The sequence below is a fragment of the Ambystoma mexicanum genome, chromosome 6q (genome assembly GCF_040938575.1).
Source record: "Ambystoma mexicanum isolate Mex_15411 chromosome 6q, UKY_AmexF1_1, whole genome shotgun sequence".
NCBI classification, from domain to species: domain Eukaryota; kingdom Metazoa; phylum Chordata; class Amphibia; order Caudata; family Ambystomatidae; genus Ambystoma; species Ambystoma mexicanum.
Genome location: NC_090937.1, coordinates 186,164,549 through 186,452,906, shown reverse-complemented (window position 1 = coordinate 186,452,906; position 288,358 = coordinate 186,164,549). Strand labels below are relative to the sequence as shown.

General features: G+C 45.7%; 1 protein-coding gene and 1 long non-coding RNA gene across 2 annotated transcripts; one reads left to right on the top strand and one right to left on the bottom strand.

Moving 5' to 3' along the window:
• Positions 1–92,207: 92,207 nt before the first annotated feature.
• On the bottom strand, positions 92,208–98,633 carry LOC138515868 (interleukin-8-like). Its single transcript, XM_069630619.1, has 4 exons — positions 98,373–98,633; positions 95,633–95,762; positions 95,444–95,527; positions 92,208–93,796 (listed from the first exon to the last, which is right to left on the bottom strand). Exons 1-4 carry the CDS (start codon positions 98,434–98,436, stop codon positions 93,763–93,765), a joined length of 312 nt encoding a protein of 103 aa, XP_069486720.1. The 5' UTR covers positions 98,437–98,633; the 3' UTR covers positions 92,208–93,762.
• On the top strand, positions 98,524–268,602 carry LOC138515869 (uncharacterized). The gene is made up of 5 exons (XR_011282175.1): positions 98,524–98,599; positions 106,111–106,288; positions 266,194–266,287; positions 266,579–266,694; positions 268,313–268,602. It is a non-coding gene; the product is annotated as an uncharacterized lncRNA (long non-coding RNA).
• The last annotated feature ends 19,756 nt before the right edge of the window (positions 268,603–288,358 follow it).

Genomic DNA, 288,358 nt, shown 5'->3' with positions numbered 1-288,358 from the left:
GGTTGTGAAGCTCAGGAAACACACACTAGGAGGACCAAGTGTGACTATTGCTTAGATTCTGGAGCTGGAACTCAGAGAAGAAAGAGCCACCCACATGAACGCCGCACTGAAGACCATGATAGTGCAAGAGGCGTGTGCAGTCACACAAACATGCACCAACCCATTCAATTATAACTCCAAATCAGAATGCCCGTGTGTGCTGGCTGGAGGCCTGCACTTACTGGGGTTATATGCCCCCTCACAAAACGGTGTGCTCCGCAAAACGACACATGCATGGGAGATGTGGTTGAATCAACCATTTTGCAAACGTGCGTCGGCCCCAATTTCCAAAGACCAAGATTAAGCCACACTAGATGGCAGGGAAAGGTAGCCTGCATTGAGACATCACTGGATCAGCCAGAAAAGCCGAAACAGGAAGAAGAGGGCGAGTTCTTCATATCCAGTGTTCTGGGGACAGGAGGGAAACACAAGGTAGAGATACAATCGTGCTGATAGATAATGGAGCCTTGGTAAACATCATGGCACACATCCCTTCAAGCTACTGTGCAAACTGTGCCCACTTCTGCTGACCAAAGTCCAATTCCTCTGGAAAGATCTGTGTGGCAGATGTACAGCTCAGACCTCAAAATGCCCAGACTAGATTTGATGTATCAAAGATAAGCGAGGACACCCTGCGAGGGTGCAAAGCAGTGGGCGCACTTCAAATCTCCATTTCGCATATGGAGTGTACATGGAAGATGTGAACAGCTTAATACACAGGTATGAATAGCTTCTCTGTGCAGTGAATTGCATGAAGGACACTCCCACATGGCTTCATGTCGACGGCATTGTCCAGTCGGTGGTGCTGAAGCGCCACAGAGTGCAGCTCCATCTTATAAACAAAGTGGAACAGGAACTTGATAAACTAGTGACAAAAGACATCATAGATGCGGGTCGGTCTCTGTATTCTCGAGTCCTCTTAGTACCTTCCATTTGTTTCAGTGAGGCTGCAACTTCCATCTTGATTTACATGGCCACTCATGTTAGTTGCATTCAGCATCAGCAAGCAGTTTATATGTATTCTTGTGCAACTTGCAGTTACAGCGTAGCAAAGGTGTGTCCGTCCTCTATCTAAGTGGGTCATAAGTATGTTCTTCGTGTCTTAGAGTAATTCAGTCTAAGTGTCTGCGTAGCTTCATGCAGGGATGCATATGTGCTTCATGACTAATGCATCTATGTCATAGTCTCAGTCGTGACATTATCCGCTCCTTGCATGGTCACAGTCAGTCTACTTGTTCCATCGGCTGCAAACGTATCTCTTCACCAGCATCATCAGGATAGGGTCTAAATGGCTGTTTGAGTGAGTAACGTTTCTCGCATCTGCGGTTCATTGGCGATGGGGAGGAGGGGGTCAGGAACGATGTACACGTTTCATTTCTGTGACGTTGAGACGAGGGTGGGACCGGTGCAACGAGCGCCACATTCATATTTCCCTCTTCAAAAATGTCCGAGGTTAGACACGCCAGGAAATTCCCGATACGATTCCCTCAAGCTTGGAGTCTGGTCGGTCATCTTCAATGCCATCTAAATCAGCAACTGTATCACGTTACTCAAAACGAGCAGTGCGAAGCAGACCCAAGAAACTTGATGAATATATATTGTATGACTCCTGATAACATACAGGCTGATGGGTGTAAGGTACTATAGTTATCTACCATTGTTAATTGCGATACAAGAGGGAGGTAGTGTTGTCCTGTGCCTTTTAGGCGTGGTGATTCGGTAAGCGTCATCACGCTAGGTAAATGAAGTAGCAGGGGCCGTGCGCTCTCAACTTCAGTGTCTGTGTATTATTCCACCGGGCCACTCAAGTGCAACAGGGGATCACTTTCAGTGCAATCCATATTGGCCTTCAACAGAACCTAAAGAGTACCCAAAGGTAGTGAGGGAGGGGTCATTAGACGGGTCCATTACACCGCTGGTGATTTTATGGCAAGCCGCTTCCCAGACAACCGTGACCGCTGCCTAGAGGTGTGCTCAGCTTATTGGCAGCTTTTAGCAGTATTCTGTGCTTTTGCTTTGGGAGAGGAAGTTATACAATCCCAAGCCTAAACATGTGGAAGACATTCCTTTTTTTTGGAAGTCCAAGTAGTTCCATGGTTAAAAATTGGGAGTAAATGACTTCCATGACAAACAAAATGGAAGGCATTATCGGGTTAAGAAGACAGATGGCATTCGCCCGCATTCTGTTTTTCAAGTTTGAAAAAACAGAAGACAGAACAGCATTTAAATTGGTACATGCACCAGTCTGCCCGCAGGAAGTGATGAGAGGCACTGCCAGAGACCTTCAAGGAGGGCAAGAAAACCAATAGTAGGTTAAAAAATACTTCTGAGGCTCCCCAACTAGAAGTCCGATTACAAATGCTGTGCAATTCTTGGCAGCCTTTGACTTCCTGGCTCCTATTTTTGGGAAGTCATTTGCCTTTTTATGGAGCTAAAAAACAAGTACAGAAATCGATAACTGGAGCACTGACTATCACTGGTGTATTGGAAGAGAACAGTGATAAATGTGCCCCAAGACTAGAAATACTTCTCCCCACAAACTAATGGTACAGGAAGACATTTGGGATTTTTTTCTTGAGCACTTAACAACATTAATACTTTGGTGGTCATTGCTAAGCATCATTTCTGGAATAAAGTTTGACTGGGCACACCACCATGGGTCCACTTAGTTGTATTCAGCCTGGCAAAGCATTGCCCAAAACCCCCTGCTGTTTTAGTTTTGGATATTAGGTGCTTCTGCAAGTGCTGACTATAAGCCAAAACTATTGGCATGGGAAGTGAAGATAGGAGAGAGATGGGATGTGAAGAGGGACACACAGCCTCTGGGGGTTCTTTGGATTTTTACCAACCCGTTGATCACCCACGGGCAGATTTCTTCCTATGGCATTCCCACCAACTACCTGTAACTCCCACTCGAAACACCCCAAGACTCCAATCTCTTAAAATAGATTCTGTCCATTAGGGCCAGCCTTGGCACTGCTAGCGTCCTCGGCGAGTAAACAAAATGTTGCACACCCACTCCCCTCACCCGCACCCTTCGTGGAGGGGAGTCTGGACGCCGAATTAAATAGAGCGCCACTGCAAAACTAGCAGCAGTGCTGTTCTTGATTAATTGTTAACTCCCTGCTCCGTGCTGGAGCAGGGAGTAATCACTTCAATAGAACTGCAGCTGTCAAACAAGCATGGGGCTGCCTTTAACGGTCAGCCCCTTGCTGGTTTGACAGCAGGGCCCTATTGTGATAACATTCACGCTGCACTCTTTGCACAAGGCTTCCATGCCCAAAGGCTGGTCCTGCTGTCCATATATGGGGGCACTATCTGTATTTATAAGCAGTCTACTAAACGGTCATGGCTCAATTGGTGCTGTACATCAGCTCCCAATGTAATACAAATGTCTTAAACAGGTGTGCCTTCAACTGCTTGATTTAATAGGGATATGCGTGTCCTTGCATCTGTTCCTTGCACTGCATTCCTGTTAAAACAAACATCAGCAAAAACAACAGTTTAGGCTCCTGTATAGGCATTAGATAGCCACCGCCATGCCCTGCTACAATATGCCTAGGATCTAACCCCATTTGCCAACTGTTGCCATTTATGGCCAAGATGCACCAGTATGGCAGTGGGTGGAAAATGCTTACCCATGGCTATGCTAAATCCAAGGCTCCTTGCTTTCCCAATTCTTGCTGGTTGCTGGTCCGTGCAATGGGCCAGATGCTTGTATCAGAGGTTTGGCCTGGACATTTAGACATCACTAAACGCATATGGCATCATAAATGCAACCAACGAGTCTAAATATCGTATGCACTTCTGCTTGGCTTACAATATGTGAAAACATAAATGTTGGTACTAAGATGTATGGGAAACATGCAAGGCATGGAATGAAGTAAAGCCACATGTAGTTATCGCCTCACACTTAAATTGAAAACAGCTTCGAGTTTCGTAACTCACTGCAGTGTCTAATTCAATCTATCTGTGGCCAGCAGTCCCCTCTGACAGCCACCGGAAAGGCACTAAAACTCTGTGGTCTGTGGTCATTTACTTTTATGGCTTGCTTAAGTTTTGCTGGTTACTTTGTTTTCACTCCACATACCTCAATCGCCGATTCCCAGCCTAGGACCCTTAATAGCTAGCAGGGCAGGACTGAAGTGTTTAGCCAAGAGAAATGCGCACTTTTTCCTGATTTTGGATTTTAAAAAAAGGGGGAATTTGGTAATGCACAGAGGGACAATTACATAATTGCACAACTTTACATTTAGTTGAACGGTTTTGCATTTCTAGTTATGGATGAATGACATTAGAATACAATTCATTCCAATTTCATGGACTATTGTAGGTAGGTGTGCAGAACGCTATTATGGCATTAGGTCTTAATCTCGGGCAAGAAAAGGAATTGCACACACTTAGAAGATGTTCATTGGAATTGTGGGATTTTTAGTTGTCTCTACGGTAAAAAAAAATATTCTACAATAGGTTTCTTTGTCAACCAGATTATCTTTCAAAAGTAGACTCCAGTTAGGTGACTCAAGGTGCAAGCTTTCCCCTTAGACATGGGGTAACCCGCACATCTACAGTTTGACGCATGGGATGGCCGACTCAGCCCTTTGTCTTTCCGAGGTCGATATATTGAGCAGCATTGAACTGGGTACCAATGACAGCTCTTATTCCAGTGCTTAGAAGCAGGAGGCATCCAGCATGAGGCGCTTTATGAAAAGCTAATATTCGATTACTCTGCCATGTTAAAAGCAATGGGAATTCGACCAAAAACAACACACGTTGTATTCTTGCGTCTACCTACGATTGCAGTTTGCAGGCTACTGTAGCTGCATAGCATCGTAATTTCCATCATGAAGACTCAGCACCTCATAACGCTTGTTCTTCGCCTTTTAAAACGGATCAATATGTGGGGTGAAATATAGCCCCTGGATGCGAGAAATAAAGAGGCTAGAGCCAGTTATGAGGACTCACCAAAATGCAAGACCTGCACAGAAATGAGGTCTGACATAAGGCCTTGTACATTCAAATCAAAAGTAAAGAAAAGGTGCCTAAATGGCAAAATATGGAGGGGTGCGCAACGGCTTTCATGAAGGAAGCAAAAGACACATGGAAAGAACATTTCCACAGATCCATGGAAAGCTGCACTGATATCTCAAGAAAACCGCAGTGCACAGCATTTTAAATGAAATACCAGAATTGTGTTCAGCAGTTGCAGTGAAACGGAATTCATTTCATGTGTAAAATAAACAAAATGTCATTTTGTTTTTCCTCCAAAGTGACAATCTGCAAAGCCAAAGGTTCACCAAAACCATTAAAAGTGTGAATATGATGTTCTTATCTAATATTTTTATGCAAAGGACAACTTAGTAGGGACACTTGTATATATGCTGAACCCGTGCGCCTTCAGAGAGCTTATATAAAAGTAACATGCAAGTTTAAAAGGCAATTTGCGGCTGGGTGCATGAAAGTTCGGTTTCTTCAGTAATGATACTGACCCCAGCATTCTTCCCCTGCTGCCCTGAAGATCTGACCTGGGTGTCATCACCAATCACAGCCATTTCTTAAAAATACAATCCTAAATACAAGGAATAAAATATTATTAGATGGGAACTGCAGTGAAAAACAAGATCTGGGTCTGTTCTGCAGCCCTTGTGAACTGCAGGTCACAAGGCCCAAAAAGAAAACCCATTAGTGTCCTTCAGCCCTTGAAGGGGAAAGTGATTCTAAGCACAGATCCCTGTACTGACATCACGTGCTCCAGGTGGGTGGGGGCCCAGCAGATGAGGAGTGAAGCTGCCCATTGCTTAAAATGGGAGAAATGCATTTTATCGTGTAAAATAGGCAGTATACATCGCACAACAGTCATTCTAGGATATCATTAAAGATTAAATTTAACCCCTTCTAACCATGCTAAAACGATTTTTTTTGTGGGATAAACACAACTAAAGTTATTCATGAAAATGTGATGTGGCCCTCCTTGTGATTTCCAGAGATGCCAAAAGTTGATAAAAGCATGCCAATTATGATTCATATGACACCCGTAAAGTGCCATGTTTTTCACTGATATGGTTCTGGAGTAAAAGAAGAAAAACGGTATCTCTGCACAGGAATGACATGCAGACTCCTGGTTAGTCTCATCTGATTAGCGTTAAAATATAGTTGTCAAAAATATATTCATACATGTGAAGTGTTGGAGGTTAAGGGTACTTGTCATGTAGTGAGATTTCTAAGTGCAAAAACATGACGGAGCCCATCTGTTAAAGTGGTATGAAGTTCTCTCTTCACCTAGCTGCCCCAAAGCACAACCCCGTTCCCTTGTCCTATCAGCACACAGGTGGGAGCGGGGTAGTGACAGTCCACCAATCCCTTTCACGAGAATGATGACAAGTTAGTGATATCATCTACCCTATAACTAAGCCAGCTTGCCTCAGAGCTGGAGTTCTGCCACTAATTCCATGGGCGGGACCTGCTGCCGAAATCTGCATGAATATCCCAGCAGAGAGAGGCCTAACCTTGCAGTGGAGCCAGAAGACATAGGAGCTGATTGGGGCCCTTTGGAGGAAAGAGAGGAGACCCTTGATTGCCCCCCTTTGGCTGTCCCAGCAGTGTGCCCTGATGCTCCCTGAGGCCCAATCCTGACCTCTCCTGTAAGTAAAACTACCCCAAGCCATAGACTGTGTATGCCCTATATTTTTCAGGCATTGTTTTAGTATTGTTCTATTGAAAAATCCCCTGTTTGCCTGTGCATATTTATCAAAGTAAATCAATTAGTTCCCCCATTGAATGCACAGGATGTGTATTGGTGGCATTCAAAACCAACAATCTTTTCCCAGTGTGTTGTGAGCCAGTATAGTCATAGAGATTTGCCAAAAGAATGAATCCCAAAAAACCCTGTTTCTACGTGTGTTCCCATTGTGCAAGGTAAAATACAAAATTGTCCCTGCGGTCCCATTGTGATCTGCAAAACGAAATTGTCCCTGTGTTCCCATTGTGCTCTAAAAAACGAATTTTCCATGTGCATTTCTTTCTCACATTGCATCTGTCATCCCAACCCAAAACCGATTTTCCCGTTCTGTGCTGACCCTAATCCTAAAGCCCTGTGTGGTATTGTCACATGCAGCAAAACAAGTTTTCCCCTTACCTTTCTTACTGTCATATTGTTTCTTTGAATCACAACCCAAAACCGATTTTCCCATTGTGAGCTGACCAATATCCCCCAAAATCCATGGCCTGTCCTTTTAGTTGTAAGAAAAATGAATTCCCCATTTCTTTCTATTCTTTCCCATAGCAGTGGTGCTAAGTAATTAAAACCTGATTTTACCATTGTGCTCTGCAAAACAAATGTTCCCATTACCTTTCTGTTTCCAATATTGTTTCTGGGAGCTACACCACAAATCAGATTTTCCCATTGGGTTCCCACTCCCTGCCACTGCCTTCCATTCAAAGGAATCAAACCTAATTGATGTTTGGGGGGTGAGGGTTGCTGGAGGAAAGCTTAACCAATTTGCTATCACTGTGTGTTGAATTGTTCTTCTTCTGTCTAGTGATTTACAAGGAATGAATTGTGACAGTATATCTCTACATTGTCGCTAAGTCATTGGGCCTCATTCCGAGGTTGGCGGTAAGGCATTAACGGTGCCGGTAATGGTGCCGGAGACATCAACCCCTTACCGCCCCATTACGAGTCTGCTCGCGGGACCCGCAAAGGGCGCCTGGTTTCACCAGGCGCCCTTAGCGGGTCCCGCTAGCAGAACAGGGAGCTAATCCCCTGTGGGGGCTCGAATGGGAATGGGGATGTAACGGGTCCGTGTTCCTTGAATGAGGAATTACCGGGTCCTCCAAGGTTGGAATGGTCCGGTAATTCCTCATTCAAGGAACCCGGACCCGGTACCCAGTAAGGGTATAACTATGCCGCAAATTGCAGCATGGTTACCTCCAAGGTCGTAATGACCCCCATTGTGTTTTTGTGTTGCCACAGCATTGGTGGCTGATGTAATCTGTTTGTTCTAATTTGACTTAAATAAATACATAAATAAATATTCTTAATACACACCGGCTTGGTTCCCAGTCCATTGTGGCACTGGGTATTTGTTGGGGTTGTGTGCAAGACGGGTAGAGGCTTTATCAAAAAGGACCTGAATTATATAAATAAAAGTGTTTTTGTTGTACGCCACATTCATTGTAGGGGAAGGAGCTCCCTGACCTGGGTGTTACAGTATAATAAACTGCGACAAAACAGCCTGCAGCAGTAACACTGTCTAGAAAGCCCATGGCTGTAGCTTCATGATGATAAAATGGGGCGTTTGTTCACATGCATTCTTTTGTCCGCTGTGACCCATCTCCTCATGGGATCCTCTCGCTTATCTTCTTCAGCTGCCTTAAATGTATGCTGTGCAGCTTGTTAGACCTATGGAAAACTGCGTGGGTGTTTTGTAGAAGGGAGTTTGAGACAATCATTACGACCCAGGCGGTAAGTTACCGCCTGGGCCGTGACTTTACCACCATGGCGTAAACGTAGTTTACGCCATGGTGGTTGGCGGACTTACCGCCCCATTCCGAGGTTGGCGGGGGCGGTAAGTCCCCAATCCCCATTTACCCTTCCCCATTCCCATTTTTGCCCCATAGGGCATAATGGGAGTGGGGAAGGCGTTAATTACGCCACCGTAAATTACGGTGGCGTAATTAACTCCATGGTCCCTTAGCGCCATGGATTTTAACACCTGCTAAAAGCAGGTGTTAAAAGCGCCATGGCGCTAAGGGACCTCGTAATTGGCGGTAAGGGGTCGGCGCAGCTAACGCTGGCGTAAACCCCTTACCGCCAGGGTCGTAATGAGGCCCAATGTCGGACTGGGGCATAAAATTGTCTCGGGCAACAATGAAAAAGTGGCCCTCAGTTGTAAATGGCAATGCATTCCTTTCGTGAAAGACTGTCTGAGTAGTACCCAAGGGGGAGGTTTTGATAAAATGAGATGCAAATTGTGCATTCGGTAACACTGGTCAAACTACTAGCCGCATGGTGAAGTAACTTATCAAACTGGCATTTCGCGTGTTTGGTTCATGCTTTGGTCTATTGCCCCATAGGCCAGTCCAAGTCTGCTTCGAGGACTAAGATTTACTAAATTACAAGGAAAGTAATTGATGACTTTTCAACCTTGATCTTGCTCTGTTCTGATGTTTGGGACGGATGCCACAGAACACAGTCACACCTGGAGGAGTTGTGACCCTTTTCAGTTAACACCTGAATATGCTGACACCGCTTCCAGGCCCCTAAGAACACTTGCTTTACGTATGAAGTGGCTGAGATCAGTGCTAAAGTTAAAGCAAGTATTGTGAAGTAATGGGGTAGTGGGAGGTAAAGTGGAATATGTAGTGTGATGGACTTTGTATGAAGAAGCTCTTCATTTAGACGTCATGTTTGTAACTTAAATGTTGACTTTCCCAAGGATTTGGGAAAACCTTGAACCATACAAGGCTTTCCCTTGTACTATACACACCCATGGGCTAGCCAAATTACACACAAACACACACCCAACATAGCTAACACTCGCATTCAACAACAATCCCAGGCACTGGACCATACCCCTATGGACACAACAAGTGAGTATGCAGTACTATAACCTTAAACACCAGCCAATGTACACATACAACACACACAAACACACACTGAACATAACAGACATTCACATACAACAAACAACCCAGGCACTGGGCCTAACTCTTACAGATACACAAGCCAGTGTGCTCAACTACAACCTTAAATACCAGCCAATGTACACATTAAACACAAAAAACACACACCCAACATAACATTCACATACAACAAACAACCCAGGCATTGGGCCTCACCCGTATGGATACAACAAGCCAGTGGGCGCAAACAACCCATCTGAAACCCAACACACAAAGACGCCAGTTTCTCCTGGTTCTGGACCAATCCTATCCCTCTACCCTCAATAATCAACCCAGTCCTCTTTCTTGCAGATTCAGGTGAGCGCCTGGAGGCTGCCACTGGAAGATAACGGTGCGTGGTTCTTACTAGTAACCTTAACAAATGTTCTCTGGGGTGGTACTCACATAGGGGGGTCTCCAATCAGATTTTAGCCCATTGTGCTTTGCCAGAGGAGGAGTAAGTATTTACATAGAAGTCTGGTCATGCCAAGGACAGTGCAGCAATGAAATGCTTAGCAATTCTCATTTTAACAAGGGTACTACCAGAAATCAGAGGCACATGTTTGTGCCTTGTTGGGCTTCGTCTGTAATGTGTGGCTGTGGTGCTGTCTGTCTCCCAAGGGCCCACATCTGGATTACCGGCGACTAACTTAGGGTAGTAGTGGCTAATTTGGACTCGCCATTGGAATAGAACTTTTTCAGAACTCTGGATCGGCGGATGTCATTGAAGGCTGCGGGTCAGTATCCACAAACCAGGCGATGACTTTGAAGCTCATTATTGGCAGTTTTGCTGGGCATATTGGGGTTCATGTAATGCCCCTGGCACAGTTTCCGCTGCTCATGGTTGCATGCAGTTCCCAGTAGGCATAGGTGTCTCTTTTCGATGACCAGGCTATGGCTGAAAGCTATGCAGAGTGGGCCTATTGGGACTCTTTGCAATGAGAGGCATTGGTCTATTGGGCAAGGCTACATGCCATTCCCAGTGGGCACCACAGGGTGTGTTTGCTATGTTTGGATGTGTCCACAGGTCCTGCCTCAGGTACAGGGTCCATGGCCATGCTTGGTGGGCATTTTGGATCTCTTGTGGGTTCCCAGTGTATTAGGCATACGTTCACTCTCTATTAGGCATGGTACTTTGTGTGTGTTTGCTGTGTAGGTCACACCAGGCCCTGGGCACAGCGTCTTCCCAAGTCTAACAGATTTTAAACAATGGGCCTCATTACATGTGTGCCGGTCTGGAAACAACGGTGCCGGTAAGCCTACCAGCACTGTTGTTTCCGGACCGGCACACTACGGGTTTGCCTGCGGGAGCCGCTGTGCCCGACAGGGCAGACCCTGCCGGACACAGCAGCCATGGTAAGCAAGCCGTAATGGAAGCACCAGCACTGTTATTAACGGTGCCGGGGCTTCTGTGTTCCACAATCCCATGGGGAATTACAATTTACCGGCACCTGACTTTCCGGAATGTCGGGGTTGTAATCCCCCGGTGTTACCGGCAAGCCAGGCGCCGGTAAATCTTACAAGTATGGCGGCAACCCACTTGTAGCACCGGCAGGGTTACTGCCGGACTTGTAATGAGGCCCAGTGATGGCTCCTCACTTGATTTTTTGCTAATCATCTCAAAGAGAGGAAATGTATGCCACTAATTTGAGATCAGTCTTGCAGAAATGCATAGGTCGCTTCCACCTCTAGATACAGACACAAACAAAAAAAACTGGAACGTTAACCTCTGATCTGAGAGGGAAATGGATCCACCAAGAGGACCCCACAACTGTTACAGTAGTTGAAATATATGTGTGTTCAACATCCAATCACTGGAATCATGTAGGAAACAAAAATTCCAGTCTACCAAAGCATCTGAGATTCTTGGAAGATATTCTGCACTGAGATGATTATTGTGTTCTGGTCAAAAATGGCACAGTTCTATTGTAAATCCTACCAGCTAGAGATATCCCATTCCTCTCACCCGGGTGATATACTGTACTGCTGAGATATTTTCCCTGGTCGAAAGAAGGAAACACGCTACGTCACTAATCTCCTTGAAAGCATCCTGCTAAAAGGTCCATTCTATTTACATATAAACTTTGACCAATTGTGTCAGGTCTCTATTGAGACCTTTCTGCTTTACAAACCTATCAAACTTGCCACCGACTCCAAATTAAAATTGCGTGAAAGACGAATAGTTCTGTGACCTCAGGGACCCATTGTCTGAAGCCACCATTGAAGCTCCTCTTTGGCTTTCTTGTTCGGCCAAGCTTTGTCTCTATATCAATTGTCCATGTGCAGATGATTGCCTTTAACCTTTGGAGAGCCCAGTAGCGTAAGAACCCTGGGAGACCAGGGAAATAGTTTGTTGGACTTTAAGTCATGCTTATCTTGAATCATGCTTCTCAGTTTGGAAAATAATTGTAACCAGTTAACTGCGGAGCACAAGGCCATCAACATCCTCCTTAGGACCTATTATTTTTTTAAAGCCATCTCCTAGTTTTTTTTTCACCGTTGCTAAGTTATTAAGCAGCATGCTGTTTTAGTGCTCCATAATAAGGGCACCCCTAGCATTTCCTATTAAACAGAAAGCTCTGTTCATCCATTCCATCATCAATTCAGTATCAATGGGATAGCCTTTAGCATAGAAATATTATGTTATGTGATATTTGTATAATGCCGAAGTACATATTGCCGTGGCCTCAAAGTGCTTTAGGTTGTCGGGGAATTTTGCAGACTGTTGTCTAAACATTCATGCACTGCAGGAGAAGAGTGTAGAGGAGCAGTCGAATGCCTCTGCAGGAATGCACAAGGAAGGAACACCATGAGTGCCAAGTTTATTAATTCAAGACAATTAAATGCTATGAAATCACGGTCTCCTGTCATGTGAGCCAAGGATAACAATAGGAGGTGGGCATAGGGACCAGAACTATGATATGCATGTAGCCATACTCCCTTGTATTCTCAGAGAAACGAAACTACTACAAGGCCAAGTTCAAAGACAAGTTTGCAAGGCAGAAGTCATGGCCAATGAGAGATGCAGGGCTAATTGGGTGGGCAGGTGAAGTCACGTTCTTCCCCTGGCACCTGGGTCTGAGCTTACGTGCTGCTAGTGAGCCGGATGTTCCAGACCTGTTAAACCATTATAGAGGGCCATATAGTGAAGGGCCTTATAGTTTAAGAACTAATAGTATCTTGTGTACCTAATAAGTGTTGAAGATGACTTGCACTAGAGGCAAGCTTAAGTTGTCCACCTGATAATAGATATCCTATCACAACCTGTTCCCATAGAGAAAGTATACTTAGATGTTCCCTTTCAACCAACCGCAAGTCTGCATAGGGTTTTCTCATTTGCCACGTAGTATGACTTCATGTGTGATGAGTTTTTTTCTATAAAAGTGTTGTTTTATATTAAATGCTTTGAGAGAACACGAGCGAACGTCCGTTGATGTCCGTTGTAACCCCTTATTTTAGACAATTGATATTAAAACAGTTGGCTGAGATTTTGCCAACTTCCTGAGTCGGTCTTATTATTTGGTGTAACAGTTACTCTGCATACCATTCATTGCATGACGTGTTACTGATAAAGGACCATAGGTTCAAGTGCTTAACATAGTCATTTACATTTACTATTTCATGCACATGACAATTTGGTATTAGGTCAAATGATAGTTTTCTTTTTTCCGAAAAGAACAAATACCGATTTAGAAAGACTGCTCCATGACCGCATCAAGCGGTCTTTCTAAATCGAACTGTCACGCCCGTGACGCATAAGAGTGTGCGCAGGGGCTGCCAGGCTCTCTGAGCCCCAGCGGACTCATCCCAGGAGTGAGAGGGGAGTTTTTTTCTGTATGTGTGTGTCTGTGTGCGTATGTGTGGGGAGGCGTGAAGGGGGTGGTGAATGGGGAAATGGGAGGTTTGGGGGGATTCAACCTCCCTGATTAATGAGAGAATCAGCGGGAGAGGGTGTGGGTGGGGAAAGAGGGGTGCAGTATGCAATATTTCTGCATTTTAAAGCCAACACAAAAATGGCCCCAAAAAATTGGTCTTTTTTGTGTTCGGCCTTTAAAATGCAGAAATATGTTATAGAACTGGCAATTCGTGGCAAAGATGAGTACTGTAACATTATATTTAGCAGTTTTATGTGTGAGGTGCTGAGTGATTTGATACGTCAGTGAATTTATGACTGCTGGCATGAACCACATTTGGCCCATGAATCAGCCACCTAATATGGGACACTGCAATTAAATGTGGACTGAGCAACATATATACACGTGATAATATAACCCAAGAGCATTGACTGCAGCTGAGGGTTCTGCCCTACTTTACATGCACAGTACACACACACACACACACACACACACGCACACAAACACGACTGAACATTTGTAAACATTACATGCAAATTACATGTACATTTGATCGATATTATATGTTCAAACATTCATTTACCACAGCCTGAATACACATTAAAAAAAGTCGATTGCAATGCTGGAGAAGGACAGCGAATGGCACTCTACTGCAGGCAAATGACCATTTTTAGCAGAGATGATGGGTACTGTAACGTTATATTTAGCAATTATATTTAGCAGCTTTATGTGTTAGTGCAGGGTGCTGTGTTATGTTAAGAGCCCCCCACACTGTGCCAGTCTCCATGACAGCGGTCCAACACCACTGTGGAAATTGATGTACTGCGCTCCTGCCAGCGGCATCCAGACCCCAGTGCAGTATGAATGGTAAAGCTGACAGCATTAATATTAGACACGCCGATGAAGGGGGAGCCCTTCTCTTACTCACCACCAGCGACTACTCTTCTGAATGTCAGAGACAACTATCCGATTACACCAGACACGTTAAACGTGACTCAGGCCCTCCCAATGAAGTCACCTACAACCTTAAAGAACTGTCACAGCAGAAATTCTTGACGGGACTAACAACAACACCAGATGTTTCTCTTTAATCAATACTCCAAGATACCAATCGTCTATCTTCTGCCAAAGATACACAAACAAATTATTAGCGCTCTGGGTAGACTGATTGTGGCAGCTACAGACAGCATAGTCCAACCTTTAGGCATATATATTGATTTTTTTCGACAACAGCTCATACAAAAATCCCCCACATACATCAAGGGCACATCACATTTTGTGCAGATTTTACAGACTTACACAATAGAAGATCACCCTATTTTATTTACCATTGATGTGAAAAGCCTCTAGTATCCATCCCACATAACTTGGATTTGGAATCAGTTAAATGGGTCCTAATACAGGAAGAACAAATTGGAGCATCCAAGGAATTTATCAGGACCCTTCTCACTTCCATCTGCTAAATCAAATATTTTAGACATGACATCCAATTCTACCTCCAGACATTAGGAACATCGATTGAAGGTATATTGGCCCGATCATGTACTAATTGCTCTATGCTTACGTTTGAAACTGACCAGGTGCTCTCTCACCCAGATTGGCAACAATATCTAGCCTACTTTGGGGATATATATTGATGATATTTTTGGCATTTGGAAAGGTCTCGGGAATCTTTTTACATACTTGAACTCTATAGACAGTTGCATACAGTACACAGTAGAGATAGGCAATCCTACCATTCATTTTTGGGATGTGGAGATAGGTCTAAATGAGAAAAGGGTGGTAACTGCTATTTTCCGCAAACCTACTGATAGTAACAGCCTGCTTCACCGCCATACTCAGGGTAAAATGTATTGTTAGCGACAACGAGAACTGTTATACAAATGCCCCAGAAATTCAGCACTAGAGGCTATCTCGATGATCAAATCAAGACCGCATTTGAGAAGGAACTTATGTTGCCACAAGGAATAGGTACAAACACCACACCTTCCCGCAAGAAGAACCCCTTATTCTATGTTTCTAAATTCTCCACTAAAAGGTCAGAAAATTAAGTGAAACACTGATTTCGAGGTGTGACAATAAGGTCTCTTCAAAGACACTCCTCTTTTTTTATACATACCGAGGGACTGTCTGGTTAAGACTGATGCTGTAAAGTCAAGAAATATGATCCATAAACAGACAGGAACATGCCCCTGTTTTCACTGTTCAAATTGTAATTTTGTAACAACAGGTAATATGATCTACTTTAAAGGTACTGGAGCCAAGATAACATTGAATGATTATGCTACTTGCAATGCTGCTAATGTTATTTACACCATCAGATGCCCACGTGGCATGTGCTATGTAGGACAATTGAGCAGTCCTGTGAAAAATTGGAGGAACAAGCACAAATCTAACATCCGCATGAACAATCAGAATTCAGCAGTGGCACATCATTTCCAGGAGTTTCAACACTGTATCATGCAAATCCGATTTCAAATACTGGAAGTTGTGTTCACCAAACCGCATGGCAATTTACACAATAATCTTGACCGTAGAGAAGTTTTCTGGATTGATAAGCTTGATTCACTAACCCCACGGGTATGAACGAAGATTGTAATTTTTCTTGCTTTTTTTGATCAGGTAATATCTTTAAAAGACTCTGAATCGTTTAGTTGTACATGTTACATGTAATTAGTTCTGACACTTCATGTGCTGGTTTTTATTTCTAGTGATCCTTGGTATTTCTTGTTGCCACTAAATTTATTGTATGTATAGTATCTGCTTTTTTGAATCAATCTACATATTTCCTGCTACACTGTTTCATTTTAAATTGTATTTGTTATCATGCTTCTCTGAGATATCTAGCCTACTATTAATTGTATTATTATTAATGTTACAATTGTGTATCCTTACAGTTTGTATATCCTTAATTTGTATCTTTATTTTGGTTCCTGTTTATATTTCCTGTATCAAACTTTACTGTTCACACTGTTCACACTTTTCAAGTTATCCTGCTCTCCCATTTTTTTTTTTGTTGCATATTGTTAATTATATTTCCACTGCTGCATTTTTCCTCGTGTGCATTTAGCTTTTTTTTGCCTATTATCTTTACTTTGATTTTTATTTATATTTTTATTTTATTAATATTTAAGAATTCGATTGTTTCTACTTTTTCATGTTTTATTCTTATTATTGTTTTTCATTATTTATTATCATTCTGTCTTTCATTTATTTCTGGGCTCCCTTTGAGGGTTGATGCATGTTCTTATATTCTGACAATTTTCGGTTATTTTGGTTTTGGTACTTTCAGTACCCTTGCACTGGTTTTGTTTGCATTTTACTTTGGGTTTCACATAGCTTGTGTGCCTTTTTTTCACTCTTTTTTCTACATAGAGAGTACGTCGTGAAGACAGAACTTGATGACATCTTATGTGATGACATTGCAACCTGATGTTGCGCTGGTAGATGAGCAATCGCCATTTTGAAACACTATTTAAAACCACCTTTTCTTTTCTAAAATATCCACCACCATCCATTATTGGCATGTGTCATCTAGCTGTTCTGGCTGAATTATTTTACAGGTATTGGAATATAATGTACTTTCTTTTCATTTTTCCTTTCTTTTTACTATTATTTCGAGTGTATTTTTTCATACATGTCATTGCAGAGACCAACATTACTGACTTTTTGTTTGTTTTCTTTTTTCTTTTCTTTTATAAATAGTTTATGAATGGCTTTACTTTTAACTGGGAATACACTAGTAAGCACACTAGTGCTTTTTCAACATGTACACACTATAGGTATGCCCTTGGTATCAGCACACCTATTCCTTATTCCTCATCTTTCCATCCCGCGTAAAGGATTTATGATCTTGGTCATTGGCAGATGACTGATTGATGATTCAATCCAACAGTGGGTGTTGATACCAGTATGTTTGATGAAAAGTGTCTATTTGGTGTCTGAACAACATTTAGCTTTATACAAATGAATGTGAGATTAAGATTTTCATAAATTCTATTTTCTGTGTTCTGTTTTGCGTTTTTTTCTTTTGCTTTTGTGTAAATACAGCCCTGTTGATGGGCTCAGTCCGAAATGCATCGGCTATATACATCTGCTCTACTCTCTTTATTTGGGTTAAATTATTGACTCATCATCTCTGTAAATGAGTTAATACCATTCTGTTTCTTCTAATGAATACTTTCAAAAAATGAACAGTCATTATTGGTTATGTACAATTACTTTAAGGTCATTTAGATATCAGATGTGAACATGCACATCTGAGTGCTTCTCTGGGTAAAACATTGTGGGTTTATAAACCCCCCAGAAATGTGAAAGTAAAGTAAGTCAGTTTAGCCAAGTCACACATGCCGCAGCAAAAGCCACTACAAAACCAAGACGTGATGGCTGTAAGGTCTAGAATTCATCTTAAACCTCTGGCAATTGCTGTGGGCAACCCCCCAGACCATCGTTCTTCACCTAAAAAGCCATTACAGAAAGGGGAAAAACCATATGCGAAACAGGCTTGGTTCCACCCCTGAAGGGGCACTCCAGCCCGAACTGCTTGGTCACATTCCTTCTGCACGAGATCACACGCATCCCCAGACATGTTTCGGCCTCACCCAGTAGCCATCAATGGAAGTTTAACTCCAGTTCATAGCAATATGGGAAATGCATTTTGGGAATGCAAATTGGTGCAAACGCAATCTTTCGTCCTCGGAAATGTGTCTTTGGCTTTTAGTGCTATTTTGCAAATATCATTTTATAATATTGGATAATATTGGATCTGATACTGTGATCATTTAAAAAGAACAAATGATAGCATTACAGGTAGTGTGGAACATCGCATAACAAACGTTTTCAAATTCAGTGAAAAAATACAGTTGGAGTGACGTTAAGGTGATGGCTTAATGCAACAATACCCATGAAATTCGGCGAGAGTGGGAAGCTACGCCACCTTAATCCTAGGCCTCTTTATTGCGTAATCCATGATCAGAATCACTTCACAGATCATATCTCCGATGGCATCACAAATGAAATCTCTTATGAAATAACTCATTACATCATTGATGACCTCATTGGATACGCAAGCACAGCCATGACATCATGGTTTACCTCATGCGAAACTCCCCATCAGAGTAAAAAATGTGCTTTGTCTATTACAAACATATTGTATAGACATATGTTTAGAGTATGCTAATAGAGATGTAATATGCCAGTGGACCCCACTGGAGCTATTAAGGGGGGAAGTGGCAACTGGGACTGGCCTGTTATGGCCCGTGGAATGGCCAAAGGCCATGCCCGAGGCAATGTGGTAATTTGCCACAGGGTATGCCCAATGGCAGCCAGGCCGAGTGGCTATTTTGGATGGCTATGCAGAGCCTGGGGAATGGCTGAAAACCATGCCCCAAGCAATGCGACAAAAGGCCATGCCTGTTATTAGTTTGATATAGTGTCTGTCATAACTTTCTTCATTAACCATGCATCAAACTAGTATGTTTTGCCGAGTTTTATAAACATTATGGGTAACACTCGAATGAGATGGGGTGGCCAGTCTATGGTGGTCCCTGATTTTTGCCTTAACCTACAAATGGCCTCCCAGCTTCCCAGTCCAGGCGTCCTTATCCCCAAATGAGTCCCACTGGAAAATATTACTTTTAGGGAACCCTCTTAGCTACAATTATCCTATTCCTAAAGGGAGGCCTTAAAGCCACAACCTTCTCCACCTTCTCCCCCCAGGACTTCCAAAGACCTCACAATTCCTTATGGATCTAATCCTCTCCTGTTGATGGCCAACTCCAAAACCACGTTCCTCGCTCTTCTCTTCTCCTCTACTCTCTCACACTCCTCACCCTGCTTGCAACATTTCTGCAGCAATTCTGCAGGAATCCTGAGGGATTATTGTCGCATGACGAAAATGTTCTTTTGGAAAATGGGTTCTCCAGCACAATCTAAGCTCTCCAACTGCACATGTGGTTCTATTTCCTCCCCACCTCTACCCTAATGTGAAACAACCACTTTCTCCCCTCCAAAATCGTTTTGCACACTTCTTTTTCAGCTTCCGGTGGCATAGCCGCCGTAATCACTCGTATTATTCAATATGGTGGCTTTACATTTCTGAACAACTTCCCTGCTGCAAAGCAGCAGGGGAAATATAAAAAAGTGTTTTGGGGACAGTGGCACCCACTTCCCCATCAAGTGTTTTTTTTTTAATTTGTTTATTGTTTTGGCTGAATAAACAACCTTTTATTTTATGAAAATTCCATGAATACAATTATAATCAAATATATAAAACAAAAGCAGATATACATAATAATGAGATACAACAATTGATAATTAATACAATAACATTAAAGTTCCAAAGCATTCAAATATCCAATAGTAGCCAATTCAAGAAACATTTGTTTAGCACCAAATACTAGCAGCCAAAATTCTTCATTGTCAATAGATTTTAGTTGTTTGAAATAACGGAAAAAATATTTTCAGCGTTTGGAATGTAGTTCGGGGCAGTATGCAACAATATGCTTCAAGGTTTCTGGGTGGTTAATACATTTACAAAATCTACAAATGTTTTCCTTAGGGCCTAAAATCTTTCGTCTACATTGAATTTCCTTGGTAGGCCAAAGATTGAGGCGAAACTGCATATAATTTCCTCTAAATTTGTGTAATGGGTATTTGATTAAATAAGGCTCAGGAATTCTATACCTTTTATATCCATATTGTGCGAGATTCCAATCTTTACAACTTGAACACAGTTCTATGGTATAAATCCAATCCCTTTGATAAAGTTTTGTTTTAGCGCAATTAGGATTGGTAACTAAGGTGTCGATTGTAATATTGGCATCAATGAGAATATTTGCAACTACATTTCGCCAATTTGATGGGTAGCGATGGTTGGATTGTAGTAGGTATTGCGCTACAACCTCAGAGATATCCACATATTGTAAGGAGATGAGACACTTTCTCAATAATGCAATTGCTTTCCAGGCTATCATACTATACAAAGATAGTAAACCCAATTCAAAGCGTATTAGAGCAATGGGTACACAATTGGGCAAGTTAAAAATCGAACGCCAAAACTTGCCCTTCATTCGATCCCAAAAAAAGACATGCTTTTGAAGCACATGATTAAGCGCTATATGAAAGAATAGGAATCACTTTCAAAGAGTAAAATGAAAGTAGATGACTACACAAGAATTTACCAAATTTGTAGAGGATAGCTTTCGATTGAGAAATTAGAGTCTGGAGTTTCGAGTTTATGTCAGCAACATGAGTAGTATCATTTGCAGAGTTGTTAACCATAACTCCTAGGTATCTGTATGTAGATGTAGTTAAAATGCGTTCTTGCCCCAATGACCAAATAAATTGCTTCCGTTTCTTTAGTTTACAATTATAGCATTGCATAATCTGAGTTTTGGCTAAGTTAATTGTCATGGGGCCTCATTAGGACCCTGGCGGAGAGGGTATTACGCCAGCGTAGTGCATGGCGTACCTCTCCGCCATACTACGAGTTCCCGTAGCGCCATGGAGGTTTTCTCCGCCTGGTTTTACCAGCCGGAGAAAACCATGGCGCTACGGGACCTCGTTGTTAATTACGCCACCGTATTTTACGGTGGCGTAATTAACTCCTTCCCCACTCCCATTATACCCTATGGGGCGAAAATGGGAATGGGGAAGGGCAGAATGGGGATTGGGGATTTACCGCTCCGCCGAGGTCGGAATGGGGCGGTAAATCCGCCAACCCCCATGGCGCTATCGGCGGCTTTCCGCCATGCTTCGCGGTGCATTTAGCACCGCGAAGTCCGCCTGGGTCGTAATGAGGCCCATGGTATTTTCAGCTGCATACAATGTTAAACCATGAATCAATCTTTGTAGACCCACTTGAGTTTTAGATAAAAGAATAAGGTCATCGGCATATAAGACCCATGAAATTTGATGAGGGCCCAACTTCGGGGCGTCAGATTTGATATCTGTAAACCTTGCACCCATATCAAGGATAAAAAGATTGAAATGGTAGCAGCAAGGATACAACCTTGCTTAAGGCCACGAAATGTTGGAATGGGTGCAGTAAGTTGGCCATCTAAAGAAAGCCTGATACGTATTGGAGCTATTCGAATGAAGCATCGATAGTAATTGGACTATAGAGGAGGGTAAGCCCATGGAAACTAATTTGTGCAACATTAAGGAGCGGTCAACAGAATCAAAGGCTTCCTTAAAGTCAACGAAAGCAATAAAAAGAGACTGATCCTGCTGCTGACAGTGGGCCTTAATTGAGGTAAGAGTAGCTATATTAATAGCTGTGCCCTTTCCAGCCACAAAGCCAGTCTGAAACTTGTCTCTCATATTCACAGAGTCAATCCACAGGTGTAAATCTCGCAGTATCAAGGAGGCAAACATTTTCCCAGGAGCATCAAGAAGGGCGATAGGCCTATAATTAGCTGGATCATGCCTATCGCCCTTCTTGAATATTGGGACAATTATCGAGCTACAGCAGGAAGGCGGAATCCGCTGGGTTGACACCACCTGATTAAAAGCCTCAAACAGAATGGTAGACCAGATTTTAGGGAACTGTTTCAACATCAGGTTTGAAAGGCCATCGGGGCCAGGAGCTCTAGACCTAATGGCTTTTTGGATGTAGTGAAAAACATCCTCTTCAGTAAACAACAGAGAGAAGGAGCCCTTTAAGATAGAAGAACGTTGGGGTAAGTGTGGAGGGGGTGCAGCATATAGACTGGAAAAATGAGCGAGCCATTGAGACGGGGGGACATCATTGATTTACATATAACATTGAGAGTATTTATATGTCTTACTAATTAGCATCCATGTGCCCGCAGTGTTTTTAGAAGCCAGTTGTGCTAACATGGATTCCCCGTCTGATTGAAACAGAAAGGCCCGGTATGAGCGCCTCCAATTCCTATAACTAGTTTTAATTGACTTCAAAGTAGACCAACGAAGTTCAGTTGGCAACAATTGTGCTGCTTTCCTCTTACTCTGAAACAATGCTTTTTGTTTCTGCATCAAATGTTTATAAACTGCTGGACGGATTTACGCCAAACCAAAACGGGAATATCTGCAATGCTTTGTGAACTTGGTTCTTATTTGGTAAAACTCTGATCAGCCACTTTTGTGCTACAGGTCTCCAACTTGAAACAACTTTTTTTCTATGGGGAAAATGAATGGGAGCATGCCAGAAACAGGTTGTATGTTGTCTTAATAACGTTTTAATCATTCCAATGAATTTTCCTGAAAAAGACAAGTTTTAAGGGGCTCGTGCCAGACAATGATTTTAGAGAATGCCATCGAAATCTGTCCACTGAGTCAAAAGTTCTTAGCAATAGAATTTTGGGAAAAGTCAATGCAAATCGGTTTTATCTTAACTATAGGGTGGTGACTTCTGCCCAGAAATATATGGGACGGATGACCGCGAAAGGCGTAAACTCCATCTAGGATGCGCCAGTCACCTTGGGAGAACCACAATGTGTGTGGTTTTTGATGATGTTTCGCCATGAGAATGTGCAATGATTTTATGGAACTCAAAATAAAGTGGAATATTTTGTGAATTTGGTTTCCTGATTTTCCTTTTTGGATTGTGTTTTATAAGTACTAATACCACACCTTCTTGAGTGTCCGTCAAAGAGCCTTATTTCTTAAATAAAGGGACATTGTTTTAAAACATCCTGGATAAATCATATTGGGGTCATTCCGACCCTGGCGGTAAGGGGTTAACGGCGCCGGTAATGGTGCCGGAGCCGTCAACCCCTTACCGCTTCATCACGAGTCTGCTCCCGGGAACCTGCTAAGGACGCCTGGTTTTACTAGGCGTCCTTAGCGGGTCCCGCGAACAGCCCAGCATGCTAACAACGGCCACGTTTTTAACAGGCCCGTTCTTAGCACCTTCCCCATTCCCATTGAGCCCTATGGGGCTGGAATGGGAATGGGGATGCCTTCCATGAATGAGGAATTACCGGGCCCTCCAAGGTCGGAATGGCCTGGTAATTCCTCATTCAAGGAATCCGGACCCGGTACACGGTAAGGGGATAGCCATGCCGCTAATAGTGGCATGGTTACCTCCTACCTTGAAATGACCCCCATTGTCTTCATCTGTGAGACTGCATAAATCAGAGGCATAGCCATAACAGTAAGTAAAGAGCACGGTCAACTGTTCCAAAGGAAATCTAGTGACAAGAGTTTCTCAATCGCTGCTTATTACTTACACAGTGAGGATGAAAAGCAGACAATGGGCCTCATTACGAGGAAGGCAGCCACGGAATGAACGGTGCCGGTAAGGGACCGGCACTATTCATTCCGGGCCGGCCTATTACGAGGTCTGCAGCGGGTCCCGCTCTGGAACGCCTGGTCAGACCAGGATGCGAACAACGGGCCTGTCATTAATGGGCCAGTTGTTAGCATCCGCCCCATTCCCATTGAGCCCTACGAGGGCTCAAATAGGAATGGGGATGTACCGGGCCCGGGTCCCGAGAATGGGAATTACGGGGCCCGCCAAAGTCGGCATGGCCCGGTAATTCCCTATTCCTGGAACCCGGTACCCGGTATGGGGGTAGCCATGGCACTAAAAGCGGTATGGTTACTTCCATACTCGTAATGAGGCCCAATTAATCAATTTCCTATGGATTTAACCCTACAATGCAGCTATTTTTGGGTGGGGGTTCATAGTGCAACTGATAAAAACCTATGTAAAAATCCAGCGGTCAGGCAGTTGAAATACAGAAAAAGACAGGCCATGAAATAGCTGATGTACAATTGATGTACACTTGTGGGCCCGAGTATTCCTTTGGAAAAATAAAACTTGACAGGAGCAGCTTTTCTGATTCCTCCCTTCATTACAGTTCTCACTACAGAATGGATCCAAGGCCAGTTTCTGAAACCGTGGCAAATATAACAATAACTCAACCTTAATTATTTTGCCTTTTAAAACATTTTGCTAATATATGTAGTAATGACACTTGGCATGACTCCCTCGAAAGAAGGAGCGGTGTAGTTGATACGATCATTTTTTTAAGATCCACCATGCGTTGAATATCTGAAAGGGCAAAATGATAGGTTTGGGAAAGTTATCATGAATTATTATGACCTGCTGTGCGATTGGGATGCCTTTAAAGACTTCATTAGAGGCTGTATCATATGCTATGCCATGGGAAATACATAAATATTGATTCAAGAATCAGGTGCTAAAACAGCGATCAAAGTAACTAGAAAAAGAACAATGGAAACTCCTCAAATATAGCACTGTTGGTGCTAACACCTGCCCCAGAATAGTCTAATACACCAGCCTACGATTACAAGAGTGTGGCAACATTATTATTTGAACACATAGCCGTGAAGCAAAAGCAAATCATTGTCATCTAAGGAGTCAGCAAACTATCAGCACGTCTTCCCCTAAAAACAAATCCTGCCCACAGCCACGCCCCTCACCAGAATGGCCACAGCACAACATCCGGCTGCCTCTGCCGAATCTTGCTCCTCGCTGCACTTGAGGCTCTATACGAGTGGGTCTTCTCCACTGCACCTAGGATTGCCAGAACCACTTGAGGTCTAAACTGTAGCTCTGCATAGTTAGGAAAATGGTCTCATGCACTGGAGTGGGCTGAGAGAGGCTGTGATGGAAAAGATGGGTTAAGGATGTAGCTCTTAAGAGGCTGCCACTAACCACACTTAGCAAGGGGCACCTTCTTGTGGTAAATTTCAGTGCAACACCCGTAACCCTTATTACCAATCACAGCCTCTCACAGACCACACTAGTGCAGGAGTCAATAGAAAAGGGGTGTTTTGTTGATGCCTGTTCTCATCCTCTAAATCGCCTGCCAGCCCTATTTCTGGGTATCATTACCTTATCTAGGAGGAAACACTAAGAAACATGATGACAATAGAGGGCATGCCCAACCAGGCTTGTGAAAGGATTTATGCCGCCCCGGACAAAAAACCATTTTGCAGCCACTCTCCCTTTTTTTCAAAAACAAATATGGCACCCCAGAGGGCGGCCCTACTAGTAGCCTGATAGCTGTCTCTTAGAAATGCGGTATTGTAGGAGAACCTCTGATTCTATGACCACGGACAGATGGTTGTCAGAGGAGGAGCCATGTTGACACTAACAAAGTGTGAATAATAACATCTACGCACCTTCAAAGTCCCCCAAAATCAGCTGCGTAAAATATTAAAATGGACAAAAGTCAGAGAAACATATAGAAGAATGGGACTAAGAAATGGCGATGTCTTCTTTTTAGGCACCAGGTACCAATAATACCACTGCAGTGACAGTTTCTATAACCAGGTTTATGTGCCAGTGTGACATTCACACTAGCGGTGGGAAAACCGAGTAACAACCCAGGGCAAAGTTGGGGATAAGGGGCACAGCATGGAAAGCCAGTCAAATCTCCCACTGGGAAGAGCACTGAATCTTTGCATTTTAACATCATTAACAGGCACCAGCACTATGAAGATAGAGGCGGGGGACAGGACTTGTCTCTGCCACCGTTTGATAGCTAGTTGTAGTTTAAAGGGTCAACTGCAATTGATTTGAATGCAATAGTTTCGAGTCAAAAGTACCGGGAAAAAAAAGGTTGAATGTTTTTGGGTTTTTTTGGAGGTCCCCCCAACCCCACACTCTTGTTTTTGGTGTAAAAACACTTGTTTTTCCTATATGGAAGCCAAAAAATGAAAATACATTTAAAAAAAGGCATTCAACCTTTTTTTTAGGTCGTTTTCTTTCGAAACTATTGTAATTCGAAACAATGTATTCGATCCTTTGACTGGACACCTTGATAGCCCTGGTGTCTCTTAAGGATCCAGAGTATTAAGCCTTTCGCCACATCATGTGAGTAGATGGATATGGGCAAGGCTAGCCCCAATGATGCGATCCATGGCTTACTACTCTGCTAAGGGTTATTTTAAGAAGGCCCCCATCTCCCAAATTAGCATCTCTTTGCAAAACTAATTATCCTTAAACTGCCTCAGAACCCTGAATAGCGCAATTGCTGCATAGCACTGGCACGGCAGGATGATGGGTTGGGGCTTATGGTTGACTAAAAGGTTTTTGTGTCTTTCTGAATCGTGGACCAGAGACTACCGGAAGGGGTTGCAGCGTGTGGGAACAGCGGTGGAAGACCGAAGTAAACGGCCAAAGGAAGGCTTAAAATATGAGGAGATGAGGAATTGGCATTCACTTATGATATTGTAGCAGCTGACTATGTTTGTTTTCTTGTTTGTGGCATATTGTATGGTGATCATGAGTGACTCCACGTCATCTGGGCGCACTGAGGCTTCTTCTGAAAATCATTGTTTACTGGAATGTTAATCCAATTGAAGAAAAAAAAAGGACTACAATCCCCATAATGGATTGATCTGTAACATGAAGCCTAGGACTGGAGAGCACGTGTTCAGGTGATACGGAGTCACCTTTCCAAACGATGCCATTTTCTAGGAGGCAAGATAAGTCTCAGTACATAGGGAAACAGCAACATTGTTATCCATTATATTTGTTGCTGCCCTAGGAAGGGGGCTAGGAGATGGAAAAAATGAAGGATTGAAGGCGGATGGGATTGCACACAAGGAGATTACTTCCTTTCGTTGGTATTGTGTGTGTCAAGGAGCAATTGTGTGTGTGTGTTTATGTGGTGTGAGAGAGATATTTACTGTGAACGAAATTCATGTGCAGAGGTAGAAAATAAGCATTAGCAAAGCCAACAGTTTTGATTCGTGTGTAGTTCAAATGTTTTTTTTGTTGATACTGTAGGTGTTGAGACCACATGCCCATGTACCTTCACAAACTGCCAAGTGTCACAATCACATGTCCAAGTTACCATCCTTTAATAGGTTTTGCCAGGATAGCTTATCATGCAACCTATTAGAGCTATTGTCAGCAAACAGTAACGTACTCACATCATTGCCAGGTCCCCACACAAATTGCCACGTTTTGCCATCAGACAACAGTAACCATCACCATTTACTAGACATGACAATGTGTTGGCATTGTACTTGCATCAAGTAATTATAATTTGTGATTTTTTTTATAGAGCTTCATGTAGATGGACCACTTCTAAGCTCTGTATTAATCAGTGTTATTATAAGCTACTGATGCTACTCGAGTTGTTGCCCTCACTCAAATGATGAAATGCATACTTGGGCCGACCAGGGTCCAAACCTGTCTCATGACATGGTCGCATTGTGCCATTTTCTAGATATTGTCATGCTATACTCGGGTACCATATGCCAAGATTTCCTATTATATGCTCATGCACTCGCACCCTTTGGCAGGAATTGGGCCTCATTACGACCCAGGCGGTAAGTTACCGCCTGGGTCGTACCTTTGCCACCATGGCGTAAACTACGTTTACGCCATGGTGGTTGGCGGACTTACCGCCCCATTCCGAGGTCGGCGGGGCGGTAAGTCCCCAATCCCCATTTACCCTTCCCCATTCCCATTTTTGCCCCATAGGGCATAATGGGAGTGGGGAAGGCGTTAATTACGCCACCGTAAATTACGGTGGCGTAATTAACAACATGGTCCCTTAGCGCCATGGATTTTAACACCTGCTAAAAGCAGGTGTTAAATCCGCCATGGCGCTAAGGGACCTCGGAATCAGGCGGTAGGGGTCGGCGCTGTTTACGCTGCCGTAAACCCCTTACCGCCTGAGTCGTAATGAGGCCCATTGTTTATTAATTTGTCTAAGCTCTCAGATCATATTGCAAGATGACATCTTCACCTCATAGCCTACCTACTTCTCCGGTCTTCCCCTGTAGCATTTTGAAATTGCTTCCAGGCACACTTTGTAACCTAACCTTATTTAATATAGCTGGTGACTGCCTCGCCTAACTCTTTCCCTTTATTCATCATACGTTCTTCCACCAGAGGATTTTGAATGGGCTCTGTGTACTGCGTTCTCTAACTGAAGCAACCTACTGGCTCCTGCTCCATTTTTAATGGAGAACGAAATTGTTGGGAAAATAGATTAAGCTGCAGTAGAAGTGATGCAGCAGCAACATCTAGGAGAGTGGATTTTATTTACACACTAAAAATAAAAGTGGGACAATGAAAATGAATTCCTGTTTGTAAAATGATTGCATCATTTTGGAGAGGGAGTGCAGTGCGGGGTAGTTGTAGAGAAGCAAGGTGTGTGGGGGGCGTATTCTGGTGTTTCGCTCTGGGTGCAACATTGTTTATAAACAGCCCTTCTTGTGCTGGTACAATAGTATTGCTTCTGTCTCGCTGACTGTTGCTGTACACCTGATGACGACAGGCCGACTAGTGCTGCGGCTGAATCCCTGGTGCAGGTCGCACTGGTTCCGTCATGCTGTCTGCATGTCGTACATGTAGTACTGCTTCTGCAAGACTGTTTCTGTATGTCCAATGTACTGACATTGTATTTGGACGCATGTTGGTTTCAGAATGCGCTTGGAAACACAAACAGCCATTATTTGAAAGATTTCATTAGGCCCTGTGAGTCAGAGGGCTCTATATTTCCTCAGCCAGACCCAAAGATGCAGTTCTTTTGTGTTATGAAATGCCCCATAAGGAGGGTGGTCTCAGTTCTAGGCTTGATACTGAGTGTGGTGGGACTCTTCCACTTTCTTCCTCTAGGAGTGCATGCGCGTGCAGGACTGTGAGCAAGACCACGTGAATATTGACTTTTTCTTTTTTAAATAACGGTTTTGTTGACTTTGCTGAAGCCAGATAAAACTAAGGATTACCCGGCAGGGACTATTTTATCATGCCTTACTGGCATGTTTGAGGAGTGGGATTGTGTGTCCCTGCGCACATTTAATCCCTTGTCCTTAGGATCTGCTATTTAAAGACCATTAAGTAGCACAGTGTGTAGCCTGGAGAATGTTTTCGCAATTTAGGCCGTTCATCCGTTTTTGATTGCATTGTCCATGGAGCCTCGAGGGATCCAGAATGGGCTTTCAGATAAAGAGGTTTGGCCGGGGTCAAACAGTGTTTGTTGGCGATAGAGCTGGAGCCTGACCAAACCTAAGGTTACTTCAACCGGCTTGGGTTGTTGCTGGGCCTGTGATCAAGTAATCAAATCAGCTGTGGAAAGGGACTCTGCTGCCTCAGATTTCTCAGTCATGTGACTGAAGAGTTCCTTTAGGGAAACTTTCATAGGTCTGGGGGAAAGAGTGTGTGGTTTAATGTAGGATCTGAAAATGCTGAAATGCTTTGCCAGGTAAAGAACCCAGTCTCCAAGTCCCTTTTCCAACATCCTGGCTGCATCAAAGACAACATGGGCGCCAGTACCTTGTTTTTCTGTTGCATTCTTTGAGATAGCTTTGTGTAATTGCAACATATGGTGGAAGAAAAGCAACCAGAGGGAGTTTCCATGAACAAGTGGGGCACGCTCTATGTGGATCAGCTGCCGAGAACTGTTGTGAGGAAATGCCATCTCGAGAGTAAAAGCCCTGGTCTTTGATTTGTATGAAATGATACAACGATGCAGATAATTCCATCTCAGAAAGGGGGGGTCTGCTAACCAGAGTCCCATTTCATAAAACTCCATGCCAGAAGCATAGTGTACATCTGTGCCCTGCTCCATCAGCATCCTGATCTGCATCTCCTGCTCTCCAGTGGCACAGAGCAGGTTCAGAGGTTACAGAAGCCCTGCTTGGCATTGACAGCTACCGTGACGGCAAAGTCACTACAGTTCCTATGTGGCATTTAAAGTCAGTTCTGTTTGAAAATGTCCCCAGGAATATGTAGTCATTTGAAAAAATAGTCAGCAAAAGCAGTTACATGCAATACAAAGTGTGAACATGTTGCCAGTAATAAGGTTGCCAACAAATCTATTTTTAAATACACACAACTAAAAGGCTGTAACCCTAACAATGGCACAAACAACAAACAAAAACTCCACAGTCACATTAACTGCATTCCTAACCCTTATTCTAACTCTATTTACAACCCTTATTCACCATGAATCCTTACCTAAAACAGACCTTTCAGTGGTAAAGCTTTTTTTATGTGACTCAAAACAAAACGCCAAATAAATAGAAAATGAACAGTGAACCTAACTCCAACCCCATCACCAGCTTGCCATAAATTCCATTGCCCTTGCCCTAACCCAAACCCTTTCTCATTTCCTACCCATAGCCATACCTTCGCTGCATCTTTAACACTTACCCTAATGCTTGCTGTACTCTAACCCCCTAGGTTTATCCTAAACCCATCCTATATCAACGTCACCAGCCCGCTCCAACCGAATCTTTTCTTGAACTCTTACCTAAACTATTACGCTATTAGCCCTAGCTTTACGGTATTTCCCTACCTAATACTTACCCTGACACTCAATTGAAGAGAGGGTTCCTGGCATGTCCCACTTGACCCCTATAAACATGACAGCCCGAAGAGTCAGAGATGCAAGATGCCAGTCACTGTTTGGACAGCTCCTAGGCCAGTGACAACTACATATGCGAACAAATATTCTCTCAGACAACAATTCAAGCCCTATCCTGCTAACGTCATCATGGATACAGGTGCCCCAAAACTGATCATGGATCCAGCCGCCTCAATGGACATGATCGACTAATGACAAATATCCTGCGGTGCTGACGTCATTGGCGACACCACGACATAGTAACGTTAGACATGCATCCATGCACGAAGTTACACGGACACACACATGCACACATGAAGAACACAGTTCTGTAGATAGAGGAGAGATACATACTGTTGTAAGCTTTTATTATTTTCTCTCTTTAGCCAAACGCAGAAACGCAAGGAAGCAAGAAATGCAGAGCAAGCTTGCAGCAGCCTATTGCAACTAATCATACAGAACTACAGGATCGTATAAGAGACAAGGAAGGACCAAAATGTGGTTGTTTGTTTGTTTGTTTTTATTATTTATAATGCGCAAGCGTACCAGGGGGTATCAGGGCGCAGCCTTTACAAGAATTTTCTAAACTTGGTTACAGTACAAAGAATATACATAATACAAGAATAAAATACACCAATGTTATATACAAATCAGTAGTAGGACTGCAGGCCATTATATACAGGTGAGCAGGAAGGCACACAAGCAGGTAAGCAGGAAGGCACACGCGGTTACAGTTTGTGCGGGTGGCGCTGGGCACTTCATAGTCTTAGTAGGTCTCAAGTTTCAACCATGAGACTACCAGTGAGCGGAAATCTTGGTAGGGCATGTCAATTCTAAGGTTTGGAGGCAAGGAATTCCACAACAAAGCAGCTTTTACTGGGAAGCTGTTGCCCCCTATGGTGGCCCGCTTGTAGTGGGGAACAGATAAACAGTTTTTATATGCTGTTCTGGTGGGTCTTAATGAGGACTGTCGGTGGAATCTGTTGATCAGGTAAGTTGGGGCGGCATTATTCAGAGACTTATGAGTGAGTGATGCCGTTTTTAATAGAATTTTATCTTTAGTGGCTAGCCAATTGTTCTGTTGGCTAAAATGTGTAATGTGTTCCATTCTGGAAATGCCCAGAGCTGCTCTTAGAGCATTGTTCTGAAGGCTTTGCAGTTTACTGGTGGTAGCCTTAGTAGATCCCAGGTATAGGGCATTGCAGTAGTCAAGGCGAGACAGAATAAGAGCTCTGGCGAGGCAACTGGAATCCGACTGGAAGGGTTTAGCTGCGTGGATTAATTTGCATGTATGAGCCGTGGAGGATGCAAGGGAGCTCACTAGTCTTTTGAAGGAAAAATTGGAGTCTAGATAGAATCCCAATGTTTTGACCTCCTGTCCAACTTTGATGTTGTTTCCGTCAATCATGAAGGAATTGTAGGCCGGGCCAAGTTTCTTTATGTTGAGTGTGGTACCTAGGATGATGAGTTCTGTTTTATCATCATTCAGGCATAGTCCATGAGTGGCCCTCCATGCCTGGATGATGATGTACTCCCTATTTAACAAGGCCAAATCCTTTCCATCATCTCCAGAAAGCGGAAGGAGGATCTGAATATCATCTGCATAATTAGTGTAGGTGATACCAAGATGATCCAAATCATCGAAAAGGGGCTTGGTAAATATGTTGTATAGTGTGGGGGAGACACAGGAGCCCTGAGGAACACCGCAGGTGATAGGTATGGCGTCTGCTGCAGCCGTGGGAGAGAAGACCCTCATGGTCCTACCGTTAAGGAAGGATGTGATCCACGTGATGGCCTCTGTTGAGAAGTGAGCTGCAATGTGGAGGTGTGAACATAGGACAGAGTGATCAACCAGATCGAAAGCTGCAGATAGGTCAAGGAGAAGGAGTAAGGCAGCTTTCCCATTGTCTCTGAGCGACTCGATCTGGGCTTTCAAGTCAATGAGAGCGGTTTTGGTCCCGTGTTGGGGCCGGAACCCAGACTGTCTAGATCCTAGGAGGTTGTGTTCTTCCAGGTGCTTATGTATTTGTACATAAGCAACCTTGTCCAGAATTTTTAGGAGAAAGGGAACGGTGGTTATGGGTCGATAGTTTGTGGGTATGGCAGGGTCGAGAGTGGGTTTTTTCAATAATGGGAGTACCCAGGATTGTTTTAAGTTAGTGGGGATGGATCCAGTGGCGAAGGAGGCATTGATCAATTTTGTGATGAAAGGGGAGAGGTCCCGGGCAGCATCTTTGATGAGCTGAGCAGGGCACAAGTCTCCCTGGCAATTGGACGGTTCAGAGATAAGATGATTTTTTCCACTTCCAGAATATTGACTTTGGCAAACTGGAAACGGGCTAGGTCGGTGGGCATGGTTTTGTCATGAATTTTTGAGTTGAGAGTGTTATTCAGGGAAGCTCTTTTGCTGGAGATTTTACTTTGAAGAGTCACAATCTTATTTGCTAGGGCATTTTGAATGTCTGAACACCAAGTGTCAGGGAGTGCTATGGGGGTTTCTATTTCTTTGAGGATTGAAAAAAGTTCTTTCATGTTGGATTTGGCTTGGGATATACGAGAGTCAAATGAAGTACGTTTGGCCAGGTAGATTTCTTTTTTGTACAGTGCAGCTAGTCTGAAGGGGATTTTTTCCAAATGGCCTCGCAGCTTCTTTTTTGTTTCCTTAGGTTTTTGAGGAATGGTGTATACCATTTGTTGAGGTGCGTTTTCGGTTTGCTGGATCTGTGTTTGAGGGGGGCGATGCGGTCCAGCAAGGTGGCCATAATCTTGTTATAATCTTCGACCAGGGATTCGGGTCTAGGTCGTCTGGCCATGTGTTGAGAGTGGGGAGTAGATTAGGGATAAGTCTTTCTGCTGTCATGTTTTTCTTGTTTCTGGTAAGGGTGGGTGGGGCCTTAATAGTAGGCAGGGGTAGCGGTCTATCGGTGGAGAGCATGAATGATATCAAGTGGTGGTCAGTCCAGGCTAAAGGTGAGATATTTGTAATATTCGCTAGGCAGTTGTGGTCGGCCACCCAGTCGAGTGTTCTGCCTTTCGATACTACTAACCTATAAAAAGAATAGCACAATATAGATATATAGCAAGTATAGCTGGCACAAAGCACCAGGCCAGGGCTCGCAGCCAAGGTCAGAGATGAGCAGAACATTCCTACACCTCAGAGACAAGGAGCCACTGGTAAAATAGCAGAATAAATCCTCACTAATTGCAGACCAGAAAGCTCAGTTTTACGGTCTTCACCCACGTGGTGCAGCCAAGCTGAACAATGGCCATTTACCCATGGTGGGAAGAGGAGCAGTTCTCAGCAAAAAAAGTGATACATGTGTTGTTTTACACTGTTACAATCCTGCAGGCACTCTCAAGGGCTAAGTGGTAATACTGATTTTATTTTAAAATGTCTTTATTGGCATTTTTGGAAACATACATGTAACGTATCAGTGGTCGATTATACACTTGGTATACTGCATAGTCGTGCGTGTAACATATCATATAGTGATTGTATTCAACTTATACTATGCCCAACGCTAATGAGATTATAATAATAACAACAAATAAACAACAACTGTCTCCATATTTAGCATTGCAATGTTATTCTGTTCATATGAGGAGCATGTGGCTAGGGCGGAAAGGGGGGGTGGAGGGGACTGGGGATGTCTCAAATTAACGGGGTAGCATCTCATTACAATATGATGCCGTTGAGCTTGTATCCCTTGCTGACATCTCTGATGCAAGGGGGCTTGTCATTAGAAGGATGAAACATGTCCCATGCTAGAGCTTTCCATTCATCGAATGCCTGGCTACTGCCATCGGGAGATCTAAGGACACCCTCTTCCCAAGCCCTGGTTTCCGCCTCCACCCAGCGCTCCAGCTCCCCATGCCATGTAGCGTATTGTGGATCCCTGGTCTGTCTCCACGCCATTGCAATGGTTGTCTTGGTTAATACACATGGCGTGTCCATCAATTTCACAGAATGCTTCGCCTTAGCTAGTCGGGGATAACTACCTAGTAAGCATTCCTGTGGGGTCCACCAAAGTGGCAATACTGATAGCAACAATGGGGACACATAGTCTTTCTCATCACCTTGAGAAGGTGCAAGGAGCGCTAAGCACAGAGCTGGGTCCCAGACCTGGGGAGATCAGCTCCAGTCAATCATGGAACATAAATCCAGGGGTGGATGGCAGAGGGCAAGGGCTAATGGTAATTCTGCGACCATGCAACAATGTAATAGATAGTTTCTAGGGAAGGTCAAGGAAAGCCACCTGACATGTGAGGACCAGTCATAAACATCTATATGTGCCAGCTATCGGGTTTACCACCCCAATCACCCAATCAGGCGGGCTCTTAGGTTTTTGGGGCAGAGCCCTGATTTGTGATGTCAGACCATAACAAAAGCCTCTGACACAGACTCAGGAGCTGTGATTGCTCGAGAATTCTGTTTTCCTGTATGATCCCTGTCTGTTATGAAAAATAAAGGACAGTTCTAACTTGCCCTTGAATGAGTCCTCCGTTTGTATGCCGAGGAGGGTTAGTTAGGCGCTCTGTACAGTGACTGTGTAATGTGAACCCCTGGTCCTCTCTGGCATACATATACAAAGTGGTAGCAGAGGGATGGTTCACTATACCTGTTCGGCATAAAACATGTATAGTGAACCAACCCGCTATCCTGCTCACCTTCGTGACCTCAGGAGCTGGAGAGAGCAGGAGCTCCTCTCTCACAATCGTTAGCTGCAGGACCAGCACCGCATCCTTTTTCTACCAAAAGGTAAACCTATGGGCTTATCTGCTGCAGTGCACAGTGGAGTCAAATTTTCTTCAACAATTATCCTTTGTTTATTAGCCTTATTACTATGAGGCCCGTGCAACAACTTATTGTTGCCTAGTAACCAGGGTATTACCTCGCTTTAAATCGAAGTTTGAATCCAACCATCAAGATGGCCACCGCAGTAACCCATCGGCGAGCAACAATTGACACGGAAATGGCTTTGCAGTGATTGGCTCCCTATTTCCGCATAGAGCCAATCACGTGACCGGCTGGAGTAAGCCGGCCCCCTCGCATCAAGACCCTCCTCGAAGGCTCCTGTCTATGCCAGACTTCTACCATCCCGCTCACCTTCATGACCTGGAGAGAGCAGGAGCTCCTCTCCCGCAATCGTTAGCTGCAGGAGCAGCATAGCATCCTTTTTCTACAAAAGCTAAGCCTATGGGTTTATCTGCTGCAGTGCACAGTGGAGTGCAGGTTTCTTCAACAATTATCCTTTGTTTATTAGCAGAGCATTGTAACACTGTACTCTATGTATGCATGCCTTAGTACTACAAGGCCCCTGCAACAACTTATTGTTGCCTAGTAACCAGTGTGTTACCTCGCTTTGAATCAGAGTTTGAATCCAACCATCAAGATGGCCACTGCAGTAACCCATCGGTGAGCAACCAGAACCGGAAAGCGACACGGAAATGGCTTCACAGTGATTGGCTCCCTATTTCCGCATAGAGCCAAACACGCAACCGGCAGGACTATGCCAACCCCCTCGCACTAAGGCCCCTCATCGAACACTCCTGTCTGAGCCTGTCAGAGCGCGGAAGAGCGCCACCTCCAGCACCACTGTGCGACCTCCATCCGGACATCAGCACAAGAAAAGTGCAAGAAGCACAGATTCACCTCTAAAAATCCAAGTAAGCCTGACCATACCCATCTGCCTGGTCGTCTCCCAGCTCCATCTTTCCTCCACTCCCATATCCCCCCACCATTTGCATGCACGTGATCCACTCCTGAACTAAGGAGCCCACGCCTCATACCTGTACAAGCCACGCAAGCACCAGCAGATCTCTCTCAGCAATCCTTCGGCAAAGCAAGCCATGTCTGCCCCACCAAACCCACGTGTGCTTTCACAATTCCTGCCACCCCACATGCCGCTATCCTGAACCACGCCTGACTTCTCATATCCAGCAGACTCCAGGCCCTCCTCAATTCCTGCTTACTGTCATCAAGCCTAGTGTCTCGCGCTTCAGGCGCCTGCCATCCTGGAGGCTATAGAATACTTGGCGTCTTCACCGCCATTGAATTGTGCCATTACTTACTTTTCGTTTCCTGGTTTCGCGCTCTAGTCTTTCTGTCTGGGTCTGTTTGCTTTCCTTTTTAACCATGCCCATTCTATGGCGCTGCGCATTGCAACCCTACTGCTTTTGCTTCTGGGTTTACGTGCTAGTACTATTGCTATCTTTTCGTGTTCTATTTCGAAACTTTCTTCCTTTTTGCCTTCCTCCCTGGTTCCCTTTCTTTCCCGTGGCTCGTCCCGAGCCATCTTCTATCCGTTTTGTTTTCGTATGGGCTTCCCTCCCGCTCTCTCTCGCTGCCGCCGTTCTCCGGCGGTCCTTGCGCTGCCTTTCTGTTCTTTCTCTGGTCCACCTTTTCTATCTGTTCCCACCTGCAGCTATCATTTCGGCAGTTCCGACTTTCGTTCTTCCTCCATCACTTACCCTTTTCACTGGCTTACCTATGGCTTCCGGACATCCACGGCTTTCTGTTTTCTTCCACCTTGGATTTCCACAAGCTGTATCCAGTTACCTTCCAGTGCTTCCATCCTGTGAAAGATTCTAAAGATCCCTTCAGGATATCTGGACGTTTCACTTCCCTGCCAGCTATTGGAGTCACAGTTCAGCCTCACCATGGGAACAATCCAGCTACAAGACACACCAATCCACAAACTACGAGAGGTTTTTTCTGCCGTTCAGGCTTTTTCCTCTCTAAGACTCTCTTGGAACGAGGTCCTCTGTTGACCTTATTCAGTAAGGCGTTAGAGTGGCTTTGCTCCGTGGGAGACCATGGGCCTCATTCCGAGTAGGGCGGTAAGGGTTAACGGTCACCGGTAACGAGGCCGGTCCTGTTAAATCCTTACCGCCCTACTACGAGTTGGCTTTTAGCAGGCATTAAGGACGGGACCCGCAAAGGGACTTTAGTGCTAATAACGGTACCGTAATTTAGGGTACCATTATTAGCACCTTCCCCATTCCTATTGAGCCCTATGGGGGCTCAAATGGGAATGGGGAAGGGCCCTTGTGAATGGGGAATTACCGGTCCCTCCAACCTTGGAATGGACCGGTAATTACTCCAATCACCAGGGTGGAGCCGGAGCGATTTTGGAGGCAGTCATGCCGCAAATAGCGGCGTGGTTACCTCCAAAGTCGGAATGAGGCCCCATATCTCTTCAGGAAAAAACTGAGAGATCGGAGAAAGAAGGGACACCTACAAGACAGCTCTTCTGAAGAAGCAGGTGAGGAGGAGGGGGTGTTCGTAAACAGTGATATCCTAGGAGTGGAAGACAGACTTGACACCTAGCATGCCCCTCTCAGCATCTATCAACTTAAGAAGTGTTGTATTCCTGATTAGTAGGCCTAAGGCCCTTACTCAAATCAAGATGTGTCTTTAAATCTGTTCAATAGGCCATTTGGCTGTCTTCTAATCAAGGTGTTCCTCTCTATGTTCTGCATATGCACTGTGTAGTATTCGTATTTAGTAGGCCCCAAGGCCGTTATTCAAATCCAGATGTGTCTTTAAATCTGCTCAATATGCCACTCTGCCGCAATCTAATCTAGGAGTATTCTCACCTTGTTTTGCAGGCCTAAGGCCAAAGGTCCTATGATAACTAAAGGTTTTTTATCTTGCCTAGCTGTCCCACGACCCTCTCAATTTAAGTGTACCTCCACTATGCTTAGCAGGGCCCAGGGCCTTCATTCCAATCGAGATGTGTCTTACCCTGTTTAACAGACCCCGCGGCTTTACTCTCATCCAGGTATTAGGCTCAGTAGGCCCTCCAGTTTCAACTCAACTCTAGCCTGATAGGCCGCTCGGCCCTTATCAAAACTTAAATGAGCTACTACACTACCACACCCCTTATCCCTACTATAACCTAGGTGAGCTCCGACTAGCCCTGGAGACACTGCAGGTATCTTAAGCGAACAATGCCTGACATCTGGGCAGTAAGCACCAGTCATATGGCACTAGCAGCCAGCACAGGACTTGCAAACCATCCACAACGACCAACGCTACGCTGGATCAGAGGCTCCAAGTTACTGGCCCCATAGACTTGCCCAACTACTCTCTGACATACCACACCTCTAATTCCAAACCACTCCCCCTGAAAATGGCACGCATACTCCCCAACACATGGGAGATCAAACCAATCTCATTCCTGCTTAATGCATTGTCAATCATCACACCCACAATGCCCTAACCCCTAGACATAAGACTACCTCCAACAATAAAAACCTATGCCCCCTTGAGCATCGGAACAAACACTTAGCATCCTGCCTCCCTGTCAAGCGGCGGCTATGACCAAACACACCACCACTCACCGGCCATCCAAGAGTTTACCTCATACCCCTTCAACTCCTGTTTTCTTGAGACGAAAAACAAACACCTAGCCGCTCGCCTAAGCTGTGCGCATAAAACATCTACCTACCACCACGCCATCTATTACTAGGAGAAATGAGCACCTCAACTCAAGAACTAAACCCCCCCCCAATGATGAGAAAGGAACACTCTCTGAAGAGAACTAGGTCCCCACCCAGCCATCGCGACCACCCATGCATTACTAGGCCCATAGATGCCATCACTAAAGTACTCAATGTCAATACGGGCAACCAACCAGCCTCCCTAGAACCCTCACTGGTAATAGAAACACCTGCATACCCTAAATTAAACCAGCTCACCACCCCAAACCTTTCAAAAACCGATACCACAATCTGCTTTAAGGGAGCCCTCATCAATGCCAGATCCCTCCTAGCTCACGCCCTCAACATCGCAGACCTCATTATCACCAACAACCTTGACTTACTAGCTATTACAGAGACATGGCTACATTCAGCTGCCGGCCCTACCCTCTCCTTAGCCACCCCTGAGGGATTTACTATATTTAGGAAAGACAGGGAGACATCTAAAGGAGGTGGAGTTGCGGTCATCGCAAAAAACAACCTTCCTTTCACAGTCATTCCCAACCAAGTGTTCCCCTCTAGTGAACACATGTCACTCAAAATTTCTCTATCGCTTACATCAACTCTCACCATACACCTTATATACAGACCCCCAGGCCCATTGCGCTCATTCGTGGAAGACATCGCACTACTCCTTTCTTCCAACACTAAGCTCAGCATCCAACTCCACAGGCAAACTCTTCCAAATCCTTAAATCAGTTGACAAACCTGCTACCCTGTCTCCTCCATTCCAACCGTTTCAAGGAGACTGTGAAATGGTACAAATGGTGTTTCTTAACAAAGTCCTCAACGCCCGAAAAACAATACAAGCATGCATAACAACTAATCAATACTCTATTCAACTTAACCCAGTGAACGGGCCCATCCACCTAGAGCTGATTAAATTCCAGTTCTCCCAAACCACTGTAAAAGAAATAACCAAAATCCTTGCATCTACTCCGTGCACCTCCTGTACAGAAAACACCCTTCCCCCCAAACTGATTCTTGACAACACCAAACTCCTTGCGCCCTTTCTTTGCAGAATGGTTAACTTGTCCTTTAGAGACCATAAGGTACCCACATCCATCAAAACTGTAATGGTGACACCACTCATAAAAAAACCCGGCTTAGACCAAAGTGACCCAGCCAATCTTCGACCTATTACGAATTGCAATTTTCTCCTTAAAATTCTGGATAAAGTTCCAACAAGCCAACTGCAAAAATATATCGAGCAGAATAATTTACTACATACCCAACAGTTTGGATTCAGAGAGGCCCATTGTACAGAATCAGTCCTGTTGGAACCTCCAGACCAAAATGTTGAGTATAATGGACAAAGGCAAATCAGGATTACTAATCTTGCTGGACCTCTCGGCAGCTTTTGATTTGCTAGATCATAACAAGCTCCGAGAGGCCCTAGAGAAGTCGGGCAATTGTTCATCAGATGCCATTGAATGGATAGCCTCCTTTCTTGAAAATAGGAGCTCCAGGATCCAATGAGGTGACCATACATCGGCCTCCCAGCAGGTGGACTGTGGTGTGCCTAAAGGAGCCAGTTTTTCACCATTGCTTTTTAACATCTATATTCATTGTCTCTGCACCCTCCTTACCAACATGGGCATATTTTTCACGAACTTCGCAGATGGCACGCAATTGGTGATAGAACTGGCTGGCTGCCACACTACTGACAATTGCAGGCTTGACTCTGTCTATAACTCCATTGAGGCATGGATGAAGACTAACTGTATGTGCCTCAATGGAGGGAAAACTGAGCTCATGGTGTTTGGTTCTCCTCAAGCACGAGCAAAATTAGATCCAGTTTATATGACCTTCAAAATTAAAAACTCACTGGTGAAGGTCTCAGATGAAGTGAAGACTCTCGGTGTGTACCTGCAGGCCTCCCGGGGAGCAGAGGCACAGGTGGCATATCTCAAAAGGACATGCCAATACCACTAAAGACTGTTAAAGAAAATCAAACCTCACTTGAGCCAACAAAACAGCTCAACTATCGCTAGAGCAATCGTATTATCTAGACTGGATTATTGAAACTCCCTAATACTAGGTGCCAGCAGGAAGTGCCTAAAACAATGCCAAGTCATTCAAAATAATGCCATAAGGACAATCACTGGCAAATCTGAAAGAGACCATATCACCGAGGAGAGAAAAGCCCTCCACTGGCTCTCTATCGAAGACTGAATTACTTTCAAGTCCATGTCTCTCGTCCATCACTGTCTAAATGGCTCTGCCCCGGAATACCTCAAAAAACAAATCAGCCCCTATGTACCCAGTTGGACGTTAAGATTGGGAAATAAAGGGCTTGTTAAAGCTGGACAGACAAACAAAACCAACGGCCTGGGTTAAGCTTTCCCCAGTCTATCCACAACCAAATGGAACAGACTCCCACTAGATCTCCAACTCAATCCCAACTACTTGAAATTCTGAAAAACCCTGAAAACTGCACCGTTAAAATAAACATATCACAAACTAGATACCGTCACACTGTCTGACGGTGCCATCCTATTGTCCTGTTCTCCTTATATTGTCTGCGTCTCTTTGTCAGCACCTGGATGCCTGCGGGCTGCGGTGCTCAGTAAATACATTTAAAATCACAAAAATAAGCCCTCCTCCAAAATCATCAACATGGGGGACTTTAACCTAGGGCTCAATGACCCTGCAGACGCCCAAGCGCTTGCAATCGCAAACCCTATGGAAGCGCAAGTCTTTCTTCATCGAATAGTCAACCAGACACACGACAAAGGCAGCATCCTTGACTGGCTGGCAGACTGCAACTGCCACACAAATATTCTAGCCAACAACCTATCCCCTTGGTCAGACCACAATCTCATCCTTTTCTCCTTTAACGATACAACTCAGCTGAATATCCCGCCCCAACTCACCCCAGCAACATTTTCGCGAAACTCATGAAACATTACCCCTGACAACATAATTCCCCTACTTCTACCACTAACTATTTACCCGCATACCCACATCAACCCCACAGACATGGTAGCGTTCTACAACCAAACCTTCCTTGATGCCATCAACAAAATTGCCCAGTGGGCATCCGCAAGCCTAAAACAACTGCCCACCTGAACTACTGGTACACGCCTAGCCTCAAAGTCATACAAACAGCAAAAAGAACTGCGGAAAGTACATGGAAGAAAATGCCTTCTCATGCGAACAAACATCACTTCATCACACTGACTGCAGAATACAACAAGCCATTATCCAATCTAAAGCCAATTCCTACAATGAAAGAATCACACGAGCTAAGTCGGGCACAAGAGACATTGTTATGTTCTTACGGGTACTTGAATCTACGGCCTCTACACCAGATCACTGTAACAAAGACCTACTGTGGTGCAACAACATCCAAAAGGCCTTCCTTGACAAAATCTCATTACGCAAAAAAAATCAAAAAAACAAATCCAAACTAGCCACAGTTGCCAAGCCACACGTCGAGCATCCGGCACCGCTCACTCCCTTGCCCAGGATTGAATTCACCCACAAAACCACAACAGAAACAACAAATATCATCAACGGTCTGAAACCTTCTAGATGCGAAGGAGACACCTATCCAGCCTCCCTCATCAAAGATGGTGCTGACGAGCTTGCTCCTTTCATCACAGCCTTAATTAACAACTCATTCTCATCTAACCATGTACCAGCAAACCTCAAAGATGCATGGGTACTCCCACTACTGAAAAAACCTACACTCGACCCCAACATTCCTACCAACTATTGCCCCATTACCACAGTACCCTTCCTTCTGAAAATGTTGGATAGAGTAGCATATGTTGAAATACAAAAATATTTGGAAACACATAACCTCCTTGGCCTCCACCAATTAGGCTTTCGCCCTGGCCATGGAACCGAAACTGCCGTCCTGGATCTCAAAATCCAAATGGATGAGATCAAAGGCAAAGTTAATAAGTTAATATGGCTATACTACTCCTACTTGACCGGTCAGCAGCCTTTGACTTGGTGAACCATAAAATACTATGCAAACACCTTGCCACAGCTGCCCATTTCTTGGACATCACCATAAAATGGATTGAATCCTTCCTCTCTAGCCACACTATGAGAGTATTCTCAACCACTGCAGCAGCACCGTCTGCCCCAGTTACTGTGGAGTTCCCCAAGCCTCCTGCTTATCGCCAGCATTGTACAACATCTTCATTAAGCCACTGTTTGACCTCTTAGACAAATTGGGTGTCACCTATACCAACTACGCAGATGATACCAAAATACTCCTCCCTATTACGGGCAACTACAGTATAGAATCCAATGCCCTAAACAAAATCTACCTTACTGTCCAAGCATAGATGGCGCAAAACGAGCTCTGTCTGAATGATGAGAAAACATCATCATAGGCAATCAATCACGCCTAAAAAACATTTCAGATTCCTACAAAACATTCACCATAGACGGCAACATTATCACCACAGTAAAAGAAAAGAGGTAAAAGCTTTAGGTGTCTACCTCGACTCATCACTGTCCTTGACACAACAAGTCAATGCAATTGCGTTGGCAGCAGCCTACACTGCACAACTTATCACAGCTAGCAGACCCTTCTTGACCACAGACAACTGCATCACCCTGGCTACGGCACTCATATTGTCTAGGATTGACTACTGCAACTCCCTTTTTGCAGGCTCCAATTCCAGGAACATGAACAAACTTCCAATTATTTAGAATAATGCTGTAAGAGAGGCACTTGACATTCCAAAAAAAGATCACATCTCAACAGCTAGACGTAAGATTCACTGGCTCCCGGTCCGGGAACGTGTTACATTTAAAACACTTTCCCTAACACATAAATGTCTATCAAATAGTGGCCCAGTCTATCTAGCTAATCAAATATCCAAAGTCCAGTCCAATAGACCTACCTGGTCCACTTATTCCTTTCACCTCGATGTCCCCCGTTACAGACGCCAAAAAGCAGGAGGCTGCAGCTTCCCGGTGGGTTCCATGTGATAATGTCCCTCCAAAAATGTCGCCATGCAAGAATGGCGCCTTTTTTTGTGGCAAGATTATCATATGGAACCTGCAGGGAACACTCCTGCAACCCCCATTTTTCCCGGCAACTATATGTATGGCAACATTATATAAGGGGACAATATTACCTGATACCTCCCAGTGATCACAGCCAAACAATGGAATTCCATGCCATTGGCACTAAGATGAAATCCCTCCCTCTGATCCTTCTGCAAAGGCCTCAAAACGTGGCTCTTCAGTCAAGTCATATAGCTATCTGAGGTAACTTAATTGCAACGACAGCAACCTCAGACAATATGTAACTACTGTAACTGTTTTATAAAGCAACCTAATTTAACATGCAACTACTGTACCTTTAAGACAACATGTAACTATTGTAACCTTCAAACAAATGTAACATGTAACCACTGTACCTCATAACAACTTGTAACCAATGTAACCGTCAACCTTATGTAACAAGGGCATAGATGCCTTCGGGTTTGGTGCGCTTTACAATCTCCTTTCTTGTAGACACAGGGGTGACTAGATCCTGCATACACGAAGGGAATCATAAAATGTCAGGCCATGAATGCTCAAGGATTCTCTGGGGCGACAGAATTGATTCCATTTACAGACGATATTGCACTTTCTATAGGAGAACACGACTTGGCTCTACCGTTACTGTATTCCCGACAGACACCAGTAAACATAATGGGGAGGGAATCATGAGCAAACTCAACATGACCATCTCATTCACTGACGAGCGGATAGTGTGTTGCACACCTGGGATACACCTTCTAAATGTGAGGGAAATCATTCAAGCTTACTGTGAACACAGGGTACAGAGGGGATGCCTGCAGATGAGAAGTTATTTCGATATGGGACTGAAATAACAATAGCATGCCTCCCAGGGATTCAGGGAAACATGCGGTGCATTCCAAATGAGTAGTTGGTCAGGTCAGTAATACCATTAGATGAGAAGGAAGGGATGATAGTGCCATTAGAATTAGAGCAAGTAATAGTGGGGGACGACTGGATAGCAGTACATGGGACAGGGCGACCATGGCGATCCTTGATCGCTGTGGCAGACGGGTATAGATGGACTACTGTTACAGACGAAGAACTGTTCAAAGACAACCAATCAGAACATGAGATAGTATTTGAAATTAGCATCTGATACTGGGTGGAAATACATTACAGAGAGTTACAACAGAGAATGGCGATGATGCTACAAGCACCGCTGACATTTCTCAAGGAAGATTTGCCAAAGGTCCCCAGCATTTTATGGACCACAAGTCCCTATGATGTGGGGCTTCTGAAATTGGTAGGAGCAGTAAAAATAAAGCTGAAGCCAGGACCCATTTTAACAAGAGCTAGGCAATATCCCCTGTCGAGGGAGGCAGATGAGGGTATCTATGAGACCATTGCAGCACTAGTGAAACAGTGCATTCTAGTACCATCAGAATCACCCTGCAGCACTGTGGTGTACCCTGTTAAAAAGGCGACAGGGGGGGTCAGGGGTTTTTATACAGGACTTGCGCCCTCTGGACTATATTGTAGAAGCAGAATTTCCTTTAGTTCCGAATCCAGCTACAATTTTGTGTAGCATTCCCACAAAGCTTCCTACTTCATGGTCATAGATTTGAAGAATGAGTTCTTCTCTATACCATTACACCCAGACTCACAAGACTTAACTTCACTTCCTCAAGGGTACTGCAAATCACCTTCTATATTCAATAGAGTGCTTCAAATAGACTTAGGAAATGTCAAATTAGAGAGCACGTTTATCCAGTACGTAGACGACACATTGATTTGCAGCAAGACAGAGACACAGTATAGAGATGACTCTGTGCACATGTTGGCAGTACTAACAGACAAAGGGTACAAGGTAGACAAGGCCAAATTACAATATTGCCAGAATAAAGTGTTGTACATTGGACAAATGATATCCCAAGACAGGCGAAAAGTGACACCAGTAAGAGCAGAAGCAATACGCAGCAAAGCCAAAACCACAACCATAAGACAAATGCAGCAGTTTCTAGCACTATGTAACTACTGCAGGGCATGGGTATTCAACTACAGCACTTACAATAGGCCCTTATTGAGTGCACTGAAGGGAGCACAAAAAGGGGAAGGTGCATTACAATGGACAACAGAGATGACTGAGGCATTTGACGAGCAAAACGAAGCAATATGCACAGCTCCAGTATTAGGGATCCCAGCCTATCAAAGTGAGTTTTTCTTATTCTCGCACTCCAATGGAGTGGTTATGACTGCAGTACTAAAAAAAGGACCTTGGCATAGAAGCCAGCAGTGTGGGCTGCACTTCCAAAGTCCACATAAGTGGTTAATAATTCTTTGCAATATTCAATAATTCACAACTCAATTCTTCCAATAGTGTCTTGGTTTATTCGTTAATTCTATCTATAAAAGATTAGTATTTCATATTTCTACACAGATGCGTGGTAGTGCCAATGTATTTCGGACATATCTTTCCTGCATTAGGGCCTGTTTGATCTTCTTCTTAGGTCAGACAATTATAATTCATTGGGCCTCATCACGAGTTGGGCGGTAACCCTTAAATCCGGCGGTAATGGTATTAGCGGCGCCAATACTGCTCTGCCGGATCACAAGTACAAATACCGTTGGCGCTATTACAGCTGCTGCAAGTACAGCCAGCTGCAATAGCTCCGGCTGTAATAGCGCAAGCACCCATTCACACTATTACAGAGCCATCACAAGTCCAGTGTAGGCACTATTAGCACCAGAAAACCGGTGGTAAATCTGCCAAAAATACCCCTAGCCAAATGCTGGAGGTAAAAGAACACAGGAGACAGCAAAAAGTGGCCAGGTGAAACCAATGCAAATCAGAGGCCTACAAAGGACCCACCCATGCACGACACACACTTCCAAACACCATGCTGCCATTTGGAGCCGGAGCCTTCATGTGGGCATCTACCTGCTGCGCCTGAAGCTACAGAGGGCAGCCAACCAGGCCAGGGCCCTGGGAGCACAGGGGGTTGTTGGGATGAGTAGAAGGAGGAGGAGAGTATCACCAGCAAGGCGGACAGCCATCCCCAGGGTCAGGCCAACACCCTGAGCCCTGACTGATAGGCAGTTGGTGACTGAGAATATGCTGGACATGGCAACCATCACACAGTTGCTGGACACAATCCAGGCTGACATAGGCAGCCGTATGGCTATCAGCACTGCAGTGCCCCTGCTCGTGAAGCTTGTGTCCGTGCCACAATACCTTGGGACTGGCAGCTACCAACACACCGTTGCCTGGATGCATGCCATGGCCCAGTTCACCCTCAGGTGCTGGATGCACTGCTGCTCCATGTCAATGAGCGAATTGCATTGGTAGCCACACATGCACAGGTGAACCAGCTGAAGGGTCAGTGCCATGCCATTGGACAAGTCATGAACGTCATAGCAGCCGTGGACTGCACCACTAGTAGCACCCAGGGTACATGATGCGGCATAAAGAAACCTTAAGAATTACCATTCCATGAATGTGCAGATGACATGTAGACCTGACCTAACCCTCAGCCACTGCTGTGCCCTATCCAGGATACACCCACGACTCCATGAACCTGCGCAATAGTACCCTGACAGCATACATGTAAAGGCACCGAGGCCTCAACACATGGATGCTGGGTGAGTACAAATTAAGTCTGAAATGCATGTCAAATGACATCTGATGGGGGGTGGAGACACACAGTGAAATACATGCATGCCGGCAGAAGACATAGACAGCACTAGCACTGCAACTTTCCCATGCATGTCCCTTGCACGAGAACCCTTGGACATGTGGAACACATCAGAACACAGCCAGTCTGTATGGCAAAGACATGTGGGAGCACAGTCAGATATGGAAGCCCAACTACCACAATTCATCCTGTGTTTGTCGCAGTGTTGCTCCCCACCCTGACACATCATAGACATCCCACCCTGGCCACCCAACAGTCATGGCAATGGTACCCGAAAGTAGGCACATCCACAACAACACAACACACAAGTTGCTCAATCCACGTCAATGTACAGCCCTGAAACAGTGAGTCCTGATTGGCCAATCATATGCCTGGATAAGTGTACATAATAGTGACAATTGGCAAACGCAACACCACCCAAAGGGAATGCCAATGACACACGGACGAACAACATGTTGCATGCACATGCAGACACAAGGGTCCCCTCATCCAGTGACAAGGGACAAGCCTGATAGATCTAGACACAGATGTGGTGCTAGCAGTAAGTAGTCCATCAATCCGATGCTGCCCCTTGCACAGCACACACCACAATGGAAGACACCATATGACAAGTAGTGCACATGTACCACATGAGTGTGATACACATGAAGACTCACACATACATCGAAACACAGCTGCATGTCGACCTCAGACCATGCATGTCCTTCAAGACGCAGTGTGTATGGCAACATAGCAATGAGATAGCAGGACCTCTTCAACACAAACTTGATTCTGCTGCCGATCTCACTTATTACTGAGCCTTGTGCACCCACTGAACCAACCTTGTCCTCATACCTGCATTCCCTCCCCTGCAGTTTATTCATCATGTCCACAGTACACATGGCGCATGACCCCTGTGTGTCATCCACACACTCAAGCTGAGCGGGCATACAACATTGCACATGGACGTACACATATCTGCGTTTAGAGTGCATTTCGACTGCTGAAGGCACGCTATTGGTGCCTATACCGTACGAGAGGGGCATTGACATATGCACCTTGAAAAATCTGCAAACTCGTCCTAACATGTGCCATGCTGCACAACATTTGTTGTTGCAGGAATGTGCCACTGCCCCCCGATGCCGATGTGCCACCTGTGGATGGAAGTCAAGATGATGATGTGTCCGAAGCTGGTGCATGTGTTCATGCTTTGTATGAATTTTGAACGTGATTTATTAAATGTTTGACAATCCCCGCTCTCCCCCAGTGAACTCCCCAGCACACAATCCCCCCTCGCCCCAGTGAACTCCCCAGCACACAATCCCCCCTCCCCCCAGTGAACTCCCCAGCACACAATCCCCCCTCCCTCCAGTGAACTCCCCAGCACACGATTCCCCCTCCCCCAGTGAACTCCCCAGCACACAATCCCCCCTCCCCCCAGTGAACTCCCCAAAACAGTGCTGGCAGGTGCATGTTCTCAGGGCCCACAAAAACAGTGCCATGTCCATCTATGATGGTTGTGGGCGCTTTCCAAGTCTGGGCCCCTCTGGTGAGCGGGATCTCAGGTGGAGCATTGAATGGCGCCTAGGTGAAGGCTCCAGGGACCCCTCCGTGGGTGTAGTAAAGGTCGATGGGATGGCTCCGGTGACCTGCAGCTGCTGGCGGAGAAGATTGTTAGATTCCCTTGTCTGCTCTGCATGCGCATATAGTCCCTCGCACAACTGCTGTACCCTTTGCCCGAAACCTGTCAGGGCCGAGGTGCATCCCTCCACCACTTTCCGGGTCCGCGCGGGTCCGCCCAGACTTGTCTCGAGCCATGGACTTAGTGGCATTCCGTATGGCACCGCTGATGGCCTTGATGTGGCAGCTGTGCACTTTGGCCATGGCCTCAATTTTCGCCTGTTTGACCTCAATAACATCCAGACCCCCATCACGGCAGCTCCCGTGATGACTTGGACTTTGGGTGTGACAGGGACCGGGCTGACAGCTATGCACTGTCTGGGAGGGGGGCTGTAGGGGGACATGATGCCACCTTGGATGGGGCTGCGATCCGAGTGCCTATCTTCTCGGGTACCATAGGATAGTGTATCGATGTCTGGCTCTGGTGTGCGGACACGACGCACATGCACACCTGGGGTGTGTGCATCCTTTGCAACTGGCTCTGGGCTTCCCTGAGGTGTGGCCGTTCCTGGTGTGTCACTGCGGCTGGGTGAGTTCAACAGTTCAGGTTGTCGTGCAACTGTTGCTGTCGGCCCCTCATCAGGATCAGACCCACTGGTGGCTACATCTACATCCAGTGTTTGCATGGTGGCTTGGGGTGAATGAGGGACTGTCCCCGTGTGGCCTTGTGGGTGCTGCACCTGGCTGGTTGGGCTACGGTGTGGTGACGTGGGATGTGTCAGGTGTTGTGTTATTTCTGGCCGGCCCCTTTGCGGGGTGGTGGTACTGGTAGAAGCGCGCTTCCTCAGGCGCCGTGGTGTTGTAGCCTCCTCACCGTCATCGTCGGCCTGTGGTGATCGCCGTGTCCCTGTGGGGTACATGGTGTGTTGTATGAGTTCAGGGCAGCCTAGATAAGTATCATGCATCTCATACCTTCAAGTGGGTTTCTACACAGTATCAATCATGCATTGCAATTTGTTCACTCCCCATGTTGTGATTGGTGGAACGTGTCACTGAAGGGACACTGCACATACATGTTTGCGTGACATCTTCAGATGCCTGCTGGGGATGCACGGTGCCCATGTTGCTGTTTTTCTTTTTTTCATACACACTCACAAATCACGTAGCTGTGCCATGGCCATGGATGTCTGTCCCCTGGCCCTTGTATTGATGCAGTGCACGTACAGGAGAGTCTAGGGGGTGCTACGGTACGGTGGTACAAGGGGTCAGTTATGGGTGTCTGCGGTATTGGTCCTCCCTACTGATAGGTACAGTCCAGTACCCATTGGTCAGGTCAATGGCAATGAATACTTTTGACCTCTGGATCTGGGCCAGCCCTTGGTCAATGTAGGGAAGAGGCCATCGGAAAGTATGGACCCGTTTGTTGAGCTACCTTAGGTCAGAAAGCGAGGTGTAGGGGTGCACTGATCGGTGTAAGAGGTCATTCATTGTTTTTAAAGGAAAATATTATGGGGGGATGTATATCAGCAAGGATTAGAGGGTAATGTAACAATTGTTTCAGGTGCAGGCGGGCTGACATCACAAGGCCACTTGGGACAAGAAAAATCGAGCAGAACCAGAGCTGTGTATTGCTACCCAGCAAGCCCAGATGCACTCCAAGGGGACTATGATCCCTGTTCACAAATAAATGTTTTTCATGAATATTTACGCCGTGTTGGCGAGTATTTAAGTATAAGCGTATCTTAATTTCTTCTTTACTTGACTCAAATAGTTGTTAGCAATACAACATTAAAAATAAGACTTAACACATCAATATCAAATTTATAGATAAACCAGAACATAGATCATAGAACTAACTCTTGGATTTTAATCTTTCAAGTCCAAATGTAATTTGAAGTGAGGAGATCAGATTTACACAGGGTCCTCTATTCACACATAGAGCATGTTTTTGTCAATGTTACATATAGAACACAAAACCTTTTTAACACAGAAAATGCCTTACACCAACAGACATTGTGCAAATCATTTACAGGTCTCAATGTACTTGTCACTTCATAAATCAATAATCAATAGATCCAATCAAAATAGACTTCCAGACAAAGTCCCTTTTGGGTATCAAAAGATAACCGACGCGTTTCGGTTCATAGAACCATCTTCAGGGTATGGACTTCACTGTTCCTATTCACAATAATGTTCATAACATGGACCCTGCAGGGTAATAGAGATAGAAACCTATTTAGTGAAAACTCTCGGTTTCTAAATTCCGAATCCACTAGAAGTGTAGTGTAAGTGAGATACACTAACCTCGCTGATACATAAGAGGGAGGGTCCAGTGAGTAACCTAAAAATTGTACAGGGGAACAGAAATTATTATTTTTAATGTTGTATTGCTAACAACTATTTGAGTCAAGTAAAGAAGAAATTAAGATACGCTTGTACTTAAATACTCGCAAACACGGCGTAAATATTCATGAAAAACATTTATTTGTGAACAGGGATCATAGTCCCCTTGGAGTGCATTTGGGCTTGCTGGGTAGCAATACACAGCTCTGGTTCTGCTCCCTTAGGTCAGCACAGAGTCTCCACTGGCTGTTTGGTTTCAAAATCCCCAGCACCGGATTATTGAAGGTGCTGTGGACTGGACGAATTATCCCACGGGACTCAAGGTTCTTAATTATTTCAGTAAGGGACTCCATGGTGCGAGAGGCAAGCAATATTGCTTCACAAACACTGGAGTTATGCCAGGGTCTGTGGGAATTGTTGTTGTGTGGATGTCGGTGCAACCACAGTCATATGAGTCTACCGCAAAGAGACAAAGAGATCTTGAAAATCTAAGAAAAATGGTTTCAATTTTTGCCTTTGCTCCAGAGTCTCACAGGCATCAGCTAGGTTGACTCTCTCTTCAACCATGAAGCCTGGAAAGACCTCCGGTTTTGCTATCTCAGCAGCCTCCTCTAGCAAGTGCTGATTTGGACTGGTAGCTTCAGGTGGGGAAGGCAGTCCTTGTGGACTTGGAAGATCACCTCATCCCTCCTGAAGTCACAGGTCACATCTTCCTTACCATAAGGGCAGGAAGTGTACCCCAGGAAATTCCCCCCATGCCGGGTGAAGATCCTGTCTGGTGTTGCGTCATCGTCGCTATCACTGTCAACACAGTCCTTGGGGATCGGTCCTAACAGTTCATTACCTAAATCTATCGAAAAATGTTGGTCATCAACCGCCATTCCAATAATGGTGCCTGCGGCCACAGTGATGCTCTTTAGGTCGCTGTTATCCACCTCTATTGAAATGGTGTTGTGTTCTATGTTGGCTAGTGGTGTTGGGTTTACCCCCAACCCTTGCTGATGAAAGTGAGCATTAAGATGAATATAGGTGTCAGGGTTTTTCAATTTCTGTCCTCTTTTAATTTTTACTTCCAGTGAGAATTGTCGGGTCCGTTCTGGGATGGTGACTTCCTCTCCAATCTGAATTTCAAATGCATAAGGCAGCAGTTGAGCTGACCTAAATGCTTTCTCTGGGTCATCAAGGTCCATGGGATTACCAGCTAATCAGGACCAGGCTTTGAAGTTTATTAGGTCCAAACTAATGGCAAAGCGATTGAGAATGTCACTGCCTAAATAGAATGCAGCGGGGACATCTCGCACGACCCAACAATTATGGACTATGCTCTTGTTGCCTATGGAGATTTTGAGCATACACCTGCTAGGCAGGCGATGTTTGGAATTGGGCGTTTCCAGGTCCATTTCCCATTTGTCTATCAGTTTAAATGTGGGAATGGCTGGATGTTTTGGGAGTTTGCGGAACATGGTTTCGCTGATGAAGCTCTTACCGTTGTTCACACTCGGGCGAGAACTGAGTCCTTCCCTTCATTTAACTGAATAGGGATGAACAACTGCTCTCCAATTTTCTGAATATCTGCCAAGCTTTGATCTGATTTCTCATCTTTCTGGACTATGGGAGTGGGATTTTCTGATTGTGAATTTGTGAAGAATTTCAGAGTGTTTCCTTCCAGTGTGGAATGTCACCTTAGACTGGAAGGAAGGTTGATTTTCAGAAATAAAGAGGACTCCCCATCACCAATTTGTTGTTCTACTCCAATTACTGTCACGTCTGGGATTTGATTATTCTGGAAGTGAAATTCTATTTGGTCAGGTTTTTGTTCAACCATGTGGCATGTGCCGTTTAAACTAACATGGTTGACACTCTGTTTCAATTTTATTGGTCGGTTTGCCTGGGTCCAGAGGACCTTGTTTACACAATCTATGAGGGGTGACAATCTACGCAGGATGTCATTCCCTAGTAAACAAGGTGTGCCCTCTGGAGTCACAACTATGAATGGGTGTTTCACCGTGTGTCGCCATATTTTATTATCCTAATCCGCAGTCCCCTTGACAGGAATTTCCTTCCCGTCGAAGTTCTGAAGTTGTCCAGGAAGAGGGGTGAGAGGAATTTGGTATTTCTCCCCCCTTCCCGAATTCAGTTGATCAAAGGCCCTTTTTGACAGAAGGGTAGCTTGGGATCCAGTGTCCACTAGGGCCAAAATTGTACATTGCCCCTGTATTTGGACCGGGGCATAGAATCTTCCCTCCTTTTCCTCAACGGGGCAGAGGCAATGCACATTTTTGGACAACTGGTGGGTTAGTTTCTTTGCTTTGGACACTGACAGAGCGGTGATTTGGCAGGATTCTGTTTGGGGTCTTGGGAATCTGAAAGAAAAAGGTGACAGCTAGATATGGGGGAGGTTTTGGGTTCCCCTGGTTCTGATTCTGTGCTGCCCCCACTTTTTGGAGACAGTCACCAGCATGGGTTTGAACCAGGGGATTTTCGTGCCGGTGATCCTGGGGTTTGATGATGGGCGGTTCTATCTCGGTCCCCACATCTACCCAATCTGGATTTGGATCCTTTGGGACCCATTTTTCTTTGGGAGGAGTTCCCCCATCCCTGAAGGAAAAGATCCTTTTCCCAGAATCCTCTAAGGACCCCTCTCCTTCAAACTGGAAGATTTCTACCTCCTCCACAAAATGGGTCTTTTTGGACTCTTTATTTCTCCTCCCCCCCACCCCCTTCTGTTCCTTGGGTTGCAGATTGTCAAGGGCAGGAGATTTTGGTTCCGGTTCATGGGTTTGCAGGGGCCTTCAACAAGTGGGGAAGGAAGCTTCCTCCAAGGTTTTACTCCCCCCTTCCCCTTGTGCCTCCTCCGGGGGAACCGATGGGTTGTCGGGGTTCTTCCCCCGTCATTGCTCTGGAGCACCAGATCCTGGATTTAAGGCGTTCTGAGCCGCCATGCTCATCTGAGGGTTCTGTTGAGCCCTCAGCATGCGACCCAGATCCTGTGCCATGTTCTGGACCTGGTGCTCTAGTTGGGACACCTGCTCTGGCTGGTACGGGGTCCTCATGTCTCCCCTGGGTTGATCCCGGGAAGGGTAGCTATCCCTTCTCCCAAAATACCCCGACTTAGGGAAGTTTGGGTACCCCTTCACCCTTGGCCTCCCCTCTCCTGGATTGGGCTGTCTGGGCTCAGAAAAGTGGGGAAAGAAGGATGGGTTGTTTTGGGGGTTGAACTTTTGTGGGTACCTGGGAAAGAAATTTGGTCTGGTATTTGGGGGATTACTGCCCTCCTGGGGAAAGTGAGGAGGGAAGTTCCCTGGGTGTCCTGCTGTCTGGTTGGAACCCCCCCCCTTGGGCTCGAGGAGTCCACACATAACCCAGGATGGGTCTATTTCCCTTGTAGCGTTGGCTGATGTAGTCAGGGGAGTTAGGGGTCCCATTTGTGGGGTTACCTCACTGGCTCCCTGTTTGTGATTGGCCCGAGGGCCTTCTGGATTTGGGGTTGTTTGGATTCTGTGCGGGAAGGTTTTTAGGCCCCCCATCTCCAGATCTAAAATGGGGGCAACCTTCACCTCCACCACTTTAGCAGCAGCAGGGGTGTTGGTTGTTTTGGGTTTTTTTACACTATTTTTATTTTCCAATGGCTTCTGCACCTCATAAATGCGCATGGCTTGTTCAATGACCCAGTCTCGTGATCTTTTCTCGTGAAAGTCCCTCATTAGCTGGGTCATGATATACTTAGGGAGAGCATGAAAGAGGGTGTTTACAAATTCTTTACTGTCAGTGCACACCCTTCTAGTGGTCTGCGCAAAGGTGCGTTTTAACTCCTGGACAAATTCTTGCAGGGCCTGATCTTCCACACATTGTAAGTTATAGGCTGCCTTGCGAGCCTCTTGAGGATTCCTGTGAATGGAAAAATGTTTCAGGATGGCCGCCCTATAGGTGGACCATCTGGAATGATTCTGATCCTCCAGCCCCGCAAAGAAGCTGGAGTACTCAGGAGAAAATGGCCACTTTGCATATTGAATACAGCTTTGGCGGTCCTTCAAATGGAAAGTTTCCATCATCTGTTCAAATAACTCAAGGTGCACCCAAACCGAATATTTTGCATTCTTGTGGTAGGGCGTGATGACGCTCCTAATGGCTTTTATTTGTTTCAGGGGATCCTTGAGCAAGGACCTCTTGACTTTGTTGGTTTGTTTAGTTCGGGTCACCCTGATGCACTCATCCTCTGACTCAGAGTCACTGCTACCAGAGGTGGCTGTCTGGTCTTCTAGGATCTCCTGGATTCTGCGAGCTTGGGAATGGCTGGCAGAATGTAGGGGCCTAGTTTCTTGAGTCCTGGGGCGCTCAGAAGAGTCTTCTGACTCTTCCTTGCTCCCAGGATTGGCTGAGTACCCCCCCCCCACTGTCCTAGCTGGGAAGAGGTTTTTAGTATGCCCTTAATGGGCCTACTCTTTTGGAATTCCCCACTAAATTTTACCATCTTATCTCTGGGTAAATTATATTTTTGAGGGGCCATTTCTCTGATCCTCCCCGCAGTGGAGTCTCCCTGATCAGAGAAGATGGCCCTGGCACTTGGGAACCCATACATAGATGCCCCTCATCCATTTCTGGGAGGCGCGGACCTATGAGCCCCATATTTCCTCTTTGGTTGAAGTCTGCCATCCCCGTGGCCTTGGCTCATGTGAGTCAGTGGACATGGGGGTGGCAGAGTCCATGAAATTGAAGAGATGAAAGTCTCTGGTGCCAGGCATCCTGAAGTTATGCTCAGGTGTTTCCCTCTCCCAGCAGACCTCATCTCTATCAGCCCCTACTCCCTGTTGCCATGCAAGAATTTGACCCTTCTGCTCTTCTATTAAGGCCTTACTGGTCTCTATTAATTGTTCCTTCATAGCTACCTGTTTATGGAGCCTGTCAATTTTCTCACAGAGAGCATCATTGTCGCTCTGTGTTTCCTGTCTAATTTTGGAGTATTGGGACAGTTTTTGCTGCAGGAGGGTCACCTCCTGAGTCTGATCCTTCCCAGTCTAATCATTCTTTTCTAGAGCATCTTCCACCCTCCTGGTGTGCTCTAAAATATTTTCGTAGTCCTTTTTGAGTTCACCCAGTCCCTGAAGGGCCAGGTGATTTTCTTCCATCTTGGTTTTTAAATAACTGACTTCCTGAACTAAGGTGTCCCTTTCCTGAATTAGAGTACCCCTCTGTACAGCCAGGTTGTCCATTTGTTTTTTTAATGCACCAGCTTTCTGGCGCTCTTCATCAAATTCTGTTTGAGATTCAAGGTCCTTGATAATTAATTTATTATTTTCTTCTTTTATTTGGTCTATCTGGTCTTGTAAAACGACCACCTGTTCTGCGCACACTCTATTAAACGTTAATTGTTGTGCCAGTTTTTGTTAGCTCTGTTTTAAAGAGTCCAATCTTTCCTGACACTCTTTTTGCAGTGTCAGTAATTTGGCATCCTGCTCTACCATCTCTTGCTGCAGGATATCCAGATCTCCTTTTACTTTCATCAGGTACTGTCTGGTTTCATTCTCTGATTCTTGTCTCTTTTGTAGCCTTTGCTCTGCAGAGTCCAAGTCAATTTGGGTTTTTTCTAGTGATTGTACTTGCCTTTTTGCCAAATCTAGGCTTTCCGCATATTTTTCCTGTATTTATCCAATGTGGAGGTACATTTTATATTTATATTGCTCTTCTTTTGCCCTTAGGGCCATGTACAATTCACTAAGTGCCATGTGTGATGGACCCTGATCCTGCCATATATCTAATTCTGTGGCAGTGGCTTGTTTTTTGATTTCCTGTAGCCAAACATTCTCATCCTGCTCAGTCCATTCACCCCCGACAAATAATGTGTGCAGTAGGTGTTCTTTTGCCATATTAATTTCTACTGGGGGTCGCCATTCCGGAAATATTAATTTCCTTCTGATTTACAGGAGGTATTTTATTTTTGAAAAACAGGCCAAACTCCTTAGAGAGTTTCTATTGAAGGTTGTTTTTACAGTGTAACACAGTGTGGTAGCCCAACAGGGTTTATGTACCCCGTCAGTTAGCACGCTGTATTAGACTGTCACAAGTGCTATGTCTAATTCAGAAATCTCATGACGAGCCCCCAATCTCGAAGTGATTTCAATCCGGCACTTCACCTAAATCAACGCCTAGCGTGTAATGCACAACTGAAATCCTTATTTATTTGTTTGTGTCTAAACGTTCTTTTATTCTGAACGATGTACCACTCAGATCACGCTCCTCTCCTGGAACCCTCTACCCCGGTCACACTGAACCAGGAATCAGGCTGGTTTGCAAAGTTAAAATATTTATTTATGTAGTTACAATATAATCACACTATGTTTAATGGGTATGCAATGATCACCAATGGGGTGATGTAACACTAAACAATCTCTTTAATCACAAGGAGTAATAGTGAGCAAAACAATTCAGCACAGAAATAATACTTTTGTGTGTGTTCAGATCAAATAGCAGTGTGGTTACTATTTCCCCCTGCAAACACCTCAGCCCCCCCAACGGGCAATGTAAAGAGATAGGAGGAGAGAGAGCAGGTATTCAGGAATGCAGAATTCAAACAAAATATCAATCCCAATTCCCCCCCCCCAGCTACACACGAGAGAAACAGAACTGATTGGCAAACTGTCAAAATGGTTTTAAAGTTATCTGAGAATGGATTGGGTAAAACACTAAATCTGGTTTAAATTGTTTGAATTGTTTAAATTCTAATGGGAGTCGCTTTAGATAGTTGCAGACAAACACTAGCAATGATTTGATACTAATAAGCAATGTGAAAACTTAAAATTAAGGTTGGGTGCAATCAAAAGCTCTCCTCACTTTCCTACCTCTAACCTCACTTTCTCCCCCCATGCTCGCAACTTAGGCATTTACTTCGACTCTTGTCTCACTTTTTCCCATATCTCTCTCATCTCTTGTGCCTGTTGCTTCCACCTCTATAACATTCGTAAAGTCAGCCCCTCTCTTACTTTCCATGCTACTAAACTTTTAATCTCCTCCCTAATCTCCTCTCGCCTCTTCTACTGCTCCTCCTTACTCTTTGGTCTACCCACCTCACATCTCTCCCCCCTCATATCTATCTACCATTCGGCAATCCGTACTCTCTGTCTCCTCACCTCCCGCGATTCCATTTCTGCCTCCCTATCCCCCCTTGGCTGGCTTCCCTTTCACTCCCAACTTAAATTTAATTTTCTCTGCTTGGTCTTCAAATCTCTCTATAATCTTGCTCCCCCTTATCTCTCTTCCCTTCTCTATTTGTACACTCCTTCTCGCCCTCTTCGCTCTGCTGACCACTTCCTCCTCACAGTTCCACCTTCCCCATGTGCCTCCTCCCGCCACCGCTCTTTCCAACTCCTAGCTCCCCTTCACTGAAACTCCTTACCTCTCTCAATCTGCTCTATCCCTACCTTTTCCTCATTCCGTTCCTCCCTTAAATCTCTCCTTCTCCATTCCCCGCCATGAATCCCCTCCCCCTCCCCCTATCCTTCACCTCCCCTCCTTTTCCCCCTTATCAGCTCCCTCCTCTCCCCTCCACTCCATCCTCTTCCCTACCCCTCCATCTCGCTCCTCCTCCTCCTCCCATTCTTCCCTCCTCCTCCCAGTTCTACTCCTCTACTCCCTTCCCATCTGTCTAATTGCTCCACATATTGTTTTGTTGATTTGATTCAAAATTGTATCTTGCTTCTATTGTTACTATTTTTTCTGTTATTGTTAAATGTATCCTGTTGTTAAAATGTGCAGCGCTTTGGTGTAAAGCGCTATATAAACCTAATAAAAAACAAATACAAAAGCTGTTTTACACGTGATACAATTTTCCTAAAACAAAATTCACGGCAAACTTTTCCGTGCTTGGATTTGGAATTTGGAATGCGGAATGGCGTTTTTGGTTCTAAGGAAAGCTGCGGATGTTAGCTACAAGCAGACGTTTAAATTTTGTTTCTAGCATAAAGTGAAAGTTATGGACGTTTAGTGGAGGTCATTTTTCTGAGATAGGCGCAAGAATGGGGAACACAGGGATGCACTTTTAAACCGACAAAAAAAGAAGGATTTCTTATGCTAGATTATGACGATAGAAAAAGAGAATGCCACACATGAGTCTCCATCAATCCTGGCCATGGACCCTTCACGTAGTGGATAATCAATTTCTTTCTGGGATTCAATTTATTTATTCACAACACTATTGATTTATGATTTTAGAATACAAATAAGAGAACTCAGCACAAGGAAAGTTCTGACAATTCAAACTACTTCTAACAATATCAGGTTCTAAAGACAAGATAGGATGGATTTAGATAGGGATTGGACTAAGGAAAGTACATACGCTAGTGACACAGTTCTATACTATGGATACTCACTATATATGTTTTGAACTGAACCGTCAGGGATTCTAGTCTGTCAAGATTTCTGGTCAGGACAGGATCGGCACAGCACGGCACAGCATGGCACAGCACAGCACAGGATTGTGTTTAATCTGCCCTTCTTGGTTCTGAAGATAATTATTTAGCAGGCATGCAGTTACAGCACAGCCTGGCTGTTTCTTTGGTTCCCCTTTAGTTCTCTGGGATTCTTTCTGGTTCTGGAAATTCAAGGCCTAGTTGAAAATGGTTCAACTATGCAATGAGCCTATCTGCTTGCCAAGTTTCTGGAGTCTGGAGCAAGGGAAATGGATGGTTCTCTCACAGGGTGCTTTGCCAGGATCAGGATAGTGGGTGAATCTGTGTCCTTCTAAGTCCTCAGCTGTCTCTATTTATGCTTATAATAAAGGGGTGTGTGTGCTGGCTTATCCTAAGCGTGCCCTCTTTCCCAGGGATTGGCCAGAGTCTACTCTCTCTTTTGATTGGAGGAGAAAACAGGGTGTCACCATGATGGTGTGAGTTTATGAGTCAGAGAATCCTCCCCTTGTCCCTTGAACATAAAATCTACTTTTGGTACAATACATATTTACATGTGTGCAATCTTTATAAAAATAACATATATAGATTACATATTTTGTGCAGCAGATACTCCTCCAAGCCTCGTCACTGTGGGATCTTGTGTCTGCTTTTGACAGAAATGTGCCCTTTTTGTCCGGAACACAATGTCCAGTTTATCCGAAAATGTCTACAAATATGCGCGTTGAACATGGGCATAAGAGAATGAAGTTTCATGCTTTTGGCATAAATACATTTGGTGTAAAACCATAATTTCCGCCATTACTTCCCAGAACTTCTCATAGAGTTCAGACACCTCTTAAAGCATGCTGCCAAAAATTAGATTCACAAATCTATTGTCTACATATTTTTCACAATTTTACCCAGTAAATTATCAGTTTTGATAAAAATGGGCTTTTGGACTTTGTTAAGCAGCAAATGGTGGTTTGTCTCCGCCTCCTTCTTAATTCTTGCAGCTCAGAAGCAGGCTCCTCCCAGTTCCTCCTGGCAGGGGCCATTTACGACCCTTCATGATTAGCATCTCCTTGAGCTGGAGGAAGTCCATTTTCCACTTCCCACAGCAGCCCAAATTTTCCTCCCCTAACCTAATCATCACAGAGGTGTGATTTCCTGGTGGAGAGAAGCAGAAGGGGGATGCCTGGCCTGTGTGGGGGGAAGCTGTTGGACTGGTTTAATTCCATTCAGTCAGGCTTAAATTCAATGTCATTTTGTTACATTTTTTTCTTGGTTTAAAACACGCTTGTAATTTCAAAACAAGCAGCTAGGACACTTATTCCAGATTCTAAACCATGAGATTAAACAGTTACAACCTAGGTTACTCTCAATAACGGGTCACTTAGTTTTCAGACATTAGATTTCAGTTGTATAAGTTTACAGTTTTAAAGCAGGCTTCTGACAGCTGTAATTCTGGCAGCCAGGGGTACTGCGCCTAGATTTTGACAGCTTTCACAAGCAGGCACATTTTTGCTGTGAATGTTTTGATGACAAATTCAGCTTTTCAGGACATTGTAATATCACAATGATTTCTTGAACCCAGTGAATTGTAGCATCCAGCAAGAATATTGGATGTTTGATGGTGTTTAGTACCGGCATTCTGCAGTTTCAGCAACCAAGAAAAAAGATTTAAAAACAAGATTTTAGATTTCTTTCAGCAAAGCATCGCTTTTCATGCAGGCTCCATTTTTACTTGTTGTGAAGCCCAGTGACATGTTTCAGGGGTGAGATCTCCGTTCAACCGCTGACAACATGCATGGTAGATTTGGCAGCCATCTTTTCGTGTTGTAAAGCGTGATTTCCATAGGTGTTGGCGCGCACATGGGTTTTGCAGCCATTTTGATAATTCTGGCACCACCGGAACACAGTGATGCCGCAGGGCAGAGCATAAGTGGGTTAATATATCCCACACCTTTACAAAGGAACAAAGAGAAACAATCCTGCAAGGCTACTCCTGTCAGTGGACAGGGGGTGGGCCTTGTCTGGGAGGAGTACACAATCCTTGCACAGCTGAACTGGGCCCACAGAACTGACACATGTGCAAAATCATTTTAATGTGGCTGGGATCATTCTGAGAGATGCTGGCCACCATGGCCTAACTCAGGTGTGCCTTATATTTACAGTTGTGTGTACCACCTGGCCAACCTTTTCAGGGTTATGTCGTTTTTGAAACAGGGGTGCATATTTAAATGCAGCCCCTCCGCTGACGTGGCTGTCACTGCAGCTGTCATGAGTACACCTGTGACCTCTGAACCTGCTCTGTGCCACAGGCGCTGTGAATCAGGATACAGATGCAGCAAGGCACAAGTACACACAATGCTTATCGCATGGAGTTTATGAAAAGGGGAATCAATTAATACATAAAAATAATTAGTACAAATCAAAAAAGCAAGGGGTTTCACACCCATACCAGATGGAAATGTATTACAGTCTGCACGTCTGTTCCAAAATCATAATAACTTTGTTAAACTATCGCCTGATGGCAGGGATAAACTGGAACTATAAGCCATACCTAGATTCTGGTATGGTGGCTTATAGTTAACATAATTATTAAAGCCACATCTGATTTGCCGCTTAGCAGTGCCAACCCTGTGAGCTCAGACCAGCTATGAGAGGCAATCTGGATTCCAGGCACCTGACTGGCTGCATTACAGTGAATGGGACAAAATGCAGGAAGCCTGACTGTTGACACTTTGGGAGGCTGGTTAACTCCTCCCGGCCAGGACCAGTAGCTCTCAACAGGAGACCTCCTCTGAGTCTGGCTTCAAAGAGGCAATTCTCTGTCAAAGGCCAACTCACAATAGGGGGTTGCACACCAGAGAGCCTTTGAAGCTGCAGGCTGAGAAAGGGTGGACTTAGGACAGTGAGGCATCACGTGAGCTTGAGGAAGGATTACTCTTTCTTGTTTCTATGTGAGCTTTTCTCTCCTTCCTGTCCCCTCAACTTCCTGTGGAAGAAGGCACTCTGGGTATGACATTAAGAGGCAATGGCCTTTTGTCACAAAGACAGGGGTTTGACTCCTTAAAGTCGACTTGCTTTTATCCAACCCCTGTAGCCTTTTACAGATAAAAGAGGGGGTCCCACACTTCTTCTTTGGTTCATTTTGGACTTCAAGAAGAATTCAGTTGGACTTCTTTTTTATTGAGAGCAGTCCTTTCCAGAGTCCTCTTCCAGTGAAGTGAAGATACTGATCAATCCTACCAAAACCACTTTGAAGAGATTCGCCCATAATAGTAGGAAGCCTTATGGATATGCCTGGAAGGTCGTTAAGATGATCATAGTACATTCCACGCAGATAACCTATCTGGGCTTCAGGTTGGGTGTGAACAAATCTGAGAAACAGCAATTGGAAAGACTTAAGTGTAAAGCTTGTAAACTCGTAGCCAAGACGAAAAAGATCAATTCTAAATACTGCTGTTTTTCAATTATACCATTGCTCAATTTTTATAAATCTATGGTGATCCCTGCATTACCATATGGCCAAGAAATCGTTAACAGCTCAGGCACCTTTAATTGGGATGTAATTGTGTCTCTAATTTGGAAGAAGGTGCTATGTTTACCCCAGTCATTGCCAATGGTGGCACTGAGATTTGAGTTGGAGCAGACTTCCATGAGAGGCTGGTTAGAGTGGAAAAGCCTACCTTTCTATGAAAACATCCTGATCCCAACAGACAAATCTATCTTTGTAGATATAATGGAAGGAATGTTGACCGCTTCAATACCGGCGATTAACACACTTCGTGAAAAAGCTAAACAGATTATGGCGGAAATTGAACAGCCATAGGAGTTGTTATGCAACAACCCTGAGAGCATCAAGAAATGTCTGTTCAGAACGGATTGGGTTGATACCATCACTGATATGCAGAGATTAAAAATCCACTCTAGCCTGTCAGTACTAGTCAAACCTTTAGGTATATGACCATGCTACTTGGAAAAGTTTCCCAACTCATATCGTAAGGTCTTGTTTCTCAGATATTGGTTACATCTCATTTCTACAGGTCAAATACTTAATATAGGAGACCGATCCAGGTTAAGTCCTCACATTTGCACAGTGAGTCCCTGCAACTGCACACAGACTGTAGAACATCTCTTAACAGAATGTCCCACACTTTCAGTCTCTAAGGGAACATTGTTTTGATATTGACATGATTACTACCAGGGGGTCCTGGCTCAGGTTGTCGGTCGGCAACAAGAATTCAATGTCTATTATGGTGGTAAGGTATTTAGGAATTCTTCATTTGGTCAATCTGAAAACATGATCTCTGCCAAACTTGATATTCCTTTTAAGGGATTTGTGAGCCCTAAAACCTGAACGACTTCTAAACATGATTGTGGTCGTAAAGTCATCTGTATTAGCTTCTGCTAAGTATTGTTGCTATAAAATCATTTGTATCAGCTTCTTTTAAGTATTGTAATTTAAAGTATGCCTTTGTTTCTTAATGGTGATGAACGGTTTTGAATATTAGAACTTTAATTTTGAACGGAAATATTTGTCTTAATTGTGTAAGGTTACTAGTTTAGCCAATTCACACACACACAAAAATAATACTGTATTCGAAGGCAAAGGCAAGCTCTGCTCCCTAACCATCTCCAGGGCACATTGGGTGTGAATTGTTGTTGAGGACTTGCCTCTCTCTGCCAGCTGCTCTGGTACCCAGGCCCCTCACTGGAGGTGAAGGACTCTTGCAGGTGCTAGCTAACCTCCTTTTCCTTTTTTCATTGCTCAACGACTTTGATCCACATTCAAACTATGTTTTCCTTTTAGTACTCACCTTTGAACTTCGCACCACTCTTGTTCATCATCGAACTTGCTCAGCACTGCACCGCCTCAGCAGAGACTCATCACCTGTCTGTCTTCAGCACCAGCACAATGGGCAGTTGACTTTGAACCACCTCATCTAACAAAGCATTGAACCACCAGGACTTTGAATTACAGCTCGATTCGAATTGCTTGTTTGTTGCATCATTCAACCACCAGTAATCATCATTTCGAAACATGCTCGATGATCAAACCACTCTTGGTGGTCTATCGACCAGCATGTCAGGAAATTGTGAAAAACCTGGTTCTTTGATTTGCAAGCCTAAAAAACAAACCATGATCTAAGAGAAGCAGGTGACCTCAATACAGAGAGGTACTCCATCAATTTTAAGGTGGCACTGGTGACTCCAAGGACATGTCAACCAAACTGGGTAGGACCAGTGAAATAAAATGTAATATCACTGACCATCATACAAGGAATTTCAATTTTAACACAAACAATCAACAAAACATTGGCATAGGTTTTTCCCCTTCATACCACTAACCCCACTTCCTCACTTTTTCCGAATGGCAACTTTACTGGATGGTTTTGTACTGAATTTTTTACCTCGTATGGGTAAGGTGTATAAAGGGCTGGTTGGGGGAATATAAGGCGGTTTCAGGGGGTTTCCCCCCACTTTCTGTGCTAAACAAAGAGGTACATCTGTGAAAGATAATCTGAAAAGTTGCCATTTTGCAAAATGAATTAGGCAAAGCCGAATATATCCACTAAAACTCTACATATTAAACACACCACACAATTATACAGCACCCGCACATGATTACCACAACACCAATTCTAAAACCATACAGAAAATTCACACCTCATCCAAATGTCACTCAGTCGCAAAACACACTCAATTTCAAGCCACCACCACAGGCAAACAAAACAACCCACATAGACGTACACACCTGTATGCAAAGCCTAATCGATCCACTAAAACGCTCCACATTCCTGCAAACACACCACTTAACTAACTAACTAAAGAGTTTCTTATATAGCGCAATCACTCACCCAAAGGTTGTTACTTATACAACACCCACACATGATTACCACAACACCAACTCTAAAAGAATCCAGATAATGTACACCTCATCCAAAAGTCACTCAATCACAAAACACACTTAATTTTAAGCTCCCACCACAGGCAAAGAAAACCACCCGCATAGACGTTCACACCTGAATGCAAAGCCTAATAGATCCACTAAAACTCTCCACATCCCTGCAAACCCACTCCTCCCCTTCCTTCTGCTGAGATCCATCAGAGGGTCTGGAGACTATGAAAATGGCAAGGGTGTGAGTAATAAATATCTCAACATTGCTTTCAAACCGCACACAGAGCACTACTTAAACATATTCTTTGCTGACTTGTTGGATGGGATCAACGCAACTCACTTCACCCAAACCCAGTTCAACCCACACATTTTGCTTAGCAGGGCCTGGTTCAATGCATCAAACTGACTCAAAACTGGAATCAGGTAATATTGAAAGCCCCTGACCTGACCCTGTGCCCCATTTTTGGTGATCCAGTGACAGGTTGAGGCCCTTTTTACTACAAGTCTTGCCCTTTTCCTCCTTGCTAGAGTGGCCAGAGTTCCAAACCTTCTGCTGCATTTTCTGTCTTCTTTTATAGTGGTGGCTTTTTATAGTGTTTTTCATGGTTGTATAATTGAATTGTCTGATTAAAGTATAGATATTTTTTATAAATCCGTAATTGGACATTCGTTTAAAATTGGAACTGTTGTATTATTGTTGTTTGGGTTGCTACTATCTCACATTCACACCCCTCGGCCCAAGCTTCCACAAAAGGTAATGGCGGCATACCCCTTGGCAGTTCCAGTTTTGGGTTGGTTTGTACGTGTGGGGGCTGAGTAGGCAGTTTAGACACCATTCGTCTTTATACTCCTGCAGAGCAGAAATTATGTCACCACAACGGTCCATGGCATTTTAAGCCTAGCATGAAGGTGGGGGGGTTCACTTCTTACATTTATTTATTTATGACATTTATGTAACTCCCAAACCCTGAGGTATCACGGCGTTCGTTACATATGCAGAGATTGGTTACAAACAGACATGCTTATTCATATTTATTGAAGAGCCATGTTTTTACCAGTTTTTGAATAAATGATATGATTACTCATTTCTTATGCTCATTGGGAGGGTGTTCCAGAGCGTGGTTGTGGGGACCCCAAAGCTACAGCCACCAGCCATTTTCTTTCTGAAGCGGGGGGTGAACAAGGAGATACTGGCATTAGATCTAAGGACTAACTGCGTGTTTTTGGCTAAGAGTGTCATTGAGGTAAGTGGGTGCTGCTTTATAGATGCATTTGTGCGTGAAGGAGAGAGTTTTGAACTCGATACATGCTTTTATTGGCAGCCAGTGTACCTCTCTTGTGATGACAGCAATGTGGTCAGTACGCTTGAGCCCCAGCGCAGCTTGCAGCGCTTTGTTCTGCAGTAGCTGCAGTTTAGCTAGGTTAGTGGCCGAGGCGCCCATAAGGAGCACGTTGCAGTAGTCCAATTTAGATAGGATTAGAGCATGTGCCGGGTGAGGCAGTTGGCTGGCGTCAGAAATTGTCTACTCAGTGAGATGAGTCGAGATGTGTAGGCCGTGGAAGATGACAGCACATTATGTGTTTCGTCATAGTCATCTCGGCTTCTAGATGTACCCCCAGGGTTTTGACTTGTTTCAGGACAGGGATGGTGGTACCATCTATGCAGACGGTGGAGAAGGAGGGGTTTAGGTTATTTAAGCGGTAGGGAGAGCCGACTATGAGGAGCTCGGTTTTCTTGTCATTCAAGCTCAAGTTGTGTGTGGCCATAAGGTTTTGTTTGGTGCTGCAGACCAGACCGAATTGATGGTATTGGTGTCATGAGAGAAGTTGCCTGTGATGGGAATGAGTATTTGGGTGTCATCTACACAGTTGGTGTAGATGAAACCTAGGGAGTCCAAGAGGTTGAAGAGAGGCTTGGTGTAAGTGTTGTAGAGCGTGGGTGAGAGACAGGATCCCTGCGGCACACCAAGAGGGCCGTGGACAACTATGTCAAAGGCAGCAGATAGGTCTAAGAGAAGGAGTATGCCGAGATGGCCTGAGTCCCTGATGATGTCCATTTGATTTTTGAGATCCAACAAGGCAGTCTCTGTGAAGTGTTTTGGACGGAAGCCTGATTGTCTCTTACTGAGCAGGTGGCTGAGCTCTAGAAAATTCTGCACTTGTAAGTAGGCCATCCGGTCCAGGGTCTTGAGAAGAAAGGGGACTGTGGTGATTGGCTGGTAGTTGTTAGGGATGGTAGAATCGAGAGTGGGTTTTTTGAGGAGTGCAGTGATCCATGCTGATTTAATGTTGGGCGGGACTTCCTTAGTTAGGAACGAGGCATTGACGAAGCTCTTAATGATTGGCGCCAGGGTGGGAGCACAAAGTTTATCTACATGTGCTGAGCAGGAGTCCCCTTTGCAGTAGGATGGTTTTAGGGCAAGGATAGCTGCAAGTTCCTCATCGAGTGAGACTTTGTTGAACTTGAAAGGGGGAATGCTGGCAGGGTTGGCCTTGGTGGTGGATCAGGGGAGATGGCAGCAGTTGCTTTGGTGGACAGGTTGGCTTTCTTGGTGCTGATTTGAACTTGCAGGGTGGTAATTTTGTGAGCTAGCACATCTTGGATGGTGGGACACCATGATTTGTCAGCGAGGGTGGGAGGTGGGGTTGGAATAGGGGTCTATAGCTCTCTTAGGGTGACAAAGAGCTCTTTGGTATTAGAGCCTGCATTGTTCATGCGCTCATTAAATGTGTTGGCTTTGGTGGTGATGACAGCTGCTTTGTAATTGCGTATGGCAGTGGCGAGTGCGGTACTGGTGCTCGAGGAGGGCTTCTTTTTGTGGAGGTGATCTAACGCTCTTTTGTTCCTACGCAGGGAGATGAGGTTGTCATTAAACCAACTATTGGTTGTCTTTCGGGGTTTAGGTGTTTTTGCCTGGCTGGGGGGGGTGTTTGTCCATGGTGGTGAGGAGAAAGCCATGGTATAGGTTAGCGATGTCCGTAGGGTTCAGGTTGGCGCACGGGGGCCTGCTTCCAATGTAGCTGTCAGGGTAGGTTTTAGTGCCTCGTGTGACAGTTTACTAGTGTTTCTGACTGATATGGAATTCAGCTTGGTAGTCTGGGTGGGAGTGGTCTGACCATATGATTTCATTGATGGCGGTGATGTCCACAGTGACATACTATGGGAGGAGCCAATCAAGTATACAGCCTTTAGTATGGGTGGGGGAGTCTATTAATCGGGTGACGTTCATGTCTTCCAAAGCAAGAGTGAGGGCAGTTGCTTTGGTGTCAGCCATGTTCTTAAGTCCCAAATTGGTATCGCCTAGGATAATGCATTTGGTAGCAGGTTTTAGGAGAGTAGTGATCAGTAAGGGTATGTCCAGGTTGGGGTGACTGGTATTGTTCGGTTGACGATGGATAAGAAGTATGCTGATGGTTGTCTTTGGGTTGGTTGACAGTTTAGTTAGGAGTATTTCGTAGCCCGGCATGGTGGGGATGGGGCAAGCTCTAAACTGAAGTGAGGATTTGGTGATGAGAGCCACTCCACCGCCAATGGCATTAAGGCGATCAGCCCCCAGGATGGTGTATTTGGGTGGGATGGCCAGTGAGAGGAGTGGGCCCGAGGCCTCATGGAGCCAAGTTTCTGTGATGGCAAGGAAGTCCAGTTGGTGTTCGACTAGAAGCTTGTGGATGTCTATGGCATGGGCTCCCAGTGATCGAACATTTAGCAGGGCACCTGTGAGACCGTTGAATTGCTCAGGTTGTAGTTATTTGAGGGCTTGTTGCAATTCCTGTGTGGGCAGTGGAGAGAGAGGTTTCATGGGTGGGGGGGTAAGCGCTGGGGCTTTGGTCCCCCATTTGATGGTGAGGAGATGTGGCTGTGGGGTTGTTCTACCTCTAAGTCTTATCAGGCGAGGTTCACCCAAGCAGGGCTGGGTTACACCTTGAAGCTCGGGGGGAGGAGTGAAGACTGGGTGTGAGGCCGAAGGGCTATTCTGCTTCTAAGTCTTGCCAGACAGGAGACACCCAGGCAGGGCTTGGTTACTCCTAGATGTGCGGAAGGCTGATGTGGTGGGTGATTGTGTGCGATGAGCTTAAGAGGTGGCAGGAATGGTGAGGGCGAGGGGAGAAGGGATAGTTGGGGGTAGTAGTTTTGCTGGGAATTTGGGAGTCACCAGGGAAGTTGCCTGCACCGAGGCCTACAGAGCGTAAGTGGGTGCGCAGTCCGTCAGGTTGTCATTGATGGGTGGAGTGGTGTAAGCATAAAGGTAGTTGGCAGAAACAACGCGCAGGACAACAGAGCGTAGGGTTACCAGTTTATCAGTGTTAGTTTATTTAGGGGTTATGCAAGTGGGAATACGGTTTGAGGACTCAAGTCACCATGCTGGTGGGGTGGGAGCAGCTGTTCGTAGTGGCAACCAGATGATCTAGGCATGCAAGAAGGCAAGTATCAGACAGTGCGACAACATGTCTACAACGATCAGTCAAACATATGGTATCAGTGATTACGAAGGGTACTGAGAAGCACGGATGGCAGTTACTGGCAGCAGCATTAGGTGTTAGGGGTGGGAGTTAAAGTCGGGTTCACCAGGGTCAGCATTAGGGACGCTTGAGTATACAGGTAGGAGTTTCACAACATTCGAGTACCTGGGCATAACAGTACTGCTAGGACCAGTGTGCAGCCACTTTACAGCGGTAGCATCTAGTGCCATAATGAATGCAGGTACTAAATCAGTAAAATAAGGGGCTCTAGACGTGGCCACATCAGGTAAGTCACAGTGTAAGAGCAAGCATTTTACAGTATATATATCCATAACATGTGGGTATACAGGCAGGCAATTGTTGGCGTGAGCAAACATTTTATCAGGGCTGGTAGGGCAAATGCCTGTGGCAGTATGTGAAACATTTTGGCAAGCAGGTGTGCATAGGTCAGTGCATTTGTGTTCAGCGGGGGTCATGCTGGCAGATGCGCGCATGTGCGAACAGAATGCAGCCGCATCAAGACGTGGTATGTTGGCTGTTGAGCAGTTGTCATCGGGGGTGTCAGTGACCATGCTTTTAGGCAAAGTGAAGATCATGGGCGCTTGGGAAGCTTGCAAGGAGCTATCAGGGTTTGTGCACTCTGCAATGATGGAGGGTGTCCGTGCGCAATCGATGAGTGGTGTGGCGCTGCCCGATGACGGGCGCGCACGCGGCGGCATGACGTTGCACGCCGTCGCGTGCAGTATAAATAAACGGGGCGTTTCCCGGCCGCGTTAGAGCGACCGGGAAGCCTGAACCAAGACGGACGTGTTGGTCTGCGTTCTTGGGGCCGGGGCTTACGGTGAAGCGCGCGGGGGGCGCCAGTCACCCCCAACAGTGGCGACGAGTGGGGGAAACGATGCCCGGGCCCGGCGGTGATAATCGGAACAATTTTTCACCGGAACGAGGTCGAAGGACAGACTTCGTTTCATGCCGCGGGTAGTGCGTTACCCACGCGGCTGGCGGCCATTTTGTGCAACGGCTGTGGGATTTCAAGGAGCTACGGTTTGGGCCCTGAAATGACCCCAGGCCTAATTTTTGGACATCTCAGTAGCTGACAGCTACATCTACACGAAGGTATGCATATTTAGTGCATTGACTCAATTTTGGGTTTCCTACGTCGAGTGGAAGCTAGGAGAAGGCCTATCTTGACTGGGCCTGCTGAATCCAGTTACTATTTTGCTACCAATTTTTGGAACACTAAAAGGCATTCTGCTTTTTCATCCCTTTCATCATCATCCTGGTGACTCCATCTATCTTCGTCCTCTTCATCATCACAGAGGTGGCAGGAGTCACTGCATCCAGGGGTGGTCCAGGCTGAGAGTCACTGTGGGCTGAATGTTTGAGTTGCGGCCCCAATCAGCATTATGGGGGTGCCTGTGCGCTCAAACTCATGAGTGACACCGAGGACCAGGACGGAGCACACAGTGTGGCGGCGCAGTTTCATCCTTGTGCACCAGTGGCCCCGCAGGGTCTTCTACCTCCAATGCAGCAACCAGCAGCTCCAGTAGATGGTCAGGCAGCGGTTCCCGCCCTTCAACCCCCAGTTCAACCTGCTGCTGCTCCTGGTGTTCAGCAGGCAGCGCCTGCCATGGCGCAGGTACATGCACATGCCGCCCTGCAGCCCATCCCCGAGTTCGATGTGTCGGGCCCGCCATCCAGCCTGGGGCCCCGATGGAGAAGGTGGGTGGACCGCCTGGACATGTATTTCAGGGCTGCGCAAGTGGTTGATGATGACACCAGGCTGGTCACAATGTTGTACTCGGCAGGGCCCTCTGTCCAGGAGATTTTTGAATCTTTGCCACAAGGGAATGGAACCTACGATCACGCAAAGGCCGCCCTCCAGGCATACTTTTTACCCTTAGCCAACGCGGACTATGAGCGGTTCGTGATGCTCTCTGCCAAACAAAAAGATGACGAGACCTTGGACACCTTCTACGGGCGCCTAAGGCGTCTGTCGCTCGCCTGCGCCTGGGGCGATGCAGAGGATATGATCAGGACCATGCTCATCCAGGTGTGCTCATCAGGCAAGCTCAGGCGCCAAGTGCTGAGGGAGCCGGGGATAACGCTCCAGCGCATCCTTGAGCTAGGAAGGAGCCACGAGGTGTCAGAGGCGAGAGCGGCAAGAATGGAGGCCGGATCGCGCCCCATAAAGACTGAAGAGATCTGCGCGATGTGGCGAGGGGGAAGAGGTGCTAGGAGGTATAGCGGCGGCACACGGGACAGAGCTGGGAGGGCAGGAGAGATTTGCCAAAAATGCAGATACGACCTCCCTCACCCAGCGGAGTGCCCTGCAGCCGGAAAGACATGTGGACGGTGCGGGTTGCCAGACCACTTCTCAAGGGTGTGTAAGGCGGCCTTGCCCGTACTGGTGCCAAGTGGTCAGGGCCGAGCGGTCGCCATTCGCCATGGTCAGCCGTCCAATGTCGCCCAGGTGGACCAGGGCGAGGAGGAGGCTCAGGCAGAAGAAGCAGAGGAAGAAGATGAAGAGAATATATTCTTTGTCTCAAGTGTGGAACTCCTAAGAGGCAGGAATCGACGTCAACCAAGGTGCGTGGTCGAAGTGAACCAGTCTCCGATCCCTGTACTCGTGGACACAGGGGCATCGGTGAACGTCATGGCCCGAGAACATTACAACGCCATGGATCGGCCGCCCAGGCTGGTCACGCCAAAGGCCCGCATCTTCGCGTTCGGTGGTGTGGAGCCCATCCCTCTGGACGGGGCCTTTGTGGCAAAAGTGGAACACGATGGCTCCCACATCACAGCCCGCTTCTACGTGACACCAGTGAGTAAGAACAGTTTGCTAGGTTGTGCAGCGGCGGAGGCTCTCGGCATCATAAGCTTTGCGTACTCCGTCTACCTGGAGGACATCAATGACTTGCTGGAGAAGCATCATGCCCTATTCAAGGGGATTGGGCAGATGGTCGGAGAGCCGGTGCGGCTGCACATTGATGAGTCGGTGCAGCCGGTAGCCCTCAAACATCGGAGGGTACCGTTCCACCTCCGTGAGCAGGTAGACAAAGAACTGGACAGCCTTGTTGATTTAGACATTATCGAGAAGGTGTCCCCCATAGTGGTGGCAAGGAAACTCAAACAACCGGACGCAGTCAGGATCTGCGTAGACATGAGGATCCCCAACAAGGCCATCAGGAGAGAGAGGCACCTCACACCGACGCTGGATGACATCATCGCCGAGGTGCAGGGTGCTCGGTTCTTCTCGAAGCTCGACCTCAGAGCAGGATATCATCAGGTCGTCCTCCACCCCGACTCAAGGTACATTACCACCTTCACCAAGCACCGGGGACTATATCGCTACAAGAGGTTGAGTTTTGGGGTATCCTCGGCCACGGAAGTATTCCAGAACATCATTCGGGGTGCCCTAGCCGACCTCGAGGGCGTCCTAAACATAAGCGACGACATTCTGGTCTTCGCGAGGACCGAGGTGGACCACCTGAGGCATCTGGCGAAAACATTCGAGAGGCTGCAGTCGCTGGGACTCACATTACATAAGGAGAAGTGCGAATTTCTGCGCCCCTCCCTGGAGTTCTTCGGGTTTGTGTTCAGGGAAGGGGGGGTGTCTCCTGACCCCAGAAAGGTACTGGACATACAGAAGGCCCAACCACCGGAGTCTGTGTCGGAGGTGCAAAGCTTTTTGGGCATGGTCACGTACTGTGGCCGGTTCATCAAGAACCTGGCATCCAGGTCTGAGCCCCTCCGGGCCCTGACATGAAAGGGCACCGTCTGGAATTGGGGTCCGCTGGAACAGGCGGCTTTTGATGACATTAGGGGCGCCCTCACGGCCGAGGACACAATGTCATTCTTTGATCCCGCCTTGCCATCAGAGATCATCGTTGATGCTAGCTCATTCGGCCTGGGTGCGGTGTATGCCAGTCGCATATGCCAGTAAGGCACTGTCAGACGCCGAACAACGCTACTCGCAGATTGAGCGCGAGGCTCTGGCGGTGCTGTGGGGGTGTCGCCATTTCCGGCTGTATGTACTCGGTCGCCCGGTGACGGTGGTTACTGACCATAAACCTCTGCTGCCAATCCTGGCGGGCTCATCGTCTAAACCGCCGGCACGCATTGAGAGGTGAATGCTGGCTCTCTTAGAGTATGGGGTGACCCTGGTTTACCGGCCAGGGGTAAACAACGCAGCTGACTACCTATACAGACACCCCGGAGCGCCTGGAGAGGGAGATTGTGACACCTGTGAGCAGGAAGCTGAGGAGCATGTCCAGGTCGTGGTAGAGGCTGCCATGCCGAATGCCATGCCTCTCCAGGAGCTGGAGGCTGCGGCGGCACAGGATGAGTGCTTCAAAGTATTGAGGCAGTCCATGCAGCAAGGCTCCTGGAAGTCAGCGCTTGAGGCCCTGGCGGGACGCACTCAGGAGGCCCAGACTGGTCTAGAACAACTATGGAAGGTTCGTGAGGAACTGTCTTTCTCGACGTCGGGCCTGCTACTCAGGGGTGATCGGATTGTGGTTCCCCAGTCAAAGGTGGGTGAGGTGATCGCGCTGGCACACCGGGGCCACCAAGGGGCCGCCAAGACCAAGGCCCGCCTCCGGATGAAGGTGTGGTTCCCCGAGCTGGAACGCAAGGTGGACGAGTTTGTGGCGGCTTGTGTCTGGTGTCAGGCAGCCTCGCACTTACAGCGGGAGCCGGTCATCGAGGCGATGCCGAGGGGCACCCATCCGTGGGAGGTGGTTCATGCCGATTTTGGGTCCACCACCATGGGCACCCACTTCCTGGTCCTGGTGGACGAGTACTCCCGCTACCCCGAGGTGGAGTTCGTGGAGTCCGTGGAGTTTGAACACGTGGTGGTGGCGGTAGAGAAGTTGTTCGCGGCTCACGGATTCCCTCACACGCTGTGTTCGGACAATGGTGAGGGTGACCGATTTGCTGAACTGATGGTGAGCTGCGGGGTGGTTCACCGGAAGATCATGCCCCTGTGGCCTCGAGCGAATGGGGAGGCAGAACGCCTGATGAGGACCCTCAATAAGACATTTAGAATCGCCCAAGGCCAGGGGCAGTCCCTACAGAGAGCCCTGTACCAATTCTTGAGAGTATACCGCACCACACCACATGCGTCCACGGGGTTGGCCCCGGCAGAGGCAATGTTCAGGAGGTGTCCCCGAGGGCTATTGCCTGAGGTCGGAGAGCGGGAACCGGCGGTGATTGACGGCCAACGGGTCGAGATGGCCCGGCAAGCAAGAACTGAGCAAGAAAACGTGCGGAGGGGGCTTCGCCCACAACAGCTGGAGCCGGGCGATGAGGTTCTCATTCGCAATCGACAACCGCATGGAAAACTCTCTTTGCCGTACGAGCCTGAGCCACTGGATGTCGTGGCCGTCCGGGGCTCCATGGTGACGGCGTCGGATGGACGGTCGGTAGTGACGCGCAACGTGAGCTTCTTCAAAAAGATCAGAGACCCTAGAACTGACCCACCTCCTGATCCGGACCTGGGAGGAGTCCTGGAGAACGAGGGAGAACCACCCTGCATGCCGGAGTCCCCAGTGCGGGGTCTGTCGGCGGACAGATCACCCGTGCCGGAGGCGAGCAGGAGGTACCCCCAGAGGACTGGGTGAGGGAAACCAGCTCGCCTCACCGATTACGTGCTGGGACAATTGGCTGAGAATCCAGAGGGTGAGGAAGCCTAGCTAAGGGGACCCGGGTGGATGCCAATAAAGGGGTGCTCATGGGACAGGGGTTGTGTGATTTGTTTTCGTTGTCCCATTGTTCTCATGACTTGTGTTCAATTGCAGTGTTGTGTAGTTTGCAGTGAAGAGTTCAATGATGGTTGTTGGTTCTCCCCGAAAAAGGAGGAGTGTGGCGCTTCCCGATGACGGGCGCGCACGCGGCGGCGTGACGTTGCACGCCGTCGCGTGCATTATAAATAAACGGGGCGTTTCCCGGCCGCATTAGAGCGACCGGGAAGCCCGAACCAAGACGGACGTGTTGGTCTGCGTTCTTGGGGCCGGGGCTTACGGCGAAGCGCGCGGGGGGCGCCAGTCACCCCCAACAAGTGGGGTCCTGGATGGAAGTGCGGCATAGCGTCAGCGGGCACTAGAGGCGTTGGGGGTGCACATGGAGTGGTGTGATCCCAACGTCCTGAGGTCAGAGACAAACGAGATGGGAAGCAGTCGGAGGCTGCTCGTGATGGTATCTCGTGGAGGGTTGGCGGCCTAGCGTGGGGTGCGCCGTGAGTGACCCGTGGTGCGGCAGCAAGCTAGGGGTGCCCGCATTCGCATGCATGCGCTTACCTATGGCAAGCTGTGCACTGGATGGTGAGGCACTAGAAATGGTCATTTGCATGGAACAGTGACGAGTATCATCTAATGCCCTTCGCCTGTGTTGTAATGCATAGAGGCGGGTGAGCCCGGCGGGGCTTGGGCCTGACCCCGCCCCCCTCTCGGGCCAGTGCCTGCTCAGAGCACTGGCCGGCCACGAACCCCACCGGGCGCTCGCCCAGTCCGTCAATTTTTTTTTAAGCGCTTGCCCAAGAGAGCCCGTCCTTCTCCACCACTCTCCTGGCTTCCTGCATCCAACAGCCGTGCATCTCTTCTGGCGTGTCATCTCTCTGCGCAGCTATTTTACCATGCCTGTACTGTGCTGCTGTGATGCCGCGGACCACACGCTGTCCTTGTTCCTAGGTTATTCATGATCTTGAAAAGCTTTAATTAGTAACTTAAAGCAACTTCATTCTTTTGCTTGTCAAGATAGTAGAGACTTCATGGATATAACCAAATCTTTAAATGGGCGCTTTGTTTTGCGCACTTTAACTAGCACAGATTTGAAAGGTAACTGGTGCTTTGCAAACTCTTTGAGTTGGAAACGAACCATCATGCACATGAAAGGCTCCGACTGCCACTGATGAAAGAAATGTGTTTGCAAGCTGAGCCCCTTAACGACCTGCAGAGCCATGGACCCTGTGTGTGTGTCTGCCTGGGAAACTGGCAGTGCTTGAATGTCCGGCCTGATACGATTCTATAAATGGCCCCGAAGAAAGAAAAAGGGTCAAGGACACGTTAAACTATAGGTACGCTCTGTAAAAATGAAAAGAGCCAATGGTACGGCGTACCAGTTAATTATACTACCCTTCCATCTCTGACTGTTGATGAATTGCTGCCCCCTCTCCCACTTTGCACTAAGGCCTCATCAACACTGTCCATGAAAATCCAGTGGAGGGCAGAAAACACATGTCCTGCAAACCTACTTAGTAACAGTTAAGGTCACCATCGCTTTATTTATTAACTCCATACTAAAGAATAACAGCGAGTGTCCTAGATCTTTACCGTAGCTGCTAAGATAGTTCAGTGGGTTGAGCGCTCGTTCCTGCGATCTGTGTGTGATATGCAGGTTGCAGGTCCTCATCCCTGCAAGACTTACTCAGCCTTTCATCCTTCTGAGGTAGATAAATGGGTACCACCTTTGGTATACATTTATCGACACTGCTGGATGTACAGTGCTTGGAAGAAAGTGTTTTGTGCAGCCATTTCCCGGGCTCGGCCCGTGGTGGGCCACTAGAGCCAGGCCTGACCTCCAAGCTCGGCCCTACCCATGAATCCTCTGGCTCCCACACCTCTAGTGACGCACTGTTTATCATGCGTGTTCAGACTATGGTAAAATACAGTTTATACACAAGGGCTCCGATTCATGGAATTTTTTGTACAGTTCAAAGCGACTTTGCACTGCTGAAAAGTGACCTTGCACTGCCGACACAAACCCTGATTCATGAAACTGGGCAAAGTGTATTTTTGTCGTGTAAAGTCATTTTGTACTGCAAAAATTACTTTGCACTCACTTGGCACGGCAAAAATACTCTTTGCACAGTTCCAGGAGTCCTCGTGTTTGTTGGCAGTGCAAAATTACTTTGCACCACTGATAAGTCACTTTTCACCGTGCAAAAAATGCCATGAATCAGGCCCGTAATGCGGAGCAAATGTGAATGTAACGTTTACCAAATGTGCACGTGATGTGTGTGTGTGGCCGGGATTGTGGACTTCACTGTATGGTAAAACCTGCATCCTATGCAGGTCACCGGGGGGGGGCTCTCCCCTGCCATACTTTTCTCCGAGCTCGATCTCCACATTGCCCCCAAAGGCTGCCTGCCCACAATCCCCTCCTCCCCACCCTCCCTGCCATCCAGCCCATCTTACCACCCCACACCAGCTCCCTCCTACTTCCTCAACTGGTGCCTCGGCAGCTCATTGGGCCTCATTACAAGGTCCCGTTACGGATACTGCCAGTACCGTTGTATCCGGACCAGCAAACTCTGAGTTGTGCTCGCGGGTGCTTTTCATTCCGCCAGGTCTGCCCTGGCGGAATGAAAGGCACCCGTGAGCACAGCAAGCCTGTAACACGGGCACGGTAATGAATCGTGTCGGTGCTACAGGCATCCCTATTGAGCCCTATGGGGCTCAATGGGATGGGGATCTACCGGCTCCGGCACCCGCGAAAGGGCAATTACCGGGTCCGGTGGGGCCAGAATACCCCAGTAATTGCCCATTTGCAGGTGCCGGATTTCATGCCGTTTTGGAGTTAGCCTTGGCAGTTTTACCGGAAAGGCTACCTCCACCCTTATAATGAGGCCCATTGTCTTCTCTGCCACTTCTAAGGACAAAGCAAAAGGACATAGTTTCTGTGTGTTTGGCAACAATCTTCCTTTGTAGTTTTGTAACGAACTTGGTATGCACGAGGTGAAAAAAAGACAAGCTCCTTTGAACAAAGCTATTAGCACTCCGGGGCTCATCCCGAGTTGGGCGGTATCCCAGTGGTATTACTGCCGGGATACCGCCAGGGCTAATAGCGTTACCGCCAAACCCCTGGCACCGGATCACGGGTTTGGCAGAATGGTAATTCCCCATTCCCCATTGGGGAATTCCACATTGGACCCAATCGAGAATTTTCGGCGTGATTACTGTCGGTGGTATTACCGTGCGGTAATTACACCAAAAAAATCTGCAAATTCCCAGCACATTTACCCCCAGCTCAAAGCTGGGGGTAAATGCTGCCAAACCCATGATTTGGCGGACCCTTAAATGCAGCGGTAATAGTGTTGTCGCTGCATTTAAGGGTTACCGCCAAACTCGTGATGAGGCTGTCCGTCTTGGGGTACAAATAGTTTATGTACCTCGGTGGGGGTTGGAGGGTCCCTGCCAGGGCTAATGATATCTTGGATCAAAGGCCCTTACTGGCTAGTACAGCCCCCACTAGGGAACATGTGAACCGTGTCTTGACTCATCAAAAGTCTCTGAAGGTGGTGATGCGCAGCTGAAACTATGTGTGAGGAAAGTGCTGAGAAATCCGCTTCCTTGACAACAACAAAAAGCTCCAGAGCAGCTCAGTTCGAAGGTCCTCAGTGGGGAACTAGGAGCACTGGGGCTATGCTGGGGAAACCCAGAAAGACCTGGAGACCGTTTCACCCCCCTCCTGAACTCTTAAAGTCACAGCACCTTATAAACAGCAGTTTCTGATCCAGTCTACTCCAGCAGCAGGCCTCCAAGTCAGTTAGTTGGAAACGTGTGCCTGCTGCTTTCCTGTGATTGTGGCACGTGTCCCTCTCCCGGTCACTCACAGCAAAACGCACGCGTTGCGAGTCCCCTGCATGCAATTAAACATAACTAAAGAGGAGTGGGACAGTGATGAGAAAATGAAGGCGAAGTCTCCTTTACTCTTCATTTTCACTCTCTGCTTTGGGAGAAATAAAAGATGGCCTGTAAATTCGCTTTGCAGGCAGCTTTTTATATGGATTCCAGTGGAATCTACTAGTCTGGAATCCTTTGGATTTACACCTGCGTAAAAATCCCATGCAGGCATAACACCAAATGCTTTCTAAAGCAAAGCGGAGATGCTAGCTCCACTTTGTAGCCACCCTGTGCCTCAGAACGAAAGCAAAACGTAAAAGCTCTAAGCACAACGTGTCGGGGCGTAAAGTAAAGCGTAAAAGCTATCTCAGTGTGTGAGAGTGTGACAAGCCATGCGGCCCTGATCACAGGCAGATGCTGCTTGCTGAAAGTATATCAGAGCTGCTTTGATGGCAGGGGGATCATGAGTGCCTAGTGCGGGGCGGGGCATAAGGCTGTTGGGTGACTTGGCACATTCTACTACTTGCATATCCGATCAGCCGTAGCTTGGGGAAAGGGCATTTTAATCGCCGTGTTGCAGAGTAAAACCTTTCCATCACGGCTCCTGCGCATAAACTGTGCGGGTTTGCAAGTGACTGTAAGCGTGTTTAAAAAATAAGACATTTTAAAGGATAGTTCCGGGACTTTTTTTTTATTGTCCCTACGGGTCGGCCATGTGTTTGTAAGCATAAATCGGTAGATCGTAGGAAACTTTCCTATGGACCTTACCCGACTTTTCGCCCATTATCGCACTCGAAATCAGCCTCCATTTTGTGATAATCCTATCATTCCGCCGCATCGACCTGGCTCACCTGCCTTTGCGGCACTAAATCAAATCCCCCGCCCCTGAGCCTGACATCAGCAGACGCGTACTGCCCATTTCAAGCACGTCTCGTGTCAACAATCGCTGCGCCTCAGCTATTGACGTGTTGCCATGGAAATGGCAGGACGCCTCTTTCCCCAATAAGTATAAACAGACCGTTTCACAACACACAGCAGCAGATTTTCGATTCCATTCCTCTCTCTGTGTTACTTTGAGTATTCTGTGACTCGTTTCAGTGCTCTGGTCAGCTACCTTCGCCGCTTGTAGCCCGTGTGAACACCTGTACCATCTCTGTAAATTATTTTACTATCTTTACCGCACAATGGCCACAATAATGCCGTATATGTACGAGCCCGAGTACACCGAGGAAGAACTACTGGAAAGTCAAGCACGCGAAAACGATGGGGATTCGGACGGCAGTTGGGAGGACCAGTCAACGGATGAAGAGCCTGGACCATGTCGCATGGACGGCGTCTCCACCTGGTGCACGTGCAATCGGTGCGAGCTAATGCCAACTGAGGAGGAGAACTGCTGCTGCCGTGAAAATTCCGGGTGCTTGGCCTACATTTCGGAAAGCGAGCAAAGTCTGCAGGAAGGCGAGCAAAGTCCGCAATGCATCACCGAGCTGCCAGAGTTCAGGGAAGCCTGCCTCTCACGGACCGTGTTGAGGATGATGATGGTGCTTATGCACGAACTTCGCGGCACTGTTCGTCCGCGTAATCCGAGTAACGAGTAAGTATACTCTGTTTGTGATGTCAGTGATGCCACCACTATTTCATGGTCGTCTCCCACATATAAAATTACATTTACATATCATTCGAACGCATGTAAATTTGTTCCATATAGTGCATTTTCTAGATATAATTTTTTTCTAAGAAAAATGACATGTGTTACCTGAATCGACATTGATAAGAAAGTTTGGTCAGTTTAATACAGTTTGCATCTTTTTTTTTCACAGGTGGTACAGGCTGGTGGCCTATCGTTGCTTCACTTGGTGGCTTCACGGGAGGCTCGGACACCGCGTTCGGAGAGTAATACCTGCCTGTGCGGTACTTGCCATTAGACAACATTTCCCCAGTGACAGTGGACAATACCGCGGATTTTCCCTCGATGTGCTGCAACCTCAACTTTACAATGTGTAATGTTTATTATTTATGTTTAATTAAAATCTAAAATAAAGCCCAACATATATTTTAACAATGGTTGTTTTGATTTTTTAAATGAATCTAGTGTATATTCTCCTGGGAGGGTGAGGTATTTATAAACTCACCCCCCTGCATTCCATGTAGTAGATCCTGCAGCCATCCTCTTACATTCAGTTAGATGGCCTCTCCTTGGTGAGGCCCTGCGGCAAACTGGTCTTGTCTGCACGACCACCGCCCCGATCCACCCCCCGCCCTATCAAAGGCAGTTCGCACCGGGGTACTTGTGCTGGCAAGTGGAGCTGTCAGGGAGCGATAAAGGCCAAGAGGTGCCAAAGACCATGTACACTTCAAAGTGGTCTATAGAGCATGGGTTGTTGTTCCCATGTCTACCTACAGACCCCGTGTCTCCTGCCAAGCATCCCCCCTCACGCTGGACGGCCCCCTGCAATCCACATAAGTGTGTCTCCATTCACGAGTCTTCCTGTGTCTTGTCTGCACGACCACCGCCCCGATCCACCCCCCGCCCTATCAAAGGCAGTTCGCACCGGGGTACTTGTGCTGGCAAGTGGAGCTGTCAGGGAGCGATAAAGGCCAAGAGGTGCCAAAGACCATGTACACTTCAAAGTGGTCTATAGAGCATGGGTTGTTGTTCCCATGTCTACCTACAGACCCCGTGTCTCCTGCCAAGCATCCCCCCTCACGCTGGACGGCCCCCTGCAATCCACATAAGTGTGTCTCCATTCACGAGTCTTCCTGTGTCTTGTCTGCACGACCACCGCCCCGATCCACCCCCCGCCCTATCAAAGGCAGTTCGCACCGGGGTACTTGTGCTGGCAAGTGGAGCTGTCAGGGAGCGATAAAGGCCAAGAGGTGCCAAAGACCATGTACACTTCAAAGTGGTCTATAGAGCATGGGTTGTTGTTCCCATGTCTACCTACAGACCCCGTGTCTCCTGCCAAGCATCCCCCCTCACGCTGGACGGCCCCCTGCAATCCACATAAGTGTGTCTCCATTCACGAGTCTTCCTGTGTCTTGTCTGCACGACCACCGCCCCGATCCACCCCCCGCCCTATCAAAGGCAGTTCGCACCGGGGTACTTGTGCTGGCAAGTGGAGCTGTCAGGGAGCGATAAAGGCCAAGAGGTGCCAAAGACCATGTACACTTCAAAGTGGTCTATAGAGCATGGGTTGTTGTTCCCATGTCTACCTACAGACCCCGTGTCTCCTGCCAAGCATCCCCCCTCACGCTGGACGGCCCCCTGCAATCCACATAAGTGTGTCTCCATTCACGAGTCTTCCTGTGTCTTGTCTGCACGACCACCGCCCCGATCCACCCCCCGCCCTATCAAAGGCAGTTCGCACCGGGGTACTTGTGCTGGCAAGTGGAGCTGTCAGGGAGCGATAAAGGCCAAGAGGTGCCAAAGACCATGTACACTTCAAAGTGGTCTATAGAGCATGGGTTGTTGTTCCCATGTCTACCTACAGACCCCGTGTCTCCTGCCAAGCATCCCCCCTCACGCTGGACGGCCCCCTGCAGACCGCATAATGCCACGACATATACACGTCATTCATTCACAAACACACCCCTGTTTCGAATTCTTTATAACCCACTTCATATTTCTAATGAGAACTTCTTTGCGCTTTGCTAGTCAACCCGTGAAGGTGCTGGTTATCTGCTCTTCGTCTCTGTGAACTTCCGTGACCACTTTGAGCAAACTCGTCAGTTTGCAACCTGTGAACTGCTCCCTGTTCTACGACAAGAAACTACTCTGATCCCTGCATCTAACTGTTTGTTCGTCAAGGTAAGTCCATGTACCATAATCATTTTGCGTCCAATTTTTTAATTTATATCTATTTGCTAGTAGTCATCAAATTGCATCCATGTTTTCTTTTCGTTCACGACAGTACATGCAAGGAACTAGTCACATGTTCTGAGTTTAGTCAAATTACTTTTTCTATTTTTTGAAAGTTATTGAAATACTTATCCGCATGTGAATAACGTGTATAGTTCCAAGAACCAAAACGGACCTTGCATTGAACCTTTTATGTGTCATTTAATGTTTTAACACATTGGTATTCATAGAGAATTGTTGATCTTTACTTTTCAGAACTTTCCATAATGCCTGCCTGTTCCATTGGCGGTTGCCCTTCGAAGACCCATAACAAATCTGAAGGTACTATAATGCATGTTTTCCCTAAGACAATAGATCAGATAAGAGAATGGGTCCGATATTGCGGATATCCAGCCTCTGAGATAGAAAGTAGAGTCCTAGAAGTCTTTGCGGACAAGAGGGGTGATCGATACCGCATCTGCAGCAGGCACTTTAGCCCAGACATGTACTCCACATCATTGCTAATAAGGACGAAAACACCGCGAGCGAGGCGAAAATTGCTCTCAACCGCTATTCCCACTCTATTCGTCCACATCCCTCCACTGGTGAGTCAAGTTTACGTATTTATCTCTCGGCATTGCGGTAGTGTGTAGCATTAGCTAACAATAATTTCCCCATTTATGTATCCACTCAATATGAAGGCTGAAGATTCTCCATCCGTGTCGTTATTGCAGTCATCAGCCACTTCAAGCGCCTATCGGGTAATCTTACTTAGCTATTCTGACACTGACTTGTTTTAGGCATGTAAATCAATAGTTTTAATTGATCGTGTAATTATTTTACCTAATGGTACACCACAGTACTCGTCCTCTAGTCTTTGTTTTCAGTTATAATTATTGTTATCCAAAATAATGCAAGTACTGTCTTTCAGGGAGATGCTGAGGAGTCCAACGCATTGACGACAACCGTAGATGTCACTCAGATGCTCGAGGTACGTTTCCGGACAGTTCCATCGATGGAGATCATCAGATCTTGCATTCTTGTAGCGTGATTGTTACACACAATGTTTCTTTCGTTTTTAGCCATTGGTATGTCCTTCTGTCGTCGCCCTCCTATGTGTCTTCTTTTTTCAATATTGTGTTCATTACTAATGAAAGTCCTATGTTTCAGGGAGTCGATGGAGCATTAGTCCAAGAGGAAGGGGGAGCATGCAGTTACGGGTCGGCGCAACAGCTTGCAGAAGTGTGCACCGCAGTTACAGCGTCCCTTGATGTTCTTATGCATTTCGAGGTATGGATACTGACAGATCAATCATGCGAGATCAAATGACGTGATTACATCCGCTATACTTCCTTCTTTATTAACGCAAGTACTATGTTTCAGGGAGCTGACGGAGCTTCTTCAACAAGAACATCACCCCTAGTAGTTGATGCAGATCTCTGGGTGGTGACACTTCCAACGATGGAGCAAATCGAATCATATTTAGATATCCATTATTTATTTTAGACAACTGATCATTTGTGCAGGTCTATTTAGATGAGCCGTTGACGCCTGCAGAAAGTTTATGTTCTTTTAAACAAAATACAAAACCATACTAATGCAATTACTGTGTTTCAGGGAGTTGCTGAAGCCTCATCTTCAATAATATCATCAATGGAAGTCTATGCGGAGCCCGAGGTATGGATCTTGACAGTTCAATCTAACTAGATCAACAATGCGTGAACTATTGTCGTTTGAATGTTCTACACAATGCGTTCATTCGTGTTTTGCTATTGAGATGTACGTATGGGTATTGGTCCCCAAGTACATTTTGTGTTTTCAATATTATTATACATACTAATGAAAGTTCTATGTTTCAGCGAGTCGATGGAGCCTCAGTGAGTGATGGATGTGCTTATCATGAAAGTATAGTCGTTGCAGCGCGAGAGGAAGTGGAGACATGCACACACGAGTCGGAGCAACAGCGTCCAGATGTTGAAGTTCGAGGAAAGAAAGTTTCAAAGAAAAGAAAGCAAAAGAAGGTTAGTGTCCTGTTCACTATATTATGTTGTCTTTCACTGTCAATAGTTCAATACTGTAAGTTGTGTTTAAACTGAACATCCCTTTTCTAATCTGTCCTCTAGTTGCGAGTGGGTGTAAGAACTAGATCTACACAGACAGTGAAGCGAACGAGAGATGTTGCTTGTCAAACCTTTTGGCAGGGACTTGAGACTGGAGATGCATCGTGCCAATGGGAAGAATATGAAGTGATTGACAACGGAGCTATACCACCACCAGCCATTGATAGTGAATGTCCTCCTGGTAGTTTGGATGCAGTCGTAGATCAATTCACAGAATCCACACCCGCAAAAAATAAGAGCACGCGAAAGTTGAAGACATTGTTTTTTTCTCCCATCTCCGGACAAGGAACAGATGTTGCAATGGAAGAGAATGAAGTGGACGACAATGAAACACCATCAATATCACTCAGCATAGCGGAAGACGATATCAGAGATTGTACCTTTCATGCGAGTGACATGTCCTCAACGTTACAGGCCGAACCAGCTGGGATGCAGAGTGACAGTATAAGGAAAGAGGCCAAATTCATTGTATTCGATAGCTGTTTGATGGATATTATTATGATGATGAAATGTGGGCATTGGGTTGGTGGGGAAGTATGTGGGGAGCCATTGATTAATGTGACTCGTGCAATTCGAGGCACTAACCTTAAAATACATGCCACCTGTACACAATATCATCCGTTCGCATGGTCTGCACAACCCATGCTGGGGCAACTGCCAGCAGGCAATCTACTTTGTGCAGCGGCCGCACTTTTTAGTGGTTCAAGTTTTAAAAAGTTACAGTATTTCTTTCAGTTTGTGGGAATCCATTTCATTGCGAAAAGTCAGTTCTACAAATACCAAACCGATTATCTATTTCCAGCCATCAGCGAAGCTTGGAGAATGGAAAAAATGTCAATGGAAAGTACATTCGCGGGCAAACGCTTCAGGCTAGCCGGTGATGGACAATGCGACAGTCCAGGATTTTCAGCCAAGTACTGCACCTACCACTTTCAGGACATGGAAAGTAAGAAAATTGTGAGTTCGGTGGTCGTGCAGGTGTCACAAAGTACATCCTCAGTGGCCATGGAGAAAGTTGGCTTTGTAGCATCATTGCAAGAACTACAATCGCGGGGAATGGTGATCGACCTGATAGCCACGGACAGACACGTTTCAATTGCCAAGACAATGAGAGAACAGTACAAAAATATAAATCACCAATTTGACGTTTGGCATCTTGCAAAATCAATCAATAAAAAATTGTCGGCTGCAGGAAAAAAAAAAGATATGCAAGGTATTTCACAGTGGTCCAAGTCAATCAGCAACCATCTTTGGTGGAGCTCAAAAACATGTGAAGGGTCGTTGGAAATTCTACTGGAAAAATGGCGGTCAGTAATGTTGCACTGTAGCAACGTACATCGATGGTCGACAAATGAGCATTTCCACAAATGTGAACATGGCCATTTGTCCACAGAGGAGGCACGGAAGAAGAAGTGGTTTATTCCTTCATCACCCACTCACAAGGCCATTGAAAAGATTGTATTTGATAAAACTATAACAAGAGATTTGAGGGGACTCACGGAATTCTGCCACACAGGAGATTTGGAGGTGTTCCACAATATGTGCCTAAAGTACAGGCCCAAAAGATTGCATTTTGGCATGGAAGGCATGATAAATCGGACTCTTCTAGCGGTCTTGGCACATAACCATAATGTTGGCCGTCAACAAAGTAGGACGACCGGAACTTTAGGGACGCTTCGCTACAATAAGGCCTTCACTAAAAGAAGTAAACAATGGGTGATCAAACCAGTGTTTGAGGATATGCAATATGAGTTTATTGAGAGACTTATCGTAGATGTCCTCGATAGGCACATACATGGAGTGGTGAACGAACCTATGCAGGGGACAACTGCATTGCCACCCAACATTGCCTCTGTTCCATGTCCACCTAAAGCAGAGCTCATTGAGAAATACACATCACGGTTTAAATGATTGTAATTCGATTGTCTGTTCTCTCGAGTCTCCTCATGTTGCAGGCCCATTGCAATTAAACCAAACAGTAATATAAATCATGTTTACAAAAATTATAGAATGTTTCCGTATTACAAACACATGGCCGACCCATAGGGACAATAAAAAAAAAGGCACGCAGACAAGATGCCCTTACACTAACTGGAGCTAACTAGAAATGTGTGCTCGCTCAAAGTGAAGGTCAGCTGCTTTGATGTTTTGCTCGGGTGGCGGAACGGCCCACGACCCAATATAAGGTTCTATTGTGATTTGACCTTGACAGGCCGGGACCATCCTGAAAGACTAAGAAAAGATAATGAATAAAATTTCAGAAACGAAACGATGAGCCACGTTCATTAGAAGAAGTAACGTCGGCAAAGAAGGAGTGGTGTTTCGGGTCTGCCCTACACAGAGACACAATGGAAAATGCAAATATAATGTAAGTAACTTTTGATGAGTTTATACCGCAATTTCATTACTATACAGTGGCTTTAAAGACGGGTTCAGTTGTACTTGTTCGTTCTATGTGGCATAGTGTTTTCTACCGCGCACTATCTGGAGGAGAAACATCTGCTTTTACTGAAGCACCTCAAAACCTTCCTCTTTGCTTCTGCTTTCTCTCTCCCTCTCCCCTGCTACAACTGGTCCACTGTCTGCGACCTCGGTCCTGGGCCCTTCCACTCTCCACCTGCACTGCCTCCCTGTCAACCCCTGCACTGGGGGACTGTCTCAGTATCCTACAGCCCCCCCTTCCCAGCACTTGTTCTGCACTTACCTTGCACTTGCCACCAGCTGGCCCTATTTATTTATTATTTTATGCTACTTACCTTGTACTCCACTCCCCCCCCCCTCCATGCCTCGCCACGCCTTTAAACACTTGTGTACACCCAGTAGCGCTGTCCTCGCTATGAAATGAATAATTTTAATAAGGATCTGATGGTGAGACTAATTTCATTTTTTATGTTTTTAGGTACATCATTCACTACTGTCTGTGTCACGAGTACCAGACACCGGCGGACGGCTTCTACAGCCGCCAGTTGCTTCTCCGCGTGAACAACGTTACCACCCTGACCATTTTATGGGACGATCGCCAAGTACAAGTATGCCCTTACGCGGTACTAACGGTTAGATTCAACATACCTACCGTTGTGGTGGCCTAGTGCCTCGTTGTTGGAACAGCCATGCGATTATCAGTGCGACAGAAGAGCTTATTTTTATCGTAAACCAACACCCTGTGTACTGCACACGAACATCGCTTCCCTCAAGACGAACTAATTTGGATCGAGAGCAAAGAAAAATGCAAATCGCTGAATATTCTCTAAACATTTGATGTCCAATAAACGTACTTTGCCAAATGTACAATCTTGCCGTTTGCTTTTAAACCACGGTTTCACATTCCGAATTGTGGTGCTGTATTGTGAGATGCTCTAAGACCCTGTGTACAGCAAAGGACCATCGCGTTCCTCAATACGAACTTTTTGGAACATGAGCAAATAAAAATGCAAATCGCTGAATATTCTCTAAACATTTGATGTCAAATAAATGTACTTTACCACATTTACAATCTTGCGGTTTGATTTCAAAGTACAGTTTCATATTCCGAATTGTGGTGCGCTGTATTGTGAGCTGATCTGTGTTGATTTCCGGGGTCTGTGTGGAGTCGCGTAGAAGACGCCTGGGCGCGTTTGCCTACGCAGCTCAGTCACGTCACGGATAGAGGCGGGGAATATGAATGTTTTGATAAAGTCTGTTTCAGGGGCGGGGGATTTGATTTAGTGCCGCAAAGGCAGGTGAGCCAGGTCGATGCGGCGGAATGATAGGATTATCACAAAATGGAGGCTGATTTCGAGTGCGATAATGGGCGAAAAGTCGGGTAAGGTCCATAGGAAAGTTTCCTACGATCTACCGATTTATGCTTACAAACACATGGCCGACCCGTAGGTACAATAAAAAAAAAGTCCCGGAACTATCCTTTAAATAGTTACTTTTGCTGATTGCTTTTACGCGCCTTGCTATGTATCACTTTTCCAACCAGTCTCTGTAGCGCAGTCAGTTACGCATGTGGCTTTTGCCTGAAAGATTGGGGGTTTCATCCTGTCCAATGATGGAAGTCATGGGGGTCATCACTAGTTTGGCGGTAACCCTTAATGCGGTGGTAATGCTATTAATGCTGCATTTAAGGGTCCGCCAAATCATGCGTTTGGTAGGATTTACCCCCAGCTCTGAGCGGGGCGCAAATCTGCCACGATTTTGCCAATTTTCGGCACTATTACCGCACGCTAATAACGCTGAAAAAATCCCCCTTTGGGCCCAATGGGGATTTACCGTTCCGCCAAACCCGTGATCTGGCGCTAATAACGCCGGGGATTTGGAGAATTTAGAGGGTCATTAGGAGTTGGGCGGGAATACCGCCAATGCAATTACTGTTATTACCACTTGGTCCGGTGGTATTACCGCCAGATTGCAAGTGATGGTAGCGGTGTAAATCCCCATTTTTTTTTTGACCATGGGACTCAATGTGGCATTTTTTGCAGAATTACTGCAGCGGTAATACCGCTGCTGTACTTCTGCCAAAAATGGGTGGAAAGATGGCGGATTTACCTCCAGCTCAAAGCTGGAAGGGAATCCTCCAACTTTGGGTGGTGCAGTAATGCGACAGTAACAGTATTACTGCTGCATTTTTACTGCACAACTGAGTCCTTTAATCTCTCCCTGTCAAAAGCAGGATGATATATTTAAATATAGGATGTAGGACAGAGGGCACAGTTCTGGGACAGTGAGGCCACTCTGCTTCCGCCGAACCTCATTCACCCAGAGCTCACCTGATTGAGGATGAGTAGAGGAGCGAGTGGACAGGTGTGTAGTGGTCGGCAGGTGGCAGTCAGACATTGGGTGACAGAAGAGCTTAGACCTGGACTCAGGATGGAAGACTGTGGATGGCCGATCGCAGCTGGTCCAATCCCCCCCGCTTCCCATGCCGTGTACATGCACTGCCTTTCCTGGCAACCACCAGCCTTGATCTTGAAATCCTGCAGGGTGCATGAGTGGCACCAGGACACAGTGCAGGTAGGAAGGGAGAGGAACTCAGGGTCCAGGTGCAGCATTAATGAAGTGCCTGCTTCATGCTACACCTGAGTGGGGAGATACACTGGCCATTAGTCTGGCTTTTGACTAGGAAGGGACTGTAGTACACTCATGTTTGACCTACTGAACTGCAACGAGTGGCCAGAGAGGTGCAGCAGTCAGATAATGGGAATCTCGTCAGCTGATCCCAAGCCTTCCACAGCCCTTGCGCTCTCCTGGGCTTTTCTCCAGAGCACCCTGTGCTGCCTCCCCACCCCCAGCGAGCGCGATACACCCCTTAGTTAAGGCACGCACTCTTAGGGGGGAATTTAATAAGAGTGCAAATTGCTTGCATGGGGCCCGGCCACCAGTGTCAGCCCGTGGACCCCTGAATGCGATTTTAAACATTTACCAGGCAGATTGCAAAGGTGAAGAAGAAAAACGGGGGAAATCACTTCCCTTTTACTGTGTCTTGTAAAAAAAATGACATTCTGCCTGCAAATTACATTTACTAATGGATTCTTTAGGAGTCTGCCTCCTTTTAGAATCTATAGGAATCCATTCATTTTGCTCCAGCATGAACATGACACGTAGGCAGTAGACACTTCACTTGCAAGACGGAGAAGGAGAGCACAGTACAGATGATAACTCTGCTTCGGGCCCCTCTCATCTTTCATGCATTTGAAAAGGATGACATAAAAGACCCATGCCTTGCTTTCACGCCTACAGTTTCTGCACGGACCATAACAAAATGAGCCTGCTTATTTTATTTTTAGAGCCAAGTGCAGCAAGGACATTATAGCCAGAAGGGCGCTATGAAAGACCACTTTACCCTAGTGTGATGTTTACACGAAGCATGAGTACAAAGGCCGCTCACTTTCTCCCTGTCACTGAATACAGGTCGCGCAAATAAAGGGGCTCTCAAACACCAACTCAAGCCTTATTGTTTGTTCATTTATTAGAAGGGTGCATTTAAGTCAGAAATGCTGTACATTAGGGTACATAACAGGGAGCATGTCCAGGTGAGGGGTGATTAATCAGTTATGGGCAGGTGGGGGTGCAGTATAGTCATGGGAACGGTGCGTACGTTATGTAGGTACAGAAGATGGAAGCAATGTTTGAAATGCACAACTTAATGGGAAACACACATTCAAGACGGCGCTCACAGAACAGAGCACATGGCCAGCAAGCACGGTCCACGGGAACTCCAAGTATTCAGAAAGGGCAAGGATATGACAGTATGCCATACAAGCAAGACATAATATATGTCATACGCTACTCCTGAGAACATTACCATTCTAGTAACTTCACAATAAATACACACATAGTTACATTGATACAAATGGATACACTGACATTCTTCAGTGTATACAATATTATTAGAGACACTACCATACATCATCAATATAGAGTTATTATATGGATAAATATATACGTATATATTCACTTCATAGTGAAATTCGGATTGGCCAACACCTTGCGTTGCCCCCGCCTTTTTGTGGGTATGAGAAATTACCTACTGTGTAAAAGGTTGTGGGCATTAAAATGGCCAATAACGTGATCCGATGCAGAGGGGTGGGGTGGTTGTGGGCATATAAAATGGGCAATGGCATGTGATCAGATGCAGAGGAGTGGGGGCTGTTGACATATAAAACGGGCAATGACGTGATCAGATGCAGGGGGTGGGGTGGTTGTGGGCATATAAAATGGGCAATGGCATGTGATCAGATGCAGAGGAGTGGGGGCTGTGGACATATAAAATGGGCAATGACGTGATCAGATGCAGGGGGATGGGGAGGGTTGTGGGCATATAAAATGGGCAATAACGTGATCAGATGCAGGGGGTGGGCGGTGTGGGCATATAAAATGGGTAATAACGTGATTAGATGCAAAGGGTGTTGTGGGCTTTGAAATGGGCCAAAACATGTGACCAGGTTCTGGGCATTGGTGCAGGGTCTACGGGTCGCCAGGTCGAGGCTGAGTCCCATCCAGGGTACCTTGTTATGAAGCAGGCCCAGGACTGGCTTTGATACTCTAATGGTCTTGCAGAAAAGTGGGGTGAGTGGGGGAATCTCTGTAACGGCAGTGGGGAGACTTTGGACATTCTGCCTGGGCCCGGACTCGGGACCACTATCTGCAAAGGCGGCTGTTGCAATGTTAGAGGGCTGCGTGCGGGCGCATGACCCCCTCCACGGATGGCAGTGCTGTGCCTTCATGCCATTCTACGTGCAATGCTGTCATTTGGGATCTAGACCCACAAACCACAGGGCGGCAACAGTTCGGCTTTGCCCATACATAGATCAGGCATTCAAACACATACATTTCAATAAATAGTATGAGCTTGTGACAGACAGGAAGTGAGCGAGGAGGTGCCAACTCATCATTGCCCAATCAGGTGGCTCTATCAGGCCGCATGCTCTTCCGCTGCTCGATCATCCACCGCAGGCTTGTGGACTGGTTAATTCTTGCTTGAATTCACTGTCTCCATCTAGTCCTTCTGTTCTCGTTTGGGGTGGGACGCCCTGAAACAATAACAGAGAGAAAATGTAGCAACTGTCCGGACATGCAAGGAAACATGCGGCTAAGCCCATCCCTATGCGTGCTTTCTACACAGCAAGCAGCACAATTCCCTGACTAGGTGTTCTTGCAACACACCTAGAGACCATTTGATGGCGTGAAGAGTGCACAAGTATATAGTTATATTAAACAAATATATCACAAGGCATTATGGTGCGGTTGCAATCCAGAGTTCAGCAGCTGGCTGGGGGTGCGGGGGTCTGTCTGCTTTACCTGTTAGACCACTTCTCTTTGGAACGACATCATTTACCCGCCTTTTGGGCAAAAATCTTATGATAAAGCACGGTTCAACAAGCCCGGCTGCTGGTTTGTGATAATGCAGGAATGTTGAGTTTTGTGGACTCTTTGCCCGGGATGCACCTGCAAGCTCAGGCTCCCTGTTTGGCTGCTCTTGGCTTATGCATGCCCAACTGGCTTCTATGCACTACCTAAAGAAGGCTCAGCTGTGGAGATGTCCCGCAGCTAGGGCTATTTCCACTCGGGGGGCTGATGGAAGAACATCTTGTGGGTGGCGTGAGCACTTTCTCCGCAGTATCCGTGCTCTGGGAAGTTCTTTCGTCTGCTCTGACTGTGTAGCAACTTGCAATCCCCAGAACAGCTCGTACGCTTATGTCCCATTTGACGGGGAAGGCTGATCTAGGTCCTGCTAATCGTGCAGCGCCCCGAGCAGCCTAGCTTCCCACCCACACACAACATATGATGCTGACGGTCAAAGAGTGCTACTGTTTGGCTAAGGGTAAAGGATGCCTGGACCACCCTCCTGACAGAGTGCAACCACCCCAAAGTAGTCCTTTCATTCAAAGAGGCCAGGGGCAGACATTAGGGACGGACTGGGTCATAAAATCGTCCGGGGCATCAATGAAAAATTGGCCCACAGTGGCAAGTGGCTATTCATTCCTTTTGTGACATTGTTGCAATAGTAACCAAGGGGGAATATTAAGTGTGATGCAAAATGTGCATTTTAAAGAATATTCATTCACCAACAATGGTCAAAACCACCAGCTGCAGAGTGATTTAAGAGGCCCATATTGACCCACAAAAACCTGCCACACACCAGCCTTTTGTCTTTGTGGTTCGGCCATGGGCCTATTTCCCTGTAGGCCAGTCCGAGCCTGACAGACACAGACACTCACTTCCACGGGGAAAGCAAGGGCACATCTGGAGACTGTGCAGATCTACATGTCCCTGAACAAAGCAGAAAGGCCCCAGCAGAGCATTGTTCTGTCCTTTCTTGCACCTGTACAGACCGTAGGCCAGTAAGTGTACACAGGGTATTATTAACCAATGCAATCCAATGGCTGCAGGATGTCCCAGGGCTCCCTGTAGATGCAAGCGGCAAATTCTCATTCCCGTGTACGCTTGCATTGTCCCTTTGCCTGCCGCTGCCGAGTTGCGCTGTTTGTAAACTGCTCTACTGTAGGATTTTATGGCGTTATTTTCACTATAAATCTGTGGTCTGTGATCCCGTTTCCTCCGTCCTTCCCACCTTCACGCACCCTCCTTCCCTGCTTTTCTCTACTGCGCTTCAAAGCATTTATACTGAAATTTGACACACACGGTAGGTACGTCATTAGAAGGACAGTGGCACTTACCTGTGCAGAATGGAGCGTATGATCAATTTCACCCACTTAGCCTCGGGGTCCAAGCAGATCAGACTACCACTCTTGAGTGTGGCACTAGAAGGAAGCAACGAAAGCATCATTAGAAGGCGAGTCAATGCCACAACCACCTATGTGCTATTTCAGAACCACCTTCTCAGAGAGGGGGGGTTCGGTACTCACATGACTTCCACCTGGGGGCAGTGGGCGCCGTGGGGGGTGAGCTCAATGTTGGCGATCTGCTTGTTGGAGAAAGGCTTGGCCTCAGTGTTAATACACTGGCAGCGCAGCTCCGTCCTGTTGATGGTGGCCCCTGTGTCAACCAAAGGATGCACACTGTTAAAAACACACTCTTCTCTCTTCACGGCTCTTGTACAGATATATGTGGATATATGGTCCTTTGGACATTTGGATGCACCTATATATGCACGCCCCTAAGGGCATCGAAAGGGACTATTCAGGGAGGGGCGCACACATATTTAGGATAGTTATCAGTGGTTTAAGATGTGTTGGACGTGAAGGGGCAAAGTCAAGGCTAGAATGTATTTCATGTTGAAAAAGGAACACCTCAAATGTGTTCCATTAGTATTTTCAAACTCCTCCACGTGCCCACTACATGCAAACTCAAACTAGTCCACCACACCCGGCTATTAAAAGACTCTCCCCAGGCTCCAAACATCACAACACAACTGTACAGCTCTAACACCAACCCACACAGCCAGCCCCCGCCCAAAGTAGTACCACACCGCAAGCATGAGGTTGCACGCCTGAAACACAAGGCCCTCAATGCTCCTAACACACCTAGAAGGCCGTCACCCACGCAGAGCTCAGGGTACTTCCGATCTGCACTACCAACACAAAGCACAGTCTTGGTACCCCCCCCCACCCCCCTCTAAACCAAACACATCCACTCCCTTCCTGGTCCACCAGAGTGCCTGCAGACCATGCAAGCAGCGCAAACCCTAATCACATGATTTGGACATCACTCAACTCATGTTTTACTGCACAGATGCTAGATTCTTCAGGAAAGTACATTTAGTTGAAAGCCTTCTTATTATGGGGACCATTGTGGGGAGCGGGTGGCTACAATGTGTCTCTGTGGTGGTAACAGATAAATGAGCACCCTCCAAACGAGTCCTTCACCCCACTGCTCTGTCTGGTGCATACTGCTAACAGACTATTATTCTGGTAATTGAAGCTTGGTGACTAACTCTGCTCGTTATTTTAGAGCGCATTATTATATACTCAGTAAAGGAAACCAGCCGGAACACGGCAGAGATGGGCTCTGGCAAGACATGTCTTGCCACCCTCCCTGTCCCCATACCCATCGGCTTGCCCACTGCACTTACACACCTGCACTTCAACGAACAGGCGGCTGACTCTGCAGCGTCTTCTGAAAGCAGTCTGCTTGAGACAACTGGCTTAAGAACAGAACGCTCCCACTGAGACCTGTCCTGAAGAGTTATCACATGCACGAGCAACGTTTTAACAGACACTTCCAATAGGATCGGCAAGAGCAACTGAAACAGCCAAAGTCTCACATACTTGTAGCTATCCAGACTGGTGTGTATATGTCGTGCAACGTAGATACATTTGTTTTCTTAGGGTGAACAATGTGGTCATAAATTCCCATAATGCGTGTTGCTTTTATTGGGTTCTATGAAGACAGCATTGTGTGACCTGGCCTGGGACCACAGCACTCGGCCACGCCCACTCCTCCCCACAGCCCTGACCCTCTAAGGATGAGAGGGATCACCCAGTAGATTTCCCCCATTTCCAGAATATATTATGCATGCCATGCCACTGGTTCCAAGCACACAATCGTATTTGCCATGTTTAGTAATTATAAGAAACTTTCAATTAACGAATGATGGATTTCCCACAACCACAAAAAGTCTATAAAATATATATTACGCTGAAATGGGCAAGATCAGTTTGAGGTAATGCCCAGCCCGCCCTGTTGCGGCTAAGGCGCTCCCCGACATTGAGTAAATAGTGTCTGCTCAATACGGGATCAGGCGCGCGCGCTTCCGCGAGATAGATTTCTGGTGTTGTGCAGACATGGCAGCATATGGTTTTGCAGCAAAAGTGGCATAAAACGTGCCTTTTTGTCGAGATGCCAAAGAACCCGAATTCCAGTATGCTGCAGAATTCGATGCGAGGTTGTTGGGATTTGATTAAAAGCGAGGTTATTTTTAAAACGTGCAGAACAATTGCACTGCACCCGCGCAAAATCCAAAACGCAATTAGGTTGTCCAGGGCAGTGCATAGTTAACCAATCCCAGACAATGTAATAAAAGTCAATTATTTACTAGTCTGACTGATACATCTGAATTGTGACGTTTTGTAGCACTTTGGGCTCCAAAATCGTTGTACAATTGTATTTGATAGTAAGACCAGTTGTATCACCGCCTAGAAGAGCAGGAGGGTGCGGAATGCAGCGCTAAAACAAACGTGATGTCAAAATCGTTGTGCATTTTTTTGTATCTGCCTCCGAGTTAAAATAAAACGTTATCTGTAAAGTTACTACAGTGGCAAACAAATCGCCGAAATGGGAAGTGTAGAAGTGTAAAGTTCAGCACCATAAGTTACAAACACTTAACATATTGGACAGGCACTCTCCAACCGGCATCACTCTAGCGGTTACTCTTTAAGCACACTTGCAACATATTTATATAGCACGTGACATCCGACGGACTAATAATAAGCAAAGGAAAGCATTCAAATCCGGAATCCCAACCCGCGCTATCATTTTTTTTAATGGCCGCAGCCAGGCTCAGTCTTTGGTCATTGACACCCAGGAGGAGCGTTTAAGATGTTGTAGGTTACGGGCTCTATGGGTGGGCGCATCTCAGCGTCCTGCGGTGCCAGTCCTTCTAAAGGCCGCGGTGGGGCCTGGGTAATTGTGCTCTTCCGTTCTTACCTCGGGAGGGGGCGGTGGCCGCGCAGAGCAGCGCGAGGACAGCCAGGCAGGCGCCGATGTTCATGGTGACCTGCTGAGGAGGTGATTGACGGCCGACTGTCTGCGCGTGGGAGCTTCTGCGCACGTGCTGTGCCGAGGGGGGGAAGGAGAGCGCGCGCCGGCGGCCGTTGCTCGTCAGAAGCCTTGCTGCGCACGTTCCTCTCTCGGATGCTGTGCTTGCTGCTCCTGTGAGTGTGTGCCTCTCCGCTGCAGCCCCGCTTCTTTTTATCAACCCAGGTCGGCTCTGGCCCTTCCCACTGGCAGGCAGGAAAACCGCAGGGTCGGTGCCGGGAAACTCCGCAGATTAGCACGTGTCCGGGCAGAGCTCAACCCTACCCCTCACTGCCCCCACGTGTGAGGAGGGGCACAGTGCTGCCTTCCCGGGGTTGATTGCCAAGCATTTTTTTGGTTCTATTTCGCAAATGAATGTGAAGTGTGAGACTATCCAGCATCCTGGAAAATGCGCACCGTTTCTGAGCCGTCTTCAACCTGCTCGTATATTTTAATCGAACTTTTGCCGATTTTACCTATGTTAACGTTTTGCATGAAATATGAAAAAAGGAAGATGTATAATGCAGAATGGGGTCAACATAGAAGTAAGGTAAAGTGCTCTTGTATATTGCACCCGATAGTGGGCCTCTGTTGCACGTCGTGTGCGAGGAACGAGGGGGTTGTTATGGGATCCGGGGAGGCCAATGGAGACGGTCCCATTGGTGCTGTCAGCACAGTGCCTCTGATGGTTTCCAGAGATCACTTTCAGATGCAACCATTATGGGTTTCTGCCTTGCACTAGTTGCTGTTCAATGTTTTCTTAGCGCCCACACTCTCAGAGGGGGCATGTCTTCATCCTTTGCTCACACAACCCCAGCATGCCCCCATTCCTTAACCACTACCCCTCCACCCTTGGAGCCCAACCCCCCCACAGCCTAAATGAGAGGCAGGACCAGTTGACTGAGTGGGAGAAAAATTGCCACAGCAAACTTTATTGTATATATAAAGTCAGGAGTTAATTTACAGGTGTTCTGTTTTGCTGCTACCTTCAGGATTCTGCGCATAGCAATAGCATCCCAATCCCCCCGCCCTTTCCGGTCCTTGCAGACCAATCAAGGGCCCTCTCCCTCCTTATTTGCCCCTTTCTACGCTTTGGCCATTTTATTTGATTTTATTTTTTTCATTATTCATTTTCTTTTCCCATTTCTATTTAAGTGCATTTTTCTTTCCATTTTCGTTTCCTTGTGACTTTTCGCTTTGGCTCCTTTTTAGGATGCGTCCACTTATTTTCCCCCCCATCGTGCTTCCCCTTTCCCCTGAATTCCCTCTTCTTCCCCACTTCCCCTTCCTTCCCTTGGTGGTCTCTCTATTCCTTGCCAAATTTCCCCTCCCCAACGATCTTCCGTTAGCCTGTCATGCCATGAATCCCCTCCCCCCTTCCGTCGAAACCCCGGGCTGCCCTAGCTCCCACCGCCTTATCTGTCCTATCCCCCTCAGGCCCCTCCTTCCCCTTCACACCCTCATGTTCTCATGAGCCCCATCCAAAGCTACTTTCACTCCGCCCAACGGCCTTCCTTCCCCATTATCCTCCCCTTACCCATCGCTTAAAAAGCGTTCCTCCCCAACACTCCCCCCTGCTCCTCTTCGGCCCCTTTTCCCACCACATGCCAAGGACCCGACTCACAGGCATACCCTGATTTTTCTGTTCTCCTTAAGCTGTCACTTAAAAATGCCCCATTACTCTTACTACACCCCTCTCTGACCCATAGTCACAGGCGGTCCCCCCCCACTTTCCGAACCTACTTGCCGGAGCCCCGTTTACTCAAAATCCTTTCATTCCCCCCACACCCCTTGTTGACTTCATTATTCCTCTCAGTATTTTCTTTTCCATCGATGCACTTCGCATTTTCCCCCATCCATGTTGGAGTTGGAGGGTCTTCCAAGCCCCCTAACCCTCTCCTTTAACACAGACCTCCCAAGTCTAATACTCCTGGGTACCGTTCATAATAACCTGATGGCTGTGCAGTTCCCTTGTGGTATCCGCCAGTACTTTCTAAGAGGAACACCATGTAACATCCTCTGGGCTTGTCTGCCCGAAACCTATCACTGCGACCAGTGCCTCTGCCACGACTTACTGCTGGCAACCGGCAGCAGTGAGTTCCCCCTCAGGCACCTGGTCGCCCATGCTGCACAGAACCGCTGCTATCCCTGATCTGTTCCTCTACCCCATTCATTCCGTTGCAACATACATTCTGGCCCTTTGGACTCCACCAGTGGCATGATGGTTTATGCTGGGGATCCCCATCCCCTCCACCCTCCCCTTGCGTGGCGGCGTCCCTTGGCATTCCTGTCTCTTGTCCCGTACTCCGTTGCAGGAGGGCCTCTGTCCTGCCAGTGGCATGCTGGAAAAAGGTCTTCCCTTGACCACGTGGTTTCCGTACGGAGGCCACCCCCCCCCGGGGGGGTGGGAGCGTGTTCGGCCCAGATTGGCCATTTCCTTGTGGGTCTAGGCCTCTTGCTAAACCCCTTCCCCCCCCCCCTCCATTTTCCCCCTGTTCCACCCTTCGATGCCATCTATGTGCAGCCCCTTTCCTCCATTGGGTCCTTTAAATCTGCCACCATCACCCTCACCCCCACCTCTGACAAGTGCACTTTGTCTGCTCCAAAGCAACCCAGTGTTTTCAAAGTAATCAATGCGTGTTTGATCCAGCCCATGCCCCTACTAACCAAACAATTTCCCATCTTAACGTTCAACTTCCGTTTTGACTCCTCCACTCCTCTGTGAAAATGCGCCCCCTGCCAGGCCTGCCTTGGTATGATTAACTCTGTGCCCCGGTACCCATTCCCTACTTTAGTCAGCGACACCCTCATCCTTGCTAGTAACCCCTTCCTCCCCATTGCTACCAGGTTGTTTCCACCTAAGTGGATCACTATTATGTTCGGTGGTGCGTTGTGTCGCCTGCCATAAACCAACGCTCCCCACAACTCATCCCATCCCATGCCTCCTTTAGCTAGCCAAGAGATCCAGGTTCTTAAAAAACCCATTTGAGTGTCCTGATACTCCTTCTTTGTTCCCTCAGCTGCCCGGGCCACAAATGAGTGTCCGATGACCCACACCGATTTGTGATCTGTGGAGAGATTGATGTTGTTGTTTGATGAAATGTCCGCTGCCTGGCGCGACTCCCCTCGCCTCTCAACCACCAACATCTGCCCTTTTCCATTACATTAATTTGCGTGTCCCCTCTTCCTCCCCACTGGCCTTATGTATAGATTGTACTTTTCCAACTCCCACCTTCCAATTCTCTTTATGGCCTTGTCTCCCATTCCCTCCTGGTATTCTGTTGTGGCTGCCCCTATGCAGAATGAGTGGGGCGTGTAGTGCCCCTCGGTACCCTTGATACCTGCCAGCGTTTTTGCCATTACCTTTCTTAATTGGAATAGCATAAGGGAGGAGCCCTCCTTGTGTATAAACAAGTAACCAGGGCCGCATGGCCTGGTCCCCAGGAAAGCGCTCATGGCCGAGACAGGACAACATTCTTCTTCCCCCAAGCACCCAAGAACAAGCGTTGTCCCTTTTCCCCTTTGATCTGTCTTGGAGCTCCTTATCGTCAAACCCACGGAGCCCTCAGAAATGCTTATGTCCTCGTTCCGTAGGGCCTTGAATTCTTTATCATGTTTGGAGCGGGTGATCAGCTCACTGGGGCGGGGGGCTACGAAGAAAGCCAATATGAAACAGGCTTTAAAGAGGAGGCACTCATAGGGGGAGTAGCATACCAGGCATAGGCGTCTGATAATCTTTTTTAACAGTTCAAAATGTATGGGGCGCCTATCATCCCTGCTGGGGGGCAGGAGTTTGAGTGGAACTTGAGGATGGGTGAGAGTCAAAACACAGTTGTACAAAATGGAGCAGTTGACAGCCGATCGGCACGTGACGACTTTTGGCAGCTTGTCTCTTCATATTCTGAGCTCACTATTCCAATTCCTATGGTGATTGGCAAAGGAAGGCTATGTCTTCTTTGCTGGGGTCAATCATAGTACACGACAGTGACAGAACCAGTCCGCAGGATAGTCTTGAGACACTGTGTTTGGGCCCCTTGCTGTTGTATTAGGGCTTTGCTGAGTGCACAGATTATCAGATGAAGCAAAAGTATGCTGGAACTGAGAGCACGCCCGTTGTCCCTAACAGCATGAAGTGGAAAGGGTGCTTTGTGTTTAGCCATGCATTCATCCAATCTCAGGGACTCAAAATACATGATTGTGTTCTTCCACATGGACTTTCGGTAAAGCTACCCCAGAGGTCTTCCAAATGTGGCTCTGGATATCAGAACATTCTAGCAGGGGCAAAGCATATCGGCCTGGTTTGCCCTCATTATTTTATCTCTATGGTTTAGATGGAAGGTGGATGAATGTTTGCTTTGAGAATGTGTTTTGGTGTTTTCTGGTCTCTGAGATGTACGATTTGGGTATGTGTGTTTGTATAAGTGGATGCATGTTTGCCGGAGAGTTGCACAGAAGGGATTGTCAACTGTGGGGTTTAAAAGGGCACAGTATGCTCAAGTAGTTTCTTCATTTGGGCAGGTGCTTTGCACATGTGCCAAAAATATGCATAATGAGTGTATGTCCTCAAGTTAGTAAAATCCTATGTTATGCAATGCCATCATATGCCATGGTAGTTGTGCTACCTGGCAGGTGTTTTGTGTATATATATATATTTTTTTTTCAATGAAAAAACTGTTAAAGGGACGTTATGGTTAAGTTGCACTAATAAAAACCTATGAAATTCAATGAAAAAACTCTGTTAAAAATGATTCTAGAAGGCGGGAAATGGCAGAATTTTAAGGTGACACTTTGTAAATTGGGCACAAATATTGCTATATTGGGTAAGTATGATATGAGTAAATTGTAGGTAATTGTTTTATTTTTTCAAAAGTGTCAAATGTATGCACATACAATAGTCATATAACTTAGTCATATAACTTAGCCCTCACTTGACAAAATCCATTCAGACTTTACAAAAACATTTATATCTAGATTTAAAATCTTTTTGCAAACTTTTGTGTAGATTCCTCAAATTGCACCACATTTACAAGCCTTTTACAATATGTTCGGATCCCTCTAATTTTGCCCCCTCTTGACAGAATCCCACCAGACTTTGCAAAAACATTTATATCTAGATCTATATTCGTTTTGCAAACCTTTGTGTAGATTCGTCAAATGGCACCACATATTATAAGCCTTTACAATATTTTGGGACCCCCCCCTATATTTTGCCCCCTCTTGACAGAATCCCACCAAACTTTGCAACCTCATTCCGAATCAGGTCAAGAATATAATTGCAAAATGTCATGCAGTTTCATTAAGTGGCGCCAAAGTTATAAGCCATCCAAGAACTGCTTTTCACCAACCCTGTAATGCAGAGGTGTCCGCGAACTTCACAGGACTGTTTGTGAACATCCGAACTGTTTGCAGACTTTTATGACAAAAAACACTTTTTTTTTGCTACTTGCGCCATATCCCATCCTTTATTATTATTTGATAAGTTTGACAAGTACAATGTTGTGTTTTTTTTATATGTTTTAACTGCGATGTCCGCAGACACCGGCCGCTGTCTGCGAATCCAAGATGACAGTCATTTCCAAAAATCTGACGCACTTCACGTTTTTTCACCATCCAATCAGTGGGTGCGTCCGATGTCCGCGGACACCAGGTTGCCTTCTAAGCCAATCGGAGTCCTATCCGCAGACCGAACCCAGATATCACTAATTCTTTTGGACCTACTTTTTGGTTGTTTTTTTTTAAAAAAAGTACTGGACGGATTACCACCAAATTTACAAAAGCTTTCGGGACCCAGCCGCCGCTCCTGCCGTGAAAATCCGTTCAGCGGTTTGGGCTGTAGGCGTGGGCAAAGTTTTTCTCCATTCAGTCTATGGAAAAAAAAGAAATTTTGGGACCCCTACATCTTTGTCCCCCCTGGACAAAACCTCACCAAAATTTTGCAAAAAAGATTCAGAGCGGGCCATATACTTTTTTTTGCAAAGTTTGGTGAGGATTTGTCTAGGGTGAGCATAGTTATAAGCCACCCAAAAAGTCCTCTTCCTATGGGTTTAGCAACTTAACCATAACTACACGGCTCTACCGCAGGCTGTGTAGCATATATATATATATATATATATATATATATATATATATATATATATATATAATGCTCAGGTACTCCAGCCATACTACAGATACAGGTAATATATGGCCAGGAAGTGGCATAATGTGACCTAGTGGACAGAGTGAATACTGGCATGATATGCATAGGTGCTCATACCATGTGTCAGGTTCTGCCATCATATACCCATAAACACACACACACACACACACAGTTTTCAGAAAAGCAGGTGTGACACAAATAACGTTACGGGAATTGGATTGTTTAACGGTTTACAACTAATATCCCTAATGGGATGATTCCATTCCTGCCCAACCACATATTACTATACTATGCTGGAAATAACGCACAGGGATTTCGTGCCACCTGTGGTGTCTGTGGTTGTGGCCCAGGTTTGCAGGTCTGGCGATTCGGAACCCGTAATGAACATGCAGACAAGGAGCGAGGTTTGAACATGTCTAATTCGTTCGTCCCTTTACAGTATACTGACTCCACTTCCTACCGAGCATCTCATACCCTCCGTATTGCTGAGTCCAAGTCCCTCCTCCATAACGACGTGGACAGGCAGTACCAGACATTACACCACACAGACAAAAAGCCCCACATTAAAAAAAAAGTTTGTCAGATGTTAAACAGAACAGGAACAAAATATGCTCAATTTATTTTCTTACGTTTTTAGAAACTTCTCAACTGCTTTGACATCATGATAATCACTTGGAATGGATCTGTGCAGTGAATAGGAAGCAGGTGAGAGTAAGTCAGGGAGAGGATGGGGGAATATATATAGCGGAGGTGAGTGCAGGAGGCATGACGCCTATTTTATCATGTTTTTGGGGTGTGGGGCATGTCGAAGGAGGGTGGCAGCAGGAGAGGATATTGTTTTGCATTTTGGGAGTGAGGGACGGAGAAAATGAAAAGGGTAGGGGGATAGTGGGAGGACAACAGGCATTTATTCTTTTGACTTGGGTTTTGCCCGGATAGCTGTTGTGAGTGGGCGGGATAAGTATCAAAACCAGGCCTGTACTCTTGGGGGTCTCGCAGCCTTTGTCTAGGCACTGTTTGCTTCTGCAGCCCTCTACCACTTAAGCTGTCACGAGAAGTGTGGCGTAGTATTCCGGACACCGCTGTACCAGCACCTTCAGCAAGGCTTCTCTCTATGTTGTTGGCACTTTGTTCCGAGCAGTACGACTCCAGGGTAACAGTGAGTGGGTAATTGATCAGTGGAGTGACCATCGTCTGTCGTTCCACTTAATACGTATTAACGGTTAGGTGATTTGCATTGCAACTGCTTGTTTATGCCCATGATCTCTGCTTGTTAGACATGCCAAAAACTGTTTGCTTTAATGCAACAATGCTGTATGGCCATGTCAAACTATGACTATAAGTAGCAGAATGTCTCACATTGTTTCTTTTCTTTTATATACTTACGTCTTGTAAGTACCCAGAGGAGGTACTGTCATACCACACGACTTTCCATTCTGATACTTGTAAACCCCCTGCATGAATTCTCCTTTTCTCCCCACAAAGCTAACCCACTCACCTCTTTTTTAGGTCTGCCAGAGGGCCTGGAAACCATGCAAATTGCAATGGTGCGTGGCATGGATTCCTCTAGCAACATAACACAACTTCCATTTGTGGTGGGGAAATAATGCTGCAAATACTGAACACGGATGCAAACGAGTGCAATTATGAATTACACAGCATCACTCAGATTCTGCACATTTCTGAGGTACAAGAATGTAAATAAGCGAGTGATCTCGGGTGGAAAAAGTGGGCAGTAGTTTGTTATCATTTACTAGCATGCAACAGTTATTTTGCATGTATTTTGTGTGAAGGGAGAGAAAAAACATGATACTGCTAATTAAGAGGGTTCATTCCGTGTGTCCAGGTACAGACTATTTGATTTCTGAGCTCTGTGTGCAATCTGTGTGTACATGTTCGAATTCCAGCAGCACCTTCTCAGTCTTTTATCCTATGGAGGTCGATAAAATGCATACCATTGAGTTAGGTAATTGTTATTTACCGTGCGATGAAAGAACACAACTGTGATAGCAACCACTATTAAAAAACAAGCATTGGCAATGCCAATGGTTTGGGCTTTTACTGAAGTTATTTGCATTTTGGTACCAGGTTGCAAGGAGGAGGATGCAAAGTTTTAAAGGAGGATACGATAAGGGGCGGGGATGTGCAAGAGAATGAGAAGGAAGGATAATAGAGGACTAGCCCAATATGAAATTACTGTGGGTGGGAAATGGAAAGCCAGGCTCCTGACTTGCTTTTTTACAAAGCTGCTGATTGGAGCAAATATGGTTAGGGAACTTCTCATTGGGTTTGCTATGCCAACCAGAATGAACCACTGTGAATAGTTTAAAGGATATGTAAACACACACCCAGGCCCTTCAAAGCATACTTGCAACAACGTGTGGACATCGAGTACTTACTATTTATAACGTTCCCAGTTTGACAATCCATGCATACTGTCATAAAAAAAGTATACACCGAGTTTTAATTTTTCAGCTTGCAAAATCCAAGGCTCCTCACATTTTTATAGAGTTGGTAGGCTTCTCGTATGCCAATCACAGTACACTCCCAGACTGACAATCCCCAATATATTCCATTTACACAATGCCAGTGTATCAACACGCTTCATGCCAGATGTGTTTCAGTGCTGTAATTATAGATATTATCCAATGTAATGGTCTGAATTTAGGCGGCTCAGTTGAGGTTCGAACTTGGCACACGCGGGCTGAGCGTACATCAGAGGCTATACTATCCTTGACATGGGAGCTATCCAGATGGACATACTGTGCAGCTCAGAGTGAAAGACAACTCTTCTCTCTATGCTCCAGAGAATGCGGTGCAGTTAGCTTTACTCATCACACTGCGACATGCTGTACCACCAACTCAAATGCTATGCTATTAGGGCCTAATGAAAAAGGCTTAAAAGTAGGAAGACCTTTGTAACCAGTGAAAACCAGCACTCTCTGTTGAAAGAAAATGCGATATTATGAAACAAGCATGAACCTGGGGTCTGATGAAGATTAGGCGACATGTTACGGGCAGGTTAGGAGGACAGTTCTATGGGTAAGAGCACTTTATGTATTGAACTACAGGCCGGGATCACTACCCAGCTCTCCCCCACCTCAGTGCTTCTTGATATGTTAGATATTTGGACTGCCATGACCCAAAGACACTTTAAAGCACTGCCAACTCACCCAGCATGCCGCGTCAAAACAGCTCATTGAGTGTATGCGGTGCAAGCAACGGAATTCAAGTTAATTGCTTATCAACATGCAAGATAGACCAACAGGTAAATGTTCTTGTTGCCAGTGGCGTAAAACAAAATGTCGGGGCCCCCTTGTGAGCCAAGCAGAGGCGCCCCCCAACGCAGCAACAAATCACGGGTCGTGCCACACTCTGGGCGGGCTTAGATTATCACGCTTGCACAATACGCACAAACGTGCTGCTGAAGGGGTATGCTGCACACTGTAGTAGGAGAAAGATATAAATGGGCCTCATTACGGGTATGGCAGTAGCCCTGCCGATGATACCGGTGGGCTGCCGCCAGACCCCAAAAAATTACCGCCTGACTTCCCAGTAACACAGGACTCTATGGGAATGGGGAACACAGAAGCACCGGCACAGTTAATAATGGTGCTGGTGCCGCCGTTACGGTCTACTTACCATGGCCGCTGTGCGGCAGTGTCAGACCTGCCTGGCACAACAACTCTGGCAGGCAGACCCGTAGTGTGCTGGTCTGGTAACAACGGTGCCGGTATGCTTACTGGCACCGTTGTTACCGGACCTACACACTTGTAATGAGGCCCAATATGTGTTTTAATGCAATACACAGCACACTTGCTGAGAGAGTGTTTGAAATTGTTTTGTAGGGTAACACCAAACCAATACAAGCATGTCACCAACAATGCACAGGAACATTAATGCTTTGCTATTAAAAATGCCATGCCACATTGAAACCATGTCTCACTGGCTGCATAATGTAGACCAGTGTAGACATGTAATAACATTACAGTAAAGCATGCCAGGCCACATTTACACATACTTAGACTGGTTGCACCAAAGTGCAAGTCGAAGCAATAACACTCATCAAGAAGAGAGCACACATTCAAGCCTGGATCTCAGCGGCCTCTAACAACAGGGACGAGCTCTTTAAAATCTGCAAGGAACAGGTCAATCCTCTTGCAGTATCTACCTCTCCTATTCCCTCCCAGACCTTCTGTATGGCTCTGGCTAAAACTCAGGACATCCTGTCCTATATCTCCTCTTCCTCACTCGACCCCCCTTTGGCCACCGCTACCTCTCCTCCTCCTTTCTCCTCTTTCTCTCTGACAACACCTGATGAGGTTTCTAGACAAGTCTGATCTATGAAAGTGTTGTCGAAACAGGTGTTCCCCTGCTCCTTCAGTATCATCAAGAACCGTATTGACACCCTTGCTCCAGCATTGCTCGATTTCTGTAATCACTCTTTCGCCACTGGAACATTCCCTTCTCCCATTAAGCACTCCCTTGTGCAACCACTCCTCAAGAAGCTGTCTGCCGATCCTACCTGCCTGGTAAACTATCGCCCAATTTCCATCAGCCCATTCCTGGGCAAACCCTTGGAAAAGCTGGCCATCTCCCAGCTTACTCTTGATACTGAATCTGTTGGTTGTCTCCATGACTATCAGTCTGGTTTAAGAGCTGCCAGAGGCACAGAAACTGCTCTCCTGAACACCTGGTAAGATCTGCTCTCTAACCTTGATCCCAGCATTCCTTCTGTCCTAATCCTCCTTGATCTTTCCTGTACTTTCGACACAGTCAACCACGCCATCCTGATCAATCGACTACGTGAGAACCTGGGCATCACGGATCAGGCCCTGGAGTGGCTGACCTCCTTCCTCTTGGACTGCCCCTCCCCGGTCCAACTTGGTCCCTTTGTCTCTGCCACCTCTCTGTCTACCTGTGGCCTTCCCCAGGGCTCTATCCTCTCACCCTGGTTTTTCAACCTCTACTTGGCCCCTTTGCCCATCTGATCTCTACCTTCTCCTCTAACTTACAGTGTTATGCGGATGACACTCAGCTTTCCTTCAGACTCCTCTCCTCCCTCGCTCATTCCTGACTGTCTATCAGCGATTCAGGATTGGTGCGCCTCCAACAATCTCTGCCTTAATGCCAGTAAGACAGAGATCCTTCTCACTGGGACCCCTGCCCTTGCGTTCCCTTTCTCACTCTGTACGCCCACCTTGGGCCCTCTTTCTTCGCCTTGCTGCAAGTCAAACAACCTTGGTTGCATCTTCGACTCCACTCTCTCTTTCTCTCCTCACATCTTGGATTCTTCCCTTTCTCACCTTCTCCCAGAAGCTCACTGTCTCCAGAGCCATGTTTCTCTCTAGGCTAGACTACTGCAACAACCTCTTTCTCAATCTGCCTTCCTCTATTCTCCGCCCTCTGCAACTAATCCAGAACAGGACTGCGAGACTTATCCTTGGCCTCAAGCCCAGGTATTGTATCTCTCAATGAATGAAATCTCTCCACTGGCTCCCAGTGTCTGCAAGGATCAAATTTAAGACCATTTGCATTGTCCACAAGGCTTTCTGGGGCCAGGTTCTGCACTATCTGCAACGCTCTCTTCCTAAATACTCTCCCTCTAGAGATTTACACTCGTCCTTCTCCAACTCTCTGCGGGTGAGCCACTTTCACAAACAGAAATTTAGGTGTAGATCTCTATCCTCTGCAGGTGCCTCCCTCTGGAACAGCCTCCCTGCCTCTCTCCGTCTTGAACCGGAGCACCTTAAGTTCCTCAAACTCCTCAAGACCTTCCTCTTTGCTTTCTCCTCTCTCCCTCTCCCCTGCTAACCTCTGTTCTTTTTCTCTCCATCCTCCTTCTCCACCTTAACTATGTTCAGTTTTGCTGACTGTTTGCCTGGTTCACCTCCAGAGCCTTACAGGTCTCAGGCTCCCCCGCCAGTCTTTTGAACTTGCATTTGTGCCACTGCACTATGTTCAGCATTACTGCACTTTTAGATCACGCTCCATGAGCTGGGCAACCTCTCTGCACTTAATCCAGGCCCTGCTGGACTGGACTCATTTGTTCCCCCCAAGCCCCTCTTCCTCGCACCTTCGTCTGTACGCATGCATGACCTAAATGTACCAGGACTAGTACCACAATCATGTATATCATAATAATGAACTCCAAAATAACATTCCTTTATCGTAGTTTTTGGGGGGTTCTGCCACCCCAAACCCCAATTTTTTTGTTCTTAATACTTTTCCCCCACCGCCAAAACCACTAACCCCTTTCCCAACGCCTTTTTCAGTTTATTTCCAAATTCAATATTTTGACATTTGTTATTTTAGGTTCGTTATAATGGTATTAGTTATTTTGGTATTCATTATAATCACTGCATACCGTCCTGTACCCCCCACCCCCCGTTTGTGTCCCTTCTCCCTAGCTTGGTTGCTACTGTAACACTTCATGCACTTGCACTAGGTGAAATGCTGTCAGGCTGAGTATGCTAGTTTTTCTGTCAATCACTCAGAAACTTCAAGGCATAAGAGTGATTACTGTATTTCCTTGTTCCCTTCCCCCCTTGAAGTGCTTTGAAGCACTCCACCTGTGTATAAGCGCTGTATAAATGAACAATAAAATAAGTAAAAAGGAATACATTTGTGTCATGATGTTCCCTTAAATAGGTTACCTTGCACTCCATTACTAGAGGAAGTGTGATGAGCCGGCACTCCTCACATCCCCCAACTTCCCTTTTTCTTTTTTAAGCAAAACTGTATTTCAAAGTGACCTACTTGAGCAGAGCTGTGACCGAGCAGTAATGAACTCCACTTACTGAAAACATCTTTGGCCGTTGGTGCAGCCTGACTGATGGGGCCGAGGGCTGACTCTGAGATGACCTTCGGGGCGATATGGGGCTATTGGCTTGAGTAAAGCAAGCTTAAAGGCATCCCAGGAGTGGATGCGTTTTGAGCAGGAAGTGGGTGGGAATGGCTGTCCATAGGGATTAGCATGGCTTTAGGGAGTCAATGGACTGCAAGCTCAAATGTGCACAAGTGTCCCCCCGAAGGCAGATGGAGCAACTCGGCCTGCCCATGTTCCTCCCATTTGATGTAATCACTAAAACAATGTCAGAGAATCAGGAAGACTCTGCGACCTGCATGGACAATGGCATTTCCTGCATTCCAGGGTCTCAGTAAACATCTCGTCTTTATTTCCACGTGCACCCTTCTGTGAATTTCTTGCCTCCAGCTCCCCTGGATGCGTTGAAAAGCTATATTCCGAATCCCCAAATGGGTTGTGTGGGAGACTGGCTACATTATTCGAGATCCTGGCTCTGCCAAGAACAAGTGTTTCCCTAAGGAAGGAAATGGCAGCCATGTTAGTGAATGACCTCGGAAGGTTGAAAGGTGGAGTCGGTCCTGCTTACATTAGTGCCAATGACCGGAAGGGTTTACACTCCATACAGGCGGGGCGTCTACAGTAGGAGTGTTATCAAAGTGAGCTAAGTTAATGCATAATATAGTGCACGCACGTACATCTGCCTACACTCCGTGCTATTTTACACTGTTATAGTCAGTGCATTCAGATTAAGGGTACAAATGGGCGTGCAACTCCAACTATGTTTTAAAGGCGTTTGCAGGGGACACACTGACTTTCGTGTAGTGGAGTGTGAAGGAGACTCAGGGCACACACAAGCATGCAATCTGGACAGTGTCAGTCTCCTAGTGTTGCACGCACGTTACAGCAGAGCACACATGTTAACGCAGGTACCAGTTTCTGCTAGGGGGATTTGAAGAGGAGGAGGGAGTGTGCAAAGGAAGCAGAGTCGATCCTATCAAGGCAAGGCGGTAAACAATTAATGTGGAGTCCTCACCTGCGTGATGTCGGACGGACTGTTCTCAGCACAGGCTCCAGTAAAGGCATGGCCCAACCCCAGGGCCACTCTCACAGCACAGCAGGGAATGCCGCGTCCAGGATGGGTGGCCTACATGAGACAGGTACTCACTGGCCTAGCACACCACACAGCAAAAGGCTGCTGCCGTCCTCCAGCCAGAGTGCACAGGCCACCACGTCTGATGGACTGTCCGGGTGGTGGGCCAATAAGTTAGCAGGCTGAAGGCAGGGGGTTCAGCCAGGATGCACAGTGCACGCAGCATTCCCTGATAGACTCACACCATGACCATCACAACAATTGGTCGAGACTCGAGGGGGCACGTTTCGTATGGTGCTTCGTTCATGGCCTGCCACATGGAGTGCAAATGCGCAGGTGCCAGACTGTGCCAGCGCTTCCACGCCCATGCCACTCGTGACCCTGACCTGACCCCAACCTTTGTGGCGTGGCGGCGCTGCCTGGTCTGCAGCCAGCCTCAGCCTGCAGACAGTCAGTGCCGGTGCCATCACAGGCAAGGCAGTTTGTATACAATGAGTGTGGAGGTGTTAAAGCAGCATTTTGCCACTCTAACATTTACACATATAGACAAGCGCATAACCTTGCCTACTAATAGCACCAACCCGGCTGTCTTTGCATGCAAACCCCATATTGCACTAACTATGGGCGGTGGACGGGAGGCCCATAGCCACCTAGGAAAGTGGCCAGCCCCCAAAAGGTATGTATGGAGGGTCAAGTGCACTAGGCATGAGTTGCTTTTTGCAGTGCAGACCACAAATACAGCTGTCTCTATATGCTGGAATAATGAGGATATCACCCTACACAATGATGCTTACTTGACGAACCTTGGAAGAATGAAAGTCTGATCCAGTCATAATTCAAAACTGTAACCTGTAGGTGTCTGCCAAGCCAGCTGGGGTCTTATCAGTTCCATTTCTTATTTTATGTATTCTTAGCATGCTGGGGTGCACGTACAAGTCAACGGTCATGTAACAAATAATGGAGCATTGCGCAGTGTTTGCACATTTATCCGCTGAGCCTCAATTGCCATGGCAACAATATTTAACATGGAAATCCTCCCTTGTCTCATAGTGGACTTCTAAACTCATTTTATTAATGTAAATGCCTACCATCGCACTTCGTGTAATGCCCTGCCCCACTATGACCTCACGTATCAACAACTTTGATGCCAAATGTTGTGATGTCATGCTCTGTTATAGCAATTCTGGTGATGTTCCTACATCTGCTAATTTAGGGGTGTGGGGTCTGCATGTCCTTTCTTGCAAGAGCCTCACTAATCCTAAATATGGCCTTGCCAATGACCCCACTATGCACCTTCTGCACTAATGGCTCAAGGGGACAAGTCTGATGTTGGAGTTAAAAACAGAGTGGGTGTGGGGAGGGGAGAACATACATGAAAAGGTCAATGGGTAAGCACCATCAAGGCTTGTTTTCCTCCTCAGGCTTCTGAATGGGCTTAGAGATACTGGCAACTTCCCCATGGTTGCTATCCTCATCCCCACTTTCCTGTATGTCTCATCTGCTCCTATTTTGTTTATCCTCAGCAGTGCAGGCTATTGGCGTTTGTATAATATATGCAAAATGGCGCCTTACAATATCACAAAAGATTAAAAAAAGGTTCGAGGGTGCAGAGGAGGAAGTAAAGCAAATAACCAGAGCTATGGAAAGGTCAGGCCACTTGACCTGTGTGGAAAGTGCCCACATGAATCATGAAGTGCACTTGAATCAACAACGTGCAGCCTTTGTGTGTCTATTTGGCACAGAACGTATGCCTTGTGCTTTTGTACAAACAGATTGCTAAACTCTGTAAACTTTCCCAGTTTTGCAAACACTGGAGTGACAAAGCGGCTGAAATATTTATGTGCAAGCAGATTCTGGCCGCTTGGAGGCCTCTTGCTTTAATGTTGATGTCCATAGTCCAGAATGGAAGTACAATAAACAATCCCCAAACGGGAAAGGGGCGTCTGTGGCTTGGGAACATGTTGGAGCAAGGCCAGCCTTTGGTCTATCACCTCACATTTAAAGCGACACTGCCTGTCGCATTCCTCGTTTTAAATGTATTTACTTACGCCTTCATTGGGGACAATGTAGAAGTCACTGCAGTAGCCATTTCACCGCATGTTTTCGCAACATTTGTTATGTGTGACATGTCCCCGCTACCCCCGTGCGAGTGAAATTCCTTGATAAGGGGCTGCATCAGGCCGTGGGAATGGGGTTGTACCTGGTTGTAGCACTAAATCATGCCTGGCAGTGGTTCTGCTTTCCATTGCTGTTCTTTTTCTTATCATTCCAAGTCGGTGGTCTGGTAAAAAAGTGCCCGTATTCGCGGATACCGGCACTTTACTGGACCGCCCGACTACAGGTTTGCTGGTGGGGCACCTTAGCTTACCTCCAGCTAAAAGGTGGAGGTAAGGCAGGCGCCCTACTGGCAAACAAAGTCCTCATTACCGGCACCAGCTTTGCCGGTGCCGGTAATCACAGCAAATCCCCTCATGGAGTCCTATGGAATCCATGAATGGGGATTTACCCTGTCCCTCCAGCACTCGTAATCCAGCGCCAGTGCTGCCAGACCGAGTGCCAGAAACGGTATCAACCTTTGCCGGTATCCTGGAAGGTTTACCGCCAGGATACCGGGAAGGTTGTAATGAGGCCAATTGTTTGGTATTATTTAGTCGGAGCCAGTTGGCTAAATTACTGGGTAAGCGCTGGTCATGGGGCCGGCCCCCACTGCAGCAAGTTGAAAAACCGTCTGCTGGAGCCCGGGGCCGGTGCAAGGATTTTTGGCACTCTAGGTGAAAGGTAATTTTGCCGCCCCACTACCAGTGTCCTGACTATACAATCCCCTCACCCCAGATGCACATGCATGTTTTGCCTACCATGTTCACAGGCTGCAGTTTGTCCATCATGGTTAGACCTTTTCATAACAAAGTACAATGGCATCATTTTCTCTTCTACACACACACAATATATAATATTCAAGCTGGAATAGAGACTATGTTCAGATCAGGATGGATTAGCAATACAAAAAGGTTGAAGCACAAACAATGTATGATATCAGTAGAATTGAAAATAATGACCATCAGATATCCCCTTCTCACACACCTTTTTTCTGGGCTATTGTGAGCAAGTTTGTTTACATATAGTAGGTGTCTATTTTCGGTTGTTGGAAGGAGGCTATTGCTTCTTTCCACCAACCCCATTGGCTCTTTGTGAGCACTCCTGCTTTGGAGGTGGAACTACCACTTGCTGTGCTTGCCATATCTCCTCCTCTGCTTCCACCTGCATTCATTAAGCCTCCAGTAAAGAGAGTGGCAGAAGCTGCCACTCCATTCACTGAAAGTGAGATGGTGCTAGTGGCTGTGGCCGTCAGTAGCTTTGCTTATGCTGGCTCTGTTTGGTGGTAGCTCCCTCTTATCATCTTTCCAGACATCAGGCATGGCAAATACCCTTTGCTCAACTGCATTCGCAAGTGATTGGTGGGACTTGCTTTGTGCTCTCAGCAACGGGAGAGAACATGAGTGAGGCATGCCCCAACATCCCCAAGCAGGCGGAAAGCACCATCTGGTGTTTTAGGGAATCTAAATAAATGGCAATAATTCTTTGGCCAGGTTGATGACTGCTAATGGGCTGCCTTTAGGGCCAGATATGAAAATGGGGCAGTGGCTCTGCCTCCCAGCCAGATGACTGTGAGATGGAGTGATGTGGTTAAAGCTCTGCTTCTACCAGGCTTTCTAAATAGGGACTTCAGTGTATTACTGGCTCAATGTTCTTCAGAATGTCCCATCTCTCACAAACTGCCCAAAAATGACCTCCTGGTATTACTCAGTTTGCAGCATACAGTTATTAATTGTGTTTTATGAATGTGTGTCAAACTGCTTTCTTAACTCACTAACAGGTATAGTACTGGCACAAATGGGGCAAACGTTATTCACACACAGAAAAGACAGGCAGCAGAAGTTGACTCTTTCCTGACATACAGGAAAGGTACAATATGGGTATCAGAGCAAGGTACTCTCACACGAAGAACAGGAACGCAAAGAGAGCAGAAATTAATGTTTCCATCGCACACTGGACGCACACATCATGGTCAGCAACAATGCAAATTACGTTCATACCCCCAAACAGGCACAGCACGGAAGGCAGCAGGTCCACATTCCCTCATGGGTACCCATAAGTCACAGTCTAGACAACAGTGCTAGTTTCGCAAAGTACAAGATTTCCTCACAAATACAAAACATACAGTTACTACATTCATAAAACCAGTACAGGCTTCCCTCACAAATAGAACAGATACAGGCACAGCATAGGCAGGACCAGCACAGACTTTCCTCAAGAAAGTACATCCTAGATCAGGCCATTTCAAGCTTTCCTCAAAACACATCAGGAACCGCATGGGCAGTGGACCCTTTCCACAAAAGAGTACATCGTGTGCAATGTCAGTGCAAGTTTCCGTAACTACCATGGACAGGGCTAGTACAATATTCCATCTGAAACAGATACGGCACTTTGCACAACATGTCTGCCATAAGAATGTAGCTAAATGGGGATAGCAGATGGGCAGCCGGTGCAAGTGGCTCTAGGTCACCTGGCCTAAGCACCACCCACATTCTTATCCCTGCCTCTTCCTTCCTGCTCTTAACTTTTAGATCAAGGGTGTCTCTTGCCCGGGCATGTGAAGTGAAGGGCAGATGAAGAAAAGGGCAATTCCTGTTTGGACCTGTTCGGACCAGGAGGACCCAGGGCCTAACCCACTGCTCAGACAGCACGTAAGCATACCCCAACATCTTTTTACGCCCTCTGTCCCCACACGCCATCCCCATACCCTCTGGTCCCCCCACAATGTTCTCCTGTGCCCCCCACCCTTCTCACACACAGGTGTTGCCTGTTTTGCTTGATTCTTGCACCCCCCCCCCCTCCGGGCTACTTCTGCAGGAGTCTGTTCTGATACGTTCTGGTTTCACCATCGCCATTTTGTGGCCAGTGCTGGATTTGACTTTTATGGACTTAATTGATTCATGGTGCGTCTCAACTTTCATGCTGCCCTTCCTTTGCATCTTGTACTAATGGTGGCCCTGAATCATGCTGTTCCCATCTTCATCTTGTATCCTGGCTTGCAACATTATGTGTTATTATTGACTTCTGCATTTGTATTCGCTCGCCCCTCTTGCTTCTCCACACTTTTTGACTGCTCTCTCTCTGTTCTCTCCTCCTCATCCCCCTTTCTCCCTTTTCCTATTTCCTCCTCTTACTTTCCTCTATGCACCTAGTCTATCAGAATTGTCCCTGAACCTAGTATGATAGCGACCATGTCTGTCTCCTCCCTCCTCCCCTTACTTGTTCCTCCCCCCCCCGTATGCCCCAGCACTATCTGAAATGTCGTCAGGCCTAGTACGATAGTCGCTTGTTTTGTTCCTCTACTCCCTTTCTGCACCCCTCTCCCTCACCTTTTGTTTTTCTTCGGTTCTACCAGAAATGTTGTCAGGCCTAGTCCGTAGTTGCCTGTCTGTTTTCCTTCCCACTCTCCTCCTCCCTTCCTTATCTATTTCTTAGCTCGTGCATCTGAAATGTCGCCAGTCCGAGTACAATAGTTAATTTCACATCCTTACTGTTCATGGCCTGTAAGAATGTCATTGGGCCTCATTACGACCCAGGCGGTAAGTTACCGCCTGGGCCGTGACTTTACCACCATGGCGTAAACTACGTTTACGCCATGGTGGTTGGCGGACTTACCGCCCCATTCCGACCTTGGCGGGGCGGTAAATCCCCAATCCCCATTTACCCTTGCCCATTCCCATTTTTTCCCCATAGGGCATAATGGGAGTGGGGAAGGCGTTAATTACGCCACCGTAAATTACGGTGGCGTAATTAACTCCATGGTCCCTTAGCGCCATGGATTTTAACACCTGCTAAAAGCAGGTGTTAAAAGCACCATGGCGCTAGGGGACCTCGTAATCAGGCGGTAAGGGTCGGCGCTGTTAACGCTGCCGTAAACCCCTTACCGCCTGGGTCGTAATGAGGCCCATTGTATTTTCCCTCGTTCCATCCCTTGCCTTGAAGCGCTTTGAAACACATTGTGTTTAGGCGCTATATAAATAAACTTTCACGACAGAAATTCAAACTGTAGCTACACACATAATTGACTATCCTCTTATACACTCCCCTCCAGCCTTTTTCCCTAGGGTACATCCCTCACCCATACAATTGCCAATTAGACATGGGTGGCTAGCAGGGACTCGGCCAAGCCTTCATAACCTTTAATGGGAATTATGCACACAAGCATACTAGTACATCCTAACCTTCCCATGCTTCAACTTCAGTCCCACCGCTTTCAACCTACAGCATGTTGGGGTGACCATTCCAATGGTGAAAGGCACTAAACAAATGCCGAAATGAAATTAAGTTTATACGAAAGAAAACATCTCCCAAAAATGGTTCAGCATGGTCAAGTGGAAGATGCCACAAAAAACCAATGCAGGTGTCCCTCACAAAAATAACAGGAATGGAGTGGGCAGGCCAGGTCAGGTCTCCCTCACAAGTTGGTACAAGTACATCATGGATAAGACTATTACACGTTTCCCTATCAAATGGGAACATGGGCAATGCCAGCCAAGCTATTCTCAGAGACACCGTATGTGTAGGGTCACTGCAAGCTTCCCTAACTAACAGGTACAACATGGGCAGGTCAGGTGCAAGTCCTGTGCAAATAGGTACTTGCACAGCATGCCAGGGCCAGTGTAAGTTTCCCTCACAAATATGCACAAGTACATTGGCAGAGCAACTGATTGCAAGGGCCTGTGCCCACTTCACTCAAACTGGTACATTTCTGGCATAAACGGGATCAGTGCAAGCTTCCCTCACACACTGATACAGGTACAGAATGTGCAGGGTTAGTTCAGGGTTCCCTCCTAAACTAGTACAGGTGCAGCATGGATAGAGCCATGGTAAGTTCCCTCAAGCGACATCCTGCACACCATGGGCAATGACAATGCAAGTTTCAGTTGCAAAGAACAGGTATAGCATGAACTTTAGATCCAGGCAGCCTCCTAGCTCCCATGCATGTAGAGTGCTCCTCTATTGAATGACCCTGTAATCCAATTAGCAGGTCTTACCAGTGACCATGTTATGGCTGGTGACTGGGGCAGGTGCATGGGTGCACTATGCAAACCTGCCTGCTTTCTGCACTCTGTCTCCTCAATAGCTCATTAACAGACTTACTTGGTTGTGGGTGGAAATGTGAGGGTGGTAGGGGCAGCTGTTGCTGGCCTGCACAGCACACACACACATAACCATAACCATTGCAACATGTCTCCACTCCCAAGTCTGCCCAGTAGCCAACCTCAGGCTGTCCAAGGAGGTGGGAGGGGACAGTCAAGAAGTATGTTCTAAGACTGCAGGGCAGTGCAGCTTGGTTATAGCATATGTGTCCATTTGGAGCGCAGGAACACTACAGGCAAAATGCCACCAGTGTCCTCTATGTTCAATAGCACCCCCATTAGATTATTAGTTGCTTCGGTCCTGCTTTTAAGTGCCATCCATTTGGCGGGTCAGGCCTTTTATTCCCTTATCAAATTGCTTTCTGACCTTCTAAATGGTTCAATTCGTTTAATACATTATACAAAGTAAATGTAAAGTTTGACCAGTATTTTAACATCAGAAGACTCACATATAACTTTGACAGGTTGAGTGCTATGCATCTTTCCCTTAACATGCATGTATTCCCAGCTAGCATGCTTATCTTGGATATATAACTTGCACTGGCTATAAATATACTGACAGCAAGGCCTGACCAGTATGCTTCAGTATTGCTTTGACAAACGCTGCAGCAAGTCATTTTTGCGGTCAGTACAGATTCAGCCCTTCCACCATTGCTTAAAACGTTATATCTGTCCGGTTGTTCATGCTTATGAAAATGTTTCCGAGTAAATGTGTCACAAGCAGAGCACACTTTGACCTATTCTGGGATTATGCGGATTAGGACCTTTAAATCTTTTTTGCTGCTGATGCAGGAGACCACTACATGCACCCCATATCCCTCCTGCCCCCATCTGTGAGGTGTACTTTCTTTGCCTGGCCAATGCTCTGTGCTGCCAGAAATTCCAGGAGGCCTCTACCATGACTAGAAACTTTCCTGGTATGAGTTCTGACCACATTGTTTTATCAACATGTCTTCCTGCTAGGCCACTGTGCTTTTATTTGAGGGAAAGATTCAGGAATTTCTTAACAGTTTTTGGGGCTGGGCCACAGATAGACTTGGAGCCCACTACCCTAGCCCATTTCACCCCAACCAACGAAATGAAGGATTACATGCCTCAAATCAAACTCAAAAGAAGTAACACAGCTGACTCTTTCCTAAAACTAGGTTTAATTTACTGAAACTAATAATGGTCCAAGGAGAAGGGCAATAGATGCACGCCCCTCTTTTATGCCTGGAGTCTTGTAACATGAATTCAACATAGCCTACTTCCTTTTGGTGGGCAGAAAATGTAACTACCAGTGAATGGTAATGAATACAAAAGGCAATAGAGGGAATGAATTGAGGCCTGGCATAACATTCTGCCAACAATTATGGGGATATAATTCATGACGTGGTTACTAACTACATTATCGTTTTCATGTGAGGGATTTTGTTCAATAGGAACGCTGCAAAATGACAAAAGTATGCTACCTGAAAGGTTTTCTTATTATTACGAACCAAGGCAGAATTAAGGCTCTCAAGAAACAAATATGAAAGACTTGAATGGGTTGGACAATGGGAAACAGATATGAACTATGCAAAGAACTGTGTTTAAACAGAATGCTGAAATAGGTTATTTTGCAGTTACGTTTACAGTTATTTGCATATGTATAGACATCACTGCAAGTCAAAATACTGAAAATGATATCACAGGGAGTGAACTCAGTATGTGTGACGAGGCAAGGACCATAATTTGCATATGTAATGTAATGTGTCATTTGTATAGCACCTTTCAAGGGGGTGCTAGAATGCGTGTGTGCGTATTGGCCAGTACGATGATATGAGGGGTGGCCAAGTCTCTACAAGTCACCCATGTCGAGCTAGCATAAGTGGTTTAGAAAGGTATGTGAGAGCGGGAGAGAGATTTTGTGTGCAGCTACTTATTGAATTTGTGTAGTGAACGGTAGCTTCACTCTTATAGCAGAGGTGCTGTGTGAAGTGTCTTCCAATGGTGTATGATGGCTGATGTATGCATGTTCGTGGCCGTGCCGTCGGCTAGTTCCCCTATGCATGGAGAATGAAAGGTTAGATCAATTTTCTACATTCTAAACAGTAACCCAGGACACATGTGTTGCTTAACCTTACTTTAGAGGTTACATTCTACATGCTCCTAGGTTCAGTACAAGGTTACCATCAACATTCTTCTAGATTCCACAACTGGGTGTACTCCATGTTCTTCCAGATTCAAACCTTGGCTAACGTTCTTCATTTTGCTTAGAATCAGTATCCATGCTAGATTCTTCAATTTCCATAAGGTCTATTCTGCAGACACCTAAATTCAGTGCAAACCCTGCCTGGAAATAATTAAGTGGCTGCATTCTGCGAGGACCTGGAATAAAGGGATCTACATGATCCGACCGCGGCTGAAAGTTCCACGGCCGGAAAGTTTGCATGAGAAAGGTGCGGACTACCAAAAGTTTCTCATGCAAACACACCTACACCCCCACCCACAGCCACAACACACCCATGACACCCCCCCACCCACACCCTCAACACTGCCCCACCCACACCCCCAACATAAACAAACCCAACTTACCTTCTTCACGCTGGGTCCCTACAGCGCCAGCTCCCTTTCACTTCGGTGATCAGGAGCCGGCGCCGCAGGGTCCTTTTTAATTTTTTAAAATTTTTACGGAAGGCTTCAGGGGTTCCCCCCGCAACCCTCACTCACTATACTGTAAAGAATAGTGTGCGGGGCGATGCAGGGGACACCCCCACAGCTACCGTTTTTTTTGTTTTTTTTTACAATGCTACCACCAAAGGATCGAACTTTTGGTGTTCGAACCTTTGGTGGTAGCATTTTTAGAACTTTTGGTTCATGCGAACCAATATATTTGGTAAAAAGATACAAACTCGAATAAAGCGATGGCTACTTTACAAAAGTACCTAGAATTAGGTCTTAAAAGCTGTACATCAATATGACAGTTTGCAGAGATCGCAAATTATCTTACGCTAGTTGTGGCATAAACCAGACCTGGCTTTCAGATGCGCATCACATTGAATTCTGGTACTTGTAATCCTGTATTTTTAAGATGAACAGAGATTCAATATTATGTGCTAAAAATGTCCATTAAAGAATATATTTTTAAACTCTGTTTCAGCATATTTGTAAGAAACAAGAGTACATGAAGTAGCAATAATTGATGGGAAAAGTGGGTATTGTGTCTGTCACTGATCATGGCATTAGGATTATACTTTTTAATATGTTCAGCCTCCTTGCTTAATGGAATGAGTAGCATTTTATCCAAGTGTAAAATGCAGCTAGTGCCCCAAATACCTGCCAAAATGTTTGAGTGATAATAACTGGTGTGGTGGAGGCACCCTGGCCTTTGCATCTGAAAGCGCTCACATAGCTCCACATGGCTATTGAAATCCGTATCTTCTTTAAAGGCAATTAAATCTCACGCCCTCTTTCCATTCTAAACTGTCAAGTGAATTTATGTGATGTCCAATTGCTCTTCAGGAACTTCACATTTTCTTCAAATTCTGCAGAATCTTATTTTTAACATTTCTATAAGGATTTATATATTTGTCAGATTGTTGCATTATATATATTTTAAAATTAGACCGATGCTGAGAAGTCAAGTGCCTAAATTGCAGATTGGGCTCAAATCCCTGCATCGTTACTTAACTAAAGTGTGTGACCTTAGGCAAATTATTTTCTCTTACCTGGCTAAATCGCCCAAAATTACGAGTCTGTAGAAGAGATTTCTTTTACGGTGTATGCTTGTAGAAAAAGCCACACTTATCATTTAACATAAATAATGAACAACTTTGATGGACCCAAGAAGAGTGTGTGTATTATAGACAAGTCATTGTACCTGGCACAGGAATGCAGCTTGTTGTTATGTATAATGTGCTTCAGATGCATTACCTTATTCAACCTTATTCAGCAATCTTGCCCTCAGAAGTCAATGTCACCAGGGCGTTGACTGTCAGCAAATGCTTTCCCTTGCCGTCTATACCCTGGCAGTTAATCTTTTAGTAGCAAACACTGTCATGCGGGTAGGCATGGAAATCAAAGAGCAACTGATTGACCCAATTTCAGCCATTCTGCTAGTGTCCTGGCCCACCACTGGCGACAATCATAGAGAAGCAGAGAGGGAGGAACAATGGCAGAGAGGGAGAGATAAACAGAGATTGGGAGGATAGGCAAGGAGGTTAAGACATAATAAGAGCAGGAGGGAGCTAGCAGGAAGGGAGAGAGCAAGGTAGGAGTGAGTGTGAGTGAGAGGAAGGGTGAGAGAGACAGAGAGAGAGAGAGAGAGAGAGAGGTGCGACTCAGAGTGGAGACAGAAGTTAAAGATAATGAAGGTAAATCAGGGGAGCAGAACAGAGAGACAAGGAAGGTGCACAGGAAGTGCAAGGCAAACAGAGGGTGCAGAAAAATTAGGAATAGTGAAATTGAGGCAAAGACAACAGAGGGCGCGTACAACAGAAGTGGCAGTGAAATGGGGCAGACAACAGAGAGGGCACAGATTCCAAGGGCGGGGAAGAGAACTAAGAAAGGAGTAAACACTCATAGATATTGTATTGTTGTGCCTAGAAGCAAGCACATATGTTCAGGCACGTTATAAATGACTTATCATATATCATAAAATGCAAGAAATGACAGAACAGAGACTGTCCCAGGCAATGAGGGGGCGGGGGACAAAGAAAATGCACAAAGTAAGTAAAAGGCAATGAGGCAGGAGGCAAAGCCAAGGAAGGAGATCAGGGGTCCGGAGAGAGGAGAGACAGAGCAGGGAAGGGAAGCGAGAGCAATGATGGTGAGTCAGTAATAAAGAGGTCAGGAAGGTGAGTGAGGGGAGGGACAGAACTGAGAAGGGGGCGAGGGCGCAGGAAGAGAGAGAAGAGACACGGTGAGACAGTTAAGGGAGAAACAAGAAAGAGGTGACACATGCATGTATCTTGTAGAGGAAAGACAGTACAGTGAAGTGATAGACAAGTGAGAGAGGATGGAATGAGTGAGGGACAACGAAGGTTCCGGGGAGCAGGGAGAGGATAGACCTATTGAGACAGTAGAGAGAGAGAAGCAAAAGGTTAGCCCAATGAAGGATATGTGTGAGTGACAGTCTAGAGGACAAGTAAAAAGGTAAACTGGACAAGAAAGGTGGCCAGGTAGAGGGAAGACAAAGAGAGCTAGAAAGAAGTGCCAGGCTTTTAAGGGAGATGTAACATAGTAGGAGAGAACCAAAGAGGTGGTGGGTGGAGGGCTGAGAGATCTGATAGGAGTGTGAAAGAGGAGAGACAATGGGTACATTTGTGAGAAAGGTTTGAGAGAGATGTGTGAGAGATTATGGGGTGAGACATTAAGGTGGAATTGGGGTTGTAAAACACATCACTCTGTTAGAAAGTTTATTTCTTATTATCTCCACTTTCGTTGTGTCATTGAGGAAAACCCAAGAATGCACATTTATGGGGAGAAACATAAAGAAACATACAAGCCTCACTGAAATATTTATAAGCTTTCAGCGTTCTGCTCTGCAATTGAATAACAGGGCAAATGGGACACTCCTTCCAGTTTAGGGAGTACATGTGACCCATGTGACATCCTTGATGATGGCCACCCCTGCCTCCTGGATCTACTCGACCTCTTGGCTGCATTTCACACAGTAGACCACCAGGCACCTATGGACACCCTACATTGGCGCATCGGGGGGTCAGGAACCATGTCCGACGCTGGTTCAAGTCGTGCCTCACCAACTGCCAGCAGTTTGTTCAGATGGGCTCTGCTAGATCGCAAATGCTACCCATCACCGGCGGAGTCCCACAGGGTTCCACCCTCTCCCCAGTGTTCTTCAATCTATACATGGCGCTGCTGGAAGCCCTCCTATCCACACACATCATCCGCATCCACCAATACACCAACGACAAGGTCTCAATAGGCTCAAAACCAGCCTCTCACTGATCCAGTCTTGGATGTCTAGTGCATACTTGAAGACCAAATTCCTACTCCTCACCAACAACACCGACCACCCAGACATACAGACCTGGCTATCAACCATGCACGATTCACACCTGAGCACTCCTCCTCTGTCAAGTCCCTCGGGTTCCACATTGACAACCCCCTCTCCTTCAAGACACACATAGCTTGGAAGGTGCACCACTGTAGCAGGCACTGGGCACTGAGGCAGCAGGTAGCAACGAGGAAGAGGCAATTGGTTGCATGGTATATAACCCAAAGGATGCAGGTGGGAAGTGTGAGGCAGGAGGTACATGTGGACATGAGGCACAGAGTGTCTTCTGTGTTCCAGCAGTATGAATGGCAGATCGTGGCAGCAGGCACAGGAAGCAAGAGTACTGATGGCCAGGGTTCAGATTGCGCTGCGTCGGGCAAGGAGACGGACTGCCATCCTGGAGGCCACTTGCAGGAAAGCACGAGTGATAGAGACACAGATGCTGGACGACCTGCAAGCCCTCCAGGCAACAACAGAGGCCCGCCTGAGGGGGGATGTGACATTGGGCCCAGCCCTGGTGGAAAGGCTCTGTGAAATCTGAGGGAAGGACTAGCCCACTGCCTTTGTACATAGTTATTTAGGTGCAGGTTTCCTTTTTTTATTTATTATTTTTCCTGGAATTTGCAGACTTACATTCCCAGTTTTTCATCTATATAGTTTTTTAGGCGTGGAGTTTTTATTTAATTTCATATTTTCTCCTGGACTGCTTTGATCGTCATTCCCCATTTTAATTGTATATATTTATATTCAATACATCTTTCATTTGGTTACATTCCACGCTTCATGCAGTTCAATTGTGTGTTGGCAACTTTGATAGTCCACTTTTCAGTCAGTGCATCTCTTCATTGTAAGTAATGTGTCTTGTGGCGTGCATGCAAGTGTGTTGTTGCTGTGATGGTTGTGGCTGGAAAGATGCACATGTGCCCGACATGTGGGGGTAGTCCATCAGACGAGTGGGTCTGCACTGTATGTTTTAATTTGCATTTACCTGTGCAGCATCACTGTGTGTTTGGCATCAGTGTGGTTGGGGTGGAGGGAGGTGTGTTCACTGTGGAGGTGTTCCATGGTCACTGTAATGGCACATTTGTTTGTCACTGCTGTATTAAACCCATGTCATGCAGACACACCCACCAGCATGGGCAGTCACAAACTGCCTTATCTCATGTGTTGTCCTCCCCGGACACTGGAATGCAGTAGTGAGCTATGTTTGCTCTTTTGAAGTGGCAGCACAAGTTTGCAGTCTCTGTGACTCATGCACTCTCTGACTGCCCTCCCATCACCCATGCATGGCCCTGTCATGTTATTGTTCCCTGACAGGTATATTGCCAACCCTTCCACCCAGGTCACTCATGCTCAGGCTGTGACGCACCTGTCCATTGTTTGTGCATATTGCAAGTATTTAGTATGTTTATTTCTGTCGTGGGCACATATTCAGTTAGTGTGCTTTGATGCCTTGGAAATGTGCTATGGAAAACATGCACATGCCACTTGGCATTGTATTCACTTGTCACATGTGTATGGGGTGGTCTGATTTAGGTCTGGAAGGGTCTGTTAGCAGATGCTGCAGTCCTGGATGGATCTCCAGTGCTTACTGTTGATTGTGTTTGCGGTGGATGTGTTGGTGTTGCACTTCAGGGTGCTGGCAGACCACATAGGTTCAGGTGCTCTGGAGACATGCATTGCACTGGTATTGTGGGAGACTGTCAGGGGGATGCCTGAGGAGGTGTCACAGGTGGAGGGCTGGTTGGTGGTGTCTAAACTGGAGGGGGCTGGTGGGTGGTGTCCAGACTGGAAGGGGCTGCCTGGGTGGATGTCACAGGTGAGGGGATTGGTGGGTGGTGTCCAGACTGTAGCGGGCTACCTGGGGGGTGAGGGGTTCACAGATGAGGTGTGCTGGTTGGTGGTGTCCAGACCGGAGGGGCCTGGTGGGTGGTGTCCAGACTGGAAGGTGCTACTGATTTGAGGGCAAAGTTATAACTGTTTGTGGACAAGCAGTGAAAATATTCAATACCGACCAGCCCCACAGGTGAGTGGGGCTGGTGGGTGATGTCCAGACTGGAAGGGGCCAACAGGGGGGGTCACAGGTGAGGGGGACTGGTGGGTGGTGTCAAGTCTGGAGGAGGCTTGTGGGCGGTGTCTGGGCTAGAGTGGTTGATGTGCAATAGGGGGTATGCACCCAGAAAGTGTGGCTAAGGTGTAGGGGGTGGAGTCACGTTTTTGCAGGGGTGCAGCCTGGGCTTTCCAGGTGAGGCACACGATTTTGCTGGGGTGCAGTCTGGCTTTGCAAGGGAGGGCCTGTGTTTTCGCAAGGGTGCATCCTGGGTTAGCGAGGTGAGGCACGTGTTTATGCAGGGGTGCAGCCTGGCCTTGCGAGGGAGGGCATGCACTTCTGCAGAGGTGCAGCCGGGGCTTGCAAGGTGAGGCAGGTGTTTTCACAGGGGTGCAACCTGGCCTGTGAAACTGATGGTAACCTTATAAAAATATGTTTTTTTGGTTTCCACTCAACCTGTTTTGAAAGCCTGGAAAATGGCGAATTCAGAACAGCAAACCGTTTGTTCCAAGCTCTTACAAGGAAAAAAACACAGGCTTCATTGTACATCATTTCCCTGGCATTTTCTGAAAAACACACAAAATGTGCTTTTTTCTGTTATTTTTTCTCACCCCCATAAAGCAAACTAGGATTCCATGGTGGTGTTATGACCGCCTACATGTGGGAAGAAAAGGAGACAAATTTGGCCGAGATATCTCATTTTAACAAAAAAGTTACAAGGGATTGAATGGGTTCCTGCAGCACGTGCCTTTGCAGAAGAGGGGTAGAATTCGTTTTGCAGGGGGTGCAAAAGTATTCCTCCCCCAGAGATTCTATTTTGGACTTCATTCTGAAATAAAATCTCTGGGGAAGAGTTTATACGGGGTAGGGTTTATTTCTTGACACCGGCCTTCAATTCAGCTTTTTTTTGTCTGTGTCTGGGAAACCTATATGCAAATATGTATTGGTCTTCCGCCAAAAAGCAGCAGCCCAGCCTGAACTGCTAGGCCACACCCCTTCTGCAGGGCACTCCAAGTGACTGGGAAGATGTCAAGAGCGGCCATTTTCAGGGCGTTGTGGCTTGGAACGCAATGCCAAATTAACAAGGGACCTTTGTCCTGGCATGCCCGCGTCGCTCTATGTGGCTTTGAATCATTCATAAATAAAAAGGCAATTCCACTGGCCTCCTGTGGCTTGGATTGTTGTAAACATTGTTAAAACCTGTCGGTGCCTTTACAGAAGAAGGAAAAACATATACAAATCAGTCTTGGCCCACATTAAAAGTATTCACCCAGCACAAGTGGTTCAGTCACACGCCTTGGCCCTGGGAACACAAGCAAAGCCATTGATTCCAAGCGTTCTACCCAGTCTTTCAGAAAACCTGACAACTACATTGATTCCAACTCTTAGACACGTACCTCTATGTCACACGACACACAATCTCCAAACCAATACAACAAATGAGAGTGCTCAGATATTCTTTCACATTATCGTGGCAAAAGCTAACTGTGCTTCCTGTGATAGCTGAGTTATATTTGTGCATCATTTTTATAGGCCAAAGGAAGCCACTGGGAATTGGAAGGAATGCCACATTGAAAAGAGGTCACACATGTCTTAGTTGGATAGCTCTAACTCATGAGTAAGCATGCACCGAATTAATTGTCATATGCCAGAATCTCTTGAATTTTCTCTGTATTTGGGAGGAGTAGTGTAGAGGAAGCAGGAGTAATATCAAAGGATGGAGGTGTGGCCTAAGAAGGAACGAGAAACATTGGAATGACAGAAGAGGGAAGAAAGTAGAGACAATGCAGTAGAAAAAGGAGAGTAGTAACACAGTGAGAGGAGAATTTGAGCCTGTCAGACGGAAGACTGAGTCAAGCAAGGGGAGTGCATGGCACAGTCCTGTAACTCTTTAGACCACTAACAACTAGATAGTGCGGGACCAATTTTAGAAAGTACCTGAGGGAGTTAAGTTAGAAAAAGCATCCCACCTTTAGGTTCTCATATCAAGTAAGGACAGATCCTATATTATAACCTGAGGTATGGACACCTGGGTTAGAGAGGAGGGTGTTAATAGAGCAGAGATAAAGGGACAGCCAGAGGGCCCACTGAGAAACCAATCCAAATAAACCTTCAACCGTCTCTGAGCTTGTGAGTGGTTCTTGTGCATCGGGGACAGATGACAGATTTCGGTTAAGCTCACAGCAGTTTACTGTTGTTGAAATGTTGCTGTAAACATTGGGTTATAGAGGTCATATAATTTTCTTGCCACCACATGTTCAAACCAAACAAAGTATAACGTTGATATTATAGGTCAGACGTTTCCTGGCATGGATGCTTGAAGAAAGCGAATGGTCTAAATGACAAATTACTTCCACCTGGCTGTTTCTTTACTATTGAGATTAAATGTAACTCTTCGCCTGTGTGAGAAACCAAGGGGTGCCTCACCTACTAGTCCCCATGGATCTCTCTCCCAGGTGGCCAGGGCACGGCCATCGGCTTTGGATCCAGACCCTGCGGGAGGATCACCTGGGTGAGGGTTCTTCAGGGAGTGAGGGTGAGGCAGCCGATGGTGAGACGCGGTATTCCCCCCCTTTTTGTACACCTAACCCATCCTATTTTTTAGGATTCTCTGATGTCTCAACTCCCCCCTTTCTACACAAACACTGGGCCGAGGAAGAGGGTGACTGAGAGTAACAAGACTAACTCTTACACATCGCACTGGACATGTCGCACTAATCCGGTCAGGCAAAGTCAGGCATCTAACTTTAAGTACATACACCTGATACCAATTAGCTCTCCTCACACAGATAAAAGACGCAACATAGAGACACACTCTGAGAAAGGTCGAACACGAGCAAGAGCAGAACTTCTGGGGCGAAGGCGAACCTGCTGGAGCAGAGCGACAGACTGAGGGTCAAGACCAGCAGCCGAGAACCCCAGGAGTTCCCTACCAAAGGTCACTGCCTCCAAAAGGTTGCAAAAGACATGTGTAGAAGGCCAAATTCAAATTCAGCAGGCTGGATTGTGTTCCAAGGATGCCAGCGACCCTCACGGATGAACAGCAGAGTTGGGGAGGCGAGGCCAAGTCTGTGGTACTAACTTTGACTCATGGATTGGAACACTGTAAAGAGGACAAAGAAACACACACAGCCGGTGAGTTGGCTAGCGACCTGCTAGACCGGTGTGTGTTAATGAAAGATTGAAGTTGCAACATTATATCGCAAGTAAAGGCTGCATCTGTGTGGATGAGACACGACGAAAGGCAGATCTATGAATAAACTTTGAAGTAAGGACAGCTGTGAAACCTATGATACTGAGTAACAGTGGTGTCCGGCGAAAGGAAGTAGCCCGCTCAAATGTCTCTGTGAAAGATGCATTTTTTATTTTCATGAAGTGAATGAACTGTAAACGTGAAGTGATCAAAATTAACCCAGAGAGAAGGGGGGGGGAGTAAAAAGCTGGACACTGAACTTTGAATCTAAGTGGTCCTGTGGAGGTCTGTAAAGAAAGCCACGCACAGTCCAAAGTGTTTGACATCCGAAAAGGGTCTGAGCACGACTGAGGGAGATCCGAAATGTAATAAGTTTGGGGAAAAGAGCCCATTCAAGTATTGTTGAACATTTGTTGTGAAAGAACTGAGCCCGACAGAGGGAGACCAACGTGAACATTTTGAGATCTGAGCCCGACAGAGGGGGACTAACGAGAGCTTTTGTTTTGGAAAGCTCTGAGCCTGACAGCGGGGGACCGGCATGCCATTCTTGTGATACCATGCCTCCCCTACACTTACAGCTGACAAATTATTGTGATAAAAAAACATTTAACGCCAAGTTCTCACAAGTAAAGCAAATACAAAAGGATGCATTTTATATCTGTGTTACTTTGAGAAATGTGCAGGTCATCTTTTAAAACTTTGTTAACAGGACACATGTGTTAGGCAAAATTATATGCAGGACCCTTTGAGAACACCACACACAATTAAGACTACAAGTGACAATACAAATTCACCTTTGGTACAAGCCTGTACTACACAGTAAAGTGGTAGTGATGGCTGAGCAGTCAGACTTATCTCAAGAGTACGTGAGCAGTATCAAATAGTTACACAAAGGACCGCAATTACTATGATTCAGGCAAACACTGACTCAAGGTTTTCAAGTAAAAGAATATACATTTATTTCACTCTTCAGTTGTATAACATTACACTATTATAAGCAACTTAAAAATCACACTCCTAATACACCACACCACTTCCCTTAAATTCCAGACAAGTTAAGCTCACAAAAATGAAGAGGGAGCAAAATGGCACTCAAGCAATTTAAAAGGGAGGGAAAGACAAAGTTGATAAAAATGTACCACACTAGCAGGTCCTCAGGGCAATAGAGCAAGAGGAACTACAGTGATAGAATCAGGTAGAAAAGGCTTTGGGCCAAAGTAAATAGGACAAAAGTCCTTTGCTCAAGATCACACGGTTCAGGGTAGTTCGCGGTTAAGTTCGTGCCACGGATTTCAGACGAGGTTGGTTGGTAGAAAAGTTAGTTCAAAGAGAAGAGAAGGACAAGCCCTTGGATTGGAGAAAGATTCCACACACTTTCCCTGCGGCTGAATGAAACGAGCAACCGGGTTTGCACAGTACCTTAAAACGGAGAGGAAGCTGTAGCTGAGGCGGACGTTCCTGGTAGTTCCTGCATGCTCCCGGTTCCTGAAGCGACTGTCGGACTGACACAAAGTATGAAGACTGGAGGGTCCTGCACTACCCAGGGAAGAAACCAACAGCAGAGCAAAGCGGCGAATAAAATGTGCGCTCCTTAAAACCCAACCAGGCTCCGACCTTCCTGGCTATCCGGCCCGCTGTAGCTCTGTACAGCAAATTCGACCAGAGGAGGGGTCCTGGCTTGCAGTTTGTGCAAACTGGTTGTTCCCACCAGCTCAAGGGAAGACGTTTCCTGGAGGATCTTCTCTGTCGTCGGATTCTGAAGATTCGGACCTGCAGCAGGGTTTCACCGGGCGGTTCAGTTGTTAAAGGCATCCTCTTCCCATCAGCTCCTCGTTGGTTCTTTCGTTCCAGTGGTGACTCTGCCTTTCCAGTCCCAGAGACCTTCTTTTTATGCAGTTTTCCCCCATTCATACAGCCTGGCTGTCAATTACACAGCAGGGTGACTGTCCTGGCAAGGACATTCCCCTTAGCCAATCAAACAGGAGTGCGACTTGGGTTACCAAGGGAACCGATGGCAGGGGTCCGAAGACCCCTCCCTCACATCCTGCCTACCCAGACTTTCAGGCGCCACAAGGAGGGCTTCTGTGCAGAAGCCCGCGAAAAGACGGCAATCAAAGGAATCAACCCTAGTTTGGCGCACAGCGAAGAACATGAGAAGACTAACAAAAAGAAATGGCGAATAAACACAGCCGGAGCCAAAATAAAATGTATTTTGTCAAGCGGGTTTATGTTCGAGGCTAATATAATGGCCTAAAACAATACCATGGTTATGTAAGATAACCGCGGTAGAAAAGGTAGGGTAGTTACCACTGCTACCAGCCAAGTCTTGATGTAAAGGGAGCGAAACAGTGCTCCAAGAGACACAGACAAAAAGGGATAGGAATTAACTCTTTCCAATACGCCATGTAAGATGGGGTGTACTGGGTCTGTAGTTTAAAGAGATTACATAAAGTTAATGGCAACTTTACATGTTTCTGGGAGAGAGTAGTCAGTCCCAGAAAAGTGGAGTCAGTGGGAAGTCTAAAAGACAACCCTGTGTCACTGCACTGAAGGTGCTGTGTAACACACATAAAAATGATGCTCATGGAATCGGTGAGGCTCCAGAGCCCATGATCACACAAATGGTAAGAACACACACTGCAAAACACATGTGAAAGTTGGAAAAAAGGCTCACACTCTTACCAGGTGAAAAAAATAAATCCTAGAAATCCAGCAAAGCTGCTGAGGGACTCATTAGGTAAGGGAAATCAGCCATTTATGAGAATTCTTTCTAACAGTCGCCCTACCCCCCCCAGACTAAGGGACAGGAGGATTTAATCCATTCCTGGATGAATCACTACCTCTAGTCGGTTAAAAACATCCTAGAGAGGCCATCAGCATTTTGGTGGTGACACCCTGCTCTGTGCTCAATCATGAAATCAAACCCTTGCAGGCAGATTGACCATTTTAGAAGTTTTGGGTTCTCCCCTTTCATTTGCATTAACCATCTCAAGGGTTGGTGGTATGGCTGATTCACAAAGGTAGATCCATACAAGTATGGTCTAAACCTCTTCAGAGACCACACAATGGCAAAACATTCACGCTCTATGGTTGCCCACCTTGTTTCTGGTTCCTTCAATTTCCTACTGATGAAGCAAGTGGGGTTCTCCCTACCTTTCTCATCCAGTTGACAAAGGACTGCACCTATACCTATATTGGAGGCATCTGTCAGCACAATGAAGGGTTGTTGATAATCAGGAGCTCTTAGGACTGGAGCATGAAAAGGGCTTTCTTCAGGTTTTCAAAGGCATGATTGCACTGCGCATTCGATTTAACCTTTTTAGGGAAATTTTGGAGAGGGTATCACATTCAAGGGAGAAGCTATGGACCCATAGTTCTCTATGAAATTCCTGCAGTACCCAGTGAGACCTAGGGAAGCTCTCACTTGGGTTTGAGTAGTAGGGGTGGCCCCGTTTTGCACAGCTTGTACATTGCTGGGCAATGGCCTTATCTCACCTCCTTCTACCTCATGAGTAAGGAATACCACTTTGCTCTGACCAATTTGACATTTGCTTGCCATTATGGTCAGATAGGCCTGCTCAAGAGCCTGCAAAACATATCCCAGGTGATCAATATGTTCTTTCCTTGTAGGGTTGAACACTGCAATGTCATCCAAGCATGCCATGCAGAAGTCCTCCATCCCATTCAGAACTTGATTAACCATCCTTTGACATGTAGCAGGTGTATTCCTTAGTCCAAAAGGCATAACCTTAAACTGGTAGAGGCCTCGTGGGGTAGAAAATGCAGTTTTCTTCTTGGCATGGTCAGTCAGTGCTATTTGCCAATAGCCTGAGGTTAGATCAAATGTACTGATGTACTTGGCTGAACCAAGTCTATCCACCAGTTCATATGTCCTTGGCAAAGGATGGGCATCAGTCTTAGTGACTGCATTTAGAGCTCTATAGTCCACACAGAATCTCAACTCCTTGGATCCTGCTTTTGGTACTAGAACAACTGGACTAGACCATGGACTTGTACATGGCTCTAGAACCCCAAGATCAAGCATCTTGTTGACCTCTCCTTTGATATGGGATCTCACATGTTCTGACATTCTGTAACCTCTGCTTTTCACAGGTAAACAGTCACCAGCGAGAATATCATGCTGGCCCCAAGGGGTCAAGCCTGGTGTTAGTGAAAACAGGGAGGAAAACTGATTCAACACAACTTTGCACCCCTCCTGTTGTTCAGAAGTCAGTTGAGAAGAGAGATTAACTCCTATTTGTTTATCTAAAGGTTGACCTCTGAGGAGGTCAGGTAGAGGTTCACTCTCCTCTTCCTCTTGAGCTGAAGCTAGAAGCAAAGCTCCCACTTCTGGTCTCAAGACATAAGCCTTTAAACGGTTGGTGTGAAAGACTCTGGGAGGCTCCTTAGACTTTCCTAAGTCCACCAAATAGTTCACCTCTCCAAGTTTGCCCACAACCTTGAAGGGTCCTATCCATTTGTCCTGCAAGGCCCTCTGCCTGTTGGCACCATAACTAGTACAAGCTGGCCTTGAGTGAACTCAACCATGCTGGCCTTCTGGTCATGTCAATGTTTGACCAGAGCCTGACCTGCTTTTAAGTTATCACTTGCTTCTGCCATCTTGTGTGACATTCTCCTCCAGAGACCTATCACATAATCAGTCACTCTGACTGGCTTGGGGGAATGAGCACTCTCCAACCCCTTCTTGATCAGGGCCAATGGACCTCTGACTGGATGGCCATAGAGAAGTTCAAAAGGGACTGTAACCAACTCCCCCCTGAGAGACTTATCTATATGCAAAGAGAAGGCATGGCAGTAGAAGGCCCCATTTTTTCTTAACGGGTTCTTCCAAAGCACCTATCATGCTCTTCATAGTACGATTAAACCTCTCTACCAGTCCATTTGTTTGTGGATGCTAGGCTGTAGAGAACTTGTAAGTGACACCACAGTTTTTCCACATGGCTTGCATGTAGTGGGACATTGTTACGCTCACCTGGCTCCCACAGAGGCGTCAATCTGAACTGGACAGCTGCGGTCTCCACCAATGTGACGAGTAGGGCCGAGATGACGGACTGGACTGGCCCACCTAGCTTCGTTTGCTTGGCCCGTAGGAATATTCTTCTGCAAATGGAGAAAGGGAATTAACCACCCGTGGAGTTAAGCGTAAATTCCCCCCACCCACGCTGTTCTCTCCACAGATCACCTTTGATGTCCCCTCTTATAGTCTCACCTGATGGTTTGAAAAGATGAGCTCTCCATCCTGCATTGAGCACAGGGGCGCGTTGATAACCAGTTGCTTCACTGGCTCGAAGGAATTGGTGAGTTCCAGAACAATATTGACTCTGAAAAATATGTAGTTTATAAGAGTTCACATGTCTGACTTTCACTCTTGTACGATTCCTTGCAGTTTGCAGCTTGACCCCAGCGAACAGTTCCTCATGGTAGCTGACGAAGTTCAGGTAAGGATTTGGCTTATCCTACATAGTTCAATAAAATAAGGCCAGAATGTAAGCTGCTTGTTCCCTTATACAGGTGTGGTGAGAAAATATGAAGTTCGGGGAATTAAGCCTCTGGCGGTAAAATTAGGTAAGTCTATTGTGGTGAGAAGAGTTCCCCTTATTTGTCCCGTTGTCTCACCTTGTCGTCCTTTTGTTCCCCTTAGGGGCCGGGGTGGGTTGAGGATGCACTGGAGGCAGCGCCGACCCGTGAAGAGGAATAGTACCCCCGGCGGTAGTCAGGTAAGTCTATGGGGGTAGTTACTATTGCCTCTGTTTATTTCCTTGGCTCACCTTTGCTGTTCTTGTGTTCCCCTTAGGTGGCAGAATGTGGCGGGAACGTGCAGAAGGATGCGGTGGATCGTGAGGATGCTGCGAAGGCCGGTGAGTTCAGCGCGGCGCTGCAGCAGGCCAGGCGGCGCGCGTAAATGCTTCTTTCTTCCAGCTCGAAGGTGCGATGGATCCGGAATTCAGGTAAGGATCGAAGGTTTGCTCTTATTCTAACCTTTTCTCCTTCTGATCCTCCCTTTTTCTAGGAGCTGCAGAGTCGAGGCGGGCGTGGCAGAAGACTGGATGCAGGCTTGCAGACACGGTGAGCGTTACGCTGCTGGATGCAGAATAACGCGAAGCGTGTGCTGCTCTTCGGGCGTGGTTTAAATAGCCTCCAAAGTAGTCCAATGTAAGTATTCTTCCCCAGCCCCACCCGAGTAAAAAATAGTCCCTAGGTAAAATAGTCCCTTCCCAGCCTCATTTGGCTTGGAGCTCTGCAGCATGGTCTGCACCAGGTAGGCTTGCAGCATGGTCTGCATCAGGTAAGTACTACTCTATGAGCCTGGTGCCTATGGCGCAGGACTGACTCTCCATATGAGCCTGGCGCCAAAGGCACCAGGACCGCACCCAAACAGCCCCTAGCCGGGGCTTTTTGGCTTGCTCAAAACAACTTGATGCCTGCTTCCGGGGTTGCTGGACCTGGTCTGGTTCCCCGGGGGTAGGCATCATGACAGCACTCCCCCCCAAGGCCCCTCCTAAAGTCGTTCTTCCCGGTGGTTTTGGTTTGTCTGGGAAATTTCGGTGGAATCTTTTCACCAATCGAGGTGCATGCACGTGGTCATTAGGTTCCCAAGACCTTTCCTGTGGTCCATACCCTTTCCAGTCGATTAAATAAAAAAGTTTTGACTTCACCATCTTGGAGTCCAGGATGTTCTTAACTTCAAATTCGGGTTCCCCGTCTATAAGGACGGGGTCTGGTGGCTTGGTTAGTCTTGTTCCTGGTTGTACTGGCTTCAAAAGTGACACATGAAAGACGGGATGAATTCGCATATTAGCAGGTAAGTCCAACTTGACGGCCACCGGGTTGATAATGGCCTTAATAGAGTAAAGTCCCAAATATCTAGGGTTAAAGGTCCGCATTCCCTTGAGAGGAATGTGTTTTGTGGCCAACCATACTTGGTCCCCTATCTGGTATTGTGGAGTATCACTTCTATGCCGATCAGCATCTTTCTTATATTTCTCCTTCGCCTGTTTCAAATGTGCAGTTGCCTCCTTAAAGGCTTGTGTAATCGTAGCGTGTAGATGGTCCACTGCGGGCATTTCTAAGTGATGGGGTGAGTCAAGGTCTAAGGTTCGAGGGTGGTGCCCATATAGGGTATAAAAGGTAGTCCTTTTAAAGGAATAAAGTGGGCCATCTTGGAAAAAAGATCCACAATAACTAGAATGGTGTTTAACCCATTACAAGGAGGTAGATCAGTAATAAAGTCTAACGATAAGGTGTGCCATGGTGTAGGCGGAATGTCTAAAGGTTGTAAGAGTCCAGCTGGTTTTTTCTTTTGACTTTTGTTTTGGGCGCAAATGCCACAAGACATCACAAATGATTTAATATCCTTTCCCCAGGTGGGCCAACAGAATTGTCTTTTAATCTTAGCTTCAGTTTTTGCAATACCTGGGTGCCCCTCCATTAGGGTATCATGATAACGGGAAATAACTTGCTCTTGTAGTTCCTTGTGTGGCAGAAACAGTCGCCATTGGTTATAAGGCAGATCATTAGTGACAGAGTAGTCCGGGCCTTTCTTTACCCAGTCCTGCAGGGCTGTAGGATCAAAGGGCCTCATTACACGGATGGCGGAGAACCATGGCGCTACTAGCGCTATGGTTCATGCTGGTAAAATACCGGCACCGCTTTGGCGGAAAGGGGAATTACCGCCCCATTCCAAGGTTGGCGGGGCGGTAATTCCCCCTTCCACCATTGCCCTTCCCCATTCCCATTTTTGCCCCATAGGGCTCAATGGGAATGGGGAAGGCGCTAATTACGGTACCGCAAATTGCGGTACCGTAATTAGCTCCCTGGGTCCCTTTGCGGGTTGGTTTTTAACGCCTGCAAAAAGCAGGCGTTAAATCCCCCAACCCGCAAAGGGACCTCCTAGTAAGGCGGTAAGGATTTACCGGTACCGGTATTTTACCGGTACCGTTAAATCCTTACCGCCATCCGTGTAATGAGGCCGAGTTGCTGGATCTTTACCTGAATGTCTTCTAGTGTCTGTAGAGTTGTCATGCCAAGTATCCTTTGTTCGGAAATTATAGGTACTGGTTCTGGATTCACTTCTGCCTCTCCCATCCCTATTCGGGATAAGGTGTCTGCTTTACCATTCTTACAACCTGGTCAATAGGTTATCACAAAATCAAACTCGACAAAGAACAATGCCCATCAGAGTTGACGTGACGATTGGGTCTTGGCAGTTTTTAAATACTGTAAGTTCCGGTGATCGGTGATCACAGTAATGGTATGCCTGGCACCGAGAAGATAGTGCCGCCAACCCTTGAAGGCAGATTTAATGGCTAATAACTCCTTGTCGGTAACCGCATAGTTTAACTCGGGTGCCGAGAACTTTCTGGACCAAAATGCCACTGGGTGAAGCTGGCCAGTTTCAGGGTCCTTTTGAGACAGGACAGCTCCCATGGCTAGACTGGATGCATCAGTTTCCACTATGTATGGAAGTTCAGGGCGCGGGTGCTTTAACACAGGTGCAGATGTGAATTTCGCTTTCAGCTCTTGGAAGGCTTTTTCAGCTTCTTCAGTCCATATAAAGCGTTTATTTTTTTGCAAGAGTGCTGTGATGGGATGTACGACATGTGAAAAATCTGGGATAAATCTGCGGTAGAAATTGGCAAAGCCGAGCATGCTTTGTACTCCTTTAACTGAACTTGGTGATGGCCACTTAAGGATTGCGTCCACCTTTCATGAGTCCTTTCGGACTCCCTTTGGGGTCAGGATAAACCCAAAGAATTCAACTTCTGTGGCATGAAAAACGCATTTTTCTAGTTTTGCATATAGTTTGTGCTGGCGCAATTTCTCAAGGACTGCTCGGACATGCTTCACATGGTCAGATTCGGAAGAGGAGTATACTAGAATATCATCGATATACACGACAACACAAAGTTCACAAAGGACATCGTACATGAAGTATTGGAAGGCTGCTGGTGCATTGCACAACCCGAAAGGCATCACCTGGTACTCGAATAACCCATACTTAGTGCGGAAAGCAATCTTCCATTCGTCGCCCTCATTTACACGTACCAGATGGTATGCCCCCCGGAGATCTAATTTAGTGTATATACAAGCGTCCTTCACTTGGTCTAATAGTTCAGGGATCAGAGGCAATGGGTATCGGTTCTTAACAGTTATCTGGTTCAATGCGCGGTAGTCTATGCACGTTCTGAGGTCACCTTCTTTTTTGGGCACGAAGAACAAAGCTGAAGAGGCAGGGGACTTGGATGGGCGAATAAAGCCATTGGCAAGGTACTGGTCTAAATCTTGTCGTAGGTGAAGGTTCTCAGGTTCCGTAAGGGCATAGATCCTGCTACAAGGGGGTTGTGCACTGGGTATGAGATCGATTTGACAATCGTACGATCTGTGAGGAGGTAAGGCATTTGCCTGTTCCTTTTGGAAGACATCCTGGAATTCTTGGTATTCTGGAGGTAGTTGCATGACTACTGTGGTTACTGTGGCCAGGCCTACGTTCTGATTTTTCTGTGGGTAACAGGTTTGTGCACAATCCGGGAAGGTTATTCTCTTCTCTCGCCAATCAATACAAGGATTATGTGTTTCCAACCAAGGTATCCCCAGTATTATTTGAAACTGTGGGGCTTTGATTAAATCAAACACAATAGTCTCTCAATGCCCATCCTGACCCAATAGTGTCATCTCTGCGGTGGAATGAGTTACAGGCCCAGAGGCAATTTCAGTTCCATCGACTGTGGTGATGACATCTGAGGTGGTTTTTCGTCAGAGAGGTAGATTCATCCTGGAAGCCAATTCATAGTCCACATAGTTTCCTATGGCCCCGCTATCAATGTATGCCCCTACTGCATGCATACGTGATGGCTGCCCTAGATCTACGAGGACCATTGGTATGATGAAATGCGAGGTCTGAGTATCCTTCTTCAAGCTCGGCAAACGGACCTCTACGCTGGTCGGGCGTGGTCGTTTCCAGAGTCTGACTCCATATTGCTTTTATCAGCAGCTCCTACCACCTTCTTGTGTGGTTTTACAGGGCAATCCCGTAGAAAATGCCCAGAGGTTCCACAATATAGACACACTTGCATTTGTCGTCTCCTTTCTCTTTCCTTCTGGGTTAAGGGTCCTTTAACCCCTCCAATTTGCATGGGTTCTGAAGCATCTGCTCCTTTGGGGTTAGCGTGGGTTTTGACCAACACTCGATTCTCAAACTTGGCTCGATCAGCCTTTCTGTTCTGAAGTCTATGATCTAACTGCACCACTAAGTCTATATATTCAGCGCAGTCTTGAGGTGGGTTCACGACTTGAGCCAAGACATCCTTGAGTTCTCCTCGAAGCCCACGATGAAATAACGTGATTCGTTTTACCTCAGGCCATCCAGTTTCCACTATCAACCTATTAAAGGTCACGATGTAGGATAGAAGGTCCTGGTTACCCTGTCGTAGGGACAAAAGTTCGTTATCCAGGGCCTGTCCTTGGGAGTGCCGGCAAATAGTCTTTCCATGCTAGTTTGAAAGCCCTGAAAATCTCGAGGAATTGGGTCATCCTGAGTGACTAGTGGAATTGATCAATCAGCTGCACTGCTGCTGAGATATGACAATACAAAGGCTACCTTGGCTTGGCCGTTTGGGAAGGCTCCAGGTCTGCATAAAAAGTGCAGGCGGCATTGGTTCATAAACACGGCAAACCTTTTGGGATCTCTGGCAAAGCGTTCGGGTGGAGCTAATGGAATATTTCCTGGTAGGTTTATTTGCACAGGGTTACTCGATAACACAGGAGCTGGATTACCCCCAGACCAGGTAGGGGCGCTTGTCCAGCCTGGCTTTGCAATAGTTGCCTAGCAAGGTCATCAGTTTGCTCCTTTGACAAAATCAGTTCTCTCCTAAGAGCACTAGTTTCTTGATGGGCTGAATACACTTCCCCTAGTAATTGGGCCAATTGGTCAGTCTCTGAGGTATCCATAACACCCGAGTGGGAATTTGTGGGTAGGCTTCGCGTTCTGTTATGCTCACCTGGCTCCCACAGAGGCGTCGATCTGAACTGGACAGCTGCGGTCCCCACCAATGTGACGCGTAGGGCCGAGATGACAGACTGGACTGGCCCACCTAGCTTCGTTTGCTTGGCCTGTAGGAATATTCTTCTGCAAATGGAGAAAGGGAATTAACCACCCGTGGAGTTGAGCGTAAATTCCCCCCATCCCTGCTGTTCTCCCCACAGATCACCTTTGTTGTCCCCTCTTATAGTCTCACCTGATGGTTTGAAAAGATGAGCTCTCCATCCTGCATTGAGCGCAGGGGCGCGTTGATAATCAGTTGCTTCAATGGGTCGAAGGAATTGGTGAGTTCCAGAACAATATTGACTCTGAAAAATATGTAGTTTGTAAGAGTTCACATGTCTGACTTTCACTCTTGTCTGATAACCTGGCAGTTTGCAGCTTGACCCCAGCGAAGAGTTCCTCGTGGTAGCTGACGAAGTTCAGGTAAGGATTTGGCTTATCCTACATAGTTCAATAAAATAAGGCCAGAATGTAAGCTGCTTGTTCCCTTATTCAGGTGTGGCGAGAAAATATGAAGTTCGGGGAATTATGCCTCCGGCGGTAAAATTAGGTAAGTCTATTGCGGTGAGAAGAGTTCCCCTTATTTGTCCCGTTGTCTCACCTTGTCGTCCTTTTTTTCCCCTTAGGGGCCGGGGTGCAGCGAGGATGACCTGGAGGCTGCGCCGACCCGTGAAGAGGAATAGTACGCCCGGCGGTAGTCAGGTAAGTCTATGGGGGTAGTTACTATTGCCTCTGTTTATTTCCTTGGCTCACCTTTGCTGTTCTTGTGTTCCCCTTAGGTGCCAGAATGCGGCGGGAATGTGCAGAAGGATGCAGTGGATCGTGAGGATGCTGTGAAGGCCGGTGAATTGAGCGCGGCGCTGCAGCAGGCGAGGCGGCATGCGTAAATGCTTCTTTCTTCCAGCTCGAAGGTGCGATGGATCCGGAATTCAGGTAAGGATCGAAGGTTTGCTCTTATTCTAACCTTTTCTCCTTCTGTTCCTCCCTTTTACTAGGAGCTCCAGACTCGAGGCGGGCGTGGCAGAAGACTGGATGCAGGCTTGCAGACACGGTGAGCGTTACGCTGCTGGATGCAGAATAACGTGACAAAGCGTGTGCTGCTCTTCGGGCGTGGTTTAAATAGCCCCCAAAGTAGTCCCAGGTAAGTATTCTTCCCCAGGCCCACCCGAGTAAAAAATAGTCCCTGGGTAAAATAGTCCCTTCCAAGCCTCATTTGGCTTGGAGCTCTGCAGCATGGTCTGCACCAGGTAAGCTTGCAGCATGGTCTGCATCAGGTAAGTACTACTCTATGATTCTGGTGACTATGGCACCAGGACTGACTCTCCATATGAGCCTGGCGCCATAGGCGCCAGGACCGCACCCAAACAGCCCCTAGCAGGGGCTTTTGGGCTTGCTCAAAACAACTTGATGCCTGCTTCTGGGGTTGCTGGACCTGGTCTGGTTCCTCTGTGGTAGGCATCATGACAGACATAAAGTTGGATCCCCTGTCGGCTATCACTTCCTTAGGAAACCCTACCCTGGTAAAAGTACCAGGTAGCGCCTTAGCCACAGCCTGAGCCGTAACAGTTCTCATAGGTATGGCTTCTGGGTATCTTGTAGCATGGTCTACTACAAGCAGGATAAACCTGTTCCCTGAAGACGTGGGAGGGTGAAGGGGACCAACAATGTCAATGCCCACCCTCTCAAAAGGAACTCCCACCACTGGGAGAGGCACCAGGGGTGCCACACTCTTGGCTCCACTCTTGCCAGAGGTTTGGCAAGTGTGACAGCTCCTACAGAATTTGTCAACTTCTGCACCCATCTTAGGCCAGTAGAAGTAGTGAGAGAGCCTTTACTTGGTCTTCTTGAAACTCAAGTGACCAGCCAAATGTATATAATGGGCTAACTGTAGGAAATGGAGTCTGTTGGCAAGGGGCACTACAATTCTTTTGCAGTCCCCTGGGATAGACTCAGTTGGTTCACTGTAGAAGAGGCCATCTTCCCAGCTTTACCTGTGCTTTCCAACTTCTTGCCCATCAAGTTGGTTAGCAGCCTGTTGTCGAAGACCTTCAAGAGTAGGACACTCTCGCTGTCCTTTGCTGAATTCTGCCCTGTTGGGTCCACCTTCTGCCAGTAAAGACTGCAGCTCAGGATGTTCAACAGGGACAAGATCTCCAACTAAGACAGTGTCTTCTTCCAGATCTGATTCTTCAGATACTGGATCAACCACACAAGGTTGCACCGCACACTCTACCTCAGCAGGTGGAGTAGTCACAGGTGTGACTTTGGACAATATTGGGGATGTCCCTGTTGGTAGAACAGGGGTGCTGTCTGACTTTTTCCTGGAGGTCTTGGTTTTCCCCTTTGCTTCTGTTTTCTTAGAAATGGCAGTGAGCAACTCCTGTGGAGTGGGAGTGATAGTTTCCTCTATCAACTCTTCTGGAGAGCCTCTCAAGGTTCTCTCCCTTGCAGACCTAGTGAGTTCCTGTTTCCTTTTACTGGGAGGCCTAGGGGTGCTTGACACAACTCCAAGAGTTTTCAGGTCATTAACCAACAGGAATCTCCCAGGCACTTCACTATGCACACTTACAGGTATTTTGGAAGTCATATCATTACACTGGATGAGAGCTGGTAACTGGGGAAGCATTTGCACAGGGCCTCCAGCTAACTTGGTGAGGTGTTTGGGTGCCTTAGCAACATCCTCCACCTTGAAAAATGATTCATCCACCACAGTTATGCTGGCTCCAGTGTCTCTGATGGCAGGGGTTTCCTGACCATTCACAAGAACACTATCTTTATAATACTCTTTAGTATTATCTGGGATGGAATTATAGACATCTAAATTCTGTTGTTCCCACAAGTCCAGGGACACTAAAGAAAGACTAGCTGAGGCTCTCATGGGTTCATCAGCCAGTAGGTGAAAGTTTCCACTTGCCATAGGTACTTCTTCCTCTGGAGAGAAGGCTAAGGAGACAGTGTGGACCCCTGAAGGTTTACCCTTACATCTGGGATCCCCTTTCACATGGTCATTTGACCCACAAATATAACATTTCCCAAATGTCTTGATGAATGGGGGTTTGTTCTGACCTCCAACTGGTTTGGGTCCAGATGGTGCACTAGCCTGATTTGGTTTGCCTTGTGGTGTACCCTTATGTTGTTGTTTGTGGCCCTCTTTTGGATTGGAGTTATTAGAATTCTCTTTGTTGTCTTTCTTTGGCTGTTTCCCCTCATCCTTTTTCTGAGTAGCCCCCGAATCGTTGTGAGTAGCCCTGTTGGCAACCCACAAGTCAGCAGCCTTATCTAGCTTATTTGGATCTAGCTCCTTACACTCAGCCAAGTGCTGTCTGAGCTCAGGAGAGCAGACATCAAAAATAGACTCCATCATAACAAGATTTCTCATTTCTTCATAAGTGTTTACTCTGTAACCCTTAAAACAACCATCTAAGTTTTTCAAACACTCACATACCCAGGTAGCCCAAGGGGTACCATCATGCTTTTTGAGGGTCCTAAACCTCTTAAGGTACTGCGAAAGGGTCTTCCCGAAGCTAGCAATTAAAGCTAGCTTCACACACTCATAATCCATCCTATCTACCTCCCCCAACTCCATTACATCTGATGCAACAGGGGGTAGCCTAGAGCAGAGCCAGGGAAGCAATGATTCCCTGAGAGACCTTGAATCCCATGGTTATATTCAAACATTGCCAACCTATCCAAAATATCAAGCTTAACCTCATACATACCCACAATTTCTTTAGGCATACGGGGTCTCTTAGGAAAGGAAGACCTAGAAGACTCTGGGAGATAAGCATTTTCAAGACACAATCTTTTCATTTCTAGTTCATGATTCAATTCCATTTCTCTGAGCTTAAGTTCTTGGTGGTGTTTTTGTTCAGTTTGAGCATTTAAACGTTTGAATTCCAGTTCAAGCCTCATTTTCTCTAGAGCAAAGACTTCAGGACTGAGTGTAGGACCTGTGGGGGTCCCAGTGGACAAGGGTTGAGGCTGCTGAGCAGGCAAGGGGGCAGAGAGGCCTACATTAAGAGACACATCTACTTATTCCAACTCATCATTAACAGACATGTTATCATCCTCCATACTTTCCACATTTGCTGGGGGGTCAGGCATTTCAGACCCACCCCCTAGAATTGGATTAACAACTTTTCAATCAATGCAGTCTTTTTGCCTTTGGTGGAGTGTTTCCTTTCTTTACACATGTTTCTTAAATAATCAGCAGTGTAACTCAGGAGGGTCTCCGGCTGTGGCTTTCCATATTAGACATGATTAATATTGCTTTTGGTGATGTTAGCCTTGTGGTTAGTTGATCCAAGGTAATAGCAGCACTCTACTTTGATCCTCACCGCTGTATACCAGTGTTAGGCAGAATTATATGCAGTACCCTTTGGGAACACCACACCCAATTAAGACTACAAGTGACAGTACAGATTCACCTTTGGTACAAGCCTGTACTGCACAGTAAAGTGGTAGCGATGGCTGAGCAGCCAGACTTATCTCAAGAGTAAGTGAGCAGTATCAAATAGTTACACAAAGGACAGCAATTACTATGATTCAGGCAAACACTGACTCAAGGTTTTCAAGTAAAAGAACATATATTTATTTCACTCTTCAGTTGTATAACATTACACCATTAAGCAACTTAAAAATCACTCTAAATACACCATACCACTTCCCTTAAATTCCAGACAAGTTAACCTCACAAAAAGGAAGTGGGAGCAAAATGGCACTCCAGCAATTTAAAAGGGAGGGAAAGACAAAGTTAATAAAAATGAACCACACCAACAGGTAAGTACTCAGGGCAATAGAGCAAAAAGGAACTGCAGTGGTATAATCGGGTAGAAAAGGTTTAGGACCAAAGTCAATAGGACAAAAGTCTTTTGCTCAAGATCACACAGTTCAGGGTAGTTCGCGGTAATGTTCGTGCCACGGATTTCAGCCGAGGTTGGTTGGTAGAAAAGTTAGTTCAAAGAGAAGAGAAGGAAAAGCCCTCGTATTGGAGAAAGATTCCACACACTTTCCTTGCGGCTGAACGAAACGAGCCACCGGGTTTGCAAAGTACCTTAAAACTGAAAGGAAGCTGTAGCTGAGGCCGATGTTCCTGGTAGTTCCTGCAGGCTCACGGTTCCTGAAGCGACTGTCGGACTGACGCGAAGTAGGAAGACTGGAGGGTCCTGCACTACCCAGGGAAGAAACCAGCAGCAGAGCAAAGCAACGAATAAAAGGTGCGTTCCTTAAAACCCAAGCAGGCTCCAACCTTCCTTGCTATCCGGCCCACTGTAGCTCTGTACAGCGAAGTCGACCAGAGGCGGGTCCTGGCTTGCAGTTTGGGCGAACTGGTTGGTCCCACCAGCTCAAGGGAAGACATTTCCTGGAGGATCTTCTCTGTCGTCCGATTCAGAAGATTCGGACATGCAGCAGGGTTCAACCATTGTTGAACGGGTCCTCTTCCAGTAGCTCCTCGTTGGTTCTTCCGTTCCAGTGGCAGCTCTGCCTTTCCAGTCCCAGAGACCTGCTTTCTATGCAGTTTTCCCCCATTCATACAGCCTGGCTGTCAATCCCACACCAGGGTGGCTGTCCTGGCAAGGACAGCCCCCTTAGCCAATCAAACAGGAGTGCGACTTGGGTTACTAAGGGAACCCATGGCAGGGGTCTGAACACCCCTCCCTCCCATGCTGCCTACCCAGACTTTCAGGCACCTTAAGGAGGGCTTCTGTGCAGAAGCCCGCGAAAAGATGGCGAACAACGGAATCAACCCCGGTTTGGCGCGTAGAGACGAACACAAGAAAGACTTTAACAAAAAGAAATAGTGAATAAACCCAGTTGGAGCCAAAATAAAATGTATTTGGTCAAGCGGGGTTATGTTTGAGGCTAATATAATAGCCTAAAACAATACCATGGTTATGTAAGATAACCGCGGTAGAAAAGTGAAGGTAGTTACCACTGCCACCAGCCAAGTCTTGATGTAAAGGGAGCGAAACAGTGCTCCAAGAGACACAGACAGAAAGGGATAGGAATTAACCCTTTCCAATACTCCATGTGCGATGGGGAGTAGTGAGGCTGTAGTTTAAAGAGACTACATAAAGTTAATGGCAACTTTACATGTTTCTGGGAGACAGTAGTCAGTGCCAGAAAATGGAGTCAGTGGGAAGTCTAAAAGCCAAGCAAACACACATAAAAATGATGCTCAAGGAGTAGGTGAGGCTCCAGAGCCCAAGATCACACAAATGGTAAGAACACACAGAGCAAAACGCATGTAGGAGTGGGAAAAAGGCTCACACTCTTACCAGGTGAAAAAAATAAATTATAGAAATCCAGCAAAGCTGCTGAGGGACTCATTGGGGAAGGGAAATCAGCCATTTATGAGAATTCTCCCTAACAACATGTTTTTGGGTGCAAGTGATGAGACGCACTAGCTCACCTCATCACTTGCACAAATGAAAGGGTGGTTTCAAATAGGCATATCCTTACTATAAATATGCTATGTGTTTTTTCCCAGGCACAGAGCTCATAACATTGCAATCCTAACTGACTAAATGGGGTTCTTTTAAGGAACGTCAGAGTCGACAGCACGAATGCTTAATATTTGACTTACTCTGCCTCTGCCCTTCGGACCTTTCTGTGGTCATTGCACTGCAGCCATGGACTCTCCCTACTATTAAATAAATAACTTCAATCGCCCTCATAGAAACTAACTCGGCAGGATGAAACCTCACACGCCCCTAATGCATAACTGAATCTTCCCCAGCCCTTTTGGCTTTTCAATTGTCCATGTCCGTTATGAATGTCCTATCTTGTAATACCACAAACCTCTTTATATTACACAACATATTGACCTCAAAAAGATGAAAAGTAGACCCAGGCATGCCAGAAATGTGTCTAACTCTGCTTGTCTGACAGGTAATCTTTACAATTCCCCACTAATTTGATGAACTTCAGAAGGATGAAAGACTGCGTTCTTCTTACGCAGATTCAAACCTGGAACCTGCAGGTTATACAAAAATCAGCTCGAACCTGCCCGAACTTCTTCCAAACATTACTGAAGACTTCTGGCTCTTAAAGGAGATGGGGAAAGATTCAGGCTGGAAGGAAAGTCAGCAGGAACCCGCAAACCTACCCGAATCTCATTAGGAGATGTGTGGAAGCCGGTGGATCACTTATCAGAAAGTTCGTCTAGTCTTGCTCAAGAGTTGAGAGGTTTCTCACATGGGGAGAGCCTTTGCCCTTCACATGCCCAAATCATGTCAGCCTACACCTTACAGAGGTCAATAAATTGAGTGCCACTGATGCAGGTTGAAATCTAACCTATTGTTACACAACGCGTAGAAGCAAAATAGAGTACCGAAGGAAGGGGTAGGAGAGGCAGCTTGCTCCGCACCAACTGTGGCATTTTATGTGCAGCTACTTGCCTTCCGAGAGCCATAGGGATAGCCCAGCAGGTGTTAAACCGTGTCCTGGTCATGGGTTGCATATACTGAGACCTCCTGGGCGGCAAACACTGTTCTGTCAGACTGTCTTTATCTCCAGCAATGTCCTTCTAATGGGCAGCAGATTACCTAATGGCTACAACAGTCACCACGCACAGTGTGGGGGTGACCCTCTTCAATCTATCCACTCCAGTTAATGCTGATTGTATCACAGGATTGCATTAGCAACAGAATACATACTTCCCATTTCGAATGAGGTGAACGCCTAGTAGGATACGACGCTTGATGCCGGTACCTTGACTTTGCAGGTAAGCCCTAACAGAGCATGAGACCACCCATTGCCATTTCCTATCCGGATTGGATCCCCAAAAAAGACGAGACGGTCAGAACGGGCCGCATTGTTTCTTGAATGACAAGTTAATTATGAAATGAACCGCTGTTAGGAAGCACTAGGGTTTATGTGTGAAAGAAGGAGGCGGCCATAGCAGGTCCCTATTTTTCTTTCAAGATGCATTAGGCATGTAGAATATATAGTAAAATGAAACGAAAAGACCAGATTTAATTCAATGTTGCATTCTATTTTATATAGAATCGTAAAACAAAGCAAATGCATCTATCGCCTAGTTTCAAATTTCTATCTATAGAAAAAAGCAATGTTGTGAGCGCCAAGATGAGGGAACTAATCTATTCCCAATACTATCTTTCTTTATCCGACTAGGACGTACATCGTCCATGAGTCTGACGGGACTCCTTATGCTCTACACATGTTATTAGTGAGATCATGAACACCAAAGATAGGTAAGCTCCATTTAAACTAACACTTGCACCTAATAGACGAATGGAACCTTAGAAGACAAATAGCACTAACTCCACTGTTATATTTTGTTGTTTTTCTCTCCTCTCGCGCTATTTATTATTTCTTTTTCCTTTCATTTTATTACCCCCTCCCATACCCCCCTGTTTCTCTCTCCTCTCATCTCCTTCGGAATACTAAACTATTACGTATGTATCAACCCTGCAACTGGACAATACTATGGTATGTGGTATTTTTGCTTTGCATTATGATATGTTTCAAAATAATGTCATTGAAAATTATTGAAAATTATTTTTTGTTTTTTTCTTTTTCTTTTATATAATCATGCAAATTGTTTTTTCTTGATGAATGTGGATATTACTATTTCTATATAGAAAGTTTTTGAAAGTTATTGCCCAGATTTGAAAAAGGCAAATGAGTGCCGAAACACGTGTCATCAACATGGGCTACAACCAAAAATAAAAAAGCATACGAAACAATGCTTATATATAAAAAAAATCAAACTAAACTGGTCTCGACCAATATTTCTTGTGGCGCAGTAATGGATGCGTGTGGAATTTTTTAGTTTCACTTTCAACAAACGAAGTGGGGGAACTCTGAGTCTTCGTTCTCTACACACATCATTGCGACACGTTTAAGCTGTTATTTAAGGGTAATAGTCGCGGAGGTCTAAGAGTGCGGTTGGAAAAAGCTCCCCAAGTTTGTATACATCTGATTCTTGGTTGTCAGGTGAGGAGGAGGCTGAGGAGGGGAGGTCAGGATCTTGGGAGTCTTCAGCCAGGGGGTCTGACAGATAGTGATCGCGATATGGAAGACACTCCATGCCTGCGAAGCCCTTCTAGAAGGGTAGTTTGCAAGCTATCTCGTTGGATCGAAGAGATGGGCTGAGGGCCCATGTTCTCTGCTAAGCCAGAGGGAGATGTAATGTCCCCTTTTCATTGTTAACGTTTGGGACGAACAAGCCCAGTCCCCTTTCTGTCAATATGTTGTGGGTTGTAACCCATGTGTTGTTAAGTGCGGAACACCCGCCTGTGCACCAGTTCGCGCTAGAAGATTAAATAAGTAACAGCATATCAGAGTGTCTCTGTGTTTTATTGATACGCGCCGTCATTGTGATTGATTATACTTTACAAAGCCTACATTTAAAACATAACAAATCCTAGGAGGATATGTGACAACCATTCATAACTAGAAACGATCAGTAATATTTCAGGAGCACCCGCTCTTCCAGGAAACGTGGATTCTGCGTGATGAAGCCAGGCCCAACCAACCATGATGTGGGGCAAGGGCTGGCGTTGCGTGCAGGCGCACAGGCCCTGCTGCACTTGTCAGACCATGGCCCTATGGCCGGGGTGCATCGTGGGTGGTCCCCCGCTCACCTTCTCCCACCCGTTACACACGCTACTTACCTCGCTGAGGCACAGGGAAGGGCTGCTGCTGGCTCATGCATCTGAGCTCTGCTCATCCACAACGGCACACATGCAAATAGAGGTTATGGAGCCCAAGCAGCGTGGCTCCTGCATGTCTCGCTTTATCCCTGCCCCCCCCCAGAATTCTGATTGGAGGAATGCCAGGGGTCACAGGGGGATATGAATGTGTCGCAAACATTGCGACCCCTGAATGACGTTCCTGTCTAAGGCAAAATCAGACAGCGAAAAGAAGTGAATCACACCATACACTAGTAAGTAGAGAACTGAAGTGAAGTAAGTCAAAAGGGACGGAAGTGGGGTGTTGTGGGGATTGACTGGGAAAGTGGCTGCAGGCCATAGCAGAGTGAGGGACTCAGCAGAGGGACCAGAGAGCATGCATGGGTCACTCAGTGCCACCTGGTTTTGAGTGTGGCATGGCTCTGGTATGTTAGTATTTGATATACGTTTGGTTATATAAACTGTGGTCGTGTGGTGACACGTTCGATCCACTACAGAAACAGGGAAACACCTTCTGCGTAATGGTGTACTGGACAGGAAATGGGGGTAACAACAAATGGCAAGAGCTGATATGAGCCGGTGGTGGAGTCTCCGTGAGGCCATTCTGGAAGTGTGGATTTGTCGCAGCATCAGTCGGGCATGTGTGTTCCTGTCACAAATAAATCAAGATCCTTCCTATTCCAGAAACCCATGCACAACGCTGTGCAGCAGCAGCGGTGCCTGCTCCCGATGAATTGCACGCAACTTCAGTGTACAGCGCATAATAAAAATCCACTTCCAAGGCCACAGACACCTGCAGAATGTCCTGCACGCGGCTCTGCTGCCCACAGCAAGGTCGTATAGTTGTTTGTTTCTGCCTTGTTTCATCTGACCGTCCGGCACACTGAGCTTGCGTACAAGCACAGTGTAAAGATGACATAATATATACATCACATGATGGTAAAGGCCGGCATCGGGCATTATAAGTATAACTGTACAGTGTACCTGTAGATGGTGTTTAACATTGCGGTTGGTGCGGGTGCTCAAGTGCATTATATTATAAGGTATATGCACAGTACTTTTAGTAGATATGGTAATGAACATTAATGCAGATGGCATAGAAGGTTGTGAACTGCATGGCAGCTGCACAGATCATCATGTGACTACATGGCCTGCTTTTTGTCATTTTGCAATCTTAGCAGATGAGCGAGATGAGCGCAATCTGAGTGCATCTACCCGGGTCATAGCATTTTCAAAGTGGCTGTGTGTTGAACATTAAAACCCTGGGGCTCATTTTTACGAGTGTCTAAAAGGCGCTCAAATTCCATTTTCGACAGTTTTGATGTGTTTCAGTGCGCGGCTGCGCTGCAATTTTTTTATGTGCTTCGAAAATGCTGCATGAAAGAGTGCATTGCATGAAGAAAACACAGGGGGGTGGATTTACAAAGCGCTTCGCAAAGGGGTTTTGCTATTGGAACACGCTTAATAAATCAGGCATTCGGTTATTACGAGGGAAAAATATGAGCGTGATTACTGCATGGCACAGTTTTAAGTTCTGGCCGTGCAAAAATGGGTAAAAAAACACGAAATGCGAGGAGGCTTGGTTTTGCTTCCTGGTACTGGACAAGTCTGCACTCTGCACCTAACCCCAAACATCCCAGAGCCCCCAAAAACCGCACCACCAGTTCCTTGTGCATCAGCCCCAAAATTAAAACCCACTATCTGCACCCCCCCCTCCGCCTTGACTGTGACTGCAGTGTCCCCTTGATCTGGCAGAACTCGGGACTAGCTAGCCTTTTGCTTGTAGCCCCTGAGATTCTAACCAGGGCTAAAACCAAAAGATCAGGGGCTAAAGTCCTATCACCCCCACCCCCCAGCGACGACTCTGCCAATCTCCACTAGAGAGAGTACAAGTGCATTTTCTTGTATTGCACGCAACAGCATGATATTTTTGACGTCCTGGGTGAAAATGAGGAGATACGTTATGGAGACTTGCAATATCAATACATCGAGATGGAGGCTCTCCATTTATTAATATTGTAAAGCCAAAAGAAAATGTGAGAATTTCATCTTAATCATTTACTTTAATTCAGATGCCGAGCTCAAGTGATTTAGGAGGTTAGCGTCTTTTTTCCTTTATGCTCTGTAATAAAAAATGTTCAGCGCGGTATGAAGGAACGCACCTATCAGCTGAGAGAGTAGCGTTATGAAAGGGGAGGGAGGCTCTTTCTGATACTTGCGAAAATGAAAGCCTAATTAAACAAAACCCTAAATCCTGGGGCACAGGTAAGTAGAATCAAACTTAGTGGCCAAATAAAGCGCGGAAAATAGACCCCAAAATCCTGCTTCTGCTTTAAACGTGTGCAAGCATTGTTTGTGGCAAAGGCTACTGCAGCTGGTTCATTAGTACAGAGCATGTGACCCCAAGCCGAGCATTCAGAGAAGCGCACAGAAGTTGTTAGTTTTAGAAGGGCAAACGATTAGTTTCAAAATAATGTCATTGAAAATTATTGAAAATTATACATTTTTGTTTTTTTCTTTTTCTTTTATATAATCATGCAAATTGGTTTTTCTTGATGAATGTGGATATTACTATTTCTGTATAGAAAGTTTTTGAAAGTTATTGCCCAGATTTGAAAAAGGCAAATGAGTGCCGAAACACGTGTCATCAACATGGGCTACAACCAAAAATAAAAAAGCATACAAAACAATGCTTTATATATAAAAAAATCAAACTAAACTGGTCTCGACCAATATTTCTTGTGGCGCAGTAATGGATGCGTGTGGAATCTTTTAGTTTCAAGAATCAGATGTAGACTCTACATATGGTCTCCTGGAGAGATAGACCTTCTTCTTTCTTTCTTTCTTTTTTTTGTGGACAATGTCACGCTCCCGGAGAGAAGCCACAGTGAGAAGTTGTAAACAACGTTACCAGTGGCCCCCTTCCTGTAAAGGGACTAATGGGGAAAAAGCCGTAAGGCACAAAAAAAAACAGGACGAGCTGAGAGGACAAACCCGGCTGGAAATGGAAGGTGGGCTTCACAGACTCGAACAAAATCCGGAGCCGAGAGGGGAAGACCTCTCAGAACACAGAAACAGGAAACAGTGCCCAATCCCACACTGAAACTGTGAGGGAGTTGGACTCTGAGAATGAGAACACAAAGAAGCCAGGTAGAGAGGCGAGAGAGAGAGTGAGTGACTGAGAGCAGAGCGACAGAAAGAGGCAAGCAACGAGGGCAAAGAGAGCGACTAGAGAGAGAGAGCAAGGAGGAATACCATGTGTGGGTAGAAAATGAAAAAAACTAGCGCAGCAAACCAAAAGATGCTACAGGCACAGCAAGATACCCAGAACTGGAGAAGTTGCAACGCGTAGCACGCAGGGAGGGCGTGGCATAAATGCCTTCCTGATCACTACAAGGAAACAACTATACCACTGCAGTGCGTATGAAGATACGTCGCGGCACCCATAATGGCCGCCACGTAAATTAACCAGGCGCAGAAGGCGCCATGAAGTAAGGCACTTGACAGTATGCCCCGCACCTGCTTCACAAGGCTCCTGGCTTGTCAGGGTAAGCCCGGTGGAACCTTCTGAGTAGGACTGGGGCTCTAATGTACGAGAAAGGTTCCCAAGAATCTTCCACTTCTGAGTACCCCTTCCAATGTACAAGATACTCAAGATGACCCCTCCGGTACAGAGAATCCCTGATTTGGGATACCTCGTACTCCGGCACGGTATCAGCAGCAGAAGGTGCCCTTAGAAGGGTAGCGCGAAGAGGGAATGCAGATGTAGCCTCCCTAAGCAAGGAGGAATGGAATACAGGATGTAGTCGTTATAAACAAGGGGGGAATTTGAGACGATAGGCTACAGGATTGATCTTAGCCAAAATGGTATAGGGACCAATAAAGCGAGGTGACAGCTTAGAGGGGCGAGTCCATTGTGGCAAAAATTTAGTGGAGAGCCATACCCTGGTGCCCACCTTCCATTCCGGCACCTGCAAGCGGTGGCGGTCAGCTTGGGCCTTGTATGACCGTTGACTGTCTTCGAGACTGGCCTTTGCCGTTTGATGAGCTTCTTGGATTCTGGATAAGGAATCTTCCACTGCAGGTATATTTGATTGCCTGGTTCAATTAGGTAAAAAGGTGCGAGGATGGAGTCCCTAGGTACAAACAACAGAGTGAGCCCAATGGCTGAGTGACGAGAGTTGTTATAGGTGAACACCGCAGTGGGAAGCAAAGTAACCCAATCATCTTGTTCTCGATTGATGTAACTGCAAAGATATTGTTCCAGAGTACCATTAAGTCTCTCTGTCTGCCCATTGGTTTGTGGGTGGAATCCAGAAGATAATGCACGCTCAATTCCCAGATCTTGACACAGGGCAGACCAAAACTTTGAAATATATTGACTTACTCTGTCAGAAATGATCTTTTCTGGAAGCCCATGTAACCGGAAAATGTCTCTGACAAAAACTACCGCCATTTCTTTGGCAGTAGGAACTCCAGGTAGTGGGGAGAAATGAGCTAGTTTACTCTAAGTGTCGACAATGACCATTATACAAGTACGGTTCTGGGATTTGGGTAGGTCAACAATAAAGTCCATGGAGATGTGACTCGAAGGGCGATCCGGCACAGGGCTCTGCTCTAATAGGCCCAGAGGTTTGGAAGTGCTATTCTTACTCTGATTGCACACCCCGCAAGATTGAATGTATCAAATGACATCAGCCCTCATCTCTGGCCAGTAAAAGGTACGGCGAATGAGAGCCAACGTACCAGCTTGACCGCGATGCCCTGCAATTTTATGGTCATGACACCAAAACAAAACCCGACGGCTTAGGGACTCCGTAGGTATGTATAATTGATGCCCTTTGCCCTTTAAACCACAGACCCGTTCTCTCAACGACCCTTCCTGTGGGAGAAGTGGGAGCCGTAGATACTGTGACTTCTTTGACCTGTTGTAAGAAAGTTGAGATTTGATTGATCACTCTGGTTCCTGGAAAAAGCTTCTCCAAGGGAGGACAGTAGAGACCTTAGTGGTCTCTTTTGCGGGACAGAGCGTCTGCTAGAGTATTTTGGCTTCCAGGGATAAAGGTGATACGAAAATCATATTGAGCAACAAAATGAGCCCAGCGGGCCTGTCTTGAGTTTACACAATCCATATTCTGAAGAACATGTATGTTCTTATGATCAGTTTGTATGGTAAAAGGGTGCAAACTTCCCTGCAGCGAGTGCCTCCACTCTTCACAGGCCAACTTCATGGCCAACAGCTCCCTTTCTATTACCGAGTAATTCTGTTGGCTCTCTGTGAGTGTTCTTGATAGGTAAGCTATTGGATGTTCTTCTAAGTCTTGTTCTTACAACAGGACGGCACCTATAGCGGCTGCGTGCGGAAGCATTGGTCTCCAGGACAAAAGGTTTCTCTTGTATAGGGTGACGTAGGATGGGGGCACTACAAAACAAACCCTTGAGGTGATTAAAGCTCTCTTCAGCTAGAGTGTCCCATGCAAAAGGAACTGAGGACTTCTTAAGCAGACTGGTAATGGGCAGAACTGCCTCTGAGAAATTTGGAATAAAACGCCAGTAGAAGTTAGCGACCCCCAAAAATCTTTGAACTTCCTTGACAGATGTGGGTGACGGCCAATGGAGGATGGCATCGGTCTTCTTCTTGTCCATCTGTACCCCTTGAACAGAAAGTATATAACCCAGGTAGAGAACCTGGTCTGCTCCGAAAATGCACTTTTCTTTCTTGGAAAGAAGTCGATTTGCCTTAACCGATGTATTACTTCCGTAAGGTGTATCTGGTGTTCTGTGGCATCTCGGGAAAACACCAATATGTCATCCAGATAGATGATAACTGACACATACATTAGATCTGAGAACACCCTGTCCATGAATCGTTGGAAAATCGCTGGTGCATTGACTAACCCAAAGGCCATCACATGATATTCAAATAGCCCGAATGGAGTGCATTCATCTCCGGAACGGATTCTCAATAAATGATAGGCATTGCGGAGGTCTAACTTCCGGAAGATTTTAGCACCCTGGACTGCCTCAATGATGTCAGATATGAGGGGCATGGGATACCGATCCCGTATCGTCACCTTATTCAATCTTCGGTAGTCTATGCAAGGTCTGAGATCCTGGGAGTCTCTCTTGGGAATGAACAAAAGTGGAGCCCCAGCTGGGGATTTAGAAGGTCTAATGAGACCGTTCTGTAGATTCTCGTCCAGATATAAGTGAAGGGCTTTCTTCTCCAGTTGGGATAATGCAAACATGCAGCCAAATGGCACTAGAGCATTGGGAGTTAGGTCGATGGAGCAATCTTCTGTCTGGACGATGTGGTGGTAACTCTATCGGTGTAGTGTCAGCAAAAACTGTTTCAAATTCAGCAAGCCCAATGGGAAGAGAATGGACCCCGATGGTATCTGTAGAAGGTGGAGTGTGCGTTCTTCCCTCCAGATAAAGGAGATTACACAGACAACACTTCTTGCAGTAAAGAGACTCAAAACTCAAGCTATTAGTAGACCAGTCGATTACTGGGTTGTGTTTTCGCAGCCAAGTGATGCCGAGAATCACCGGGAAATGTGCTGCTCTGATAATGTCAAACTGAATCTCCTCGGAATGTTGGTGTAGCAGGAGCCGAAGACGTTCGGTGGTTTGAGTAATGAGCCCAGAGCTCAGCTGGCTACCATCTACCCCTTCCACCTTCTGATTTTCCTTTCTGTTCACTCTCTGTAACCCCACCTCGTTGGCCCAAATGGTGTCTATGAAATTTCCGGCAGCACCAGAGTCTAAAAGGGCCAGTGCTTCCACTTGACGCTGATCCACACAAAGAGTGACCTTATGTATCAAGAGTCTTGAGTCTTTTGACTGATTATTTGGGGCATCAGACAGCGAAACATAGGGACTAGATGAAACCCCTCGGTGTCCCGTCCTTCCTAGGACCAAGGGTGTTCGTTTCCCAATCTCCGAAAGGGAATCTCTGTGCAATTTCGGATTTGATGCTGATCAGAGTCACAGTATGCACATAGGCCCTTCTCCCTTCTTCTCTTCTGTTCTTCGAGAGTGAGTGGAGTGAAGGTCTGGTGCTTCCAGTCTGCATAGGTTCTTCTGTACGTGTATTGACAGATGAGGGAGGAGGCGGAAGGTCTGTAGCAAAAGCCGAGGCGCGATGGTGACGTCTTTCCTGCTTTCTTTCCTGAGGTCTGTACTCAATCTTTAGGGCCAAGGCCTGTAAGTCAGACATTGTAGCAGGTCTTGGTGATCTTGCCAACTCGTCCTTTATGTCTTCTCGAAGACCTCGTCTGAAGATGATGAATTGTGACTGCTCTGACCACCCCGTCTCAGTTGCCAGTCTTTTAAAAGTCTAGATGTAGGAGAGAACATCCGCTTGCCCCTGGCGTATATCGAGGAGGTCTTCACAAGCAGAGTACGATATTTCCTGTCTTTCAAAATTCTGCTTGAGTAGAGTCAGAAATGTAGTATAATCTTGAAGTGCAGGATCAGCTCTGGTAACTAAAGGGATAGCCCAGGCTAATGCATTTCCTGACATGTTTGAGATGACAAACCCGACTCGGGAATTGCCTGTAGTGAACATATTAGGACCGAAGGTGAAGTACACGTTACAAGCGTCCAAAAGCTCCTTCAACTGTTTAGGAGTCCCATCCAATTTGCCACAAGGAAGGGACACGGGAGGCAAGTCGACCGTCTGGGTTCTCGAACTGTGACCAGCGGCTTCAAAACTGAGTTTTCTGCCTTTAAGTTTTGCACCTCCATCGAGAGGTTACGGATCTCGGCAGAGAGGTTCTGGACTGCAGCCACCATCTCTTGGAGTTGTTCCGCAGTAGCCATATTTCCTTTTTGGCATTGCAAACTGTCAGACCCCGGGACTGAAGACTCCCAAGATCCTGACCTCCCCTCCTCAGCCTCCTCCTCACCTGACAACCAAGAATCAGATGTAGCCTCTACATACGGTCTCCTGGAGAGATAGTCCGTCTTCCTTTTTCTTTCTTTCGTTCTTTTTTTTGTGGACAATGTCACGCTCCCAGAAAGAAGCCAGAGTGGGAAGTTGTAAACAACGTTACCAGTGGCCCGCTTCCCGGAAAGGAACTAATGGGGAAAAATCCGTAAGGCACAAAAAAAAGCAGGACAAGCTGAGAGGACAAACCCAGCTGGAAATGGAACATGGGCTATGCAGACTCGAACAAAATCCGGAGCGGAGAGGGGAAGACCTCTCAGAACACAGAAACAGGAAACAGTGCCCAATCCCACACTGAAACTGCGAGGGAGTTGGACTCCGAGAATGAGAACACAAAGAAGCCAGGTAGAGAGGAGGGAGCGAGAGAGTGAGTGACTGAGCAGAGCGACAGAAAGAGGCAAGCAACGAGGGCAAAGAGAGCGACTAGAGAGTGAGAGAGCAAGGAGGAATACCCCATGTGGGTAGAAAATGAGAAAAACTAGCGCAGCAAACCAAAAGACGCTACAGGCACAGCAAGATACCCGGAACTGGAGTGGTTGCAAGGCATAGCGTGCAGGGAGGGCATGGCATATATGCCTCCCGGAACGCTACGAGGAAACAACTATACCGCTGCAGTGCGTACTGAAGATACATCGCGGCACCCATAATGGCCGCCACGTAAATTAACCTGGGGCAGAAGGCGCCACGAAGTAAGGCGCTTGTCATTCTCGCCCATGTCACCTTCTCTGTATTCAGAGTCCACGTCAGATGAATCATTATTTTCTGTAGAGTCACCTCTCTAATGATGCACTTTTCCTTCAAAAGACCTGAAAAATGAGGAGTTCCGAGTGACAGTGCCAGAGGGACTAGCAGCTGTATCATGGACCCTTGAATGTGGGTCACGATCATTGGCTCAGGCTTGAAAGCAGGACTTCTTTGGAATCTTGGGCCTGACGTGCTAGTACCTGATCTCCTATTTGGAAGTTGCTGGGCTGTGCCTTCTGTCTGTGGTCTGCATACTCCTTCATCTTGCTCTTGCTTTCCTGATCTTTTGTTCGGGCAGTGGTTGCACATTCACTGGGAAGAAAGCTGTTAGGATTATGTGGTAGGGTGGTTCTTACTACATGTCTAAACATGAGTGCTGATGGACACGTCCCGGTGGAGCTCTGTGGCGTGTTTCTGTAGTATCATAGTAGTGTGCAGATGGCCTGCATGAAGGATTCCTTCATGATGAAGCATACTTGCAAGGTGGGCTTTAGGTTACCAATAAATCTCTCCACTGTGCCATTTGCTTGCGGCCACAACGGCATGATTTTGCGATGTTGTAACCCAAGATGTTGAGCAAACAATGCAAAATCATGTCCATTAAAGGGGGTTCCATTGTCGGACTTCACGATGGAGGGAATCCCATAGTCAGCAAATGTTTTGTCCAACGCCGATACGACTGCCTGCGCACTGGTTTAGTGAATTAGATGAACTTCTGGGAACCGGGACATTTTGTTGATTATTACAAGTACATATTTGCTGTTGGCTAGCGGGCCGAACATGTCAACGGCAACCTCGTCCCATACCTGTAGAGGCATTGTTGTCATCTTGCGAGGTTTAGGAAATGTGTGCAGGGAGACAGCCTTGCAAGCTACACATTTTCCTAGTGTCCGTTTCACCCTTTCATCCATCTGCGGGAACCATACCTTGGTCCTTAGTTGTCTTTTTGTGGACACGATTCCTCGATGTCCTGTGTGTGCCAGCGCAAGTATTTGATCTTGTAGACTCTCCGGTATCACGATCCTGTTTTCTTTTAACAGCAGCCCTTCTGGGGAAATGGAAAGCATGTGTCTGATGAGCCAAAAAGTTTGAAAGTGTCTTTCTTCGACTGCTGACAGTGGTTGATCGTGTATGGTTTTGAGGTGCCACTGGCTCGATCTCACACACTTTTATATCTTCTGAAGTAGCTGCTCATTTTTCTGTTCCTCTAGGAGTTGTGCACTTGTGACTGATTTGAGCAGTGCATTACTCTCCAGATAGTTTATGTTTTGATTTGCCTTGACAGATTGTCTCTCATCCATGTCTGGTAATGGGTATTGAGAGAGGAAGTCTGCTGTGTTATTGTCTTTTCCTGGGCGGTGTAAGATGTTGAACGAATACTCTTGCAAGGGGAGTCCCCACCTTGCAATTTGTGGAGGCATTTTAGCCGTTGGCTTGCTGTAGGTGGTTGTGAGGGCTTGATCCGTAATGATGGTAAATGGACACCCATAGAGGAACAGCTGATAATGTTCACAGGGCCATACGACAACAAGACTATCTTTCTCTGGTTGAGAGTACGCACATTCTGTTGCAGAGAGGCTGCGGCTTGCATATGCTACTATGCATCTTGCTGAGTTGGGTGAAGCTCCTGGTTTTGTTTGTGCTAATATTGCCCCAAGGTCGATGGGACTGGCATCAACTGTCACTTCCGCGTCAAGTTCAGGGTCGTAGTACGCCATGCAGGAAGCAAATGCGATGCGTTTTATGATTTCTTGAAAGGACTCCTCACATTCATTTGACCAGGGGAACTCTTGTCCTTTTCCGGTGAGTAGCCCGAGGGGTGTGCTAACTGAGGCGAAGTCCTGGATGTATCTAGTGCAGTAGCTCACCATTCCTAGAAATTATCTGACAGCAGATGCTGACGTGGGTGTAGGGGCTCCCACTAATGCTTGCATCTTGTCCGGGTCTGGTTGTAGGCCGTTGTGTGAGAATATGTGCCAAATGAATTTGAGCATTGACTTTCCGAGTTCACACTTATCAGCATTTAGGGTCAAATTTGTCTCTTCTAATGCCATGCACACTCTCCGGAGCGTACATCATGCGCCTCTTGTGTGGCCCCAAAGGTTAAAATGTAATTGCTATTGTTTAGGCAGTGGAGGATATGGTTGATAACTTGGTAAATTTCGTTTAGTATTGAGCTGTTGGCTGTACTTGTTGATTTATGTGTAACTTGATTTGTTTGCCTTTGATTTTCCCCATACCTTAGAACAATGCCGGAAACATTTTCATTATCATTTCTTTTGTGCTGGTCGTATACGCAGACATGATTTGGTACATCACGTGTATTAAGCCATTTGAATGGCCGACCAAAAACTGAGAATGCTTCCTCCTGGAACTTCTCCGCTCACCACCAATATCTTAATTTTTAAGCTCTTGTCCTTGTATGTGCACATAACTGTAAACATTCCTTTGCAGTCAAGGGGTTTGTTGGTGCCATACGGGTATATGTCCGTGTTGGCCATGAGCAACTCTTTTTTTTTCTTGAGGGATATTTATGTGTCTTTGCTGATGACATTCACTGCAGCTCCTATGTCTATGAGGAATTCACGGCTCTGACCCTTAATTTGCAGTAGCAGGGTTGGGCTGTATTCGATGTCTGTGTTGTTCCAGATAGCATTTACATACCCTCTTTTTCGGTCACCACTCGATGAGGAGGAATTGGATTCACGTCTTTGCCGCGCCAACGCTTCCACGTATCTGATTTTCTGTCGTGATGTTCTTCTCTGCGATTAATTTCTATATCTGTGTTGCTCTGGGTCTTCTCTTCTGTCATCACGCCGCCAGTCTCTGCAGGACGACTCTTGCGTTCTGGAGTGTGAGCTATGTCTGCCGGTTGCTGGAGATCGCCACAGGCTTGTTCGAGGACTTTCCCTCCTCAGGCGATGGCTTTCCCACCTCCTGGGGTCTCTGCTGGTCTCTGTCGACTAGAAGAATTTAATGTTCTTTTAGACTGATTGGAAGTGGTTTTCCCCTCCACATTTGTCACAATGATGACCTGCAGCCGGGTATGGGCCAACATGCGGGAAGTTGTAGCCGCATCTGTAACATTTCTTTTGATCTGGAGCATGTTCAGATGTGCGTATGGGGCACAGCGCTGCTGGTGACGCAGTTTGTGTGAAATTAAATGATATTTTATTTATATCGCACTCATACCCAGGTGTTTCAGAGCACGACCAAGCAAAGGGAAGGGATCAGGGGAGAGGAAAAAAACTATTTTACTAGGCCCAGTGACATTAAGAGTGCGCAAGTGCATGGGAAAGAGAAAAGTGTGAAAGTGCATGGAAGGGGGGAGGAGTGGAAAGTGTGGAACAGAGGAGATAACAGAATAAATATTAGTAAGTACAATAAATAAATAATAAAAACGCTAAACATAAGTAGTGCAGCCAGCAAGTGGCAAGTGCTAGGTTAGTCAGAATAGGATATATCTGATAGTGCAGAAGAAAAGTGGGTGGGGGACTGTATGGGTACAGATACAGACCCCAGTGAAAGTGGTGGCCCAGAGGCAGTGCAGGAGTGTGGCAGTTTGAGCAGGTACCTGGGCCCGAAGAACAGAGGGTGCCAGGTGCAACAGTGCTGAGAGAGAGAACAGATCAGCAGGGGAGAAGAGGGAAAAAGGCAGAGCTGAAGAGGAAGGTCTTGCGGTGCTTCCGGAACCGGAGAAAGTTCTCCTCAAGATTCAAGGTGGCAGGGAGGCTTTGTGATTTTGATATTGCTGAGTGATCCTGTTTGCAGAGACAAGGCATAGACCGCCCTCGCAAGTTGAGGTATTTCATCGAGGGTTCTGCTTTTCTGTAACATTTTTTTCCGGAATTAAGGTGTCTCACACCCTGCGATGGCCTGAGATTTTAAGGCCTCTTCTGTGGAATAGCTGTCGAAATCGCAATATTTTTCCCTTTTTCGCAGTCTCATAACAACATTATCCATGTTCTCTCCTTTGTCTTTTGTGGACGTATGGAAAGTATGTTGTTAATAGTCCACGTTCTTCAGTGGTGCAAAATAATTATTTAGCAAGTCAATTATGCCTTGTAATATGTCAGTGTCATTTTCTGGCATCTCAAATACAACGTCTCTCATATTGGGCCTATTGAGTGCAGTAATATGCCTCTAAGGCGGCGCACTTCCCTGACACCCGTCGCATCTACATAAATGTGGAATTCCTTGAGCCACCTAGACCATCTTGGCGCCAGACATCTGGTGTCTGAGATATCAAAATGTTGCATGGCTTGCAGTTGCAATGATTCACGGCCTCCCTGCTCCCTATGCGTAGGGTTGCGCAGGGTTGAACTGGATTGCGGGCACTGTGAGCTACTGTCCACTTCATTTTCAGACATGATGGCTTGGGCACGTGGGGTTGCAAAAGGTCACCTTAGTGGTCTGTTGAGCTGTCTAGGGGTGCTTGGTATGCAGTTGCAGTCTGGACTAAATAATATAAGCAGGAGATCTCTCGCAGCACGTGTCGACTGTGTCTGATGTGGGGGATGCAAATGATGTATTACTGGAACACATGTCGTGGTTTAGAAGCTGGCTCACCTCATTGATATGTTTCTGTGACAGTGTCTCGTTGGAGCTAATTCAAAGCTCTTCTGGTGCAGTTCGTATCACGTGTTGCAAACACGTGTGATGATTTATTTCCTCCGTGGCAGTGAATTGGTTGCAGGCTCCGGGCTTGTGGGCCGTGTCACTCAGGCACGCTGAGCGGTCTTGGAACAGCGGCATGCTGTGAGCTTAAATCAATTTCCTCTGTGGCGGTGAGAATGTTTGTGGGCCCCCCAAGCACGTGGGTTTTGTCGCCCAGGCAAGTGTCGCAGGTTGGAGCAAATGTAGGGTGGAAAATGGGTCGGAGCGGGAGCATATTGTATCCCAACACCGCGATACCTCAAGAACAGCTGCCAATCATGCGGTCGCGTGGACCCAAGAGGGCACCACTGAAGAAATCTTGCTCGGCACGCCGTGATGATCCTCGTCACCAATGTTAGGTTTTAAATGCAGGCATTTTAAAGTATAATCAATCACAATGATGGCACGTATTAATAAGACGCAGAGACACTCTGATATGCTGTTACTCTTTTAATCTTCTATCGCAAAGTGGCAACCAGGCAGGCGCTCCGCCCTTAACAACATGTGGGTTTCAACCCACAACATAATGACAGAAAGAGGACTGGGCTTGTTCATCCCAAACATTAACAATGAAAAGGGGGCATTGCAGGACTGAAGGGGCTGCTTTCTGAACGACAATGTGTTTTCCGAGAGTTATAAAATAAAATAACGAAGAAGATATCAGCAGTCTGTTTCATCACACTCTGCTCTCCAACCCCTGGTACAAAGAAGCAGAGAATGTCTCTGCATTAATCCACAGCTCACCATTCTGCTGGCCGCTGAGTGGAAAGGAATCAAGAACTAGTAGGCCTTATTGTGGAACATAGAAAAAATGCCTATTTTTATGGATCAAACAGTTTATGATTGAGATACTAATTTATGGTTTCAATTTACGTTTTTTCTTCGAAAATGGATTTAATTTATTGATTATGGCGTGAATTTTCCACCATCCTGACCTGACATGTGACACTATATGGTATGGTTTTTTAAAAAATGTACAAAATCTATATACTAAATGAATGTGTAATTTGGCACAGCCTTGATAACGACCGGTGCTCGAAACACGTGTCGGCTGTTTTCTTTGCATGAAGAATTAAAACCATTCATTAATGAGAAACATTATGCCAATTGTTTGTTTGGACTGACTTGAAATGACTTTATGAATAAGGATGTGGGACTTGTAAAATAATAATTTGTTGTTACTCAAGCCCCATCATATGGTGTGAGCGCAAGATATCCGCCCGAACCACGTTATTTTCTGTTTACTTGATACAAGCTTTGTGGGAAGCTTGAGGGAAGGATATAATTTGCTGCCGACTTTTCATTTAGGATTTTAGAGTGGTAAATAGCGCACGCAATCCAATAGCGATCCCACAAAATTGTGAGGCCGAATCAAGAACTAGGCTTGCTGGAAAATGCTACTCCCATTTCACGATCCTGTAATTGTGAGAGATAAGCAGCTCTGCCAGCCCACATCCCGCCACACACAGCCACGCAGCCCTCTCCCTACTTCTTGGCCAGTTGTAAACACTCCCAGTAAATCACTTGTAAGTGCGACCATTTAGAGGGGAAATAAAACTTGAAGAGGGCTGCTAAGCAGTGCTGTAATTTATGGCCAGAGTTCTAATCCGGGCCTAACAGCTAAATTTCGCTGCTCATATCACCTTGTCTAAAATGCTGACTGGTCCTTCGGACCTGAGCAGGACATTTTGGCGCGGCCGGTTCGGCACGGGCCGATTTGGCGCGGCCGGTTCGGTGCGGCAGCCTGCGCCGAACTGGCCGCACAGAAATGTCCTGCTCCGAAATGGAGACCTCAGGGAGAGCGGCTTTCAAGGGGGCACTTTAGGAAGGGGGCCACACCCAGGGAGGACGGGTTGCAGTGGCTTAGCTTGCATCTTGCATTCTACAGCCATAAAGCCTGGAATACCGAACAGTGTCATCAGTATCGTCTTCCAAGCACCGAGCTGACAGTTTAGAAATGAAGCATTAGCCTTCATTTTCAACCCAGTATCACATACAATACATGTGCAGCCATTCTTTTGCATGTTGAGAACCTCTGACTTGCACATCTGCCTCCACCCCAACATCCTGCAAAGCACTAAAAGCTATCCCTGAACGCACCCCTTTAATGTAGTTTCTCAGTTTTACACAAGGTGAGAAATCTTGACTGCTTCAATGAGGCCGCTGCTCTTCTTGCATCGGCAACACGTTTGGAAGGGTTGTTTATGTTATAGCAAAAAACCTGAGAATCCTACGGCGTGCCAAAACATCCCAGCGCCAAAACATCCTGTCGCCGAACTGGCCGCGCCGAACTGGCCGCGGCGAATCGTCCCGCGCCGAACCAGCGGCGACGAAACGGGGTGTACCGCCTTCAGACAGTGGCATGGCCAGGAATCAAATTTAGGAGGGGCACAGAGGGGCCCACAGACAAAAGTAGGTGGGGCACTAAACCATTACGTCAATAATGACCCATCGTTAGCGCTTTCATGTGCTACATTCTGATTGGAGGGGCTGCTTTTGGCTGTAGGATGACTTAAGAGCTCTTCATTGATGTGCTGCAGCATTGATTTCGGCCCTGTGTGTGTGCTGTGCTGGCGGACACAGCACTGCAGACAGTGCAGAGAAAGTAGGCCAGCTGAGGTAGGGGGAGCGCAAGGGGGGGGGCAGGATTTCAGGGGAGGCCCCGCCCACCCCCATAACCCCTCTAGCGACGCCACTGCCTTCAGAGGCTTGTTCTCGCAATCACAGCTCCATGATTTATAGAAAGGCCTCCTTTTCTCGTGGAGTCAGGCCGTATTTTATTTTTTGCCTGTGCGCAGTTTATCGCTTTGAACTCGCCTATTCATCGCTGGGTTAGTGCCTCACGCCCGCTTGCACAGCACTTCCTGTGCTTGCAGACATGAAACACCCCCTCCTGCTTCCCAATTATTTAGACTTGCAGATGCACTGGCGTCTTCTGCGGGGGACTTCCAGGCGCCTGAACTCGCAAAGGGACTAGGGTGTCTCCCACCAGTCGCGGGGCAAGTAGTACCCACCGGGTCCATCTCACCAGTATAGTGCGCGAGGCCATAACTCAAACTCTGGGCTCCTTGTAATGTAAGCCATCTGCTGAAACTCAAGAGCTGCTCCGCCTCCTTCAGCCAAGGAGCGCCTCAAGGTGCCCAGAGCGTGTATGCTTCTATGCTGTACATGCTCAACCCTGTTTCTTTGTCTATTCAGTTTATTTTTTGAGTGCTATGTGATACCAAAAGGCCACCTCAGAGCGCTGGAGTCAGACAACATCAAAGTGGCCCTACTGTGTATCTAGTGAAAATATCCAGGGCACAAATAGACTGCTACTGCAACAATAAAACCATCGACGAATTTAAACCTACACAAAATAGGCTGCAAAAATACTACTAGAAAAAATGGTGGATCTAGAAAAATATAGAAGCATTTGTATTTGAGGTTCTATATAGCACCAACTCAGCTAGGGAGAGTAACAGATGAGCGGAGAAGAAACACGATAAAAATAGATGACTAAAATACAGCCAGGATGAAAATGGAGGCTTACATTTTAGGGGGTCAAGCAGTTGAGGGTAGGTTTAGGAGAGCGCCATGACATTGATTATAGGGTGTCAGCCTGTGGAAGAAGTTGGGGACACGCTAAATCTATGCTAGAAATGGTGGGGTCAGCAGGCACCATAGTGAGCGGGAAATGGATAATTGGAGTGACTATTGGCTGTGACATGTCCCCCTAATACGAATGAATGTCAGGCGATATGAACTATGATTGACACATATCTGAAATCCCCCAGACAACGCCAGTAAACTACCCAGTTCCTGCCATCTTCCAAGACAAACAGAACTTCAAATTAAAACATCATTTTTAAATTTACCAGTGTATTCCCACCATATCTATTTGATTTTTGATTTTGTGCAACTATACTTTTTCTTCATGTCATGCATAAGGGAAAGCTGCAGGTCTGTGACAAGCAATGAATACAAGCAGGTGACCTTATTACATGGTGTCCTTTGTGTCTTTTAGTCTTTAAAATACAGTTGCAAAACCCCAATTATATTATCCCCACCCATGTTACCTTGCATTCTGGTAGAGCTTTTCATATATGGCATGAGAGTGGAACTGTGTCCCCAGCCCTTAAGCTTTATAAAAACCAGGCCCTTCCCGCAGTCCTTTATGGTTAGGAAATATGGGGGCATGTTGCATCAGGGAAACTGGACCTTTGTGAATGTAAGTGCTTGAAGAAATTGCTTATGCTTACTGAAAGTGCTCCTTTGGCTTTGGTATATCTAGAACTTGACTTCATTCTAGTGTCTTCCCAGTTGGCCCTGAAACCTGCTTTGTACTGGTTAAAACTAAGGCGGGATGGGGCTGGAGAGTTATCTGGATGCACAGTCGTATTTGATGGCTTTGGAGAGAGGTAAAAGCTTGGGCTGGATGCTCCATGAAAATAACTATTTTCTATGCCCTTGTAGCAGGTGAACTCTGGGAAAATCCTACGGCCTGTTCACAACGGTCTGTTAGGGACCTGAAAAATCTGCTAAAGACAGATCAAGGGCCCACTTAGTAACGAAAGCCTAGACCCTTAAGACTGGGAGAGAATATATCGAACTGGGCCTGGAACAGAGATTTCAGAGGTATTTAGATCTAATTACCCCAGCATACGTATGATATTTGTACTTACGGTTGAGGCTGGAAATGCTCCCAGTAGCCTCCTTCACAAAATCATGGAAGGAAACAGAGGTGGCGGGGGGGTGTCCCATGTGTCGGGCAGGTTGTGAAACCCTTATACACTTTCTATTGATCTGTCCTAGTGCAAATACCCTGAGAAATCTGTATTTGAGACCAGCTTTGTGGACTGTGGGAGTCTGCTCTGTAGTGGAAACAGTGCAGTTTATTAGACAACCAATGCCATCTTGTATTGTCTTTGCAACTGTTTGATACCTGCATAGGGCTTGGCTGCAAAGAAAGAGGGGCTTTGAAATAGATTCTTAAGTCAAGTGTTTTCATTTTTTTGTACTCAGGTATTGTAACACATTTGACAATGAAGCCGCAAAGGCCCGATGGATGATTACTAGAATGTGGTATGAGGCTGCGAGCAATGCTCTCCTCTGTTATGCTGTCTTATTGCTTTAACACCATGTGCTTTTTTTATTACTGGTTTTTAAGAATCAAAATGTGGTATTTCTTTTAGAGAATTGTTATGTGTAATGTACATTTGTAACTTGAGGTTTTTATGAACGAATTAAAGTTTTCTAAGCAATTCTGGTACCTGTATTCTTCTCATTTTCGTGTATAAAATAATGCTATAGTCCTCTCTTTATGCTTACTATTTGCCAAAGGATATATATATATATATATATGTCAGGTGACATTTTATTTTGATTTTGAAGCACAAACAGTAAGGCATATTTGTTGCACGAATAGTTGAGAAGATATATGAGCATTGTTTGTATTGTAGATTAGGCTACAATCTCAGCTTCAGCACTTAACCAAAGTGTCTGAGCAAATAATTTTGCCCCACTACAGCTTATCTGCCCAAATTGGGAGTCCCTTGAAGACATTCACTTCACAATGCAGAACATTTCAGTCTTGCTCCATATGTAATAATTATAGTCGGCATCCTTAGACTGCACATCACAAAGTTCACAAAATATTTCATCTCTTCTGGCAATTTCTTGTAATATAACTTGCTGTGATGTCCTTGATTATCAAAGTCTGATGTCACACCCGGTGATGTAATTTCCTAGGATGTCATTTCCGGGGATGACAATACATTTGCAAAGTATGGTGCCTTATGTCTTTTGCAGCAAAGGGTCTTGAAAATCCCAGAACCTGCCATGTTCTTGGCCCAGAAACTTGATATGCACAATAACCTGAACATAGAAAAATGGGGGACAACACTTCTTATCAGGGGTTTTAAAATTGGCCACAGCAATTTTCTTCCAACATTTTCAAATTGGACTGAGATCCACATTGGAAAGGGAAAAATACTGATTTTGAGTTCACCTGTTTGTACTTCCTACAGATAGAGCAGGTACATTTAGGTTATCCACAGGTCCAAGATGTCCTCTCAATATGGTGGTCCCAGCTTTAATATACGGAGCTGAAAAGGCCTTTGGATGCTCCGAGGAATTTTGGTAAACCCTAGAACACACATTTTGGGTGAAAATACTTCATTTACCCAATAGTATTTCAACAGCCTGTTTACGATACGAGTTAGGCCTGATCTCTATCAAAGCCTGTATCAGCTGGAACACTCTAGCTCTGTTTAGGAAAACCATCTTGACAGAGGTCGCTCCACAATTCAGAATCCTAAGTAAGTCTGGCAGCGGTAATCCCGAGTGTCTACTATCTCTATGGAACGAAAGATGTGAGGAGCTGCTGACCATCTATGAAACAGACACAAAAGCGCTTCAGGAAAATCCAGATCTAGTGAAGAAAAAGATCTGGGAACTAGACTGGATCTTGACCGGTGAAGATCGATGGGCGGCTAAAACAATGAAAGATGCGCCGAGTGAAGCCAGAGCGTTCAACAGTCTACAAAATTATGTAGCACTATTCCCTGACAACAGGAAGAGATCTACATATCTGCAATTTCGTCTAAATCTGATCAAAACCAAAGACCGAACAAAGAACTGGGCTCGAAGTGATAAGATGAACGTAGTCTGTAGGGTCTGCGATGCCTGCGAAAAAATGACTAAGCATCTTGTACTATTTTGCCCTTTCTTCGAAACACAACTAACGAAACGCTTTGGTCACCTGTTGGAAGGTCAGGCAATGGTGAATGCAGAAGAGTGGTGGCCCTCGATGTTCACGGGAGTGAATAAGAAACTGACAATTGCACTAACCTTGTTTTTGGACGAGATTGAATAATGTCTTGAGACTACAGCCAGTGAAGTACAAGGATGATTGTATAGTGCGCAACCATGTACTTGAGCAGTTGCTGTAACTCACCGTTTACTGACAAGGTTAGCCTGGTTATGGAGACAAGAGTCTTGTAAAGCAGACGAAAAGACTTCTCTTTGCATGTAATTGATGTGTTGATATTTAATTTGTTTAGGCTGTGTTTCAAAGGCTTGTATAAGCCAATAAAAATAAAAATATGTTGGTTTACTGCCACCCACACTTAGGGTGCCACATATGATGATCCATTCTTGTATGAAATGTATGTCACGTTACAGTGATATCGTAACCATATTTTTCTTAGTGTACTGAGGGACGATGCTATGTGATGCCACTTCCTGTGATGTCAAGTGGTTAATGGTCGTGTGCCACCACTTCCTGTAAACTGACCAGGTCCAATCCCTGATAGGTTTTGGAGGACGGAACTTGTTCTTGTGACGTCACTTATGGTTAAAACGGTGTGACACACGTTTGGAGGAGGAGGGCTCTGGAAAAGACATGCTGTCCTTGTGTGATCCCTGTCATTTTTGTTGGATAATAAAGACAGTAAACTTTGCCCTATGGTTGAGTCTTTCGTTCTTGCGGCAGGGGAGTTTCCTGCACCCAGGTGTCCTATTGCTGGGAATAGGGGTAGTTGCTTAGAGTGCCCCTGCCGCTCCTTTACTGCCGCTCCTTTACAGTATCTTTACGTGATTTATTTCAGCCCATTGTGTTTTGCTTACTGAAGGAGATGTTGATGTTGGCCTGGAATACCTCTCATCGCTTATGACACTCAGTGAATGCGTTCCTTCTTTTCAAAATTGTCAAGGCTTTAAAGGTAAAATATACAACTCATGCTGGAGTTTATGCTGCATTTATTCATCATTTGCCATAAGCATTCTAATTAATTCAGTAACCTGTTAAATCTTCATACTTTACTTTCATGGTCGTGGCGTTTGCATGTTTGCAGTTCGGTGACTTTTCATATTATGTGTAACAACTACAATCTGCACAAATCACTTTTCTCTGAGTGCTACTGTACATTTTAGAAGTTACCTTTTTATTCAGTGTTTAGAAGTGGATGGAGATGGCTCAGTGAGTTAATTATTTACTGCTATTATCTGGATTTGTTGCACAGCTTGTCATAGGCTTAAACCTAGTAGGTCAGGGAGGATAGCTCGGGGGTAAAGCGCTCTCTCACCTTGGAAGCAAGACAACACGGAACAACACAGGTTCAAACCCCGGGTCCGTACTTAGAACCATCGCGGTATTAAGAGCGTTCTAAATAACCACTTACAATTACAGACTGAGCTTTCCATGTGTTCGATGTTGATATATTTGAGTCCCATTAATTTGGATAACAGTATGATCTGTTATTTACAATAGCATAGAAGGAAACATATGTTACCAAGTACTAAATGGGGTAAGCAAGAGCATGAATCCTACTCCTTACACGCAACCTACTTTTATGAAGGAGGTTCATTTAGCATGTTATTTATTTGTTTGCGAATCAGCTTCACTAAACACACACACAAATTGTTCTGCTCTCGACACACTGCAATGCCGTGATGGTTGTAAGTGTAACATTAAATGGAATTTAAGGACATTTTGTTTTCTGGCTAAACTAGCGAAAGTGGAGCCCTGGCTTTTGTAATTCACTACATTGTGTAATCCTGGGCAAATGACCTTACTTCAAATCAGATCGACCTAAATGTGGTTCCGTTTGGTTTGCACTATTAAAAACAAACTGAATCGCTTACCTCAAAAATGCACCAGTGTCTCATCCAAGATACCCGAAGTCTGCCTACTTCGAAACACATCACTCACTCTGCCCCACCTTCAGACTCTGGCCTGGATTAATATTCTCGCCTGTGATACCATCTTGTCTTAATTCTGCCCCTTCCAGTGGGGTTGGAAGGCCTAGTGGCACAATGCTGTGTCTGGGAAATAAGACTACAATAATGTTATCTGGTGGCAGCACCAGCACGAGGAGGTTTCTACGAGTGATGACTACACCTGCCACATCATCTTTACCTGATATAAAATGGCAGTACTTGGCTGATGGAGGCTGCACCTGGCCTTTGCTGACAACACTCGGACATGAGGTTGAACCTTGCATATGATGACCTCTACTGACATATGAGGCTTAACATGATATGGAATGGAGGTTCTATGTCCATGGGCCGGGCACAAAATGTCGCACCCGCAATTGCAGCGCAAAAGGCCGCAATTCCTCAGGTTCGCCCTTTTGCGCATGGTCCTCTCCCTTTATGTCGCGGGTCGTCCCCAAGCCCCCAGCTGCTACGCGGCACACAGTGCCCCCCCCCACTTACCTAATGTGGACTCCCGCCTCCAGGTGTCTGCTTCTCTCCTTCAATTGCAGTCTGTATGTGCCGCGGGGCCACAGGGCCGGAGCACAGCACAGCGCTCTTTTATGTGTCACCTTTTGTGACCCATGCTTCCGGCACCACGGCACACAGACTGCAAGCGGGATTGGCACTACCTGGGTATACAAGGCAGAACGTAACATGATACTGTGGCATTTGAACATGTGATGCACAGGAATCTGAAGGCGGTTCGCCCGCTCATTGATGGCTCTGCATGGTGTGTCCTTGGCATATCATGACTGCATCAATGACATATCATGGAAGCACCCACGTTTATGTGCAGTTGCAAACTAAAGCAGAACTGTGTCTGCTTTGTACTAGTTTATATTTTATTAATCTTATTTTAGGTTTTTTACTTCCCGAGGATGTACTCAGTGCCACAAGACAGGCAGCATCACAGCATGCATGGGGTCAAGGCCATGCGAAGCCACTTCCTTTGATGCCCTCTGGTATGTCACTTCTGACACCCCTAGCATTTAGGTGAATTGATACCCCTGCATAAAGCGCTACAGATAAAACACTAGACAAGGGTTTCATGAATTCTTGTACGGCGACAAGTTGAACTAAAAGAGGGGGCTACTGGAAAACCCCTCCTGTGTGATATCCAAATCCTTTAAGGGGGTCACAGGAGAAGGAGACCACACTTCTTTTAGAACAGTAACAGAGAGGCCAGTGGTGGAAATGTGCCCTCAGAGTTTAGGGGCATTTAGAGTTCCCCATGGACAGAGCAGCTAAGCTTCAATCTCTCTTCCTTGAAGACACTTCAGATTCGGATTATAGGCAGCCATGTGTAGTCTGCAGAAGACCAACAGCGAGAGAGCCTTCCTTCGAAAAGGGGAATGAGAAAAGGTGAGTACCATCTGCAGGGTGAGAGTGATAGAATGTGAGGGAACCCAGGTGTCCTCCTCCACCTTGGGGAAATCAAGATGGCCCTGGCTTTCCTGTCTCTGATCTTGCGGAGAACATTCAAGGGAAAGGGAAAAGGGTAGGAGCAGGCAAACAAGAAGTGTGGAGGCCACTTCAGGACAAACACATACGATTCTCAATCCTAAGGATCGTGCCCCCTCAAACAGGATCCAGGGAGTAGGTGAGTCGGGTTGGAGGCAAAGAGATATATTCTGGTAGACTGAACTGGGCACAAATCTGGTTGATGCATAGACAAAGAGTCCCTAATAGCCATGAGCGGATGGATGACTGATAACATTAATTATACCATTGCAATTTTACATTTTGAAAATAAACACTTGAAGACAGTACCCACAATTCAAAAAAATCAGCTTTTAGTAAAGCCACAACCCAAAACCCAAATTATGTGACAGAAACATGATCATACTTGACAGTTAAAGCAAATCAAACACAGAATAACTATTGATGCATATCCTTAATGACAGAAAAACACAGAAATAGAACATAGAAATGTGAAGTGCCCTGGAAAACCAAACCTTTAAAAGTTCTCCTGGCCCCCACTGTACACTAATCATACATGAGAATATCTAAAACCAGCCCTACATGTTTCTATCCTCTTATTCGGACATTCCTCAGGGTCGAGAGTTTGTCAGGATAGAAGGCAAAAGACGAAAGGATTACTGTGATATGGGTGAGAAATGTAAGGGAGCTGAATTCACAAGAACATGCAGCATTTAGTAATATGAATACTCTTGTATATAAATATTAAAAACGTAGGAAATACATTGATCCTACTAACATACCTCTAATGCTTAGACACTTGCTTTGCTTTGCTGTGCTGAAAAGGGTAAACTGCTCAAAAGATGCATTTTTCTAAAATACTGTAAACGTAGCGTGCCATATTATTTAAATCCTATACATAGATACTGGGTGCTTGTACAAGCCACAGAAAGCTACATTTTGATAAAACGAGAAATGCAGAAATAAAAGGTGCGTGCTCAAAGTCCGTTATCGTTTGCCAAAAATAGCTGCAACACAAGAGCAATCGGACAAAGCAATTGCTGCTGTCGCGAGAGTCACTAAACAGGACAATAACACAATTTATTACAGCACGTTTGCAGAAGAAAGGAAGGAACAGATTTGCATGAAGCCCCCCAAAAAACATAAAAATGGTAATGTGTTTAGTTCGATTAAGGACTAATGTGTTTAAAATGAAGCATCCATCTTGCGTCATGACCCGATGGTGACTCCTGGGGGTGGATGATCCAATAGATCACGCTAAGAAATTAATTTGAATGTTTGGGAGAAAAGCGACTCTTTAGATTTATACAGGGGTCGAATTTGAGATTGGAAACGCAGGAGCTAAAAGTAGCCCCTGGGTATCCAGCAATAACCAGTGACCAGGAGCTACCATGGAGGGACACAGAATTAGGGTTACCAGACATTTGGTCAAAAAAAATTGGTCGACCAGACAAATGGTCGAACCAATTTGGTCAAAAACCAAATGGTCGAATTTTTTAAATTTTTATTTTCACCCCTTTTTTGTTTTTTTGGGGGGGTCCCCCCCAACCCCCTTTTTTTTCTAAAAAATCCTTTTTTTTAAAAACGAAAACCCGAAAAATATATATATAAATAAAAAAAAAATTGACCATTTGGTTTTCGACCAAATTGCATCGACCAAATGTCTTTCGAACAGTTTTCAGTCGACCAAATGTCTGGACACCAGAATTAGTACATAGCGTTTCCCGAATCTAGCTTTCACATAATATGCAAAAATATCACGTGTCCATTATTTATGGCACCTTATGCTTTAAATGTTGTATAGATGTGTCCTAATGTTTATTTATAGATTGTACAACATGCACAGAGTTCCATTCACATGGGTGTGGCTGCTCTGCATCAGGTGGCCAAAAGTAGCTCCTGGTTCCTGCTGGTGTCAAGCTAAACAGGCTCTTCTAGGCTAAAAGCAGGAGCTGAATAGTTCCCACCTCCCCTCAGTGTTGAACCCTGTTATAGATGCCCATGGAAAGTGTACGCAAGAGATGACGGAACTATAAAAAAGAGAAGTTTCTTTTTCTTGAGTACTTTCCCAGTAATCTGAGATTGATGATGAGGGCTGCCATTTTTCTGATTTAAAAGGAAGGCGTCCATATTTGCGCTCAGAGAATGTCACTCTTTTCTGCTTCTGAACATTTTACAAAAAAAGGACCTTATGGGATGGAACCGGGACACTGCTGATGAGTACCGCGGGCTTCCATCGAAGTGCAAAAGAGAGATTGGGGGACTAGCGAGAGGCCAAGACTGCAGGTGCCCTTCTGACGGCCATGTGTGTCAATGCCATCTGTGGGCAACCCTGGGCACGCCAAATATAATCAGACCAACACGTATGTAAGTGTTTAAGTCAGTGCCTGGGAGACACGTGTTAATTGTTCTGCACTGTGCCAGTATTTCTAGAAGCGGCGAGGCAACACATTTGGCCCAGTGGCTCTATGCCGCATACTGTAGTTTGAATTGACTTAGTGGCAAGTGCCTTGGAGGACTCAGATTTATGCTGATGTGTTTTTTCTATGACTGATTTGACTGTTTATTGTAACTAATGTGTTGCATTTAATTTTTAAGTGAATATTGTTGGCTTACTGTACATTAGAGTCGTGATGTTGGATCTTGAATTTCAATGAGAAGGAAGTGTTGAAATGTGATCCACTTACTTAATAAAGAAATGTTTTCATGTGTACCATGTATGTGCATATTACCTTTCAGGCACAAATACTGGTTCATCTAAGTGTAGAACCCATGGCAATTGAAGTCAAAAGGCGTCTTGGTGTGCCAGATCTCCTTTTACGCGTGTCTGTCAGATTCCCATAGAAATCAAATTGAATGTAGAGAAGCAATAAGGAATGTTATCACATGAAAGCAAACCATTATCTTTCAAAAACTCCTACAGGTAACTATGCAACGGACAGAAGTATCCAGAACTATCAAAGTATCGGGACTGTTATACGCCTATCAGAAAATACAGAAATATGGCGCCAGACCCAAGTGCTTAGTGGTGCCTAATTAGTGAATAACATCATGTCACACATCATTAAACTACAGATTCACAAACCAATACATTACCTTTGGATTCTTGATAATTAAAAATGAAGCAGTTATAATTGAAAAAAGTCTTACTAAATCAGTACACTCAGCTTGACATGGGTGGGGTGGAGGTGGTCATCACATACACCTCATGAAAACAAAAAGTGTTCTAATCTTTGTTAAATGGAAAATTACCAGGTAATTGATAAACCTTAGGAAAGGATGATTGGAATCCTTGCATGGCCATCCTTTGAAAGATATGTGTGTACATGGCGAGCGAAATAGCAAATACCTTATCTTTCGTCCTATACCCAGTCAAAGTGCTGAACATCTTCTTACTACACACTACATTGCAATTCTTTGTTTGTTTTGCTACAAATGTCATTTCTGTGATTGTTTTTTGTCAAATGTTTTGTGTTTTGGTTGGTATTGCTAAAAGCTGATTTATTCAATTATTGATCTGTGATGGAGTGTTTTTTTTCCAAATTGTAAAATTACAATGTATTCTGAATTTTCTGAATCACCCATCCGCTTATGGCTATTTGTGGCTCTTTCTCTATGCATTACCTTTATCCAGCACACCCCTGGCCTTGTTTCCAGGTCCCTCCCAAGAGTTTAATAAAAATATGAATAGATATGTAAAGACGAAACACTTGATGTAGGAGGAAAAACTCCTTTGTCTGCCTGCAGCGACATTCTTCAGGCATAGGATGTAGGAAGCCCTGAGTTAGAGTAGTTTTAATTTCACCACATAGAACAGAAGCCAGGTCACCTGTAACGCCAGAGAATGAAACCTTCCCCCCTTTCTTGACCGCATATAAACAGCTACATCACCGTCTCAGGGTCAGACGGAAGCAGAGTGCAGCCATGAATATTGTTGAACGCTCCCTCCAGTTGGCAGGCTTGACTAATTCCATGGTAGAAACCATAGATCCTGCTGACAGAAGGACAACACATTTGCAATGTGCACCCCACCTACTAGTACAGCAGTCCATGATCTGACCTAAAGAGGTTGGAAGGATTCAGTGTTCCCCCTGTAAGAGGATTTGCTTGCATGAAGACCACTGCAGATACCTAAACATGGCAATCGTGATTGAATCAGGGAAAGAATAGTTCAGTGATTCGGGGGGCCCTTTGCACTAGGCCATTTGTGGCCAAGGATTCCTGCTGTACCCTTGCCCAGTGGACAATGACTCCCCATGATGCCCTGTCACCCTAATTTTGAAGCCACTTGAGAATCGGGGTATTGCTCCTATGGAGAAGTGTGCGACAATGTAAACTTGTTTAGATACCATGCTCTGCTCTAGTCTGGGGCCACCCACACCCTGTGGTAAAGAAGACTACAATAAAGTACAGGTGTCTGCTTAGTGGGAAGGACCACTTCTCAAACTTGATTAGTCTGCCAAACCTCTGGAGAAGAAAGCAAAGTTAAAGTGCCTAACCCAACACTGACCCTACAGTTGGCATTGATCTGCCAGCTGTTGACACAGAAATGGATCAAGATGCCCTAAGAATGAAGATGGCTCACCAAGGGACCTCACAAATACTTGGGGTGCAGACTTTAATCCAAGGGAGAGGGTTTTGACGTGGAATTGACCCTTGTGTGTTTTACGAAGTGGGGGAATCTATGCGACCTCGAGAGTTTGGAGTTTTACTGCGTGCAAAACCTGCTGGTCGCGGGTCCGTTGACTGCTATGTAAGTCTCAAATTTCAGAGAATCACAACAGGGTAGGTGGGCCTATGCTGGGTCTCTTTGTGCATCCGCCCTGAACATTGCCTTAGCATTATGGCACTCACTGACCTACTCTGAGTAAGGAGAGTTTGTGTTCTAGTTCAAGCATAAATGCCTTTTGATTCAAAACACAGCTTTTTAGCGTACGTGTCTCCATTCCAATTGGGAGATGCTTATCCCGTCTTGCTTTTTAAAATGTGCATTCTAGGAGTTGCAGCCCTAGCTTTAGAAAGGGGTAACCGCAGAACTACAAATCCCAGAATGAACAGGAAAAAGCAGCACTGGACAATCATCTCCAGAATGAAGTGGGGGATGTTGGCAGGTATATTTTTAGTATGTCACAAAACATGGTCACAATACATCCACGGGAGAGACGAAAACTGCTAGTGAGCAAACAATGTAAAACTAGCACACAAACATGCAAACTGCGTTGACTAACAAAAACAAATTGGAAATAAAATCGCCAAAAGTCATATTTTATACTCCGGTTTTTGTGTGTTAAGTTCTTGTTTCAAATTCACGTTCATTTCTTTGTGTTTTCGTTTTTTTGGGTGGGTTGAAGGTCACGTTACACCCAATGGCAAAATGTGAAGTTGACTAAATCTGTAACCCCAGGCCACACTGTACACTTCTGCTCTGCGTGCACTTATCTCTTCCTTCCGGTTCTCGTACCAACTCTTCGCAGATGACACCAAATCCTTTTCTCATTTCCTGAACTCTCAACTGAACTATCTACCAAAATCTCTGACTGTCTCTCTGCTATTAAATGCTGGATGGCCTCACACTCTCTGATGTTGTACTCCTCCAAAACAGAGGTGATTTTCTTTCCTGCCAAATTGCCTCATTCTTGTCTTCCACTGCCTATCCAGTTTCCAGCTGAAACTCTTCCCTAATCCTAATCCTCTTCAGATAGAAACCTTGGTGTCATCTACGACCCTTCACGCACATTCTCTACCTTTATTGGCTGTTTCAACCTCCTAAATATCAGGAAAATCAGGCACCTCCTTCCTTTCAAAACCAATAACCATCGTATAATCGCACTTGTTTTCCCCATACTGGACTACTGTGGAAGGTTCCCTTTGATCTTTCAAACTGTGCATTCAATTCCCTTGAAAAGATTATTAACTTTACTACTAGGACTCCCTTTGAACTCCCTTGCGTCACCCCAACTTCGTCTTATCACCAGCAGGCTGGCTGGTTATGTCAGCAAATCAGGGCCAAATTCAAATTTCTCCTATTAGCTCATAAATCCATCCACAGTAAGGCACCACCGTATCTGTCGTCTTCTATAAACCGCTACAGTATCCTCTTGCAACCTTTGCTCTGCCTCCTCCATTATCATTGTGGCGCCTCCTACAGCCTGTGCTTCCTCTCGCTTCTACTCTTTCATTCTTCTTGCTCCGCTTACTTGAACGCCCACACCTCTACAATTCGAAACATGGTTCACATTGATGTATTCAAAAGCAAAATTACATCTCACCTCCTTGTTTCTGAGCTATCCTCTTGACTCACCTCTCCAACCTTACTATTTACACCTTCACTCACCGCTAACCAGAGTCTTCCCTCTCTTTTCCCCACCCGACTAGCACCTAATAGTTTGAGATCACAGCTCATGCTTAGCTGGCTTGATTGCCTACCCACTGACACTTACTTGTCCTAAGTTTGTTCACTGTATTGTTACCTGTATCTGTCCAATATAACCCTTCTCAAACCTTGTTATCATAACTTTCGAACTCTCCCCATTTTAAGAGGCTCGCTGCCTTCCATTTATTTTCTTGTTTCCCTGTATCTATGTATGTATGCAAATAAATAAATATGTGGTCAAATGCCTAAATTGCAGGCTGGTTTCAAATCCTGGTCCATTCACTTAACTAAAGCTTGTTTGGATCCTTGGCAAAACATATTATTTGGCACAATTGTGAGTTGCTAAAAGCATTTTAATTCAGTGTCCTCAATTCAAAAATAGTCCTAATCATGGTTTAATGAGCTATCATAGTGTTGTACTATGTATTATAATAGCAGTAGCCATTCATAAATTACAGATAACTGATTTGTCTCTTGGCACACTCATGGTCATTTCTTGCCATGAAACATATCATGATGCTCTTGAGTATCATCGACTAATGTACTATCTATGAAGTCATTTTCTGTGATGTCACTTACGGACTAAATAAGCTGGCCTGCACAGCTTTTGCTGCACATGACCTTGAAAGTCCTAGTACCTGCCCTGGTTTCCACCTAGAGTATGCAAGACAGCCAGTGAGGCAAGATGGCAGTTATGGCTTTTGTGTTGTAAGTGGTGGGGGACAACTCACCATGTATTAGCACAGCCATTCTTTCTCCAGCCCAACTTGTGTTTGGCTCTTAGAGTAAGGCCACAGACCACCTTTCTCCGCTCTTGCCCGTCTCTCAGCATGAACTCTGTGTCTCCTCCACCTCTCTTTTAGGGTCAGGCAGGATCGTTGCACCAGCCATTTGCTTAACTGCCCCCAATTCAGCATTGACACCTATCTTCCAGGTATCCCCATCCCAGTAGACCAGAGCCGCTACAGCAACATTATAAGTGTGCCTGTATAGAACTCTCCTATCTATGCTCCTTGCTGACTTCCATCCCAGCTCCCATCCAGGAAGCTTTGAAAACACAGGGAAGTAGTCCAAATGATCTGTCCAAAAGCCTTTATAATCAGAGTCTAATTGGAAACCATTATGTTCCAATAGAAATGATTAGGAGGAGAGGAGTGTTGATACCCCCTATCCCTCCAAAAGAAGGACCCTCTAGTGGTGGTCACCTCGCCTGTAAAGCAATTGCAAAGTAAGGTCCAGTAAAGAGATTAACACTGACAAGCTCCTGCCCACCTTTCTCACTGTTTCATTTCTAAAAGAAATAGTCAGAAAAACATTTTTCAATGCTCTGCAGGTCCAGGTGCTGATATTTTAGCTCATATCTGTGACGAAAGGACTACTGCTCTGGCGGAGTACAAGGATGAGTAGTAATTTCTAAACTGCTACTGAGACCCACACTACTACTAAACCAGCAGTGATCTCGGTCTTAAAGGTGAAACAGGTACTACTTAAATGGTACACCTGATTGTCTCCCTTATGATAGCATAAACTGAGGGCAGCCTGTACTCTTCACAAGGGGTAGGATCCAGCAAGGGAGCATGAAAGATAGAAATAGTACTGTGGTATCAAAAGAATAGAAGCGTAACACCAAGGCACTTCACAAATACAGGAGACTGATCAATCTAAAAATACAAAACACTAATAAAATACTAATAACCCACCCCTGTGAAGGAGGATACATAATATGCAGACTTCTGATTAAAAAGGGTATTCTGGGACCTAAAACAGGGGTAGGTAAACAGTAACCTGTGCAGCAATGTTCAAGTTTAAAGTATATGTCTTTTAGAACAGTAAAGAGTGACACCTTAAATGCTGCTAGAGCCCTTCAAATAAGGTCAAGGGAAACAGAGCCACTACCGATACCTTTCAGTCTTGTTCTTTGGGCTCTACAGTGTTGTTCGGGAGTCTGTAAGCTCAGCAACGTGACTTCAGGTTGGTGAGCAGGGCGATTTAGTCCTAAACTAAAACTTAGTCCAAAATAATGCTCAGATGCAAGTATATAGGGATATCATATATGGATGTTGGTAAGTTCTTACGGTTCAATGGCTGGCAGGCCCTTCTGGATACAAACCCGCCGAGAGCAGTTTGTAAAACAAAGGGCACCATCTGAAAAGTGAGGCTGTTTAACAGATCTGACTTTCATGGCAGAATCCATTTTCTAGAGCTGGCAGAGTCCATCTCGCAGATGCTAATCCATCACAACATCATTTTGCATTCATGTGCAGTGCACTGACGTTTTATTTTCCCACTGTAAATACATTTCTACTAGTGACAAAATGAAAGATGATTGAAGTCTTAACGCCAGAACAGGCTGATCAGGTCACACCTGACATGGGCTCCCATGAGATCTCTGTAAAATGACCCAGTTTTGTTTGCTAGCAATTGACACTTGCATGGTTCTTGTTGATGTGATTAAAAAGGTCAGTGCCAAACAAAGTGAAACTGATGTCATGTCTGGGCTCAACTGCTTTACACAGAATTAAGAAAAATTGCAGTAGTTATTCACCCTAATTGATCCTTTGTTGTAAGTGCTGGCAGTTTGGTAGATACACTGAGAGCCATGTAAGGTTTTAGCATTTACGTTCTGAAGTATACTTCTCATCTCTGGATATCAAAACATGCCAAAGGGGCAGCTGAACCCTGGATTCCTTGGTCTAATGACAAAAGGCAGAACAATGGACAGGATCTCTCAGCAGTAGTCTCGACCTCTGGGCCAGCTTTCAATACCTTTTCTGGTCACTCTGCGGTTTTGGCGCCTTTTCTGCAGCACTAACAAAGGTTCTAATTACAGAGAACTGAAAGCAAAGCCGCAGTAAGCCTGCCAGCCCAGCCCCTATTGTAGATGAAGCACCTGTCCTCTTTCAAAGCGCTGGGGATTTGACACACACACCCACTGCACTGCTTTGCAATGCTGTTAGGCAGAATCCTGCGCAGTTCCCTTAGGGAGCACTACACAAGATTAGGACTACAGGCGAGAGCAATAAATCCCCTTTGGTATCAGTCTGTACCACAAAGATTTAGTTGGTAGCTGTGGCTGAGCAGTCAGACTTATCTCAAGAGGGAGATGAGCAGTATTCAGGGTGTACACATTAGGCCTACAGTACTATGGGACAAGGAAACACTGACCAAAGCTTTGTATTAAAAAGTATATAAATATTTATTTTATACACTTCTAATAAAGCACATGTATCACAGTCATCAAACAAGTTAAATTAAGTCACAGGAAAAATATACACACTCCCAAGTTAAATTGTAGACCAAGTGAACCAGAGTGAAAACTGAGCAAAACGGCACAGTGAAAACCACACACAAGGAGTGTTCTAACAATTTCTCACATGGGAGGCAAACACAAGTTATTCAGAAATACCTTCTTACACACCCTAGCAACACTTCCTACAGACCATCTAGTCTGCTATATTGTGCCTTTTGGTCGCCTACAGACCATCTAGACCGCTGTATGGTGCCTTGGTGCATGCATTTAGCATGTACTTTTCCTATGCGCCTCAGTTTAGAATGTGCCTATTCGCCAGCCACCGTGCCTTAGTCTGTTGACCACTGTGCCTCACCTTGAATGTGCCTACTTGCTAGCCACCGTGCCTTAGTCGGTTGACCACTGTGCCTCACCTTGAATGTGCCTATCTGCTAGCCTCTGTGCCTAGTCCATTGACCACCGTGCCTGCCCATTGTACCCACTCTGATCTTGACTACCTGCCATCCTGCCTATCCCGACCCAGTCGGCTCCCGCCTCACCTCAAACTACTCTATTACTACCACCTAGTCAACCTCGGCCAACTACACCCGGGTCTTACTCTGACCACCCATGGCAAACTTCTACTTAGCCACGCTCACCTTAACGGCTACACTCGCCCTGCTCCACCACAACAACACCACCCACCACAAACCCCGTCCGCAATCACTCCCAACCCAACATACTATGGGTTTTTTGGAGACCCAACATATTGACAAGCCTGACGCCCTCAGTCCTATAGAATGGATCCGCCGATTTGCTGCTCCGCCCACTCCTTGGAACCCATGCACATTGAAAGACAGAAACCTGAGACTCGGCTCTCGGTTCATAACCCCCAAGACACTCGCCAAAAAACACTCCTTTCATCCCACACACATTCAAGCAAACTCCGCTCAAACTTTGAACATCACCCAATCAGCCCCCTTGAGCACATCTGAACAGCCACTAATCAAGGGCGCCCTCGTCAATGCCCGCTCCCTGGTCGCCCATGCGCTAGATATCGCAGACTTCATCTCTATCAACAATCTACACTTCCTGGCTATCACGGAAACCTGGCTGCACCAAGCAGCAGGCCCAGCCTTATCCCTCGCCAGCCCAGAAGGTTATTCAATACTAAGGAAAGACCGGGACATAGGTAAAGGAGGAGGAGTAGCCTTCATCGCTAAAACATCCCTTGGACTTAGATTAATCCCTCCGCCCAGCTTCCGATCTGCAGAACTTCTGTCAGCTAAGCTCCAACTCTCTGCCACACAAACCATACTATTACACCTCCTTTACAGACCTCCAGGCCCCATCACCACATTTGAGGAAGAGATATCTGACCTCTTGACCACCAACACCAAAACAGGATCTCAAATTATCCTTCTTGGTGACCTCAACCTCGGTCTCGGCGACCCAAACGATACCAATGCACTCTCCCTGGAAAGCACCATCTCCCAACTAGGGTTCAAGCTCAGAATCACAGACCCTACCCACAACAAAGGCAGGACCTTGGACTGGCTAGCGGATCTCAACTGCTCTACGACCATCACAAAAAACGAGCAAACTGCTTGGTCTGACCACCACGCCATCTCCTTCTCCATCCAAGGGAAATCACAACCAAACTCTCCAACCCCTACCATCCCCCAAACCCTCACCAGAAACAACCGCAACATTACCTTACAAAACCTCTGCCCACTTATAGACAATATCTGTACCCCTACAAACTACGCCAACCTAGATGCGGAGAAACTCGCTGACCTCTACAACAAAACATTAGAATCAGCAGTAGACACCATCGCCCCACTCAAACTCACCAAAGCCAAACCGGCAGCCCATATGAACAAATGGTTCACACCAGAGCTAAAAATCCTCCGAAACTCCAAACGAGCCGCAGAAGCCACCTGGAGAAAAACGCCCAACCTCTCCAACAAAACTCAACTCTCGATAGCAGCCACCACCTACAAAACTGCTATCCTTAAGGCCAAAAAAGAGACATATGATAACAGAATTGAGAGCGCCAAATCCAAAACAAAAGAGCTTTTCAATATCCTCAGGGAACTCGAATCCCCCCCCACTCTGGCTGAAACCTGCGTGAAAGATGCAGACTGGTGTGAGAGGATTCAAAAAGCCCTAGCAGACAAAATCACCATGTTACAATCCAAAATCGAACAGAAAAAGCTCAGCCTTTCCAAAAAAACAAACCATCCTCCGTCCACCACCCCAAAAACACCTACTTGCCCCCCCTTCTCCTTCTCACCAGTTTCCACTAAAGAAGTAGAAAGCATCATTAAGGGCCTCAAGCCCTCTAGATGCCAAGGGGACTCATGCCCAGCTCCCATCATCCAAGAAGGCGCCAACACTCTGGCCCCCTTCATAACAGCCCTCATCAATGCATCCTTCAAATCAAGCTCAGTGCCCAGCAGCCTCAAGGAGGCCTGGGTCATGCCACTTCTAAAAAAACCTAATCTAGACCCCAATAACCCAACTAATTACAGGCCAATCACCACCGTTCCCTACATCCTAAAGATCCTAGACAGAGTGGCCTACCTGCAAATACAGAAGCACCTGGAAGACAACAACCTCCTGGGTCTCAGACAATCCGGCTTCAGGCCAAGGCATGGAACAGAGTCAGCCCTACTGGACCTAAAAATCCAGATGGACGAGGCAAAGGACAAGGGTAATCTAGCCATTCTCCTACTGCTAGATCTATCAGCTGCCTTCGACCTCGTCGACCATCAGATCCTCACAGAACATCTGATGACCTCAGCGGCCTTCTCTAACCAGGCGACTGCCTGGATCCAGTCCTTCCTAACCAACCGAACCACCCGGGTCTTCTCCCCAGGGGCATCAGCACTCCCTGTCCCCATCACCTGCGGCGTTCCTCAAGGCTCGTGCGTCTCGCCGACCCTATACAATATCTTCACAAAGCTATTGTTTGACCGCCTAGATAACCTAGGTGTCACTTACACAAACTATGCTGACGATACCCAGGTTCTCATCACCCTATCAGGGTGCTACGACGAGGACTCCACCAGAATCAACAACCTTTATTTAGAGATCCAAGCCTGGATGGCAGAGCACGGCCTATGCCTCAACGACGAGAAAACTGAGCTCCTCATTGTCGGCTCCCAACATCGACTAAACAAACTAGACCCCCGTTACGCGTCCATCAACATAGACGGTAACCTAATCACAGTAGCCAAAGAAATTAAAACCCTTGGGGTTTATCTAGACTCTACTCTCTCGCTCAAAAGACAGGTGAACGCAACTGCCTCTTCAACAGCTTACACCAATAAGCTCATCAACGCCTGCAAACCTTTCCTATCACCTTCCAGCTGCATTACACTAGCCAGAGCGTTAGTGCTCTCAAAAATTGATTACTGCAATACCCTCTTTCTTGGCTCATCAGAACACAACCTGAACAAACTACAGGTACTTCAAAATAATGCCATCAGAGCCGCCTTCAGTATCCCACGAAACGCCCACATCTCCAGCTTCAGACAAGATGCTCACTGGCTCCCAGTACGAGACAGAATCACCCTCAGATCCCTCGTCATCGTCCATAAATGCCGCTCTAATGACGTACCCAAATACCTGGCAGACAAGTTCCACAACCACACCTCAACTAGACCAACTAGAACACCATACGCACATTGCCTTTCCGTTCCCAAATTCTCCCTAAAAAAAGCAGGTGGCGCCAGCTTCCCGGTCCTAGCTGCCAAACTATGGAACGCTATGCCACCATACCTTAGAGCAGAACCCTCATTTTGGACTTTTAGAGCCAAAACAAAAACATGGCTTTCCAACAAAAACGCTGCTTAATGCACTTCCTCTCTGCATGCCTCTGTTGACCACCTGTAACCCGGTCTGCTACACCGTTGTTGTTTTATCACAGTCTGTATTGTATATTTTTGCCATGCTGTAACTGTTTCTAAGTCTCCGGCGCCCAGCTACCCCAGGGTTCGGTGCGCGGTACAAATAAATAAACTAAACTAAAAAAACTAAACTAAACTTCCCGTATGTTTGTGAACCAGTTTAAGCTAGACAGTGCATCAGTATAAACAATACTTAAATGAAAACTGAGCAAAATGGCATTTCACAAGGTTTAAGAAAAGGGAAGGAAAGGGTAATTGTAAGCAATTGGTGCACCACACAGTTCTAGATGAGAATCAATCTAAAGAAGGCAGGTCTAACAAATGTAGCCAGAGTCAGTAGGCCTGTGCCAGAGTTAGTGGTACAGGGCAAGGGCCCAGGAGCACAAAATGTTCTTGTAGCTGCAGTCAAGTCTTTGGTTAACGATGTTGAAAAGCTCGATGCGGAGAGTGAATAGACAATGTTAAGAGAGAGGGGCGGCCAACCCAACAGGTAGGTAAAGGATTTAAAACACCTTTAGTGCTACCGCGAAGAAAGGGCGGCCTGGCGGAACAGTGTACCTTTAAAATGAAGAAGTGGCTCCTGCGGTGGAGGTTGTTCCTGGTAGTTCCTGCAGTTCGGGGGATCCAGCAGAGGAAGAGAGGCTCTCGTTGTGGAGGAAGGTTCGAGTTACTGCACTACCCAGGGATCAAACCAGCCGCAGTGCTGCCCGACGAATAAAAGGTACGCTCCTTTAAATCGCGGTCCGGGTGGACTGGTGCCTGGCTATCCGGCCTCCGAGTACAGGGTACAGGAGATTCGACCAAGGCAGGTCCGGGAAGGGGATTGGCAAACTGGTTGGCCCCACCAGCTCAAGGGAAGAGGGCTGTTGCAGATGAAGATCTCCTCTCGTTGTGTGGAGAAAAGTGGTGAGACGTTGCAGCAGGGCTTCACTGGTGGTTCAGTCGTTGCAGATGTCTTTGGCTTCTCTCCTCTTCGGCTTCTTAGTTCCAGTGGCGACGTCTTGCTCCTCCAGTCCTCAGGGCCCTGCTTTTATGCAAAAAGATTCCCATTCATACAGCCTAGCTGTCGCTCACACAGTGGAGTGGTCATCTTGGCGGGAGACCCTCCAGCCTATCAGGATAGAGTGCGACATGGGTTGCTGAGGCAACCCTGTCCAGGGGTCCTACTCCCCCTCCCACAAAATGGACCCACCTCAGACTCAGTGGTGCCGAAAGGAGGGCTTCTTGGCAGAAGCCTGCCAAAAGGACGAACAAAGGATCCCCGACCTGGGTTAGGAGTTTAGAGAAAGACAAGAGAAAGAAGTTATTTAAAGTTCTGGCAAATAAAACCTACCGGAGTAAAGTTAATATTAAAATAAACCGGCGGTATGTTGGAGGCTGTCAGAAAAAGTGGTAGCCTCGAACAATGGGAAAATCCCATAGAAAATATTCACGGTCGAATATTTATGGTAGTAACCACTGCCACCAGCCAGGAACTTTAGGGAGAGGGTCTTTACGGTACCCCCTCGAAAATGAACCTAAGGGAAAAACTATTAACCCTTTCCAGTACCTCCATAGTAAAATAGGTTGTACTGGTTAAGTTAAAAAAATTGACTAGTAAAGTCATTGGGGACTTTACATGCCCTGGGAGACAGTAGTCAGTCCCAGGGTATGGATTCTATGTTTGGGGGTCGCTACGACACCCCTGTGTCACTGCACTGAGGGTGCTGTGTAACACATGTGAATAAAGATGGTTCCTATGGGGGTGAGAATATCCCATAGACATTAAACACAAAAATAGCCTAGAACACACATAGCAAAAATGCCTAAGAATGGGAAAAAGAGTCTCACTCTTAGCAGGTAAAAAGAAACAAACCCTTCAAATCCAGCAACGCTGCTAGGGGACTCTATAGGTAAGGGAAATTAGCCATAGAATGAGAATTCTCCCTAACAAATGCCACTGCCAGGACTGAGCTGCACAAGACAAAGCACGTCTGCTAGCAATATGTCAGCTTGCTGTAATGGATGGAAATGCTTGCTGCTGTTCCCTGAGAAGTACCTGTGGCTGCAGGGGCCGCATCATCCCTGAATCCGCCACGGCACTGAACAGCAACCTATACATGCGTTTTATGCATGTCCAATAGGATCTCATACATGTAGCGTGTGCTGTTGATTTGATTTCATCTCAAGTTTCCATGAGTCTTTCCTTTGTTGTTTTTTTTACAACTGTGACGCAAATGCTGCAAGGCATTGTTACTTTTTTTTTATTTTTACCATGGGTTTACAGGTATACATTCCAGGCAGGTGAGTCAATCTTTTCACCATTCCAATTAAATGTAAGACTTGTCATACCCAACAGTTTTGGTTTTTGTGTAGGCATGGGGTACACCATTTCCAGGCACTGACATCATCGTACTACCTGGCCATAAGATGGCAACAGCTAGCGAATGATGCCTATATATGAGTCAACTGTTGGCTTTGCCAGTACTTGTTTTTTAATTCAGTGCTGGGACAGGCATTTTGCTTGTTAATCAAGTGGCTGACGGGAAGACTGTTAGGACTCACCTTTGGTGCTGTGACCCCTGGTGCCATTGGCCACTTGGCGTCTTCGAGGCATCCCTAGAGGCTGTGTCAGGCATCTAGACCAACCCTTCACCTGTTGTTGGGTGCACTAATCTTCTGCCAAGATTATGTGGACAAAAATAGGGTTGTCTCTAACTAAATATTTGAAAATAGAGCTAGATCTAAGTCATTCACTTACTAAAAAAAAGTGGACATGGTATCGGATACCATAAAAAGTTGAAAGACAGCAATCACATAGACAATCTAACAAAAACCCATTCATATCACAAAACATACACCTAGCTTTCAAAAAATGATGAAAAGCTATCAATGACACAATTAAAAAAAAACATTCTAAAGAAACAAAATGATGTACATTGTGGCTATATCACACTCCATTCCTTATATCATGAGTACATTTTGTGAATCCTAATTTCTTGACTGACAAACATGTTTCAACGCTTTGTGCCTAAGCTATATACACGACACTATCTTTTTCAAGGCCCATAATGAATGAGTCATGGTTATCCGTAGTGGTACATCCTGGCTGTTTATCTGAATCACTTTCCAACATGTGTTTGTTGAATTTGGGAGAAAATCTGAAGAGCCTGCTTATCTGAATTGGATTATTCAATAGATCCACACTTAAATGCAGCACTTTTGACTTCCCGCTTGTAGACCAAATTAAAAGCCAAAGAAAGAGTAACAAACTCTTCATCTGTTCACTGCCTGTGGATGGACAATAAAAACTATATTTAAATATATACCTATTTGGGACATAATATTATGACTACAAACTTTGCAACACAGAATAGACTTCAGAAAAAAGAGTACATGCAAAACAGGTTCACTGCTTCACTTACAGTGGGTTGCGTCTCTTATACTTCAAATGTTAGTGACACCAACCTAGATGGCTGTTCCATTTCAAAGAAGGCATCACTCTCAATTAGTTGGAAGTTTGCTTCCGGTTCAGAAGCGACAATGCAGCGTATCCAGTTAGTCCACTAAATACTCAACAACGCCGTGCTTTAATGGGAGTTCGTGCCCGCTCCTCTAGCAATCCTTTCCACCTGCTTCTGGATGGATGCCTCCTACATCTGACTGCTTTGGCCTTAGGCTTTGTCTTTGTTTTGGGTTTCCACTGTCCTCGACATGCTGACCTCCCTGCTCCCCACCTGCCATTTCTATGAGTCCTTTACGAGCTCTGACAAAGTCTCATACTTGAATCCAACCATTGCAGAAGAAAGGGGTCTGCTTCAGCATGCCAGGGTTTTTCGCCAGCTGGGGTTTTTCCCTGTGGAGAAATTGGCTTCTCATTTTGGGGGTTACCTGAATTGGTAGTGTTACCTCTATCAATAAGGTGAGTTTGATAGAGAGAGAGCCGCAGTGCAGCAAAGCTAACACCAGAGAGCCCAAGTAAGTCCAGCTTTTATCAAAGGCGCACTTGGTTAAGACAGTTTTATTATATCAGGAGCTGGTTTATCTGGTTTATAACTGGAATTGAGCCATTGCATTTAAGAAAGCCACTCAGAAAAAATGCAGCTAAACTCACAGAGATCCCAGATGGATGTGTTCTGAGCTGCGAGGGGCAAGTAGTGGGTGAGAATGGCCATAGGGACCAGTGTGTCAATGGCCAGTCAATAGGTAGGTAAATAAGCCTGTGACAAAGAGAACAGGAACAAGCTTTGGTGTAAGCAGAAAGGCTGGGGAATACCAGATGAACTGTTGAGTCCATTGAGTGAACGTCACAGCAATGCCAGTTTATGGGTGAGATTGGACAGATAGGGATCGGTATCCCAGCCTATAAAAACCTTTAGGGGTATTCGCCAGGGATGTGTGCTGGCACCGGCCCTTTTCAATCTGTACATTTCCTATACAGGCATCCCTCTAAGGGGAATCAACTTATTTCCTCCAAAACTAGGCACGGTTGTGTTTCACTGGCTGGGCTGTGCTGACGAGCTTGTTGTCTTAGATCAGACATCTATTGATCTTCGGCGTAGTTTGAATGTGATAAGCTCCGGCATGGAGTATAATGACCCGGGAATTAGTTATACTAAATCCAAGATCATTGTGTTCTCCAATAGCAGGAGATGGCCTCCTTTAGCTGGCATTTGAACAACCAACTTTTGAGATTGTGGAACAACTGACCTACCCGGGGTTCTCTACCCGGGGTTCTCGATCTACAAGCAACCTCAATTCGGTGTAAATATTGAAAGGCTGCACTCTAAGGGAATTATGACGGCAGTCCAATTTATAAAGATAAACTGAAGGTATGGGTTTATTTCTCTTTGGCCGCCTTGACATACTATAAAGTGAAGGCTGTTCCTTACCTCCTTTACGGGCTGAGTCTTGAGTCACTGCACACTACACACTACAGGCGAACAAATCTGCTATAAGCTGAACGCACTGGTATGGCTCAGGGTTTTGTCCCTCCCGAATTGTACACCAATTGTTTTTTTCAGGTACAAGTTGGGCCTTTCGTCCCTGTGGGCCCTTGTTAGTTGGGAAGTGTTATTGACTTTCAGGAGATTATTTGTTCTGATACATGGTTGTTGCCACGTCCCAAACTCTTGGGTCATGTTCTGTGATCTACTATTAAAGAGTTTAAGTACCACTAGGGACATCTTACTATCGAATCCTGTTCTTACACATAACTGCTGCTTAACTTCGATTGGTTGTAGGATACAAAATATGCTGGGTCAATGCAAACTTTTTTATCACAGGGGTTTTTGAGGAGAAGGCCTTGAATCACGTGAGTGGCTATCCCACCACATTTCTGTGTTTTAAATGGCGCAATATTTGTATGCGCCTAAGATGAAATCTTTCGACCCATGAAGTGGTCAATGCAAGAAACAATTTATCCCGCGGAGATAGATGTCGCTTTTCTGGACATTGTCGAGACATTTGAACATCTAATTATCTATTGTCTGAAGCTGAGGTCAAACAGGGCTTAAAGCATTTTAGTCATTTTATCAGTAGTGAATATTGTGTTCTATCAACCGCTTTGTGGGCGAGAATCCTTTCTGGACATCGACTGTCATTCATTTTTGCTACCATAAAATCTGTCCTTGAGATTTTTCTGATATACTTTTTTAACACGTAAGTAACTGTTAGGTGGGATTTTAAAACCTCTATTTTAATTGTAATACACAGTGTGTTGTTTTATTTGCATTGCAATCCGTAATTGTGTAATTTTATTTGTTTAAGGAAACATATCACAATAATAATTAAAAAAGGAATAGGTGGACAAATAACCAAATAAAGCCACCAGGCTGCATGTCCCCACTCACATCTCATCCTATGAAAATTGTTTCGGCTTACAGGCAGCTCTTTCAGTGACACCCAATTGCCAAAACGAAAACCACATAAACGGATACTTTGCATCTTGAATGGAACTATGCATTTGATTCTCCTTTGAAAGGTAGAAGCGTCAGTAGGTAACTCTTTTTAAGGAACACAGTGCTAGCTGTGCAGCCACGAGGAGTAGAGAAGGGCACATGGACACCTGGAGATCTCCTTACCAGCCTTCATCAGACTGATTCATATTAAATGTAAAATGAAAAATGTATCCATATGAGGCAGATCACGAAACCCGCGTACAAATATATTTCATAATGATATGTGTTCTTATGAAGCGTTTCATGCTGGATTTTCCCGCTTCTAAGCACTGTAATACCAGGGGTTATTATGACCCAATTTAATGGCACTCAATCTGTTGACTTTGGATGATTGAAGGGCTGAGTCGGCGGCGGGATTCAAACTTACATTTAGCAGTCTGGTCCTCGGTGTGCAGAAGAGACTTAACCTGTGATCTATGCACCTGGACACTGAGTACTATTTTCATTGAATAATGTGCATATAAAAACACCTCATGAAACACAATAAGTGAGTGCTCATGCCTTTGTATCTTTATTTTTGTATTGAGCGTACTCTAAAAGGCGGTAAGATAGCTCAGTCGGTTAAGCACTCGCTGCTGCTGTCTGCTTGCGATCTGCAGGTCTCAGGTACGAATTCTGGCAAGGTCAACTTAGCCTTTCATTCTTCCGCGGTTGATAAAATGTGCACTTATTTCGATGGGGTAATAATTGCATATACAAAATGTCTTTCTAATGTACATACATAAAACAGTATAACAGCAGTACCTGTTTACATAAGTTAATTTACCCTCTATGGAACAGACTGGTGTCATAATCCGGGAATCTGTTTTGGCCTTCAATTTTGTACAAGCCTGGGGAATGGGATTAATTGAAAACAGATTTGGATGCCTGTGCACACACAGTGAACATCTGGCTTTGAACAGCTTCAGCTTTAGCACTGTACTGTCTAAAGTATGTAGCCACTCCATGGCATTATGTGTTTGAGGCCACTATGCAACTTGCTGGACGTAACATGCGAGGTGGAGGAGGGAAAAGGAGTTACACTAAGTTGCACTATTGAACTGTGTGGTCACAGGTTATTTCTTTGTAGGTCCCCACCCGAAGGACACCAAATTGGCAACGGGGTGGAGAACACTTCCAACCTCCCATCGACACGGCTGAGTGTTACAGACAGCAGTCGCAAGTACAGTGGCATGCTGTGCGCCCGTGGAACAGGGTGATTTGATTTTGAGAATTTATAACGCACTCAAGACAGAACAAACCATATAGTGACGCAGATTACTTTTGCTGAAGCAGATATCCAGAATTGTAATAGTATCACGTTCCATCCATAGGTGTAGCACAATTGCATCCAAGAGCATAACACTTGTGACAGAACTAGCTAAACTTTATTTAAACAGGAACGTTTTCAGAGCTTTACGAAACTGACACAGAGAATCCAACGCTTTAATTTCCCTGGGTAGGCTGTTCCAGAGTCTAGGTCCAAACACCGAATATCTTCTATCCCCTCTCGACACAAATGTAGATGAGGGGATAACTCCCTTGAATGAAGACACAAATGTAGATGAGGGGATAACTCCCTTGAATGAAGACACAAATGTAGATGAGGGGATAACTCCCTTGAATGAAGACATCTGGACGGTTGATACTGCTTAGGGTGGCAGATATTGACCACGAAGAGTGCAGGGCTGGTACAGCACGGCGGGAAAAGATGCCAGAACTGCGCAGCAACACCCAGACCCACCCACTCGATGGGAGATGGTCGGCGATCCCGAGATAAGGGAGCCGACTGCATCACCACACAGGAGCCTCCTCATAAAGTGGGAGCGGATGAGCGTGCAAAGCAACGGTACACGACCGCACTGGTGCTGTAAGTGTCAAGACAGCACACCGTCTCATGTGCTCCCAGTGCGTATTATTGTTGACAACCTACAACAGGGCGAGGGCAATAATAATAAGAAAAAAAAACGTGTCCCTGAGGACTAGAAGGGGTGATCCCCCAGTGAAAATCTGTGATACCACAGACGCACAGCAGCAGTCTTATGGGCACAGTCCAGTGAACATAAACAGTAATAGTGCCTACAAATCACGACGATAAGTGGTGAGTGGCAGCTACCATGTCAGACCAGGATCAAGCAAGGGGAGGCCCAAGATTAGTCCCTGGAGGGCTCCCTCAGCAACCAAGGGACACATTTCCTGTACCCACGCTCCTGCCATTCAACATGACAGACACCACCATTCTTGGCCCCAGATGGGCCAGGTGGATCAGAGAGCTTGACGTATATCTAGATTCATTAGGCCCACAAGAAGACAAAAGGGTAAAAGGACTCCTTACCCTAACAGAAGGTCCCGAAGTACGTGACGTCATTTTTGAACTGCCGGAAGATGTAGAATACACATACACTCAGTTGAAACGACTCCTCAATTAACACTTCACCATCTACAAAAATGTGGATTATGAGCGTCACATTTTCCACACGACTATGCAGTCCCAGCGAGAAACGATGGAGAAGTTCAAGACATGACCGCGAGCCAAAGTGAAAGACTCTGATTTCCACCTGTACTGCATCGAAGAAGTCATCAAATCACAAATTATAGCAGGGTGTGAATTCATGTCATTCAATAAGAAACTGTTACAAAAGCTCCATAACATGGCAGAAATACTGCTATTAGCAAGGATGACAAAGGCAGCAGACTTTCAGGTCTCGACAATGAGCAAGCTGCAGACCTCGTCCACCCCCCATGGTAAAAGAAGAGGTACTACACACCCCACACCACTGAAAGATGACAAGTGGGACATGATTATCCACACAAAGGCACGTGCCCAGCCATGGGTCAATAATGCTCTGCATGTGGGGATGAAAATCATTCCAGGTCGGTGTGCCATGCACCTAGGCTATCCAGTTTGCGCAGTCAAGAGAAACGGTCATACCAGAACAAATCACCCACTCAACACCCTAGAGATGAAGGAAGTAGGACGTCAGAAAGGTGACATAACACACGAGAAAGAGGCTGCTCAAGGCACCCAAAGTTACTGGAAATGCATCAGAAAGGAAGGCGGCAGATCCACCACCTACGCACAATGGCACCATCCACGAGTGACTCTGAAACAGCCTCAAGCCGGGAGAGACCGTAAGGATACCTATACGTTATAGGAATCCCAACCACCATTGCACACAGCCTGATACTTCTGCTACAGATACATGTACAATAGCACCATTTTCTGATAAACTCAGGCTCTACAGTGAATGTGATGTCCGAGAAAGAATTCAAACTACTTAGACGAACTCCAAGACTAAAAAAATCCCATGTAGACATATGTGCATGTGGAGCTAAAACCCCACTGATATGCAAGAGTGTGTTTACGACCACATGCATGTATAAGGACAAATCCAACCACATTTCCATCTATGTCATTGATGCAGAGACCACGTGTGGATGCATCCCGAGTTTCCAATCAGCCATTCAGATGGAGCTCATACACGTCCTCTATCGACTGATGGCAGGCAAAAACATAACACCAGCGGCAAAGATTGAGGCCGCTTTACCATCTTTATTCAAAGGAATCGGACAGCTCAAACAATGTCAACTCAGCCTTTGCATTGACTCCATGATCAAGCATGTAGTACAACATTATAGAGAGATACCGTTGAACATCCAACGCCAGGTTGAAAAAGAACTACAGGCCTTAATACGAGCAGACATAATAGAACCAGCCACCCAAACTACCCCGTGGGTATCCCCAGTAGTTCCAGTTCGCAAAGAGGGGACGGACAATGAAATCAGTCTCTGCGTTGATACGAGGGTCCCCAGTCAAGCATTAATGAGGGAACAACACCAATATGATGCACCTCCTCAACAGAGCCCACAATATATGGCAATCCATCCACCCAGATCCAGCCCTGTCTTTCTCGATGGGGGTTAAGGTTGCAAGTATACAAATGTAACATCATACACAAATGAGGAAAAGAGACTAATCCAGTGGATTTTATATCTTGCCACCCGCTGCCAGAGTCATCAACATCAGTCGACCGAGTGAAAGAATACATCAACTATGTGGTGCACCAGGCCCACCCCACATTGGTAGCATTGGAGGACCTCACCTGCCATACCACAGAGGACCCTACGTTGACACTGGCTGCCTCATGAATCCAAAGAGGAAGGTGGAGGACAGCAGAAGGGGCGCGGGGGGGGCAGCAAGAAACCCAGCAGTGGACTTGCCACTGCTGAGAACATTGACATGCATAAAAGATGAACTGTTGATCTCACTGTCCACTCTGATACTAAAAGTGAACCGTATTTGAATTCCCTCATGCCTACAACAGCAAGTGATAGATTTAGCACATGAGCGACACCGGGCATCGGGTCCACCAAGAGACTACTAAGCCAGAAGGTATGGTTCCCACTTATGGATACACTGTGAGAAAACACTTTAAAGTCATGTCACAAGTTCTTGAGTTTACAAGCCACTACAGATGACCCAACTGCCAGAGCAAATCTGGGAGGAAGTGGCAATTGATTTTTTAGGGCCGCTGCCTTCAGGGATATACATACTAGTGGTGCTGAACGAACACTCAAGATACTTAGAGATAATGATCTTGCAGTCCACGCAGCCATGACGGTGATATCATCCCTTGACGTGGATTTTCTCCATTTATGGCATTCCCAGTGAAGTCAGATAATGGGCCACCATTTACTGGACATGACTTCAAGGAGTTTGCTCATTACTTTGGCTTCGAACATAGGAGAATAACTGGATTATGGCCACAGGCCAACGGAGCAGTGGAGCCCATCACGGCCAACATTAAAAGGGCGGTCAGGATATCAAGCATGACATGCAAGCCCCTAGAACAAACAGTGTATCAACTCCTGTGTGACTTTAGAAACATGCCCCATAGCACCACAGGGAACTGTCCAGCAGAATTGATCTTTGGCCGTTCAGTGTGCACCTGATTGCCACATACCACACTCAAGAAAAGGGGGAGAGCTCTGTGACCCAGAGGGCCCAAGGTATGATGAAGAGGCAAAAGGGAAAATGAAAGAATATGCAAACCGAAAGTGCAAAGTGCGCCTGTCAGTGATTCAAGAAGGAGAATGTGTGTTGGGGAAGTAACCCACCACACACAAAGGACTACCACCTTTTGATCCCAAGCCTCTGACAGTGCCTAAGAAGAAAGCGTCGATGGTCACAGCCGAAAGATCAGACAAGACAATAACGAAGAATGCGTCATTCTTCAGAAGAACAAGGGCCACCCAGAGAAGAGGGACAATAAGATCAGAGATACTGTCGACGAACATAAAACTCTATGTAAATGCCAAGCTAATACTTATAGCCTTGTTATTGTTTAGTAAATAATAAATTAGAGTGCGTTGAGGAACATAAAAGACAATGTAAACGCCAAGCTATAAGTTATAGCCTGGCATTTACATAGTCTTTTATGTTCCCCAACACACTCTAATTTATTATCTAAATTCTTACCTCTATGTAAATGACAAATGATGATTGCCAGCTGTATAGCTCTTCCCTCTAATGTTTTTCTACCTCTTGCTTTCTCTCTTTCCCTTTAGACCAATCGGACTATAAGAGGTTTTTTTATGCTTCTTGAACTGTAGCCTTGAAGAAGCCTGTATGGGCGAAACTCGTGGCCTTAGAGTCGGCTAAATGGGATGTAATGTCAATGGTCAAGGCCAATTAGCATGTATTGTGATTGGTGAAACAGACACTCTACTAAAGTCACTCAAATACCGTATGTAATAATCAGCTGACTGAATTAATTTGAGACATATTGGACAAATGTATTTATGGATTTTTTTGAGAGGAGAGATAATATAATATTGTTTATGAACATTACAATCACTAAAAAAATGGCTACAATTTCAGATTACGTATTTTCATTTGTACCAACAACTTGTATCTTCAATATTTTGCGCCAGCATTAGGTTGTGTGCTGGGGTTACGGATGCAGAGCAGCTTAAATCGGACAAATATTGAACTACCTTTGCTATTACCAGACGGTGCTGTCCCCCAGTATCCACAACAGTTTGCATATTGCAAACATGGTGTTTAGCCTGTAAGGCTCAGACCGAGCTCTAATAATTTTTTTTGTTGTATATATAGACACAATGAAGATACTGCTTGGGTATTGAAGAAAAGTCAGGCTCAGGTAAATGACTACAGCAGTTTTCTTTAGTAAAGTACATACCCAGCATACACCAAGGCAGTGGTGAGTGACTAAGAATGGGGGTTTCAATAGACACCAACAAGTAATGGAAGAAAAGCTCTGAGGTGGTCCAAGCCACGACCATTTCTCTAAGAGCCCTCATGCCATATTATTTTACTGTGTGTGAGCCATCTCAGAAGGGGACTAGTCATTTTCCAATCAATGCTGGCCATGCCACAATTAGGAGCAATGACAGTGGTTATGATTAATTAATGGTATACCCAGAACTCGGACTCTTGATCATTGTGCCCAGGGAATCCATCTACGCTTCAATGGTGAGGCCCAACCAGGCTCACACATCTACAGAAGGTGAACCCTGGGAGTTCTGTCTGCACTGCCCCCGCTGCAGTGGGGCCACAGCGTATTTGCACCTGGCAGGTCCCCATCCACAATGATGCAGATGGGCTAACATTATAGAATGCAAGCTACTCGGAGCCATGCCAGCGGTTACGATCTGTTCCATGGCAATTCCATGACAAGCTGCCCCAATACGTGGAGACCTTCCATGAAAGTATTATGCAGTTCCAGTTGCCATTTGTTGAACCCATAGCCTGTGCCGGGAGACGGAAGTGCAGCATCACTTCCGAGTAGGCTTGAGGTTTGTTTTTTTTGGAGGAGGAAGCTGTGTTCACTTTCTTGTTACTTTGGTGTGAGGTGGCACATGGCAGTAGGCATGAAGATCGTTGCTTGAAGATGCTACGGTTCATCTTCTGGGTATGTCGTTTCTCGCTGCAGTCTGTCGGATTAGAAGATAGGCCCCAGCGTGTCTATGACATGCTCTCAGTCGCTAGGACCTGATACATATAGCTTTCATGATAAAAGCACACGGCCTTGGGCAGTTGTTAAAGCGGTGTGTGTGGCCGCGCAGGCCTCCACGCTGCCTGACAGACGATTGATGTTGCCCGTTCACCACAGGAGAAAAACATTTTGCAATCACAGTGCAAGCCAGTGGTTAGTCTGTGGTTTGACAGTTTGTGTAAAACGCAGTGCTGACGTTCTTTTGGTCGCTTCAAGAGTTTTAGCACATGTCCGCAGGGGTGTTGCAAGGTCTGGAAAAGATCCGGGGCTGCGCCCATTTTGGGACTGTTGAGACTGGGGGCTAGCTAGCCTTTTTGGTTGTAACCCCTGAGCTAATATCTGGGGCTACAACCAAAAGACCCGGGCTATAGCCCCCTCAGCCCCCCCACTAGCAACGCCTCAAAAAAGACGAAAAGTAAACCCGGCAGTAGCATTTGAGCTTCGGACGTCCCCAAACGCAAACAGTGTCCTCCGTGCAGTGATACAGCACGCCACTGGTTTGGAATGGGGCAAGCCCTCCAGAATTGGGGGCTTTACGCAGAAGGAAGCACTCTTCCCAGGGGCTGATGGGAAACGGGCGCCACTGCAAGTGGCTGCCAAATCGCTCACCTAGGAAAGGATAGTGTTTCCTTGGTTAGCAGGTAGCAGGAGTAAACCTCCTGTGGCGGAGCACAGGCGCCTGCCCTGTCCATATCAATCCGTTCCCCATGATGCAGCCTAAGGCTGCTCTGCCCAGGTTCCAGATGGCTCCACCACCAGACGACTGACATGTCTTGATGAAACTAAATATCCTCCGAATTCTGGTGAAAGATGGATCAGATGGACTACCGATATGGGTTTGCTTGCTACGCTGGGACCGTAACGTCTTCTAACATCACCAGGAGAAGGTCACATGCTTGATATCCCAGCGCAGGTAGCTCATCAACAATGAACCCTAAAATAAAGCCATCTGATCGCATCTCCCAAGCTAGATGGGAGGCCCGCTGGCTGCCAATCAAAGCCTGCACTGAGTTCAGGATTGTATCCATAACACCCAGATGCCTCCACAATGTTGCACATGCCTTTTCTCAGCGCATCTCTAAAAGATCCTGCCCGCCTGCGTTCTTCCACCACCCTGGCCTTAGCCACACCAAGCTACACCAGAAAAAGAGCAGGGGAGCTAGCTTCACTGTCACAGCTCCCACCTGGTGGACCGCCCTACCCCTCCACATCCAAGAAGAACGGTATCTAGTGTTTCCATTGAAAAGGTTTCCATCGAAACCTATCCATCGAAAATATATGCATCGAATGCGTATATGTGTAGGGTAAAGGGTTAATTTTCATTGGGGTAAAACACAGGGAGTTAAGGGGGAACCCCCCAAAAATAAAAAAATACAAAAAATGCATTTGATGCAACAAACTTGGCTGTACAACAAAATGACTAAGACTGTAAGTGGTTACCATCTATGATCTCTCCTCATCCTGCCTGAGGAGGTGTTTGTTCGTTAAATTGTTCTCTTTACTGTGTTGTCCCAGCGCCGTGATAGTTACGGGTTTGGGCGCTGTCAATAAATGCAATAAATAAATAAATAAATAAATACATTCTTTTTTTCCTCACCATTTTTTATGGGCATTTGGGAGCAGAGAGACAGCTTATGTATGAAGGCTACTGAGGTCTCAAAACACAAAGCAAAGTCCCAACTGATAGTGGGCATGCAGGCACTTGGGGGGGTCTTTGGGTGTGTTGTCGGTCACGGCCCCACTTGCGACCTGTGTTTTAATACTGCCCAGCAGCCCTCCCACAATGTTGAGGCCGGTTCCACTCCGGAATCCATGATAGTTGAGTTAACGTCTATTCGATCAGGGTCATGGTCTCGCCTCTGTATAAGGTTGCATATGCTATTCCAATCAAAAGGTGCCATTAAAACCATCACAGTTCTTTCAGTATGCCCACCCTGTCCAAGGTCAGCCCTGAAGGCTATCCATTTAAGCCATTTACATCTACTTCACATGCCACCAGGGTAGCTCAGAGAATTAAGAACTCACCCCAGATATCTGTTAACAGCCCTCAGAAAAAAGATTCCAATCCTAGCAAGGCTGACTCAGCCAGGGGTGTTGCTAGGTCTTGTTAGGATCTAGGGCTACGCCAATGTCTGGACTATCGGGACTCAGGGCTAGCTAGCCTTTTGGTTGTAGCCCCTGAGCTTCTATCTGGAGTGACAGCCAAAAAGCCTGTGGTTATTGCCCCTAAGCCTCCCTCCCACCCCCCAGCAGCGCCTCTGGACTCAGCCCTTCATCCTTATGAGGGTGATAATTTGAGTACCACTACATTGAGTAATAACATTTATTTTTAGTGTCTAGAAGCAGGGGTGTTGCTAGCTCTGGAAAGGATTGGGGGCTAGGTTAATGTTGGGACTGTCGGGACTCGGGGCTAGCTAGTCTTTTGATTGTATCCCCTGAGCTTCTATCTGGGGCTACAGCCAAAAGACACTGGGCTATTGCTCCCTTAGCCACCCCCTAGCAACTCCTCTGTCTAGAAGTGTGACAAATCTGTAAGTAAGCACTAGTTAGAGATGTTATTTAGTCAGTGCTGACTACATAGTAGTGCACATTAAGGCACTTCATGGTACCAAATCGTTAACGGCAGCAACTGCAAGGTTTGGAGACTTGAAGCTGACGTACTGTCTCAGTTGCTAAGCCAGTTACATTGCTAAATCAGCATAATTCAATGTGTGCACGTTACTTGTCCATCATATTCTCTTCCCTCTTCCACTGGCTACCTTGCCCTCCTCCACTTCCTCCTCCGCCCGACCTCAAGCTCTTTTGCCTCGACTCTAACATTCCCTCTGTCCTCATCCTACTTGATCTCTCCTCTGCGTTCGACACGGTCAACCATACCACCCTGCTCAATCGTCTCTGTGACAACCTGGGCATCACTTATCAGGCTCTGGCCTGGCTGACCTCTTTTCTTTCGGATCAACCCTCCCATGTGCAACTTGGGTCCTTCCTATCTTCTATCTACCTCTCCACCTGTGGTATCTCCCAGGGATCTAACCCCTCACCCTGACTTTTCAACCAAACCTGGCAACTCTCGCCTAATGCATTTCCATTTTCTGCTCAACTTTCCGGTGCTATGCTGATGACACCCAACTCATTTTCAGGCTTCCTTCAGCCACCTCATCTTCTTCCATCATCTCTGATTGTCTAACCGCCATTCAAAACTTGTGTCTTTGTCTAAATGCCAATAAGACTGAGATCCTCCTAATCGGTACACCATCTCCATCCTTTCCTCTCACTCTCTGGCTGGCCTCCCTTGGCCCTCCTCTTACCCCCACCTGCGTGGCTAAGAACCTCTGGGTTATCTTTGACTTCACACTTTCCTTCTCTGCACACATCTCTGACGTCTCCAAAAAGTCAAACTTTTTACTGCACCTTCTTAGAGGTACTCTGCCTTTCCTCTACTTCCCTTAAAAGCTCACTCTCTCCCAAGCCCTGTTTCTCTCCAGGCTGGATTACTCTAACAGCCTCTTTCTAAATGTACCTGCCTCCACTCTCCGCCCTTTACAACTAATCCACAACAAGACTGCGAGACTTGTCCTTGGCCTCAAGCCCTGGGATCTTATCTCTCCAGCCCTGAAATCCCTTCATTGGCTCCCAGTGGACGCACAGATTAAATTTAAAACCCTCTGCATCATCCACAAGGCTTTCTGGGGCATGGGTCCAAAATACCTTCAACTATCCCTCCGTAAATACCTCCCCTCTTGAGCCCTTCGCTCCTCTGCTTCTGACTCCCTCAGGCTTAGTTGTTTTGCAAAGAAACAGGTTGGGGTTAGATCTCTGTCTTTGGCAGGGGCCTCCCTTTGGAACAGCCTCCCGGCCACCTTGAAACTTGAGGAAAACCATCTCTGGTTCCGGAAGCACCTCAAGACCTTCCTCTTTGCCTCTGCCTTTGCCCCCCTTCACCCCTGTTGATATCTTTCTTCTCTTGGCATCGTGCATCTGGCCACCCTCTATCATTCGGACCCAGGTACGTGCTCACTCTGCCACCCTCCTGCACTGCCTCCAGGCCATCCCCTGCACTGCGGTTCTGTATCTGTACCCATACAGTCCCCCTCCCACTTTTCTTCTGCACTTATCAGATATACTTTATCTGACTAAACTTTCAGCTGCCACTTGCTGGCTGCACTACCATGGTTTATCACCTTTATTTATTTATTTATTTATTTTATTTAGTATTTATTCTGTTCTCTCCACTGTTCCGCACTTTCCACCCCCTTGCATGCACTTTCCCTCTTTTCCATGCACTTGCACTTTCTTAATGTCACTGGGCCTAGTAAGATCGCTGTTTTCTTTTTTTTGTTCTGCCTTGTTCACCTCCCTTTTTACCCGGTCGCGCTCTGAAACACTTGTGTACGAGCGCGATATAAATAAAATATTATTTCATTTCATATACTTTTGTACTGTGCCATATTACTACCGTAGTGGTTTCAAAGCACTGAGCCTTGTCTGTGACACATTTTGCCACCACCTGGAGAAGCCAGAACATAGTCTGCTGGGAAGGAGAGCAAGAGTGAACTAAACAGGAAGGAAGGTGGGGAAGGAGGGAGTTGCAGGCTTAGGGAGTCAGGCCGCAGGGACATGCTTTGTATTAAAGAGATGCCACATACTTATTGGCATTCCACTCCAGTTTTAGAAGTAGTATGATTTAGAGGTCTGATCAGTGCTGGATGCACGAGAAGCTTGAGACCGTCCTCGGGAACTCATGGTATATTTGTAAGGCTTACAATACCTGCAGTGTATAGTTATGGTAACAGAGGTAAGCTTCCAGATAGTAATTCTAGGGCTGCGAAGTTGACTAAAAAAGCTGGCCTAGTCCAAGATTAGGACATATTAATAGATGAATGTTGTTGCTAATGAAAGGCAGGGAATTGGGATACACAGAGTTAATGAAGTGTAATGTGATTATCCCTGGCCCCTAAATGTAAAGGTAAATAAGCCCTGCTCTTCTCTTTTGACTTATGAGGTCTTGCCTTAATGCAGAGGGTCAAAACTTGGTGGGATTTGGAATAGGGTGTGTGGGCTCTGGCTCGCGTACTGCTAATGATCTAGTGATCTGGATATATAATAGTGAAACCTAAGGGGACCACTCTAAGTGTAGCTGATAATAACAATGCTCCTTATTAACATTGTCACCCGATGTTCACTACCTACAGATATAAGCAGTTCTTCCAGAGCTAGGTGTAAAAATATTGGAAAAGTGTTATGTCATGAGCCAATGTATTGTATTGTATTTGTCATTTATATAGCACCTTTTCCCCATGTGTATGGCCTCAATGCACTTTGTGGTTGGAACGCTCTTGGTGACTGCAGTCCATGTCTAGGAGGTTATAAGAGTTTAAATTAAATGATGCATGTGCGCTTTTTTGCCATAATAGGACTTAGATGGGATGGCTAGGCTCCAGTAAGCAGCCCGGAGGTCAAGCACATGGGTGGGTGCAGTTGGTGGTTTAAGATAGAGTGCTAGTGCAAAAAAATTCGATGTCTGCCCAGCTAGACCGAATTTTGTTTCCGTTGGTTGTCCCTGTACTAATTCCAGAGGTGTTGAGGTACGTCAGGGGTTTATGTGTGGACGGCTATATATGCTGCTAGACTGGAATAGCATAGCCATAGCTGCATTCTAGGATACACAGATGGGTGGCAGTGCCTGTGGCCTGTGTCCACAGACGTGGTGTAAGGTATATGCACTGTACGCTTGGATGGAGTTCAACTGCAGTGTTCTTTTTCCTGGTCCAAATCGATTGGCTGGTCTCACTATTTGTGGTCTCTCTGGAACGAAAGTCTGGGCAGTGGGAGAGGGGCCCGGAGGGCCCGGGAGCTGGGTGAGAGGGGAGGATGATAGTTTGTTACAGTGTGTCTCTGCGACCACTGCCTGTATCCGTGGGGTATTGGTGGATAGGAGTGTTGTTGTGGTTGGGAGGACAGTAGTCTAGCATGATGTGCCGCTGAAAACGCTGCTGGCATCTGTAGGTTATTGGTGGTGAGGAGTGCTGTTGTGTTTGGGGCAACATTTCTGTGCACCTATCGAGAGTGTAGAGTGCAAGAGGGTTTCAAGAGGAGGGAGGGAAAAGCCAGGTTGTGTGGGCCTTTCTAAATGCCAGATGATTGTCAATATTGCATATGTGCAGGATTAGGGAGTTCCAAATAATCAGCTCTTGGATGGAGAAAGAGCATCCGCCTAGTGTGTAGGAGTTGTAATGTGGGACAACTAGGAGAGATGCTGTGTGAGATCTAAGAGTCCTTGAGCGGGGGGTAGCGAATGACTTTGTCTTGAAGGAATTCCGGGCCGGTGTTATGGATCGGCCAGTGAGTGATGCACATGGCTTTAAAGGTAGTGCGTCGGCCAATAGGGAGCCAATGGAGGACTCTTTGTGTAGGGCTGATGTGTTCTCTGGGAGGTAGGTTAATGAGCAGGCGGGCTGCAGCGTTTTGGATTCTTTGCAGGTTCCTTAGCTGAAACGCTGGCGCGCCTAGGTAAAGGCAGTTTGCGTAGTCTAGCGGGAGAGGATGATGGAGATGATGGCGGAAAAACCGTGGGGATAGGCTAGGTAAGGGAAGAAACGCCCGCGGATGCGTAGATGGAAGAAACAGGTTCGGGATACAGAGTTGATGTGTTGGGAGAGGGATAAATCGGTGTCCAGTGTGACTCCAAGGTTTTTCACTGAGGTGGATGGTGCCGGTAGGGGGCCTACGGGATGTGACCGGGGAATAGTTTCGGGGAGGGGCACCGTTTTCCTGCAGACTAGGATTTGGGTTTTCCCAGGATTGAGGGTGAGGCGGTTGGTCGTGTTCCAATAGTCAATATCCGAGAGGCATGATGACAGATCTGGACGGTTGGAGCCTGGCGATTTGGGGATTTTAAGGATGATCTTGGTGTTGTCTGTGTAGTTGTAGCAGGTAAGATTGTAGGAGCCGATGAGTGCGGGCACAGGGTTTAGATAGATGTTGAAGAGCAGGGGGAAAAGGGATGCTCCTTGTGGGACCCCTTTTGTTACTGGTTGTGAGCTGGTGGTGAATGAGCGGAGGAGCATGATTTGTGAGTGATTAGAGATGAAAGAGGAGACCCAAGAGAGGACAGTGTCTTTGATTCCTGATGAGTGTAGCCTCTCTAGGAGGATGGTGTGATCGATGGTATTGAAGGCGGCTGAGAGGTCAAGAAGGATGAGTACAGTGCAGCCTTCTGCATCAGCTGTTCTTTTTAGGTCATTCCAGAGGGACACTAGGGAGTATTCTGTTCCTCAGAGCGGTCTGAAGCCAGATTGCGCAGGGGGTTCATAGTGATAATATCGAATTCAAAAATCTCGAAAACCAAAATCTCGAATACAAAAGGCCGAAAAATAAAATATCGAATTTTTTTTTCAATGTTTTTTTTTTTTAAATGGGGGGGGTTCCCCCCCCAACCCCCCTTTTTTTCATTTTTTTTTATTTTACCCCTTTTTTTTACTTACCTGACCCCAAAAACATATATAAATAAATAAATAAAAAATTCGATATTTTTTTTTTCGATATTTTTTTTTCGGTCTTTTTGTATTCGATATTTTGTTTTCGAGATTTTGACTGACTACCTGCGCAGGGTCCAGGAGGTTGTTGGCTTCAGTGCAAAGGCCAAACTGCTTGTATGCTGTGCGGTCTACGGGTTTGACCATGAAGCGGGTGTTGGAGATGGGCCGATAGTTATGGGGCGGGAGGGGCCAAGTGAATGTTTTTTGAGGAGGTGTTTGATGTAGGAGGTTTTTAGGGCTTCCGTGAAGGTTCCCGATGTTAGGGAGTGGATAAGGATTGAGTGTGCGATACTGTCTGCACAGGTTGAGGCTAGGATGTTTTTGGAGGGGTGGGTAGGCAGGGGTCATCAGGGGAGCCTGATGGGCGGCTTTGTGCTAGGAGTGAGAGGAACTCCTGGTGTGTGATTAGAGAGAAAGAGGTGAAGGTTTGTATCAAAGGGGGGTTTCAACAGGGGTTGGGCTGTGGGTAGGTACAGGGTGGGGACATGTGTTCCAGTTTAGAGAGGATGGCAGAGTGTCTGTCGATAGCGACATTGTGGAAGTGTTCTGATAAGGTGTCACATAGGGATTGGGAGATGGATGGGGGAGTTAGAGCAGGCCAGGGAGTAGACTTCGGAAAATATTCTATGCAGTTCCGTGCTTGAGTTGCGAGAGTTTAAGATTCTGTTCTCATAGAATGCTTTCTTGGTTTTTCTGATTTCCAATCTGTATGCTCTGGTTAGTCTTGCTAGGGTGGTTTTGTTCTGGGCCGTAGGGATGGTTCTCCAGGTCTGTTCCAGATTGTGCTTGAGGGTTTTTAGTGATTTGAGGCTGGCGGTGTACCACCTGGTTGTGGGTGCTGATCTCTGAGAGGTCCGTTTGGTTCGGAGGAGTGGTGTAAGGATGCTCGAGAGCCAGAGGCCGACGAGTTTGATGGAGGATGGCCCTTCGTGGAGGGAGAGTATTGGGAGAGAGGTTAGGAGGGAGGTGGCTAGATGACAATTACTTGTTTCCATAGTGGAGTGAGAGGTGTGGTGGTTGGTGGTGGTTTGGTGTGGCATTGGGCGCGGGCCGTGGTGGTCAGTGGTACGGAATAGAAGATTGCTGAGTGATCTGTCCATGATAGGAGGTGTGGTGGCAATGTGGATATGTTTGTGGTGCTGAAGATCGCATTGAGGGTGTGACCTCCAGTGTGGGTGGGTGTGGAGATGTGTTGTGTCAGGTTGAATGCCTCTAGGTTGTCTGTGAGAGATTGGGCCATAGGGTTTGAGGGTGAGTTAAACCAGATGTTGAAATCCTCTGGGATGGTAAGTGTTATATGGAGGTTGATTGTCAGAGCATCGCAGAGTGTGTCTGCGAAGTTGTTGATGTAACCGGGGGGTATGTAGATGAGTAGGAAGCTGTGCGAGGTGTAGGGGGAGATTTTAAGTTTTACTAGAAGGGCTTCATAGTCTGTGGTGCTGGCAAAGGTGTCCTTAATTATTAGTGGGCACTGGAATTTGTTTAGTATTGTAAGTTCTCCACCCCTTTGCAATCTGTTACGAACAGTAAGGTTGTACGGTGGGAAGGCCTTGTGCACAATAGGCTCATAATCATCAGCAAACCAGGTCTCTCTGATGAAAAGGATGTCTGGATTTTCTTCTGTGATGAGGTCAAAGATGTGAAATTTGTTTTTGGAGACTGACCTGGCATTGATGAGGGTGCAAGAGAGTTGAAGGGGTATGTATGCAAGTTCTGGACGGGTCGTGTTGGGAATGGTGGGAGGAGTGGGAGTGGAGGAGGGGGTGTGGCGGAGGGTGTGATCAGAGGAGGGCACTAGAGGAAAGGGGTTGGTTGGGTAGGTGCAGAGAGGTAGGCGGTCAAGGGTGTGGGGAGGAGGCGTGGGGGGTGGAGGTTGACCAGGGGGATGGGCGAAGAGGGGAATAGGGTGTGTAGGGGCAAAGGGGTGGGTGGTGGAGGGTGTGGGGAGGAGGCATGGGGGTTGGAGGTGCACCAGGGGGGATAGTGAAAGAGGGGAATAGGGCTAGGACCGGGTTGGGTGATGGCAGGAGGGTCGGGCCCTATAGTGAGGTGGAGTCATTTGGGATCTGGGTTGGAGAACGGGTGAAGCTAGAAGGGGCCTGAGGTGGCCTTGATCTGGGCCTTTCCTTGACTTTCGGGCAGCCCATGGTATTTTGGGTGAGAGTGAAGGGGGCTGAGGAGGTTGGGATTTTGGCTAGGGCTGCTCTTGCTGCACTAAGAGAAGGGAAGCGCATGTCACGGGCGGGGTTCTATGTTGTTCAGGAATTGTGCAAGCAGAGGGTGCAGGTGAGCAGCTAGTGGGGGGGTCGGGAGTTTGTTTTACCTGGGTCACCGGGTGGTCCAGTGTGTTCCGGGGGTTAATGTTTCAGCTCCCGCTCTCCATCTTGCCACTCTTGATTGAGCGTAGCAAGATCTACGCGGAAGATGTAGCAGGTGGGGGGCAGGGGGGTTGAACAGGCGAGGAGGAGGGTTGTATACCTTGGGTTTTGGAGGGTGGGCGGTGGGCTTTGAGGCGAGGAGGAGGGTTGGGATGATGAGCTGTGCATTGGGGGTGGCTGGGTTAGGGTGTGGTGGGTCGTGTTAGGCCTACTGGTGCCTCCGCGTGCGGCTCTGATTTGGCCACTGTGTGGCATGGTGTCTAACCTGTGGGAAGTGTACATGGTATTATGTGACTGGGTAGAGGGGCTCACGTTTAACTGAGGTACAGCAGTAGATGTGTACTCACCTGGCCTTGGCCACCTGGTCAGGGGGAGGAGCATTTACGGTCGGGCAGTAGGAGCGTATTTGGGACACCTGGATAGAGTGGGGGGGCCTAAAAGGGGGTACCACAGTAGACAGTAAAACGCAGTAGGACCTAGATGTGTCTTATTTGTGCACCCTGAGGTCTACGTGCATGTGGCGCGGTATAACAATTTAAACAAATAACTAAATAAATATGATTTCAGGGTCTGGCAAATGTCTGTTTCATACCGATCGCAAACCTAAAGGGTTGGCTTTGCCAATACTGTTTTTTAACAGTAAAAAATATACACATGCTTCGAAATTAATTGGCTGAAGTAATGCTTGAGACCGCTTTGAAATTACACTTGTTGTCACTGCACGACACTTAATGTCACAGCTGACATCCCAGGTGGATGCATTTTGGTAAGGAGTGGGGGGGGGCAGCAAGGGGCTGTAGTGGTTGGGAATTGCCATAGGAGGTGACATAGGTAGTCAATGCTTTGTTTGTTTGTTGAAATAATGCGTGGGTAAATAACCAAATGCCCACACGCTGTGTGGCTCTACTCACATCCCATCTCCCGAATGGCTGTACTCTAATGCAATAGTTTCGGCATCTAGGTGGCGATTAGTGCCACCTAAAAGTGAAAACTAAAAATAGCTGGTAGCAGTAATTACTTTCAATCCTTCAATTCTACCGCACTATGTTTGGTACATTGGAAACCATCGATCATCGATCTAAGGGCTCCTTTATTTTACCAAAGCAGTTAGCTTGATAGAATGTGTAAAAAGAATAACAAGGTTCTCTTTGGAAAGACTACCAAGTAATGTTATGTTCTACGACTGTCTTAGATTATTGAATGGAAAAATAATGTTTTTCTCACATTCGCTGTACATCGAGGCATTTTGCATACACAAATACTCAGGGTGGAATATTATGAGCCTTTGATATATAGCAAAACGTCATTGCACATGCAGTCAATTATTTTATAGTCCTGTACAATCTAACCTTTACGTGGAAATTCCCAACGTGGCCGAATTGTTCATGAGAAAACATGAAAGGCGGTATTGGAATCCTTTATGCATTTGCATATCCGGGGTCCAACATGTGGCTCTGTTTCGAACTTCAATTCCCATGATTCCTCTGAAATGACTGTTGGGTTTGGCGCTGAACTTCAATTCCCATGATTCCTCTGAAATGACTGTTGGGTTTGGCGCTGACGGGATTTGTAGTCCAAAATACTGAAGAAGCCAAACATTATGAAGCACGAGGAGCCGCATTGCTGGTGTAAATGCATATTTTTGAAGTTAGGATAGCATATAGAGCTCTTAACATGTCTATAAATGAACAGTCCACCAGCCATTGGTTAGTCATTGTTTACTCTTTGGTGGGTAAGAATGTGGAGACCTGAGGAGCGAATGAGTTCATGTTCGGCTAGTAGTTTACGAATTAACATTTCTACCTGTAATATACACTGTGGGTAATTCATAGAATTTAGCGCAGAAGTGGCGCACGCAGCGTGTGCGCCAGCTTGCTCCACAAATTACGGCGCACATTTATTCCATGAATCGGCCCCACTATCTTTTCAGCCATGCAATTTCCTTTTCAAGTGTTTAAAATCATTGCATGTTTAGATACTTATGCCAGTGCAGATATAGCTGAACCTCTTAACGTAGCCTTAAGAGCACCCCATGAATATCGCAGAGACTGCCCAAATATTTGTCATACTGCTAAGGAGTCAGAATTGTAATAGTTGAGTAGGGGAAATGTGCTGGCACCTGCCAAATATCTGCAGGATGTTTCTCAATTCTCTGCCGATTTTAAAGTGTGCTCAAGAGAAATATACATTTTCTGCAGAAGTCCTTCCCGGAGTATTGGTCAGTCTACATATTTGCTACAGCATTGTTCTTGAAATCTGTTGCAAGTGGTAATTTTATCTCCTTCTTCCTAGCTGACTTTCAGTATTCATAGACTAGTTGTTAAAATAAGTAGCCAGCTAGCTCGACTATTAAGATGATGAATTGATATACCAATGGGATCAATGCATAAGGTAATACTACAGATATTCCTAGATGGTATTAGACAATCCTGGTATGACCTTATTGGAGAGAGAGAATTGTCTTTCGGTAGGAAATGTGTCTCCACAACTTGTTTTTCAAAAAAGATCTAAAAGACGTCTTAGCTGTGGGCTGCATATTTCCCAACAACTTTAGACGCATTACCCAGTAGAACCATCCCGGCAGAAATGTTTTTGCAAAAGGCGGGATAATCTGCTGTAGGAGTAATACAAATTGATTGGACTAATATATTTCTCCAATTTTAACTTTAACATGTAGAAATCTACCATTTATTGTGATGATCAATTTGTATGTGAAGTTTCTTTGCAAATAAAATGGCCACCATTCTTGCCTAGAGCAGGTGAAGATCTAGCACTAGCATGAGCATGCTTGAATTATAGATAATCAATTTTTCTTTTTAGCTGGATATGTCAATCGTTTGACATTAAGTGCAGACGTTTAGTATGTTAAAGCAAACTAGCAGCCTTAAACCACAAATTCGAGAAGATACATGCATTACTAGAATAGTGCTTGTACACTTCCTAAGCTTAATCAACTTTTCTAAGGAACACAATATGCAACCAACATAAAACCAGGGGCTGGGGGCATACAGGAATTCAAGATACCAGGACTGAATCCTAATGAAATTTAAGCTGCCACATAACTAATCAGTTACAGGCCCATCTCCAACACCCAATTCCTGGCAAAACTCATTGACCGCTCTGCCTACTCTCAACTCAACCTGTTTGCAGAATCCAACAACCTACTGGACCCTACTGGACCCCGCCCAATCAGGCTTACTGCTGCGCCACGGAACAGAAACCACACTGATCTCGATCTGGGATGACCTCAAAGTTTCAGCAGACTCTGAAGGATGCTCTGCCCAGGTTCTCCTTGATCTCTTAGCAGCTTTTGACACCATTAACCACTCAATCCTCCTTGGCAAATCCACTCCCTAGGAATCCGAGACTCAGCACTCAACTGGATTGCCTTGTTCCTCAACAGGAAATCTCTTTCCTCCCCCCTTTTCTCTCCACCGCTCGCCCTGTGAACACCTGGGTATGCCAAGGCACTTGCCTCTCACCTCTCCTTTTCAACCTCTACATGACACCTCTGCCAGGGATCATCTGCTCGCACAACCTCACCTGCTATAGCTACACTAACAACACCCAAATTATCCTGAGAATCCCTGAAATGAGCTCCGATCCACGACCCGACCTAGCAGCTTGCCTCAGAGATATAGACTTTGGATGACAAGAAACCACCTCCTTCTTAACCCAGGGAAAAAAGAGATCATGGTAAGCGGCAACACAGCTCTACTCCTGCAACCACTCCCATGGCACCCTTCCCCCACCTCCACACAGTCAAAAACCTTGGCTGCACAATGGACTTAGGCCTCACCCTGTCCCACCAGATCAATAATGTATCCAAATCCTGTCACTACCACCTCATGCTTCTGAGACACATCTTCCATTACCTCACCTACCACAACAGGCTGGCTGCTATTATGTCCATTGTCATGTCCAGACTGGACTATGCAAACTCCATCTACTTAGGTGCACCAGCCTACCAACTTAATAAACTCCAAAAAGTCCAAAACACGGCTGCTAGACCCCTTCTTGCACAGGGACAAAGGCATCATATCTCACCTGCTCTGCCCACCCTTCACTGTCTCTCTATTGGACAAAGGGCCACTTTCAAAATCCTATGCCTCACCCACTGAGGATTGCACAAGGCCGGCCTGGCATATCTTCAAGAGAAGATTACGCCCTACCTCCCAACACGCACCCTGAGGTCAGGCACAGCCCACCTGCTGGTGATTGCAACCTCCAATTCAGCCAGGTTTGAACGGTGTGCCTACTCCACCTTGACACCAACATTGTGGAACTCACTGCCTCCCCACATTCTACACTACAGGACTACATGGTCTTCCATAAAGCATTGAAAACCTGGCTTATCCCTAATCCATGAAAGGGACCGCCTAGGGGTGCCAAACCATCCACCAATGGCCGGATTGCGGCTAGAACGGCATTATCTCGAAAAGTAAGACCAGTTAGGCCACAGAAGCCGGATAATAAGGTATCACCAGGGAAAAGTTGGAACAGTCTGGGCACGGAAGCTGGCTCTGGGCTAGGTAACTACAATGGCCAGCAGCCCCCCCTTGTGCCAAGAAGTTGGCCATGCCCCCCAGCACTCCAAATTCCATTGCCCGCAGCTCCAAACCTAAGACTTGACTTCACTATAATTGTATGCTATAACCAGGCAAGCTCTCTGACACCCGACCAGACATGCCCCACACTCTAAGACAAGGAGATCTCTGCCTGTATATATCAACCTGGAAACTAGAGCTCAACAGCACCCATAAATGAGCTTAATCATTATCTTCCCATAAGGAGGCACAGCACTATCACTCCAGGAGATGCCAAACTATCTCATACAAACCTATCCACATACCCCTGCGCACCACCAAATTCCCAGAGCATATTAGCTCCTCTCACAGCTAAATGCGACTGGACCCGCTCCTGTCAAACCTTACCTATCTGAGAATTAACACACAAAAAGCCACCATAGCAAGTCCCCCTGTCAGCCAACAACGCGTGGCTCTGTTTCCTCTTAGCCCTGTGTCAAGCTTTACCTATCTGGTAATCAACACACAAAGCCACTACTGCAGAGCCTCATAGCCTTAAAACACTTATGTTTCTAACATTATGGTTGGGTCATATCATGTCACCTATCGGGAACACAAGGCAGTATATGCTTGAATAATGCAACCTTGGCCTACCTAGGAATAAGGCCAAGAACTCCCACACCTGAGGCGCTATAGCAACTATGCCTGGTTCGACTCTCCTGAGAATCATACAGTAACCACAAACGTGTCAGTAATTACCCAGCCACCCGTCATGCACTATGAAAAGGGACCTGGAAAATGTGCTCTCTGACACCTACAACAGCACCTCTGGAACAAGGACTGTCCAACCGGGCAAACACAACATAGTCCGCACCAGACAAAGATCTCTCTCGGAGATCCTCTACTGCGAACCACCAGGACAGATACGGCCAGCTCATCGGGCTTTGGAAAGTGACCAGGAACAGGGGCCTCCTACCAGTAAGCACAGACACTCACTCCTACCAATAAGCTAATTCTCCACTTTACACCAACAAACAATAAAACGCAGCTACACCCCTCGATCAATTTCAGCCAAGCTGCACACATACTTACACTACTCCTTGAACACCTCAACACTCTGTTAGAACGCAGTTATACCACAGGAAAAAAATCAGCCTAGCTGCACACATAATATCTTACACAGGCCCCACAGCAGTCGGATTGAAGACTCGGAGGCCAACTACCTTGCTGCACGCATTCCACTGATATCTCACAACCACTACACTGCACCTACCATTAGAATGCGGCCACCTCAGCGCAAACCACACATGGATTCACACATACCGAGTCTCCACTGACCTGGACTACAGTTCCCAAGGGCGTTCAACCCACAGCACTTTGAGATCATACAATGGTATATAAGGAACTATACAAATGTACAATAACATAACATTACAAATGTTTTTCTAGATATGTTGAGTGCTTTTAAGGAAGCCCTAAAAGCTATCTGCCTTGCGGCGCCAGTGTAAACCCATTGTTTGCTGCTTCTTCAGGTTTCACCTGTTTCGGCAAAAAATGACCAATCATTGCAGACATTTTAGAAAAATCCCTTTCCTCAGCTTCAATAACATCCGAAACACAAGCGACAAGTAGGCCCCAGAATATTGTACCAAAAAGGGCAAAGAACCTATCATGGCAGGAGAAAGGAGGAGAGACCCTCTGATGTCTTGTGAATGGAGTAGAAAAGCTAAGGTGGCTGCAAGAACAAACATAGGAGAATAGTGTGTGAACATCAGATGCCTGGAGAAAGGGCTGGAAAAGGGCTGTGGCTCTAATGGTGAAAAGAAGAGGTTTGAGAAATAGCCTGAAGGCCGCAAACGGCTGGAGAATGAAGGGAAGGGCATCTGATGACTGGAGAAAGGGGACATGACACTCGGCTAGATGGTGCATTGTGGAGGAATGTGTCAGATGACTGTTATATGGGGGCAATGGACCTCTGATGGCTGGAATATAAGGGGAGACGGACTTCTGATGTCTGGAAATAGGGGGAGACTTCATCTGATAGCTGTAGAAAGAGGGGAACCTGATGGTTAGAAGTGACAGGGGATTGCAGAGGCGAAGGAAATTGTGTTTGGACTTCTGATGGCTGGAGAATGCGGAAGAGGTTCACACATAGTTGGTGAAAGGGGGGCTCTGATGTCTGCAAGAAGGAAGGGAGAAACACCTGCTGTGTTAAATACACCTTTACCAAATACATATGCTCCCTTCCAACAACAGCGCACCCTAAAACACCAGCTCTGCCTTCAAGCAATCTGACTGGTCAAACACCCCCTACATCGGAACTGGGATCTGAAGTGCATCCCAAAATACTGCTACCTTTGTCTGTCATCATTGTTCCCTCAAGTGTGGCACCCTCACATTCTCAGATAGGGAGAACACCCCAATCCAAGTGCCTAACCCTTCTCGCTCCTCCTTCATGATGTTCTCTTTCAATTCAACATGGATATGAACTTCAATTTAAGTCACATGGTATGTCCATAGGATCTATTGTGAAGAGTGTAAGTATGGTACAATGTGGGCACAGTAGCCTTCTCCATCCGTCTAACATGATAACACCAGAAACATCTGCTATTACATTGCATGCATACATACAATTCTGTGCTGGAGAGTGTAAGACAGAGGTTCTCCAAATCAGTTCCTGTGTGGGGGCTGGAGTACTGGTGTCCCCTCCACTGGCATGGATAAGCAACACTTTATTTGATTTCACTGTGCAACACCCCCCCACCCCTGCCCACCAATGCCACCTATGATTGAAGGCTTTCCTCTGAACCAGGCCTATGCAAAGGAAGGCGGTGCGGGCCAGTCCGCTGTTTGCAAATGATTCTTCCTACTCTGGCAGTTGATGTTCCAGAGCACAGGGAGCTATGCTTTAATTTAATTCCAGTCCACAATACACAATAAAACCCACTTTCCCGCGTCCTGCTAAAATCCTTTTCAGGTATCCTGCCGGACGATGGCTCTACCTCGGCTTGATTCCCAATGCCGGCCTCGTTGCAGCCCCCCACTGGAACGGAAGAGCTTCTGTGCCCTGTAAACTGCTTGCAGTCTCTTCCACCGCTAGCAAGGTGGCGGTGCCCTCCGCTACACATGCCCCACACCAGTTTCCCTGTCCCACTGGACGCTCCTGAGGATTGGGGGCAGGGATAATGCTGCAGCTTCTTTGCTTCCTGAGCGGGTTATTGGCCACACATTGTGAATTACTGGTTTGCAGTTGACTACCCATTGCATCTGTTTTCTAACAAGATACTGTTTTGACATTTGGTGTACTTACCTCACTCAGGCAGTTATCGTTTGCTACTGTGTCAAAGTATCTTGTTTCTGAATATCCAGGTATTAATAATCCTTGCACACCTGTGCAGTGTATGAAGTATTCCATGGCCCCTGGCGCATATTGAAACTGGATATGATGTTCCAGAAATCTCATTTGTGTTCACCCAGTATCTCACTAGTCATTGCTATTCTGATGAAACCTAATAAGCTTATTTAGTTTAGAGCTGAAAAACCTGTTTCTTGTTTTGTGTGTAGATATTAGCTCTACTTTCTCAAATTTTCTAAGGACGTTTCACCGATCCCTGTGACCAATCATAATCAACCCCCCAAAATTCCTTTTCTTTGTAATCTGCCCCATATATGCCAATTTATTTTAATTTAGCTGAAGTTTCTAATTGCAAATCAGCGTCTTTTTCTTTTGTTTTGCTGCCTTGGATTTCCCATAATAAAATGAGTCAAATGAGTCAGGGAGGGTTACAAGTCTGCGTTTAGTTCGTTTCCTCCTCAACCTTTCAACTTCTCATCTCTGCTTTTCAAGGATTACCATTATAATTCCTGTGCTTGTACCTGGGGACCTGGCCTGCAAGGAAGTATCTCTAAACCATGTGACTGTCCAATTCTCACCTCTCTGCTCCTCTAGTACCCTCGGGTAATGCCTCCAACCCATTAGGTAAGGGGAATGTAGAGGAGCAGCTGAATGCCTCTAAAAAGCACTACAGACAATGAAAATCGTTTTATAACTGTACAGAAGTCGTAATGCAAGTAGACTAAGTAATCGTAAAGGCTGGCTATACCTGGTGAATAGACTGCAGGCAGTGCCGCCAATGTATATATAGAATCTGGACATTCGATTTCACAATTTTAGTAAGCTCAACCCATGGAGAAAGGAGGATTGATAGCTGTGTGTGTGTTGCAGCATAGAAATAAGCGGAGGCTCGACGATGGACCAAAGGAAGACTGCTTGGCCTGGTGTCAAAGGCTAAAGCAGCCAAAACTTATCAGTCCTTGAAGAACAGTGAATGTGAGATGCCAAGACATCCCTTGTTAAGTGGCAAAGAGTTCCAAGTTTCTTTATTCAGGACAATTAAATGCTATAAAATGGGCTGATTCACGTTCTCTTGTCACGTGAGCCCAAGATGGAAATAGAAGTGGGCATGCAAGCCTGAACCTTGATAAGAACATGCTCATAGTCCCTTATTTTCCCAGAGAAGAAAAGCTACTACAAGGCCAAGTTCAAAGACAATCTGAATGACAGAAGGCATGAGTGATGAGAGATGATGGGCTAATTGGGTGGGGAGGTACGGTCAAGTGCACCGACCAGCACCTGGGGTACTAGCTTACATGCTGCTCGATAATTGAATGTTCCAGAAGGACACAAGCGTGCTAACCAATTGTAGAGGGCCGTATAACGATGTGCCTCATAGTTTGAGAACCAATGATGTAGATCTTGTTTCTAATCAATGTCGAAGATGACTTGCACTAAGGGAGGGCATGAGTTGCCCACCTGACTATAGAGACCCAATCACAATCCAATCCCTTATAGAAAGTATACTTAGATGCAACCCATAGTCCAATCACAATCCTGTGTAGGTTTTTGTAGTTTGCCTCATAGTATGACATCGCATATGTTATATTATGTTACTTGGCATTTATATAGCACCTTATGTATCATTGGTATGATCTCAAAGCGCTGGTAGGTTGAACGCCCTCAGGAACCGTAGTTCAAGTCGTTAGAGAGAGCGAGAGTCATAAGGTGCATGGGTGCACCGGATATGTGTGCATCCGGTGTGGCAGTTGCATGATAGCTGCTTCTTAGCGGTAGGTTTGGTGGTGGGGCGGACAGTTGTATGTGTTCATTCTGGAGGGTGGACACCAGACTGATTTCGGGCTGCGTTAGGCGCTTGAGCTAGCGGTGTGTGCTCATCTAGCTGTGTTTAATTAGGATGATGCCTAATAAGCTTATTTAGTTTAGAGCTGAAAAACCTGGAGTATATGGCTGGTGTTAGTATGAGAACAGCTATACCAAAGGTGTCATAGTATCGCTGTGTTCTGGTTGAGTGGTGGTGTATAGGAGAGAGTAAGCGTGGTAGTGTGATATGGTGGTTATCAGTAAAGCGCTTGAGATTGAGAACTCCATCTGTACCATCTATTTATCCGTCTTTAGTTTCTCTGTCTGTTCATTCCACTTTGTCTGTTCATTCATTTTGTCTGTTACATCCATTTAATCTACTAGTCCTTCTATCCAGTCCATCCACTCGACCCTTCATCCACATGACAGATCCATCCATTCCGTAGACCCATTTCATCCTTCCCATCCGTTTAATGTGTTCAATCCGTTCCATCCTTCCTATTCATTCGATCCGCTCTGTATGTTCCGCCCACTCCATCTGTTCCATCCACTCAGTCCGTTCCATCCGCTCAATGTGTTCCATCCACTCCATCCGTTCTATCCACTCCATCTGTTCCATCTACTCCATCTGTGCAATCCACTCCATTTGTTTCATCAACTCCATCTGTTCCGTCTACTGTATCCGTTTCATCCACTGCATCCGTTCCACCCACTCGATTTGTTCCATCCTTTTCATCTCTTCAATTCGTTAAATCTACTCATCCTTTCCATCCATTCAATCTGCTTGTTCGTCTCATTAATTCAATCTACTCATCCATTCTATCTGTTCCATCCCTACCATCTACTCTGTCTGTTCCTTCCACTCCGTCTGTTCCATCCACTTCATCTGTTCCATCTAATCCATCTGTTCTGTTCACTCCATCCATTTCATCCACTATGTCCGTTTCATCCACTCCATCCATTCCATCCACTCCATCCGTTCCATCCACTCCATCTGTTCCAACTAGTCCTTCTGTTCTATCCACTCGTCCGTTCCATGCCCTCCATCCGTTTCATCCACTCCATCCGTTCCATCCACTCCATCCACTCTGTCCGTTCCATCCACTCCGTCGGTACCATCCACTCCGTCCGTTCCATCTACTCCATCCGTTCCATCCACTGCATCCATTCCATCCTTTCCATCCACTTCATCAGTTCTATCCACTTGAACCGTTCTATCCACTTCATCCATTTCTTCCATTCCCATCTGCTTCATCTGTTCCAACTTCCATTCATTCCATCTATTCCTTTTGTTCTATCTATACCATCCGTTCCTTTCATTCTAACCAATACGTCGACTCCGTTCGATCTGTTTCATCTGCTCCATTCGTTCCATCGGTTCCATCTATTCCGGCTAGTGCATCCACTCAAGCTAGCACTCCGTTCCATCTACTCCAGCCAGTACGTCCACTCCGTTCCATCTGTTTCATCTGCTCCATCTGCTCCATCCACTCAATCCGTTCGTTCTGACCAGTAGACTCAGTCCAACCAGCTCTCTGTTCCATCCGTTTCATTCACTCGATCTGCTCCATTTGCTCAATCCGTTCCATCCGCTCTATCCGTTCTATCCACTCCATCCGTTCGATCCTCTCCATCTGTTCCATCTACTCCCTCAGTTCAAATCATTCACCCTTTCCATCCATTTCATTCCTTTATCCACTTTATCCATCCACTCCATCCTTTCCACGCATTCAATCTACTTTTCCGTTTAGTCTACTTCATCCGTTCTTTACATTTCATCCTTTTGTTATATTTAATCCGTTCCTTATATTTCATCTGTTCGTTACATATCATCCGTTCCTTATATTTCATCTGTTCAGGATACTTCTTCTATTCCCCTCTCTTCTTCGGTTCCCTCCAGTTCTTCTGTTCGATCCAATTCTTCTGTTCGATCCAATTCTTCTTCCGTTACATCCCAATTCTTCCGTTCCAACCACTTCTTCCGTTCCATTCACTTCTTCTGTTTCATCCGCTTTATTCCGGTTCATCCACTTCGTTCCGTTCCATCCACTTCTTCTGTTCCATCCACTTCTTCCGTTCCATCCATTTCGTCCGTTTCATCCGCTTTGTTCGTTCTATCCATTTCGTTTGTTCCATCCACTTCATCCGTTCCATCCACTTCATCCGTTTCATCCACTTAATTCGTTCTACTCAGTTTATCTGTTTTATTTACACTGGCCGTTTTAGTTTTCTGTCTGTTCGATTGGGACTCAATGCTGGATTTTTATCTTTGTTCAACAACCTTGGGTTTCTGTTTATTGTGGTTGTTTTTTCTGTTTGTGCTAAGAGTCGATTTTTAAGGGAAGAGCCACGTTTTCTGTAATTTGCGGAAAAAAGTGAGGTCTTCGGTGAGTCGAATGTGGGGTGGAAGTGAGTTCCACAGGGTGGGGGCCAAGGTTGAGAATGATGATCCATCTAACCTGACTGAGTTGGTGTTTGGTATCTCTAGGAAACGGGCAGAGCTTGATCTTAGAGTGTGCGGTGGGTGGTAGGGTTTTAGCTTGTTCTGAAGGTATTGAGGTCCGGTTTTATGCATTGCTCGGTGATAGATGCATAAGGTTTTGAAGGTCACCCTTCATCCAACCGGTGGAGGATTTTGAGAGCTGGCGAGGTGTGATCCCTTGGGCCAAGTGCTAGTAGCAGTTTGGCTGCAGCATTTTGTGCTCTTTGTAGTTTAATCAGGTGGTATGCTTGGACTCCGAGGTAGAGGGCGTTAGCATAGTCCATTCTTGACATTACAATTGATTGGACAGCAGCGACTCTATTGGGAAAGGAGAGGTATGGAAAAATGTGCCTAAGAATTTTGAGGTGGTAGTGGCAGGACTTAGAGACGTTGTTGACTTGGTGCGAGAGGGTTAGGTCAGAGTCGAGAGAACATCCAAGGTTTTTTACTGCGGTTGAGGTTGTCAGGGGATTGCCCATGGATGATGGCCAGGGTAGAGGGTGCAGAAGAAGTTTGGTATTGCCACATACCATGATTTCAGTTTTGGTGGGGTTTAAAAGGAGGTGGTTTTTGGTCATCCAGTGATCGATGTCAAGGAGGCAGGCAGCGAGGTTGGGCTGGGAGCTGGGTTTTGAGTTAAGGAGTTTTAGGATTAGTTGGGTGTCGTCGGCATAGCATAGCACAGGATATTGTGCGAGCGGATTATTCGTGGAGGGTGGACATATAGAGATTGAACAGGAGGGCTGATAGGCACGCTCCTTGTGGAACTCCGGTATTGACTGGTCGGGCGGCGGAAGCAAAGGAGGAGAGGAGGGTTCTTTGGTTCCTATTGTTGAGGAAAGATGCCATCCACTTGAGAGCGTTTCCACGGATTCCTAGGGAGTGGAGGCGGTCGAGGAGGATTGAGTGGTTGATTGTGTCAAAGGCAGCGGATAGGTCAAGAAGGATTAGTGAAGCGCATCCCGCAGAGTCTGCAGTGTTTTTAAGGTCATCCCAGATTGAGGTCATGGTGGTTTTGGTTCCGTGTCGGGGTCTGAAACCTGATTGAGCGGGGTCTAGGAGATTGTTGGCTTCGACAAAGGCATTTAGTTGGGAATAAGCGGTTTGATCAATGAGTTTAGCAAGGAACCTGGTGTTTGAGATGGGGCGGTTGTTTTTGGGGTCAAGAAGTTTTTTTTAGAAGAGGCTTGACATGAGCAGTTATGAATGCATCCGAAAAAATTCCTGAGGAGAGGGAGTCGTTTATGATGGTTCTCGCGTATTCTCCTGCGCAGGTAGATGCAAATATTTCTTTGAGGGTTGAGGCTGGGCAGGGGTCTAGTGAGGTACAATCCGGATGGTTTCGGGGCGGAGAGAAGTTTGAGAAATTAGTCAGTTGATATTGGTGTGAAGGTCGTTGGGTTGCAGTTGCAGGCGGTGGGTTGGCAGGTAGGGTCGGTGGATTATGTGGTGGGTGCAAGAGGGCCAGTTTGTTAATTAAAGAATTTGTTCTTTCGAGAGCAGTGGTGTAGAAGTGGAGAGAGAGTGAGTCGCAGAGTGACTGAGATGGGGTTGATTGGGTGGTGGTACATGATGGTTTGGTGAATTCAGAGATAATTTTGTGGAGTTCCTTGCTGGGGTTTTCACAGTTGAGGATTCGAGAGTTGTAATGGGCTTTTTTTGCTTTCCGGATTTCGGCTTTGTAGTGGCGATGGTGCCATGCCAAGGTGGATCTGCTCAGGGTGGTTTTATATCTCTGCCATTTGCGTTTGAGGGATTTATATAGTTGTTTTGCAGTCTTCAGTTCTGGTTTAAACCATCTTGGAAAAGGGCCATGGCGGGCGGATGATTGGCAAGTGGGGGTGAGCGGGTTTAATGAGGTATTGAGCCATGAGTCAAAGGCATCAGTGGTTAAGTGTTCATTGTGTGAGGAGGTAGGGGGAGGAGACCGAAAGAGCGTGTTGCATAGGTCGGGAAGGGTTTTTAGTTTCTTCCAGCATTTGCAGAGATTTGGAGGTTCTGGTTCGGGTACGGGGAGGGGGCGGGTGAGCGAATGTTGAAAGGGACAACAAAGTGATCGGACCAGACGATAAGTGTGAGGGGTTTAGATGTATCTGGTCGTGGGAGCTAAAGATGGCATCAAGGGTGTGTCCTTTATAGTGAGTTGGGCCGTTTATGTGGAGGCGGAGGTTCGTCGCATCTAGGCAGTCGACCAGAGAGCATGACGAGTTTTTGCTATAAAAGTAATGTTTTTCATTAAATGCTTTGAGACCATGATCTGCGACGTCCGTTGATGTCCGTTGTACTCCCTGTTTTAGATAATTGAGAATAAAACTGACATTTTGCCAACTTCCTGAATCGGTCTTCTTATTTGGTGTGAGAGTTATTCTCCATCCCATCCATCGTACCATGCGTTACCTTAATTAAAAGGACAATAAGGGTTCAGGAAGATGACCACTCCTGATACATCTGTCAAAATGCTTAACTTTTGCTGTGTTCTAGTTGAGTCCCACCTGCACCGGAGCAAGTACTGCTGACTCGTTTATTAAAGAAAGCCTTCTCTGCATCCACAAAAGACTTTGAAACTCCCCCATTTTTTACCTGGTAGCCTGGACAAAGGGTCCCACTTTTCTTGAATCCACTGACTTTCTTACATTTCAGAAGGCTGGTTCTTGACCCCCTCGGCCTGAGGCACAGACTCCGTCCCAGTCTGGGTCCTAGGCATCCTGCACCTGCTAAATGATTGTTGTGTTTTCATGACCCTGATCTTCTTAAACCTGTCAGCAATGTTCAACCCCGCTGCTAATCCTATTTATTATCAGCCACCTTATAGCAGTAACACTGTGGACGCAATCCATGGCCCAATTTCAGTGCTTACTAGACAATAGATTCCAGTCTAACACCCTTCCACCCTCTTACTCTCCCTTCATTCCCCTCACATATGGAGAGCCTCTCAGTGTTCCTCTTTGTCCCCATACCATTTAGGTTGTCTGTTCAGCCGCTTAACTGCCTCATCCATTCTTCTAGTTTTAGCACAGAGCTGAACCACTCTACCAGGTCTATTCAGGAAAGTTTAGAACTGTCAAATCACTGGAGGGAACAATTCTGCAAGGTATTCTTTTTGCATTCTCTAGTGCACCTTCATAGTGCAAGTACTAAAATACAATGTGACAATCAAAGCATTTACCATTAATCTGGGAGACATATGTCCAGCTGAGAAGATTTTCTGTCCGCATTATGACATTGCTCTGCTTGATCAAACATTGTCTGAGGAGGGCAACGGAAAGGTCCACATTTGTTAACCACACATCCCCTTTGAAGTTAGTTCATCTGCAGCCCTTTCCTCAATTGTCATTGGGAGATGTCTTGATAATCAATTGGTGTATTGACTTTGGAATTCTTACATTCTAACATCTGAGCAGTCCCATAAAGTTGTGACCTGACCATCGTCGTTCCCTAACACTTTGACAATACTGTTGTGTGCATGGGAATTGCAGCTGGAAACTTTTACATCTGTTTGTTTTCATCAGTCATTTATTTACAAGACAAAAATCCAATAGCCACGTGGGGCAAATCCTCATAAGGAAAAAAAAGAAAATTAAAAAAGAGCCGAAAGATATTTTTTCTGTTTATTATTTTGAATCTTTTTATATAAAAAATAAAGTGTCTGTGGAAATACAATACTGATTCTAACAACACATAAAATGTAGCCATTTTGTTTTGAGAAAATTAAAAATAGCATTAAATAAATGTATAATTTTAATGATTTAAATTAATGATAACCACAGTAAAATAAATGGACCTGTTTCAATGTAGAGTTGTCCAAAAGTGCATAACAATATGTGCTGAACAATATTCTCATGCTATTGATAGATAATGACTACTACATTTTTAATGAACAGAGGGTGTAGTGTAGAGAATTGAGCAAACAGGTTTCCTCAGATTTAGATGTAAAACACAGACTTAAATCTTTGTTGGGAGTGGCAACAAGATACAACCATCTCTTGAAAATGCTCCCACGTTACAAAATTATACCTCCTGCACCCCAGTTTCACATCTTATCACCGGCTATAGATCGAGGCGATAAAAAGAACACGTTCATAAAGAAATACATTCCTGACCATTTAAAAATGAAGAACCCAAAATTAAGGATGGCATTACAAGTAAAATGACAAACCCATAATGAACAATGCTAGAACATCGCTAAATGTTTTGCAAGTACACAAACAACATTAAAAGTGATGTATTGTTATTTTACAAAAAATAATTTACAAAGAATCCATTTACAAAATATAGAGAAATGTAAACTCTTTGGACAAAACCCATTGTCTCCTTTTTGAAGAAAAAAAGGAGGAAATAATTAAAAAGTCAGGTGCTCAGAAAAAAATTCATAAAATATTTTAAAACTGCTCCTTATCTGAGAGAAAAAAACTCATAGTTTTCGTTCACTAAATTGAATTGAAATCCTTAGTATATTACAAAAACTATGAAGTGCTACAAATGTAATGTATACATTTAATATATTTATATGTCTTTATATATTGTTAATTACTATTCACAATAAAAAATTATAGGGTACTTTTTCTTCATTATAATTTTGTCACAATTTATTTCTTCATTCTTGCTTCACTTTCTTCTAATTCCCATGTCATAGCACAGAAAGTATGAAAAAGAATTTGGTACAGAAGTACCACTATTAGGTGAATAATTTCATGCCCTTCAAACATGAACTCCATTGAAGAAAATGGCAATTTATAGAAATTGATATGTGTCTTTTATAGCAATGAATATAACTTTTTCCCCTCAATAAACCTCTATACGGAGTCTTCCAGAGCAATACTCTTATTTCAAAAATGCATTATAACAAAATTCTTTAACTTTCTTTTTTCCTAGTGCCAAACCATATGTTCCTGGATTAGGTTAGAGGAAATAAAAGACGTTGGAGGGCAATAATGATAGCGGGACAATTGTAGCCTTCTACACTCTCTATATGTATGTGTTGGGCTCATTTTCACAGATGATTTTGTTCAACACTAATGGGTCCGATATGCTAACTACACTTTTTGTGTGTGTAATTTACAGCAAATTTGTTTTGCCTAAGTAAAGTGTAAGATATGCACAAATTTGGTATTCACTAAGCCAGGCACTGCACTGAACTGCACTCAGACAGGACTTAAACTTTTAACAAAATGTAGTGTAAGTTGCACCTGATTCACTAAGAAAACACACCTACACCACACAATAGCCTGTGTAACTACCACAGGCGAAAGTTACACCACTGCAAGTGAATGTGGAAGTCAAATGACAGTATCAAAATGCTCAATTCTTTTTTCTTACAAACATTTTTCCAATAAACTTCTACACTTTCTCTATCCATTCCACTCACTTCCACCCTCGAATTTGAACTTTCGCACTTAAAACAACACATTTACTCCATGATTTTGCAGGTACAACTAAGGCACACGAGCTGTTGAAAGGTTTAGTGAAATGCAGCAAGCTGACACGTTGGGGGGAGGGGTGTCCACCATGCACACTCACAGAGACCCCGGCACACCCCAAAAGCTGGGCCACACCCACCTAAACGGCCATTTCAGGTAGTTACACTATAAATGACTCAGCGGAAGATCCTTTGTGTAAGGGCAGAGAAAGAAGATACTCCAATGTACTAAGATTGCTGGCCTCCCACTAAAAAGGTACAAACCCTGTTAGTGAATTGGGTTACTTTATTTTTTGCGTAAGTTATACTCAATTTGTTTGGTGTGAGTCATACTTATTGGCTAAGTATATCAGGGCCTAATGTCTTTAGAAGACCCTTTTTGCCAAGTTTCTTCTCAGAGTCATAGCGGGCAGGTACCATTTGAACCCAAATTGCAAGAAAACCTGTATTTTGGGACTTGGCTCCCCAGCCGAATCCCAGTGTGTGTTGTTCCATTTTTATACTTCCAAAGCCTGGTTACTTTTCTGCCACATGGTACATATGTTCTTGGCTTGTCCTTCCAGTGCATTTGTGCATTAACCGAACGGACCCAGAGTCCCAAAGATTTGCACTGGGTACTGCTTTGTGTATCAGATGCAAAGGCTCAAATCTGCGATGCTCACGGGTATCTCCTCCTTTTCTTCAGTGCAAAACATATATGAACACTCACATTTAAAATATTTGACCTTTTCACAGAATAAATATCATTGCGTCTTAAAGTGCATTGTCTCCGTTTCAGCCAGTCCGGAAGCAGATTGCTTAGTGCCCTATTAAAAGGAAAGTTGATGCTACTTCACTTATAAATGAGGGGTCTGAAACATGGGACTCACCAGATGTTTTGGACTATGACTCCCATGGTCCCTCACCATTGACTATGTATTCTCGGGCTGTTGGGTGTTGTAGTCCAAAAACAACTGGAGACACACATTTAGCATATCAAGCTAATCTGACTTCCACCCACCACTAAGCTCTAGTGACCACGCTTCTTGGTTAGAATGACACGAATAGGATCATAAAAAGAGGTAGCACAACGTTCTGTTGTGTTTCCCTCCTAACTCTGCATCAACGCGAGGCAAACACATACAACAAATCCACATAAAATAGTTTCAAATATGTAGCGGAGAGGAAACAGCGCAGGGTGCCCATTCCTAGGAATAAAACAGATAAACAATGGTTAAGAAGCGGTTCTTTTAAGAACATGCAAACATTAATAGTCTACCTGCCCCTTCCCCTTGTGAGACTGAAGCATCAACAGCATAGGTATGGTTGCTCTCCCCCCTTTTTTCTCTGTGATTTTTTTCTGTGTACAATTTTGATAGAAACTGAAACAAGTTTCCTCTGATGTCACAGTTTAATAAGCGATAACTTCTCCATGCGCACAGAGTACTATGTGGTGGTACTTTGGGAGCAAGTCCTCAATAGAAGGAGTTTGCCACAGCTAGACTGACCACAAGGGTCGGTTGGGGAGTCTGTGGGGGGGCGGTAGTGTCTTGCATATAGGCCCCACCGTTATTAAGGCCTAGATCAGGAGAAAACATTTAGGGTGTGGGACTTGTGCTAATCCATGCCACAGCTGTATTGGATGCAAAGATCAGGCATCTTTTTTCAACAGAGCTTTAAGTAGGCCAGGACTTGTCAGGGCACAGCCAAGGCATTTTCAGAAAACTGCTCTTGAGATGGGTCTTTGCCAGGGCTCCCCTGAGCCTCCCAGATAAGCCGGGTGCTGCCATGCAAGTGTGGGCCACCTTGCGGGTGAGGATGGGGGTATGCTCTTTGAGTGTGCCTAGCTTTGTTTCTTGAAGGTCATTATTGTAAAGCAGGGGGATACAGTGCCAGAGTGACCTTAATGCTTTGCAAAGGATCTCAGTAGATTTAGGGTGGTTGATCAGTACATGTAGCTACGTGTAGCTGCTGAGTGGCCCCATATCATGCGTAACACCTTGAGCCATAGTTTTTCACTTTGTATTATGGAACTTGAAGTTTTGTTTTCCGCATTATAAGAATGAGCATACAAGTCCCAGCATGCACCTCGAAGATATGGAGGGTAGGCCTGCTATGTGGGACTATAACCAAACAATAGGGCAAAATCTACAAAGTTGACAGGGTATTGCCCTTAGCAGATAACGTTCACACAAAAAGAGTAGGCAACACACATCTGTGTTATAGGCTATAAGCAGCCGAAAAAGACCCAAGAGAGGTCCAGTTGGTAAAACCAAACCCAAGAGTAACTGTGGTGTGGACTCTGATTATTAATAAAGTGAGAAACAAGGCTGTGGCGGAAGACAGAAGAATAGAGCAAAAAAAGTATCTGAAGACTGCTGTGATGGTATTTTCTCCAGCTGGTCGTGTTTTTTGTTGCAGAGTTATATCCCGAGGGATATTTCTTGCTCGTTTCCTTGCTGTTCTCACAGTTTTTTTAGGATATCCACATTCTAAAAGGCGGTCTGTGAGCCCCTGTGCCTGTAAGTCATATTCCTGCGTCGTTGAACAGTTACGCCTATACTGCAAAAACTGTCCAAACGGTAAGCTACTCAAACAAAATCAACCTCATCAAAAGGGAAATCATTAAGCTGTGGCCTATACTCAATGCAGGGCCAGTTAATCTGCCACTACCACGGTTTGCTATGAAAAAAAGAAAAAACCTGAGGGACACCTTGATACACTCATACACACCAGCCCAGGAGGCAACTGGGCAGACTACCTTGTGGAGTAATACCGCGCCACAGGGACACACACCATGTGGCCAGTGTAACGTGTGCATATTTACCAAACGCACTAAAACTCTAGACCTTGGTTTAAAAACACTGTGGAAACAACTGGCTCTGACTAATTGTAATACACCTAATGTAATTTACATGATAATGTGCCCCTGCGACAAAAGATACATTGGCATGACCACAAGGCCAATTAAGAAAAGTATTCAGGAGCACTTATCATGTATTAGGACCCATCGGGAAAATGCTCCTATGGTTGACCACTTTACTAGGCTACATCATCAGGCCACCGATATTGAGTGGACAATCATAGAAAAAGTAAAATGCCCCAGGAGAGGAGGAGACATGAGCCACCTCCTACTGAAACGCAAACAAAAATGGGTTTTCCGTTTAAAAACTGATAAGGTTGGTCTTAATGAAAGTATACCTTGGCACTCTTTGGCTATGATCACCTAAACCATTCTTTCAGTGTCATCAGTAGTACTCATCCTGATCAATTGATGGCCAGAGAGATTTCAACTAGATATCTTATATCCCTGGACCCATCCTGATTCCATATTAGATAGACCAGATGTAAACACATTAGCCCACACGATCAGGCTGTTGTGTGCCATTTTTTATGCCTGTTTTTGAGCCCGGGTGCACCCTAATTAATGAGCCTCTATGTGTCTTTTACAATATACCTGTTCAATAGCCAGTAATACTTATTGGCCAGTTGTTTGATGGACCCCACCCGCAGTTTACCTCCTCCTCAAATGCAAGCCTTCCCTTCTCTGCAATAATCACACCCTGATGCATTATTAGCATCTAGATCATCTACATGTTACTGGTGACAGTGCCGGTGCAATCTATAACGTGCAGCACCCGGCGAGGCTTGGTATTGCCTGACCCTTGCGTTGGCAAGGACATGCACACGCCACAGTGTGTCACGTGACAGGGGGGGCATGCCGGCAGTGACCAACGTGGAGCCCTGGAGTTTGCTTCCCTCTGGGACAGAATGCGCGTATAGTGAAAGGCGTTCACGTGGCTTGTTTGGACATGTCACGTGACGCGGAAGTGTGGATCACTCCTCCCCTTCTCTCCTTCATAACATGGAGAGCATAACACGGCCGCGGACGCGCTCGTGTCGGGCTTTTTTGTTGTAATCCAGGAGATGTCCTTGGAGGGTGTTAACAAGTAAGTGCGGGGAACCGCTGAAATCCTGAATATTAAACATTCCTTTACCCGTGCTTTCACGGGATAACGTGCCCTTTCAAAATCAAGTTCCTGCCTTCTATAAGACTAGGCCAGGCTATGTCTCCCAGTCTGTTGCTTTTGGTCAAAATTTGTCCAATTTAAACAGAACTCCTGAATTCATTAGTGGCACTATGATCAGTGTCTGATACACACTCGCACACTTGAGAAATTAGTGCCCTAAATCTGATCATAACTCTGTATTTATCTACAGATGAACACCACGTGGACTGGTCAGCTAAACCGTGCCACATCTTGAGACATACTCTGCTTTAAACCTGAGGGGAAGGAAAACTGAGGGTGAGTTCCTTCTCTGAGAACCGTAAATGAGTATCTTGCATGGATGTTAGAACATTTTTAATCCAACACCCTACTTCTAACATACGGTATGGTGTATATTGAATACAGGTGTTATGCTATTTAGCAAGGAGATGAGAATTACATATTAAGATTAAAAGATGAAGTGGTGTCTAGAGACAACCTCTGACTGTATTACATGGATGACACGTATTGTAGTGTCAATTCATAATCCAACATGGAATCGAGAAGCCGTCTAGTGACTGTGGTTTACTTTGTTGACACCAACGGCAAGGTGGTAACGTACTACTCCGTCTACCGTTTTTATTTCTCACAAACTGGTCTCCGACTTACGCAATATACCAGCTTTTGAGGAAGCTTAGACTGTCCTGATGAATGTGGCTTTATCAAAGTTAGGCTACTGAAACCGGTCAACGGTGTTTGTTACATCTAAAAGGGCACCAATTTGCCTAATTTTTAGCTTGAACAAACCGTTTTATATTGTCCCACTTCCTGTTAGTAAAAATAAGCCCTGCATGGGAAGCGGTGACTGTATTGTCTTTGTGTTGTTGGAATAGGAATTTATCCTCTTCCTGTATGTTTGTGTCATTTTAACCCTAGCAACCCAGGGTCAGTGTGACAATCAATGGGTTATTAAAGGGTTGTCTATCACATTAGATGCCACACGACTTTTCTAAAAAGGAAGAAATATATCCTTTTTACCTTCCCTGGTGTGCTTCTTCTTTTACTCGTAGTCTCTTCCGATTTCAATTAATCTGGAGGACCGTGGTACTGGACATACAAGGCTGAATATATTACACATTATAGAAGTTGGTAATTTCACTCTTATTCTGTCACTATTAGACAGGCGTTGTAACACCGCAACATAGTTGAGAGTGCACAGTAGGCAGGGATAGTACCTCTTTTTTCGCTCTATCCTTCTGTCTTCCGCCACAGCCTTGTTTCTCACTTTATTAATAATCAGAGTCCACACCACAGCTACTCTTGGGTTTGGTTTTACCAACTGGACCTCTCTTGGGTCTTTTTCGGCTGCTTATAGCCTATAACACAGATGTGTGTTGCCTGCTATGTGGGACACCAAATTCAATTGAAATCCCTGCACCCGTTACAGGTCATGCAGGTGTTTATTTTTCATTTTATTACTTGATCACAAAGTATTTCTGAATTAACCTTCAAAGCACCAATGCATATTGTATTATAGTTTTCAACATGGTTTACATGGTTTATTTTTAAACTGTGTGTAGAGGGCCATTATACTTTTTTAAAAAAAAACTTTTGTTATTGGTTTTTAGTATAAAATGAGAAAAGAGACATTTTTATACAATACGTTAGTTTTCCCCAAAAATCCCTCCCGACCTCCCTCCCAAGTCCACCCTAACCCAACCCTTGTGAAAATAACAAGAAACTAGAACTAGGACTTGTCCACAGGATCCTGTTGACCCAGTTCTTACCTGATGTCATCCTTAAACCAATAATTGTGTATAGTGTTGTCATGAGATCTCCTGCAATGCAAAACGGAGAAAACAGTGCATGAGAGCTGGAAAAAACACCCCAAATAATTGAAAAACGGCAAGTGTCTGAAACAGTACTTCTCCAGTAATGGTGCGGTAAAGATATACTGGGGCTCGGTAGCTTGCGCGCGAATTGATGGAAACTACAGCCATAGGCGACGAGCAACAAAGACCCCATGTGGAGAGCAATTCCCAAATGACCCATGGGACTGGAAACAAATTGTCAAAGGAGCTGGATTTATCATTTGGGAGCAAGCACTGGAGGAGTCTATCATTTGAAGTATTTCTTTTTTCAATTGTTTTTCCTTTATTTTTGGCAAGAGTCTAGGCATCCATCAAACAATAATCACAACGAGACATGAATGAGGAACCCTTCCCACTTGCCCCTCCTACCTAGAGCCCATTTTAAATTCATATCTTTGCATTAGGTGTTTCACTGCACATACTAACGAAGTATTAGCAGATCTAACTTATTTATTTACATTTATAAAGCGCTCACACAGCCCGTGCTGTTACAGGAATTGTTTGTTTATTTTTTTTTCTTCTTAGTTGCGTAATAGTTTTTTTTTGTCTTAGTTACGTATTTATAACGCGCTTAAACACCCAGAGGTGTCTAAGCGCCGGACCCGGGATCGAACCTGTGCTGCTTCGTGTCGTCTTGCTTCCAAGACGCGCACGCTGCCGCTGAGCTATTCTCCTGGGAGCCAAGAGAAGAGTCCACACCTTTCCATGAGCTTGCTGGAGATGCTTCCCAACAACTGGGAGTTTCTCCATTGCTAGAATATTCGGTGAGAATGCCCCCAGGTACCACATGAATGTCGAGAGAATTGCCTTGGTCCCCCAGGGTGGTGTTATCAGAATGTTAGCTGCTTATAAGAGAAATGATGTCAGACACCCCAGTGAGGACTCTATTAGGTAACCTGGTCTCTGTGAGGCCCCCTAAAACACATGGGGGATATTGTCAGCAAGTCTGGTCCTGTAACCTTTACTGTTTCCAACACATTTTTAGCCAGAAGTCTCGAATCTGCTGGCGGGTCCACCAAATGTGAAGTATGATGCCCCTCTGCCCAGAGCCCCTCCAACATTTATGAGCCTGAGCTGAGGCTAGCCTACTCAATGTGACCAGGGAACTACACCAGCTGGTAACAGGTTTATACTGCATTTCAACTAGTTGCACGCAATGCTGGTCTTGGATAATCTGTCCCAATCCCCTGCCCAAATCTCCACTTTCCTTCCCAACTTGGCCTGCCATGATCTTTGGTAAGAGACAGCGTCCTGATGGGTTTTACGAGTGAGGGGACTGTTTGTCGATGAAATGAGACCCCTCGAGGTTGAGGTTTTTTGGATCAGGGATTCAAAGTATGGTAATTTCCTGGATTCCGCTGGCTGCATATCCTTCTGAAAATCCCAATGTTCCAGTTGATGATATGACAGCCTATCCTTTTCCTCTAGCCCGAATGGTGCTTTGCATTGTACAAACAATTTGATGTTGCCTTTAAGGAATAAGTAAAGTAGCTTGGTGCAACCCTCTTTCCTCATCTCATATATAACCGTATCACCAATTCCCTCCATTACTGGTGAAAACAGGCTATTGCTATGCACAGGCATGAATGATGCTGGAAAGGATGCTAACCCCGCCTTAAACCTGCAGTCATACCGCATCTCTACAGTGCCTCTTGTAATTGAATTCGTGGACACATTTCCAGACCTATCTTCTTTGATCTGCCATGGTTGTGGACAGATATGTGCACCTGCAATAGCCTGCTCAATGAACACCCATTGCTTTTCATTTGCTACCTGGTTCCATCTGCCACTATCTTTAATCGGGAATTTGAACAGTATTTGCACAAGCATTAGTAGCCCAGCCCACTTTCAGAATTGGAGGCAACCAAAACTGCTTTGTTGATCCTAGGCATGGCTCTGTCCCATATGAATCATATTAAAAGTGTGTTTGAAATGTTAACACATTTTTTGCAGGTGCTATGATTGGAGCCAGCTGAAATATGTATAAAATATTAGGAAGAAATGTTTTTTTTTTGTTACAACTATCCTTCCCAACCAGGTAACAAAAGGTTTCTTCCAGTAGCGCATATTGCATCAAAGAATCTGGAATAATTACCAGCCAAATAAGAAGACAACTTTGGCATGATTATAATTTCACCATCCTCTGAGGACGGTGAGATTGAGGATTTGCATCCTTTACTTTAAAATCCGAGACTTTGACCAACGCTTCAATTTCCTCCATTACCTCCACTACGGAAATATTAGGGACTGAAAAGGCCAATACCACACAATGTGCAAATTGCCAAATCTTCTGTTCCGATATCTCAATAGTAAGCAGCTTTATGGCCGTGTTCCTCTGACGATGCCCTGGGGAGGCTCTCACTTTGTATGACAGAAACTGTCAGTAAGCGAGCCATTCACCTCTCTCCTTTTCCAGGGAGTCTTATAATTGGCCAGATTCATCCTGCTCATGTAAGGGCCAATGATTTGTATGGCCAATCTTGACAACTCCCATCCTACCTGGTATCACGCTTTCTATGCATCTAAAGACAACAATAGGGCTAGACCAGCGCTTTATTAGCCTGACTTACAACATGCAGGATCATATGAATCTTATCACATGAGGTCCTTTGCACCCCTACAACTTGATTGGTTGGGATGCACTATTTGCAACATGATTTTATCCATCCTATTGGTGAGCACTTTCATAAAAGTCCTGGCACCCCCAGATTCATAAGCACAACAGAACGGTAAGAGGCCCATTCCGCAGGGGTCTTCTTTGATTTGGTGATAACTGTGATGTGGGTTTCAGTCATGGACAAGGTCAATTAGGCTCCATTTCTAATTGGCTTATAGAGGTCTCAGGAGGCTGCACCAATGCCTGGTCCAGTGCCCATTTGAACCCTGCCATCAGACCTTCTGGGACCGTATTTGTGTTCACCTTCAGGTTTTTAATTACCTCAAGAACCTCTTGAGGTGACATAGGGATTTTTAAGTATACCCTCTAAGCATCAAACAGTCTTGGACTATCTAAAGTGCTCAAATATTCCTCCTGGTGCTTGCTTTCAATTCTTAGGCTTAGTACAAACTATGCTAATGCATGAAAATGATAGGGGCAGGCCATGGCTGCAGATCTATGACCTCAGAAAGGCCAGTAGGGCTGAGGCAGAGCCAGTCACAATCATGATGTAGAGTAGACTCTGACTTTCCTGAAAGGAATACCATTTAGTCAGGTAGGATTGCAATGCCATCAGCACTGTACCTGGAAAAAACACATAACATATTTACAGTAACAGGGTTATTTTTCAAAACCTTTGCTGGGGCAAGGGAAGAGATGTGCTATTGCATCTCATCCCTTGCACCCAAAAAGATGTGTCCTATTCTCAAAGTTCCCCTGACTGGTTGCTTCAGCGATGCCCACATTCAGATTCCCGCTTTCATCCTTTTTGCAAATTTGAACATATATTGCGATGTTTCTGCATATTTTAATGCACTTCCCCCAATTCAGATACGGATGCACATTAAAATATCATCAAAACAAACACGTTCCCCAGCGCCTCTGGGAAAGTACAATCCGTGACAAAGTAATTTCTAACCCTGCAGGCATGATCCGATGCTTTCCCACTTATATTACTATCCCTCAAACAGGGATAGGATTCTTTTTTTGCTTTTTTACAAATTTCACAATGACAGGCTTTTTTTAAGCCCTGTCCTGAGGAAATACTCTCCCAGCAATCAATTTGCTGCAGCCACTAAGGCATGAAAGTGGGCATGCCAGTGCATCATTTGTGCTGCATCGTAGCCTGCCATTTTGCATACGATGACCTGCGCATTTGTCATAAGGCCACTTTCAGGCAGGTACACAGAACCCCCAGATCTGCCTCCTCTTGGTCTTTTTGAGCTTTTAATCTGCCATGTTTGATGCAGGTCGCCTTGGTGATACTTTCTGTCAATAATAGGAGCTTTAAGAAGCTATATTCAATTTCATGTCCTCCTTCTCCCTCAAAGAGAAAACAGTAGTTGCCCTGTCCTGAAAGTTGAATTGAAATCTAAATGGTTGAGTCCGCTTGTAGAGCTTGTCACACGTGCTCATTCCCCCCAGCACTAGCTTCAGTTCTGTCCTTCTAGCCAATGTGCCCTGTGCCAGGTTTTGAAATATCTGAACCCTGCTGTCCCGGTAATGGATATGATTGATTTGCCTAGCTGCTGCCATGTTGCACTGCTTGGTACCATATTGTGCAGCTTCAGCACTATGCCTTGTACTGGTTCTATGTCCATTGATTGACAGTCTTTTGTTATGGGTTTTTCCCGAAACCTTTTTTTAAAAAAACTCATTAAAATTGTATTTATTATTTTGGGGGGTGCACTCCCAACCCCCATCCCCTTATTAATGTTACACTATTCCCGACCACCGAGCCCTTATATACCCTTGCCCACACCCCCATACATTTTTCAGAGATTTTTCGATAAAAATATTTCAGAAAAAAAGTATTAAAAAAATGACTGTCGATGAATAAACGTTATGCCCTTGTGCCATCTGTTGTTATTGGGTTTTGAACTTTCTATGCACTCTATGGATCTCATTAATGGCAAATCTGGTATCTTGTTGGGCTTTTAAAAGCAATCTGAACCTGCCCTTTCCACAGGTCAGCATGCCATCCCCTATGGATCCCTCTTTCAAGTAATTAATCCTCATACTTGCCCTCTTTGACCTGTTTTCTGGGTCCTCGCATTTTAGTTGCAGTTGGTCATTTGTCATTTTGAGTGATCTAGCCTGAACAGCAATTTTTGCGACCTGCTGCAACAGTACCATAAACTGATAAGCATTGGTGTCAACCCTGTCCCCCACCTTCGCAATCTCCTTTAATTTTGATTGATCGCCTTGGTGAGGTCTTCTCTTAAACTACTAATCTCCGCCATCCAATTTTTCTGCTCTGTGTATCATCCTGAAGACCCCCCTGAAGGAAATTGTGGGGATTCTGGGCCCGACCAATTGCTGATGAACACCCGACAAATGCCTTCTTGCCCTTCCCAAGATGGCAGAATTCCCAGCAGGCCTCTGAGCTTAGAACCTGGGCATGGTAAAGTGAGCTTTGAGGCATCTCTCAGCCTGTCAACCAGCATGTTAAGCAAGGCAAAATGGGTGACTGCAACCCCAAATTTCAAGTACTCTTTTCTAGGAGGCGAAGGTTCTTACCCCCCATAACCCTTAGCTAAAGCTTATGGTGATTGACTGGAGTTTACAGACTGGCTCTTTTCCCTCATCTGCCATCTTGCAGATGCTTGTTTAGTTGCACATCGGATACCATGTATCTATGAGAATGAGAGAGAGAGAGAGAGAGAGAGAGAGAGAGAGAGAGAGAGAGAGAGAGAGAGAGAGAGACTGTTTCACTGTGGCAGTGTAAGCTAGTGAAATAGAACCTGCATGCAAGAGGCTAGAGGTGGGAGTGCAGGGTTGCAGGCTGTTGTGCCATGTAAGACCTACTCCCCCACTCTCCTGATTACCGGTCTCAGCTTCCAAGATCTCCTACCACATTACATTTCACAAAAAACCCAGCCAAAGATGGCCACCACAGGGCTAGTTGTTAGCACATCAACATTAACTAAGCCACAACTAAGCTGTCCTCTTTAGCCCTGTCACACTTTCACACATCAGAAGCTAACTAGACACAAAGCACTGTAGTGTTCCGATCTTGGGCTCTCCCAGGCGGATCACATCCATCCTCCCAAGTTTCTCTGGCAAATGTACAAAAAGCAAGTTGGCACTCAAGAACCGGGCACTTCCGACCTGCACACATCAACACCACAGGTCTCGCATCTGCGCATCTGCCTTTCCCACTGTCCTACTAATGAACCCCACCCCCTTTTTTCTTACAGAGCTCCACACAGCGAGGCTACCAATAGTGGCAGATGGGCGCCATGCAAGACCAATTACATTACATTACTTTACATTGAGGGCTGATCATGCTGTTCAAGGAATGTTCCAGAATTTCCTTAATGAGAGATATGCCTGACAACCCTATGTTCAACAGCTCTCGTGGGGAGTGCAACCAACTGATGACGGAAGTTCCTGGGATTGTGTGCACACTGTTTATTCCACCAAAAGTGCTTTCATGCAGGGGCCATTAGCTCGAAATTACATTGTAGCATCTTAGTCCTGTAGTTTATTTGTCCTTTTAAAAAATGTCTCCACTCTGTCCCAAAAACCAAACTCCTCCAGAACCCCTTATTTCAATGGCCAGTCAGCCTTTTGTATCCCTGACATGAGCTCTGTTACTGAGCAGGTCTGGGTTACCGTTTGCCCACACGACAGTCCACGACTGATGTTTCCAGAGAATTTAGGGCCTCTATATCAGTGACAGGTCTTACCTTTTTTGGAAGATGATGGAGTACAGCACCCACTCAACTTTAGGAGCATTGAGACACGGGGCATAGAATTCTACTTTATTTCAGGATCGCGTACCCGTGATGTGTATGCTTTGGTGAGCATAACAGTATGCACCACTCTCAATGCTAAAGAAGCAGGCTTCCAGGGATACGGAAGATGGAATTGGCAAATGAAACGTGGCACCGACAACGGAGAAGCAGGCTGCAATAACGAACAGAAGGACCATAACCAAGCAAGTCGATCATATATTGGTGATGGTCTCTATGTATTCAGGAGTTGCAAATGTCACATACCTCGTATTCTTCATGGTCGCTGACTGGGATTGGCGGTGGTGGAGTGCCGGAAAACTACTGGAAACGAAGGTCTTCAACAAGGAGACATGAAATACTGGATCGATTCTGTGCCATGATGTTGGTAACTGAAGACGGCAGATAACTGCATTGATTTTATGGACAATGCGGAAAGGACCAAAATTCTTGGGAGCGAGTTGGGTGTGAGTTACGTGTTTAGGTAGGTATTTAGCTGATAACCACACTTTAACACCTATAGTGTAGGTAGGTTCCTGCATTCTACAAGCATCAGCTGATCTTTTCATTTTTTTTTGCAGCATCTGATAAACATTGTTGTGTGGCTTGATGACAATTACGGAGGAACACAATGTTCTGTGTAACTGCAGGTACTTGGTCCATGAATGGAGCAGGTATAGGAAAATATTGTGAAAAGATTGTGGACTGTCTACCCATAGGTGCACTGAAAAGGACTGCTTTAGATGGTGGTGTGGTAGCAGGTGTTGTACGCCTATATCGCTAATGGTAAGAATTCATGCCAAGTGTCCTGTGTCGCAGGAGCAAAACAACATAAGTATTACTTTAAGGTCCGGTTTAAACGCTCTCTAGAACCATTGGTTTGCACGTGATTACCTGATTACATTCCAGTTGTGTGCATAAGGTCTTTCAAAACTGTCAATTTGATTAGGAACCCCTATCGGAAATGATGCTATTTTGTATCCCATGGAGACGATACATGTCCCCTTGGAGAACACGGGTCATAGCTTCTGCCGCAGGAATTTTGGCAAACCGTGAAAAATGTACTAATTTGGTGTAGTGATCAGCAGTTACCATGATCATGGTATTTCCGTATGATGAGGAAGGTCCACTATGAAATCAGTAGACAACTGTCTCCAAGGAGCCACAGGAAGTTCATGTGGGCATAACTTGCTTGTTGAAAGTGTGCGAGGGAACTTGTTCTGATAACAATTTATGCAAGATGATATGTATTGGTGCATGTCCGAGCACCAGGAAGGCCATCAAAACCTTCAGCCAATCAATTCTTGTATATTCTGTATGCCCTTGTGCCCTGCCATGTGCAAATCATGACAAGAAGTCAGGGTCAATTGTTGTAGTGTGTGAGAAGGCAAGTAAAGTCACCATCTATGATATACAAGACCTTTGTGATTCCTTAACGAGCAGGGACATAGATCTGAAGAACCATGATCCTGCTCTTTTTTAACGATGTCCAGAAATTGGGAAATCTGACCTATGAACATCTTAGTGCCTAACACTCTGGTTGTATCCGCAGTGTTCAAGGAAACAGCACCAGCCACAGTGGAGATGAAGAAATCATACTGGGAAAAAAAGAATGCCCACCTGGCCTGTCTGCTGTTGCTGCACCAAAATTGTTGCAGAACTTGTACATTTTGAGATGGTCAGATCGTATCTCTACAGGGTTGCATCCTCCCAGTAAGAACTGTCTCCATTCCTTGCATGCCGCCTTGATGGTGAGTATCTCCTTCTGTATTATAGAATAATCCAGTTGGTCAACAACCAATACACAAGACTTTGTCGGAAGCGGCCTCTCACAGCGCTGTTCTGGGTACGTTGTGTCTGAATCGAGGTGCGGCTTGACACGGCTTCCTTGTTCGTGTATGCACGCCCTATCCACGCCGCAGGGTCCTTTCCTCTAACGGAACGCGGAGCGGCGGTGGAGCGGCGGAGGAGTGGCTGGTTTGGACACGGACGCTGCTGAGTTCCGTGGCGGCAGACGAGTTACTGCGTGACGAGTTACTGCGTGGTCCTCTGTCCCCCTACGCCCACGGGAGCCACTGTGCTGGCGGAGTGGTGAAAGGACGGGGACTGTGAGCACGAACCCGGTGAGGGGGGTGCAGGAGCTGAATAAGGAGGCGGGGTACCATGCTCTCTCCTGCTGACTCCCATACACACAGGATCTGGTGGTACAGCATTACGAGGGCTTTGCTGTTAATATTGGAGGTGAGTGGAGAGCTGTGAGGCATATCCCTGGGGCTGCATCTTACGCTCTCCGCATCTGATCCTCACATAGTCCCCATTGAGGCTCTTTGGTCACTATGTATGCGTCTGTCAGTACAGTAAAATCAGAGTGCCAGCTGTGATAATACAATAATCTGGTGGAGAGTTTTTGCTCCCTATTAACCGCCGGCTGTGCGCAAACCGTCACCTACCTTGATCAGTGTGGCATTTGTGGGAGTATTGTTGGATTCCATACTCATACCTCGAGACCATTTTTGTTAAACTTGAGGAGTGGGGCCAGTGCTGCCCAATATACGCAATCGGGCCTCAAGGTCATACGCACAGGAGACTGCGGGCTTAGGCCTTTGATCCTGGGCGTGTTGTGTTATTGTGAGTGTTGAGCAATCCCTCTGGCGCCAGGTGAGAGGGATTGCCTGGACAACGGTGGCTAATCCCTCTCCATTTTCTCAGGGATAAAGGGATTGATAATTCTCCTCCAGTAGTCTCTATACCTTTTTCCTGATATTGTCCCCCGTGATATCTAAGTGCGGAGGGCGCTATTTGGCGAAAACCCGTATGCCTCCGAAGAAGAGAACTACACAGTCAAAGTACAATCTTAGAGGAACCAAGGGAATGGAGACAGCTAAGAGTCCCTCGAACAATCCTACTGTGCGGGTAAAACCCAGAAAGAAAGCTAAGAATGACATACCTGCGGACCAGGGAATGATCACTGAGTTCTTTCCACAAAACCCACTTCCTGAAACTAATTCTACCACTATTGAGGAAGCCTTGGCTCTCGTGCCCTCTAATGTAGGGTCCTTATGTGCCTCTAATTATGATGACATTGACAATAACTCATTATTGGAGCTATGTCTTAATATTCAAAGGAAAATGACTCCTGCCCCAGGATCGATACCTACCAACATGGACTGCGCCAATGCTAATAAGCAGAGAAATACTCCATTTGTATCCCCTACTCCAGTTGAATCCATGGGCAGACTATCAGCATCACCGAACTTGGCGATGGCTTCTGTGGAAGATAGCCCCGTAGCTGAAAGTGTATGCCTGGCTGATACTTATCCGGGGGCGACAGAGATTGCTGAGATCCAGTCCTCTGTTGCATCACTGTAATTTGCCCTTAAGGTTTTACTGAAAATGACGGGGAAAATACTGGATAATTCAAATGCCCTAACCTTAGAGATGGCCGTGAGAGAGAAAGTAGAGGGTACTGCTGAAGTTGATCAGTCAGCAGAGTCCAATCTCTCGGAAGCCATAAAACTGGCTGATGTAAGTGAAGGACATCATTCTGAAGAGCTACAAAGCCCGGGGGTGGAGACAGACAAAGAAAACGAAGAACCATTCTTTTCGCGTAAGCAACGCAGAATGGCCAGGAGGGCGGCGGGGATTAAAAGAGCTAAAGAAATGGCCATCTCCAAGCCTGTTAAGGAATCCGCTGGACACCCCTCAAAGAAAGCCAAAAAACGGGCAGCCAGAGCAAAGAAAAGGAAGAACAGTGGCGAGGGCTGCTTGACTAGTTGGCTAATATCTGACAGAGAAAAGATGATTGAGCCTGAGGAGGTGGAGGATATATGTGAGGGGGAGAATCTGAGTGAAGGGCCGGTGATTGTGGACAAGGACAACCTCGGGAGTCCATTAGAGTTATCAGCAACATCTATCATAACTCGTCCCACCGAATCTACATCTACTACGGAAGGAAATCGTATATGCCTTATAAAGAATTTATATCTAAGTGAAAACTCAAAATGGCTCTCTCGCTCAGAATTGTTAATTAGACTGAGCTGTGTACCACAACTGAGGGTCCTCAAGTCAGACGATTTCCAATTCATGGAACCATTAAAAGGCCCTAATCCTCAGGTCTCAGCATTGCGTTGTAAGTTCCTATCTACTGCGACATTGTTAAGGAACTATAAGACCGAATTGAAAGCGGTTGATGTGGAGGTTGATGCCGATCTAAATGAACCAGACCTAAGACAACTGCCCGCAAAGATAGATCTGACAGCTGAAACCAACCTCCGCCCCAATCTCTCTGAAGGAAAAAATGTGGACATTTCAGACATACAACAAGTATTAAAATGGCTAGCGGATTCGCTACCTGAAGTGCTGTTAAAGTAATGAGATATGACTATTCTGTCCTGGAATTGTAGGGGTTTTGCTCATTTGTTGTCAACTGAGGGCTCTATCAAGATTCTGGATAAACATGGCTGTTTTTGCCTTCAAGAAACTTGGGCAATGGAGCCATTGATTCTGGATGGCTTTGTCATTTATCAAATGGCAGCTAATAAAGGTACAAAGGGAAGACCCTATGGCGGACTTATCACAGGGGTGGCTAACATGTTTGGTTCTAAATTAGTGAAAACTGACTGTCCCAGCAATTTGATGGCAGTTGAGGTCGATTATAAAAACCAGACAGGAAAGGATCACTTTCTACTAGTTAGTCTATATAACCCCCCGGGTGCACTAATAAGAGAACAACTCCAGGAGGCCTTACATAATCTATTGGCTACCTGGCTGCTAAAACTTGGTAACACTGGGGTAAAAGTGGTTCGAGACTTCAACTGCCACATGAGCGGAAACATAGGGAAGTCCTATAACCCTAAGTTAAAAGCTAAAAATGATATGCAACACACCAAAAAAAATGATCCCAAAGGCCAAGGATGGAAACATTTGTTTGATCTATGGGACATTGAAATGCTTAATGGTAAAACCGTGAGCGACTCTCCAGGTAATCATACTTGGTCCAATGGCATTTCGAGTAGTACCATAGACTACATTTTTGTTTCCCCTAGATTGTATGAGATAGTGGAGGATATGCAAATAACACCTAATGAGTGGAGTGATCATGCTACACTCATATGCAAATTGAATATCGGGACAAAAGTCCCTCTTAGTATTAACATGGGTAACATCATGCCAAATAAAGCTGGCACTACGATCAGCTGGTCGGATAAAAATGTCGCTTTTGCTGTGGCAGCTTTGGCTAATAATGATCTAAATTTGTTATCGAACTTCCAGGAGATGTCGAGTGATGCCATTGAAAACTGGATCTGTACCTTTGTTGAGAAACATGCGGTCTGTCGTATGGGGTCTATGATTAGCTGTGGTAGGGGAAAAGCCGCCCTTTGACATAGTTATTAGAAACCTGAAGAGAGAGTGTAGAGCGGAACTCCGGCTGGCCAAGAGACAAGCTTACCCTTCAGACCTATATTTTATTAAGGTTAGGAGCGTTAAAAACAGATATAGAGCTATGATCAAGGCCAAACGGAAATTAGATAAAATGATGTCCTGGCAAAGATTAGTAAACACGATCTGTACAGGCAAAACTCGTAATATCTGGGCTTTGTTGGGCGAAGCGCGAGATACTGTACAAGGTACACTAGTTAACCCTATTAATGCTGAAACATGGATAGCTTTTCTCAAAAATAGGAATTCCAAGGCAGATATAGAGGAACCCTATACATTGATTAATAGGCCGTCAAACCCTCCATTTAATGTGACATATCAAATGGTGCGGAATGCAATCTCAGAATTAAAATCCTCCCGAGCCCCGGGCCCAAATGGCCTAGCAAATATTGTGATGAAGTCGCATCCTGAATTCTGGGCATCCCTGTTAGCTATAATGTTTAAAAAGATCTTAAACGAAGGGAAAATACCCCGATCTTGGCAAACAGCGGTGCTTATACCAGTCTTTAAGAAGGGTAATCGAGCGGATCCTAGCAATTATAGACTGCTCTTAATGCTGGATGTCACGGGCAAAATATTTGCCTCTCTCCTTTTAAAGGAGTTGCAGCTCTGGGTAGAGCAATCTGACATACTTTGTAAATTCCAGAGTGGCTTTAGGCAAGGGTATTCTACGGCACACAACATCATGATGCTGGACCTTTTGAGAACACGAGCCAGATCAGGAGGGCAACCACCACTATATGCCCTCTATATAGACTTTTCGGCGGCATTTGACTCTATTCCACGAGAGGCCCTCTGGCGGAAGTTAAAAGCAATGGGTTGCCCGGAGGGCCTGACTTATTATCTCAGACTACTCCATCAGAATACATCTGCTAAAGTAAAATTAGATCAGGAAGGACACACTACTAGAAGTGTGTTCCAAAATAGGGGGGTCAAACAAGGTTGTGTTACGGCCCCGCTGATCTATAATATGTACGTATATGACATCCCGGAGGCCATTAGTGCTGCAACAAATTTCCCACCGAAAATAGGGGATTCCATCTGTCCTGTCCTTGCCTATGCGGACGACCTGGTTATACTGGACCACACTGTTAGTGGGCTACGAAGGTCGGCCATCGCTCTGTGGGAATACGCCGAGAGGAACAGCCTTAAAATTAATTTGGAAAAAACTAAGGCAATGAGATTTACCAGCAAGAATACCACTTGTGTGCAGCTCAGAGTTGGTTCAGATATCATTGCCTATTCACCTCATTATCGTTACCTAGGTATAGAATTTGAGAGTATCGGCGACCATGGATTCTGCAAACAGTCACGCAATGTAAAGGCAACCGAACTGACTGCACTGTTCAAATGGAATTACAGTAAATCAGGGTGGATTTACCATCTGGGGTACGCGACAACTGTACGTGCAGGTATTATCCCCTATGATCACCTACGGTCTGGAAGCCCTCCTCAACTCTGACCTGAAATGGTTGCAGGTGATTGAGGGGAAATTCTGGCGCTCTATCCTGGCCTACCACCGGGAATCCCAATGGCAATATTAAGATTGGAATTGGGGCTGACCTCATTGAAAGCGATAGTACTAAAGAAGCGAGCCCTACTCTACCTGAGAATGAGGGGTGAGACTAAGAATGGGCTACTCAATGCGGTCTACCTAGAGATTTCGAAGGATAAATCCTTGTGCCCCTTGAAGGAGCAAATGTCTAAATTCCTGATGACCATTGGGTGGCAAATTAGGGTGGGCAGTGTCACTGTAGAAATGCAAAGGGCTCTGGTCAAACGCATAGAACTCTGGGATTGGCTGGAGAATTACGCTCATCTCCAGAAGCTGAAAAGCTATCAGTTTGTCCAGTATAGACTGTATAATTACAAAAATCTGCAGAGCTATCTCAATTTATGCCCGGATAGGAGACTTAGACATTTTATTTTACTTCTAAGGCTAGAACAACTACCTACTTTAACGATAACGGGCAGAAGAGACATGATCTCCCCAGAATTACGGCTTTGCCGTTTATGTAAAGGAGTGAATCAGCTAGAGACGGCCAGACATGTATTGACTGAATGTCACAAAATCTTAAGTACCATAAACCTTGGCTTGGGTAAGCTTGTGCATAACCAAGGTTACATTAAAGAGGAGCTATTTTGGCATCACTGTATTAATTCCAACAGTATAAGGCTCCTGATGGCATTGTACAATGTTTGGCTGAAGGTGGAAATTAGCCTTAACATAACCATATAGGAGGATATAAAGAGGAGTTGATGTATAGCCATCGTTGAAATCCAAGAGGTGTTGTTGGCCAATACAGGCCCCTATTTATATAGGAATTGTAACAATAGTGAAATTAGATTGGTATTCCATCTGAAACTCTCATTGGAGAATATGTGGTAGTATGTGGCAAGATCCGGTTCCAGAACTATTGTAAATGTGAATCTAAAATGAAGATGTTTTATATGGTTTTTAGGATATGTACATTTAGAGAATTGAATGTTTTGCCTTCCTTGGTAATTCTTTATGCAATGTTTTTGTTAATTATTGATGTTTTTTCTCGTTATAACTTTGTTCTTACTTAAGGTATATTTTATGTGTAAAGTTTCATGGTAAACTAAATCACAATAAAATTATTATTATTATAGAATAATGAAGTTCTGAGTTTGTTAACCTTCTGAAATAGTAGACCAATGGGTGTTTTAATTGATCTTCTTGTATTTGTTTGCACACTGCTCCTATAGCTGAGCTAGATGCATCTGTCTCTCCAATTAATGGTTTTGAGAGGTCAGCGTGACACAAACTAGGAGCCATGGTAAACATGTCTTTTAACTCCTGGAACACATTGGCAGTATTTTTTTTCCAAGATAATTTTTTTGTTGGCTTTCAATAGTTCGGTCGGTGGCAGCACTACGTGAGAGAAATTAGGAATTTACTTTCTGTAAAAGTTGGCCAGACCTATGAATCTTTGAAGTACCTTTGTAGATGTGGGTTCGGGCCACCGTAGGATTGCATCAACCTTTCTATTATCCATAGAAAGACCTTCAGTCTAAATGCCAGATATGGAACCGAACGTACATCAGACTTGTATTTTTCAAATTTCACTAGTAAGTGGTTGGTCTGTCACCTGTTCAAAACCTCCTTGATATGGTTAGTGTAGAGAGTAGAGTTATGGGGAAAAATTCAAATATAATCCAGATAGATGATGATGTAACTGTCCAGAATGTCGGCAAATAGATGGTCCACAAACGTTGGAAGACCGCATAACACAGTACTCAAAATGGCCATACATTGTCCTAAACACTGTCTTCCATGCATCACCTTATCATTTTTGATGGATTGTAACTTACCAGATTTGACTGGGCAGCCTCTTGCTGTTCCACTTGCTTATATTGATGCACTGTAACTTACCTGATTTGTCTCGGCAGCCTCACGCTGCATCACTAACCTAATCTGATGTACTGTGACCTTAAGCACTACGAGTAACATGCATTCAATAGCACCTTGATGCCTACGGTTTAGTGCACTTTACAAATGTAAAATAAATAAATACATATTTTAATACAATCAGCACATGGTAGGTCCAACTTGGTGAACATGGATGCTCAATGGACAGCAGTGAGTATGTCCAGTATTAGTGGTGATGGATATGTGCCCTTCAACGTCACTTTGTTGAGACCTCAATAGTCCAAACATGGACAAAACTCCAACATATCTTTTTGAGGACAAAAAACAATGAGGTAGCTCCTGGTGATTTGGGCTCAGTGATCGTAGATTGTTATCCAAATAGGTACGTTATGTGGGTTTCTCATTCTCTAACAAAGTGTACATCCAACCAAAGCGAATCATACTATCTGTTAGCAGGTCGATGGCATAATCATCAGGCCAATGAGGCGGTAGCCTCTGACTACCATAAGTTTGAAAGAAGTTGAGGTATTCCTGATATTTGGTAGGAACTAGATCCACTGATAGCAATTGAGTTATGGTTCTCTGGTCATAGTCATTCCAAGCACCTGGAGAGGGAGCCAAAGTCAAGGTACAATGTTGATCGTATCTTTCTGATCTCAAGAATAAGGTTTCTGCTGTCCAGTTTACATATGGGTTCTGGTACATATACCATGGTATACCCAAGATCATGGGGTAGTGCACAGTGGTAATCAGGCCAAATACTAAAGTTTCCTGATGAGCGGCTACTGTCACTTGTGAAACACTTGTGTATAGGCGCGTTATAAATGCCATATCATATCATATCATATCACCATGGGTTCTGTATAATGTGTGACTGGGCCTGAAAGCAACAGGTAACTGTCAACTCCTTCTACAGTAGGCACCTGGTTCCAAGATCTAGGAACTAGATTGTGTTGAGGTCCCCAGTCTTGACCCATAAATATCCTGCTGCTCCGGAATCCACCAAGGCAGGTACCTTCCAGCTTTTGGTACTAAAAAGGTTGACAGTCTCTACCAGAAGGATGATTAAATTGTGACCGGACAAAAGCGATTGTGTTTCTGCCGATAAGGGATCAGTGATGGTCACTCATTCCTCTGTCCCCTCTAGGATCGGGTGTTGTCATTTTCTGATCTCCTAGGTGGGGCTATGGACTCCTACTCACTAAATGTTCCCTGGAACCGTAATACATGCAGAGATCTTGCTGTTGTCAGCGTTCGCAATCGGTCAATGGACCCCTTGCTGCTCTGATCTGGGTAGGCTCTGGAATCCCTACTTCTGGAATGCCTTCTTTTTGGTTGGTGGAGAGCGGTGGTGGAAAGGAATACCTGGTGCAAGTCTTCTTTTTCTCTGTCCGCCATTCAAAGACACGAAACTCGAGTTTCAGGGCAAAGGGTGCAGGAATTGCCATGCAAGCCACCAGAGCGGGAAGCTCTCACTTGGGCCACGCCCTCCACCAGTTTTCTTTCCCGGCCTCTCCCAGCAGGGTGAAGCCACCGGGGGAAAGGGTGCGGGAGTTGCTGTGCAAGTCACCAGAGGGGGAAGCTCTCCCTTAGGCCATGTCCACACACGTTCTCTGTTGCAACCTCCCCCGGCAGGGTGAAACCCATGGGGCAAAGTGCATGGGAGTTTCAGTGCAAGTCACCAGAGCGGGAAGCTCTCACTTTGGCCATGCCTCCCACAAGTCTTCTGTCCCGCCCTTGTCTCGCAGGGTGAAGGCCGTGGGGGAAAGGGCGCAGGAGTCTGGTGACTGCAGTGAATTTGGCAGTCGTAGGAGGAGGCTCCTCCCCTGCAAGCAGCAGAAGTGAACGGGAGCACTTGAACCCCAGGTTAGAGACTGTAACATTATATTATGTTCACCAGTCCAGCTGGAACTTTGCCTCACCGCAACAGCACCAACATGGGGGAGCACCAGGTAAAGGTAAAACACACATTTCTGACACTCGAGAGACAGCTGGCAGCCCCGATAAACCCAGGTTCTGGTACCCCTCCAAATAAGAATTCCTCAACCATCATGGAGGATGTCTACTTCTTGATTCTAGAAATCAACCTGTTTTTCAGCTTAAGTCATGAAACCAGTGTGGCTAAGACCCAGGGTTGCAATGCAAGGGGGCATTTTTGTCTGTCCAGCGCCATAGGTAGCAGAAAGGAGGCTAGTGGTTCAGAGGAGCAGGAATGGAATACCCGTGAGAACAGAGTTCATGAGGTTGTGGGAGAGACTGTAGACTCACCCCAAAACTTCTCCGCAAAACTAGGGCATCATGGCTGTGGGGCATGTGGGTCAGGGAGTTGAACTAGTCTTACAGCTATACCAGCTGCCCCTATTTCTGACCCCCCAAGCACTGACACGTTGGCTAAATATAGCCATGAACGTTTGTGTATATATTTGGCCAACAAACATCTCGACGAGTCAGAGAGCAGTAATGCCAGAGCTGCAACAATCCCGACCCCCGTAGTGCCGATGCCCAATGATTGGCTCTTTATTTGCCCTGCTAGGCCACCAAGACAGTTAGTGTCCACATGTGCCCCCGATCTTGTGCCTGTGGACTGGAATTGTCTGTTTAGCCCCCCTTTGATCCTGTATTTGCCCCAGCCCCCCCGAGGGGAGAGGTGTTACCCAGGAATACTGTAACAAATGACTAAAGCAATCTGGAGGTCTTAAAGGATGAGGACACCATGACCCAAACACTGGAGAGCGTAAAACCAAATGTGAATCTATCGGAACTCTGCAGAAATCTGGAGAGGGCCACAGCCATAATGGATAAAAAGGAACCTGAAGACACCAAGACTATCCAGCCTCCGCCCAGTGACACTGTGCCTTTTACTAACTCTTCCCTTACAAGACATAATCAAAATGCGAACCATCATGGGAGTAATTCTCTGTTGAGCATCAATTACTCTTGCATCCAGTACTTACCTGATCCATTAATACAGCATAATTTTGCTACAACTGTTTAGGGGGCACATACTGCATGCAGATGTAACTGTAGAGCAGTTCTGAACAAACTAAGGGATGTTAAGAGGTTGTTGTTGATCCTCATTGGGACACAGAGAAGAGGAGAACCATTGGGGGGATTTGAAATGGGCCCAGTGAAACCTGGGGGAGGCAAGCAACCACCCAACCTTGCAGCTACTTGCCTGGGGCTAATGGGGACGGGGCCATTGTGCCAAAAGAGCAATTTTATTGGCCCTGAAAGGGTTCTGATGATCCAGGCGCTCAGTGCCCCAATTGTTCCAATTGCACGCACTAGGTTGATGTCAGGATCCCTGAACCAAGATGTACAATTGCCCAAGCAGCCCACATTCACGGAGGCAGACCCAGCTTCTGGACACACAACACCAAATGCCAAACTAACCGCAGGGACTGGCCATGTAGCCCATAACCAAGTTAGAATCACAGCCCGCTCCTGGGCCCATAGAGCTCAGTACGGGCACTGCTCAATGAAAGGAGAGGAATACATAGTCTGCTGTTTCCCGTTAGCTGCCCCCAAGACCCTCAGTCAGTACTGTCAAGCTCACTGCTCTGGGAGCAGCCCCCACCATGAGACCGAACTCCAGGTCACCGGTCTTATGAGGTAGCTCGTTCCTCTTCATCCAATTTTGGAGTGACCTGTATCAGTGCTCTGGACATCCTCCATGGTCCATGCAGGACTTGATTTTGTTTTTTAAAACACTTTTTATTAACATTTTCCTTAAACATAACCATGATCACAACCCTCAAAGATAGCACCCTTGCCCCCCTCCCTCCACATTTGAGTATCCAGGTTGTGCCCTCCAGGCCTTTCCGTCCTTTCCATGGCTGACGACGAACAATCCTGTGTGGTCTGTAGTGTCCCTGAGAGCCGGACGGATCTGCGGCAGCTCCCTTAGTCCACACCGTCCCCATCCCCTCCTTCCGCCCATATCCCAGGCCTGACTAGTCACCCCTTAGGGCAGCCGTAGATCATTGGCCTTTAACAAGTCATCCAGCAATTGGAACCAGTGTATCGTCACTCCCTCCCCTTCCATCTGTGTCTGCCTTCTGCAGAATTGTCAATTCCGCCATACCCCACCTACGGACATCCGCCCTCCACATATTTATTGCCTTGTGGGCGTTTCCATGCTATAGCCATCCAACGCTTGGCCAGTATCAGCAGAAACCAGCCCATCCTATTCCGTGTTTTTTCCCCCCTGGGAGTTTACCCCATATACATATTCCCGGATTCCTTTCCCACTTGGTCCCCAACATCTCATTCACCCCTTTGATCACCTCATCCCAGTACTCAGCGATTACGCCACACTCCCATATCATGTGCCAGAGTCCCGCCTGGCCCGTTCCATGTCTGGGGCATTCATCCGACAATTCTTTATTCATTGCCCGGAGCCTCACTGGGGTTACATATGTCCTGTGTATAATATTGAATTGAACCAACTGGAAGCGGGCATTGCGTGATGCCTTCCAGACCAGTTCCCATACCTGTGTCCATTCTTTTTCCGATATTTGGTATCCCATGTCCTTCTCCCACTACTCCTTAACCTTCAACCCCCCCTCCCCACCCCCTGGAATCCACTTCCCGCAAGGCTTTATAGATCCGCGAGATTCATGCCCTACCCTCTGATTGATCTAGCAGTACTCGCAGCAACGGACTCGGTTCTGGTTCCTCTGGGATTCCCTCCCAAATCTCTGCCAGTCGTCGGACCACCGCTCCATATACCAGGAAAAGACCCTGTGGGAGACTGAACTTCAGACACCATTCCTGATAGGTAAGCAACTTACCATTCTCAAAGAGATCCTCCACCGTCTCACACCCTTTTTCACGAAACCTTTGTATTCCTGCCCCTCCAATCGTCTGGCGGAGTTTCTGATGCACACCGCATGGGAGTCTACCTTCATGCTGTCTCCCGACCCCTCCCATACCAACATATTTCTTCCAGGCCCCTCTCACTGCCTCAAACACCAGGGACTTGATTTTGTTGACTATTTATTATCCTTTTGGGGGACGACAGCCTCTTGCCTCCCCTTCGTGCCACCTGCTTACCTGGTATTTTGTTGTTCCTCTTGCTCTGAAGGGAGATGCAGTGCAAGATTTGCATGCTTCTGGCATAGCACAGTCCCTCACTGTCCATTTCATTCTCTACCACAACTCCCAATTCCAAGATGCCCACTCCATTAGGAAACAATGCTGCAACCCAATTCATGATGATGGATGATAGTGTTCCTCTTCTGGCTCATCTAGGGCAGAGGTTTTACTATAAAACAGGATGGTCCAGATTCTCAAACCTTTTCTTGGCTCAAGTCAGGAGATGCACCAGCTCATGTCCTCACTTGCGCCAAAAACAGGAGCAATCCAATTCACAAAGGACGTTTTAAATGAGCGTATCTTAGCTGCAAATGGACCTGCACCCTCTGAAGTGCCTTAAACGATGTCTTGAACAATATTATTTTCAGATACTCTCTGAACCCTATCTTATCCCTCTGCTCTCACACCAGTGAATTCCCAAGTACCCTCCAGGCACTGCTGCTGCAATGACCACACTCCATTGCCTCCTCTGAAGGACCTCACACCCGTCTCATTTCTCTCCCTACTCTTTAACCTCTCACTTGCCACTGGGATCTTCTTTTTCTTATTTCAAAATAACATCTGTATTGCCCACCTCCAAAGAATCCTCTGCTGAATATCATGCCAAGTACAGGTCTGTCTTCCTTCTCCCTACTACTACCTTCCGGGCTTTTGGATGGCTAGTGCCCAACTGGCTCACCAACCTCTTTGCAGCCAATGTATGATGCAACCCCCTTGAATCAGAGTTCTGCCAGCGGACTCTCTGTGGAAATGGAACTCACTCAGGTTGTCAATTTTCTCACTGAGGCTCATCACACAAATCTCTGTAGTTCCCGTCTTGCCGGATCTGCTTGCATCCTTTGAGACTGCCCTAGCGTAAACCAACTTCAGCATCCAGGACCCCCAAGTTCCCATTGATTGCATTCTGCTCATCAGAACAATTTCTCTCTACCTCTCAGAACACAAGCACCTCCAATCCCACCCCTCCCCGAGTGGGGTTCCCCCAAGGCATTGTGCTGGGTCAACTTCTCTATGCCCTCTGCTCCCATGTCGTCCTTTGGCTTCTCCGACCCATGCTTCACTGATGAGATTAAGATCGTCTTCTCCTTTCCATCCATTAGCCCGGAATGAGCCACACACATGTCATGTTGTCTCTCTGCCATCTGCCACTGAGTGGTATTTTGATGTTTCATAGAAGCCATCACCAACATGGCCATCAACCACGAACATCTAATCATCCAAGGGGACTTCAACATCTGGTTTGAAAACAGTCACGTCAACTCCCATAACTCATTGACTGAACAACTAGCTACCATGAAACTACGACAACTAGTCAAAGGGGCAACACACTCGGCAGGACACACCCTCGACACAATTTTCGCCAATGAAAAACCTATCACCACGGCACCGCCGATACAAATACTGTGGAGCGACCACCTCATCATCCCATTCACGATCACCATGACCACCGAAGTATGCATCCAACCTCCTAAACTCACAGCCACCACAAAAAGAAACTGGAAACACGTCAAAGAAAGTAACCTATTCGAACAACTGGAATTAACCAAGCCCTCAACTGCAGAACTAGAGTTAGCTGACCTAGACGGGAAAGCGGAACTACTACACAAATGGATTGCAGACACAATAGATAAGATCGCCCCTGAAAAACCATTCACCCCATCAAAAAAAAGAGCAACGGCAAAATGGTTCACCCCACTATTAAGCACCATGAAGAAGGAAAACAAAAAGATGGAACTGGAATGGAGGAAAGAATACAACGCAGACAAAAAACACTGTTCCAAAAACAAATCCGCGCATACAAGAAGGAAATTCAAAAGGCGATGTGAAGGCATTATGATGATAGAATCACCAATGCCACGAAAACACACAAAAAGAAATGTTTAACATCATTAAAGAGATGAGAAACCCACCAGGCTGCGATAATACCCCAACCTCTTCAGAGAAACTTTGCAACAACCTGGCAGACCACTTCAAGAAAAGAATCAATGACATCCGACAAACCAAACAAGAACAACCAACCAACCACGAGATACAACCAAAAGAACCCAACACAGAACCACAGCACAAACTCAAAAACTTTGCAGAAATTTCAGCAGAGGCATTCGCAATGCTGGTAAAACGCAGCAAGAAAGCTGGATCCCCCATGGATCCCTGACCCCTGGACATCTACAAATCAATCCTTGCACAAGGAGCGCCAGCAGAATAATACAGAAACCTTCTAAATGTATCACTAGCAACAGGAACCATACTGAGGATCTTCAAATCGGCATATATCAAGCCAGTTCTAAAAAACACAAGTGGCAATGTAGAAGACCTCTCCAACTACAGGCCAATCTCAAACATACCCTACCCGGCAAAACTCCTGGAAACCTATGTATATAAACTTACCCAAGAATACATAGGAAGACACCACCTGCTAGACCAACCTCAAGTCCGTTTCAGACCAGCAAGAGGAACGGAAACAGCATTACTATCCATCTGGGACGACTTAAAAACCAACGCAGACCCAAACACAACCTCAGCCCTTATTCTGCTCGACCTCTCCGCAGCCTTTGACACAGTTAGCCATGACACCCTGACCAAACAGACACAGCACTACTCTGGACTAAATCATTCCTAGCAGACAGAACAGAAACCGTATGGATTAAACCCTTCAAATCCTCTCCACGAGTTAACGACTGTGGGGTGCCACAAGGATCTTCACTGTCACCACTATACTTCAACATCTACCAGACTCCGGTCATCAAAATCTTCAAAAAATACAACATTACCTGCTACAATTACGCAGATGACACTCAAATCATCTACCAAATCAAAGATTCCGAAGCGGATCATTCAGCTCTAATCGACTGCCTGAAAGAAATCTTCAACTGGATGAATGCCAACAACCTGAAAATCAACCCAGGAAAGAGAGAAATCATGATCATATCCAAAGACCAAGAGAACAAAACCGCCATCCCGTGGCCAACGGAATTGGGAACCGCACCAACACCATCTAAGGTAAAGGTAGTAAAAATCTGGGAGTCCTGATGGACAATACCCTAACCTTAGAACCACAAATAAATGCAACAGTGAAGAAATGCTTTTTCCTCCTCCACACAGCAAGAAGAATCCTACCTTTCCTCTCCTTCACACACAAAACACTCACTATCGTCGCCCTCATCATGTCAGGAATCCACTATGCAAACAGCCTCTACCAAGGAATACCAGAATACTTCCTGAAGAAACTACAACGGATGCAAAATGCTGCAGCCAGACTACTCCTCAAACTATCCAGAAGAGACCACATCACTCCGGCCCTAAAAACACTACACTGGCTCCCAGTAAAACATTGCATCACCTTCAAAACCATGTGCATAACGCACAGGGCAATCAGTGGACAAGGAGCAGAATTCCTACAAAACAAAATAACAATCTACAAACCAAAGAGGCCCCTTCAATCCAGCAACGAAATCCGCCTGGAACTAAAACCATACCTTAAGAAAAAACTTGGCGGCACCTCCTTCTACCACTTAGCCGCAAAAACCTGGAACAACATCCCAAAAGAGATCAGAAACACCGAAGATCACCACAAATTCAAGAAATTACTAAAAACCTGGCTCTTCAAGACCACAGACTCAATCTGAAAATCGAAACAGGAAAAAAGGATGACGGTACAGGAAAGGACACTAACATCCCTAGAAACGACAGGGAAGCTCCCGCAATGCCAGGCAGGTGACACAGGATAGACTTAAAACACAGGTAACACCTATTGAGACAGAGTCAACTATCCCAGCCAATCCCCTCTCACTCCACCTCAATTGCTACCATGTACCAAAATATTAATAGGATTGCAGAGACACTGGCAATCACCACATTAGTTGAGTGGTCGACATTGGCAGGTGCACTGGCAGAAAAAAGGTCAGGTAAGGAGGACAGGAGGGGTTGTGATGTAGGCTGGTTGAGGTGGGGGCCAGATGTGAAAGGGATCTTAGTGCAAGATGGGCCCAGTTCAGGACAGAGGAGCCTCAGGAGATAATTTGCAAGCCCAGCGCCTCAATTCAGAATAGAGATGCCAACTAACCAATTCTACTAACAATTTCCACCTCTGCACACACCTCTCAAACTCCAAACCAAACACAACCAGGAACCTGCAGCACAACAAACCACACAAACTTCACTACACTGCAACAACAAAACAAAAACACACATAGACCTCCACAACAGTACACAATGACTACTGACTCCAAACACCCTAGGCCCAGTCAAGGGACCCACCGGGCTATGGCCGTCAACAGCACATCACTGCTCTCTTGCACTTTTCCTGCTTCCTCCCACTAACTGACCATCCCTTCCTCTTTCAGAGCCACCAGTGCGCCAGGGGACATCTCCGGTGGTGATAGTGCGCGGTACAAATGTCCTTTAACATTAACATTAACATGTCTCATTATCAACCCCTGCCATGCCAAAGCCATGTATGTCCCTGCTTCTAAGGGAATCCACATCCCCCGTAAATCTAAATGAGCTACAATGAATTGGGAAGCTGTTCTAAGGCAAAGCTGTTCCAAGGCAAAGCTGTTCCAAGACAAAGCTGTTCCAAGGCAAAGCTGTGTCCTCATTTGAGCAACTTTATTCAAAATAACATCTATATCGCAGTAGCATTTCAAAGTATCTGCTGTCAGTAGTTACCTTGTTTCCTTTGGACAGGGAACAGCTCCTGTATCTAAAAAGATTCTTATTAATTGTTTTTGAGATCAATTTCAACAGTTGTCAAAAATGTTTATCAAATATTATATCAAACTCATCTTTTGTAGACGGTGCTGTAGTCTGAAAGTGGGTGACTGTCTTCTATTGACAGGAACAGATGGATACCGTTATTTTCAACGGATTGCTTTACACTCCCTCATATAGCTTCTAAATATTGCTTCAGCATTTTAAAACATGTTCGTAATGTGTCATGATCAGCCAAATGTAATCAACGGTCTCTTGAGGAACAGAAGCTCCGCCCTCGCTGTCTCTATGCAGACGCAGATGCAACCCATATATGACAGCCTGGTTTTGGTTTGACGTCAGCAAAACAGCTGACACAATAAATAAGCAAAAAGAGGAAGCTAATTCTTTCTAACAATTTCTGTCGCCTGCTTAAAGATGTCATCACAGTGACACCACAGCTGCGCGATGACAGCAGTGGATTGGTTCAATGCTGTGATATAGGGTTATTTTTTAGAAAAACGTATCTGATTCGAAAAAGGGTGATCTAAGGCTGTTAAATGGAATTGGGGGAAATTGTATTAACACGGTAACAGATTAATTTAACTTGAACTTTAAGCATACATTAAAGTGGGTCATTCCTTTTTAAATTTGCTTGACCATTATAATATTCTGATTCTCTGTCACTAAGTGAATTGTGTCCTACTCCTTTTCCTCTTATTTCCTCTTATCAGTTTTTTTCTTTTTTCTTCTCAACTCCTGTATATCTTTGCACATTAACCGGAAACAATAGAAAAGCAGAGTACCACACCCAATGCCAGGTCACTAACCTGAGAGATTTTCTTGTGACACGCGGGTCCTTGGGTTCTGCTGCGTCAGTGACAGAGTAGTCCACAGCATGGGTAACAACATCCAGATCTTCCTTGTAATGACTAGGAAAAAATGCAGTGGTTGCTTAATATAATGCCTCCAATTGGTCTCCCAACCTGTCTCCCCTCTATAATAAAGAGACGTCTGCAGTCTTTACAATTAAATGCAGTATACTATAGGATTGAGTACACAGTCAACCTCTACGCGATTGCTTAGAAACCCTTGTTAACAAAAAAAAGGACTAGCGACATAAAATAGAATGAATAAGTGATTAACTGAGCAGATGAGGAAATGCAGGAATGCACCAGAAGACGATTTACTTACTGCTGAGGCAGACTAAGTACTCGAGAACTAGCTTGAAAGTAGATCTGTGTTATTCCTTCCTGTCAGCCATTTTGGATGCTACGGCCGACCTTCGTTGGCTATCAGTAAGGTTTCTAAGACTGCGCCGTCCCATAAATAACTAACATCAGTTTACAGTAATTAAAATAATAGGGGATTTGTGGCAAATCGTAAGGATTACGGGGGATCATGAGATTGAATCCTTGCCAACAGGTCATCTACCATGACGATTTAAAACATGGACTGGCAATGATCAGACAGACTGGCCCTATGAGGAAGTGGGGCTACTTCCATCATATGCGCTAACCCCGGTCGCCAGCCCGCTCATTCCAGGTGATGAATGCTTTAATGCATGCAGTGTGCTTATAGAGCATGATATGTGCATGCAACGGCTGCTTCAGATCTAGCCCTGGAAGAGCATCCCTGAATGAGTTGTTTCTAGTGCCCTCCTGTCTTTCTATGGCTTCCACGCCTCTCTGTGCTGTTTAGAAAGAGGGCCCGGCATTCTCAAGACCACTTCATCCAGAATGCTGCTGCTTCTGCGCTTGTAACATTTCAAGGTTACTCAATGGTTGGTTTTGACCTAAGCGGTCTTAATGGTGTGTACTAGTGAATTGAGACCAGAGGGAGCATGCATGGGTCTCTCAAACAGCTTTTTATGCCACAGGTAGAACCCCAAAGTGCGCAACGGAAGCCACCTGTATCCAATGTAATATTTTCAGGGTAAGTTTAATGAAGTCAAGCATGGTGTCTAGTGCGCAAACGCTGCCATTCCTGGAATCCAGTAAATGCTGGGCTATGATATCTTGGACTTGGCGTGCACAAGATGGAGAATGCAAAATGGAATCTTGCACTGCACGGTCTACGCTAATTCCATGCGAAAAGCCTTGGTTGCGCTCAAGCATCATCCCTAGGCTGGCCTACCATTTTATGCAATAGGCCTCCAGATTTGAGAAGCGGGTGCATTCAGAAGGGGGATGAAGCACGGAAGCAGTTACGTACCTGTTCATCATTCGGTTGATTATCAGCTTCACCCAGTCGGCCTCAGGGTCCAGGCATGTCTGCATCCCCTGCTTGAGTGTGGCACTAAGAAGAAGGCAAGGCTTATTGCGCAATTCACTGCATGAGGGTCATATTTAGAAACTCTTACATTCAAAATGAATTTACAGCTGTATCCGTGTGTTATACACTCAACTTTATCTATGGGCGAAGTCTGTATTATGTACAAGTGTTAGGTACTTTCCCTAATTTTTAGTATGTTACCTTCTGACCAATCAAACGGATGTTCACACCCTCAAGCTCGGACTGGCCTATAGGGCAATGCCCGAACCCAAAACAAAGAATGCTAGTGTGGGACACTTTTTTGGGTCAAAGTGGGACACTTTTGTGGGCATTGTGGGTTAGTTTGATGAGTTGCTTCACTATGTGGCTAGTAGTTTTGACCATTGTTGCTGAATACATATTCTTTAAATTGCACAATTTGCGTTACATTTTATCAAAAAACTTCCCCCAGGGTTCTATTCAAACAGTCTGTCACAAAAGGAATGAATTGCTATTTGCAACTGTGGGCCACTTTTTCATTGGTGGCCGAGACAATTTTAGGCCCCAGTCCGACCCTGCACACCCCACCATATCCAGAGCACCCCTTCACTTCTCCTGTACCAATAATACCTGATTGCGAGTGAACTCAATGACTTTATTTTCAACTCTGCCATTTTGCTTCACATGTAAACATTGGCTAACTCATGAGCCTCGCAACTTCTGAATGTTGCCATGTATGCCCTTTCCTAGTAGTGACTCACAATACTTCCACCTCCTGACAGACCCTCAACACCTATTGCTTTGACTACAACCGACTCCCGTTTATTGGCTATCTACCTTCCCGATAGCACACAGCTGCATGGACCACTGACATAAGCTCTACTTTGTCGATCATTTAAACCAGCCCAAGGTGATATCCAGTGATTATCTCGCCATGAAAATGGCCGCCAGCTGGCGACATTTTCCTACCTGGTGACATTTTCACAGCAACATTATTACATGGAACCAACAGCGGCATGTCATGTGTCATTATTCCCATTCTGCAGGTCAATTAATCCTAATCTGCTTTGACCCTGCCCGTTCTTTCTGCTATGCAATAGCATCCATTTTGTGTGCCATTGTCCTTCTCCTCACATGCCCATATACGCATCCTTAGTCTGCCACCCAGACTATTCCATGAGATTCCATTAAAAATACCTCTCTTAGAATGTAGGCCGAAAAATGTTTCGGGCTGTTTTTTTTTTCTTCTCCAGACGGTCTCCCTTTCACCTCCCTTAGCTCTGATGCCACCACCCTTAGTTTTAGGTAATGAATAGAAAGTCCGCCAGCAGCGTTTGTACCGCCGGCATTCTTAGAGCAGTACTTAAAGCCAGAGTAGAAGCCACTTCCAGTGGTCTTTAACTCACAGCCTTGAAATCACCTTTCAGCACCCACCTCTACTGCAAAGCCTTCCAGCTCAGAAACGACCCCCCCCTTTCTATCTACCATTACTCATTTCCACCATCCACCATTTCCTAATAAACTACAACGACCTCCTCCCTTAATGCTTTCATGGTTCATGGCATATCATACATGACACTTATGCCACAAGACCACCCATAACATGGGCGGCCACAAGGGCCTACCTGTCCTTCTTGGAAGACCTGATGATAACCACATGTGCAGTCAAGACCTCGAAATACACGCTAACCCTCAAAGTTCTGATTCATGGTTGAAATGGTTGTATTGCTTGTCGCCTTTCCATTAGCTGGCTTCTTATCACATGATCACTTATTTCCCAGAATTCATAATTCTGGTACGCTAAGGCATTGAAAAGCATCGACGCCCAAGAAAAAAACAGTCCCAATTACCTCTAAACTTCTTATGCTCATTAATGCATAAAAGGACTGCATAAAACCGCAGGACTCCTTTACACTCGACTACTTGCAGGTGACCCGGATTGACCAATCGACTCCATTCTTTTATTTCTTCATGTATATGCAAATATCAGTCCCACTTCCCCTCAAAAATCTTACGACTGTTCACGCATAAATGGAAGCCACCATCAGCAGAATGGAAGGCGCCATGTAGAGAACTTTCATTGACTATTCCACTTTATCCATTTGTTGCAGTTCATTTGCTGGTGCATCAAACTATTATCTCACTGAAAAGTGGGTGGGGGGTTATTTCTATCATACAGTTCAGGAACTGTGTGCGGGCTTGAAGGATAAGGAGTGTGGGGGTCAGTGCAGAACTTGCTGAAGCGGATGGCCTCCCGCAAAGACACTGCAGTCTTTCACTGCCTGTGATGTTCCAATCTATTTTTGGAGACTGATAGGAAATTGAGCCTTGCACTTTCATTTCTCTGATCCCGAATTTAAAGGGATAGGGCGCTCAAAAATATTACTGTCCCGATCGTTCGGGCATGTGTTTTTCAGCATACGGTGATTGATCGTAAAAACGTTCCTATGCATCTTACCTTGGTTTTCCTCACTTTCACACACGCGAAAACAAGGAGTCGGCGTGGCCATCTTGAGCTAATCTTATCCGTGGATCGATCGCCCTAAATTCAAGTGCTCCTGTGGCACTAAATAATATCCCCCACCCCTGATGCTGACATCACTATTCCAAATGATATCTCCCACCTATTTTCATGACTTTAGTGGGCAGCATAGCCAAACGTGCCCAGTCATCACTCATGTAATAACGTCAGTTGACGCAGAACACAGAAGATCAACACACGGTCACAGTGCATCCCAAATCGAATTTGCTACCAATAATTTTCCAGAAAACATCATTAATCTGCAATTTCGCAAGTGCTTTTATTTATCAGAGAACGCTTCAAAAACAACATTGAGATACACTGATTGCGATGAACCACCAATAGTTGTGCGTCCTTAGGCTCGAGTGACAAAAGTTTAAAATGACGCACATGGTGTTCCTTTCGGGAGAAGATGTGGATTCGACGCATCAGATTCTTGCTACACTGTAAATTATGACAGGTTGCTCCTTGACGTTGGTACCACCAAAGGGGATATCGGTCCCGGTCTATCTTCCCACATGATGGTGATGCTGAACGATGTGGTTAGGCTATCTGCCATTGCTGGTTGAAAAAGCCATCCCACGGCAGCTGGAAACTATAGCATTCGCTGAACGGTACAATATATCTGTGTAGATAACAGAATAAAAATATATTTTAGTATCCACTCTTTTACAAATTAGGTTGTGATTCTGCACCCGATGAAACAGAATATTGAACACAAACCACACACAATGAACATACACAGACAACGTGGGGGACTATTTTAGACTATGATGTGCATGAAAGGTTAGCACTGAGGAGTCGGTATAGGTATGGATAAAGTGACTCAGAAATGGCACGACAGACAGATGGCATTGTAATGGAACTAGGAATATTATCTATAAAAAAGCGAACCAATTACCCTTGGAAAATGCCCTTTCAATAATGCAACATTGATTGCACACCCTGATATTTCATGGGATGAAGTGGTTTAGATATCACTAGCCTGCATACAGGTTGTGCTTTTGTCTTGTCTATGAGTAATTTTCACAATATGCTCCAACGAACAACCCATAACAATGTCAATAATCAATACTGGCCAAAAATCCCAACCTTTACTCATCCTGACTTAACCAAAACACCAATAGCAATTATTAGTATACTTATAAATACACTGTGAGCTATGCACTCAGTATTTTAAATATGGCACAGTATACGGAACAACGTATTCTGTCCACTCTTTACATCAAAATGCCATTTTAGCACATCAGTAAATTCTCCAATATGCAAAAAGAACAATTTCCCCTTTTTTCATTGCAAAAATATTTTTTATAGTTCAACTTACATTATGTTTGGTTGTTCCATTCTCTTGGCGTAACGCGCATTGTCCGCTATGAACAACGGTTTGCATAAATTGAAACTAAATGTTCCAATATCCAATTTCATAATAGTAAATGTTATAATTTTTGCAGGTATTCCACAGCTTCTGTCCTTCTAGCCTGGAGATTGCTCCCTTCGGTCCAAGGACACATAACAATTGAAGCTTGTTTTCAGCGCTTATGTTTGGTAGGTTTCATTTTTGAGAATGAATGCCACAATATTAAAACATACTGGATAAGATGCCGCAGTGTGAACTGTCTCTACTGTCTAGTTTTTGAAGTACAGCTTGTGATTATAGTAACGGATGCGGGAGAACGGTTTTCAGCTGTTGAATACTAACATAGAGTGTACCTTTTCAATTTAAAGGGTTCATTTTAAAGGGTTCATTTTATGGTTGGAATTGAGAGCCGCCAGAGTGCCGAATTATTTTACTATCACCATTTAATATCAACTTACTGTTTGTTTAACCTGCAACAGTTACGAGCTCCGAGTCAGTGTGGAGATGTTTTTACTGATCGCTGCATTTACAAGTTTTTTGCACAACAGGAGGCGACTGCTTAAGAACAGTGGCACGATATGGATTGCCTAAACAAGTAAGTGTCTGGGTTGTTTTTCCCTCACATTTCCATTTACAACTAGAGGGCCAATACAGCGTTGGTCAAGGGCATTGCTTTGAATATTATAGTGCCCCATTTAAGTTGCCTTCTTTTGTACAGCTTCCCTTGTTATAGGGTGTATTTTCTTACAAACATTGACAGCTGCTGAGAAGGCCATTCGTTTTATACAATTATCAACAGAACGGCCGGACCTCGAGTATCCATTCACATAGAGTGTGAGTGTTTCTTTCGAACAATTTCTTTATTGTGAAACCGTCCATGACATGGGAAACGTATCTTGTACCATGCTGGCTGTTGACAAACTTATGTTCTGTTATAATTATACTAACATCAGCGCCAGTCTTTCTAACCACAGATTATTGATCTAGTGAAGTTAATATAACTGGATGTTTTAGCTGTACTCACTCTTTTTATGAGTAGAGTCATATTCTGTGCTAGACCGTCTCATCATATCTTTTGGAAATAATTGTAGTGGTGACACGGGACGGAGTGCAGTATTGATTGCTTTTGAACAGGTAGTGTGTAGCCATTTTCTGGGGGTGTGTTCCTCACTCTTACTAACAGTGCTTTAAGCAGGAACGAAATTTAACTAGTTCTTTGTTGAGATGGTTGGAGTAATTAATTAATTTAGCAACCGAGTTTTAGGTATTTGGGCAATTTAGCTGCCTGCTGGTGACTAAATTATAGAGCCATATGTATGCAGACTGACCTCAAATAATGACAATTTGTATGAGATCAGTCATTTTTTGCTTCTTTGTTTAGGTGTAAGGACAAGGCAACAGCTATTGGTGCATTTTAACAACTCGATTTCATTCCTCTCCGAATACTTCAGACTTCAGAACCTCTGATGAATTTCCATAAAAATAATTAATAATCAAGATGGAAAGAAACATGTCGGGTCGCTTTTTGTTATGAAGATGTGATAAACTGATATAATAAGCTGTGACTAGGTTCTCCAGTCACTGAGAACATTACATTTAACAGTGTTATGATTTTTTGTTACTGGTTATACTATGTTTATTTTTGTTAATGAGTATATCACTGTGGGAGATTAGTTTTTTTGCTACATGATATTAATGTTGTAGGTCTTTTTTTATATATTCTTTTGATTATATTTAGACTAATAGTATGTATAGTATGTTGTCGTTTGAGTGTAGTATGGATGGGGTGTTGTGGTGATGTGAATGTGTTTGGCTTTGTTAGATTCTGCACTGTGAAGAGGAATATGAATTAATTGTATATTTATGATGGATGTGTTTTTCTAATTTTCTCCATATTGACATATGTTAATAGATTTTATTATCCATATGGCAGTTTTTATGACTAAATACATTTATTCTTATAAGATGCATATGGAAGTGAATTGAATTCTTTCACTTCTGAACATGAGATGAATAGTTTTACAATTTTTGGTGTGGGTATGTAATAGTTGCTTTTGTTTTGCTCTGCCTTACACCTAAATTGAAGCAGTTGAATCCCGACCTATTAGTTTTCATATATATGAGTGTTTCCCAGGTGTGGTCGGGTTTCATTTGAACCTGGGGTTCCTATTTGTGTTTGATGGCAGTGTGAACTGATACATTTCTTCTTTCAGCACAAGCATCATCCCACGAAGTGACCTTCACTCCATGGAGCACTGAGCGCAGCAGGTGCACATGGCATTCGAAAAACACAAGAAAAATAAACAAATTGTTGGCATCCATCAATGCCACTCAATCTTGAATACTGTCGCACCCATCACTAGTGCGGGTTATGAACCTATATGTGATGTCATTCACAACGATGTGGCCTTTCTATAGGCCAAAGCATTAGATCTGGAGTCTCAACATTCACGAACATCATCTAGCTTTGTTGATTATTATTTAATTTCGGAATAAAGTTAACCTTGTGAAACCCTTCAACCTATCTCTTTGCTTCTTTCACGAGAGGTGTGTATTCATTAGGTTCTGAGCGTAACATGGGACAGCCGTTCACACTATCTATTCCACCTGAGGCAGCCCTGTCTAGGTTCAAGCGAGGCAGGTCACAGTGCTTGCCCATACCCGGTTAGTTGTATTTATGATCAGACTATGACTTGTCTCAATCCGTAGTGCGTGTGCATAGGTCAAGCACGGATGAGCGTTAGCTAATTTTTTGGATTCTTGCACCAGAATTTCAAACATGGACCTGAGAAGTCTGTAGTCTTGTGCTCAACATTGCAGTAGTGCGCAAAGTCACGCAATCGTGACGGTCAAGCGAAAGGTTTATCTTCTTGGGAAGGCTGTAGCAAGTCACGAAGGGGCCTGAGGCGAAGAAGAATTGGTTCCTACTGTTGCAGCAGGGTGTGCCCTTCGCGGCAGATAAGTTTTCAAAATTTGAAAATGGCCTGTGAGCCCAGGCCAAACCAGCCAACATAGTATTCCTTTGCTAAACTCTATCCTTTGTCTATGTGTAGTCTATAATAGGCACGGTATAGAATTATGAATTGGTATAGAACTATGAATTGTATTCTGTATAATGTCATTCCAGGAGAGTTGGACCTTGGGGCGTAATATTAATTGACAGTTGCTTTTTTTTCACAGAGCAGGGGAAGCCATGACTTCAAATTAGTTTTTGACCACAGTTATACTGACGGTAAGTAAAACTGATAGCACATGGCACTAAAAGCCTCGTGTAATCTAGAATTAATTTTGTTTCTGTACAAAACAAACCACGATATCATATGATGATATGATATGGCATTTATAACGCACATATATACAAGTGCTTCAAGGCGCGACGAGGCAAGGGAGGGAAGCGAGAGGGAAGACAGAGACAAAGATCTTACTAGTCCAGGTGACTTTGATATCGCGAAAGCACAAAAGGAAGGGGGGGCAAGAGTAAAAGTGCATGGGAAAGGTGGAGGGGCCAGTGGAGTGCATATGATAAACAGTAAAAAAAAATAAAGGAATCCAATACATAAAAAGCGGTGCAAGTGTTGTCCGGGGGGCAGTTCAGGTGGGCAACTGGCGGGGAGGAAACCTGACCCCAAGATCAAAGGATAGCAAGGTCAGACGGTATCCTGGCAACCAGCACAGTTTCAGTCAGCAGATCAGTGGGGGATAGGTGGAGAAAATGCAGATAGAGATAGAGTAGAGGAAGGACCCAAGTTGGAACATGAAGGGTCGACCAGAGAGGAAAGAACTCAGCCAAGCCAGGGCATGAGCAGTGATAACCCTGGTTACCATGGAGATGGTTGAAAAGGATGGTAGGGTTCACCATGTCAAAGGCAAAGTAGCGATCGAGTAAGGTGAGGACACAGGGTATGAAGGAATCAAGTTTGGAAAGCACATAATCGGGGATATCCAGGAGAGCAGTTTTCTGTGTGTCCTGAGGAAGTACATGAAGCATCCAGTTGGATGTTAAATCCTCCAAGAAGGAGACTTTAACAAGTAGAATTCTTAATTAAGAGGCATTAAGTAAACATTAATGATGACTTTGCACAGAGTGAAAGGAGGCCAAGAGGGCCTCCCACCGGGTGCCACCATTAATGTGAGAAGAAGAGAAAGGAGAGATGTCAGAGACCATATGTAGAGTCCATAGGTGTGGCGAGGGAACGACAAAGAGGATCTCGCTGAGGGTTTGCCTGGACGTAGGACAGGTATAGGTATCCGTGATAAGGAGGCTGCGGTTGGAGACCAAGAAGTCCTTCGTAAACTTCTTCCTACCAGATTTAGTCAGGAGAACAGGGTAGTCGATAGAGAAACAGTTACAAAAGATAGGAGAGACAGAGAGCACCAGAGTGTTTGTAAGCATAGGGAAGAAGAGAAATGCTGTTGGAGGGGGTTGTGAAAAACACAAGGGAAGGACACAAGGAGGGGCGCATGCAAAGCAAAACACGGAGTCACACTCTATGGAAACCCAGCAACAGCAGGCACTAATTGTCAAAATGTTGACAAAGATGATCATTTTGTTGAAAATGATATTTTGGACGCAGTGGTGAGCTGTAGAGCTATGGAGAAACTTAAAAAACTCACACATCAAAATACTGAAATAGTATCAGAGAGAGGAGAAGGGGCCTAATAGCACAGGTGGTGCTTAAAAAACTTAAACAACTGCTAAGAGAGAACGTTCTGGAAGTTAGGGGGTTGACACAGGTCAGTCGATTGATCATTGCTGTGAAATCTTACCCACCATAGGCTTTCAGTGCCAGTGGCAAGCACTGAATATGTGTATGTGGTTTGGGTCAAGAATTAAGGGTCTGAAAGACACCAAGTCTCAGTGTCCCATTGACTGATGGCTAATATCCAATTTGCCCATCATTATTTCAGCATCCGAAATGGGCAGTGCAGCAACGATGTGCTAGGGCAAATCCATTTTTAAATATATCACGAATAGCAATCGCAGACATGTGTTTTATCGTTCGAGTAACATAAATATCCATGAAGGGAAGTTGAATGAAATACATTAATGAATCATACACCAAATTTAATCTGCATAATTAAATATTTTTTAATACTGTCTGTAGCATCGAAATGAGTGTAATTGCATTCCATTTTTGATGTACAATGTACAAACATTGGGGAACATATCGAAAATGTTATTGTAAGCAGATTGTGAAGACAGCTACTAATTATTTATATTGGGAAGTCAACTGTTTTCAAGTACCTCTTTAGGTGGACAGGGCTTGTTTGCAATGTTTTGTGGCACTGTATGTGTCCTAGGAACAAAATCGGGATCGATTCCAAGAGTATGCATGGCCAACACATTCAATGTCAAATCTTTCACAAATTCGAATTCCATATCCTGGTATATTGGCTTAACCACCCATTGTTTCCTTTGTTTTGTGAAGGCCTTGAGGTAACGATGCATCCCAAAATGTCCTGCAGTTTTCGCTTGTTCCCTCACAACGTTCTCATTGTGCACAAGTACAGCTAGTCTTGTTCTGGCCTCCATACCGTCTATGCCGAAATGCAACCCTTTGGGCCTGTACTTTAGGCACATATTGTGGAACACCTCCAAATCACCAGTATGACAGAATTCTGTGAGTCCCTTGATGTCTCTGGAAAGCGTTTTATCATACACAATCTTCTTAAATGTTTTGTGTGGAGGTGAACATGGCACCAACCACTTCTTTTTTCGTTTCTCCATGGCCACAGAAGATGTATATTCGGACACCTGCACCATCTCTGAACTCACAATGGTTTCACTTTCCATGTCTTGAAAGTGGTATGTGCAGTACTTTGCTGAAAATCCTGGGCTGTCACACTGTCTGTCGCCAGCTAGCCAAAAACGTTTGCCAGAGAATGTGCTTTCGATTGACATCTGTTCAACTTTCCAGGCTTCACTAATGGCGGGGAATAAGAATTCCTGTTGATATTTGAAGTACTGGGTTTTAGCAGGGAACTCAACTCCCACAAATTGACAGAAACTGGAAATCTTACCGAAAGTAGACCCACTGAAAAGTAAATCTGCTGAACACAGTAGATTTCCAGCTGGCACTTTGCCTGGCATCGGTTGAGCAGACCATGAAAATGTACTATGGAGGTGGACACAGCTGGCATGGATTTTTAGGTTAGTGCCTTGTAACACATGAGATACATTCACCAATGGCTCCCCGCGTATGTTCCCCCTTATGTATGGACACATTTCAGCATATGTACAATCTCTAGCAGGCAGCTGTCAAATACAATGTATTCTTGCTCCTTTATCAGCCAATCGTCCGGCATGAATGTGGTTTGTGATTCGGCTGTGGTGGACACATCGAAAGAACTGGGCAAACTGAAGTCGAGATCTTTAGCAAGTTCCTCAGTCAGTTCTGTTGAAGCTTCAATCTCTGTTATTTCAGGTTGTGATATTTGCACGCGAATTGGAGAAACAGATATAATCGAATGCTTCTTTGGTGGAACATTTTTGGCGGGTGTAGATTGTTTCAAGGGGTCTGTGAGGAATTGTATTCAGTCTCATCTTGTCGAGTTGTCACATGGTAGCAATGGTCCATGGACACTTGCACAGATCGCCGGTCACATTACATTCATTTTCCGGGCATTGGGCATAAGCATCACAAGTCTGCTTAGTGACTGGACCACTCTGCACCCCAAATAGTAGTTGCTACATTGTGAAATCAGTTTGGCAAGCAACATCTTTTGTTTCATTTGTTGTCTGTGTCTTTATACTTCGCTTCCTTCGGGGCCTCTAAAAGATGTGTTGAGAAACATGCTCAAAGTATAGCACACATACAGCAGATACCACTTTATATACAAAAACATTATATGAATAAATCAACAGCTTAAAAAGTTCTACAAAGCAGACTTGTTTGTTTGTTACCCTTGTTTTCTTTGTTTTCTTGGAAACCGTGGCATTCTCTTTTTCCACCGCACCAGCAAGCTGAATAAAATAACGTTTTTATATGGTGTACATCTAGCACATTTAATTTTATCGCAAACCAACATCTGTACATATCTACAAACAGAACCAACTTGATTAAATAGGAAAAATTACAACATTAAAATGTATTCCAAATGCAATTTGGTGTCCAATAGTATTCAATATTAGGTTATGTTTTCCTCTGGTCAATGTGCCTCCTCTTCTACTTCAACACCTTGTGTACATTCCTTGAACAGAATATTTATTAAAAAAAGGAAAAGTGATTCGTACTGGAAATTAAAATCTTTCATCGACCTGTGCACTTACACACAATGTATTATTAAATGAGTAAGAACCGTATACTGCAACACTAAGAGAAAATTTATATGAACATACCCTCGTAAACAGTCATAATATACCTTTCACATTGCACCTGATATCGTTCAGAGTAGCCACCCCCTGCGGCATTCTGTTGCACCACAGCCCATAGAAAATAACCCTTACGTTATAGCCCCCAGCTCAGCCATAAGAAATCACTTGTGAACTAGTCCCAACGCCATCTTTTCTACAAGGCCCAAAAAACAATCTCTATGTAGAAATGCAGCTCTCATCCATCATCCACAGCACCTCGCACAGGCTGCCCACACCATCACCTCCCCCTTTCCAGCTCTGCGTGAGCCCTGTTCTCACGCAAGCCAGCCATGCCTTGTTACAATCCTGTGGTATGATTTCCGAAAGAAAAGAATGTGCTCTGCGAAGAGCGTGTGGCAGTGCCTAGTCATAAGCCAAGTGCCCATTAATCTCCACTAAACTTCCTGTAAGCTCCCAACCACCATCCCTGACAGTCCAGAGCCCCTCATCTCCGACGCCCCCCCCAGTGGCTTTGATGGTGATACCCATCCTACCCTCCAGCACACCGATCACTAACGTACCCCCAACACAGCCCTCATCCTGTGTGGCAATGTATTTTCCCAAAGAACAACAAACGTCTATCTATTTTATGATGACCCAAGCAGGCCAGATGGCAAATCAAACCTTTGGGGTCGGCACCTGGGTGAAGAGTTTAAAGTATCAAAGCGAATCCAAAAGGGTAAACCTTAGAATGCCAATATATTAGCTCATGCGACCGGAATAGAGCTATTCATGCTAGTTTTTATGTGTGCCATTATTTCGGCATTATCAGATCCTGTTGTTTGTTTTAGTTAGAAACATGTGTGCTCCCTTGCCCTGACCGTCACACGGCAGAGATGAGCCCAGCGGACCCACATGTGCCAAAAGCAACTGAGAGACGGCAGCCAATTATTAGCTTGTTCCCCATATATTATCAACTTTTCAGTAGGCCCCTCACCGATGCAATTCTAGAATGCGCACCCTATTCATGATGTTATCAGTGATGCTGGTACATTGATACTGGAGGGGGGATGGATAGGCATCAGGTGAGCGCAAAAGGCGGGGTCTTGCAGAGAGGAGTCTGGAGACACTGGGTCTGGGGAGGCCATGAGAACAATGGTCACCGTGCAGAAGATCAATTTTGAAATGTACATGGTGTTTGGCACCTTGGCCGTTCCCACCCACCCAGTACTGGAGTGGGATATAATGGAGGGGGGATGGCTTGTTGCGGGCGATGTGAGCGCAATAAGGCACCAACCATTATTTCATGTCCCTCAGAAACGAGTGAGCGTGTTCTTGATTCACTGAAAAATTGAAACAACTTTTCGTATATGCTCATTTGTATTTTATTTAGTTTGTTGATGTTGATTGCACAAACAAACTACAAATTGTACATTTGAGGTTACAGCACAGCGTGCGAAAAGCCCCTGTACTGTCTGCTGTCACTGGGGAATTTTGCGCGAATGGCTCCAACGACACAGGCGAGTATTACTCGTCAAACGCGGAATCCAAGCCTCCCATAAAGCCACCATGTAAATGAACGGTAGGCCACTAGCCTGTACCACCTGTGGAAGAGAAACATACATACTGTAATTGAATTAACCAAATAAGTGTTCCAGTCTTACTTGAAAATGCATCCTGAATTCTATGACATAGTTGCCCTTACAAACGTCACTTTATTGATAAATGAACTTGGGCTTTGGAGTCTAGACACATTGCAAGAGTGAACACCCATTCAATCCATAACGGTTTGGGCCACAGAGAAATATTGTTTCTTAGTTGAAAGTGAAACACACGTAAGCGATGAACACTGCGCTTTGCAATAAGAGAGAGAAATATATCCAATTTGAAGACTAAATTCATTTGTCGGTGATCGATCAAAGTGGCAACAATGTAGGGTACAAACATGAAATATTATTTGTCTCAGTGGTCAAAATTACATCATACATAGAGTACACTTACTCGTTACTTGGATTGTGAGGGCGAACTGTTGCGCGAAGTTCGTGCATAAGCACCATCATAATCCTCAACACGGATCTTGTGAGGCAGGCTGCCTTGAAGTCGTGCAGCTCGGTAACCCATAGCGGTGGTGTGTCTTCTTCTGATATGTAGGCCCAGCATCCAGAGTTCTCTTTGCAGCAGCAGTTCTCCACCTCGGTTGGCTTGACCTCGCAGTGAATGCAGGTACACGAGCTGGAAACATCTTCCATGCGACTAGGCTCAGGCTCATGCTCCAGTGATTCATCTTCCAAACTATCATTCGATTCCCCATTGTTTCCGCACCTTTCTCTTTCAATTAATTCCTCCTCGGAATACTTGGGCTCGTACTGGTAGGGATGTATTGCTGCCATTATACAACACATTTTTAAATAAAACGCAAGTAACTATTGAAATCAATAGTAATGCTAGTCCAAGTATCCGTTCGCATGGGCTTTGTGCTAAGAAAGTAACTGAACAGAGCAGAAACGAGTCACAGGCAATCCAAAAAAAAGACAGTGAAACGATTGAAAAAGCAACTCTGATGTTGTCTGATGAGAACGGGTCTGTTTATACTTATTGAGGACAGAGGCGTCCAGCCATTTCCATGGAGACACGTCAATAGCTTGCGCACAAAGAACCTTGACACGAGATGTGCATTGGCTTTGTGAAAAGGGGCGTAAGCGTCAGGTGATGTCAACTTCAGCGGCGGGGGATTTGATTTAGTGCAGCAGGGGCACTTGAACTTAGGGCGATCAATCCAGGGATAAGATTGGCACAAGATGAGCGTGCCCGACTCTTTGTTTTTGCATGTGTAAAAGTGAAGAAAACCAAGGTAAGATGCGTAGGAACATTTTATATGATCGATCACCATATGCTGAAAAACACATGCCCGAACGATCGGGACAACAATATTTTTGAGCACCCTATGCCTTTAACCCCAGGCGAATGCCAAGATTGATCTAAAGAGCACAAGTGATGATAGGTTTGAAAGACTTGGTAAACCAGCAGACATAGCTGCTTTTGTGATACACCGCCTGGGGTCTCCACCCTGCACTAATTTGTGGAAGCTGCCCGTTGTTCCTTTTGACATCCCACTTCACATAGACTGTGAGGTGCAGCACGTACATTTTCAAAACGTATATCGCCAAGCTTTGGATTTACAAATATATGTAAGGGCAGCGGAACATTTGAGTGAATGTCTAGTGGCAAAAGGGAATCTTTGGAAAACATCTTTAGGGAAGAGTTAAATCAAAATACAGAAAGACATTAAATGTAAATTGTGTGAAGCTAGGGGAGGGCAGAGCCACGCAGGTCACGTGATTGTTACACATGAAATGAGTGGTTGGAACGTTTCTCTTGCCACCATATAGGTGTCACAGAGTTCCCCCCTTCTCACCTGAGACCGATCCTTGCTGGACTCCGTGGGCGGTGTCTTCTTGCGGATAGACGTGGACTTGAAAAAGGCTGAGCGAGTCTCTTCCGACTCCAGCGTGTGTTTAAGATTCCGGGATGCAGCAATCCGGGGATCTGGGAAACAAAGAAGACGTGCTGATGGCGCATGAGTCCAGGAAGCAAGAGGAAAGGGAAAGGGGCAAGGAATGGAAGTAGAAAAGCTAGGAACCAGGAAAGCAATACAGCGAACTACGGAGCACACGTCTGATTGCTACTTGGCAATAGCATTGAGCCGCGCGGAGCCACTGGGGTGCGGTCTATTAGTAGAATACGTTACATCCAACATATAGACAGCGGAAGGCATGTCACGCTGGACGGCCATGTTGGGAGTGTCAGGGAATGCAAGGCCCGTTGCGATAAGGACCAGGAAGACCAAAAGGGGCGCGTCCTGTGGGTCATGACAGCATGCCTCCTCCGAAAACCTGTTCCTCCAGGTTTGCCTGGGTGCATGAGGTGGTATCTTCTGAGCAGTCGAGGGGTATTCAGATTAGAAAGTGGTTCCCAAGTTCTTTCACTGGGGGGATATCCTTTAAATTCAAGCAGGTATTGAAGCTGACCCCGTTTATACCTGGAGTCGCATATCCGGGACACTTCATATTCCAGTTGATTGTCCACCACCACAAGAGTGGGTCTGCAGGATTTACGGGAGGATTGAATATAAGGTTTTAATAAGGAGGTGTGAAAAACTGGGTGAATCTTTTTCCAGGATTCTGGTAGCTTGAGCTGGTATGAGACTGGGTTTATAATTTCCTTGATGGAAAACGGACCATAATACCGGGGGGCCAATTTGTTTGGCCGTAGATGTCGGGGTAGTAATTCCGAGGACAACCAGTCTTGATCTCCAACTGAATAAGAAGGCCCGGGTCTTCTTTTGGAATCCGCATATCTCTTGGTCTGTGTTCTGGCTTTCTCTAAGTGCTCTTTGGTCTCCTTATGTATGTTGATGAGTGTTTCAATCCAGGAGTCGACAGGAGGTACCGGTGTGGGTTGTGGAAGAACAGAGGGCAGAACTGATGGATGGAATCCTTGGCTGCAATAAAAGGGACTGGTCTTAACTAATGAATGATTGGAATTGTTATAGGTGAATTAAGCCACGGGTATCAGGAGCGACCAGTCATCATGAACCTTATTGGCAAAACATCAAAGATATTGTTCCAGAGTCTGATTAGCACGTTCTGTGGCCCCGTTGGTTTGAGGGTGATAACCTGATGAAAGAGCGCGTTGGATTCCTAATATTTGACAAAGGTGTTTCCAGAATTGTGAGACGTATTGAGGTCCTTGATCGGAAATTATCTTGGAAGGAAGTCCATGAAGGCGGAATATGTGCTCCAGGAAGATTCCAGCCAGTTCAGATGAGGATGGTAGCTTACTGAGGGGTGTGAAATGAGCCATATGAGTGAACAAGTCAATGGTGACCATGATGGTGGTGTACCCTCTGGAAGGCGGTAATTCCACAATGAAGTCTGTAGCAATAAATTCCCATGGCCTTGTTGGCAGTGCAGGTTGTAGCAGAAGACCCGCCGGCCTCTTGTTGTCATGTTTATTCTGACTACAGATTGCACAGGCTCAGACGTATAGTTGTACGTCAGTCTTCATTTTAGGCCACCAAAATTGTCTTTGTATGAGGTGGAGGGTGTTGGTGATGCCACGATGTCTGGAGTGAAGGGTATCATGACAGAGGTTTATTATTCTTTGTTGTAATTTTTGTGTAGGAATGAGCAGAGCGTTGTCCTTGAACAAATATCCTTCTTTGACTCTCAGGTTCCATTGATTCTTTCTTGAAATATTCTTCCAGAGTTCAGAGGATTGGGTTTGTACTCGGATTTCTTCCAGGAGATTGACTGCTTGAACTACAAAAATCGTATGGGGAAACATCTTAGGATAGGCCTTATCTTCGGTAGTTTCATAGTCTGGCCGTCGAGATAAGGCGTCAGCAATCAAGTTTTGTGATCCAGGAACATGAGTGATGTGGAACTGGTACTGGGCAAAGAAGAAGGCCCAACGAGCCTGATGACTGTTCCGACACTCTAATGACTTTAGAATTTGAAGATTTCGGTGGTCCGTGCGGACCTGGACTGGATATCTAGCTCCCAGGAGTAGATGTCGCCACTCGGTGAAGGCTTGGCGGATGGCTAAAAGTTCTTTTTCCAGGACGGAGTAGTGTGTCTCACTGGGAGTCAGGGTTCGTGAAAGGTAAGCAATGGGGTGTTCTAGATAATCCTCAAATTCTTGCTTCAACACCGCTCCAATGGCGTAGTTAGAGGCATCCATTTCCACAAGGAATGGTCGATCAATGTCGGGTTGGGCCAGAATGGGGGCTTGAGTAAATCTTGTCTTCAAGAGTTGGAATGCCTTATCTTGCGGAATAGACCAGACAAAGGGGTGTCTTTCTTAAGGAGAGCAACAATCGGTTGAACAATCTCAGAGAAGGTGAGTATAAACTTCTGGTAGAAATTGGCAAGCCCCAGGAAGGATTGAACTTGTTTCACGGACGTGGGAGCAGGCCAGGATAATATAGCCTTTACCTTTGAAGGGTCCATGCCAATTCCCTCTGGAGTAAGGATAAATCCTAGGTAATGAACAGAAGCAACGTGAAACAGACATTTCTCGGGTTTGGCCAAGAGTTTATGTTCACAGAGTCGTTGTAGTACTGCCTTTACATGCTCTTCATGCTTTAGAAGGTCCTTGAAGTAGATCAAAATGTTATCCCGGGAGGATAGCTCAGCGGCAGCGTGCGCGTCTTGGAAGCAAGACGACACGAAGCAACAACAGGTTCGATCCCCGGGTCCGCGCTTAAACCTCTTGGTGTTTAAGCGCGTTATAAATACGTAACTAAGAGAAAAAAAAAAACACAATTACGCAACTAAGAAAAACAAACTATTCCTGTAACAGCGCCTCGATGCCTGCGGGCTGTGTGAGCGCTTTATAAATGTAAAAAAATAAAAATAAAAAATCCAGGTAGACGATGACGAAGAGGAATAGCATGTCAGAGAATACCCTGTCCATAAAACGTTGAAAGAGTGCTGGGGCATTAGCTAATCTAAAGGGCATGACCAGATATTCAAAGTGACAAAAGGGTGTTCTGAATGCTGTTTTCCATTCATCTCCTTCCCGGATACGAATCAAATGATAGGCACCCGGAGGTCCAGTTTCGTGAAAATCACAGCGCCTCTGATCGCTTCCTGGATATCCGAGATTAAGGGTAAAGGGTACCGGTCCTTGAGGGTGCATTGATTTAATCCACGATAATCGAGGCAGGGTCTGAGTTCCTTAGTGTCCTTCTTAGGAACAAAGAACAATGAAGCTCCGGCTGGAGATTTTGAAGGTCTTATGGTGCCATTCTCAAGGTTGGTATCCAAGTATTCTCGGAGGGCCTTTTTCTCAGGTTCGGAAAAGATGAACATCTGCCAAAGGGAATCACTGCTGAGGGATCTGCGTCTATGCCGCAGTCTTCAGGCCTGTGAAGGGGTAAGGCCTGGACTATGGCAGTTGAGAACAGATCAACAAATGCCTGATAGGCCTTAGGAACCTGCACGATATTGGAAACCATGAGAGGTACTTGATGGTCTATTGGTGGTTCTTTGGAAGGGGTCAAGGAGGGATCCAGGATTAGACAGTGAGATATACAAAACTCTGAGCCGAGGAATAGTGATCTTGCTGTCCAATTGATATACGGATTGTGTTTCTGTAACCAGGGCATGCCCAGTACCATGAGGTAATGAGCTGACTTAATAATGTTGAATCAAATCCGCTCTTGGTGATGGTTAATTGAAAGCTGGATCTCTTTGGTCTGCAGGCTTATGGGCCCCGAAGTGAGGGGTCTTCCATTGATCGCTTCCACCGGCTGCATGATGCTTCGTGTTTCGTATGGGATGTGGTGACTAAAAACCAAATCTTGATCAATGAATATTCCCATAGCCCCGCAGTCTACCAAGGCCAAAACAGGATAGGTCTTATTCCCGGAGGTTGATAGGAAGGCCTGTAGTATCACTAGATTGTTTTGTCCAGGAGAGTTCAAGGATGGAATTGATGTGGAGCAAACATCTCTCTCCCGAAGCCCTGCTCCATCTAGGATCGGGAGGTGGCGTTTCCCGAACGCTGAGGAGGGGCCAGAGGGCATTCTCTAACCAAGTGTTTGTCTGAGGCACAATACATGCACAACCCCGTATTAATCCTTCTCATCCTTTCTTGCGGGGATATGAGTCCACGGAAGGCTCCTGTCTGCATGGGTTCTGGTTCGGTGACTGATCCTGGGTTTGTGTCAGATTTGGAGGTACTCTCAAAGGACACCTTCGGAGGGTTTCCTCTAGATTTTTTCTTCTCTGCCTTCCTTTCCTGGATGCGAAAGTCTATTTGCACGGCAAGGTCCATAAGACCCTGGAATGAGTTTGGTCAGGCCACTCTGGCTAACTCATCTTTAATCTCCTCATTTAGTCCTCTCCTGAAAATGGTAAAACTTGCCTCCGGAAACCAATCAGCTTCCTTGACCCATTGCTTGAATCGGGTTACATACGTGACCACATCCTGGGATCCCTGCTGCAAGTCTAAGAGGCGTTCCTGGGCACTAAAGACCTGCTCTGGGCGATCAAACATGGTCTTTAGGGTCCGTATGAAACCATCGTAGTCATCTAGGAGAGCGTCGCCGGAGTTAACTAGGGGTGTAGCCCAGTTTAAAGCATTTCCGGAAAGGTGAGAGATTATGAAACCCACCTTAGCCCTGGGAGTGGAAAAGTAATAGGGCTTAAATGTAAAGTGAACCAAACATTAGTCCAGGAATCCACGAAGGGTTTTTGCCGACCCATCGTATTTTTCAACAATGCCGCCCAGTAGCACGCTTTCTTTTGCGGCTGAATCACGGGATAGAACTAATTGCTTGAGAGCAGCGTTTTCTGCCTTTAAATTCTTCACCTCGGTGGTTAATTCTTGCATACCTCGCATCAGGTCCTGGACGGCCGCTTCCATGTTGACTTCGAGTGCGGTCGGTAGGTGTCTAAAACTGTCACGGAGTTCCCCCCTTCTAGACCGATCCTTGCTGAACTCTGTGGGCGGTGTCTTCTTGCGGACAGACCTGGACTTGAATAAGGCTGAGCGAGTCTCTTCCGAATCCAGTGTGCGTTTAAGATTCTGGGATGCAGCAATCCGGGGATCCTGGAAAGGAAGAAGACGTGCTGATGGCGCACGAGTCCAGGAAGCAAGAGGAAAGGGAAAGGGGCAAGAAATGGAAGTAGAAAAGCTAGGAACCAGGAAAGCAATACAGCGAACTATGGAGCACACGTCTGATCGCTACTTGGCAATAGCATTGAGACGCGCGTAGCCGCGGGGGTGCGGTCTATTAGTAGAATACGTTACATCCAACGTATAGACCGCGGAAGGCGTGTCACGCTGGACGGCCATGTTGGGAGTGTCAGGGAATGCAAGGCCCGTTGCGATAAGGACCAGGAAGATCAAAAGGGGCGCGTCCTGTGGGTCATGACAATAGGAGAATCTACCAGTGCTTTTGAATTGAGTCTTTAAACAACACTGTTGCAGTTCTGACAACATAAATACTTGATATTGGGTATTATATTGAAAGCATACTTTAATATAGGGTCACAAATCAGGAAACCAAACAAACAGTAGGATGCAGTAACATGCCATTGTATTGGTGTTAAGGCATGGGTATGTTTTTTTTAATCAGCACAAAAGTCTGGAGCTGGGCCGTCTGCAATGGACGCAACCATTGGCAATGACAACAGTTTGGGCTTTTGTGTGGGGTAGGAGCTGCAAAATGGTGCAAGTATCTTGGTATATAATAGCAGTTCTTGGCACATGCCTAATACTTATACACAAGCCAAAACTGTTGGCTTCGCTAACGCTTATTTAAAAGGATTTCAGTGGAGGACACACATAGTGCGTATAAATTCAGGGGCTGAGGACAGACCTGGTTAACACATTTCTATTACACGCACACATGTACAGCTCCAATTAAGTCATTAACTCTCAGAGACTGCTTTGAAAAAACACTGGCAAGCACTTCGAGCACAATTTGAAAAAAACACTGGCAAGCACTTTGAGCACAATGTTTGATGGTAAGGCTTGATAAAGCTAGCTCAAAGATATCCCAAGCGGATATGTTTTTTGCAGGGAGGGGCAGGAAATGTATGGTAATGGCCAGAGGGTTTAACATGGCCATGGGCAGTCATTGGGTGGGTAAACAACCAAACAACACCTACAAGCTTTGTGTCCCTCCTCATGTGCCCTCTCCCTAGCTGTATTCTAATGTTATAGTTCCAGTTTATAGGTGGCCCTTTAGCACCACCTAATAGACAAAACGAATACAAAAAACAATGTGGGTTGTTTGGAAGGGTGGAAAACACGTCCCACTGACATGACGGACAGGCCCTGGGAGGTAAGTGGGACATTTTAGGCCCTCAGGGGCATCTAAATTGTTTGCACCTCACACTTTGCTGTACGAATTATCAAAAAAGATAAAACTTCATATTGTTTGAGTTTTTCCTTAACTGGTTTGTTTGCGTGTCTAATTCCGACCAGCATAAAAAGGAAGGCAACATCCAAAGTCTGGGTCCGCGGCAGCCTGCAATCGACCAGTGGATGTGCAATTGCCGGGATGTGTTCTACCATTGCCTCTGCATTGCCCGATGTGACCTTCTAGGAGGATATGGTGGTTTGTTGCCAGAACCTTAGATGCAGCGGGTAAGTGGGCATGTATCTGTGTCTGTGGTGGCTGTGGAGGTGGGGTCTTTAACTGATCTGACACTGGCTTAGGAAGTTGTGGGAGGTGGGGCTGAGCAAGCCAAGCCTCTGGGGCACAAAGTATATGGAAGTGGCGACCACACAATCCTCCCTCTTTAGGAAAGTCAGTCATGATTTCCAGAACTGCAAATGGACACTTGTCAAGTACGTTTATGTTGTGTATTCCTTTCAAGTTCATTCTGCCTCAATGTTAGAGATGTACACCCTTCATCTCTTTCTGGCCACAGCTGTTCCTGCTTATGTTGAGCGCTATGCTGCTGTCATGTGGTCATCAATACATTTGAGGTCATGATGTTTGATGGCTGCTGCTGCGGTTCATGAAATGCATCTATCTAAGATTGGGCACCATCTGGACCAAGGGCATGGAAAAGACAGAGAGGCAACTGGGCGGGGCATGGGGAATGGTAGCTGGTTAAAGGTCTGCAACCTATTTCGTGTTTGGTCTACACCTCCCATCAGCTCAAGCAAGCATAATCAAGGGTGAGGAATCCTACCATTCAGAGTCCAAATCCTCCACCGGCTGCAGACCCAATGCTGCAGTGGAAGATATGGAGATGCGTCAAAAGCAGAGCCCGGGATTCGAACTCAAGAACAGTCGGAGGGGAAATCCAGTGCAGAATCCGTAGCAGGATTGAACCAGCGATCTCATAATTACTTGTCAATGGCACTCTGGGCAAATGGCTCCCACTGGGCAAGCAAAGCCTTTGCATGTGTTTCAGAAGGATAGTTGCCCACAGGGAGAGTATAGGGTGATGCTGTTTGTCACCAGAGAGCAAAACAAGTCAGACTCCAGCAAGGATGCAGTTGTATGCCTCGAGTCTAGTAGATAGTTGTGGAAGGAGCAGGCAGACCTACGCCGAAGCAGCCAACAGTACTGATCCGATTTAGGCAGGGAGCTTGGAGATGTTTGAATGCAGCAATGCCCACCTTCGTCCGCAGCCATATAAGTATGTCCCTAGATATATAACTGGTGGGCTGTTAAGACCCTAAAGTGTCCAATATGAATTTCCCTGACATTGAGCGACCCGCCCACTTTAAAACAGTTCTAGCTAAGGCAATTAATGTAAAGATAAAGTCATGCAAAGATTGACTTACTCCCCAAACTTCAGACCCCATTGCCTTCCCAAGAATAATGGCTGCTTGCAATGCATTGTGGGAAAACATTGCTCTAACATTGGCTCCTAGTCGAACAGGTCTGGCTGCAAACTTTGTTGAGTGTATTTAAGGGGTGGGGAGGTTCTGAAAGACTCCCTGATCTGCGCTGTCTGGCACAAAGTCCTCGCCTTCGGAACTTCACAGGTGCATGTAATGTTGCTGTGCAGCCTTTTGCAGACAGATGCAAACAAGTGAAGTGGGAATGTGGGAATTAATATAGCAGTCTATAGTTTATCAAGTTAGACTGTTGCCTTGCCTTAAAATTAAAAGATTTTAACCAACTGATAGAAGGCTTAGTGACAAGCTGCCAGGTCCTGTGCCAAGAGGTAGAAAGGTCTGCACCGACAGCCCTCGAAACATCCCTGAAGACATTCTTATGAGTTATGAGTGGGACTGAGCTTAAAAAGAGAGCTGAGACTGTTCCTGGCTCTACCAAGCACTGCTGAGGATCCCAGGAGAAGACCAACTGTGAGGGTTGACGTTATCCTGTAGACCAGTACGAAGCAGAATTCTGAGACAGAACATCATTCCATGATCAAAAAGGTCCGAAAAATTATGAAGGTCTCTAGACAACTCTGGGCCTCAGGGGCTGATCTATGCCAGGTTTTCAGCATAGCCCTCATTAATATTCATGAGGTAAATTTGCATACAATGATTCTAAATGTATGCACATTTTTCCTCATGAATATTAATGAGGGATATCCTGAAAACCTGTCAGCATTCCGGCCCGCGAGGCCCGGAGTTGGACAACTCTGATCTAGCAAAAGAACTTCCCATCCAGTTTTCAGACAAAATATACATCCAGGCATGCGACACAGCAGCTATTAGCATTTTGTTGTGGCTTGAAAAAACACTCCCACCTGAAACGTGAAAGTAGAATAAACCATTTGAGCCAAGCGCCACTTAGTGAATGTCATTAGAAGTCCATCTCCAGTTTAGAGCCACATGAGTAGAGCATTGCGGGCATGAGAATTAGCACAAGCGCAAGCTTTTACCTCTGTAGAATTGTCTTTGTCTAACAGGGCAGTGCTATTTTATACATTGGTTCTTCAACCCAAGACAGACAGATCTAAAGGCTGCTGACAACTGCATGCCAGTCGCACCCTTATTAGGCACCAGCAGTGTAGTATAGTTTGGCAGCCCTTGTTTTCAGACGTGCATGTGACAAGGAAAGTGATTAGTGGCAGATGGCTGCGGGCACAGCAGTGAGTGTGCCTTTGGAAGTGGCACCTCTCCTACGAAGTATTAAGGGTGGAGGTGGTAGGGCAGGAGCAGGGGTGCCTAAAATGTGGTATGCTGTGTGAAACAATGATCACAAGCACCCTTTCACAAGTAGTGGCACCAGCTAGAGCTCAGCAGAAAGGTGGTCCAGTCCCTAAATGGCAGACTGTTCTAAAAGTCTGGCTTCACCGCTTAACTAAGCTGTGTGGTCCACGACAAGTCGTTTACGGCCTAATTCATGGAACGTTTAGCGCGGTGCAAAGTGACTTTGCACTGCCAACAAACACGTTGAACCGGTCCTTGCACCGCTCTGTGAATTAGGCCCGGTTCAACGTGTTTGTTGGCAGTGCAAAGTGACTTTGCACCGCGCGAAACGTTCCATGAATTTGGCCCTTAATCTCTCCATGCTTTATCTGCAAAAATTGGGAGTCCATAGACACGGTTCAGTTTAGTCTTATTAGTAGTGACAAGGTTTCTTTTGTTGAATGTTATACAAAGAAATGTGTCTTTATAAATCTGTGTGGCCCACTTGGTTTCAATTCCAGAAGCTGTTGCTGATAATTGAGGGGTTTCAGTAAATACGCATCCATAAATTGGCCTTTTATGGCAGATGAGCTTTTGTTTGAGAGCAAAATAATGATGAACATAAGATTATGCAGCAGTTGTGTCTTCTCAATACTTTTAAGTACTTTCATTATAAGTTAATAAAATCAACTTTTGTATCTCTATTTGATTTTGTAATGTTAGGGCAGGCTTTATGAGGTGCTTGCCTGCTATACTCAAACCTGGAGTGGACATTCTAGCGCCCATGGTGAAATATTAACGTATTAGTATTTCATCCTGGGCACTAGAATATCCAGAGGGATAGGAAGATTACAACGCGGATGAATTGGTCAAATTCGATTGCGTCTAATTTCTTTGAAGAATTTGTCCGGAAAAATATATGTGGGGGGTGAGAAGGTGTGTCATCGTGATAATAAATATAAGGGGTAGTTAGGAGGGGTAGTCTGCAGGGCCTCTCCCCCGCATGTATTTGCGGACAAATTAAATTAGAGAAAAAAATAAACCTGCCGAAATCCTATTTGACAAATTCTTTTAGATTTAATCACGTAGAATGTCCAGAACAGCCTTTACCACAGCCACGCCCTCTATTCATATCTAAGCGTCTGGCATATACCCAACACTCAAACACACATTGCACAACTGAACCGACATGAGCGCAAATGTGGTGACAAATGGATTTAGTGAGCAATTTGCAGTGAAAGTTTGCAAAGGTCATGTCACTGCAGATTCCGTTTTTACATGACCACCTCTAGGAGGTCGGCATGCGATATGGACATAGGATCACTCCTGTCAAGCATGTGTGCTTGCATTTGGTGCTGCGGGAGTTCTGAAGGGACTGTGTAGATCCTGTCTGCATTCTACTTTCTCCTCTTCCAGGGGAGAGGGATGCAGACCTGACTCAGATCACACGGCATCCATTTTTTTTAATCAGGCCTGTGCTTTGTTGCCCCACCCCCCATGCCAGCATCTGCCAGTGCGCTGGCTTACACATAAGGGTGCTTTCTCCACTTGTGTGTGCCACACACATAAGCAGGGGGAGTCATCAGTGTTGCTCCTTACTAGCTGCGTGCTTTTACAGACAGGGCTCCCCAGGTTTGAGGACCGCTAAGTATGTACAATTCACTGCATGTTGTGGAATAGTGCTTTTTTCTGTGTTCTAATTCGTTTTGCACGCGTATGGACGCAATTTGTACCGGTTTCCTTGCGGTCAATACTCACCTGATACAAAGCTATGAGCCTATGTTACTGTGCTACTGAGGAAGGCTAACCAATACTGGTCGGGGTTTGGGCATTTATGAGCTATGAGACTGTTTGTCTAGGGATATAGCAGGCAAGCACATCAGGTGGGGCACCGACCATGTTACATCAGCGAGTGCAGACAGAATGTGTGTGGTAAGAGAAGCTTGGCGCCTCACCATTTGGAGGGACCTCCCAAACCTGTCGTGCCAATCTTGAAGAGAGAGGGGAATCTAGAAGGCTTAAAAAAAACTGGTGAGTGGCATTCATGCTGGGGGTGTCATGCACGGTCAGCCAGAAGAGTCTCTTTAAAATGGTGGAGGATTTCCGGCCCATGAAGAAGAGCTAATGGATCCCTTTGTCACTTTGCCATGTGACAGCAGAGAGGTTGACAGGTCCGCAGAATGGAATTCGGGTGTCCGTTGGTTATCAGGATACCACCTCCAGCCAAGAGCTGTATGGGAAGATAGGACGGATCCTTTGTAATATTTGTCCGCAGTTAAGGAGGAGCCAATGGGGCAAAGGCAGGCTATCTCAAATGATGCTACACCGGGTAATGCTAGGT

Bases quoted from the DNA above. Each gene is read 5' to 3' on its own strand.
- LOC138515868 (XM_069630619.1), bottom strand. From the start codon at position 98,436: ATGAACATCGGCGCCTGCCTGGCTGTCCTCGCGCTGCTCTGCGCGGCC. The intron at 95,763-98,372 runs GTAAGAACGGAA...TGGTTGACACAG, and splicing joins GGCCACCGCCCCCTCCCGAG to GGGCCACCATCAACAGGACG. The intron at 93,797-95,443 runs GTAAGTGCCACT...TTATTGTTTCAG, and splicing joins ATACGCTCCATTCTGCACAG to GGCGTCCCACCCCAAACGAG.